The 264,593-nt window shown below is 35.3% G+C and overlaps 4 protein-coding genes across 10 annotated transcripts; 2 read left to right on the forward strand and 2 right to left on the reverse strand.

The window, feature by feature from the left end:
- The first annotated feature begins 29,971 nt into the window (after positions 1-29,971).
- LOC149421994 (pescadillo homolog) lies at positions 29,972-38,825 on the forward strand. The gene is made up of 6 exons (XM_089634640.1): positions 29,972-30,119; positions 30,240-30,473; positions 33,410-33,781; positions 34,876-35,590; positions 36,729-36,898; positions 38,436-38,825. Exons 1-6 carry the CDS (start codon positions 30,096-30,098, stop codon positions 38,688-38,690), a joined length of 1,770 nt encoding a protein of 589 aa, XP_089490766.1. The 5' UTR covers positions 29,972-30,095; the 3' UTR covers positions 38,691-38,825.
- A 1,566-nt stretch (positions 38,826-40,391) lies between these two features.
- On the reverse strand, positions 40,392-50,518 carry pelo (pelota mRNA surveillance and ribosome rescue factor). The gene is made up of 7 exons (XM_089634641.1): positions 50,370-50,518; positions 50,007-50,250; positions 48,458-48,712; positions 46,681-46,903; positions 45,022-45,214; positions 43,834-43,940; positions 40,392-42,439 (listed from the first exon to the last, which is right to left on the reverse strand). Exons 1-7 carry the CDS (start codon positions 50,408-50,410, stop codon positions 42,348-42,350), a joined length of 1,155 nt encoding a protein of 384 aa, XP_089490767.1. The 5' UTR covers positions 50,411-50,518; the 3' UTR covers positions 40,392-42,347.
- Positions 50,519-50,798: 280 nt separating this feature from the next.
- On the forward strand, positions 50,799-227,133 carry CLIP-190 (Cytoplasmic linker protein 190). 7 transcript variants are annotated; one of them, XM_089634202.1, is made up of 20 exons: positions 50,799-51,106; positions 69,101-69,651; positions 185,462-185,524; positions 187,846-187,944; positions 189,960-190,049; positions 190,863-191,015; positions 193,395-193,706; positions 194,762-194,942; positions 195,578-195,788; positions 200,146-200,205; positions 204,979-205,119; positions 206,338-206,469; positions 206,596-206,616; positions 206,754-206,925; positions 207,456-207,812; positions 211,244-214,077; positions 214,668-214,822; positions 216,821-216,970; positions 224,673-224,851; positions 226,522-227,133. In XM_089634202.1, the coding sequence occupies exons 2-20, from the start codon at positions 69,492-69,494 to the stop codon at positions 226,566-226,568; spliced, it is 5,517 nt and encodes a 1,838-aa protein (XP_089490328.1). In that variant the 5' UTR covers positions 50,799-51,106; positions 69,101-69,491; the 3' UTR covers positions 226,569-227,133. The 7 variants fall into 7 exon arrangements, with proteins under 7 accessions (XP_089490328.1, XP_089490329.1, XP_089490331.1 ...); XM_089634203.1 differs by lacking the exon at positions 189,960-190,049; XM_089634205.1 differs by lacking the exon at positions 187,846-187,944.
- On the reverse strand, positions 226,928-229,613 carry LOC149421997 (DNA-directed RNA polymerase II subunit RPB11). Its single transcript, XM_089634210.1, has 4 exons — positions 229,361-229,613; positions 229,191-229,280; positions 228,916-229,090; positions 226,928-227,177 (listed from the first exon to the last, which is right to left on the reverse strand). Exons 1-4 carry the CDS (start codon positions 229,411-229,413, stop codon positions 227,142-227,144), a joined length of 354 nt encoding a protein of 117 aa, XP_089490336.1. The 5' UTR covers positions 229,414-229,613; the 3' UTR covers positions 226,928-227,141.
- Positions 229,614-264,593: the final 34,980 nt, after the last annotated feature.

Here is a 264,593-nt window from a genome sequence, read left to right on the forward strand (position 1 = left end):
CTGGATTTTTGAGTGGAAGGAATTAAGGAGTGATAGGAAGGAGTTGAGTTGACGGTCTGAGCCCGTCCAAATACAAATTATATCGTCGACATACCGTTTCCACAAAAGAACATTTTTTAACAAAGGGGATTTAGATTCAAATATTTTGTTTTCAATATTATCCATGAATATGTCAGCTAATACCGGGCTGGTGGGCGATCCCATTGCAAGGCCATCTTTTTGTTGGTACACCACATCATTGAATTTAAAATAATTTTGATTTAAGCACAAATTAAAAAGGCGAGAGAGATCATTAGAGAGGTCGTTAGATAAATGGGAATTATTAAGTAAGTTAGATACTAAAGTTTTACATTCAGACACAGGGATATTCGGAAATAAGTTTATAACATCAAATGAAATGAGTTTAGAGTTAGATGGGAGAACTAAGTCTTTCAAATGATTCACTAATTCTATGGAATTTTTAATTGTATAATTAGGGGAAAACACATTGGAATTATTAAACACATTAGTAACAAGAGAGGCTAATTTAAAATTTGGGGCATTACAGCAGGAAACTACTGGGCGAATTGGTGAGTCACTTTTGTGGATTTTTAAGAACCCATATAACCTGGGGATTTTAGGGTTTTTAGTGAGTAATTTAACTTTGTCATATGACAAATCTATGAATACTGGGTTTTTACAGTCTTTCAAAGCATTCTTTACATGTTGTTGGTATTTATTAGTGGGGTCTGAACGTAATATTTCAAAATCCTTATTGTTAAGAAAATTGCCAATTTTTGAGTTATATTCACTTCTGGGCATAATTATTACCGTGTTGCCTTTATCGGCCTTTGTTAATATTAAGTTTTCATAGTTTCCATAACCCCCACCCTTCCTTTGGTCCTCCCCCAACCCCTCCCCCTATCCCTTCCCCATCCCCTCCACCAAAAAAAAAAAAAATTAGCGTCCTTGCGAGAGCTCTGAAGGGGTACCATCAGTACCTAAAACAGGGCGGGGAAGTGGTGGGCCTCCTCCAAAATCCCCTCCACCAACCAGTCTCTGATGTTCTCTCCCTCTATTACATACTTTCTCTTTCTTTTATGTTTACCTTATACCTTACTCTGTATTATAATTTAGTATTATATTTTATTGTCCTGATGAAGATTGAGTCCAATCGAAACCGGTCGACTAATATAACTCGAAATTAAAGTGGTTTAAAACTAAGTGTTTGTTTCATTCTGTAAATTGGATTTGTTGAAATCACATCTGCAGATCAATTCTCTCATGAATTTCCCACATATGAAGAAAATGCTAGGTAACAATGAATTAATAACGTAATTTAGTAACGGGTCATTAATTATTAAGCATCTTCAAGTGTTAAAACAACAGTTTGAAGAGAGATTTTTGCAGTTTACACATATCGAGCCAATTATTTCCTTCTGTATTAATCATTTTACTTGCCAAATAAATGTAATGGAAATGGCCGCATGTATTGCAGATTTTGTTCAAGGTAAGACAGAAGAACTAGAGTTAGAAATTTTGGGCCTTAAGAATGATATTTTGCTAAAATCCTTAATATCAGAGGACTTTTGGAATAAAGGGGACAGAGAAAAGTTCCCATTTTTGAAAAAAGCGGCATACAAAATTGAATCATTTTTCGGTTCGACATATTTATGCTAATCATTGTTTTCAAACGTGAACTTAATAAAATCAAGATATATCTCGATTCACCAAGGAGCATTTTTATGATTGTTTGCTAACAGGATTATCGTCATACTCTCCTAATTAGGAGGCACTGGCCAATGATATGCAATGCCAAAGATCACATTGACATATTGATATTATATTTTTTTTATAAAATGTTTTCTTTGTATTTGTGTTTTTTGTTTACTTTGTTTACGTTTTGTAAATACATTTCTCCGTGTGTATGCGATTAGAATAATAATTGTATTATTTTGAAACATTTTTGTTTATTATTTATCAATAAATTATGAATATAAGAAAACAAATTATGGGAAAATGAGAAGTTTTGGAAGGAGTTTGTCGATTGAAAATAGGTGGTGCCCGCTACCCTACCGATATTTTAAAATGTGCTCTAGAATACAAAAAGGTTAGGAACCCCTGCTTTAACTAGCTAGGGCTTATAACAATGCCCTTTCATGTGTCTAACTAACTAGTACTGCTGTTCATTTTGCTTTATTACCATTACCGTCTGATGTTTGTATTTACAAGATTGATTTACGTTACATTAATGTGTTTTAATAATGACAGGTAAAAGAAAAACAATAAGTTCTGAACTTTTTGGAAAATTTTGCCATTGTGATTTACTGAATGTACATTGTACATATTTCACTTTTTCATCGTTGGGCTGCATCCTTTTCGCTTTGGTGGTTCTGCTGCACCTACATATTTGTGTTTACTAACAGTAAGGAGAAAACAGTATAAAACATACAACATTTAAAAAATTTTTTAATAAAAAACTGTACTGAAATTACAAGTTTTTTTGTTTTAAAAGGACACATAATTCTTCTTCTTCTTCGCTGTCGCTCTTATCATTCTCATCGAACTTCATGATGAGGTATTTGGGCATCCTATGTTTGTAGTTGAAAGCGAGATCCGTTGGCGAATTATAATTCCCCAGCGCTTTAACTGACGGATTATCCGGGTTAAAGTTAAAATCGTGACGTGAGTTGGTATGCGTGCTACTGTATTGTAGGTATATCTTCTCGTTCGTGTAATTTTTGAGGTATGTGTATCGTGGTGTATTATGCATTTGTTTTGTTTTACGTAAAGTTTGTAATATGTTATGTGAGCTGTGTTACTCTTTACTTATACTTAGCTTCGCTTCATTTTTTGCCACGCTCCCCGAGACTGATTACGTGACAAATTGTGTCCAATCCCTTATCGTATATTAATTAAATATATAAATACCGGGTATTTATATATTTAATTAATATACGATAAGGGATTGGACACAATTTGTCACGTAATCAGTCTCGGGGAGCGTGGCAAAAAATGAAGCGAAGCTAAGTATAAGTAAAGAGTAACACAGCTCACATAACATATTACAAACTTTACGTAAAACAAAACAAATGCATAATACACCACGATACACATACCTCAAAAATTACACGAACGAGAAGATATACCTACAATACAGTAGCACGCATACCAACTCACGTCACGATTTTAACTTTAACCCGGATAATCCGTCAGTTAAAGCGCTGGGGAATTATAATTCGCCAACGGATCTCGCTTTCAACTACAAACATAGGATGCCCAAATACCTCATCATGAAGTTCGATGAGAATGATAAGAGCGACAGCGAAGAAGAAGAAGAATTATGTGTCCTTTTAAAACAAAAAAACTTGTAATTTCAGTACAGTTTTTTATTAAAAAATTTTTTAAATGTTGTATGTTTTATACTGTTTTCTCCTTACTGTTAGTAAACACAAATATGTAGGTGCAGCAGAACCACCAAAGCGAAAAGGATGCAGCCCAACGATGAAAAAGTGAAATATGTACAATGTACATTCAGTAAATCACAATGGCAAAATTTTCCAAAAAGTTCAGAACTTATTGTTTTTCTTTTACCTGTCATTATTAAAACACATTAATGTAACGTAAATCAATCTTGTAAATACAAACATCAGACGGTAATGGTAATAAAGCAAAATGAACAGCAGTACTAGTTAGTTAGACACATGAAAGGGCATTGTTATAAGCCCTAGCTAGTTAAAGCAGGGGTTCCTAACCTTTTTGTATTCTAGAGCACATTTTAAAATATCGGTAGGGTAGCGGGCACCACCTATTTTCAATCGACAAACTCCTTCCAAAACTTCTCATTTTCCCATAATTTGTTTTCTTATATTCATAATTTATTGATAAATAATAAACAAAAATGTTTCAAAATAATACAATTATTATTCTAATCGCATACACACGGAGAAATGTATTTACAAAACGTAAACAAAGTAAACAAAAAACACAAATACAAAGAAAACATTTTATAAAAAAAATATAATATCAATATGTCAATGTGATCTTTGGCATTGCATATCATTGGCCAGTGCCTCCTAATTAGGAGAGTATGACGATAATCCTGTTAGCAAACAATCATAAAAATGCTCCTTGGTGAATCGAGATATATCTTGATTTTATTAAGTTCACGTTTGAAAACAATGATTAGCATAAATATGTCGAACCGAAAAATGATTCAATTTTGTATGCCGCTTTTTTCAAAAATGGGAACTTTTCTCTGTCCCCTTTATTCCAAAAGTCCTCTGATATTAAGGATTTTAGCAAAATATCATTCTTAAGGCCCAAAATTTCTAACTCTAGTTCTTCTGTCTTACCTTGAACAAAATCTGCAATACATGCGGCCATTTCCATTACATTTATTTGGCAAGTAAAATGATTAATACAGAAGGAAATAATTGGCTCGATATGTGTAAACTGCAAAAATCTCTCTTCAAACTGTTGTTTTAACACTTGAAGATGCTTAATAATTAATGACCCGTTACTAAATTACGTTATTAATTCATTGTTACCTAGCATTTTCTTCATATGTGGGAAATTCATGAGAGAATTGATCTGCAGATGTGATTTCAACAAATCCAATTTACAGAATGAAACAAACACTTAGTTTTAAACCACTTTAATTTCGAGTTATATTAGTCGACCGGTTTCGATTGGACTCAATCTTCATCAGGACAATAAAATATAATACTAAATTATAATACAGAGTAAGGTATAAGGTAAACATAAAAGAAAGAGAAAGTATGTAATAGAGGGAGAGAACATCAGAGACTGGTTGGTGGAGGGGATTTTGGAGGAGGCCCACCACTTCCCCGCCCTGTTTTAGGTACTGATGGTACCCCTTCAGAGCTCTCGCAAGGACGCTAATTTTTTTTTTTTTTGGTGGAGGGGATGGGGAAGGGATAGGGGGAGGGGTTGGGGGAGGACCAAAGGAAGGGTGGGGGTTATGGAAACTATGAAAACTTAATATTAACAAAGGCCGATAAAGGCAACACGGTAATAATTATGCCCAGAAGTGAATATAACTCAAAAATTGGCAATTTTCTTAACAATAAGGATTTTGAAATATTACGTTCAGACCCCACTAATAAATACCAACAACATGTAAAGAATGCTTTGAAAGACTGTAAAAACCCAGTATTCATAGATTTGTCATATGACAAAGTTAAATTACTCACTAAAAACCCTAAAATCCCCAGGTTATATGGGTTCTTAAAAATCCACAAAAGTGACTCACCAATTCGCCCAGTAGTTTCCTGCTGTAATGCCCCAAATTTTAAATTAGCCTCTCTTGTTACTAATGTGTTTAATAATTCCAATGTGTTTTCCCCTAATTATACAATTAAAAATTCCATAGAATTAGTGAATCATTTGAAAGACTTAGTTCTCCCATCTAACTCTAAACTCATTTCATTTGATGTTATAAACTTATTTCCGAATATCCCTGTGTCTGAATGTAAAACTTTAGTATCTAACTTACTTAATAATTCCCATTTATCTAACGACCTCTCTAATGATCTCTCTCGCCTTTTTAATTTGTGCTTAAATCAAAATTATTTTAAATTCAATGATGTGGTGTACCAACAAAAAGATGGCCTTGCAATGGGATCGCCCACCAGCCCGGTATTAGCTGACATATTCATGGATAATATTGAAAACAAAATATTTGAATCTAAATCCCCTTTGTTAAAAAATGTTCTTTTGTGGAAACGGTATGTCGACGATATAATTTGTATTTGGACGGGCTCAGACCGTCAACTCAACTCCTTCCTATCACTCCTTAATTCCTTCCACTCAAAAATCCAGTTCACACTAGAGATAGGCGTAAACTCCAACTTAAATTTTCTAGATCTCTCTTTAACCATTATTAACAACAAAATTAGCTTCAACATTTATAGAAAACCTACATTTACCGACACTATAATACATAATACCTCCAACCACCCTATGTCACACAAACACTCCTCTTTCCACAGCATGATTCACCGGCTTGTTACTATCCCCTTATCTAATAATAATTTTTCTAATGAACTACTTACAATTAAACAAATAGCCATCAACAACGGATATGACTCCGGTCTAATTGATAAAATCCTCTCAAAAAAACTTCGCCGAATCACAACAAATAAATTCCTATATAATGCCCTCCCAACTATTAATAATAATAATGCTCCCACCCAATGGCGTAGAATTTTGTATATAAGTAAATTGTCTTCCCTTTGCATATCTAAACTTCCTTCAGAAATAAGGCCGGCCTTCTATACTAACAATAATTTAGCAAAAATTTTAATTAATTCTAAAGACAAAGAGGATCAATTAAGCCACTCTGGCATCTATAGACTAAATTGCAACGATTGCCCAGCAACCTATATAGGAAAAACCGCGCGAAATATAAATATTAGAGTTAAAGAACATATCAGGTGCTTAACACACACAGGCTTCTCAGAATTTGCTGAACATTTAATCAATACTAACCACACATTTAATAAAAATACGGGAGTCCAAATAATTCATAAAAATAAAATAGGAATACGCCTGAATAACTTAGAAGCTTTGGAAATCTCTAAATCAACGAAATATAATAGGCCTCTTGCATCCCATTTTTTTATTTTATTTTCCGGTTTAGGCAAATATTCTAAGACATTCTGTATTTTTTTTTTTTTTTTAATCGTATTTTTGAAACCATGGCGATTTTTTGAAAATTTTAATCCGAAAAATCGGACCATTTTTTCATAAACCGGAAAGACGGAACATAATTTATGGGTGCGAAAACAAAATAATTACATAGCCCAAAAACATTTAAAAAAAAAACGACGCATTTCACACGAATGGCAGAGGAGAATAACGAGGCATACCAAAAATATTACATCTCATAAATATTTTTTTCCTTGAACCTTCTTATTGATCATTAATCCTTATTAATTTATTTAAAGTTTTATTCCAGCAGTACTGGGAGGATATTGCAATCTCAGTCTGCCATATTAAATGAGATGACATATAATATAAATATACTTATACACAATATTATAGGATTGATGAATATATACGATTATAATGTTCAGTCACTTAATTGTTTATTGTTGTTGTTATACGCCCATAGGGGCTTTTACATAGATTATAAATAAGTTTTACATAAGTTATCGAGTTAGAATTTATACTAAGAGTTATAAAAGTGAAGAATTTTAAAAAAATATACAAGTAGTTTTTGAAGAATATAATTTATAATTTAATCCAAATATTTTACAATAAAACCTAATGTACATAAAATTAAATGAATTAAAGGGGAAGGTTTATCAACAATATGAAATATATAAACAAGTATAAAGAAGGTTCTCATAAAATATATTTAGTTGGTCGAAGTACCTATATATTCTATATGTACCAAGGTTGGTTTTTGTTTTTGCAATGAGACTATTTTTAACAGCTGCACATTCTAGTTATATAACATATAACTTGATATTGTACCTCTTGTTTGATACTATCCAAATGTTGCGATTTAAATTATTCTTGTACTCATAAACTCATAATAATATATTATTAAATTTGATTTTGTTAAAATCAGGACCATCACCATTATACTTCTAAGACAGCCGCCACGGAAGGATAATCTGTACGATTTTCACATCATAACATCTGTCACTTCTGAATAATATCTGTCATGTCAAAACAAAGTACTTCCAATTCTAACGCTGCGTTTTGTTACTGTTTTGTTATTTAATTAAACATGGATTCGTGTAGTAACCGTAGGATCCGAGATCGTAAAAATAATTATAAATATTGTATGGTTCCTTTGTGCCCAAATACTTCGGCGACTACTAAGGAAAAAAGATTTTTCGTTGTACCGCGAATTTCAGCAATTAGAAAACAATGGTGTATTGCAATTCATAGGTCCAGTCAATTGGGTGAACTGTCAAATAAAACCGTACGATATGTCTGTGAAGATCATTTTAATGTAAGTATATTTTTTACAATATTATTGTTTGAACACAATATTTAAAAAATACATATTTTTCTTTGTTGCATGCTTCACGAATAGTTTGCTGTACAGTACAGTAGGTTGAGTAGGTGGGTCTATTACCTAGTGACAACAAGCCTACACACATTACAATATTGTTACACTTTTGCAGGCTATTCTCAAATGAAGATACTTATTATATTTGCATTGTTAAGTTTGTATTGAATAAATACAATGTCTCTTGATAAGTTGTATTTTTATTTTCAGTTAAGCGTGGATGCTCGGAAATGGCCCCAACATCTAAGTAAAAGGGTGCTTTTAAAAAAAGGAACCATTCCTCATAAATTTGAATGTCAAATTGGAGCTGATGGGCGAGATCTACTCAATGTGGTGGATCAGCATCCAAGCTCATCTAAAGGCGGTGAAGTGTTTGTTGCAAGTCTCGAGCCAATGTCTCCTTGCCTGTCTGATGTGGATGAGTCTGTGCCACAACAGATCATCAATCAACCTCAAGACTACGTTGAACTGGAAGTGTCGTTTCCTCTCGAGAAGCCTCAATGCTCTGGACTCCAAATACTTCAACAACATGTGGATGGACCACAAGATACATCAAGCTCCGAAGAAAACTTTCACATGTTGATAGTTGAGAACGCAACTGATTCGAAAGCCATTCAATGCAATTTGAAAAAGAAATTCAAAAGTAAATTGACAAATACAGGAAAAGAACACAGTAGGGGTCCAATCGAGTGTTTAACTACTCGTGACGTAAGTACTTCTCCTGTGAAGCATAATAAAAATACCAAGAATGTACAACTAAAGCATGTCACTCTTCAGCCAGACAGTTCTGCCTCGGAATCGGCATCTGGTTCAGAATACTCCCAACAAGCTACGTCAGATTCGTACGTTGATAGTAGTTCAAATAGTGATTTCAAAAGTCTGTCATTGAAATTAACTCTGCAGCATATTGAAAACAAACCAAAGCTGTATTTAGGAATCCTTAAAGATTTTTATTGGATTGTTAAAACCCTAGCACTCCTTGAAAATATAAACATTTTAAATGTTTTAATCGTTTTAAAAAAAATTAAATTAAACTCTAGTTTCAGCATTTTAGGTGATGAATTTGGCCTTTCTGAGGCTCAAGCTTCAAGAATCTTTAAGCAAAGTTTACCGAAGTTATCTCGTCATCTTGCAGAACTGGTATTTTGGCCTAAGTCAGAAGCAATAGAAGCCTTACTACCAATTCCATTCAGAGCAAGATACAAACATGTCGTATCAATCATAGACTGTTTTGAAATTCAGATAGAGAAGCCATCAAATCCACTGCAGCAGGCACTAACTTGGTCAGAATATAAAAAATGCAATACACTCAAGTACCTAATATCAATCACTCCTGATGGCTTTATTAACTTCATTTCAAAGGGCTTTGGTGGACGTACTACAGATATGATGATTGTGGAAAAGTGCGGCTTCTTGGACAACTTGTCTGAAGGCATGTCGGTAATGGCAGATAGAGGTTTTAAGCAACTAGCTACTATTTTAGAAGGCAAACATTGTCAACTTGTGCGTCCACCAAGTGTTGTTACAGGTGTAAATAGCACTAAAAGAGAGGTGAAGTTATCCAAGCAAATAGCAGCCCTGCGTATACACGTTGAACGTGTAATAAGCCGGCTCAGAGAGTATAATATTCTAAAGCCACATTCTTGTATAGACTTCCATTTGACTCAACAAGTTGACCATATTGTTATGATTGCATGTGGACTCATAAATCTACAAAAACCAATAATTTGATCATATTAGTCTTATTAATATTATTAGTCTTTTAGTGTTTTGTGCTCTACGCTAATGTTTAGTTTAAAATGTTATGTGCGCTTCATTATCATATAAACTTTAACTTGAATATAAATATTCATAATATGTACCAGTGTAATTTTGTTTATCCTTCATGTAATGTATATAGAATAAGTCTAAAGTGTATAATATTATGTAATTATAGCGCCAGTATGTGTTTTTTATAAAAACATATGTTGGAGCTTTTACTTAGAGTTTATAGGCAATGAAGCCACCAAAAGGGATAATATCAAATACTGTAGAATAATTTATGTATAACACCTTCAACTTCTTACATTTACCATACATTCTGATTATGCTATACTAGCGCCTCCTAGCCCCGTGACTTCTGTGGGTTGGTTTTTTTTAATGCATGTTATTTGAAATGTTTTCTTTATTTTACGTTAATAAATTATATTAGTCGAAAATAAAATATTTAGTAACCTACATACGACCTTACTGTTCTTATGCTCACACGTAAAAAGAATATTAAAGCCCGCCATTAGGTTTGTATTGTCCCGAAGAAATGCAACATGCTACACTAGCGCCATCTAGCGGCCAGCGTTACCAGTCAGTGCAAGTACTGACTATAATAATGCTTCCAATATTTTACTGAGAGTGGATTGATTGCTATTCATTCATTACGCCTTACTTTTACATCAAGTTTATATAAATACAGTTGTGTTGTAGCAAAGTGATCATGTTCCACTTTTTAATACATTTCTATTTGTGTTAGAATTTCCACTTTGTAATCATTTTCTTACTTCCAATAATAAATACAAAAAAAATCTATGCGATAATACAATAACATGTGTACGTATTATCAAATAAATACTAGGTATAAATGTAAAAATATGTCTTATGTAAACTTTTTGTTTTTGTTTTTCTGTCACTTTATACAAATACATATTATACTATGGTGGATGGGATGAAAATAATATGATGCTATTGTACATAATCAATATAATCATGTATTATTATGAATAAAGAAGCGAGTGTAGTGCAGTAAATACGTGATTTATTTCAAATAATGTATACCTATACATTTTTTTTAAGTACAGGAAATATAGCTCTGGACCAAAACAGCATGGCTTTATTAATAGCTTCGACACAGAATTCTTCATCGTAATCGATGTGGAAAACATTTATTTTGCCAGATGATTCAAAGTTGGGTTCAGCAACACAAAACACTCCCTTGAATTTGTTCAGTACAAACATTTGTATTTGCATTTGTGCATAATACTTTCTGGCAACAACACCCTCAAAAAAGTAATTTTTCATTGTACTATGTTTGACTGGACACTTGACCTCAACAATATAATCATCAGTGACTGCATCCGGGGAGCCACCGATAATTGGTAATTTGCAACTGATTTTGAAACCACATTCTTTATATTTGTGTCCCAGTTGGTTTGCTAGTACCTTTAACACCAAAGGTTCTAAAAGCCGACCTCGTTGCATAGCCTTTGTGTCTGGAATCTTGGCTGCCCCTAAGATGACTTCAGTCAATGTTCCATCCAATGTTTTGCAGTTAGCTGCCTCGTATAGTTTGGATGCAGTAATTCTGCCATATCGCATTTCGTACCATAACGGGCAGTTAGCCTGCTTTCTTGTTAATGAAAAAACTTCCTCGAAGATATTTGGAGGAATATTTAGATCACATGTAATAAAATTGATGAAATCTGTAGCACTTGTATTGTGCAGGTTTCGTGTTTTCTTAAAAGCAGAAATCATCCTGTGCATGGACAAACAGTCAGTGGGCTTCGGATCCATGTAAAGTTGAGTCAGTTGGCATCGAAGCCCCTCCTTAAGACTCCTTTGGAGTACTGCTGCCAGGAAATCTCCATTACCTTTTTCCACGCTTTTTACTGCGTTCTTGCCAACTTGGGATGCCAGAATGAACTTTTGGGAGGTTCCGACACACGATAACTTTGATTTTCTCCAATAACAGTCGACAGATGTCGACGCTGGTTCTTCACTTCTCCTATGGAGCCATGTTAGAAATGCCAGTGCATGTTTACAGCCACCTGAAAGCAAAATGTTCCAAATATAAATTATTTGTCAACAGGTAGCTGGCAGAGACCCTCGCAATGATTCTGTGTTTGTTACATCACACAAGAGTTTGCTCTTCCCCACATCTCCATAGGGTAGAAGAGTGTAGAGGTTAGAGGAGAGAAACATATTTTACAATATAGCGACATACAGTTCAACTAACCTCTAGAAGCTGCACAGTCTTGACATTCTAAGACTTGTATTTCATCTTCCATCTCATCACACAAAAGTACAACAGAGTATGCTTTTTGGCGGACACGGTGCTCGGGGGTTATTTTTGCTTTCACTGTGCAGATAGGACCTTCTCTTTTTACCTGCACATACCCGATAGCATTATCACCATAACTTTCACGTGCAGACCTTTAAAATATATAATAATAACACGTTGAAAACAAAAGACAGTTGCATATAACTGAATGTTAACAATTGTCTTAATAATAATAATTGATGGAAACATAATATATAAGTACATATTAAATGTTGTCAAAATATATAACATAATATTCGTATATTAGAAGATACAGAAAAAATACTAACCTTTTTGTTTTGACATTTCTAATTTCGCTTCCAATGAAATTCATATTATTACTTAGAAAAGTAGCCATCATAAATGAATCTATGTTCGGCAAATTGTCAGACTGACCCTGAACAAAACCTACTTCAATCATTTCCAAATAATATATGCTTAATTTCTCAACAAAGTTAGCGGACTACAATACAAACAGCCAAACCCCAAACAAGTGTCAATATTCAAATTCACAAGTCGCCGGAAATCAAGGTGTTGCCATATAAAAAAAATAATCAGTGTGGAATTTTACAAAAATTAATTCAATAATATTGGAGACGGAACATTTTCAAGTGGTGACGTCACAAGCCAAAAATAACAGATTTATTTATTTTATTTAAAAAAAACTATACATTTCAAAATTTTTTGAGTAACATTTTCGTAATCTTAGTAGAGAAATCTATCCACTCATTTTTTTCCAAGTCATTAGAAAATCCTTGCAAGTGGCCTATTCCCAAATTTTAAATAAACAGATAGAATTAACCAACAGCCCGATTTTAAAGTTGTTTCCTTGCTCCAACCTAACCCATAACCCCCACCCTTCCTTTGGTCCTCCCCCAACCCCTCCCCCTATCCCTTCCCCATCCCCTCCACCAACCAGTCTCTGATGTTCTCTCCCTCTATTACATACTTTCTCTTTCTTTTATGTTTACCTTATACCTTACTCTGTATTATAATTTAGTATTATATTTTATTGTCCTGATGAAGATTGAGTCCAATCGAAACCGGTCGACTAATATAACTCGAAATTAAAGTGGTTTAAAACTAAGTGTTTGTTTCATTCTGTATAATGTCAAGCCACAAAGTGTTTGCTTTCTTCGATAAATCCAATTTAGCTTTAAATGACTTTACAGAGCTTATATTTTCAGCTATGTTTTTGTCTTTCCCCTGCAACTCAAAATTTAATTAATTCAATTTTTCCATCATGTCTGTGATAAATCCCAATCAATCAGCCAGCGAGAGTCAGCTAATTCATCATATTTTTCCTTTTTATCGTTGATAAATGTTTTTATTTCTTCAATTAAACTCACAAATCTTGTAAGAACCTTTCCTTTACTGAGCCAACGTACTTCAGTATGCAGAATAAGATCATGTTAATTATCTTCAGTATCTTCTAACAGGACCTTAAAGAGTCCGTGTTGCAAAGAAGCTGCTCGAATAGAATTGATTATTTTTGTAACTATTTTCATAACGTGTTCAAATGGCAATATTTTACAATACAGATCTTCCTGATGGATAATACAGAGGTAGGACACAAATTTTGAAAATGATTCATCCTTCTTGCAGAGGGCAATAAATCCTTTGTTTTTACCTACCATTTCTGGTGCCCCATCGGTGGTTATCGCAGACAGCTTGTGCAAAGGCATATTTATTGACTTGGCGTATGTTCTGAACGTATTATAAATATCCTCACCCCTTTTCTGTCTTTTCATAAGTAATATTTGCAACATATCCTCTTTTATTGTGAAGTTACTAAATACCATTCTCACCATAACTGCGGTGTCTGATATATCTTTTGACTCGTCAAATTGTAGCGAGAACCAGTCACATATTTCCAAGTCAGTCTTTAACTGAGTTTATATGTCTGTTAAAATTGCATATATTCTTCTTGTGACGGTGTTATTAGCTGTAAGTCTTCTATTGCTGAGACAATCTCACATTTGTTAGAAAATCCATCAAACAAACAATCGGCACCAGTCAAAAATAGTTCTTTAAACAACTCACAATCAACATCACCACCATTCTCCATTTACTCGTAGGTGGTGTAGATTAATCAGTTTCCCGCTTGTAACACCAATTTCTGGACACCGTGTATTATGTTCTGTGTTGGAACCGATGGTATTTATTACCTATTACACCTCCTAGAAAAATGATCCTATTTATAAAGAGCATGCCAATTTCCAGATAAAAATATTAGTCTTTCTGAATATATCGAGAACACGTGTTCTTTTCCTAATAAATATCATGAATTCTCATATTCAGGATGTCAGGGTCTCAGGGCATATGAAACAGATAAATTTCAATTTTCAAAAATGCTCTCAGGAAAAATAATTTCCTTCAAAGCCTATGGCATCTTGGGGATGATGTGTGGGGGGATTTTTTTAAGGAAAGGAAGGAGAAGATGATCTGGGAAGGAAAAGAAAATGAGGTGTGAGTAGGAGGAATTTGGGGATCAGTGTGTAAAAAGTTTGAATTCATCCCTCTCACTGCGGTGCAAGGCGATGGGTCGAGAGAGTCCTGGTGGAGAGGTCAAAAGGTCTCCTTCAACCAGTCTCTCTAAAGTCCACAGTAGGTAGGCAGAGGCATACTTACGGCGCGTTTCAGAGTGGAATTATACTCTCAGTATTGTACTGGTGTAAGACCACCATTCAGAACTGAAACGTTTCTTGAAATGGCTTTAGCCGTGTTTGATGACCAGATCTGAATAGCCAGATACTCCCCCACCTTCCTCTTCCCCATCTTTTTCCCCTCCTCATTCTACCTTTAACCTCACAACATACCGCAGTTGGGGATGCTATAGTCTCACTGGAACCAGACGGTTGAAAGCATCCGCCTCCAGGTCCTAGACAATCCTCACCCAATGAACCCGGGAACCCCTGCTAAGTCACCAAACTTAAGGTGGTCGATGGCATAGGAGTTTGTTATCCAATGAACAGTTCCCCGGACGGTTCCCGAAAATGAAACATGTATGAGACAATGTTTGATTGTGAAGGAAGCAAGCAGTTTGTGCAAAAACAGAGTTTTTGGCGTTCCATCATCTCTGCATACCTCTGCAGAGCAGCTTGACGGTTAGTTAGTGTATAACATAAATAACTATAAATGGTTTGAATTTAAATTTGTTTTATGTGTGCGCAAAGCTGAATTAGGTTGCATCAACATGATGTGCATTTTTTAATGAAATAGGTTATCAAATAATTTATTGTATCGCTGACGTTTTAAATTTGCTTTCATCACAGAGGAGATAAGCAGTTCTTATTTATAATGTAACGTATGTATTTTGAAATTGAAAACGTATTTACAGATAATATATTATGTTGCAATCAGCCACTTATATTATATGCATTAGAAAATAGCAGCTGCAATATTTAAACAAAATAAATCTGATAAGAAATAGATAATATTTTTTTTCTAACTAATTACCAATCACGGAATTTTCCGGAGGGGGGGAGGGTTAGGCAAATCTATTATTGCTTCATTCATATTCATTTTTTTATACAAGAACAAGTAAGACCATAGCATCCCCAATTATGGTATGTTGTTAGGCTGAAGGCAGCGGGGAGGGGAAAGAGACCGGGTAGAGGAAGGTGAGAGTACCTGGCTATTCAGATCTGGTCACCAAACACGGCCGAAACCATTTCAAGCAATTCGGAATGGTGGTCTTATACCAGGGCGATACTGAGAGTATCTTTTACTAGAAAGTATTATTTCTGAAAAAACACAATCAATCATTTAAAATTTACTTGCACGCGCCGGGATTTGAACCCGCGACCTCCAACTTGCTAGTCAAGAGCCTTACCCCACGACCATGGAGGCAATGCATGATGTGACATGCATCTTCTCATCTTACTATTCTGTTATTCTGACTCCGATTCACATATTTGATTCACTTGGTCGTGCATGCTTTTCTCGAGCATCACCCACTTCTACCATTTTTTCTTTATTATAATACTTCGAAAAATTACAGTTATGAAAGAAAAGACTTGTTCATTTTGTGACATGAATTACTGTGAATTCAATAAATAATTTTATTTACATCTTAAATTTAAGTACAAAAGTATAAAAGACAACGTATGGACTTATTTAACTACAGATTCTGTAGTGAAAAGTAATGGATGATGTCTTCATCTAAGATTTAGGATCAGGTTACAGTTGGGGGTGGATCTCACTGCGCTGGGTTGTTGATTCCCCAAAGGGACGATCCTGGTTGGCGCTTGCTTCCGTCTTCAGATCCTGGATCCTTAGTGTCATTGGATCTTTCTTCCTTATTGGGGTTTGAATGAGCGTGGGTCTCTGTTTTATGTGCCGACTGTTCCTTGGAGCCTTGGTGTTGTGTCACCTGACTTTGGTCAGATTGTGGAGGGGCTGGGTTACCTTTTGCTGCTGTTTGACTTGTGTGGCCTGCAGCCGGGGCTGTGTCAGCTGCTTTCATGTGCTCGCCACCAGCGGCCTGGCGGTACGCCTCCTGTCCCGAAGAGCCCACGGAATGATCTGAGGATGGTGCAGATCCGTACGCCGAAGCAGAAGGCCCGTAAGATTGTGCGGGAGCCCCGTGAGACTGCGGTTCAGAGTAGGACCCGCCGGATGTAGCGGCTCCATAACTGCCGTGTTGGGATGCTTGTGAGGAAGGTCCGTAGTTGGCGTGTGGCGGTGGAGGAGGTCCGTAGCTATGACCCTGGAGTTGTTGTGCAGGTGCATTGCCGTGAGACTGGGGTGCTCCATAACCACTTGATTGGGCTGGAGCTGGAGATCCATAACCGTGTGACGGGGCAGAAGCTGGTGCTCCATAAGAGTGGGAAGGTGCTGTGCCCGATGCTCCATAAGCAGGTGCTGGACCTCCGTAACCGTGAGACGGGGCAGGTGCAGATGCTCCATATCCGTGAGATGGAGCAGGACCTGGCGCTCCATAGCCGTGAGATGGGGCAGGTGCCGGTGCTCCATAAGCAGGTGCTGGTGCTCCATAAGCAGGTGCTGGACCTCCGTAACCATGAGATGAGGCAGATGCTGATGCTCCGTAAGCAGGTGCCGGACCTCCGTAACTATGAGACGGGGCTGGTGCTGGTGCTCCATAAGCAGGTGCCGGACCTCCGTAACCATGAGACGGGGCTGGTGCTGGTGCTCCATAGGCAGGTGCCGGACCTCCATAACCGTGAGACGGGGCAGGAGCTGATGCTCCATAAGCAGGTGCCGGACCTCCATAACTGTGATACGGGGCAGGAGCTGATGCTCCATACGAAGGTGATGGACCTCCGTAACCATGAGACGGGGCAGATGCTGACGCTCCATAAGAAGTTGCTGGACCTCCGTAACCATGTGACGGGGCAGGTGCTGATGCTCCATACGAAGGTGCTTGACCTCCATAACCATGTGACGGGGCAGGTGCTGATGCTCCATACGAAGGTGCTGGACCTCCATAACCATGAGATGGGGCAGGTGCTGATGCGCCGTACGAAGGTGCTGGACTTCCGTAACCATGAGACGGAGCTGGTGGTGATGCTCCATACGAAGGTGCTGGACCATATCCGTGAGATGAAGTAGGTGCCGGTGCAGGTGCACTATATCCTTGAGCAGGAGCCCCGTATCCATGAGCAGGTGCGCTATATACCGGGGCTGGGGCGCTGTAAGCTCCCACAGGGCTGCTGTAGGCAGCGACTGGACCGGAAACTTGTTTATCACCGTAGGCGGGTGCCGGAGATTGTCCAATATATAAGCTCGGCTGACAGCTGAACATAAGAGGTAGTCCACAAGATCCAACTGATTTAATTGGAACCTGAGCGTATTGACCGCTGGACTGGTAAGCAGGAGCCGAGGCTGCCTGGTAGAGTGATTTGGACTGTTTCTTTGAGCCACTATCATATCCTGAAGGTGCATAGCTGGGTGGTGGATTATACGCCGAGCGTGCCATCATTTTGTCTTCTTCCTCTTCCATTGAATCCATGCCGAGATCCATCTCTTCTCTTTCCATGTCATTTGATCGGTAGTGTTGGGCTGATGCGTGTGGTGCTGCCGCAGGAGGGCCATAAGACGGTGCTGGGGCAACGCCGTAAGCTGCTGATGGGGCTCCGTGTCCCCCTTTGCTAGGTGATGCATAGCCACCGGAAGATCCGTAAGCCCCTGCTGCTGCGTGGCTGGGTGACGCGCCGTAACTTGCAGCAGCGGATCCACCATAACCGGATCCGGAACTTCCTGAATAGCCTTTACCAGAGTGACCACTTCCACTGGCCACCGATCCATATCCAGCAGAAGACGAACTCCCGTGAGCTGGTCCGCTTCCATATCCAGAGCTTATCGCACTTTCGTAAACGCCTACTGGAGATGCGCCATATGCTCCTGCAGATGAACCGCCGTAGTTTGATTCTGGCGCCGTAGCTCCGTATCCTCCCGAAGACGGTTTTCCATATCCTCCAGCTGACGATGAACCTCCATATCCTCCAGATTGCTGTGCGCCGTGGCTTCCTGATTGTCCACCATAACCTCCAGACTGCTGTCCGCCATATCCTCCACCCTGCTGTCCGCCATAACCTCCAGATTTTTGTCCGCCGTAGCCTCCAGATTGTTGCCCGCCATGACCTCCAGATTGCTGTACGCCATAGCCTCCAGATTGCTGTCCGCCATAACCTCCAGATTTTTGTCCACCATAGCCTCCAGATTGCTGTCCGCCATATCCTCCACCCTGCTGTCCGCCATAACCTCCAGATTTTTGTCCGCCGTAACCTCCAGATTGTTGTCCGCCATAACCTCCAGATTGTTGTCCGCCATATCCTTCAGACTGCTGTCCACCGTATCCTCCAGAAGATGAACCTCCATAACCGCTAGGCTTATCGTGACACACGGTGTAGGGCTTCAAGTCGGGATCAAGAGGCCGAACTTCGACGCAGATTTTCGTACCGTGGGCACCATAATTAGACTTCTTCGATCGCTTACTCGACGTTTCTTTTCCATCTGTCTGTGGCTGATCTGAGGTAGAGTCTTCGTCGTCGCCTTCGTCTTCATCTTCCTGCTGTTCTCCGTCCTCCGTTCGTTCCTCCTCTGCAGGTCCTTCTGAAGCCTTCTCTTCTAAAGCGGCAGGAGGCGTGAGATTCTCGGCGGCCTCTTCTTTGACGATGCTTTCCAGTTTAGCTGCTTCCTTACTAACTTCTTCGATGACCTTGACGAGTTCATCCTTGTCTGTGAGGGGTAGAGGCTCATCCACAGCGGGGGGAGGGGGCAGGGAGGCCCCGAGGGAGGCCGTTATGCAGCAGCAACTCAGAAGAAAGATAACGAAGCGCATCTTGAAGGCTCGACGAAACTACTAATGCCCGGTACCAGCGCGGTACCGCTTTTATACCATTTTCTACCCAAGTCAGCAAAATTCCCGTCGCTTACGACCATATGAACTCCGGAATGAAATGTCTCGACGGTTTGGCGCGCTTGATAAATTTGTAGAATTATAGAAATAATATTAGCTATTTATTTATAATTTCACAATTATTAATTTATTTAAATATTATGTTCTCAGTTTATAGTATTGTGAAATCAATAGGAAAAATATGGAAACAAAACTAATTAATTTATCTAGTCTATATTAAACGAATATGTAATCCTATAAGATAAATGAGATAACATATCAAATTAATATTTTATTTAAGCGACCGACAACATAGTGTCATTTATTACGTCTTGATAATAATAACAATAAATATTTTTTTAAGTTTTATCATTTGTCCAGGTTTCAAATTCCTCTCAGGATCTCGGAAACACTAAAGATTATGAGAATGCATATTCAATTTCAACACTGCAAGTAGTTACCTATAAAGTTATTTTCATTTTTAAACTAACTATAAAAATTACGGAATGTAATTTGACTTGCCGAGATGGAAACATTTTTTTACTGCAGAAAAAAACATTTTAAATATAGAATAAAAGTAAATCATATGACAGTTAGACAGGTCCCTATCTACTATATCGTTTGTCTGAATTTTAAAACATTATTTTCTATAATTTTCTTAACACATACACCAGTTTCATTTAATGATAACATCTCAAAATGTTGTATTAAAGATAATTATGAAATAAGGTCAGTAGCGTAGCAACCTATGCACGACCCTTGGGCAAATATATGATCTAAACCTTCATTTCAGCTTACTTTTCCAATAACTACAAAAAGAGTTTTCTTCCGACTTCTAATTAAGGGTAAATGCATAATATTTGTTTCTTGGTGTTAATTAAAACATCATTAATTGAGAATAACTTGTGTTTAGGAAGGGAGTATCATCTTAAGGTGAACATACTAATAATTTCGGTAATTCAAATTAATTTATTTTTACATATTAATTATATTCATATCTTTCCAGCACGATTACATTTGTTTTATTTTTGTTTTATTATTGTTTTATCTAATTATTACTTTCACCTGTAATTTTTATAAATGATTATTATTCATCAAATTAAGGGGAACAAATACATTTTTAATTGTAATTTTATTTAGTAAATCTACACCTTTAGTTTTGGACAAAGACGTTTTAGTGAAGAAATTAAAAAGTTAATTAAAAAACTAAATGAATTTATTCCTAATGTTTAAATTTTTACACCCTTATTAATCGGCGTGTTTTAGATTTTGTGCAGCTGAGAAGCATTCATTTACTGTACATTAAGGGTTGGTTATCAGTTGTGTAGGTTTTTTTTATTAGTGAGGCCCAAGTTTTTAATATGTATTGTTTTCCGTTTATCCAAAATAAGAATAATGTATTGGTCAGCAACAGGCAATTGCCTAGTATGGTGATTCAATATAGCTATGCCTAGTAAATGTCTATTAAAAAAACATGTATTTTATAAATAACAGATATCTATACGCAAATTATTGAAAAGTTACATAAATAAAAAAATAATTTTAAAAAATACACGAAAAAAATTTACACTAATTATTTTTAAAAAAACCGTCCCGAAACCAAACTTTTCAAACCAACCAATCCAACCAAAATTTTCCCGTGTACATATAAGTATTCTTATATTTAGTGTACTGATTTTTTTCAAACGCATTCACTATTATACCACACAACCAAATTAGTATGAAGTAAAGTTTAATCTTTAAAAAATCATAATTTTTTCAACTGTATTTCTTTCTTGCGCTTGTAATACTTAAAATAATACTAAATACATTTTAATATTAATTAATAAAAATATTGTTACATCATTACAGAAAATTTGTTACAATGTACAAGGTAATTATTTCACGTAAGATGTACCACCATAATAAACCTAGGCTTGCGTATGGGGGATGTGTTATTATGTTAGTTATTTCTGTATTTGTATGTATTTTCAATATGTTTTTAAGATGATATTTAAATCTTTAATACTATTTATATTTATGATACTTTCTGGTAATGTATTAAAAAAACCCTGAATTGCCTTATAATGAATTAAATTGGTTCAGAGAGAAGAAACTTGTAAAATCAATAAATTAACCTTAGAAAATGTTATAAATTATCCAATAGACCTTGAACAATAATATACAGAATACTTTAATTACACATTACAACTTGTTTAAAACTTGGAATTTTATATTAAATATTAAATTAATAATTTTAGTTACCCTCCTAGCCGGAGCGTAGTTTACGCCCCTGAGTTTCACCAAAGACAAATTCTTCAACTTGTAAATACGTACCTAATTATGAGTACAAAAGATTTCAAATAAATATTTTTTAATTATTCCGTTTCTAAAATGGGTATGCAGAGAGGATGTAGCGCTACATTTACCGTTAAGACATAAATCTTTATATAATTATAATTAAACATATACATAACGTAATATCAAGTTCAGTTTTCAAGATACAATCTTATTCAGATATCATTTGAGAGTTTCACTGCCAAAAGTATTTTATTGATTTATTCTGGGGTATAATGCCGTGTTGCTCCACCTCATTCTTTCGCCAACGCTTCGGACAACATTACAGTGTACATGATCAGGACAGATGCGTAGATACTCACACACATCTCCCCTGATAATGCTGTCCGATTGTGGCTAAGGGAGAAGATAGCGCAACACGGCATAGTACCCCAAAAATTAATCAGTGCAACAATCGTCTTCATTTATATTATTCGAATTTGAAAGAAAATATTCGTAAAAAGATATTATTTCGATTGAACGGATAATCGGGGTGCGGATAATGCGGAACATCGCTACACGTGTTGTCCACAACAAAGCAGAAATTGCGAAATGCAATTTTATTTAATAATTCTTATTAGCAAAAACTAAAAACATTATTCGGTTGAAAATTAAAACATGTTGTGTGAATCGCCGATATGTTGTTTTATTTCAATGTAGGGAGGTTCAACCTAAACGTAATGTTTTTTTCTAATACATACAAACTTATAAAAACGTTACTGAGAAACAGCCTTTTCTCTTACATATGCCTACTTGTTGTTACAACCGAGAAAAGGACAGGTGATTTGTATCTTTGAACGCCGATACAGCTATCACAAAAAATAAAATGGAAATATTTGCTGAAAATAATAAAATTATAACATTTTGATTTAGAATAGGTGCATACTTTAAATTTAAAAAGTAAATAAATTGATTTAGACGAATTGAATACAATAATAATAAATAAATAATAATTCTGTGAACAGTAGACCTCGCGTCAAAAAAAGTGTTTCTAATTTTATCTCATTATTCCTAAAATATTTTATGAAATCGTAAGACTTGTAAGTAAGCACTTAAATACCCACTTACCTAATTATAAACCATATAATATTTTATGTAAAAAAATCATTATTAAATTTTGGAACGGAAACGGAACGTACAAAAAAATTTACAAACAATAGCTTTTATAATCGAACAAAAATGTTCCGCGATAGAATTTTTTCATAAATCATAAGATTCTTGTCATAAACCTAAGGACGGGTTTATTCATCAAATTTCAAAGTTAATTTCCAAGTTCTGTGAAAGTTTTGTTGAAGTTCCGTTATTATAGATATCAACATGGGCCATTTGCTTCACAGAACTGAATTAATAATAGAACTTGAATATAACTTTCACAGTACTTGAAAATTAACTGTAAAATTTGATGAATTGTTCAAATTTTCTGAAAAAACCAGCCCTTGAAAACTTTTAGTTTCTTGGGCGGATTTCTACGTCACTATAAATAAATATAACGCTAATATTTGGCGGTTCCACCTTCAGAAGTTGCCAGTTACTGTCAAATAACAGAAAAATGAAGAAAAATATTTGCTACCCAACCAACATCTTTAAGAGAAAATCCTTAAGGCGAAGCTTAATGCTAAATCACTATTTTGATTAATCTTTATAACGAATTGGTGTACATTATGAATACCAAAAAATATGATTTAGATAAATTGAAGGTTTTCCTATCGTTTCGCTTGAGTAGAATACAAATAAATATATAAATTACTCAATAAAAAATATAAATGTAAACTCATAAAAAAAAAATCTTTTTTCAATAGAAATGTATGAACTCGTAAAAGAAACAGCTTTAAAAAATACAGCATTATGGCTAAGATTATCTGTGACAGTTTCACTTGATTAACTTTTTTGCTTTCTTATAAAATTATTTACAAAATAAATAAAAACCAGTTTTGTGCTTGAAATCGAACGTTTCTAGACTCCGTTTGTCAAGCGATTTTAATGCCTATTACCTACAATATAAGGTATACAAAGAATATACATTTTTTGGCTTCTTCTTAATCACATGGTTTGGGCATGTTCTTTAAGTTCCACGCTACGAAGCTATTTCAACCATATCAACTTTAGATAGCGGGCAATTCCTGCATAAAAACAACTATTTTACCCATTGACAAAACGTGGTAGCATCATTTAGCTAATCTTATTGTTGATAATTGGAAAAACACAGTTCTAAAAATCGATATTCTAAGGTCGAATGATTTACTATTTCCTGGGATGTGCGGGATGAGATTATAATGACATACAATTATGCGGATTATGCCTTATGCCACTTATTTATGTTTGTCTAAGTACTTAACTACCAGGCTCTCAGACTTAACTCTAGTTTATCCGTCACGATGCTGCCTCCCCTTATAAATAAGTCGTTACATAAAAAATAATACACTCTTCCCAAAAGGACATAACTGATTGATGGTCTAATATTAGTGCATGACATAACTACAATAAGTATTTTATTAAAAAGACAAATCATTTATTTATGTTTGGAATAACTTAATGAGTAAAACCTCAAACTGTAACATTTAATTATTGAAGACAATATTGACGATTTTTAAACAAAAATTTGACATAGAAAAATCGTAATATAGTAATTCAAAATCATGTGTGTTTGGTTTGAAAATTTGGTCGCCTAGAAATGTTTCAGATGCTTTAATTAAATACTGCGAGTAGAATACATCTTGCCCTTTGAAATAATCGAGTATTTTTTAGATAATTATTTTTATAAGCACCGAAAAAATAATGTAAAGGCCTATGAAAACTGCTTTAAAGTTCAAAATCTCCTACTTACGAACCAATTTTGGGTTATGATTTTATTGTATAATATGGCAAATTAAATTATTTATAAAATGATCGAAAAAGATTTAATATTTATGCCTGAACATCCACAAAATAAAATAAAAGGCACTTTTTGGCCATGTTTTTTTCTTGCATAAATCAAAACAGGCGGATGGTGTTAAACGGGAATTTAAACCTTATTGCCATCTACGTAAGGGTTGTTATTGATAGCTGCTCAATTTAAAATATTACACGACGCAGTGCATCGCCTTAACCAACTGATATTTAACTGTATCATACTTTGAATGAGAACTGACTACATTATCTTCATATTCTCAACGCACATTTTATTGGCTGCTATCTTTATGTATCATCGCAAGATAAATTAAAGATTGGATAAATATTCCAAGACAGTATCAGTATCAGTTCTAAGGAAAATAATTTCCCTTAGAACCTGTGGGCCTATGGGATGCTGTGTAGATGGTATTTTATAAGAAAAGGAAGGAGAGGATGTTCTGGGAAGGTAAAAGTATGGGGGTTGTGTAGGAATCTAGGGATTAGTGTGTCCAGGAGTGACGGACGAGTGAATATATCCATCCCACTGCGGCACAAAGCGATTGGTCGAGAGACCAGTTGGAGGGGTCAAAGGGTCTTCCCAAACCAGCCTCTCCCGATCGGGCACTATGGCAGAGGTTTTGGTTATCCAACACATGGTTCCAGGTGCGACGGTAACTAAACCCACCTCCCAAATTGAGATATCATTCCTAGCTTTAAAAGATATCTAGATTGCATTTAGTTCGAGATTAATCTTTTAGAACTTGAACCACCTCTAAATAGACAATTCGCAAATATTAGGTTGTCGCCTGAAAATAAACATTAACAGAAAATTATAACGGCAAACAAAAGAAATGCAAGGAAGCGAAAAGCGATTCTTACAAATCGTTCCAATTTCAAAGTCCACTGAAGGTCCGTCAACTGTCTACTCCTCGAAGAATGCAATGTGTTGCATTTTTATGTTTCTAGAAATTACTTATTATTATTATGGCGAAATATGTGGCCAATGTTCTCTAAAAACAAATCAGCAAAAAAACATGTTACCAAGACGCTAAGTGGAAAAAATAAAGTACCTAAATACCGGAGGTAATATGGGGTGACTTTTGAATCGGGGGCAACTTTGATCATCACGCAAATCTGCACAATGGTGTGTTTTCTCAAACTATGAATACCGTTGAAAATGTATAAAAGATTCAAAGTTTATTTTTCTGATTCTAAAATTGTGTATTTTTTTACATTATAAGGTAAAAGGGTATGAGGGGTGGGTAGGTATCTAGGAAACAGTGTGTGCAGGAGAGACGGAATGATCTATACCTCCCTCTGAGACGCAAGATTATGTGTCAAGTGACAGCAGTTGGAGAGGCCAAAGGGTCTTCCCAAACCAACCATTGGGCATGCGCATCAACACAACTCACTCGATGAACCCGAGTACATCTGCTAAATTTATTTATTTATATATAATTTGTACATTTATTTATAACAATTACAGGTAATATAGCCTAAGACGTTATAATTGTACCAATTATGCAGTGTATATGCAATACCAAAAATCTCGCAAATGCACCATAGGACACACAAAATAAATCTATTTTTTATCTACCGCATTCAAAAAGCACGTAGCTCTCCCCACAGGTGAGTTCATAAATAAATTAGTGCGGCTTGCTCTACTATATAGAAGATTGTGATAACGTCCTCGAGAGTGAGACTCTGGTACAAAAAAATTTAACTGGGCCAGTACCTACCTCATTATTAGATAAGTGACCGTTTATTAGTTGAAAAAAAAATTTAAGCAAAACAATACCTCTACGTGTCTCTAGGGAGTGGTAATTGGTAATGCCTAATATATAAATCGATGGGTAAAGCCAAGGGTAACGTCCATAGAGCCGCGAGTATAAAAACCTTAAAAAAAAATTATGGACTCTTTCAATGCGTAAAGTGTATGTTAATTCATGTGGAGCCCAGATGATCGAGTTTGATTCAAGTACACTTAGGACTAGTGTGTTATATAATAACGTCAGTGTTTTTGTGTTACGAAACGGATATGAGTTCTTAATTACGAAGCCTGTATGCTCTGCTTATTAAATGATCGATGTGTTGGTGAAAAGTTAGTTTGCTGTCGTAAATAACTCCTAGATCTTGGATTTGGTTTAGGTGTTGGAGAATAATTTCATTGGTTGTATATTCAAATACATGCGGTTTCTTTGATCTTGTATACGAGACGATATTGCACTTGGGTGTACTGAAGTTTAAGCCATTTATTTTGGCCCAGTTTGAGACGCAGTCAGTGTCACGTTGAAGGAGAATACAGTCAAGATGGTTTTTTATTGAGCGATATAGTTTGAAGTCATCTGCAAATAGTAAATACAGCGAATGTGTGATGACTGAACCAATATCGTTAATAAAAATCAGAAATAACCAAACGTAGCGAACAATTTGGGATGACCTAGGGCAGAGGTATTAGTTATCCAATAAATGGTTCCCGGGGCGGCGGTACCTAAACCTGCATCCCAAACAATATTTTCATTCGTAATTATTGATTTAAAAACGATCTAAAACTGCACATTTCGTAACGGTTCCAACTGGCTACAATGTCATTGTGACAAGAAAACGCCAATGTCTGACGGTTGTCACCAACGTCGCCCGGTGTGACGTCAACGGCGCCGAATTCACTACGTATGTCGTTTTAGCGCCATATAGAAAATGGCACATTTTCAATTTTTTTAGATAATGTATTCGTCTAAACAAAAAATTATAAAAAATACCCTACTCAACTAAACTTTTCCGACAAAAATGTTTTTTATAAAAAAAGTTATTTTGTTTCAAAGTTGAAAATTGATCAACGTCACCCCACTTTACGGTACTTACATTATCACACGGAAAAAAATATTTTTAAAAATATTTTTAATTTTTAAAGAATCCAGTTAAAAACTGGATTGCAGTCCCTTGACGGATGAATTGATGGGTTTCCTGACAAACTTTTAGTAAAATTCTAACGTATTATCACGATGTCGGAACACGTGTTCATAAAAATTTATTTTACTAAAAGTGTATCAGGAAACGGCCTCCGTTTTTAATCGGATTACCAATAATTTGAAGATATTTTTAATAAATTAGCCGTACCTACTCATTTTTCTTCGTGCAATGTTTACGTTTAATGACCAAATCCGAATAGCCAGAAACTTTCCACGGCAAATGTATGCTTTGGTAAGAACTAAAATTAGGTACTTACCTATAAGAAAATCGATTAAAATTGTACTGTTTACTTTTTAAAATGAGAACACCTTGAAATAGTGGAAGCTTGTTTTGTTTCAGATAAAACTTCCGCGAGTGCAGCATTTTCACAGGCCATAAACAACAATAATTTTAATTTCCTTCTTGATGTCATATAAATTTGGTAACTGGCACTACTTCTTCATCAGTAGCATTTTATCCTCATTACGATAATAATTGTTAACAGTAGAGTGTTACTTATTTATTTTACCTAACTGACCACCTGACACTCTCAAAATGAAGTTTCTCATGGTGATATTCTTCATTTACCTTTTTAATGGTGGCCAATGTCAATGGCCAGTGAGTTTCATCGAACAACGCATGCCACAGGAAACTTCAGTTTTTGAGGCACATCCCTACAATCAGGACGGTAATATTTCGACGGCTTTGAATATTTTACAAAAGCAGCCATCTGGAAGTGACGAGGAATCCGCGGAATCTGGCGAGAAAATTGTTCAACAACACCAACAGAATTCTGAAGAAGACAAGAACATTTCTGATGTGTTCAACGACAATTTCAACGAAGTCATGGAGAAGCATTTCAAAACCAACGAGATCGAGTCTCGTTCAGTGGAGTCATCAGGCCAGCCAATTATTATTACATACGTTGAACAGGAAATCGTGATCTCACCAAAAACGTTGAACCGCGTCATTGACACTTTTCTTGGAAGGCCGACAGTTCATTTCATGCGCAGGTCTGATTTATCTGATTTGCCGCAATTGGATTTCGAGATGGTCCCCGATTCCAGCAAAAAACAGCCCAATGCCTACCACTCATTGGCGGATTACATCGTGAAATTCATGCACTCCAATTCCCTTCAAGAGACGAATATGAAGACCCCATTGTCACAGATGAACGCAGAGCCTGTTAAAGTACTCATTGAATACAATCTTCCAAAAGAGTTCAATGATAATGAACAATCCAAAGATGTACCAAATCTTTCTACCATGACTGATATTGACAACGAGATCGATAACCATGATTTAAATTCTGTATTTGATTTACCAAATGAGGACCTCACTGCAAATGATAATGTTTTGGGAAATAAAATTGAAAAATCGACAGAGGCACCTTCAAATGAACTCACGAAAGAGGATAATATTTTATTGTTTTAGAAACAGGATTTATTTCGTCAAAATTTAAATCTAGGCCTTATCCCAGCCCTTGAGAGTTAATTTTTGAAGATCTTCGGTATAATAAATATTCAATACATTTTTACGTTTGCTCTTGTAAAAGCTATTTTAGTGTGTAGTGATGATCATTAATTCATTCTATCATGAAATAAGTTATTTTAGTAATAGGAATATTATTTATTTTTTAGCTCTAAGTAAATATATTATTATGGAAACGTGATGTGAGAAAGAGTTTTATTTATTATTCTTTTGAGACTGCAAACCGAGGTTCGTAAAATACGAACCCCGTCTGCAGACTAGTTTTTTTATTGAACAAAGTCGTAGGTATCTAACCATATTTAAATAAAGATGGGTTGTTTAGTAGAATTTGAACAATTCATTAAATTTCAATGTTCATTTTCGATTTCTGTGAATGACCTATTCAAGTTCTGTTATTATATAATTATTAATAACATAAGTTGGCCAGTTACTTAACAGAACTGAAATAATAACATAACTTGAACATTAACTTTGAAATTTGAAGATTTGTTAAAATTCTCTGAAACAACTCGTCCTAACTAAAATTTATTTTTTTACTAATAAAAAACAGACAGTAAAATAATCCGTAATTTTGGAGCTCGTTATATTTGGAATTTTGGATCAAACTAAGATTAACAAGAATAATTTAGTACTGGTTGGTTTTGGTTGTAGCTAAAATTAATTTCTTGGCTTTGGGATTTCGTTTAAAAGTCGACCTGAATGCATACATTTTGTAATCCCTTTAAAAATGATATATGTAAACATGTATTACAAAAAAAATTTTTTTTTAAATGATTGGTGTTTTAGAGTAAGAACTTATTACAGCCAGGAATTTATTACATTTTAACAGCCATTTATATCCACACGTTTGACAGCTGATCTGTCATAATTTCTAATTTGTCTATGGACGGCCTTTAACGTGGAAATGGCTTTTTGTGCCTGTCGCGAAGTTCAGTGATTATAGCATTTCTAATGTAATAGTCGACAACATTTGCTAATTTACAAAGCAAATTTGAAAGAAAAACTTCACAATGGTGGCCAAAAGGCTTAAAAAGGTAAAACTCAGATTGTAGCGCTATGAAGTATGTTTGATGTTTTCATTTTGAGGTTAACCAACAACACGTGTATAAAATGTTATCGTTAGTTGTAAATATATTGTTTTTTTCTAAATTTAGTACGCGACCGGAGAGGGAGCAGCGTTTATGACTAGGAAAGCAGCATTAAAGAAACTGCAGCTGTCAATAAAGGATTTTAGACGATTATGCATTCTGAAAGGAATTTACCCCCGCGAACCCAGGAACCGCAAGAGGGCGCAGAAAGGAACCGGGGGCATCAAGACCCTGTACCACACCAAGGATATTCAGTTCTTGCTGCATGAACCTATCATATGGAAACTTCGCGAAGTCAAGGTAAGCCTTTATTTACTCTTTATTATCTGCTAAAAATTATTGGTAAATATGTATACAGAAAAATAGATACACGCTTAATACGCCAACACATGTATTTAATAAAAAAAAATTAAATTAGGACCCTGAAAGACTAGTATGGGTAATTATTCGGGATCGCTAGCCACAGCTAATACGAAATATTTTTAAATAAAACCCTTTGATTTACCTTAATTACTATAAAACTGTTGGAGAAACTGAAAATAATTTTGTAAACAACATTATGCACCATCGTTTTTCTTATCCGCATGAAGTCGGCTATGATCTAGCCACTTACGTAGAATCAGGAATACCAATTGACAGAAATTATTTGAAATGGTTGTTATCTCAAACAATGAAAGCGAATTTTCATTTAACGTAATTAAAATGCTAAAATTAAAAATTTCCCAAATGCATTCTTTTTCCTTTTATAGTAATTAAGGTGAATCAAAAGGTTTTATTTAAAAATATTTCCTATTAGCCGTGGCCAGCGATAATGAATCTTTTCCCAATATTCATATAGATTTATCAGACAGCAACGCCTTTCCAGCCTTTCAAGTAGGACCGACGTAAAAGGTAGAACCATCCTTCCCGTTGGAAGTGTGTTAATATTATTATGTTAAAACGTGGCGTGAAGAAAAGACGTCAAATTAACTTATTTTTTTAATACAAAATAGATACTAACCCTTTGTACTCCAAATTATTTTTTGTATGCTGCATCAGCTACTCTATAGAATGTAATGTAAGAATATGAGGATAAATTAAGATATTTTTAGAAAATTAGAAAAAAACATTTTTGGTGAGGCAGTAAATAAAATGATATTTATTATCATATAAGATTGTTAGTAAAAGAAAAATTTCAATCTTTATAATTTTTTAACGTGTGGTATTTTAGAAAGCAGTCGCTCAAATGCATACGTACCTTGTTAGGCACGTGTCACAGTACTCACTGGTTTCCCGTCTGCCACCTTTTACTGCTCTTTTCGAGCAGACCACACAATCCTGCTTGTGACCTTTTCTTAAAATATGGAGTTTTCCATTGAGCCTCTGATGGAATGAGAATATTTATTACCAAGTAAAAAATATTCAAATAAAATGAATGCATAGTTATTGTTATGTATGAAAAACAGAGCAAAAAGCACAACCAATCGTAAGTGGGTACCGTATACAACTGAATTTACCTGTAAAAGGACCCTTTTATTTTATAAACAACAAAATGTATACCCATTGTGTATGTCGCTAGTTGCTAGAATGTTTCCTATGTCGCTGTGGTGGCGCCAACAGAGTACAAAGATTTGAAATACATTATTTTCCATTTCCGGAAACTGAAATACTTCTCAATATTATCTTAGCGATGCAAATTTTTTTTTTGTAAATTTGACAACGCCACCTCAAAAAAGCAATTTAAAAAAAAAATTACGCTTTATTTAAACGTAATTTCTAATGGAAATAACTATTCAAATCGGGGGGAGATCCAAACATGCACAAAATATGTTTTTAGTTTGAGTTAATTTAATAATTTATGCCTATTTCCTAACCTTCTAACTCACCTTTGATTGAGAAAAAATGGAACTTTAATGCATCTTTTACCACCTCCTCCGATATTAATAGTTGTTTCTTGTAGTAATTAAGTTGAAACGAAGTGTTATACACGGTGTCCGGAAACTCGTAGTACAAGCGGGAAACTGGAGAATCTACACCACATGGGGAACCCAAAAAAACATAAAGTTTTTTGATTTGAGCATTTTCAAAAAAAATATATTTTTCGGCTATTTTAGGGTTAAAGTTTTTTCTGGTGTTTAGGGTTGAATAACAGATGTTTTAACCCTGCAGAGCAGAAATATTTTATGATTACACCGGGTTAAATGAAGGGTGATTTCAAAATAATGCTTCAAATCCGAGTTTCTTCATTTGTTTTACCATCAAATAGTTTTATTTAGTTGGGTACTTTGATCTTCAGTAATAATTTATAAGAATTTGATTAAAAAAAAAAAAAAAAATCAACTTCAAACTCGATTTACTCGATAACGAAAGCTCAAATAAAAAAAAAATATACCACAAAATCGACTCCAAATGTGATGTAGATTCACCAGTTTCCCGCTTGTACTACGAGTTTCCGGACACCCTGTATAAATAATTTGTGGGTATTGAAGTAAGCGTAGAAGGAAACTTTTAGAATCGCTGGAAACGCAAAATACGAATTCATCAAACAAGAAAAAAACATAGCTGAACTGTCAACACTTTGATTGGCAAAACATGGAATTTTAATGCAGTATTTTCCATCTACCCAGATGTAAATGGTTGTATTTTATAGTAATTAAGTTGATTCGAGTTGTTTCAAAACAATATTGACAATAAGCGTGTTCAGCTATCCTAAAAGACTACCCCACTTTGTATTGTACAGAATTTTTTTAAATTAAAAGGTTAATTACTTTCATAAACATACCGTAATCATACTGGTTAGTCAAATGGATTTTCAATTACAATACATTTAAAAACTTAAGTTTTTATTACAATCTATGATAGCACGTTTGGCTCATTATCATTTGACAGTTAGTTTTGTATTTAATAATCTCTAAATAGTATTAATAAAGTCGCTACCCGCCTCTGTCTGTTTGTGCTCTTAGTTCTTCTAAACTACGCAACGGATATTGATAGGGTTTTCACTATCACTTGTAGAATTTCTTTCGGAAGGTTTATACATGCATATTATTTTTGTAGAAAGTAGAGAAAAGTCGAACAACGCCGTGTACACGTGAGCTAGTAAAATATAAGAGCCCATTAAAACTATTTTTCGGACTATGATGCTATAATAAAATATGTTTTGTTTTCAATATATGCCAAGGAGCTGAGCCACGGTGCTCAATCCCACTTTACTGCAGTAAATTCTATAGTATCAATTTTTCTAATTATCATTTTAGGTATACTACAGAAAAATTCAGCGCGCCCAGGGCATGAAAGACAAGCGCACAGTCAAGAGATACATGAACAACTATCCCGAGATCAAGATCGACCACATCGTGAAGGAGCGTTACCCGACCTTCATCGACGCCCTCCGAGATGCTGACGACTGCCTGACACTCTGTTTCCTCTTCAGCACCTTCCCCTCAATCAAGCATGTGCCCCGCGACAGATCCGTGCTCTGCAGACGGCTCACCGTTGAGTTCATGCACGCCGTCATCGCCGCCAAAGCGCTGAGGAAGGTGTTTGTGTCCATTAAAGGATATTACTACCAAGCAGAGATTAGGGGACAGATCATCAATTGGATTGTACCGCATCATTTCGGATTCCAGGTAATATTGAATTGAAAATTCTTATTTAGATGTGTTGTATCTCCAGTATTATCTCAAACTCTTAATCAATACTCCGGCTTCAACAAAACACTTTGAACTTTATTGTGATAGATTTACAATGGGCTCTGATATCTTAATTAGCAGGCAGTTGGAATAATCTGGAACCCGACCTTGAGGTTGCCAATTTATTTATTCTCAACAGCTAATGCCATCTATGGCTTATTAATCTAGTGGCATCTATGAGTGTGCTCATTTACTAATATCAAGGATACAAATGTGATGAAATCGGACTTGATGAACTGCTTTGGAAAATGTAAAATTTTCAGAGAATTCTATCTTTGTTATTCTCGACACCACTAATTTTAGCGATGCCGTGTTTATGATTGATCTAACTGAGTGAACACTTAACCCCTTAACTCGATTTGTTCCTTTTAATACATCGATAGCGGTAGAGTTGATTTGTTCCCTTACCGGAAACTGAGACGGGACTCATAAAAGTTCATGTATCTTTGAGTTCCAAATTAAATTATTTTCTATTGCATTGTTAGATTTGTCTGGTTTCAAAAACAGTATTTGATTTTGTGATGTGTTCAAAAACAGAATTTATTTTAAATGTCGAGCGGAAATATTTCGCCCATTAATCATCCTTCTGTTAGGTCATTAAATATAACATTACAACAAAATCAAAAAGAGTTAAATTTACCTCTGATAATATTTATTAAGATTTTGACTATACTTACTTGAGTGGTAGTTATTATCGCCAAGCAAGCAGTTTGCCAAGAGAATTTTTTTCTTTTTTACAATGTCTTCATTAACCCATCGCATACTAATTTTTATTTGTTACATCTGTGCATACTTCAAACGGATTCTTACTGTGCATTGATTACTGATTCTTATTGCACCTCAAACCAAACACTTTTCATACTTTTATATAGATTTCATAAAAATTGTGATATTATATAATAATCTACCCAAGTAAGTGAGGTGAGTTTTGCAAAAGCAGCTGCCCAATCTTGGCGGCTGGTATACCGATGGGTTAAAAATGTCAAAGCTGTTGGGTGAAGTTATCTAATTTTTTTGTGATTTTATTTCAGCCACACAATAAAGACGAGGTTGACTTTAAGCTAATGTCTACATTCATTGAATTCTACACCGTCATGTTAGGATTCATGAACTTCAGACTGTTCCACTCATTAAATCTGCAATACCCTCCAAATCTAACTCAAGGAATAGGCGAATCCGATAAAGAACTCATAGACGAAGATGTGTTTGTCGCCGAGAGGGTCGCCGCAATGAACATGCCCTTGGCGACAGTTAATGCCGGTACAGAGAATGAAGAAGATGCAACACTCGACGTATTCCCTTCAGACGAAGATCCAGAAAAATTGGAAGAAGCAAAGAAAGAAGCTGACGCAGTAAATAGACTTAAAACATTATTTAATGGCTTAAAATTCTTCATTAACCGAGAGGCACCCAGAGAACCTATGGTATTCTTGATCAGATGTTTTGGCGGGGAGGTATCTTGGGACAAGCAACTCTTCGTCGGATCAACGTTTGACGAAAGCGACGAGACCATCACGCATCAGATCGTGGACAGGCCCAGCTTGGACAAGCAGTACATCTCCAGGTACTACATCCAGCCACAGTGGGTGTTTGACAGTGTGAACACCAGGACTCTGCTGCCCATCAGCAAGTACCTGATGGGAGCGGTGCTGCCACCTCATCTGTCACCGTTCATTGATAAGGCCAAGGATCAGGTGTATATTCCACCAGAAGCAAGACCCATCAATGAAGGCCCTATTGACGAAGGTACAAATAAATTAATTACTGTAATATATATATTACAGGGTGTTAAGGGACGTACATGACTTAGTGATTCCTGACATTATTTGGAGTAAAAAACATGAAATTTTGGTCTCCAGTGACATTTTAAATGTGTTTTTTTTCTGACAAAAAAACATAGAAAATCAGTACATACTAATTCGACAGCCAGAGTCAATGTGAGTGGTTGGTCAGTTACTCGGATAAGTGACCAGTGACAACATGTGGAAGAATTAAAAAAAAATAATAATAATAATTTTGAAGAAAAAAAAACATTGAAGGGACCAAAATTCCATTTACATTTTTTACTCCAAATAATGTCAGGAATCACTGGATAAAGTAAGTCAAGTACGTTCCTTAACACCCTGTATGTATGATCTGCTGTGATCCAGAGATATCTGAAGAAAATATTACTGTTTTCTTCCCAAGGCAAAACTTATTTTTACATACAATTAAACAATTGTTATACTTTGCCATACTGTGAGCGCATTGGTTTCCTTATACCGAAACCTCATCACTACATACCAACAGCTGGTTAAAAATAAATGATGGCGAAAAGCGTAATAAAATATGTAGTGGTTTTATAACAAGTAAGGCAGATGTCGGACAGATGATGGAGACTATAACGGAATCGCAACACAGCATAATAACCTGAAAATTAACCATGACAATACTTTTGACCGTGAAAATCTCAAATCATATCCAATGAGATTCTTGCTTATGTAGTGATGTACGGTATAGTAGGACTACTGCAGGGGGACTCCTGGCGGGTGTTCCAAACTAGCTTGAACTACTATCAGGGTTGAATGAAATACTAGAATGTATTGAATTATTTGGCGGTCAAAAATAAGCCCATGTAGTACAGTGGTTCCGTGCACCTGACCGGCAATCAGAAGGTGCAGGTTCAATTCCCGTCAGCGGCATTAATCTTTTTTTGGAAATTTTTTCAATTTATGTTTGTGTTTCAGGCTAATAATTTGTCACTATCAGTGTGAACAAGTACATTCAAACATGAGCACTTTAAAATGATTTGTCTGTACATGGCTGTTGAGGTGCAAAACAGAACACATCACTGTTGTCTTGTTTTTCCTGTTCCAGTTTTCTTATCTTTTCTTTTTGTGTTCAGGTAAAAAGAGTGATGATTCTGATGAAGAGAGTGACGAAGACAAGGAAGAGCTTGACGCTGACGAGCTAGCAGCTCTGGAGAAGGCTTACAATGAGGAAGTTGGAGAGGACTCTGAATCTTTGGAAGATTCCTCTGATGAGGAAGAGGATAAGAAGAAGAGAAAGGAAATGGTAAGAAATATTTTTGGTAACGCAGTGATAATTTTGAAAAATTTCCCCTTGTTTTCAGCTATGTATATTCAATAAATGAAAACGGTTAAATTTCCCTGTATATTATATTATATAAAATTCCCTGTTATTCTTTATTCTATGGTCTCATGAGATGTCACGAGACACAATTGTATAAGTTTATACAAGTTCAGAACTCCATCATTTTGGAGATATAGAAAAAAAAAATACTGTCATTATTAACTCACACCTTCATAAAAAGAAACAACCTCATTCGGAATAACTTTCCTAACTCTTTAGGGTAATTTGTTTGGTTTTGGGAACAAACCGTTATTTTCCATAGAGTAATTTGTTCGCTTTTCGGAACAGCTCAAACAGTCTCATAGAAATATTTGTGTCTCCAGTACCGTCAAGTGAGAAATATGAATTAAACAGTGTTAGAAAGAAAAAACTTTTTTTTTTCTTTTCTGTTGATTAATCACTCTTCTAAAGTAATGTTTCTCAATGTTTAAAGAAAGATTGTTATCTTTTAAAAATTATTATGAAGTTAGTCAGACCCAACAATGATTCAGATTTGATAAAGACAGATTGCTTCCATGAATCCAATAGAAATTGTGTCAAAGTTCTACCAAAACTAAATTACCACTCCCTAACTTCATCTGTTAAGAAGCGGGGTGAGGTAGGCGGTTTCAGCGTGGCAAGCCACCAATGAACCACTAATAAATTACACCCTTCTGCGCATGGCGAGAGATCTGTGTCTACCAAAGATATTAGAAGAACGAGATGTGCTATGAGCAGTTCATACTGTGGAATAGTTTTGCCCAGTGTCGCCGGTTTTGTTCACCAATACTATTGCACACCTTCGCTTACACTAAGGTATCCGCACTAATACATAGAACAGATCTCTGTGCGTACACGTCCCGATAGTATTCAAAGTACCCTAATTAGGTAGTACTCCGCCTACGGTCCGGCGGCCAACATAGCATATCTCGTTCTTCTAATATCTTTGGTGTCTACACACCTTCTTTCGGTAGTGGTTTAGCCATAGAATAAAGAAGAACACAAGAAATGCAAAGTAATCATTATGAAACTTTCATTTCGATCAAATGGGATAGCGATGCACATTGTCAGGCAAGTGTAAGGCCCAGTTGTTTTGCACAAATGAATGTCTAGTAGGTCACCAAATGGCTATTCAACGCCATTTTATTTGTAATTTTTTTTTACTGTTGAGAGGTTACCATTAAATGCTGATTTTAAGTCTATTTCAACTTTTGAGCAAATTGTGATCAGCAGAAGAGGATTATGTTGTTAAGCTTGACATTTGATGACAATGTTTCATTTGAATTTCTGTAAAATAACAGGGCCTAAGAGAAACAGAGCGCATACTAACGGGCTAACCAGCGGCGACATTGGTTTCCATTCATATCTACCTGTGAGGCATTTCTAGTGGGTCTTATTTCAGAGGTTTCACCTACAGCACACAATTGGTTAATTAAAAATGGTTTTCCCTTACTAATCAATCATTTGTCTTTATCCACAGAAAAAGGCGATGGCAGTCAAGCCTGGAGAGGTGGCCAAGGAGATTCCATTTGAGAAGAACCGCCAGGACAAGCAGGACTACCAGCTGCGCGAGAAGATGATCAAGAAAAAGCACAAGCGCCTGTATAAGAGCATGATGGAAGGCAAGAGGAAGAGAATGAAGGAGATCTGGCTGCTGCGCAAGAAGAGAAGGATACACGACGAGAACGAGAAGGTGGAGAAAAAAGCCGCTAAGAAGTCGGCCAAGGCGGAATAACAACTGACAGACCAATTAAGCATCCTCGGAATATAACTTATATTTGATTTCATCTTGGTATGCGGAATTCCACGTATTGTTAAGAAAAAAAAATTCTGAACTTATTGTATCAAATAAAGTTTTAACACATCAAAATCGGTGTTTTATTTCATACTTACCTGTAAATCCTGTGGAATATAATCTCAGTATTGCCCTGGTAAAAGACCACCATTCTAGCGATGAGTCGTTCATCAACGAGCCGTACAATTGAACTGGCTCTTTTTGATGAGCCATACTAGTACGACTCCTGATTGAACGGTTACTCTTTTTTTATCAGGAGTTATTTTAGAAATATAGCGCCAGTAAAATTATCCAAGTATTAATTGTCATTACATATGCAGAGACATGAACGGCGTCTAACAGTCCGATATCTGGACTTGGACATATGCACGTACACCTAAACTACCTAGCATCTTATTTTCATCGTGGTACGAGGCAGTTCACCGGTCCCAAGAGTCGTACGATCATTCATAAGCTGGGAGCCACATTGGGGGAGCTGTATAGGGCGAACACAATTCTCATTGCTTATACGCTCTGAGCTCACGGCTCCCGTTCAATTGAGCCGTACGAAAACATAGAGCTGGCCTGCGATTCTGGAGTTAAACGATCAATCGTTTTCGTATGCACCGTCTTCGAGTGAAAAACTACTAGTCGTCGCGACTAACTTTTTCGAATGTTTCAATTTTACGTATTCTTGAGCGTCGAACGGTCGAAGTTGGTAGAAGAGATGATTATATTGGCACCCCTGTGAATATTGTCTATGTTCCTGATGTTTTTGGGATTTCTATGGTGTGACTGTCAAACAGACAACAGTTATTCGTTATTCAAAACAGAAATGGCTGCGGGACATATTACAAATTGCCAAAAGCAACTCTTAATTGAGCTTGTAAGCTCCGATAAAGACTTAGTAAGTGGGAAATTTTCACCCACTTTTACATTTGCGGAATCCGCGCGGTAAAACAAAAATTGACAGCTAGACTAGATTTTGACAGCCAATTCCATAGAAACGCCAACAACCTACCACTCGCTGCCCTGTTTCTACTGGTTATACCCAGTAGTTGTTTTGTGGAATGACTTTTGACGTTTGGCGTCGAAGTATGTACCTTCGACCAATTTCGGGAATAGCAACGACGACCAACGTACGTACTTTCGACGGCGATTACGAGCCCCTGGTATTGCGGCAATGGCTCATAATAAAATGAGTCATGAACCTATACCATTCAGAATTGAAACCTTGCTTGAAATGGCTTTAACCGAGTTTGATGACCAGATTTGAATAGCCAGGTATTTCCCTCACCTTTGTCTACCCATCTCCCCTTCACCACCATCTTCATCCTCACAACATATCCCAATTGCAGATGCCATAATCTCACCAGCTCCAGATGGTTGGGAGCACTTGATTACGGCATTCTTGTGCGGTATTCACATGAAAAAAAAAAAACTAGAAGCCTGGTGAAAGAATTGAAACGTTGCTGAAAATGACTTTAGTTGCAATTAGCCAGATACTTTACAACCTATCTTTTTCCCTCCTAATTCCCTTTAGCCTCAGCACACACCCCAATTAACGTGTGAGCCCCACTGGCATAGGACAGTTGAGAAAGAATTCTTTACTACGTGGAACTGGGGCTATAATGACAAAATAATTGATATACAAAATTCCTCAATATATTTACAAGTTACACAATAAAGTATGATATTCGTTATGACATACATTATTATTTTTATACAACAATTTATTTAGTGTGAATAAAAAAGCTACAAATCGAGAAATAATTAACAATAATATCATATGCTTAACAAGATAAGATATTATTTTATAAAAAGGAAAATTAATCACTGAGCGAGATCCACAACATAGAAATAATAACCGTAATTTGTGGCTCAGCCACCACTTTATTACACATTATCACTAAAGGTATATTTTATCTATCTATACATTATCATTAATTAACAACAGAAATATACTAAGGGACTATTTCTCGCTTACATCGGGATGGTTTTGATTAACATTTAGGACGGGTTGTTTCGGAGAATTTGAACAATTCATCAAATTTCAACGCTCATTTTCCAGTTATGCGAAAGATTTTTTAAAGTTCTGTTTTTATTTCAGTTCTGTCAAGCAAATAGCCTATAATGATATAATAACAGAACTTGAATTGGACTTTCACAGAACCCGAAAATGAACGTTGAAATTTGATGAATTGTTCAAATTCTCCGAAACAACCCGTCCTTAGTTGTCCCCAGGGGGGTATAACTCCGATCGAAAATTAGAACTGAAATATTGTGACATATGATTGCCAACTATATCCACCAATGAAAAACTCTGAGAATCTATGGAATAAACTTCAGAGTTTTCATTGGTGTAAGTATAATAAGTAGGCTCCGAAAAATAATTGAAATGTCTATATATTGACATATCTATGGTTTTTAGGACCAATTTGTTTCATTAAAAGCCCGAAGATATCGATGTAGTGAGTGGTTTATTTATGGTGATCCCCTTTACGATCCTTTATCTTGAATAGGTATAAGATAAAAAGGCTTCTTTGGGTTATCTTATAATTTATAAACAGGTCAAAACATTATCCAATTATTAATTTGTCAGTGTCTTCAACGTGCAAATGATCATCAACCTTTGGGCTGCGTTCAATTGTGTGGGGTTCGTCACCACCACGGGGCACACTTTCATCTCGTCTGGTCGACCAATAATGCTTTAATTAAACATATGTCACATAATCTTTCATTGTGTAAGCCTTGCTCAAATAACATATCCGTTGTGCTCTAAATTGTATGTTGTTACTAGACGCAAATCTCAAAAGAGAAATGCAATTTTTTAGGTTAACAGCTCTAATGCATTTTTATATTTAACATTTTAATAAAATATTGTATATCTTCATTCCAGCTAAATGAGATTGTAAAATGAAATTCATAAATTCACACTTGTTAAAAAAAATCATCCGAAAGCGAAAATCGGCGCACATTTCTTCCACTAATCGTTTTTTGCGCCGAACAAAGGTGTTTGCACCGGCGCGGGAGATTTGAATCAAGCTGAAGGGGAAAATGTCTGGGTCACTTTAAATCCTCACCCAATATAAACAAATAAATTTACTGAACATATTTCTAGAGATTTCGCCAGCGACATGAATGCAGAATTTCGGTTCTATAACATTCTTGTACGCAATACAGAGAGGACTTAACCCTAGAAATTACTTAAGTCTGCTCCCGCTTGAGAGGCAAGCGCGTTAAAATGACTTCAGATGCTTCCCTCAGTCTGAGAGTTAAAGACAGTTTAGCTAATTAACGCTCAAAACAGACATTATTCCCCAACTACCAACCAACATACTATAAAATTCTCGACAGCTGTAAATATTATGTACATATATAAATAATACAAGACTGTCCAACTAACAATCCAGGAAATATTGATATTAACGATGCCTTAAAGGATAATCTTTACCATCTCATTAATAAAAATCATTTTAATTACGTTTTAGAGATGTTTTGAGAAATAGACCCTAAATATTATAACATTTATGTCGGTAATAAATAAATATACAACACACTTCAACTTAAAGTCATACAATTAAAATACAAATGGGTAGTCCAAGTTAAGTGTTGCCATTAATCCGAATCGCTGTTTTCTTCCTCACTTTCCTCCAGTTCGGGCATGGGGAATCTGAGGATTGCGGCAACACCCGTCAACTGCTCCAGTTCTGAAATAAAAACAAAAATAAAATAAAAATATCTTTTCAAAATAGCTCACTCACACTAAAATCATTTTTACATTGCCCCTCTTGTTTCTGTAACGGATCTCTTTAAAGGATAAGACTCTAGACTTAGACATAGGGCGAGGAAATTATAAATAATGAAAAGATAAAGAAAAAATGACATTGACATAGATTAATAAAATTTATTTATTTTTCGGAATAACTTTATTGAGTAAAACCTCAAATTGTAATATTTAAATATTGAAGACAATATTAGTGATTTCTAAACGAAAATCTGAAACAGAAAAATCAGAAAAGGAAACGGTCACATCTGGGACTCGATGTAACTAATTGATAATTGATAATTAATTGATAACATGATAATTAATGGATAACAATAATTTATTTGTTTCATTCTCCATTTGGTAACGATTTGTAAGTAAGATAGTGTGCGTGAGTTTACGCCGCTAAAACAAGTATTGAAACAGTAGTGCAGATTTAAATGGGAATATTGGTATTGCGGTGTATATAAACTATTATACTCTTTATATAAAATATAATAAAATATTACACTTATAACATTCCGTATAAAAGTAAAAAGTTGAAATACAGTATTTATTAATAGATAATTTAGATGCAAGGCAATGGACATAATAGTACATATATGTAGAGTAGGTGTATAGAACGTATTTAAATAGTGTAGGCCTATAAACAATGATTATAAAATGTATTTTAATATTCTGGATCTGGTAAAGAAAAGTGTGTAACTTTTGATGTGTTAATTTAATATTAACAAGCATCTTAAAAAAAGAAAACTTACATATCACATACGCATGTAAATAAAATTGATTATCTTCATTAATTATCAAAAAACTACAATATAACAAAAGATTCTTATTTAAAATATATTGTTGCATTTTTTTTGATAAGTAAAAATTAATATTCAATATTTTGTTCAGCAATTGCGAGCATTTTTTTATATACCTTACAGTTGTTTTTGTCATTTGCCCTATGATTAACTGGAAATGTCATTTTATATTTTTCATTTTGAGTGCAACAGTTTCTGCAGTTTGGTTGTTTGTCCTTGTTCCCGCATTCGCTGTATGTGTGGTCGAGACCGCAGTAACTGCAAACAGGCTTTTCTTCCTTCTCTCTCTGCAGACATCTTGCAGCACCGTGTCCGAAGCGTAAACAGTGGTAACATTGCATTACTGGATTTGCGTTTTCAACAAAGATTCTTTGGTATCCGATTTTAATTTTATCTTTGTTTAAGAGTATTTTCCGGGTTTCACTCTCTACTTCAACCACATAGTTAGATGTATCATTAAATTTATGATTAATAAAATGTTTGTTTGTTTAATTATATGATCCGCAATTGCTATCATAAAGTGGATACTTACGTTCTCCTGATATGTGCATGCTTGAGAATATTTTGGCCTCCCCTCCATTCTCCCTCACAGACTCCACTATAGCAACGTAATCCTTGCGCTCTTGAATGTTCTGGCATCTGAAATTGAGAACAATATCAAATGTAAGTACAAAAACAATCAATATTTCCTTACTTATAATGCGATAAAAAGTCAACTAAAATGATAAGTAATAATTTTAAACATGCTTAGTTAATAGAATACAATTTTTCACCTATGTACAAAGGCCAGCATCTACCACCAGTGCATAGAGTTTAATATTGCGTGAAGATGTAAATATTTCACAATAGTATTCCAAATTGTACACAAATTTTACAGACCGTCCGGGAGGCACCCCCGACTACTGCATTTGCAGTGTTGAAGAATAGTGCCCACGGACAGTGCGAAGCACTGCAGTAATTAATGGCAGGGTCGGCCATACGTTAATTTTACCTTTGGATATTGTCTCTACTGGGTTAGTTAAAGACAATAATAAAAATGTCACTTTATAAAGTTTGGTATTGTTCACATACTGCTTTAGGGGCCGTTCAAGTATTATGTAAGCACTATAGGGGGGCAGGGGGGTCTTTGCGTTTGCTTATTTTTGATGACATGGGGGGGTGGGGGGGTCGAGATAGTGATTACGTCAGCACTGCTCAGAGGTAGTTATTTTTTTTTGCAACCCACACATTGTCTATGTTTGAAAACCGAATACATATTTGGGGATTCCCACAAATAATTAATACGTTTAGGTACTCGCTTAGAAGCGAATGGGGGAATTACCGCGCGCTACTCACTTGTCAAAATTTCTTCCATCGTTTCATTTCAGTACGATTGACGATTTGACGTGTTGTAAGCAAATCAAAGCAAGTTAATATTTGTGTTACCGTTGATCCTCTTTCGCCAAAGTTGAATTGTTTATAAAACAGAATATATTAACAGAAAAATGCATATAGGTACCAATTTTTACGTAAGCATGGGAGGGGGGGGGGTAAGAGCTTTGCTTACTTTTGGTGACAAGGGGGAGGAGGGGGTAAATAATTGTAATAAATCTGCTTACGTAATACTTGAACGGCCCCTTAAACAAAAATTTTATTTATTGAAGTTTAAAGGCCATCTCTAAACGCTGACTGAATTTGGATCGCTTGTATTGAGGGCGGTTAATATGATTGTTATTAATACCTGAATAGCTTGTCAGATATGAGTAGCGTTTCGATGGCCTGCGCCTGGCACGCCCTCTGGATGTGCTTCTTGCCGTAGAAGGCCTTGGCGGGCTCGCACTGCAGAGTAGTGTAGAAGGCCTCCAGCGCGCGCACCTCCCCGGACGCCTTGGTGTCCGTCATGCGGGACAACACCGCCGGGTCTTGCAGGACCTCTGCAATTACAAAATCATCAAAATGTCTGCATTTACAGAAATCAATACAGTAATCTCTCGCTAATCCGCCAATCAGTGAAAGCAGCACTAGTGAATACATAAAAAATATTTTTAAATTAAAATTAATATTTCGTAAAAGCAAACACAACTGAGTCGTGTAATTTCTATACCCGCTATATCAACTTTCATTGATTTGGATAAAACCGCAAAAAACTGTCACATCTCTAGCGTACATAAGTAAATGCATTACAATTTTTTATATAATGAATTGGAGTAATAAAATTTCGAAAAGCATTTATTTTTCTATATATGTCTAGCAATAATTAAGTAATTTCGATAAATAAAATGGATATAGCGGATTTTGATACTCACTTCGTGATTTTGAAAGTCAACTGAGCCAACATGGCGGGTTTAGAAACTCACGCGTAGATCATTTTGACACACGAGCGTGGCGTCAGAGCGGCGGCCATATTGTATTTTGGCAAAATAACTGCTTGCGATTCGTTGAATCCGATATAGCGGGTTTTGATAGTAACTTTCTTTATGATATAGCGGATTTGGTTTCTCACTCGCAGTTTTAACATGGTTTTTGGTCGCGATAAGGAGGGTTTTGAAACTCAATTTTAGGCTCCTCTTGTTGCTCGCAAAAATGTGAACAAGATGTCATACTCAGATCATTTTGTCAAAAAATCGGATATAGCGGGTATAGAAATTATAGGATTCAACTATTGACATAGAAATAATAGAATTGAGTTGCCAACTCATAATCAGGATATTTTGCCGGAGGCAAACCATGTGACCATGCTTTTGGCACCGGGAGGGTTCGAGAATGCTTTTAATAAACTACGACATCAGTCATACATTGATCAAACTGCCTGGCGTAGCGATACTAAAAATGAGCGAGATGGGTAAATTATAACACATTTGTAAACTAAATAGTGTAACAAAACATACAATTTTGGAAACAAACCCAAAAGTTATTTGTTTACACGATTTGGGATTTGTAGTTATTACGCAGCCAGCAATTTGCGCGCCAATGTAAAAATGACTAGTAATTTACAAACAGATTTAATTATGATTATGATTGTGATTATGATATTACAATGCGAGTTGGTTGTAAACTGTCAGATTCATTTATTGATAAATCACAGTCACACCACAGCCCCGCTCCGCGAAACTTGGTTTGTTTCCCTTTCCCTAATTTGGATGTCCACAGCTACCGATCTTTCGCAAAATTTCCATTTTTTTGTTTAAAGTTAATATGTCATGAATATACACTTGGAAGAAGACTCCATTTCCTAGAATAAAACGAACCTAAACACATGCAAAAGTTGCTTGAATAAACAACAATAATGAACCCTGGTGACTGATAAAAATGGTCAGCTTCAGCAAGCTAGATGGCGATATAGTAGAAAAGTGAAATTCTGAACTTAAAAATAATTAATGTAATACATATTAAAAATTACCTTTTAGTGAGTGTTTGAATCCAGAAGAAGCGTGTACCAGCATGAATTTGCCTTTGTTCTCCAGCAGCAGCTTATTGTCCGTCTTCACGGCCTGCTGGAACATGTACTCAAAGAACTGGTCCCTGACGAAGCCGGGGGACGCTATCAGCACACACTTCACAACGCTGAAGTTGATGTGGCGCAGGATGGCCTGCACGACCGATTCGTAGAAACGCGTAAGACCCTGAAACAAGAAAAAAGGACGCATTCTTAATTTGGTTATGATTGGTTGGTAGACACTGCAAGACACCGGCTTGCAGTCTACTAAGGCTGAAAAGCAGTGAGTTTTCTTTAAAAAAAACCCTATTTAAGAGAACATATTGAAAAAAAATCAGCGGAAGATTATAATATAATGGTATTTTCAAATATTCAATGCACAATTATTCTTAGGACGAGTTGTTTAGGAGAATTCGAACAATTCTTCAAATTTTTAAGTTCTGAGAAAGGTTTTTTTTCAGTTCTATCAAGCAACTAGCCTATAATGATATAATAACAGAACTTGAATAGAACTTTCACATAACCCGAAAATGAACGTCAAAATTTGATGAATTGTTCAAATTCTGCAAAACAACCCAACAACAAAGCCTATCTTTGGTCATATACAGAAAAAATCTGAAAGACCATCAATATGAAGATATACTCAAGGAACTAAGATTACCAACGTTAAAAGAAAGAATAGAGAGGTGTGAGTGACTTGATGGAGACTTTCAAAATTTTATCTGGATATTATAATTGCCCTGCCATCCAAGAAATCTTCACCACCAATAAAAATATAAATTATATACAGGGTGTTAACGGACGTACTTGACTTACTTACCAGTGATTCCTAACACTATTTGGAGTAAAAAATGTAAGTGAATTTTTGGTCTCTGGTGACTTTATTGATGTTTTCATTTCAAAACTTTTTTTTTTTTTTTTGCCAAAACAATTTTTCAAAAAATCTTCCACATGTCAACACTGGTGACTCAGCTGAGTAACCGCCCAACCCCTAACATCGACCCTAGCTGTCTAATTACTACTGATTATCTATATTTTTGTAGAACAAAAAAAACAGATGTGAGCGCATCAGCAAAATGCTGCCTGCTTATTAAATAATAGTACTTAATAAAAACTTATGATTTCAGAGATATTTTTGGTTTTGATTTATTAAATACTAGCTAGCGAGTACTCGGCGTTGCTCCACTTTTCTCTACTTTCTATAAATATAATATGCATGTATTATATACATAAACCTTCCGGAAGAACTTCTCTAAGTGAAGTGTTAGTTTAGAAGAACTAAGCGCAGAAACAGACAGACGTGGATAGCGACTTTGTTGTATACTATTTAGAGAAGAGAAAATTAGAAACAAACTTTTTAAACTACTATTTTTAATTGTTTATATCAGAAGAAATATTTGAAAGAGAAATCCGTAAAGATAGTATTAGAAAAGGGATAGGTAAAATATATTCAATACGTATAATACACAACACAGGAAAATGGAGTCGATTCATCGAATCAAACTTTGAAAACGCTGTCACAAATAAAATAATAAAAACAGAATTTTGATTGACTTTCATTTTTTTTAATTAAATGGAGCACCACGAATTAAACACAATAACAATAAATATATTGTTACATAAATAACATATTCAAAGCAAAAAAATTAGATCACAACATGATGGCAATAAAAAGAAGCTGTTTATTTATCAATGCCCAAATGTGCATTTACATGAAGTTAGCGCATGTTAGTATGGTCACCTTATCGTGTTGCTGAACGTTGCCTTTGCGTTTCCTCGGAATGGTGACATCAATCTTGGATCGCACCAGGGTCATGGCTGCCGTGATGAGGCACACGTACGCCAAGCCCTCCTGCATCACTACAGCGGCCAGGTCCGCATTCTGGCCAATGTCGCATGCCATGTCTACGCGCTCCAACGCCACTGAGTCCCAGAGCGACTTGTGAAGGGTGAACTTGCGGTTGAGTTCGAGGTCCAGTGTGTGGTACGCACCCATCTGGAATTTAAACAGTTCAAAGATCATCAATTAAAACAATCTAATAAATTAAACACAAAGTGCCTTCACGAAAATTGCAATTAAAATAATTCAAGAGTCGTACGAATTCATATGTGGACACTAAAACACAACTAGTCTCTCGTGTCTACGATGAACGAAGTATGTAGGAAGAATGAGTTAATGATGAATGTTAGTAAGTCTAAAGTCATAGTGTTTGAAAGAGAGAATACAAAAACAGTGTGCAATATTGTTGTGAGTGATGAATACTTGGAGCAGGTGGATAAGTTTGTGAATTTGGGAAGTATGTTCTAGAGAGATGGGAAGGCTGATAGAGATATTGAAAGAAGGATAAATGAAGGTAACTCCATTAATAGAGGACCGAAAGCGGTTGGTGCTAACAAAAAACTGTCCAAAGAAGTGAATCTAGCAGTCCACAATGGAGTGCTGGTGCCTCTCCTGATTTATGGCAGTGAGGCATGGAACCGGCAGAGGAAGAATGAAAATAGACTAAATGCGATTCCTAAGGCATATGTGTGGTAAAACCATGTATGATCGCGTGAGAAATGTGGAAATCCACAAAGAATGCAAGCCTGACGTAAGCTTATTAAGTAAGATTAAGAAAGGGACGCTCAGAACGAAGAAAGGAGTGTAATGATATAATGTACATGACGCAGATGTGAATGCTAGAAGAAGTCGGGGACGATCAAGTGAATTGGATACTTGAGTCGGGCCATGTCAAGAGTCACAAAAATAAAAGAGTATGCATAAGACGATCTATTTTCACGAATCAATTATTTCTTATGTAAAATTGGTAACGCACATAAACATAAAAATATGGGACAGAAAACAAAACTTAGGGTAATTATTTCCCTAACCGCCGCACTTTTAGGCATAGGTGATGGAAATTACACTTTGTTTTAACAATTACTACAAGAAAGAACTAGTTATGTGCACAATATAGGTTGTTTGGTTCTTAGGTTGGTTTAATTAAGTAATTTATGAGTATTTAGATCGAAACGAAACATAAGCAAGTGTCACTACATACAAAAGAAAGTCCTAAATGGCGGAATTTTGAACTTTCATTGAATATTAATGTAATTATAATACATCTTTTACCATCTATCCCGACGTAAATCGTTATTTCTTGTAGAAATTAAGTTAAAAACGAAGTGTAAATTTTCATCATATGTGCCTATTAAGAGTGCAACGTTTAGTGAAATATTTACCAAACTTTGTTCGATATTATTTATAAAATTATGTCAATCTTAATAGGAGTATATATGAACAGACTGACCTTTACATACTGGTTTTCTTGCGTATTTCTCCCTTTGAGACGGAGAACACACGCTTGGGTGTCGAAATCTATTGTCTCTACATTGATTGTAAGGGTTGTCCTCACTCTGCTGCTCGTGGAAGACCCTGTTGAAGATTCATTCTGGACCTTCCTTATTGTTGAGCTGGTGACGATATCTCCTTCGGATATTAAGTTGAACGCATGCCACATGTCCTCCGACTCTTCGGGAATAAGACCGATTCTCCTGCAAGAAATCCACGTCAAAATTCTGTGATAAAGTATCGATTCAAGATGATAAAATAAAATTTGTTGGCATAAAATGACGACCCTCGCAAGTTAGGTTATAACGCGCGCGACACTTACCCGTTTCCATCTTTCTCCAGACTTTTGAACACCAACTTCATTGTGACGAGTTTACAATCAAACTACTGGCATTTTAAATCAATTTTAAACCTTTTCCTTCGTTATGAGAGAGAATTTAAACGTAGTGACAGATAGGCAACCATATTGGAAGTGGTTGCCATATAAATGAAACAAGCTGTAAATATTTTTTTTAGGCGCCTACTCATTTTTATAATCTTTTCAAAATTTTGCCAAATTACAGAATAAAATTCCTTTATTTTGAAAAAAAATATTATGTTTATAAACGTTTGTGAAAAATTAAGTGTCATTTACTTATTTCTTAACGGTTTATAATATTTGACATGTCACAAAATTTGTATTTTTTCATGTTGCCACACTAGGAATGTGCCTGTCAATAGACCGATTTGGAACAAAATGTTTTTGCCATATTTGGTGTATTTTTGAACGTGGTGTTGTGTTTATATGTCAGAATTTGGATGTTTCTTTTAATTTCGCGTTGATCGTTGTCGTTTTGTGAAACAACTTGTTGTGCGAAGTGTCAGTTTTTTCATCCCCCGTTTTTACAGTGTCGTTTCATATACGTGATGTGTCGTTGGTAATTTATAAAAACGTTCACATAAATTCACTGACGTGTGGACCTAACTAAATGCAATAAAATTCCGATAAGATAATTGTAATTTTATCTGTTTTAAATATCTGCAACCTATACTTGACCAGCTGAGATAATTAATTAATAAGTAAGTACGAAATTATTTTAACATCAATAATTATTCAACCTACGTTTAAAAAAAACTACTTATTGTATATGTGCCGTGCATTCGAAGAAGGCTTATAAACTTTTTAAATAAATGTGCATCTACACGTACATAGTATATTATATAATATGCATGATCGCACCCCTATTTATAAATTATTATTAGTACATATTGATATGTAAACCCGCATTATGAGATTGTCAACACATTCCAAAGTTATTTTAATTGGTTGGAATTAAAATCCTGTTTTTAAATTGAAATATCGTTTGATATGTGGTATAACGAACAAGGTGATTATAAAAAGATTATGTATTTTTCATCTCTTTTCTTCTCTTCGCGAACCGAGTCGTGACTCATCTCGATCAGCTGCTTGAAAATAGAGAAATAGACCAACCATGGCAAAGTAAGTAGCCCCATAGGCTGTTCACATAACTGTACTATAATAAAGGCCTTTCTACCTGTTTTATTATGAACATAAATAACAGTTCATTTTTTTGTTTACGCTTTCTTTGTTCGTAACAGTGAAGAGGGGCAACTCTTACGTTAAATTGGAGGGAAGTGTTTCAATTTCTTTCAAATTGATAATAATATGCACCCTTTTGATTCACTCGACGTCTTAAGCTGCTGCCAGACGCAAAGCTCACATCAAAAGTTAATGTACAGCGCATCATCTTTTCTACCGACACACGACGCTATCAAATATTTCTTCCTATGGTAGGAGAGGGGGTCAGTTGAATTCGAGAGCGGCCGAGGAACATAATTTCATCTGTCAAAGTGACAACTTTACTTACTGACAGCTTGAGCACGTTTTCGAAATGGATGATACTTGTCGCCTATTGCTGGATCTGTTGGACAGCTCATCCTCTGATGATGATGCCGCCAACTATATAATTATAAATGCTATTTATAAACTTTTTAGATTTTAAACAATCTGCGCGTAAATAGCGCATTTTCACATAACCTGACATAACCTCTCCGTCGAATCAGGAAATTCGCAGTTCGCACGCCGATCGACGAAAGCGACATATAATAAATTATTGTAAAATAAGCTCAAGTCGATTTCCAAAAATGTCGAAGGCAAGGGCGGCAAGGACCAACACCAGGGCAGGGAACGAGAAGAGAGCACGAGAGCTGACGAGAGCAAACCAGATTACCCAGGAAAACAATTGAAAACAATCAACAAACGAACAAACTAGAAGCTTCTCTATGTAGGTATCAGGCCGTCCAACTTTATCAAAAAACCGAATGATATTACCATATAAACATACTGAGTTAAAAATATGATTAATTTTGAAAGGGCGAAAATTTGTTTACTTCAAATTCAAATATTGATTATATTTATATTTTAAATATATGTTAAGTATGTTTGCCAAATAAAGTTTTTTTTTATGTTTCTAAATTTACTAGCACACATGACGATATGAGCTAACATAATAAATAAAAAATGTATTATTAGGCTGCTTATGTCATGGCTGTCAAAGGGAACACGGAACTTAGTCGGTAGCTCCGCAATTAAAATGACCCCCTCTCCTTTTTACGGCGGAGAGGGGGACGCATAACTTTTCAAATATCGCGTCGGGAGCGGTTACGTAAAATAAATTCGGTTAGCGAAGTTCAGAACCACACTTATAGCGCGTTATCTTTTTACGTGTGTCGGGTCTGTATGGGATTGTATGGCGAGCGCTATTGTGCTTTATATTATCTGTTGATGTGAGCTTTGCGTGTGGCAGCACTATTAGGACGGGCTTGTGATAATATAATAGACATAATAGTCCTCAAGTAAGTTTGAACTATATCTGTACATATTTTTGTGCCTACATAGAGGGTGGCATTTTCAAAGCGATGATTAGATAGGTACCTACCTACTTATAAAATATTTTTCATACGTATAATTTTGTTCTACATTTGGAATGAATTTGGAACACAATATTTCGGTTTTCATCGCGTGATTTACACGGGTTCTTACCTATATACTTTCAGGTACCTACCTTATTATTATAATATTATTATTTTCACTGAAGAGATAAACATATAGAAGTGCGTTGTGGGCGTGTCCACGTGCACGAAGTGAGCACAATTTCCCCCCAAATCCTATCTAAATTCTTTCTTGAACAGATAATCAATTCCAATGGCCTGTTCGGGGCCTAGGAGTCTAAATGTCCTATGTAAACTGTCGAAATCGGTTTTCTTTCAAATCGATATTATAGATATCACACTTTTTGGGAATATTAATCTGATCAGTGAGGATTGAATACATTTTTTAATTCATCTATTATTTTGCTTTAGTTTTCTTGATTGAATGAATAAACAAATTAATTAATGAAATGGAATCTTAGAAGAGGAAAATTTCCTCTTCAAATTAACCCATTTCCCGAATCCGATTGAGCCGAAACTCAGCAGATAGACTCGTTGTCGATGACAATGCATTCTATCAACTTTTGGTGGCAATCACGCATACACAGGCGGACATGTACGAATTTCTCTGAAATTGGATGACATTATATTTCAAAATTACCCCAGTTAATATACGAAATAAAAATCGGTCCTATCCAATCGGGATTTAGCTTAGGTGTTAGCGCCGTCAGCGGGTGTTCACTTATTTTAGTCGATCCTTGGAGAGGATGTTCAATTCTCAGTCAAACCAAAAAAATAATAATAATTAATTTTGAAAGTTCGCAGCAAGAAAAAAATAGATGTATTATAGTAAAAACAACGTTGTTTTTTACTTGTTGGTTTTTTATTGGTAGGTTTCATTAAACCTGATGAAATAATTATATACTTTACTAGTGTACCCCGCAATGCTTCGTTATCGCTAATATCTTTCTCGGGCGTCTCCCACTTCTTCCACCATTCTTCTGCCACGCTCTAAACACTCCTGGCACTTATAAGAACAAACTTTCAGCGATATCGGTCGACTACTTTTCGAGTTTTGCGAGTACGTTTACTATTTTTTATCAACACGCTAGATAATTAACGAACGGTAATCAAATCCAACGGTTCGATAAAATCTTTTTATCAAATCGATAATACCATTTTAAAAATAGCCAACCTAATTAATAATCTGTATCTAAAATAACGGTAGTGATTGTGGAGTAAGCGTCATATTTTGGTTATTTTGTAGATAATTAAATAATAGGTTTCTTGGGAATTTTCCGATACAAAATGCAAGCTCAGATTTATTATTATTGTTCACAAACGATCATCATCATAACTCATTAGATTAGTCATTATCATTACATTACTATTACGTAGGTATTGTTTAATTATAGCGCAAACCCATGAAAAATCACGGGATATTTTGTAGGATTTGTGGATCTGAAAATATTTTCCTCAAAATTGACGGCCGGCGTCAAGTGACAATTTGAACCTTATCGCCACCAGCGTAAGATGGTTTCAAAATGAGATATGTAAATACGAATGCTAGAGGGAGAGCGCTAATATTAAAAAAAACTATAATAATTAAGCGAAAATTGTGAAAATATTTAATAAAACACGACTCGTTTGAAATAGAGCAAAAATCTCTCGACAAATGCTTTAGTTGCATTTAAAGATACACTGTGAATTTTTGCCTATAATATGTTAAATAACCGAACAAAACGTGTTTTTAATAATTTTCGGAGCTTACTTTGCGATTATTTTCTATCGAGGGAATTTCATATAATGAACGTTTCAGCATAATAAAAGTATGGATATTATCTTCAACAATAACATTTTTTTTAGAACTTAAAAACTTAAAGAGTTAAAGAGAAACTTGTTATAAATCGGTAGAAATTCGGAATGCGGGGGATTAATTTCGTTTTATTTTTTATGGGCAATTTCAAATTGCATCGCCTTAACGATAAAATGGAATTCATTTCTAGAAATTATGGTTTGCATTCAGATGGCTAGGAACACCTTCGCTGATAAAAAAATATTTGTGTCTGTGACCTAAATTCAAATTTTAAAATAAGAATGTTTGGTTACTATGATTTCTCTATTCTTTTCCATGGTAGGGAAGGAACACCTGGACACTGAATTAGGCATTGGCACGGAAAATGGGAGCATGCGAAACTTTGTCAATAGGCGCTTCCGTGAGTGGTTTATTTATAGCGCTTACTAAAAAAGCTTGGGCAGGTAGGTTCTTTGTCCAGCGGCCAAATAAACGAAATTACGTTAGACGTGAAGATAAGAATGCTGCAATTCTTGGCCACATAAATAAATCCACGAAATGTTCAGTCCAACTGATAATCCCATGGACGTAAAGCCCTTGACAGAGCATTAGAGCGATTTTGTATGAATGCCATTGAAGTCAAATATCTAGGGTCTAAATATAACCATCTTGTTTGACAAACTTTTAAAATGATTTGTTTGCAAAGTGGTTTTTTAATGAACGATTTTTATTTCAATTACAACGGATTATGATTTTTTTGGGTATTTGGTGAGACAAGGAATGGGATGTCATTAAAAATATTTAAGTAGGTTTTGGCATTTTTCATACATCTTCCCCCTCACCCCACGGACAAACTTCTATCGAATAGTTCTGTCCAGGGTATTAGGTCCATGGATAGTCTAATGGTTTTCGTCATAAACAATTATTTATTGTAAAACTACTTTTTTACACTAACCCCACACAGGAGCCCCTTAGGAAAATAATTTTCTGGGGCCTGTCATCTTTTGGGATAGACTACGATCACAATAGAAGTTTTCGACAACTTTCAAAGAAAATATTTTATAAAAAAGTTAGATCGAATTGCTGTTTCAAATTTTTTTCTTAGAACATCGTAAATAATCACTTCCTGAGCGCACTAAACATCAACAAAGGTTTTTTCGACATGTTCGTAATTGTGTCATCGTTTCCGATCACGCCTGTAGATTGCCAACGAAAAACAATAGATCTACTATATTAAGCATATTTAATTTCTTACATTGTCGATAAAACCTTTATCGATATTTTGTGATAGGCCACCTGAAGTTTCACGATAACCTGATACACGGAGTATTAAAAAAATAATCATAAGATTTCTAATGAAAAGAGATAATTCAATGTAACTTAACTAACTGACCTGCTGTCACAATCTCCACACTCAGATTGAACCATGTTGGGAATGTGCCAGCTAACAAATGAACAGGTGGAACTAGACATTTTCCTTAGCTTGGAGACGAAAAACAGCTCGTCTACAAATTAGATGTGCTGACGACTTGAAGAGTGCCTGCCATAAAGGTGAGAACTACCGACAATCATAACTGGCTTCTGTTTGTTAAGCCCTTTGTACAAAGCTAGACGCCAGAAGGCCGATAAAAAAGGATAAACGAAGATGCTCATTAAACCTTAAGTTTTTTAAATAACGTTCCAATGGGAGAATACTGTAATAAACCTTGGAACAAAAGAACTATCGTAGTTCAACGACTCAACGCCAAAAAGATTAGATCCGAAGTCTCTGGCAACCAGAGCTTGACGAAATGAATTGTATGCTTTTGATTTTGGATGTTTTTTGGAAACCAACAGTGCTTTTCAAATAAGAGCAGGAAGGCATTCAAACGGATAAAGTCAATTTCTTAAACCCCGATCTTCAATCAAGGCGCAAACAATAAAATCTGTCTTACTCAAAATCGCGGTATAAATATATAAATTCTGGATAGTGAATAATAATTATGAAAGGCAATATGAAGTGTGCCCGAATTTGTTGACGTTTTTTCGCGTAGTTTGTTTTTTTTTCTGTCGCGTAGTTAAAATTTGAAAAAGCAGTAATACCCATTTGCTGCACTATCTGAAGGATATTTTAAATCGATTTACCAAAGCAAATACGGGACGCATAATCGAATTGGCCGAATTTAGATACAAATAAATACAGACCGGGCAATGACATTACAAATGACAGGGAGCGTGGAGTTAACAAAAAAATACGAAATGCGAAAATGATCGTGTTTTTTAGGTTTGATGAACGATGTGATGCAAGTTTAAGAAATCTGGCATGAATATTATAATGAGTAACGATTTTAAACCGAGCAGTATACGTCCCTCTTCCTCGTATAGCTATACCAACGCTGCCTGCCGCAGCGTATTAGGGAATATTTATTTATTGTAAGAAACAAACAGCAATTTTATACAGGATGAGTTATACAAGAGGTTAAATATGAGGTAAGCCAAAATAGTTTCTTATGCTAATATTGGTTAATATGATATAATACATCATTGTAATTGGTTATAAGTTATAATCATTAACTGAAAATGAAATTAACAAAAAAAAAATCTATAAATATATTAGAAGGAAGAAGGAATAGTAAAGGGCAAGAGGCAGAGGAAGATGGGATGGGGACAGGAGATATATTATAAGTATACAGAGCTTAAGGCGAAGCTTAATGCCAAATCACTATTTTGATCAATCTTTATAATATAAAAATATGCTTTAGATAAATTGAAGGTTTTCCTATCGTTTCGCTTGAGTAAAATAGATATAAAAAAAATAAATGACTATAAAAAATATAAATGTAAACTACTGAAAAATTTTTTTTTCGATAGAAATGTTTGAACGCGTAAAGGAAGCAACTTAAAAAAATACAGTATTATAGCTAAAATCATCTGTGACAGTTTCACTTGATTAACTTTTTTGCTTTCTTATAAAATTATTTACAAAATAAATAAAAACCAGTTTTGTGCTAGAAATCGAACTTTTCTAGACTCCGTTTGGCAAGCGCCTAGCGCTTTTAATGCCTATTACCTACAATATAAGGTATACCAAGAATATACACATTTTTGGCTTCTAGAGAACGATGCGAGAAGTGGAAAAAATGTATTTATTTCAAAATTCTATGGAATTCTTCGTTCGCTACTTATCCGCTCTTCCAGTAAAAATACCAAGAATGTCGAAAGCCAAGCCTATCCACCCCTTATGTAACATGTAAAACACAGGCATATTAAAATTCTTTACATATTTCCCTTGCTGAAGTATTTTTGGCCGCCTTTCAGATGACATTTATTTGGTAATGTTTTTACTCGAGTACAATCAAACTTTTAAAGATTTTCAATAGGTTCGTCATGAATCGAACTCGCCGATTCGTTCATGAATAGAGTTGTTTTGATTTTAATGAACTTTAAACTAATTTAACCGAACTAAAAGCGGAGAAAGATAAGGCCGCCCGACCAACTGGGAGAAGGGGATGATGTTTATCGGATCAATTTCTAAATAAAAGCCTCATTGTGAACTTATTACCTAACGCTAACTACCTAACTTAACACCGTCACCCATACAGACACACTTTACACTACCTGCCATGTACCATAAGATTGTATCCTTTCCTCTGTATCCTGTGAACTGTTTTGTTTCTATAATTTAAAGAAATAAATCATGTACATTCGTTCAAATGAATTAATCGATTCATATAAACCAGCATTCGTTCAATTAAATGAATAGTTTCATATTAAAGCGGTATTTGTTCTAATTAATTAATCTATTCATAATACAGTATCGAACTTTATATCATTATTTTTTATTGTTGCTATCCATAGACAATTTAGCTATATATAGATAGTCAGATTTGGCGTTCAAATTATGGGCCAAGCATATCGAATCATTGTCCGATTTGAGATATCTCGGGCATCAATCGGTTACAACGCTCGCCGGGCACAGGTCTCCGGCGATAACATGCACTCTGAGATATTGTACAAGTCGTAGGTACTGGAAAATATAGGGAAAGCAATACCTCTCATCTGAAAGTAGGGTTTTACCATTATCAGTAGTCGTGTAAATTGACTAATATAAGCATTTGCAAAGCGGCGCGCGACCGCTGGTCACCTTCGACTAGGGTTGCCAGATGGTATCCAAAAGGAGGACATGTCCTCCTTTTCCATGTTTTGTCCTCCCGTCCTCCCTTACCTACTGTAAGTCCTCCTTTTTGCTAAACATCCGAAATATTAATAAAACAGCAAAATACCCATGTTTTACCAGAGGGCGAGACGACTTTGACGCCAAATGTTACATTTACGACTGCCATGTGGATGTGGGCAACAAGGGTAGGTACCATTGCTTTAAAAAGCGTAGCTACGAACCACGTAACTTGATTTCATTTCTTAAATCAAAATCAGACGAAGATGAAGCATATTATGATTTGAAGTTGCACGAGCAGTGGACAATCTAATTCAAAAGTGTTAAAAACATTGAATGTTTCGTAGAACTGCTCGAGATCTGCGAGTTTTATTTTTGTATAAGGGCACATAACGCAAATGTGGAAAGAGTTTTTTCACTGATTAATACTCGGTGGAGCAAAGAGAGGAATAGACTTAGGACGGGTTGTTTCGGAGAATCTGAACAATTCATCAAATTTCAACGTTCATTTTCAAGTTCTGTGAAAGATTTTTTCAAGTTCTGTTTTTATTTCAGTTTTGTCAAGCAACTAGCCTACAATGATATAAAAACAGAACTTGAAAAAATCTTTCACAGAACTTGAAAATGAACGTTGAAATTTGATGAATTATTCAAATTCTCCGAAACAACCCGTCCTAAGTGTGCAGTCTGTTAAATCTTCAATTCTTACTCAATACAACTTCAAAAATATGACATGTGAAGATTTTTATAATTATTTGTTAAAAAACCAAGAACTTCTTTCCGAAATTGGCAGCTCAGCTAAATATGATTAAAATAAAGTAAAATAATATAAAAAATTCGTTTGTTTTCTGAATGTCCTCCTTTTTTTTACAGAAAATCCTCCTTTTTGGACCCATCTGTCCTCCTTTATCAAATTATCATCTGGCAACCCTACCTTCGACACGTTCGTTGAGTTTGTTCGCGGTCGGAAGGATTCGGGCGACATCAACAGTCGCCACACCCCCTTCCTACTTCCCGTATGTGAACAATATTTCACGCTGATATTGCAAGGAATGTAGACTCTATTTATATATAACTCAATGTTGCTATCGGCCAATACCATTTCAAGGAAGTAGTATTGGCTCGCTGCGCGGCGTGACTTGTGATTGTATATCCCATTCCGGATGTCCTCAAGCAGCGTGAAATGAACAGTCTCTTACGGGATTTACGCTGTCGGACATGGCACGACATCCTGCTGTCTGCATTCATTGTTGATATGCACTATCATTATTATTAGAATAGCAAACTCTCTTCCGCTTTCACAAAGCTCCTTTTTGATATTTAGATTTTGAAACAATCTCTTCTTATGGTAGAGCAGGGTTGGTGGACGTCAGTGAAGGATGCTGAGGTTAGTCATCGGGAGTCACTTGGTACAGCACAAATAATTGTGTCTCCGGGAAACTGGTGAATGGGACAATCTATCTATTTATATAAAGGAGAGTGTCTGTGGCTGGAGAGCAAACACCGGGTGGGCTTTTATACAAATCTACAGTTTTATTCAGAGATTGATGAAATTTCGCACACTTGACCTTTAAAACAAGAGGAAGGTCATTGTTTGCATTATATTAAAATAAGTTCTGCCATATATGTCTCATAGCCCAATATTAGGTATATTTCCCCTAAACCCATAGAATTTCCATTATCCCTTAATCACCTGTTCAGTTGACGCTTTGTCTCTTGCGGTATAACCCATTATGTACACATTATCTGTATCTTTATTTCTGTTACCATGTTACTTTTTTGTAAATTACGTGCTCATCTCACTGTTCTTTTATCCAATAGAGCTATTGGTGTAATGTATGTTTACACATTTACCATATTACTTAATCAATACCATTCTTCAAAATATTAATATAAACTGCTTACTGCGGTTTAAATCCAATGAATCCACCTAGATTTCATCGTTTATCCCATATTTTTAGGTTGTATAAATTTGGCACATTATGGACAAGTAATCGCTCAAAACGTTTTTGCAAACTTGCCATAATATCCCGTAAATCGCTCGACTGGTTATTCTATGTTATATTTTGTCATTGAAAAACAACCATTCACAATAGAAACGTTGCTTGAAATGGCTTTATCCGTGTTTTATGACCAGATCTGAATAGCCAGGTATTTCTCACCTTCCTCTTTACCATCTCCAATACCTTCAGCCTAACAACATATATTATGCCAATTGGGTATGCCGTAGTCTCACTGGGTCCATACAGTTGGAAGCTGTTAATAGTAGTATGATGTGTAATAATAGATTTTTTCAATTTTTTTTATCAATCTGTCATCATATGGTATATTATTTAATCATTGAAGACAATATTAGCGACTCTCAAATGAAAATTTGAGACACACAAAACCAGAAAAAGTTTCGGTCGCATCTAGGTATTGAACCCAGGATGTCGCATAATGTCCCAGAATGTCCCAGAATGTCGCACATTACAATAAAGTGGATATATTTATTCAACACACTTTTTAGATTGCATTTAGTTCGGGAACAATCTTGCAATCATATAAGCAGCCAATAAAAATATACGTTAAGAAAATTAAGAATATGAGGAACTATATTGCCTACACACTCTATAACTAACTCTCTTCCAGATATGTATAAAAAACCAGCATAATCCAAAAATTCAAAGTGAGGCTTTAAAAGAATATTTTTTTTAAACATATAAACAGAAATTAAGTAATACTTGTCGTGTTGTACTTTTTTTGTTTCTTTCTCTCTTTTTCTGTCCCCTGTATTTGTAATCGAGCATAATCTATTTTTACCAATGTATTTAGTGGGTACTGGTTAAGTACCTTTCTCTGAATACCTTGGCTCTATGCTTATGTGTATTTCCCTGTTCGTTTCCTTTTTGTTTTTGTTTCTTTGTTTGTTCTAATTAACCTCCCTTTTTCTAATTGTGTACTGTTTTGCATGTGACACTTACATAATTATGATATTTTTCAAATTTTGTACTGTTTCGTTTGTGAAACTTATAATATTGATATCAAGATACCAATGTAAAATTGTACCTATTAACTCCCATCTATGTATTGTAAGTTCCTCTCGTCCTACAGTGAGTTTTGTAACTCATCGGGATTGCTCTAGCAAGAAATAATAAAAAAATAGGATGTTGGTGGTTCTTAGTAAAAGTATGATACAGTTAAATGTGACCGAAGGACTTAGGGTCGGATTAGTTCAGTTGTAAAGCAAAGCCCCGGCAAGGTTGAGGTCCTGAGCTCAAATCCTAGATTCGACCGAATCCTTTTCTGTTTAAAATTTTCGATTGAGAGTCGCTAAAATGATCAAATATTACAATTTGAAGTTTTACTCATTAAGTTATTTAAAAAAAGAAAACGGTATATTATTCACCAATCTTCCATCGAAAAATTGAAATCCGCTATCGAAGGCTTGAAGTTTGCATAAGCACGAATGCCGACGTACTCTTTAAATGCCTTTGAATATTAATTGCGTACGTATTGCCAGGATATGTTTTTTGTAAAGATTTATCGATTGAATTCTTGCCGTGAGGCACGCCACAGTATTTAATTTTACGAAAGTGAACTCTCGATACTAGCATTAACGGCTTTTGCCATATTTGTACGTACTTTAATAACGCCATCTTGAATTTTCAAACGTTCCAATCTGATTTTAAACAATCCTATTTAATTTTTATTGCAATAACTTTTTTTTGTTTATTGGCAATTTTTTTGATACATACAGGAACATATATAATTATACAAAACATAAGAAAATAACAAAAAAAATCCTACAAAGGCGAAGCTTGTGCGTGGGCATTATAAGTTATGAATTCAAAAGAGTGGTGGTTAAATAAAGAAGAAAAAATATATATATAGTACCTATAGTTAGATTAATACGATTTTAATGGAGTTTTTGCGTAATTAATAAATCTTAATAAACTATAAATAAATATTTAATAAACAGGTAAAGTTAAATAAAAATTAAATTATTTTTTATAAATGTAGACGGTCTTGGCATATTTTAGGTATCATATTCGTAGTACAAATTATAGAAAAAATCCTCTCACTTTTTCTCTCAGATTTTTTCTTACCCAGCTTTTAACATTTATTTTATACGAGTTTAGATTCTGGCACATCTTGATGGAACTCGACAAGGAATTAAACAATTTTAGGCCAATATAGTTAATGTGTCTTTGGGCTAGCCTAGTTTTGCAGTGAGGCACTGTGTACACGCATATGTTGTGTCTCTGGCTAGAACTATTTGGGGTTTTACAGAAATTATAAGGACGAGTGTATATAAATTTAAGACATTGGACACAGTAGAACCGCCTTAGTTCCATAATGTCAGTTTCCTGTAACAATTGATCGGTAGGATATGTCTTGGTCTTCTGGTGCATTATCTTAGGACGGGTTGTTTCGGAGAATCTGAACAATTCATCAAATTTCAACGTTCATTTTCAAGTTCTGTGAAAGATTTTTTCCAGTTCTGTTTTTATTTCAGTTTTGTCAAGCAACTAGCCTACAATGATATAAAAACAGAACTTGACTAAGTCTTTCACAGAACCCGAAAATGAACGTTGAAATTTGATGAATTGTTCAGATTCTCCGAAACAACCCGTCCTTAATGATAGAGTTCTGAACAATTTCTAGAGGTAAATTGGAATAACTTTTCTTGTAAAAACTTTTTCAATGCAATATAGCATTTAATAAGAAGATAATACTAATAAATCTAAACTAAACACGAAACACAACAAGACACAGTAAAATAAACTGAGAATCGAATCCAGGATCTCTGTCTTACCGGGATAACGCCTCTAACCACTCGGCCATTGGGATCTAATTATTATACGTCTTTTTTATCGATCTCATATTTCAAATTCAGATATTATCTTCAACTAATTTTTCCCATATTTTTAACAATTACTATCTTTTTGAATTATTACAAAGATCTAAAGAATTGTTTTGTAACCTAGGGAGTGTCTCGGATAAACGTATCTGATTTTTATGTTTATGGGACACTTTTGACTTTTTCTAAAAGTCTGAATAAATATCCAATTTTCATTGGAATAATTTTTCTTTAAATAATTTTAGGTTAAACCAATCAATGTAATATCATTGAAGAAGAAGATAATTGTAATAAATCTAAGCGAAACACGAAACAGAACAAGACAGAGAAAAGGGGTAACGGTCTCAATTGGGAAAGACAACACCTTTTTATTTTTACCTGTCTTGTTCTGTTTCATGTTTCGTTTAAATTTATTAGTTTTATCTTCTTCTTCAATAATCATATTTAACAGTTTATGAATTCTCATGTAAACGACTTTTGGACTGTATATTGTATCTTGGTACATATAACGAGTGGGGGAAATCTGGGCAAACGGATGATAAATTGAATGTTTTTTTTAATGTGATATTGTGCATCAGTCCCACATGCCTGAAGCCTGTGTAACTGTGGAACATGCGTACACCATTTTGGGGATTGTTAGAGGTCTGCGGGAGGGGAGTTAGAAGATTAATCTTTTCGAATATGGTTACTAAACAAAGCCAAATCAATTTCAATCGTGTTTTTTTTCTGACTGTTGGTCTTCACCAGGACAAATCTTAGGACCGGTTGTTTCTGAGAATTTGAACAATTCATCAAATTTCAACGTTAATTTGCGAGTTCTGTGAAAGTCCTATTCAAGTTCTGATATTATATCATTATAGGCTAGTTGCTTGACAGAACTGAAATAATAACAGAACTAGAAAATTTCTTTCACAGAACTCACAAATTAACGTTGAAATTTGAAGAATTGTTCAAATTCTCCGAAACAACCCGTCCTTAGTATCTGGCTTTCTGGAAATTCAAGAGACCTTTATAATATAATAATAATATTTTTAGACATTCACGTTTTAGTATATTTGTAGTTTATGGGTATGGTATTGGCTCTTATCCACTTTTCCCAATCACTTTTTATATTTAACCTTCACGTTTAACACAAACAAAAGCGTGATTTTGCAAGATTGGGTATTTCCTTCGTATTCAGTGATACGGGTATAACAGCTGGTAAGAGTGCAGATTTGCGAGTTGTTCCGGGCTGCAGTTTGCAGGGTGAAGATATTTACATTTTTTTACATTATCTCCACACGGGAGGCCCCGAGGAAAATATATTTTCCCTGAGGACCTATGTCATCTCTGTGGATGCTTTGTGGAGGGTCTTTTTAAGGAGAGGAAGGAGTGAACTGATGATAGCCAACCTCCTGTATGAAAGGGCACATGAAAACGTATAAGATAAATTACTTAAAAATAGTGTTGGCATAAACCTTGACGAAATAGGGAAGAAAACTAAGAGGAAAATCGTGGCGAAAAATCAAAAATCAAAATGATATTTTTACAGTTTTTTTTGCTCTCCATAAAATTAAGAATGAAATCATTAAATTAATTTTCTATAACTATTTTATTCGTTTTTATTAGTGAATTCGGCGGCGTTGGCGTCACGCCTGGCAACGCTGGTGTTTTACAGCCGTAACAGCCAGTGGCGGTACGTCATAATGACGTTGTAGCCAGTTGGAACCGTTTCATTAGAGCATTTCGTCAAACCCGTTGAAATACTGACAGGAACTGTCATCTGGATAGGTATTACGTTTTAATGGAAACAATATTGCGGTTTATTTTTTTCCGCTTTGCCCGGCCAATCCGCTTTACCCGGGCTTCCCCCAACCTACCTACATATTGCACAATTCACTATCTTCTGTAAATAAAAATATCGCAGAGAGATAACGCCCTATCGTTTTCCATAATCACAATGTGATAATTAAATATACTGACGAACAGGGAAACGCTGAATAAAACATACAATTAAATAATTAAACCAAGTCTAGAAATAAATGGCCGAACTCAACGGGCCCGTCTGTCTAATTGGCTTTAAATTTAGACTTATCGATTTTTGTTGGACCCAAAATCAATGAACTGTGATTAAATATATCTCTCTTCCATTGATTTCATATCTAACGGGGTATTTTCAAAACCTATGAATACTGTTAATCGGCTAAATCGGTATCGTATCTGTATCGTATCGGTATCGTATCAGTATTGTCTTATTTTCTTCATGAGCCTTCTGGCGTCCAGGCTTGGACGTAATAATTCGAAATTCGATATTTTGTATAGCGCCGTTTTTTGTTACAAATATTACTTACTAGCTGACGTGTACCCGGCGTTGCTAGGGGTTATCCTTAGGAGATAGACATATACCAAGCAGGACTTTTTTTAGGCCTGTTTAAGATATATAATTCCGTAGTACATTATTTGGATGTATCTCATAAGGTTTAGCCAGCGATAGCAATGTAGTGCTCGAAAATATTTTTTTTACAACTTGATTACAAAACGTCGACTTTTCTCTACTTTCTATTAATATAATATACATGTATTGTATATACAAACCTTATGGATGAAATTCTATAAATGATTGTGAAATCCTATTAAAATCCGTTGCGTTGTTTAGAAGAACTAAGCGCACAAACAGACAGATGCGTATAGCGACTTTATTTTGTACTATTTGAAGACTAGGCTAATATTATCTTATTAGGTACATTATGTACAAAACATAATTTATCATCAGTATTGTAGCCGAAATTTCATAATGTTTTTCACTCCGTTCATATATTTTTATTGATAAAATTATAGAATTCCGAATCGTTCTTTATACCTACAAATTATTGAAATAACAATTCGTTATGAGAAGAAACAACTACATATTTACGTCGGAAGTTGGAAAAATATGCCCGAAATAGGTTATTTTAATAATTTGTGTGTATTTCGATTGTGAAACGGAACCTTCAGGCAAACCACAAATCATATAAAAACTGATCTTTGATTGTTTTTAAATGGTACTTTAATGCGTCTTTTACCATCTCCCCGACGTAAATAGTTGTTTCTTGTAGTAGTTAAGTTGAAGAGAATTGTGAAAGCCCAGCTACACTACTCGCGAAGTTGATCGAAGTTGACCTAATACGATAGTGTGGGCACGAACTTCGCTTCGCTTCGGGCATCTTCGCTTCGCTTGGCCCGACTTCCGATTGTTGTCGGTAAATGCGCCCGAGTCAAAGGACTCGAAGTTCGAACACGAAGTGTCTGCCCACACTACTCGGTTCACTTCAGTTCGCTTCGAGACGTCGTGTTTGGTGGTTGTGCGTGCGCAGAGTCATAGTGACTATACGTAATAAAATATGGCTTCTACACTGTGGTCACAGGACCTAATTTTTTTGTTTCTAGAAACACTCCAATCCGAGGCGGTTATTTGGGACCCAATTGAAAGGGACTATAAAGATAACTAACTAACCATCACGCCGTTTCCCCGCAGGGGTAGGCAGAGAGGACGGACCGCCAAACAACTCGGTCTTGGCACACACTCCTTGCCTCATTCACATTCATACATCGTCTCATACATACTCTTCTATTATTCTGACTCTTGACATGGCCCGACTCGAGTATCTGATTCACTTGATCGTGCCATGTCTTCCTCGGGCGTCCCCGACTTCTGCTACCATTAACATTTGCATCATATATCCTCCTTTTTTTATATTTTTTTTATAGTGAATACCTCACAAGAGTCCCAACTGCTCCCGTCTGGAGCCAGTGAGACTATGGCATCCCCAATTGGGGGATGTTGTGAGGCTGAAGGTAAGTGGGGAAGGGAAAGAGGAAGGTGGGGAAGTACCTGGCTATTCAGATCTAGTCACTAAACACGGCTAAAGCAATTTGGAGCAACGTTTCAATTCTGAATGGTGGTCTTACACCAGGGCGATACTGGTAGTATCTTCCACTCTGGAACGTGCCGCAAATATACTATATATTATTTTAATTAATTAATTGTGAAATAACACAAATTAATCAAATAAAATTTATTTGCGCACGCCGGGTTCGAACCCGCGACCTTCGGAATGGCAGTCCAATGCGTTACCACTGGACTATGCCGGCCGTCACACTCCTATCTTCGCTCATTCGCTCTACATGCCCAAACCATCTAAGCGTCCCTTACTTAATCTTACTCATTACGCTTACATCAGCCTTGCACTCTTTGCGGATCTCCACATTCCTCACACGATCAAACATGGTTTTACCACACATACGCCCTTGAGGTGATTTTTCACAAAAACGGCGCTTTACAAATTATCCAATTATTATTATTATTATTATTATACGCCTCAGGGATCTCATTTCAACAGCATTTAATCTACTTTCATCCTTTATTTGCCACTTGAACGTCCATGTTGCCTAGTGCACGGACTCCGAGAGACTGAGCTACTCGCGAAGTTGCACGAGTGTGTGGGCACGCACTTCGGACTTCGGCTAACTTCGTCGAGGACTTCGTCGAAGCGCCGAAGCGAGTAGTGTAGCGGCCGCTTTATATCAATAATTTGTATGTAAAAAGCGTGAAGCGGAATTCTAGAATTTTACCTCTGATAAAACTAGCGATGTAGACTTTTTTCTGGCTCTTCGAGATCATATTATTGTTTACCTTTAATATACATATTATGAATGTTGTATAATTGCCAAAAACAAACTTTTAAATATCTTTCTGATGTATTGTGTATTCGATCTGTCACCTTGTACGTAAAGCGTTCCACGTGAATCTCTGACGAGCGCAAAACAAACAAACTTATCATAATATCCTCTGGATTCTAAAACGGTCCAATACATTGACCGTGATTATATTCTGGAATCCGTCGACTATTTGCGTCGCAATCCCAATTCGCACACATAACTACGTATAATTATAGCGATCGTGGAAACTCACAAAGATGAACACCACGAACAGCGTCACGTGAAGCGCAACAAACTTTTAGCGTAACAATTGGCGGACTTCCAGTATCGGCTATTGGGTCCTGTCCACTGAAAATAAACTGAAAATTCTTTCACTAGTTGCTCAGGCCTCAGACCCTCTTGCGGTTCTTTTGATCGTTCCTTTTGTATCGCGCACGTACATCTGTCAAATCAATCAGGTGATCGTATAAGCAACGCCAAAAAATATAATGTTCTAGTGTTCTGTTAGCGGTAAGGTGTTGTGTGCAGTGGCTCGTGTAGTCGTAATTATCTGCGTGTTCCGGTAGTTTGACTCAGTACTGGTGAACTGGTCGCCTTTTGCATACTTCGTATCTCCAACCACATCTATTTTATAGCGTTCGTGTTTTGTTTCAGCGGAGACTTTCCCGATTTGATTAGACGGCGTGCATCTTAATTGGAGCAGAGTCGGAACGTTGCTAGCTGCTCGCAGAGACGGAGAATGAAATGAGATCGGCAATCTTCTCACTGCTGTGACGGTGTGACGTTAATTAATTATTTCCTAGTGAATCGTGAATGTGGACTGTGAAACTAACAAATATAGTGCTCGCGAAAACTGTGCTTCGTACGTAGAACTGATTCCGTAAGATTCAGCTTTACGCCTTGCTTTCAGAAGCAATCGGTTTCAAACGTGTGTGTTTTTGCTGGCTTTGTTTTGGTAGCTCTGTATCTAGAGTAAACATCGCGTGTGCTAAATGTGTTTGCTCGTGTGGTGATGTTCTGAAGTCCAGTGCACAGTGATATCAGTATGAGTGAAAGCACTCCCGCCCCCGACTCGACCACGAAGCCGCCCGCTACTCCGGCCGGCGGCGCAATCCGCCCTTCGGGGCTGCGGCCGCCCTCCAAGATAGGGCGGATATGCGCCGCAGGCCCGCCCAAGCCGGCCATACCGCCGTCACCCAAAGCCAGTAAGTCATCTTCTACCTAATAACACTTTGCCAGACATCGGATTATATACACTACAAAAGGCCAACATGCAAATGCTCTAGGATTGTCTGAAATATTCTTTGAAAACAAAGACATGTCAAACATAGGCTTTTTTCCTTTAAAAAGTTAACATCCTAATTCGTATTTGCTTAAATAGAAATGAGGAGCATCTATTTCAGTCTCCGTAAAAGCAAAAGAACACATTTAAATAGCTGTTTCGTTTTTTATTCCCGCCATGTTTTCACATATACAAATATAAAAATATTTTTTAGGCTAGTGTTTTTTCTTATATATTTTTTTTAAATTAAGCCCTATTTAAGTAAACTAACAACACATTTTAGTGGGGTAAAATTAAAGAAAGAAAAACTTACCTAAAAACCCATTTTCATATATGTCACTTCAATAGTAATGAATTATCCAAAGTTTCGGACAGATTTGTCCATCATCAGGGCAGATGTGTATTGATGTATGATGTGTGAGATGTCTGATGATGGACACGGCAATGCTGTCCGAAACATTGGCTTAAGAAAGAGGTAGCGCAATACGGCATAATACCCCAAAAATAAATTACCATAATACTTTTGACCGTGAAAATCTGAAATCATATTATGAAAGATGCCTGCCAAGTGAACACCACACAACGAATTTTTCAATTAAAGAAAAATAGCTTTTAAAATGCATTATTCTGCCTCTACTGACACTGAAATACACGCTCCTCATTGTAATTAAACTGATAAGAAATATTTTAAAAATAATTTGTGCGTATTATGCATGTCCAGCGTTTCTGGATATTTACCCAAACGAAATATCAATTAGCAATATTTGCATCGTATTTCGGAATAAGTGAATTTGTATCGCGGATCTTTGTTGTGATTTCTGATGCGTGGACAATGTTACTTTTATTCTGTTTCAAATTATATAATCCGATGTCTATAATAAAACATTTCGCATATTATTTCGTTTGTACATAACTCGGTCGTTACAATGTTTACTTTGCAAGCATGCCGGTTGTTACTCGTTTCCGTGTGTTTACGCATTGTATACTTATGTTTGTTTTGAGTGATATTTTTTTTCTTTCAGCTGGCTAATCAAGTTATATTTCTTTCAGAATATTTCATTTTGTCTATTTTTTTCCCCACTAGGTTATTAATCGTAAAAGTTGTTAACCTTATCATGTTTCAAATTGTTTGCAGATACTTTGTGAGTATGTATGTATTTTCTACTGTTGACGTAATGCAATATCTATTGCATTGTTTAAATTGCTTTATCACAACATAACCTTGCATTTCAAATGTGTCTGATAAATTAATTGTGACAAATGGATGTGAATGTATTGAGTATCCGTTCAAATGTCACGGATTAGTTATTTTAACTACGGAGCGTAAGTCAAAATCTCGTATCCATTTCAACAACGACCTTCGAAACTGTTCAGTGTTTCTCATTTGGGCTATTACAAATTCCTACACTAGGGCTCATACAAAAGTATACTAATCTAATAATGTTTGTATAAAATTTAGGATTCGTGCCTGTTTGATAGACGTAAAACATAATAATAGAAAATCATGTACAATCGAAAATAAAGTTTTTGTATTTTTTGACGGTCTCCGTGGTAGGCTTTCGACTAGCGAGCTGGAGGTCACGGCTTTGTACGCAAGTAAATTTTATTTGATTAATTTGTGATATTTCACAATTTACTCATTTAAATAATAGATAGTATGTTTGCGGCATGTTCCAGAGCGGAAGATGCTCTCAGTATCGCCCTGGTGTAAGTCCACCATTTAAAATTGAAAAGTTGCTTGAAATGGCTTCTGCCGTGTTTGGTGACCAGATCTGAATAATCAGGTACTTCCTCCTTCCTATTTCCCATCTCCTTCTCCTCCTCACTACCTTCAACCTCACAACATACCCCAATTGGGGATGCCATAGCGTCACTGGTTCCAGGCTGTTGGGATCGGTTGGGACTTTTGTGCGGTTTCACATAAAATTTAAAAAAAAAATTAATGCTAAATGAAATACTTATTATCGCATTGTTCATACCCTCTTAACATAACCTAACCTAACCTAACCACACATATAGAGCATATCTGGGGATCAGCCAAATAGGGCAAACATAAAAGGAACATTGTTAGGTTAAAAGAGGCATGCACGATGCTATCGTGGGCATGTCGATACTATCGATAAGTAGGGTTGCCAGTTGGTCCAGATAAAAACAACAAACAAAAAAAAATTATCAAAGGGACCCCCCTTGGATTTTTTTTGTTAAAATTTGTCAAAAATCAAAGGGTCCTTTGATTATCATAAACCCATTTGATTTTGGCCGAAACAAACAGAAAATTACCGAAAAATTTTGAGGGTGAACACAATCAAACAATTAAAAACATTAAAACTTATATTTATTATTACTATTGGTAAGCCACAATTCACTTTTTAACATATTTGCACTAGATGCTACCGCTTTAAATAATCTTTTATTGCCTGAAATTGTATCTTTAAATTCAGTGCAACTGACATTTAAATTGAAGAAAACACATAATTCGCTTTTTACGGTATTCACACCTAGTAGATTTTTTTTTCGTCAGTCCATACATTACCCGTTACACTAAAACTCTTTGTACCGAGGCATTGGAGACGGGAACACTGCGCACATATTGTACCATTTTCAACAGATTTGAGCAAGTCTGTAAATTATCTCGTGAGTGAGGTATATACTCATATGTCGCGTATTTTAAAAAAAAACCGGACATTCTATTGTCCGGTTTTCCAAAATTTTCTAGACCGGACAGCCGTTCAAAAAACCGTACTGTCCTGTCCAAAACCGGACGTCTGGCAACCCTATCGATAAGCCACGTCAAAACTTTATTTTCGATTTTATTTTCGTCTGTTTCAGTCATGTACTGACTTCCCATTTTAAATATTACAAAGTGACTATTTTCGGACAAAATTTGATGACGTAAGAATAATGGTAATAGGTCATTGAGAGCGAAAAATCAAACAATTGACGCGTTTTGAATATTTGCTAAACTGTAAATAGTCGTGACGCCATTGGTTACCAGGTGGACTAAACTAAACTTGTTTTCAACGAGTTGGTGATTTTACTAAAGGTATGAAGTCTGTGAAATGTCATAGACAAAACAAAATGGATCAACTTAACCAGAGATGTGCAAAATGGGTACCCAAAACCATTTGAAATGCAAAATGGAAATGGGTCAAAACTTTTCCATTTGAAAATGCAAAATGCAAAATGGTTTTTAGAAAAGCATTTCAAATGCAAAATGCAAAATACCTATTTTCAAAATGCATTGAAAATGCAAAATGGTTTCTCAGGTCAAACAATCAAAATAATTATATAATTTTTAAACAATTTTGTTATTTAATAATGGACATCAATGTAGAACAAACATATTACATGATGGTAAATCCAAAAACACCACGACTACAGATTATGAAACCACAAAAAATTTGCGCGGGACTAAATTGCCAACGGGACTAATTTGCCAACGTAAATTAAGAAACATAGAAACTGCTATCTAACATTTAATATTACAGCGTCATGGCCCTATGTTCAGTATTTGAATCAGTATTTTTTGTAATGGTATAACTCAATTGCCAGGGCTCCTACCAGGGAGCAACTTGACAAATGTAAATTATCTCTCATAGTGAGGTTGAGGACCGACTGATATGTGGGGCTTATGAAAAAAAGATGAGTGGAGATAGTAGGAAGAATGTTGCAAAAGAGCATTTAAAATGGAAAATGCATTGAGAAAAGCATTTAAAATGCAAAATGGTTTTTAGAAAAGCATTTAAATGCAAAATGGAAAATACCCATTTTGCATTTTGCATTTCCATTTGAAATGGATTTATTTGAAATAAAGCACATCTCTGAACTTGAACCCATGGAATCACATGCTCCTGCGATCTGATTCGCGCTGCTCTCCGTGAGACAGCTGATTCAATTTTCGTAAAAACTTATAAAATATATATATAAAAATAACACTTGGTTTCAACTTAATTTCTACAATAAATAACTAATTATGTGGTGGGAGATGGTAAAATTTGCATTATAGTTCCATTTCTTCTCAATCAAAGTTATGTTTGAAGGTGAAAAAATACGCACAAATTATTAAAATAACCAAAACTAAACACTAAAAAGTTGTCCCCATTAGATATTTAAGTTAAAATCAAGTGTTGTTTTTTTAAAGAGTCTTTGAATGCAGCATCTCATCAAATTTCAAAGTGATTTTCACGTTCTGTGAAGGTTTTATGCAAGTTCTATGGCTGCGCGGCCTTTTTCATACAATACTTAATACTCTTAAATGATTTGTTCGTACCAATATAAAATATTGGATACATGAAAAGAGGAGTGTCAGGAGAATGTATGATGCGGAAGTAGATGAGAGATGAAGTAGGTGACCCCCAAGAAGACATCATGATAAAATAAATCAATACTGTGACATTCTATCCTGGTTTTCAGTCTTCGGTATGTATTGTATAAGTGTTTTTCTTAGCGAGGCCATCAGCCTCTCACTGGAGAACTTGTGCTGTGTGGTGTGTTTTTTTTAAGAGTGATGACACAATATCACCTTCCTTATTAAATTTCCTCAGTAGCGTAGCGACTGCTTTGCCAACCAGGGAGTTTTTGAACTTGCCCGTAGCCCTTGAGCTGATCGCTTCGTCACTGAAACACCAATAAATAAACCATTATTTTAACTTGATTTACATAATATAGGGTTTTCCAATAAGAGGTGTTATTTTGATATTCAAAGAAAAATGGCATTTTTAATATACATGATCGAATGATTATTTCATTATAAAGAAGAAGGTATGCCGTTAATAGTGAAAAATAACATCAGTCAAATGACCACCACGACCACGCCTACAGGACCATATTATCCTTTTCATGAAATTTTCCATAACCAAATCGCAAAGTGGCTGCCTTATGTCCTCGATAGCCTCACGAATTCCATCTTTAAGGTCTTGAATCGACGCTGGGCTGTTGGCGTAGACCTTCTCTTTCACGTGGCCTCAAAGGAAGAAGTCGCAAGGTGTCAAATCACAAGATCTCGGTGGCCAATTGTGATCACCTCTTCGAGAGATAACACGGTCCGGAAACTTTTCCCGTAAAAGATCAATGGTTTCGTTGCTTGTGTGGCACGTAGCGCCGTCTTGTTGAAAGTAAACGTTGTCCAGATCAATAACATCCAATTCCGGCCATAAAAAATCATTTTATGGCCGGAATTAAATACACACAACACCTCTTTTTGGAAAACCCTATATATCTCAGATTATATTGTAATTTTATAAACTTATAGTTGGACCGTTCAATATCTTCTTCAATGTTAGCCTCCGACGATCAAAGCTATGTCCTATGTCAACCTAACCTGACCCTATTAAACAAGATGTCCGGAAACCCTTGGTACAAGCGGAACTGCTGAACCCGCATCCTATTTGGAATCGATTTTGTGGTGTAACTTTATTTTTGATTTAAGCTTACGTTTTCAGTAAATCGAGTCCGAAGTTGGAAGATTGTAAATCGAGGAGCCCGTCAAAACTTAAACTCCGTTCCAAAGGTTTTTTTTACCCCTTAGTTGCCGAAAAAGTTGGAAAAACGAAATAATCAATATGCTCTATGTGATGCAGATTCACCGGTTTGCCGCTTGACTGCGAGTTTCCGGACACCGTGTTTACCAAGACTTCAAGGAGATTATATCATAGCTCTGTCATAGAAATATTTTGGGGCCAATCCCAGCTCCCATAGTAAATAATTTATTACTGTTAGGCTTCGTATGCTTCTACTGACAGCTCAGTTATAACCTCTCTTTCTGTTTCATGCGTCATTTACGAGAAATAGGGAGAGGTTACAACGGATTTATCAGCGGTATACGAGGATATTCGTGTTGTCATTTGTGGTATTTGTCAATCGACTTGTGTTCCGGCGTCGCCCGATTCCGGAAGTCCCGTTGGGGTCCCAAGGAATAAATGTGATTGGGGTCACGGGACTAGTGAATAAGAGAGGCTATTATTGAAGTCCGACGCATCTTTATTCGATCGTGATCGGCAATAAACCGCAAAGGTGTGGGATTCGTTGGTCCGTGAACAAAAATTACCATCCTCAGGTTGGAAGAGGGTTAAGTTTTATGTTTTAGTTTAATTCTACAAAAGTGTGCTTTATTTCTATTCATATTTCTCATTTGTGCTTGAGGGAGCGATGTGCACACGGGAATATTCCCCGACCTGATATAAATTTCCCAAAGTCGGGATTCTCTTTTTGTTACTAAGAAACTTGTTCTTAATGAAAAGGGTACAACGTGTGTATGTAAGGTGTCGAGACACAATTCATAATTCGAAAAAATGATTTGATTTTGTTTCGTATCTGGTAGGTTCTTAAAATAAATTAGCCGTCACGTATTGAATTATAGGACTCCGCCCACCACAACGTATCATACCATGACCGTATCGATACATGCAAAAAAATGTTATTTCTATGAATGAATATGAAACAACGCCCACTAGACCGTTCCGTCACCGACCAACACCGTAGCGTACCATCAAATCCACGGCTAGAATATTTTGCCGGTGGCGATACGCTATGTGCATACATACATACTGACAGAACGCTGTCGACCCGTTGCAGAGGGCATAATAGTGCGTGTCGTGTTTCTTTTCGTGCCTGACACGTTCATAGCACGATCATGGTATGATCCGGTTATGTGAACAGACTCCTTAACCGTTTGAGTGCCAAAAAAATTCATACAGTTGCTTGTAAAATGCTACCAAAAAAACATTATTTTTTATGAAACTATATATTTTGTTAAAACCCCATAAATTCTTAAAATTTTCAAGGATTTCGATGATTTTTTCGGTGTTTTATTAAATAATATTGGTTTAGAATCACGCGGAGGAGGATCCCGAAGTCCAGGCGTTTCGAAAAAAATGAGAATTTTACGTACAGACGTACGCGCGAATCAGAACAAGACTGACGCAATCGACGGAAATCGACGATCGGCAATCTTCGTTAAAACACGAATCGACGAAAATCTACGATTGGCACCCAAACGGTTAAATCAAACACCTTTACAGCATTTGTTTCAAAGTATAATATAAGTAAGAACTCTCCTTAGAAATATTCTAGCATTCAACATAATATACAACAATCATACAAATATCATTGAAATAGTCCAACACAAATTTTGAGGAGTATTAAGTTTAGACTTGGAATTCCTTTAGAATCTATATAATATTGTTAGCTGATGTTTTAAATATGCGTCTACTGGAGTATAAAGCTGTACTAATTAAACATTTTAGCAGGTTTCTTGTTTTGGTCTTTTCGTGTATAGATATTCTTGTCTTGTTTACATTATGTCTTATATTTTTATTTCCTTAATTTTATATATATTGGGCTATGGATGTCAAAAACTATCATTTACTTGTGTCGATGATTGGATATAAATTTTAAAAAAATGTTAATTCAGACTTAAGTTGTTATTCTCAGCAACCTCTCATTATGCAGGGTCGTGCTGTCACTTCTTAGAATATTCACGCTTGTCATTAAATTATAGTAATTCGATATGGCACATTAGTGCGTTCTACTAGTAATAAACACTTCAATCCCTCAATAGTAATTATTGTATCTGAATTTTCTAGTTCAATAAATGTTTATCAACGTGGGAAAAATAAAATGACTTTTTTTAAACGATAAATTTAAGTCAGTTTTTTTTTAATTATTGGATTAGCGTAAGAGCCAGCGGATCTCTGGCGTCTTAAATTGTTGTTATACGGAAATATGAAGTTTAAGATATTGTTCAAATGTTGGAACGGACCTAGAATCAGCTCTTAAATGTCAAAAAAACTAAATTGCACTGATTGGCTATTGAACGACAATGTTATATTTGAATTTCTGTGAAGCATCCCATCCTTTTTCTTTAAGATAACGCCAAGGATGGGTAACCCCTAAGGGGGTGACAGATTACGCTATAAGTTCAAAGCGTTTTGTATAACTCCATATTGCTTGCCATACAATCCCATACAGACCTGTCACACCTAAAAAAATATGTGTTATAAGCGTGAGCGTTTCGATGATATGCGCATTGAACTGCTAGCCAGGCTATATTTGAAAATTACGACCCCTCTCCCACCTACGGCAGGAGAAAGGGTCAGAATAATTTACGGAGGGCCGTAATTACGCGGCTGTCATCTGTCAAAGTGACAGATCCCATACATAGAAATGATATTCCGCGGCAATCCCCAAATTGATCTGACCACCTCTCCTGAGAAAGATTATAGCATAGTTTACCTAAATCCTTAATGATATCGTAAAAGTTCATCGGTTCTGCTACTTGCTAATTGCTACTAAACGTATCGACATTTCGTTTAACAGTCGCCTAATATTATCCAGTGCAGTAACTGGCAACAATGGAATAACGGGAACGATCCCGCCGAGCCGATAAGCAGCTATTTTCTCACGGAACGCCAACACCGTGTTTTAGCCAATTTCGCACGCCTCTGAACTGCCGACCCCGTGCCGTACCGCGCGGCCATTACGTAATAATTACGTCACGATTGTCGAGCACCTACTTGGCCAAGCGCAGGGTTGTCACCGCCTGCACGGAGAGAAATCGATGTTGCCCTCACGATAAATAAACAGGTCTTATTAATAAAACATACATTTAAGGATGTTTTATCGATTTTCCTCGACATTATATCATGACGATACAAAGATTTTTCGTTGTAATGCAAAAATATTCGGATTTTATTAAAAGTTTATCAGTAAACCTGTTAATTCATTTGTAAGGTCTGCAATCCCTTTTGTATCCGGAATTACTAATACTTTGAAGAGATTCTTAATAAGTTAGCAATGCTCATATTTCTCCGTGTAGTCCTCTATTTAATTTTCAATTCATTTTTTACTTGTTGTTGGTTGTTTTTGAAAATTATCTAAGGGATGCTTTCATTTAAACTGGGTAACTCATTTTTTCTTAACGAGGTTTTTGATCATAAAATAAAGCATATATTATGAAAAGATTTGTCGTAATGGCGTTAACATTATTGTCGTGAAAATATTATAAGTGTCATATTTAAAATCAACATTATCCAATATGGCAGTTGTTAACATTATCCAATATGACAGTTGTTAACATTATTCAATATAGCAGTTGTTAACATTATTCAATATAGCAGTTGTTAACATTATCCAATGTGGCAGTTGTTAACATTATCCAATATGGCAGTTGTTAATGCATTTTAGTAGCTTTGTTATTTTAATGGTTATATTCAGTGAAGTTATTATCTAGGGATTATATTACTCCTGTCAAGTTTTGATAAAACCGTGAATACATAGGACCGTTTGGTGGCTGAGTTGACAAATGCGTCTGGGTAGTTTGAATTTTTTTACATTTGAATTTAACAGACATTTGGTATCACAATGTAAGATGCTCCGTGGAACTAGCGTCTTTGATCCCTTCGGCACCGGTGCATAGTCGGGAAACACGAACGCGCGCCAAACATATGTACACGGTTGACATTTGTCACATTACACAACGGGTTGTTTCTACGACTCGTTCTTGATTTCAACAGCTCGGCTGTGGAAAGATTTGCCGGCCTCTGTGTTTCCTCCCTCCTACAGCTATCTCCCCTCACAAATACCCTCCACGCAGCATACTCAAAGATGACATAAGCTTTGAGGGAAAATATTTTCCTCAGGGCCTCCTGTCTGGAGTAAATACAAAAAAAACGGCAATCAAGATCGCTGTTCAAAAATACTAAATTTGTTATTCCATTAGAATTACAAAAGTTTCATAGAATAAAATTAACATTCAGGTACGTCACCTCAAAAATGATTTACAGTCAAACACCTTACATACTCATAAAACCAGAGCCAAACAAACAGATATGCTAAATTTACCAAAGTGTATCTCTACCTTTGGACAAAGAAGCTCTGAATTTTTAGCAGTAGATAAAGGTATATAAAAAACTTCCACTTAGTATCAAACAACAAATAACTACATTAACTACCGGATAAAGAACTTACTAGCATATTTAAAACATCGTCGTAGAAGTTTCTGGGGAACCTTACCCAAAACATGAAGTCGAACCATAGAAGTCGCTGAAAACTTCCAAAACCTAGTCCCCCTCAACACAGGATCTCCTAGTGAGGAGGACTACGAATATAATCAATATCTATTATACATTTATATAAATGTACACAATCTTGTAAAAATATAATATACAGGGTGTATCGGCACGTACCCGACAAAGTTTAACCAGCTATTCCTTAGCACATTTGGACTAAAAAAAATTATTGGCACTTTGCTGTCCGGTAACATTTTTTTTTAAATAAAAATTTTCTTATTCATATTTTCACCACATGTCACCAATCCTTTGTCAAAGTTTGAAAACCCATCTGGCCATATTTTATTCGAGTTTCGTTGAATAATGTACGAACGTACCTACATTGGCGCGCTTTTAAGCGTCAGCTACACTACTCGCTTCGACGCTTCGACGAAGTCCTCGACGAAGTTAGCCGAAGTTCGAAGTGCGTGCCCACACTCGTGCAACTTCGCGAGTAACTCAGTCCAGTCCTTTGACTCGGGCGCATTTACCGACAACAATCGGAAGTCGGGCGAAGCGAAGCGAAGTTGCCCGAAGCGAAGTGAAGTTCGTGCCCACACTATCGTATTCGGTCAACTTCGATCAACTTCGCGAGTAGTGTAGCTGGGCTTTTACAATCACAACGAAATGGGATGGCACCATTCGTCTCATTTTTAACTATTATTATTTAGTGTGTATGAAAGAGCGAGGACGCTTTTTGACACACTTGGTAATAACAGCTGTTGAACACGATAAACAATGCCAAAGTCAGTGATGGAGTGTGGATTTTTAATATTTTTTGTTTTTAATTGAAAAAATATTACCCCACAGCAAAGTGCCCATAACATTTTTTACTCCAAATGTGCTAAGGAATAGCTGTATAAATTTTGTCGGGCACGTGCCGATACACCCTGTATATATAGCTATTAAATAAAAAATGAATAAAAAAAAACACGAACCTTCTTAGTTTGTAAAGTTGGTTAATTACTATTCATATTTTCACAGCCCTGATTTTCAGGGGCGTGCAAAATTCCCGCTATAACTCATATAGTTAATTAATATTATAAAGTATGTATGATCACTTCGTGCCGTAGTTCCATTTAATGTTTGATATAAAGTTATCTAGTAAGTAAACACATTTTCCGTCCCTTGTGGTCTTCCCAATATACTACGTATATTATTATCTCAGTGTCGTAGCGGTTGTCCAAGCGATCTGGGCATTCGCCTCAGACCGTACCGCCTCCCCACCTAACATCTTATTTTTATGGAAATTTGAGTAGGTAATAAAGCAATTTATTACAATTTGACTATCAAATGACGGGCTCATGGCAAATAATTTATCTGGTCATTCCCACGCGAGAGTTGTTTGAAAGGTTTACGATTTCTAGACGTTTCATTCGGTCATCTCCGTTATAAAATAAGAGATGATTAATCAATGATTCGTGTGGTCTGTTTACAGTGTCCACCCCCGCCATTTTGTTTTTTTTACACTTTATTAAAAGCAAAACCTTGTTTGTAATGTTTTTTTCTAAAAAACATTTTATTTTAAGTATGTAGGTGAATTTTTTTTTTCTAAAAGTTGAAAGAATTATCTAGAGCAACATACAAAATTTTAATGACGATTTACTCGACGCAATGCAATTAGAAACAATTTCTCTAAATACAGGGTTTTCCAATAAGAGGTGTTATTTTGATATTCAATCGTAAAAGATCAATGGTTTCGTTGCTTGTGTGGCACGTAGCGCCGTCTTGTTGAAAGTAAACGTTGTCCAGATCAATACCATCCAATTCCGGCCATAAAAAATCATTAATCATCTCGATAGCAATCCATTCACCGTAACTGTTGCTCCAGCCTCATTTTCGAAAAAATAAGGTCCAATGACTCCACCGAACCATAAACCGCACCAAACAGTCACACGTTGAAGGCTTTTCAACAATAACTCTTGGGTTTTCCGAGCCCCAGATGCGACAATTTTGCTTGTTGACGAAGCCACCGATGTGGAAATGGGCCTCATCACTCAAGATGATTTGCATTTGATTCACTCAAGTGAATTTTAATAATTTCAATGCGTTGTTGAAGCGTGTATCATTTTTATGAATGGCGTAGTTTCTACTTGTCAAATGTCAAAAAATGACAACTTCAAAAGTAACATCTACCGAAATAGCGGGCTATTCAAAATAACACCTCTTATTCGAACACCCTGTATTATAAAATAACGTCGCTATCAGCGTTTGTCTGTTTGTGCGTTTATTTCTTCTAAACCACACAACGGATATTGATAGGGTTTTCACTATCGTTTAAAGAATTTCTTCCGTAAGGTTTGCATATTGTAATTATAGAAAGTAGAGAAAAGTAGTAAATGTTTTATAATCAAGTCGTAAAAATATTTTGTTCGAGCACTACATTGCTAATGCTGGCTAAACCTTATGAGATACATCAAAATAATGTACTACGGAATTGTATAGCTTAAAAAGGCCCACGGAAACATCGGCGTTCGTGTATGTCGATCTCCTTAGGATAACCCCTAGCAACGCTGGGTACACATCAGCTAGTATTAAATAATATCAATTTATTTCTTTAAAACCACTGAATATTAATTATAGCCAAAACTCGGACGTCTATGCAGACTGTAAATAGTCATTAGTTGACTGAGCGTAGTGAAGTCCTGTTTAAACACGAGAGTTTTGCATTTCGCCTGTTTGTAAATTTGTTTGTACGTTCCGTTTCCGGTTCAATATGGTGGCCGTTTTAAAGGTTCAGTAAAAATTATTTTTTCAAAAATAAAATCTTTGCGTTTATTTGTATTTCTAGTTACCCAAAGATAGTTGAGATAGTGACTTTTCTTTGGAAAAAATGTATAATTCCTTATTTGAAATTTTAAAAAATGTTGAAAATACAAATGTTATCGTTATAATTTAAAAGGTTTGTGTTTCAGTACCTACTTAGAAATCCTATGATGTAGGAGGAAATGTTGGTTTTGATTCATTAAATAAAAGAAAATTAGAAACATTTTAGGACACGAGATCTCAATAAATAACAGTTTTCACCGAACTGCTAGTGCGGAACTACTACGCCACGCATTGCTGTGGTTCGGTATGTCTGTGCGCATAGAGAGACAATAGCGCGTCTTGCTTTTACTCCAACATATGGCGCTATTTAAAAAAACATGTTTGTCCAAGAGATTGTCACAGGTGACATCTATATATTATATTATTGAAAACGCGTATTCGAATACAACGTGGTCTCAAAATTTCAAAGCAATCCATAGACATATGAATATTAGTAGACCTGCCCTAAGTGATTAAAAGCGTATTATTCCCCACTCCCCATACCGGTTCCATTGGAGCCGGCTGTGCTCGCGTATGGCCTCAAGTGAAATTTGAAAACGTGACGTCATCATTCTTGTACGAACTATGGTCGAGGCATCATCGGTTCATTTTACGAAATAACACGGCAAAATGTTGACTTGTGATATTAAAACTTGTAAAAATAGATGTGAAAAAGAGAATAAACCCAATTGTCGTATTACATTCCATAAGTAAGCATTATTTTACTTTATTTTAAGCTTATTCACACCGTATTATATGGATCAGTTTTAGAAACATATACTATCACATCACAATGTAGCGATTCTCAAGTGTGCTCATCGTTGTTTACTGGGGTAAGTAAATGATGAAACATTTGTAAAAGTGTCTTAACTAAATACTCTGAAACTAACTACGACTCTGCAAACAGAAGAAATTTACTTTGCCGAATTTGGACTTCGCAAATTAGTTCATAACGTGGCGAGTAATTTGCGCTCCCATGTAAAAATGTCTATTCATTCAAAAGCAGATTTTACTTTTAAGAACTAAATGGTGATATTATAATGCGAGATGCCTATTTACTGTCAGATTGATTTATTGACGAATCACAGTCAGCTTCACCCCCTTCGTTCTTCAACAGTTGATTTTACCCCTCGCCATTATCTTCTCGTCTATTAATTCCTATGTCTGTGAAGCAATCGGTGAAGAATTTCGGAGATTTAAGACTTTGAACAAACGAACATTTACGTTTTTATTTATTACCTATAACGTAGATAAAACTTTTAATTCCAGTGGAATATCGCCAACTACCTAAGTAAATTTAAAAAAATTCTCTCTTTCGTGAAAACCCTTCATTCTCGTCAGTAGAAACGTCACGTGGTATATTTTCTACTTTATTGTTTCCTACGTTGGTCACAATATTCATGTTATTATAATATTTAACGCTGTTGCCGGAATCTGATAAGCTTGCGTCAACTGTAGGACTGGTGGTAAATCGTTAAAGAACCTCAGAAGGTACGTGGTTATAGTGAGTGTTTTATTCTGACTTTTCAGTCACCTCTACTTCGCTTTCACCTCTGCAAACTTCCAACAACAAACTTGGAAACAACTTCAGCGATTACAATTAGCACATCGCGTGTGAACCAAATTTTTGAAGTAAGTCGCACAAGTTGTTGGATCGTCTCACTCTGTTCTGTACAACTGAAAACTTTAAATGTACGATCAAAAATGTGTACTTCTGTAAATTTATCGATGTTTTGTAATTAAGTCGTAAATAAAATACTTTCGGGCGCTTAACGCTGGCTAAGCCTTATGAGAACATCAAAATAATTTACCACGGAATTGTATATCTATATACTACGTAGTAATTTAAAATCATGTGTTTTTGGTTTGAAAATTTGGTCGCCTAGAAATGTTTCAGATGCTTTAATTGAATACTGCGAGTAGAATACATCTTGGCCTTTGAAATAATCGAGTATTTTTTAGATATGTCTTTTTATAAGCCCAGAAAAAAATAATGTATAGGCCTATGAAAACTGCTTTAAAGTTCAAAATCTCCTACTTACGAACCCATTTTCGGTTATGGTTTTATTGTATAATGTGTCAAATTAAGTTATTTAGAAAATGATCGAAAAACATTTAAATATTTATGCCTGAACATCCACAAAATAAAATAAAAGTCACTTTTTGGTCATGTTTTTTTCTTGCATTAATCAAAACAGGAGGATGGTGTGAAGCGGGAATTTAAGCCTTATCGCCATCTACGTAGGGTGTGTTATTGACTGCGGCTCGATTCAAAATATTACACGACGTAGTGCATATGACTATCTCCCAAGGATAACTCCCAGCAATGCCCGGTACACGTCATTAGTAACAATATATAGAAGTTGTAGTCATATTCTTTCAGATGGGTTTTCCAATTAGAGGTGTTATTTTGATATTCAATCGTTAAATATCAATGGTTTCGTTGTTTGTGTGGCACGTAGCGCCGTCTTGTTGAAATTAAACGCTGTCCAGATCAATTCCATCCAATTCCGGCCATAAAAAATCATTTATCATCTCTCGATAGCGCAATCCATTCACCGTAACTGTTGCTCCAGCCCCATTTTCGAGATGCGAAAATTGCGAGCCCCAGATGCGACAAGTTTGCTCTTTGACGAAGCCACCGAGGTGGAAATGGGCCTCATCACTCAAGATGATTTGCATTTGATTCACTCAAGTGAATTTTAATAATTTCAATGCGTTGTTGAAACGTGTATCGTTCCATTTTTATTAATGGCGAGTTTCTACTTGTCAAATGTCAAAAAATGACAGCTTCAAAAGTAACATCTACCGAAATAGCGGGCTATTCAAAATAACACCTCTTATTGGAAAACCATGTAGAAAAATTTCAATGATAGACACTGTAACGCTATCCGAAATGTTGGCTGAAGAAGGAGGAAACGCAACAACACGGCATAATAACCCAAGAATAAATCACGGTAAAATGTTTAGGTACTTCAATTCATATTATTCGCACATTGTTTGATCATCTGATCATCAATTCCCTGTAGAATTCAGTTCTTCCACCGGTTTTGGATGTTTTGTTTGTTATTGTGATTGTGGTCGTGGGCTTCGGCTCCCATTTGCAGATCGATCTGAGTCAATGCCCCCTGAAGGAGCGTGGGCGAGCATAACAAATTAAAAGTTTCGCGGCACCATTATTATTGCATTCTTCGTGCTGTTTTCAATTAAAAACCACTTGCCTTCGCGTTCCGCAGATGTTTCACGTTAAAACTGCTTTGATTGATCCTCTGCGAATTCTGGATCAACAGAACCTTCCTTGAGAATGTATCGATTGGGGATTTTTTTTTATATTAGCTCCGTACAAGAGGTCCTGAGGAATCAATTTCTCTCAGGGCCTAAGTCATCTTGTGACTAGTGTAGTAGACATCATAGTGTGTCCGGGAGAGACGGACGTTTGAATTGATCCCCGCCACACAGTACAGGGTGCGCCAGAGAAACTTACTTATTTGAAAGTTCAATAAAAACAAAAGCACTGTAGTTATTGTTGTAATTCTTTTTTTATTTGAAAATGCAATGTACCAAGCTTTTTTTCATACTGTCTTAAAAATTACATCTTTTAAATGGCGACCCTCATCGCGCATACACTGGTTAAGTCGTTTTTTGAAGTTTTCGTCCACTCTTCTCAGCATATCAATCGGAATATTGGCAATAGCATCAGGAATGTTGTTCTTCAGGTGATCTATGGTCCGTGGTCGATCGACATAAACAAGGGATTTCAAATAACCCCATAAAAAAAATCACATGGAGTCAAATCCGGAGAGCGCGCCGGCCATGGGAGATCGTCTCGGAGAGAGATGAGGCGGTTGGGGAAATGTTGTCGCAGCAAATTCATGCCCGCTGCTCTCTAGACCGCAGCATAATGGCAACTGACGAGAATGGGAAACAAACTTGGGGACGTCCTCCTCCAGATGCGCCCCCTCCCGCCCCTCTACTTGCCCAACTCAACGGTCGGGAATTTTTTCAAATAAGTAAGTTTCTCTGGCGCACCCTGTAGTAACAGGCGTGTTTTTCTAGACCTAGACAATCTTCACCCCGTGAACCCGGGCACCCCTGCTAATAAGTCACCAAACGTAGCGAACCACTTGGGGTGACCTATGGCAGAGGTGCTGGTTATCTAATGAATGGTTCCCGGGGCGGCGGTACCCACAACCGTCTGCCAAATTAGGATGCATGTACTATGACGTTTACGATTATAAAGTCAATTGTCGTACAGTTAAATTGTGGATCGTTTGTTTAGCGCGATTTTTCACTCCTATATATGTATAACAGAAGAGAGGCAATCCGCAGTAAATTATTTCGATATCCTTGATGATTACAACTGCTTAATTTTAATTATATATCTATAATGGTGACCTTGAAGATTATTACAACCTGCAATTATAATTCACCGTTTCACATTTTCCCCTATTTTTTTGCACTTGCGTTTGTTGAACACTATCCTGTGACTAGGTGAAATTGATCCCCTTTACTTCTAGAAGCTATGAAAATACGATCTTATCGCATTCACAAAATACTTTATCACACAGTTAGCAATATGTTTTAGATATAATTCTTATTTTTTTATTTTTAGAATAACTTATTGAAAAGTCCATAGATGTCGCACATTAAAATAAAAATTGATATACATATCTAAGACACTATCTATTGTATTTAGTTCTGGAAGAATCTTGCAATCATACATAAAGATAAGTCGATAGATCTGGTATATTAAAATAAAAATTGATATATTTATCGAAGACACTATCTATTGCATTTAGTTCTGGAAGAATCTTGCAATCATACACAAAGATAGCAACCAATAAAAATATGCGTTTAGAAAATGAAGGTAAGGTTTGTAGCTCTTAGTCGAAGTATGTATGATACAGTTAATAATATGACCAAAGGGGATAGGGTCGAATTAGCTCAGTAGTAGACCAAAGCCCCGCAAGTCTTTTTCTGTTTCGCTAATACTGTTTATTATTCTTTTCTTTGATGCAAAACATTTAATTTGTGGAATAGTAATCGCAACATTTCCGCTCCGGCAATAAAAACAATTAGTTATATTTTAAACGTTTAGGTAATTTTTATCCGATTGTTCTGTTTGATTCGTCGCGGCTTGATTGTTCATTTAACGGTTATAAATCAAAATGACGTCTAACACAACCGGCGAAAACTTATTCTAAGTTTGAGTTTTACGACTCTAACAAACGGTAAATGGCGGCACGGAAACAGAAGAAAGTTTCAACTTTGTTTTTTTTTATCATTAGGTTAATGGCGTCAGATTAACAAGAGGTAGAACAAAGGCTAATACATAGAAGATGCTGATACTCATTTGGGTTGAATCAAAGCCACGTATTTTAGGAAAACGATATTCATTTAATAACTACCCCATCTACATTTTCTTTTTATCTACGCTATTATTTGCACTACGTCGTGTAATATTTTGAATCGAGCCGCTATCAATAACACGCCTTACGTAAATGGCGATAAGGCTTAAATTCCTGCTTCACACCATCCACATGTTTTGATTTATGCAAGAAAAAAACATGGCCAAAAAGTGCCTTTTATTTTATTTTGTGGATGTTCAGGCACAAATATTTAAATGTATTTCGATCATTTTATAAATAACATAATTTTCCACATTATACAATAAAACCATAATCGAAAATGGGTTCATAAGTAGGAGATTTTCAACTTTAAAGCAGTTTTCATAGGCCTATACATTATTTTTTTCTGGGCTTATAAAGAGACTTATCTAAAAAATACTCGATTATTTCAAAGGCCAGGTTGTATTCTACTCGCAGTATTTAATTAAAGCATCTGAAACATTTCTAGGCGATCAAATTTTCAAACCAAAAACACATGATTTTAAATTACTACGTAGTGCATCGCCTTAACCGAAGTCCTCGTCTGCAATGGCCTCTCTCTAGTCTGTACTTCTAACGTAATTATTATCTAGAAAACCTTTCTGTAATTTTTTACTTTGCGGACAATCAAACACTGAACCCCATATTAGGCACGGATATCGTTAAATTCCCTCTTTTATGACCTCCCCATATCAAACTTTGGCTACCGTCAGAGCATTATTCAATCTACAAACTACAACCGGCATAGCTTTAACAGAATGGCACTCATGTCTTCGATAGTCCTTCAACCATATGAGATCAACTTCAGGGTAGTTGATCTACCATGAGCTGCCGTTCAACTCCGCTTCAACTATGTATTGCTTCATTCCTGGGTCCAGTTTCCCCATTCACAAAAGTCCTCCTTCCATCGACTTCTGCCAATAACAATACTACATATTTAAGTGTGCCAATAAAACTTGTAGCACTCGTAGTATTCCTAATCGGCTTTGAGCCTGCGGAGTCCCTTTTTGGTAACCTGCTCTGGTTTCATACATGCCAGGTGTTTGTGTTTGTTCTTCGCGGTATAGAATTCTAGGAGCCTTGTCACGGCAATATTAATATTTCGTACACGTTTGGCACGCGTAAATATTGACATGAATATTAATGGCAATTTTAATGTTTATAAGTCGACTTTAGAATAATATTGTTTCACGAACACACCAAACTGACTAAACCAGTTACGTGTGTTCTGGGTTCCTGACATCATGTAAGCCTTACTTACCTCGGAATTGACTGTAAAATTCTTTGCTACGTGCAATGCAATACAATGACTACCTGATACCGTGATGCCCAAAAAAGTTGTTTACTGTTCTTTGTTCTTGGTATTCCCCTTTTCGTGTTTCTTTCGGCTTTTTCTGCACTGTCATTGTCAATTTATTGCTTCTACACTCGAGTTTTACCATTTTCTGGTGATATCTAATGCCTGCACATTAGTGATGGGAAGTCATTTTATTTCTATTTCGATATAATCGATTATTTTCTGATTCTGCACATTTTTTCATTCAATAATCGTTTCGAATTTTTGATGATTTACAGTAAAATGTATTAGAACATTTTGGAATGCTTGAAATTAATTCATTGGATTTAGTAGTTTTTGAATAACAGACTGATGTTTCGATGTAATTGTTCGAATACTATTCGACCGAGATATAATAGATTGTACAATTAGAGATGAACTAAACAACGCAAATTCGGATCGTAAATATTAGTGCATATTATCTATTCACTTCGGACAGTGAAGTCTTTGCCAAAGTTGACTGAAAAAAGTACAGTTGTCTTTTTTAACGCTGCTTATCGTTTATACAAGTGTCGTTTGATATTGAAATAATGTGGTGATTTTTCCACATCCCAATGTCCTGTTTAAATTGTCATCCTTTGTTCCTCTCCTTCCTACCTGAGTTGAAACAAGAATGGATGAAAGAAGACCAAAGACCTTGATATTCAGTTATTATCACACACATATGTCATTTGTTTTTTATTCTTAATATTGTCGTCATTGATACTGCATCTTATCATAAGAGCCATTAAATTCAAGTGCAAATTACATCCCCAATTTTAATATTATCGTTTGGTGATTTTAAATAAAGTGGTGCTGTGGAAAATAACATAATAAATTAATTGTGATTGTATGAGGTGTACACTATAAACTGTAAGTTATACATGAGATGGAATTTTCAAGAAACCAACAGGCAAAAGGTTTCTTTTTTTTCATTTACATTTAGTCCATTTTACAAGCCATTTGGCATGAAACAGGTGTACATAATATATGTTCGAAAAATAATATTTGAGAAATATTCCACTTATTAAAAATGAACTTATTTCTATTTCATTGGAATTTTCTTTTTCGAAGTCTATTAGCAAGTTTAAAACGTGAAGTATGCAAGAAATGTATCCGTGTGATTAGGTAGGAACTGTGTTCGTGTCACCTCTGGTTTGCGATACCTATAACCTATAAGCGGACTATGATTTCGATATATTTCTTTACATTTGTGGAAATCGGCGGCTTCCTTATCCGTGAAACATCTATGTAATTATTTCTTAATTTCACTCGGCAATTTAAATGTTTCGAAATGGTTAACTTCGATTATGTCCCTCACTGCTTCACAACTTCACATGACTGCATCAAATAGAATAAAAAGCTGAACACGTTATTATTCTCTTCTGATAGCTGAGTATAATTGCGAGTTCCGCTCTGAAATGATTCTTCTCAGCTTTCCAAGTATTTCTTATTTGGTTCACGTCTTTCTTCTTATTCAAGTAGGTAACGTTCTCCGTTCTGAGCCACCTACACCATGCCTATTACACTACAGTACTTAATTTAATGTCCTGGCTTATTTATCGGTTTCTTTTACAGAATTTGTTAGTTTTGCTTATCCGGCTTTCTAACCTGCTTTCCAATCCTGCTTAGATAATAATTTAACGATTAATAATTTACTATAATATAAATACTTATCTGTATGTGTATTTTATGTCTTTGTACTCTAGTCACTTGAAATGTTTTTCTTCTGTATCTATTTTATACATTGTGGCTACTCGTAGTATGTGTGCTTTAGTTTCATCTCTTCTCTAAATAGTATAAACTAATCGATATCCGCGTCCATCTGTTTGTGCGTTATGCTCTTCTAAACCATACAACGGATGGTTGCATTTTCACTATCATCTAGATAATTTCTTCTGGAAGGTTTATATATATAATACATGCATATTGTATTTAGAAATAGTCGATGTTTATCCTAGAATTCTCAACCTCAAAACTTTACTCCAAATCATTCACAACCCCAAGCAACGCTGGGTACACGTCACCTAGTAATTAATATTGTGAACCTGACTTGCTGACAAACTGCTTTGGTAGTTTAGCGGGTGATTTTATTGAAGAATAATAAAAAAATATATATTTAGTAAGGCGAAGTAATTAATGCAAAATCATGTGTTTTCGATCGCTTAACAATTTTTTAGATGTTTTAGTTAAATACTGCGAGAATTTTGTCGAAAATATTAATAAATCACTTTAAACATCACACAAATAAAAATACGGCTGGGGTAAATAAAATCATATAAATAAGTCGTCTAAATGGCCTTGAACGTCACAATAATAAAATACTTGCATAACAATTCTTGCTCTTATTTAAAATAATTGTTTCTTTACATACGTTGCGTATTCCTTTATGTATGAATGTAATCAAAGATATTATAATATATCCAAATTTCCAGTTTATTGTTTGTTTGTTTTATTTTTACTGTGTAAATCTTTTGTTCAACTTTTTTACGTGCTTTCGACTACCATACTAGGCACCTGCCCGTATTACTGTAGTCGAAATTTGTGTTTATTATTAAATTAAAAATAAGAGTATGAAAGTAATATAACTAAATTCATACTCCAAGCAGGTCGGTTTCAAGACAGTACCTACCATATTATTGTAGCAATTCTATGTCAACGTCCCAATATCATACTCCTATGCGACGGATTCAACAGCTAGGAAACAAATACTCAGATGTTGTTGATATATTTAGTACATCAATTTCAATATATAAGCATACCCTATTGAAGTTTTTTTTTTCATCGAGTAGTGGAATATTTGAATAAAGGTATTTAATTTGATTTGACTAACATATAATAATTTTGTTAACTGAAATAGAAAAAAATATTTTGGATTTTTTATATGTTGTGCCTGCATTCTGTGTAGATCAAATCAAATTGAGTGATATTTTGACTTTATATTTATTTTTCTGCAATTGTTTTAATTGTCGTTTCCTGCCACAGACATAGGAATTAATAGACGAGAAGATAAAGGCGAGGGGTAAAATCAACTGTTGAAGAACGAAGGGAGTGAAGATGACTGTGATTCGTCAATAAATCAATCTGACAGTAAATAGGCATCTCGCATTATAATATCACCATTTACTTCTTAAAAGTAAAATCTGCTTTGAATGAATAGACATTTTTACATGGGAGCGCAAATTACTCGCCACGTTATGAACAAATTTGCGAAGTCCAAATTCGGCAAAGTAAATTTCTTCTGTTTGCAGCGTCGTAGTTAGTTTCAGAGTATTTAGTTAAGACCCTTTTACGAATGTTCATAATTTACTTACCCCAGTAAACAGCGACAAGCACACTTGACAACGGCTATATTATTACTCTAAGCAACGGCCACATTCGAACAATGATCTAGGGTTGTCACAACCGCTTTTTTTCCTATTAATAATAAAATAATGTAATTATCACTTTTAATTAAAATTAATTTACGCGAATTATTTCAAACATTATTTCATCACAATAATACGTAGCATTTACATTATTATTTGCTCCTTGTTTTTGTAGATACTCTCAGTATCGCCCCAACTACTTGAAATGGCTTTAGGCGTGTTCAGTGACCAGATTTACATAGCTAGGTACTTCTCACCACCACATAGCCAGGTGTGGGGTATTATTTGGGAGTATTTTGTCGATGAAGGTGCTTTTTATTTATTTTTTGGGTATAATATTTGCATAAACATTTTTTTAGGTACATTTAAGCATCATAATATGTCTGCAAGAAATTAGTAAGACAGTATTATATACACCGACATAATAACAGTATTCTAAGACTATGCATAATATTATTAAAAAATATACGAGTTATACATATAAATTATGTATATATAAATATATACGGACAATGGAAGAAATCAAAAGAAAAAGACAAAAGGGTTAATAATTAAAGTATATTTGTGAGAACAGCATCCAATAAACAACTTACAGGGGTTTAAATAATGTACAAAAATAAAAGCACAGTTTAAGAGAAAACAACATGTACAATAGTTATATTATCGATGCTAGATAAATAATAACAGCTGAATAAAAATATATTTTAAAGATGAACCAACATAGAAAGAAGGTATTAATCTGTTGACTGTGATGACGCCCGTGTCCGTGAGAAAAATTACAAATCATAGATATGAAGGTCTCCGTAGTCGAGGGGTAACGCTCTCAACTAGCAAGCGGGAAGTTTCGGGTTCGAAACCCAGCGTGCAAATAAAATTTTTATTTGATTAATTTGAATTATTTCACGATTTACTAATTTAAAATAATTTAAAGGATGTTTGCGGCACGTTCTAAAGTGGAAGATAATATATTCCAACGCCGTCAAAGAAGCTGCGTTTATCAAATAAAAAATATTTCCTAAAGAAATATTTAGCGCAAGCGATTCTGGCCGTATTATTCATACAGTTCCTTTGTAAACACGGGTTAAAATTGATTTTAAAAAAATCTTCGATTTTAGTTTGGAGGACTCCGGAGTCCCTCCCACAGTTGATAGGTTAATAATTGAATATGATCGAAAACAACGTAATACCATAGACATATGAATATTAGTAGACCTGCCCTAAGTGATTAAAAGCGTATTATCCCCACTCCCCATACCGGTTCCATTGGAGCCGGCTGGGCTCGCGTATGGCCTCAAGTGAAATTTGAAAACGTGACGTCATCATTCTTGTGCGAACTATGGTCGAGGCATCATCGGTTCATTTTACGAAATAACACGGCAAAATGTTGACTTGTGATATGAAAACTTGTAAAAATAGATGTGAAAAAGAGAATAAACCCAATTGTCGTATTACATTCCATAAGTAAGCATTATTTTACTTTATTTTAAGCTTATTCACACCGTATTATATGGATCAGTTTTAGAAACACATACTATCACATCACAATGTAGCGATTCTCAAGTGTGCTCATCGTTGTTTACTGGGGTAAGTAAATTATGAAACATTTGTAAAAGTCTCTTAACTAAATACTCTGAAACTAACTACGACTCTGCAAACAGAAGAAATTTACTTTGCCAAATTTGGACTTCGCAAATTAGTTCATAACGTGGCGAGTAAAAAAAAAAATATATATATATATATATACATATTTTATCAAAGCGCAAAAGGCGAAGGCACATCCCTGATTCTTGTGGACACGGCTTTGTTGTTCGCGTCCATCGCGTGATAGTATATGTTTCTAAAACTGATCTATATTATACGATGTGATAAGCTTAAAACAAATTAAAATAATGCTTACCTATGGAATGTAATACGAAAATTGGGTTTATTCTCTTTTTCACTTCTATTTTTACAAGTTTTCATAGCGCAACCGACCATTTTGCCGCGTTATTTCGTAAAACGAACTCGACCGTAGCTCGACGCTAGTTCGAACAAGAATGATGACGTCACATTCTTTTGATTCATGGGAAGCCATACGCGAGCCCAGCCGGCTCAATGGAACCGGTATGGGGAGTGGGGATAATACGCTTTTAATCACTTAGGGCAGGTCTACTAATATTCATATGTCTATGTTTCCTGCACTATTTTCATGTATAATTTCGTAAATATTTTTTATATATATGTATGTAAAAGCCTTAATAGGCGTGAAATAAATAAATAAATAACTTTACTTGTTGAAAGAATGAAAATTTATGTCACAAAAATAAGTTTAAATTAAGTTTCAAAAAGTAGTAATAAAGCAAATTAATTTATTTTAATGTATAAATTTTAAAAAAAATTGCTTTGTTTTAAACCACTTTATCAATCGACCGGTTTCGGTTGCACTCAACCTTCTTCAGGACAATGGAAATATAAATTAAATTAAAAGCTGAGGTCAATTACTATGTCCCTCCCCACCCTTTCCCTACCTCTCTACCCACCACTCCACTAGCTTGTCTTTGATGCTCTCTCCCTTTTGCGCATGCTTTCTCTTATCCTTTTGTTTACCTTCTAATATTGTCCTCTGTAGGTAGATGCGCCATGCATAAAGCGGCCGCTACACTACTCGCTTCGACGAAGTCCTCGACGAAGTTCGAAGTGCGTGCCCACACACTTCGCAACTTCGCGAGTAACTCAGTCCAACCAGTCAGTGATTGGTTTATTTATGCCGTGACGCTTCGAGTCCTTTGACTCGGGCGCATTTACCGACAACAATCGGAAGTCTTGCGAAGCGAAGCGAAGATGCCCGAAGCGAAGCGAAGTTCGTGCCCACACTATCGTATTCGGTCAACTTCGATCAACTTCGCGAGTAGTGTAGCTGGGCTATAAGATGTTTCACTAGTAGGTTCCAAAGCGATGCGGGTTGCATGTTTGAACATTCCCGAAACTTCTAGTAGCTACCGCTACAAAGTGTTTGATTTCTTCGATAATTCATTGTAATCGTGTGAAGCATTCTTTAAAATTGTTCCTTCCCTATATAAATAACCAACTCTGAACACCTATGGTATTAAGATCGTCAGTTTTCGATTTCCTAGTATTAATGCTGAGTTGAACATTTTGGGAGCAATTTGAGAGAACTGTCTCTGGGCTGTAAAACTTAATATTGATTCACCTTTTCAGTGGCGCAGCAACTCCTGTGTCGCTGGGCTTATATTCAGGGTGACTAGTTTCGTTGATCGATAATATTGACTAAATAAATTACATAACTGTTCACTCACATGCTTTTTTCTAATTGGGTGTACAAATATCGAGCCTTGTTTTACTGGCCAATGATAATCCAAAAAATGACACCGTAGTTATTACTACAGTGATGGTAAACATTACAAGTCGTCATTGACAATAAATTTATTGAGAGGTTTTTAATTCCCAATATGAACAGGGCATTTTTTAATATCACATTTCATCAGGGTGATTTTCTAGCAAAGGCCCATTCTGTATTATTTAGTACTATCAAAATACATGTTTAAGAATTTAAATTATAATTTCGCAATACATGGCTACCCTACGAGAAACTGTGGAGATTTTAGACTTACAAAAACAAATCTGTCGGGAACCCAAAATAATCTCTATTTTAAAGGATTTAAGATTTTTAATGAACATATTATTATTTATTATCATTCCATATTATTTATTAGAAGTGTGGAGGAGCTATTCCGGGCAGCGCAAGACAAAGAGACATTTTCTCGAGTGATCGCCAACGTCGGGGGGACCTGATACGGCACATAAAGAAGAAGAATGAACATATCTTAAAGAAGCCAAAAGCCTTGCTGCTTTTCGTGGGTTATGTCTAAATAATATAAAGAATAAGTTTTACATGTATTGTAAAGTGTCCTTAATGTCATAGAAATAAGTTGTTAAAGGTTAAAAATGTAATTTTTTATAACTAAATAAAAAAAAATCATTAGAATATTCACGATTCCGTGCACGGAAAAAATGAGTATTTCTGATTTATTCAAAATCCTGTTTAAACTGGATAGCCTGCCGTGTCCTGATAAACTTTTAGCACATTCATAATATATCAAAACACGTGTTCATGCATCTGCGTTTGTTCTGATAACATACAATGACGGAATGCGATAATATTTAAAAAATATGAACACGCGTTCCGCCATCGCCATAACACATTCATGTTTTACTGGTAGTTTATTAAGAAACTTATCAATTCATTTATTAAAGGCCTGCTTTTCTTGATGAATTAGAAATATTTTATATCACAAGTTTTCTTCGTCTGTAAGCGTAGGAATTAGAATAATGGCGGTTCATTCCTTCTCCAATATTTTATTGCTCAATCATTTTGCAAAGGACGACCTAATCGCGAACGCTAATTAATAAATAATATATTCGCCTGCCAATTTACAATTTCATTACGCCAATTAACATTTGACTGTCCGTGTTTATTCCTGTGCGATCGTCCATTAGGGATTTGTGTCAATGGGCCACGCAGGGTTCTCAGGATACAAACTTCTGCCTCATAATTGCAAAAAGGTACTTAACCAATGCAGGTGCTGCAAATAATGTCACTCTCTTGAACTTGTGATGTTGTTGTGAGGTGGTTAGATTTGTTTGATAGTTTTAAGAGTGAGGGACGAACGTAGTGGGCAGACCTGTTTGATTAGAATGGTCGTTGTCCTTATTGAAGATACGTACTTTCTGCAAGGATATTGGCCGGCAACCACGGGTTTAAATATTATACCACAAAAATAAATCTTTTAATAAGGACCTTTGTTTAGTATTGAAACAGCTTTTTGAATTACCTACCATTTTTCCTACTATCCATCTCCTTCCCTATAAACAGTCCTACCCACATTGGACCTTATGAACATTGTTGCACTAATTGTCGCAAATACGAGTCGAGCTCGTGTCGTACATCAAGAAGGTGCCACCCAAAATTTCGTCGTCGTATCATATGTGTAAATACCGAAATAAATTCGTTTGTTGTTCGTCTCGTTTGTGGAGGAAAATTCACCAGTGCAAAGTGCATCGAGAACCCGTATTTTTGCCCGGATTCATGGGAGTTCAGGTAGGCTGTTTTCCTTCTTCCAATTATTCCCGTGCTATTTACAAACCAATTGAATGAGCTTTAGTTATCGTTTTTTTACAGTTCACTCAAAGTGTTATAGAACACGCTACATTGTTTGGTCCTCTCCCCGGATATCGATCTGGTTGGATATTGAACATCGGTTCAATTAGCCATTCAATTGTTTTTTTGAATATCACAACCTTGTCATCCATTCCCCTGTCTAAAAGCTGTTTCAACAATTTAGAATCATTATTCAATAATAGAAGCATAAATTTAGTACCTAGAATATTGTCAATATTGTTTGCAAATTCGGTGGGTAATCTTAAATTTGTTACCTTCAAATTTGAAGTAGGTAGGTGCAATTATTTTTGAATATTCTCGTGTCGGTAAAACAGATTGTTTCAATAATCAGAAAGTGGCTGGTTTTTAAGTTGGTACTACTGAGTAGTCAGCTGTCAATTGGACGGCCATATTGGAATACATTGTTTACAAATTATCTAGCTGTCAAAATAGTTTGTTGTTGTTTTTCGGAATTTTGTTTACTAAAATACTTTTCTTAAATCTGCAAATATGGCATCGAATGCAATTAAATATAAATTGGCAATTTTAGATCTAGAAAGTATTCGCGCGTCGGCGGTTAAGGCTTTAAAAACATCGGATTTATCAGATAAGAAGATTTTTAAAGCACGTTTTTCGGATATAACAACAGTTAGAGATAATTTCGTACAGTGTCATATGCTTTTGGAAACTTCGAAAAAGGAGGAAGCTGAAATTGCAACTTTGCAAACAAAATATTCTGAATTTCAAGATATTTATTACGAAATACAGTCACATCACAGTGAATTGTTTCCGGAAAACTTCGAAAATGATTTTGAAAGTAAAAATGTTACTAAGAATTCAAATATTTCACTTCCGAAAATTAAATTGATAAATTTTTCTGGAATTTCAACAGAATGGGTAAATTACATAAATACTTTTGATTCGTTAATACATTCAAATAATACGTTAAATCCTGTACAAAAAATGCATTATTTAATTAGTAGTTTATCTGGAGAAGCATTTATTTGTGTTAAACATCTTCCTATTTCGGAAGAAAATTATATTGTTGCCTACAATTTGTTAAAGGCAAGATTCGAAAACATTCGGTTAATAGCAGATACCCATATAGAGTTAATATTGTCATGTCAAATTGTCAAAGCCAATGATAACTTGAGGAAATTTATTTCAATATTGAAGGAAAACGTAGCGGCTTTAATGGCATTACATTTTCCAGTACATGAATGGAGTTTCCTATTATTACATATTGTTTTACGTAAATTACCAAAAGAATTACGTATTGAATTTGAAATTCAAAATAAATTGGAAAAAGTGCCTACATTTGACCAATTATTACATTTTTTGGAGCAACAATGTCTAGCTAAAGAGACCGCGTTGGGCGTTTTTCCGGAAAGTCTCTCACAAAGGGAAATCTTTAATAAAAGCCCCTCGAAAGCATATAACATTAAAAATCGTTCGAATAATAATAATAATAATGTTAGTTCTTTTGTGTCGAATGTCGTAAATAAATGTCTTGTGTGTAAATCGTCACATTATCTGAATAAATGTGAAAAATTCTTACGTCTGTCACCAAAGGACAGATTTTCATTCGCCAAGGAGCACAAGCTCTGTCTCAACTGTTTACAAAATAAACATAATGCAAAAAATTGTCAGTCTCGTTTCTCTTGTAATGAGTGTCAAGCTAGACATCACAGTCTGTTGCATTTTCCAAAGAAAATGTTTGAAAATACTGAAAATCAGGAAAATTCTGAAAATCAAGAAAATTCTGAACCACTTGCGTTAACAACGTTCTACAATAAAAATAGTAAATCGGTACTGTTGTCCACAGCCTACGTGGAAATATTAGGAAAAAATGGCGTTTTTCAAAAAGCAAGAATTCTTTTGGACTCGGCGAGTCAGGCTAATTTCATTTCGGAGGAGTGTGCAAAACGCCTCGGCTTTTCTCGTTCAAGTAAACATTCATTTTCTATCGTCGGTATTGGTGGCACTCGCACAATTGGATCAAACGGATTAGTAAAAACAAATTTTCGTCCTGTCGCCTCGAAGGAGTCTGGTATTACAACAGATTTCCTTATTATCAATAACATTTCATCGTACTTGCCGTCGTCTCATATCGTTGAACATGACTGGCAACATATTAGAGGACTCAAATTAGGAGACCCAACCTTCTACTTGCCATCAGCAATTGACATTCTACTCGGAAGTAATATTTTTGCCTCATTATTAGGCCCAGGTAAATTGGTCGGCAAAGCAAATGAACCTATTGCCATCGAAACAACATTAGGATGGGTTTTAATGGGAAATGTCGGATCGTCAAATGATTCGATAAATTCATTTTTTACTTCAATGGATGACTCAATTGAGGATAAACTTAAATGTTTTTGGGAAATCGAAAATGTCCCCTCTTTGAAAGAAATTCGATCCCCTGATGAAATTCGGTGTGAAAAGTTGTATATTGAAAATACCTACCGTAACAAAGACGGGAGGTATGTCGTAGCTTTACCATTTAAGGAAAGCCCAGAAAAATTGGGAAAGTCATATGACACCGCATTGTCGCGCTTTATGCATTTAGAAAAGAGGCTGGATTCAAATCCTGATCTCAAATCGCAATATATTTCTTTTATGAGAGAGTATTTAACTTTGGAACATATGATTGAAATACCACCTCGGTCACCAGTTGGAAACTATTTCATACCACATCACGGCGTAATCAAGGAGACAAGTTCTACAACTCGTTTGAGAGTCGTTTTTGATGCAAGTACCAAAACATCATCGGGTATTGCATTGAATGATATACTTTTCGTGGGCTCAAAATTACAAAAGGACATAGTCGAATTGATGTGTAACTTTCGTATACACAAAGTCGTTTTTACAGCTGACATACGTCAAATGTATCGACAAATCCTCATGGATTCAAACTCATGTAATTATCAACATATATTATGGCGGGAGTCGCGCAATCATCCCGTAAAAGAATTTGAATTACAAACGGTCACATATGGGACAGCAAGTGCCCCTTTCTTAGCTATTCGAACATTGCATCAATTAGCAGCTGATGAAAGTACTAACTATTCAAAGGCTGCAAGCATATTAATTAATGACACATATGTAGATGACATTGTCAGTGGTGCGCAAACTTTGGAAAGCGCTCGATTTTACATCATGGAGTTGAATGCATTACTTCAAAAGGGTGGTTTTGAATTACGAAAATGGACTAGCAATTATCCTGAAGTTTTAGAAGACATTCCTCTCAATTATCGGGAAGTACCATTAAGTTTTGAATTTGACGGTGATAAGAAAAATATTAATATATTAGGTATTCAATGGATCCCGTCGCTCGATAAATTTACATATAAAATTAATAATGCTTTTAGTGACCACTGCACAAAACGTACAATGCTATCTACCATAGCACGATTATATGATCCATTGGGATTCATTAACCCTGTCGTTTTTGTCGCTAAATATTTCATGCAAGAATTGTGGAAGTTGCAACTTGGTTGGGATGAGGTAATCCCCATGGAAATGAGTTTGAAGTGGAAGAAATATATAACGGAACTTCCTTCCCTATCAAAGTTAAGAATTGATCGCTTTGTTACTACGTCTCAAAAAAGTCGTTGTATACTGGTTGGTTTTTCTGACGCCTCTGAACGAGGATATTGTGGAGTTGTTTATTTGATTGCAATCAATAATCGAGAAATTTCAAGCCACATTTTACTATCTAAATCAAAAGTTGCACCCATTAAGGTGATATCTATTCCACGGCTTGAACTGCTTGGAACAGTTTTGTTGGCAAAGCTGTTAACCTATTGTAAAGAAGTATATAAAGATCGACTTCAAATAGAAAACATTATAGCTTTCACCGATTCCACTATTGTTTTGGCGTGGTTAAAAACACCTACGTTTCGTTTGCAAACTTTCGTTGCAAATCGTATTGAAACCATCATTCAAAGTCTACCTTATGAACATTGGTTTCACATTTCGTCGCAAGAAAATCCTGCAGATTTGGGGTCACGAGGAGTTTTTCCAAGTGAAATTGCCGAATCTTCCTTATGGTGGTATGGTCCACGTTTTATATCGTCACCCGTAGAGGAGTGGTCCTTTGTTAAACCTCAAGATATTCCGGTAGAACAAATACCAGAGTATAAATCGAAGAATCTAATTTCATTATCAACTAATGTGTCGACTCGTGACCAAGAGTTTCTATTGAAATTTTCATCACTATCGAAATTATTACGAGTTATAGCTTGGTGTCGTCGATTTATTAATAGATTAAGTTTGAAATCAAAGATAAGTTGCAACACACTCTCGTTGAAAGAAATTAATTTATCTTTGACCTGTTGCATTAAATTCGTTCAAAATATTTATTTTAAACAAGATATAGATAATATAATCTCGCATAATGTGTGTTCACCGCAACTGCAAAGACTTGCTCCCTTTATCGATGAATTTGGAATATTAAGGGTGGGCGGACGTCTTCGCTTTGCACAAGTAGTGTCGGAAACCTCTAGACATCCTATTATTTTACCAAAGCAATGTCATTTAACAACTCTAATAATAGATTATTACCATCGTTTGTACCTTCATCCTGGTCCGCGTGCATTGCAATCTATACTATCATTAAAATATTGGATAATTTCGGCTCGTAACGTAATTCGACATCGTTTGAGCAAATGTATCTCTTGTTTTAAAAACAACCCGCGTGGTAGTTTACCCTTGATGGGTAACTTGCCCGCTTCCCGTTTTCGAGAAGGTCGTCCATTTTTAAATGTAGGAACCGATTATGGAGGTCCGTTTGTAGTCCGCGAAAGTAGGCGTCGCGGCGCTAAAACCTATAGATAAAGCCTATTTATGTCTTTTCGTTTGTTTATCGACTAAAGCCGTTCATTTGGAATTAGTGTCAGATCTATCCACTGAAGCATTTATAGCAGCATTAGATCGATTCATTTCTCGTCGTGGACTTTGCCAAAACATTTATAGCGATTGTGGTACCAACTTTGTCGGTGCCAATAGATATCATATAGGTCTTTCTAAATTTTTAAGATTACCTGAAAACAATAACACACTTATAGACGCTACTGCCATTCGTTCAATTATCTGGCACTTTAATCCTCCCTCCGCACCACACTTTAACGGAGTATCGGAGGCTGGAATTAAATCAACTAAACATCATTTGAAAAGGGTGGTGGGAAATCAAGTACTCACTTTTGAAGAGCTAGCTACTGTTTTGACTCGTATCGAAGCAATCTTAAATTCTCGTCCTATTGGCGCGATGTCAACGGATCCGTCTGAAATGGACGCCCTGACTCCAGCGCATTTTTTGATTGGAGCTCCTCTAGTTTCTGTTGTTGAAGAAGATTTTGTGGACGTACCAATGAACCGTCTATCGCGCTGGCAATTATTGAAACAAATGTCTCAACATTTTTGGAATCGTTGGCGAAAAGAATATTTACACACTCTTCAACAACGGAACAAGTGGTCATCATCATCACCCAATCTGAAAGTCGACGACCTAGTAATGATTGACGACTCACATTCTGCGCCCATGCGTTGGCCCGTTGGGCGAGTTATTGAATTATTTCCTGGCGCTGATAAAATTGTTCGTGTCGTTTCAGTTCGTACGCCACAGGGTGTTTTTAAACGCCCCGTAGTGAAACTATATCGATTACCTATCGAATAAATTTTGTTCTATTTAGTCTCTAATTTTTGTTTTCGTTACATTAACTTTAGTTTATATATATATTTTGTTCATCTTCTTTTGTTATGTCGATTGTTGAGAAAATTTGTACATTTCCTCAAGGCGGGCGGAATGTTTAGTATTGAAACAGCTTTTTGAATTACCTACCATTTTTCCTACTATCCATCTCCTTCCCTATAAACAGTCCTACCCACATTGGACCTTATGAACATTGTTGCACTAATTGTCGCAAATACGAGTCGAGCTCGTGTCGTACATCAAGAAGGTGCCACCCAAAATTTCGTCGTCGTATCATATGTGTAAATACCGAAATAAATTCGTTTGTTGTTCGTCTCGTTTGTGGAGGAAAATTCACCAGTGCAAAGTGCATCGAGAACCCGTATTTTTGCCCGGATTCATGGGAGTTCAGGTAGGCTGTTTTCCTTCTTCCAATTATTCCCGTGCTATTTACAAACCAATTGAATGAGCTTTAGTTATCGTTTTTTTACAGTTCACTCAAAGTGTTATAGAACACGCTACAACCTTATTAAAAGATACTTTTTTGTGGTAGAATATTTTGTGGAACCCAACAATGGTCAGCGTCCAAATGCATTTCGTCGACTTACTGCTAGATGTCATTAACTAATGAAATGTTGATTCTATACATAATCGACTTTAGAGTTTCCTTTAAGGCCCCGTAGTAAGCGTTCAAAGATGGTTTGAAAGGGAGATATGTAAATACGTATGTTAGAGGGAGCACGTGTTGTTAAGCGGAAAGGGTGAAAATATTTAATAAAACACGACTCGTGTGAAATAGAGTAAAAATCTCTCGACAAATGCTTGAGTTGGATTTAAAGATACACTGTGAATTTTTTCATGCCTATAACACATTAAATAACAGAACAAAACGTGTTATAATTAATTTCCGGAGCTTACTTTGCGATTTTTTTTGGAACTTAAAGAGTTAACGAGAAAATTATTATAAATCGGTAAAAATTAGGTATGCGGGGGCTTAATCCGTTATACGAGTATACGAGCTAAAATAAAAACAGAGTCGACTTTTTTAAATGCACTTTTATTCATCTGCTGATGCTGGCAACTGATTTTGTGTGGGAATTAAACTTTTTTTGTTTTATTCATTCCAATAGAAAGAAACCGCACTCACTGACATTTTCCCAATATCACACAAGAACGAGTGGTAATATTTGTTGTCTCGCAAGAAGTCACCAAAATGTTTTAGTGATATTTTGGTATAATTTTCAGGCGTATTCAATGAGTCAAATATGATTTAAGATTTTCACGGCCAAAAGTATTTTTGTTATTTGTTTTTGGGGTGTTATGCCATGTTGCGCTAACTCCTTCTTTAGCCAACGTTTCGGACAGCATTGCAGTGTCCATCATCAGGGCAGATGTGTTATCTGATAACGTTGATATATATCTGATAATGTTGACGCTGATAATGTTATCTGTCGGGGCAACGCTCTACCAACTAAGCTAATGGGACCCTTCGGTCTTGGAATAAGAACGACCAACATTGTCTTCATTTTCTCACCCCACATTTTTATTGGCTGCTTGCTATCTTTATGTAGATCGCAAGATTCTACTCGAACTAAATACAATCTATACAGTGTCTTAGATAAATATATCTTATTTTTTTATTTTAATGTGCGACATCTATTGGCTTTTTCTGTAAGTCTAGGAATAATATTTTATTTTTGGAATAACTTAATGAGTAAAACCTCAAATTGTAATAGTTATTTCTTGAAGACAATATTAGCTTTTCCTAAAAGAAAATTTGAAACAGAAACAGTCTTCAATAATTAAATATTACAATTTGAGGTTTTACCCATTAAGTCATTACAAAAATAAAATATTATTAAGATACTCTGAGATAGTTAATTAGTTGTGCACAATGTGGTATTCGACATAATGACTTATTTACTGTATAAAGCATGACAAAATAGGTGACAAAAATTTCACTTAATGACTTTTGGCAGTAAATCAAATAATTGCTCGCATGTCCGACCCAGGGTTATTTAAACGAACTTTACTTTTTAAGGTTTTTTTATTGCCGTCCAGTTGTGTAGAATAAGATTGTTTCCTACGACTAAGTTTCACATTATTTAGAAAAAACGTATCATGAAAATTATAGCTTACTGAGTACTGAGCTTTTTAATTTCGACAAAATACCGAATAAAACCGAAGAGATAAGCTGTCAAATCTTTGATATTTGCGGCCGGTCGAAAAACGTGCGACATCACGGTACATTCGCATTAGTACTGCCATTCAAATTATGAATACTGAGTTTGACGTCATAAGACACAAATGTCAGACATTTTACCAATGTTCACTGATAGCTTATTACTACGTCATTGTTGGAGATACCGATAAGTTTCCTATCGTTATTAATTACTATTGTGTACAATACATTTTAATCAAATAAAAAAATTGTAGATAATCTCTATCTCCAAAACTGTCAAAATATTATTATGTCCGCAGCAGGTTGACGACCCATGCACCAGGAACATTATATTATTATTATATAAATTTATAGTACAGGTTACACAAAGCTATAATATAGTGTATGCACAGTTTGTCAAGCATTACGTACTTTATTTTAAAATAATTAACTATTCAATTTATGACCCAAGATAATTCAATGTTTGACTGCCCTGACGCCTGTATTAGTACAATACCGGTGTGATTGGTAATGGGCATTATCGAAACACTTCGAGTGTTTTGAGAAATTAACATCGATGTTTTCGAAATTGATATTTCGATAATCCCCACCTCTAGATTTGTTTGTGTTTTTATGACTATTGTAAGTTACTTTTTAGAAGGTTTTTCGGTTCAATCTTAAATTAATTTAATTTTTATTTGTTTATTATCTCCTGAACTTCTATGAAAAAACGAAGTTTTTAATATGAAACTAAACCAAGGCCACCCCCTCAGTATTCTAACATGTAACGATGTTTGTTATTTTTTTGTACATTATAATTAACTTGTCATAAACTGACAACTAATTTGTAATAAATTAATGGCAGACATTTAAATCAATATTGCCATTTAGCACATCGTGATAATCCATTTATGTAGAAATAACGTAGGCATTCTTTTTACTTTTTTTAATAAATACGTTATTGATAAATTGTGAGTTATGAATTTGACATTACGTGTTTACAAAGAAACAACAAGTAATTTGTTTGTATAAAACGAAATATTAAACAGTTCGACACAAGGATCGTAGTCACGAGGTGCAGCGTCTTCCTCCTAGATTTCTTCCTTCTTTCTTAGCCCGTCTCCCCACTGGTCGGTAAGCAATCGACATAAACCGAATGCTGCAAACCCCCGCGCAGAAAATTTATTTCGATATACTAAGGTAACTGTTTGCAGCGCAGTTCAGTGTAAAACTTTTCTGCGCAGGGTCTTACTGCTTTTGTCGATTGCTTACTGTCCCGTACGACGACGGGTCAAGTGTATAAAATATAGATGTCATTTTGTTTTTATATAACACTGTCACGTGTCGCAACGGATCACGTGATACGCGCTCTGTCTCGTCTGTATGGCGCTGCTGGAACGAGTCGGAGTACGTGTCATATGACCTGCCAGGCTGTACACAGTGGCGACGTGTGATGGTAGTGATGTTTGTTTTGTATTGAAAAAAAATCATCGAATAGCAAAATGGTACTTACATTTTTACTCGAAATATGCTCAGTTAATAATAGCTGTTTAAAGTCCTTCGGGTACATGTTGGTACACCCTATATATGTATTCAGAAATTATTAAAATAATTTATTTGCTCTGTTTTAAATTTCGAACAGTTGGATAAGCCTACCACTGATTAAGACGATGCCATACGTAGTAGGTAATGTAAAATCATGTGTTTTTGGTTTGAAAATTTTGTCGCCTAGAAATGTTTCAAATGCTTTAATTAAATACTGCAACTAGAATACATCTTGAACTTTGAAATAATCGAGTACTTTTTAGATAAGTCTTTTTATAAGCCCAGAAAAAAATAATGTATAAGGCCTATAAAAACTGCTTTAAAGTTCAAAATCTCCTACTTACGAACCCATTTTCGGTTATGATTTTATTGTATAATGTGACAAATTAAGTTATCTTTAAAATGATCGAAAAAAAATTAAATATTTATTCCTGAACATCTACAAAAGAAAATAAAAGACACTTTTTGGCCATGCTTTTTTCTTGCATAAATCAAAACAGGCGGATGGTGTTAAGCGGGAATTTAAACCTTATCGCCATCTATATATTACTACCCAACTATAAATGTTTTTCAAGATTTCCCGGTTCCCCCACTTACAAAAATTTATGACAAAATTGCACTTCTACAAATACATAAAGATTTCTTTAGTAAAAATAATTTACCACAATTGAATATTAGCAAAAGAATAATATCTGTTGGAGGACTAACCGTGCCACTAGCACGAACCACAACAGCACAACATCACTATATATTCAAGGGTGTAAAATTATTTAATAAATTACCCCTTGATATACGATCGGAAGAAAACTACGAAAAATATAAAAAAAAAATTAAATTAAAATACTCTTGTACCACCTCATAACTTTACTTATTGTTTAGAAATATGTTTTTGCCTTTTAAATTCTTTGAATCATTTATTAACTAACCTATATTTTTATTACTTTTATTGTTATTTTTTGTGTTATTTTTTGTTTTATTACTAATATTTTTTGTTTAATTTAAACAAATGAAAATATATTTTTGTTGTCCTCTCCTAAACACAAGCAGCTGCTTTATTAGGAGAGTGATTGATATATTGGTGTTTATATTGTTAAAAAAATTGTAACCTTGTTTATATGTTTCAATAAATAAAAAAAAAATAAAAATCTATGTAAGGGTTGTTATTGATAACGGCTCAATTTAAAATATTACCCGACGTAGTGCATCGCCTTAAGGCGAAGCTTTATGCTAAATCACTATTTTCGATTAATCTTTATATAGAATTGGTGTACATTGTGAATACAAAAAAATATGCTTTAGATAAATAATAATAATAATAAATTGAAGATTTTCCTATCGTTTCCCTTGAGTAGAATACAAATAAAGAATTTAATTACTGATTAAAAAATATAAAAGTAAACTACTGAATATTTTTTTTCAATATAAATGTATGAATGCGTAAAAGAAACAACTTTAAAAAAATACATTATATGTACAGCTAAGATTATCTGTGACAGTTTCCACTGATTAACTTTTTGGCTTTCTTATAACATTATTTACAAAATAAATAAAAACCACTTTTGTGCTTGAAATCGAGCGTTTCTAGACTCCGTTTGTCAAGCGATTTTAATGCCTATTACCTTTATTCGTGACGATATAAGGCATACCAATAAAATACACATATTTGGCTTGTAGCTTCCTCTTAACAAGATGGCCGATATCGCCCCCCGGGAAATTGATTGAGTGAGTGTTAAAGGGTGGCGAGGATAATTTTTTCCAAAGCGGTATAGTTTTCATAGAAGTGGTGAGTGAAGAAAATATCTTTAATAAGGGGGCGGTGACCAAATCAGTTTGGGAAACACTGGGTCTTGCGGTTTGAGAAACTCTGTATGATAATAATACGTATAATGTATTGAGGTACGTGCACCTGTTTATTTAACAATAGAGAACACGTTGCAAGAAGCCGAACCACTTGCTCAAAGTAAATATTTGATTAGATTTAATCATCGAATTTGAGATACTTATTATTTTAATTAATCACTTTTTCTCAGTACCGTGACATTGTTGTTTTATATTTTTTCCTTAATATAACAAAAGATTTCTCAGTAAAATTGCAATCTCATGAACGTTGTGTATTTATGCAACTATTGGGAATTTTACAAATGAATTATAGTTATTATTGAATTAAACCATGTATTGATACAATAATCCGCGTATTAATGAATTAATGATGAATGTATCGATACGGTAATACGCTGCATTAACCTCTAGTGTGCCAAGAAATCCACGGTGGATTTTCTAGTAGCTCACCACAGTTGTTTTGAACCATGTTAAGGTAGCTAAGTCTTGTGGCTTTTCGTGGGTTATGTCTCAATGTTGTGAAGTCCAAATATTAGTACGTTGGTATTAGAATATAATTATAGTAGTTTTAGAATAGGTTTTTACCAGATGTAAAATTTTATAGCTAAGTAAAATATCAAATATTCTCCTAGTGCACTAAAATAAATTTTATTCACTTGGCAAGGAATTGATTTATCTTAATATTATTCTAGCTAGTTGTTTCGTAATTTGAAAACATTGTATTTTATCTGTGAATAAATTCTGTGTTTTTACAGGAAAGCCTCATACGACTTATTTTTATTGTGAATAATGCTTATTTAGCTGGAAAATATAATTCTATTTTCGTATTTCTTCATTATATTATATATATCTTCCTCACTGCCATGACCTAAGCGTCCCTAAGCTTTCTTCGGTACCTAATTTTTACTTCAACTAAAGACATATAAATATATATTTTTTCAATATATCTACATGAATTCAATTTCTAATCTTGGAAGCGGGAATTAACCCACTTCCCGACATCCGATCGAGCTGAAATTCGGCAGATAGACTCGTTGGCGATGACAATTCATCCTATCATTCATATATTCATCATCTTTTGGTGGCAATCACTTACACGCACACGGACATATACGCCTTTCTCAATAAACAAGTCAGTTATTATGAAAGTAGTAGTAGTGGGTCATTTGATAAAAATGTGTGACTAATCTTTATTTAATATTGTGAAAAATGCCCATACATTATTATCTATATCAATTGGTAATTCCGCGACTCTAAATACATATTATGTTAATCTAATATAGATTACAAATAACTACACAAGCCATGTACTTACGGCAAATTATTTTTAAGAGATAACGTTTTTAAGAGATAACACAACATTAAAGTAAATAAAATAAGAGTTTGAAACGCCCGTCCGCAGTATCCAGAGATACTGGGTGCGAAGGAATTGAAAAACTACCAATGTTCCATACATGATAAGCGTGTAAAATGAAAAACCGACATATGTTTATGCCACAATCTCTTTAAAACATATAATATTCATCGTACTGTCTCCCTCGCGGCCATGACCTAAGCGTCCCCAAGCTTTCTTCGGTACCTATTTTTTACTTCGACTAAAGACATAGTGCCATCTCGTTTATTAGGTATATGGCGCGCATAGGAACATTCCTTAAATTGACCCAGCGAATCTTGTGGACTTGTGAATGAAAGCTTCTATAATGCCGGCGCCAGACATGTGTTCAAAGAAGTGTTCACATAAGTGTTCACATGTGTGGCACGGGCATTTGATACTGTGTTCACTTATTTGCGCACTTAAGTGCGCTTTGCCGTTCCGTGTCGGTTTTTTGGCGCACATCAAAGGGATCAAAGTCAAAATGTTTGCATGCCAGCCACACTGCGCGAAGCCCAGTATCGTGAGCGTCGCCGTGGAGACTTGACGTGCTGCGTGCGTACAGCCATAACCAAGCGAACTAGCGATGGAGTGGAACAATGAGGGCGTGTTTGAATTCATTGAATTATTACAAGGAGAGCCTGACATATGGGACCCAAAACGCCTCACTTACCTTGTTCTATTACGATACATTGTACACATCCATTCACGTCTTCGTTTTGGCTGTTTTTGTTTATTTATTTGCACGTGTAATAAATAATTACTAGCACATAATAAGTTCAAAAATGAATTAAGAAAATATGTCTATCTCAATTGTTTCTTTTTTTTGTGACTTTATTGAAATATTTAAAGAAAGATTATGTTTGCCAAACAATGTACATGTTTATATGTTTATAAAACTATTAGCACACACGAAGATGTGAGCTAACTTAAGATTAATAAATAAATAAATAAATAATATAAGCAAACTGTGTCGACCAAATCGTCGTCCATGTTATGTGAGGTCCATTTGTCCAAACTGTGAGCACAAAGAAGTGATCAAATATTTGAACACATATCTGGCAAAGACACACATAAGTGACCAAATGTGTGAGCAAAGTCTTCAAATAAGTGTTCACTTATTTGAACACATGTCTGGCGCCGGCATTAGAGACAACAGATGTCACTGCTCGTCACTCGCCACCGCCGCTCGCAGCTGTTTCGCGGTACATTTCAAATAAATTAAGAACCAATTGTTTTGATGCACACAATTTTTTATTATTGTTGTCTTATAATTTTGGAGGGTCAAACACCAATTGACCTAAGGGAAGAACCGCCACTGGTCAGCCAGCAAATTGCTAGTCGCTCTATTTTTTAGCTGGCATACTGAGGGTTAATTCATAAATAAACTGATAATTTTATAAAAATACGAATTAATTCACTAAGTACACTGTATTAATTATTTTGTGGGAAAGGTTAGAGGGAGGTTGTGATGTAGTGGTTTAGGAGGCGAATGATGGGATTAGAGGGGACCAAATCCCACCTAGGATGATCAATAACTACAACATATTATCAACTTGATTAACCTCAAACCATAGACTGCTGTCCCGCATGTCTCGCCACAAACACGACCTAATTACGTATGTCATCATTCTGCCTGTCTGACTTTTTATTTATTTCCTAATGTTGTTAATTCTCCGCAAATGATTGTCGACCGGAAAGGTAGTCAGTATCCAAATACAAATGCGGTCAGACGAGTTCATTTCTTCACCACTGATTTCCGGTAATCACTAGTTATGGTTTCCTATTGATGATAGATTCACAGCCGACTTTCCTTTCCAATACGTTATAATTTGTTAATCAGTGATGAGAACGAATCGAGTTTTTTATAAGAATCATCTAATTGTGGACGTTAGTGGTTTATGCGTGGGGGTGGCCTCTTATTTGAGATTTATTTATTGAGATCTTGTTATTATTTAAATAAATTAATGGTCACTTCTTTATTGGCCATTTGTTCCTTCTCGAGCTTAGTCTAATGATAATATTAATAAATACGGTTTTAAAAATATATATATATTATAGAAACAAACAGTACATGATTTACAGAGATGAAACAATAATACAGGAATAAAATACTTCATGTTGGGTACCTATGATATGTTTCCTTGTAATGTCTGCTAAGTGGTATGTTTATTCCTTAATTACCAGGTGACGTGTGTAGTATATAGGGTTTGTGTGTGTGTGTGTCTGTATTTATGTATGCGCATTGAACAGTTTAAATTATTGACATGATGCCACGTTTGAATTTGGACAGTGAATCCGAAAAAATATTAATGTTAGAGTTAAGACAAATATTATTTAGAGTTTTGATTGTGTTAGTCTAACATTTAAACAACTCCATTCCATTTTATGCAAAATTCTGAAACTGACAAATTATTGAGTTTCAGCATATTATTTTCGGCGAACGTTGTCGTTGAAGGGCTGTGGTAGCACTTTTCCTTTTTGTAGTAGTCATTTATTTTTTCGTTTTTCCATTTTCCATTTTGTCCAGCATTAGGTATGAGGTATCAGATGATGTAATGCTGTCCGAAACGTTGGCTAATGAAGGAGGTGGCCCAACACGGCACAGTACCCTGAAAACAAATCGCTATGATATTATGTAAGTTGAAAGAAAGAGAAGAAACCACAGAGACGGGTAGGAGAAGATCAGAAGAAGGAGAAATGCAAGACAAGAAAAAGTTTTAGTAGATATAAATGTAAGGTCATTTATAAAACTTTTTCAATGGATTATTTTTAAAGAACTGTAAATTCTGTTCCTTTTCCTTTGTAACAGTGGCAACCCAGATGTAATCAACTTGTATTGGTCACTTTCTTTTAAACCAGAGGTTCCCAAAGTGGTCTATATGGACCCCCGGGGGTCGATATCGGCTTGCTGGGGGTCAGCGAGAAAAAAAATTGGGGGTCCACGAGATTCAAATGGGGGTACATACGAGCGGACCCCCATTTATCTCAAGTCAACATTTAGGAGTTCCGTAAATGACACAATCGACCTAACACAAATATAATTGACTGAGAAATTACTTATTCGATATTTGCATTTTTATATTTCGTAAAGTTGTTAATTGAGGTATATAAATAGAGTCTACGTTCCTTTTCTCGTCAGAATTAATATATTCAAGCAAAACATTGCACATTGGAAGCCGCGAATTTTCCTAGTTCCCCAACTTGTTTTTGAAAAACGTCCAGGGTAATAATGACGTTCAACACTTAAATGTACTTTACACAGACTTCAAAACTAAGTTTGAGGACATTTTGACTATCGAAATGGAACGTTGAAGAATCGGATATCATGTGACAAGAAGAACTGACAGGAATAAGCACTGACAAAGAACTTAAGGGGCAGTTCTGTAGGGCCAGCTGTAGAAAGAAATTCCCGTTGATTATCATGCTTCATTTTCATTTGGTGTAATACCTCACAATGGTGCCCCTGTCTGCACAATGTAAAGACAGAGCAACTATACCGCCACCCGGTTCGGCAGGCAAGGGAAGGGAATCTTTTTACTAAAAATAAATGATTATCACATGGGATGTTAATAGTTTTAGGAAAATTCAATATTCGGCAGGCAGGGGGTCTACGGAAAAAAATATATTTGGCAAGTGGTCTACGGGGCAAAAAAGTTTGGGAACCTCTGTTTTAAACCATGGTCACGGTTAGCGTTAGTGTTGTCCATTCAATATGTATTGGCAATTAGTTGCGCCAAACACTATTGAAAACTTCCAGATGACTGGATTATAAAATTACCGTTGATTACAATAATTTATTGTATTCAATTAATGTATTAAATAAAGTTTTAGGCGCGGTGTTTTAATTAGAATCCTGGCGACAAAATTTAATGGAATTGATTTGTGAGATTAATTTTGTGGTGTCCTAAACAGCTTGCATTATTTTTTTGAAAATATACAGTTTTTACATAAATTTGGACCTAAATTGAAAACACATCATTGGTAAAGAATTTGTTAGTTTCATTCTGGGACTATATTTAATTATTTTTAACGCCCTTTTTAGGGGTTTTTACTTATGAATATTTTATACAATTATGTACCATTATATTACCATTTTTTTAATGTCCCAAATGCTCCTAACCATCTGAAGCCAGTGACACTATGGCATCCCCAATTGGGGTATGTCGTGGGGCCGAAGGTAGTGGGGTGGGAAAGGAGATGTGAGAGAGGATGGTGGGGAAGTACCTGGCTATTGAGATCTGGCCACCAAACACGGCTAAAGCCATTTCAAACGTTTAAATTCTGAATATTGGTCTTACACCAGGGCTATACTGAGAGTATCTTCCGCTCTGGAAAATGCCGCCGATATACCTTATTTATTAAAATGATTTTTTAACTCAAATTTACTTGCCTACGACGGGATTTGAACCCGCAACCTTCGGCTTGCTAGTCGAGATCCTTACCCCTCGACCACGGTGACCGTCAGTATTAAACAGCTGTTTTTTTTCAATATTTAACTCATGTGCCCCAGCAACAATCTTTTGTGTTTATTACGTGGTAAATTGGAGATGTCCATTGAAGAATTCACATTATTACCCTCCATTAGTATTTAATTTCTGCACTGGAAAAAAAACCCGACTTCTAGTAATCTGGTTTTTGTGGAAACTTACAAATAAAACGTAGGAGTAACTTATTTATAACAAATATGTAATGCATGAGAGTAAAAACACGAATGTAATGAAGGAAGTTTAAAAGATTTATTGGACCGTATCTTTACCGGTGGTAGGTGTCACATCTCATCATCCAGCTTGAGTAAATGGCACTAAACGAGGGGCCAATGATTGTAAAATCTCCCGGCTAAGGAAAGGGTATCTTCGCGGTAACTGTTCTGGACTCCACTTCATGCCCTCGCCACACCAAAGGAGGTAACAAGCGAGATTTACTAATCACGTGGCATTTAGTTATAAATCTACAATCAACAATCTAAATCTCACAGTGAGTAAAACGTAAAAGGTCATACCGATGGAAGAATGTACAATCTCTATTATTAAAATATTATTGCTTTAGCATTTCATGCAAATGTCGAAAACACTGTGGTTTTTTTCTCTACTGGTGAGAAGCGAGGCAATTGAAAAAAAATCTAGTTTTTTCATCACTCAAGTCGTGCTATTTCTTTGGATACAAATTAACATACTGAAAAAACATAATACGCAACAATTATTTATTTTTGTCATGAGGTAAAATATAATAATTTTCCGACAATCTCATCTACTGGCTATTATAAACTGTATAAATAAAAATATAAATGTTAGTTTGTTCAACATCTTAAACTTTCAGAAGTTCTTCACCAATTGCTTTGAAATTTTGACACAGCGTTGCATTCGAATACACGTGTGTTTTTATATTCATTATTATATAGATGTCACCAATGACAGGTAAAAACAAACTTTTTTTAAAAACAGCGTCATTTGTTGGACGACTATGCTTTTTTAGTCGTTGAATAATGAGTTAGGTTTTGTTATGTTTGTTTGTTCTTTTCTCAGCTTTTCTCCAATATATTGTCACTGAATCGATTTAGTCACAATTGGTTATAGTCACAGACATAGGAATTAATAGACGAGAAGATAATGGCGAGGGGTAAAATCAACTGTTGAAGAACGAAGGGAGTGAAGCTGACTGTGATTCGTCAATAAATCAATCTGACAGTAAATAGGCATCTCGCATTATAATATCACCATTTAGTTCTTAAAAGTAAAATCTGCTTTTGAATGAATAGACATTTTTACATGGGAGCGCAAATTACTCGCCACGTTATGAACAAATTTGCGAAGTCCAAATTCGGCAAAAAAATTCGGTTATATTTTCAGAGTCGAATATTTCGTTTAAGTATTTAGTTAAGACACTTTTATAAATGTTCATAATTTACTTCCCAGCAACCAACCAGCTTTGTGTTTCGCGTCCAGACGTTTCTCGATGTGATAGTAACAACTGATTCATATTATACGATGTGAATATGCTTAAAATAAAGTAAAATAATGCTTATATATGGAATGTAATACGACAATTGGGTTTATTCTCTTTTTCACATCTATTTTTACAAGTTTTGATAGTACAAGTCAACATTTTGCCGTGTTATTTCGTAAAATGAACCGATGATGCCTCGACCATAGTTCGCACAAGAATGATGACGTCACGTTTTCAAATTTCACTTGAGGCCATACGCGAGCACAGCCGGCTCCAATGGAACCGGTATGGGGAGTGGGGATAATACGCTTTTAATCACTTAGGGCAGGTCTACTAATATTCATATATCTATGGTTATAGTCCAATAAAAGTCCCTAATCACGGCCTACAGAATGTGAGGTCGCGGTTAACTTCGACGCTTGTTGTTTAGGTTTTGGAAAATACAAGCAATTAATGGAATCCCACAGTAATTCAGTTGGTTCGATGGAAATAATTACCGCTCCCGGTCACCCATTACACTTCTCTTTTGTTGCCGCGAGAAAATTAATCGAATCTCCAATGATTGGACAAAATTCCAATTTTACCAATCGATAGTGGAAATAGTTTTATTGACAATATGGGGAAAATACAATATAAGTCGATTAAAAACTAAAGAAAAACCGCAATAAACTAAAAATCACAAGTCATATCGAGGTCTTCATTTTACTTAGGTCATACTTCCCGATTCATAGTAACATTACCTATTACTATCTTTAGATCGAAATTGAAACCATAAATCGGAAAGTACGTAAAATCAAATATTTTATTTATTGCGGTCGTCAGTACGTCTTTGCTTAAATAATATTTTAATGTGAAACTGCACAAGAGTCCCAACTGCTCCCAACCGTCTGGAGCCAGTGTGACTATGGCACCCCAACTGGGGTATGTTGTGAGGCTGAAGGTAGTAATGGAGATGGGGAAGAGGATGATGGGGTAGTACCTGGCTATTCAGATCTGGTCACCAAACACGGCCAAAGTTTCACGTTTCAATTCTGAATGGTGGTCTTAAACCAGGGCTATACTGAGAGTATCTTCCACTCTAGAGATACTGAGAGTAGCCCAATATATGTAATACATTGTGAAATATCATAAATTAATGTAATACAATTAATTATATCACGCCGGGATTTGAACCCGCAACCTCCAGCTTGCTAGTCGAGGGCCTGATCCCTCGATGAAAGTAGGAAGAATTTAAATAACGTAAGGTTGCCCGGAAATGTTAATTATACTTTAGTCCAGTTGCTAAGATATGGTTAAACCGGGAATCGAACCTGGTTATTAAATTGGCTTAGCTCAGATAAAATGGTAGAGAGATGAGGCTCGTGTACTATCAGGGGCGGGCAGCTTCTTTGGTCATCAGGCTCGTCCATCGGTTAGGAGGTCAAAGGGTAGGTTTATCACACAATAATAACACATGGGTAGTAAGGCACAAGGTATATTAATTGTCTCGAGAAATACAGGTTGACATAGATCTCCCTACTAACTCTCTCTACTAATTTGTGACGACCAGATAAAGCGTGGATTCTACATGAATTTACGAGAATTGAACACAAGAAAAGGGGGAAGGTTGAAAGCTTACGATTCGCCTTGAGATGTGGTACATCATGTTGACCCAGGTTTCCCGCGCTTAAAAGGCAGCGGTACTGATGGTGTGGTAATATGCACTCGGGATTTTACACGAGAACGGGACTCCATTGAGTTTAGTTCGAACCGAGATAATAAACATGATTGCTAGTTTGGTGGCGAAATGTATCTAGTTAAACTGGAACGAGATCGCGTCTGTTATTGCGTAATCATGCAAGCCATGCCCGCGAGGGGTTTTCGCCATCGTGAGCGACCGTGTTGCTAAGACCAAGGTCGGATTTGCACTGCCGAAGCGCGCTTAGGGCCGCCCGTGTTGACCGCGAGCAGTGTGGGTGGTCCAAGTCGATCACGTATTTCGACCATCTGGTCGCGTGTGTCGCAACTAGTGAGGGGAAATTGGGGCTAGTGTGCATCCTTTTTATAGGGTAACTTGTATTACGTAACACATTCCCCCTCCGCCAGTAAAAGGCGACGTGGTAATGAAGCTTTAGGCACTAAAAATCCTCTTCATCTTGTCGTGAGGTGAGTAGAGAGAGAAAAAAAACAGTGTTGATTTGCAAAAAAAAACAAAGAGAGAAAAAAAAAATATGGTTATGCAATGGTGAAAAGACAAAATACAAGGTTATGCAGTGATGACAAGAACAACATACAAGGTTATGCAGTGATGACAAGAACAACATACAAGGTTATGCAGAGATGACAAGAACAACATACAAGTTATGCAGTGATGACAAGAACAACATACAAGTTATGCAGTGATGAAAAGACAAACATACAAGGTTATGCAGTGATGACAAGAACAACATACAAGGTTATGCAGTGATGAAAAGACAACATACAAGTTTATGCAGTAATGAAAAGACAAACATGACTCTAAAATTTCATTGGTCTGTAAGCTAAGTTTGAAGAGCGTAGTGTTTGTTGAGTACCAAGTAGACGTAATTTCACTGAAGTTATTAAAGTTACACTTTCACTGTAACTTGACCCATTTGAGATTGCACTCAAGTATCACTAGGGCCATAGAAATTGAACTGTGCTTCTTGGTTGTGGTTGAGAGATGGTGATGCTGAGGGCCAGAAGTATCCGGGTTCTGATGTTGTACCAGCGTGAATTCCATTATGCTGATGTGGTGGGGCAGTGGTTGTCAAGGTGAAGTGAAGTTGGTAAAGACATGGAGTAATACCAGTAAGTTGATTGATGATCGATGCGTGTGATGGCTATTATGTTGAGTTTGCGCATCGGCAAGTGGTTGATTTGTACAATGGCCCGTAGTTGATTGTACGACGGCAAGTAGTTGATCTGTACAAATGGCAAGTAGTTGATTGCACAATGGCAAGTGGTTGATTTGTACAAACGGCAGGTGGTTGATTGCACAATGGCAAGTAGTTGATTGCACAATGGCAAGTGGTTGATTTGTACAAACGGCAGGTGGTTGATTGCACAATGGCAAGTAGTTGATTGCACAATGGCAAGTGGTTGATTGCACAACGGCAAATAGTTGATTGCACAACGGCAAGTGGTTGTTGCTCAAACGGCAAATAGTTGATTGCACAACGGCAGGTAGTTGATTGCAGGAACATAACTAACCTTGAGCTGGCATGCTCTGAGGTTGGTTCTTTTGAATGCGGTTTGAATGATGAGACAACTTGATTTGCTACTGCACGCACGACTCACACCTAATTTGGGTGCGGTCGGGTGTTTTTTGGTACGCAGAGATTGGAGAGAAGTGAGTGATGGAAGTGAAGGCGGCAAAGAAGTGAAGCTCAGCTTGCAGGTGATGAGGAGGGCTGCTGGTCTTCTTTTTAATCCGGGGACAGGTTATTATTATAGTCAAAATTCTTGAAGTTTACCTGCCTGGTAGACCAATGATGAAAAAACGTTTGGAGAGAAACAAATTGTGTTCAAGAGAAAAGACAAAAAGACAAAAAAACGTTGTTGGTTAGAGAGGAGAGAGTAGAGAGAGATCTATTATGCTGACTATACCATGAGTATCCCGAGATTGGGGAGACAAAAAGACTATCACGACTGGCGTGAGGTTACCTATTTGATTTACAAGGTACAGGTAGGTGGTTGTGCCGTAGTAACACCAAGTTTCTGAAAGAAGTTGGCCTTCCATGGCCGGTGTTAGCGCTTGAGCGATAACAACTTACGACTTTCAAAATTACAAGAAATGTGTTGATTACCAAGGAATGGGGTGAAAAAGGAAATTTTTTGAAGCAAATTTCATGGATAAAGATTGTCTTATAGACAGACGATACGCTATGTGCGTAGGGTACACCTTCCAGATTCATGAAATCAACCTCAAGAATAATGAGGGATAAGGAAAAAATGGCGTTGAGCGAGAAGGTCTGCTGGTGATGGAGCTAATTCTCCGTTCGATCTCTTTCAGAGAACGAAATGTGGTCAACCAGCAGATTTCTTAGCTCTTTACAAATATACATGAATTTGATGGAAGGGTGAAGGATGGAGGGTTTGAGTAGCGAAAATTGATAGTGACTGAGCTAATTCTCAATTCGATCTCCATGTGAGGACGAAATATATCAACCAGCAAATTTCCTAACTCTTTACAAATATACATGAATTTGATGAAAAGGTGAAGGAGAATACACAGTAATAACAATCTAATCTTTCACGTGTATTTGGTGAAAGATTAGGGGTCGTTTTTAATCTTCTACAGTTTGTGAGAACATGACAGACCCTTGCTCAAGCTTCACAAACCTGGGAGTTTTTCTTATTCGTTTCCCAGACAACGAGTTAGGTGGTTTTGTGTCACTGTCTCAATTAACTCCCACGACACGATACCTCATAACCAACAGTGAAGCTGATGGCTAGTCCATGGTCAATGGATAGTGGATGGTTCTTGGGTCCGCTTGACAAGAAGTCCACAGGTATCAGTTAGCGTAAAAAATTGCTGAATGCACAGCTTCATGTTTGTTTGAAGAGAACAAAAATTCTCACTACAGTGAAGGACATTTCCCTCAGTGTCATGAGTAATACAAAAGGGTCCCAATTAAGGGCGACAAGTCAGGGTAAAATGATCTACGTCTGGTAGAACAAGTACATAGTGTCAACTTATTTAAAGAAAACAACAACAAGATATTGTATCGTTCGCACGAATCATGGTAAATATTATAACGTTTCCACGTCTCATGTAGAAATTGAACGAATTACGAAAGAACCCTAGTATTGAAAGGACGGTACAACATAGATATTTATAACCATTTATGGAACAAATTATCTCTTTGGCCACAGTATATGTAAGCCAGTAAAAAAGTAATTATAACGAACTTCTCGTATCACGGTAGATATTATAACATTCTCATGTATAGCGTTAGATTTTATAACGATCCCTCGTCTCATGGTGGATATTGTAACATTCTCATGTATCATGAAAATAACATATCAACGTTCAATAATAAAAAAAGTACCATTTCAATACCGGAAAAAAGATACATACACAATGTCAAAAACAATCAAGTAGTGGCTATTGGTATTATCAAAAAGACGATGGCATAACCTTTGGTTGGGTTTATGCGTTTAGTTGGCAATAATACAAGACATATACCTAAAGATGTCTTACGCGAGACACACAGTATAGCAGAAGAGACCTATTTGGTTTTACTAACTCTTTGCTTACAAAATGTTGAGATGGCATAACCTTTGGTTGGGTTTATGCTTTAAGTTGGCAATAATACAAAACATATGCCTATAAGGATGTCTTAAACAAGACACACATATAGCAAAAGAGACCTAATCGGTTTTACTTACTCTTTGCTTACAAAAAGGGTTTGTAGTGGTTTATTTAAGACCTTTTAGGGTTTTACTTACTTAAAATGACCAAACACAAAACGGGGAACACACTTGGTGTTGCCAAAATTGCCACAAACACGAATGTTGTGAACTTTATGTTACAAGTAGATACAAGAGGCACCTAGAGACACAGGATGACTTAATATAAGTGACCTGGCTCGGTGTATTTGACAAGGCAAATTAATGTCATTTAAGTCAAAATATAGTACATAATATAACAAATTGGGGTCAGAAAGTTGAGATCTTAAGATTTTACATACTCAATGTGACCGAAAGGTGTTATGTATGATACATTGTTATTGATGAGGAGGACAAAACGGCGTTTGTTCTCCTTTACAACAACCTTTTTCAGAATTGACGTGTCAATATCAAATTCTGAAAAAAACAACAAATTAGAGCAAATGGGAATATTGAGCGCCATTCAATTTTTTAGACAAAACTGAAAAAACTTTAAAAAAGGTAATTGTAACTTTTATTTGTTACACCTTTGTAAGCATGAATCAAATGACGATACCAAACTGGAATTTACACACGCATTATGATTACAAGTTACAGGGGTAGAAAATTCACCTCAATTGGGTGTATGTTGCAAAGGGTCATTGTTTTATGTACGATGGAGCCCAATGGAACAAATGTGACGAACAAATGTGAAAGAACAATGTGAAAAAACAATGTGAAAAACAAAGAACATGAGAGAATTAAAAAAAACATTTACATATAATGTTGTACGTGACTTTTTGTGGTAGTTAAGACAAAAAATAGTTATATATTTAGTGTCGTAAGTGTCAGAATGGTGACGACTGACAACTGATGTCCAGGGTCATGACTCCGGGAGCATCAATCGTTTTGGAGGTGGAAAAAGTCTCTTGACTGGAATGATCAGTTCCAGAGAAGAATATGTACAAAATATGAGTACAATTTATATACATTACACGGTGAGGTGTGACAAAGAAACAAAAATAACAAAAGGTTTATACAAAAGAGCATAGTAGTACATGTATGGGTGAGAAATGATTAAAAGCCACAGTTGACACTTCTGTGTTTTTAGAAAAAATGAGAAGGTTACCTTGCAGAGGTCGAAATGCGAGTTTTTATATGAAACTAACGCGATAAGACATGCTGTTTGTCTGCACGAGGGCCAAATCTCGTGGGACAAAGGTAGAGCCAAAAGTTTGTTAGTTATGAGTGTAGTGTCCTAGTGAAGGTGGTGTCCATTGTGTCCACACTTCCTAGTTTGACAATATCTTTCACGTGGTAGTTACCGATGTGTTTACCAGAGGCGTCCGATAGGGTATACACTACATCTGAGACTTTTCTCAGCACTTTTGCTTTAACAAAGCGAGGAGCTAGTTTTGCAGAGAAGTACAAAGCACCTTGTGAGAGTGTGTTGTTGCGTCTCCAAACTGTGTCGTTTTCCTTAAAGGTAACATGTTTCCTGCGTAAATTGTGTCTGTTTGTGTCAGCAATTATACTGCCGGGTTGAAATTGCAGCCCTTTTATGTATTTCCTGTTGTGAAATGCTGCGTATTTAATCAGGACGTTTTTGGTTTTGTTGAAAGGAGAAATATTCCTGTCTTTTAATTCCTTTTCTAAACTTTGCGTACTTTGAGAGCAGATGTTGGCTATTATGCCTAAGGTGTTGTTTTGAGGATTCATTTTGTGGAAGTTGATTTAGACTTTGTGAGAAGAAAAAAGAATTGTCTGAGTGTGTGGCTGGTTGTTTTTCAAAAAAAATACCAGGGGTTTGCTTGTGATGGTTGGTGAAGAATTTTGTGAAATTTTTCAAAGTCCTAGTATGGAAAAAAAAAAATGGCCAGCGGTTTCCTTGTGTTTTTGATGGAAAAATCCCTGAGATAGTGCGCTTTTGAAAAATTTCCGAAAAATTTTCAAAGTTCCAATTATGGAAAAAAAATGGCCAGCGGTTTCCTTGTGTTTTTGATGGAAAAATCCCTGAGATAGTGCGTTTTTGAAAAATTTCCGAAAAATTTCAAAGTCCTAGATGAGTGAAGGAAATTTTTGAAAAAAAATTTCCAAGTCTTTGATTTGAGAAAAAAACGGCCAGGGGTCTCCTTGCAATTTTAGTGGAAAAGTCCCTGAGATTGTGCGTTTTGAAAAATTTCCGAAAAATTTTCAAAGTTCCAATTATGGAAAAAAAAATGGCCAGCGGTTTCCTTGTGTTTTTGATGGAAAAATCCCTGAGATAGTGCGCTTTTGAAAAATTTCCGAAAAATTTTCAAAGTTCCAATTATGGAAAAAAATGGCCAGCGGTTTCCTTGTGTTTTTGATGGAAAAATCCCTGAGATTGTGCGTTTTTGAAAAATTTCCGAAAAATTTTCAAAGTTCCAATTATGGAAAAAAATGGCCAGCGGTTTCCTTGTGTTTTTGATGGAAAAATCCCTGAGATTGTGCGTTTCTTGAAAAATTTTCAAAGTTCCAATTATGGAAAAAAAAAAAAAAAAAAATGGCCAGCGGTTTCTTTGTGTTTTTGATGGAAAAGTCCCTGAGATTGTGCGTTTTTGAAAAATTTCCGAAAAATTTCAAAGTCCTAGATGAGTGAAGGAAATTTTTGAAAAAAAATTTCCAAGTCTTTGATTTGAGAAAAAAAACGGCCAGGGGTCTCCTTGCAATTTTAGTGGAAAAGTCCCTGAGATTGTGCGTTTTGAAAAAAATTTCCGAAAAAGTTCAAAGTCCTAGATGAGTGAAGAAAATTTTTGAAAAAAATTTCCAAGTCTTTGATTTGAGAAAAAAAAACGGCCAGGGGTCTCCTTGCAATTTTAGTGGAAAAGTCCCTGAGATTGTGCGTTTTGAAAAAAATTTCCGAAAAAGTTCAAAGTCCTAGATGAGTGAAGGAAATTTTTGAAAAAAATTTCTTCCGAAAAAAAATTTCAAAGTGCAGATTTCGAGAGAGTATTGTTTGTTTCTTTCAACAATTAATTGGAGGGTTGTTTGTGATTCGAGACAAATTGTCTGAATTTAAGCAGAACCAGTGTTTGGTTATTTACTCGTAAAGATTCCCTTTCCCTTGGACAATCGACAGGCCATTGCGGAGAAGCGCCGAGGGTCCGGGTTTACGTCAATCGCGAATCTCAATTATATGTAAAGGGTAAGTCGGCTTTCAAGACTTTTCTTTCAAAAAGGATACTCTACCCACCTTTATTACATATAAAGCGGAATTATCAAATGACAGAAGGGCGTTAGTTTTCCTTGTCTATGTATTTTGCAGAACGATGCTGGCTTATGGCTCCACTAACAAGGAATTTATTTTGTATCATGTACAAGATTTGAAACTGTTGAATTGTAGATTATTGTAGTTCATTCTCTCTAATAGTTGCACTTGGAAAGTAAACCATTGTGGTTTTGGATCACTATGTGATGTTTGAGATGTCCGAAAAGAAGTAAATGTTGGTTGCGCACCTTGTGATGGAATACCGGTACTTAAAATTTTGTCGAGTGACGATTCGTAAAACTTGTAATTTGACACCGAATGGTTTTAATGTGACACGGTTGTTTTAAATTTGACGCGATGGTTTGTAGAACAGCTAAGATTTATTGGAAGAAAACATTGTTATTCAAAGGTTAATACAAAACAAGGCATGAAAACAGAGTGAAGGAGTACAAGATTATTTCCAATTTGACCTCCCGATGGACGATTAATTACCAAAAAAAACCACGTTTTTGCGCCAGTGCTAAGTGACTGGTTAATCACACAATAATAACACATGGGTAGTAAGGCACAAGGTATATTAATTGTCTCGAGAAATACAGGTTGACATAGATCTCCCTACTAACTCTCTCTACTAATTTGTGACGACCAGATAAAGCGTGGATTCTACATGATTTTACGAGAATTGAACACAAGAAAAGGGGGAAGGTTGAAAGCTTACGATTCGCCTTGAGATGTGGTACATCATGTTGACCCAGGTTTCCCGCGCTTAAAAGGCAGCGGTACTGATGGTGTGGTAATATGCACTCGGGATTTTACACGAGAACGGGACTCCATTGAGTTTAGTTCGAACCGAGATAATAAACATGATTGCTAGTTTGGTGGCGAAATGTATCTAGTTAAACTGGAACGAGATCGCGTCTGTTATTGCGTAATCATGCAAGCCATGCCCGCGAGGGGTTTTCGCCATCGTGAGCGACCGTGTTGCTAAGACCAAGGTCGGATTTGCACTGCCGAAGCGCGCTTAGGGCCGCCCGTGTTGACCGCGAGCAGTGTGGGTGGTCCAAGTCGATCACGTATTTCGACCATCTGGTCGCGTGTGTCGCAACTAGTGAGGGGAAATTGGGGCTAGTGTGCATCCTTTTTATAGGGTAACTTGTATTACGTAACACAGTTCAGAAATGTTTAATAATACGTTAGTCCAGTCCAGAAAAGTTTAATAATACGTTAGTTCAGTCCAGAAATGTTTGATGATACGTTAGTCCAGTCCAGAGATGTTTAATAATACGTTAGTCCAGTCCAGAAATGTTTAGTAATACGTTAGTCCAGTCCAGAAATGTTTAATAATACGTTAGTCCAGTCCAGAAATGTTTAATAATACGTTAGTCCAGTCCAGAAATGTTTAGTAATACGTTAGTCAAGTCCATAAGAATTTTCCTGAAAAATCACCATTTTGTGCAAATCAGTGAATCACACACATTTTTCATTGATCTTTTTGTGGATTAAAGATTTCGTTTGATATCGATAACATTATCACACCCATAGTACCTACACGAATAAACAATTGAAATGAGTAAGGCGAAATTTATCAGATCGTCATTTAAAATATGCAGTTTTGATTTAGATATTGTTTTTTAAACATGCTTATTCCTGAAAACCCTTTGATAGAATCCATTTTATCATAATTACGCAATCGTGTAGTCATCATTTACTCATAATGTCAATCAATCATAATTCATCATAAATAACACTCGACTTCGTTTTAGGAATAATCAAGAGATGTCCTTTATTGTTATTTATAAATTTATAACATAATACGTTTTAAAGCGTCACTTGCTGACAAAATTTACTAACAAAACACCATTAAAGTATGACAAGATCATCACCGTTTTCCTGCAACATGGTTTCCTGTACCACATCACGATAAAAAAGGGTAATGCCCACTCAATTATTGAAAAATATTCAGCTATGAAATAATTGGAATTTGTTGCTAAATGGTTTAATTTTCTTCGCTTGTTTACATGTGTTTGTTCGCCGTTGAGCTGTTTCCCACACGCCGCCTTCGTTTTCGGCCGCCTTGTAGCGGAGTAGCTTTTCCAGTTCAGCCGCGCCAGTTCAGCTCAGAACGCCGTACGAAGAGCACCTCTACAGTGACAGTTGACACTATTCCAGCACACGTGAAAAAAACAAACAAAATAACAACGAAAATTTTTCAACTAATTTCAAAATACGAATATTAAAGTGACAGTTTTAAAACCAGAGAATTTACAAAGGGAATTCCCTGAACATTACAAACCTTTTCAACCCTTAAAAATAGGGGTTTGTTTTTTTTTGCATCGAATAATCGGCTTTGCTGTTGAAAGCGCATTTTTAGTTTACGACAAACGAACCATAGAAGAAATTCGACGAAAAATCGACAAGAAGAAGTGAAGGCTTCTGGGGATAATTGACAGTTTTCCAAAAAAGGCTTCGTTTCACCACCAAGATGCCCGCCGTAGCTACCTGCCCCAATGGGGGCAATCGCTCCTATTCAGGTTAATATTTGCTATTTAATTATTTGTTAGTTATTTATTAACGCCGCTTTTAGGGGCATTTACATAGAATTAGTAAAAATTATACTATAACTGAACTGCCTCAGTAACCATCGTTTGTATTTATTTAGTAATAAATTGAAGATGTCCACTATACGTATTTAGCTCCATTAGTATTCTGGGCAGAGAGGAATACATGTGGTAGTTAGTCCCAGAATTAATGCACTGAATTAAATCCCGATTTCCAGTATTACGTAGTGAAATCCAATTGCTTTTCAAAGCAAGAAATTCTGTGTCATCAAGTGCATCATTTAGGACGGGTTGCTTCGGAGAATTTGAACAATTTTTAAAATTTCAAAGTTAATTTTCAAGTTCTGTGAGAGATTTTTTCAAGTTTTGTTATTATTTCAGTTCTGTCGAGCAACTATCCTTTAATCATATAATAACAGAACTTGAATAGAACTTTCACAGAACCCGAAAATGAACGTTGAAATTTGATGAATTGTTAAAATTCTCCAAAACAACTCGTCCTTAGAATTTTATATAGAAGTGAAAATCCTTCTGTTTGACAATTTAAGCTTTTTCATATCATTTAAAAGAGTGTTGTAATTCAACAACATTGCTGGAATACCCTTTTTATAAGAAAACATAACAAATTAGTTTTATATTCTTTCATTTGATTGAATATGAATATTATAGTATGTGTTCCATACTGGAGAATTGTGCTCAAGTTGACTTCTAACAAATTATTCTATGTTCATTATTTATAATTGCATTTTAAGTCTTTCAACCCGAAACGTGGCTATATTTGAAATGCGAGCTTTTGAGTGATCGATATTTTTAACGACAATTTATTGTGTTTGAATTATTTAAAAAAAATGTTTGTTAAATATTTACTATTTAGACTTAATCATAAACGAAATGATACTTCGTTTCAAATAAATTGCTGTAAGAAAAAAAAATAATTGAAAATGATATTGCATTTAAATAGCAATTTCGTTCAAATTTGTACGAATAATTTTCCATCTAGTTAGCGACCATCTTAAACGATCTGTCGGTAGCTCAAAATAATAGATTGTTTGCTGTTTATATGCAAGTAATTAAGTTAAAACGAAGTATTGTTTTTGTTAATTAACATATTAAGGATGGGTTGTTTGTGCAAATTTGAACAAATCATCAAATTTCAATATTGATTTTCAAGTTTTGTGAGGGTTTTATTAAAGTTCTGTTATTATATTATTATTGGCCAGTTGTTTCACAAAACTGAAATAATAACAGAACTTTAATAGAACCTTCACAGAACTTGAAAATCAACTTTGAATTTTGATGAATTGTTCAAATTCTGTATACCTAACACTATACGAAATGGCATTTTGATATATTTTTATCGCAGTTTAGGGTTAGATTCCTATCGAATGCTATTGAAAAGTTAACCTTGCATTATAATCAATTTTTTGCGATTGCCATTTTATAACAATAACATTGAAATAAAGCTAAATCAATAATCTTGAGAAATTGTAATCATCGTAAAATGTAACTTATGAAAAAGTTATGTAAACTTCTACAGGGTGTATCTACCTGAAGAGTCAAGAAAACTTGTAAATATCAGATGAAAAAAAAATTGATGTAATTTTTTTTATATTTCAAGAGCTGTCAACGACGGTAAAACTAGTTAACTTGGGTATTGGGTAAACTTATGCAATAGTGTCTCGTGACGTCACACGACGCAATCAGTACCATTCATAATTCGGATGGCAGTGCTACAGTACCTCCGCGTATGTGATATGCTGTGATGTCACAAACGTTTCGGCAACCCGCAAATATTAACATTATGACGGCTTATCTTCAATGTTATAAATATTTGGTATTTTACGAAAATTCAAAAAGTTGTGTCCTAAGCATGATCTAATTAATATGGTAAAAAACATGACATTTCGTTGTAACTAACGACCTCATTGTCAGAATAAAGTCAAGCTGTAGAAGTCCCAGCGAGATCTCGTACGTACGCCATCGACTATCATCGTCTTCCTTTTCATACATCGTTCTATAAAAATGAAATGAACAAAAGATAGTAGAACGATGACATCACGTACTCCTTAGAATTAAATAATTTATCATTTTTTGCGATTTCTAAAGAACTACGTTTGAATAGTATTATATGTTTATTAAAGTACTGAAACATGCTATGGGTTCTTACATGATACGAGCAAAAATTCTTGGTACCTATTTAGTCTGCGTACTGACTTGAGAATGCAATAAATATTTGATAAAAATATGTGTTTTTTCAATAACCTTCCAACGGGAAGTATCTACCTTTAAGTGTATTTATATCAATAATATTTAATCTTTTTTATAATTTATTTTATTAAATACTAGCTGACATGAACCCGACGTTGCTCGGAATTATGAATTGCTTGGAGTAGAGTTTTGAGGTTATCAATTGTAGTGTACCTGAAAACTGGGTATATTTTGGTGGAAATAATATTATTCTAAAGAATTGAAAAAGTTTTCCTTTAAATGTTTTTGTTTTACTTGATCGTACCATTTCTTGCCTGGTACTATTCTACTATTCAAACCATTATCTAAACACTCCTGACACCAATAAGAACAAACATTGAAAAATTCAGCGAAATCCGTCCAGTAATTTTGACTTCTCATCAATTTTAGATTTTAAATAGTAAGAATTATTATCGCCTCGTTATGTATAGGTTCGATAGTCTATTGTTTTAATAATTTTTAAATACGTGCAAAAAATAACTACGTTGTACGATTGTCTAATGTTGGTCGCCTTGTTGGTTTCCTCCAAAAACGTTTGTTGATCATCCTCCCACTGTGTTTTTTTAAATGATATTATTGTCGTGTACAAAGTCACATAGCAACATTCGTCCTTTGACAACGAAGATGAGAATATAATAATATTAATATTATGGCCCCACGCTAGATATAAAATTGGTGTTTTATAAAAATCTTATCCCACATTTTTATTGGTTGATATCACATTTTATAATGCTTTTTTATGTATAGCGACGGAAATCAAAACGGTTATTTGGCTATTTAAGTGTTGTTTTTTGCTCGTATTGAATATATTGGCATCGTCCTCCGTGGAGGAAGATTTACATGGATTTTAGCGATGCTCCCACGTTGAGCAGATGTTCTAATGTCCATAGTTGATGGGGGATTGGTAGGTCCAGCGTGCAAGGATTTAGAAGATCATACGATGATTTCCATTGTCTTGCCTTTATCTACGTTGGTATTTCTTGTTGCGGTGCTATTTCATGGCTGCACGTAGAAAACTACTGATAATTTATTAAAAATCTCTCATTATCAAATTATTCGTATTCCTCTTAAAATGGGACTGCAGGCCTTTAATGAATGAATTGACAGAGTTCCTAACAAAGTATCAGTTAAAAGCGAATGTTTTATGAGGACGGCGGAACACGTGTTCATACAAATATTGTTGCATTCCGTCATTTCCGTGTTCTCGATATATTCTGAATGACTAATATTTAATGGAAAATGGGATTCGATCACTTTTTTTAACAGGATCATTTTTCCCGCGTGTGCCATACTTAAAAAATAAGAAATTTTCAGGGAATAGAGTGACCCAGCAATTATCAAATTAACTTGAATCGGAGAATAAAAAACACGAGGGAATTATTTAGGACTGTAATCAGGTAACTTTGTGTAATCATAAAATATTAGGCAAATCTATATTTTTAATGTTTTCTCTTTCGGTACAGTAAACATAACGTAGAACAAAAATATTTAATAGCGTTTCCTAAAGTTTGCTATTTGACTTTTCAACCGAAACTGTTTTACAAAACAAGTAGTAGGTACTAAATGAATGTATAAGTATTGCAAATCTCTAAATAGTATAAAATAAAGTGGCTATCCGCGTCTGTCTGTTTGTGCGCTTAGTTCTTCTAAACTACGCAACGGATTGTGATAGGGTTTTCACATCATTTAGAAAATTTCTTTCGGAAGGTTCACATATATGATACATAGAGATGGCAAAATTTTGCATTAATTTTCAGATTATTTAGCATTAAAAATTGGAAATTTAGCGTTTTATAGCATTTTGAGGCATAATTTAGCGTTTTGTAGCAAAATAGAAAAAAATTTATTTCCTGAATGTTTTTAGCGCATATTTTAAGTATTTTTGGTAAAATATATGTTTAACCTTCATTTGCAAGTATTTCCATGTGAAAGCTTATAAATAATTAATTTTAATATTAAATTAATAAGGAAGGAAACTCTAAGTACGGGTCGAACACAAACACAACAAATTCAGATTGCGATTAACATCAATAGGCGTAATTTATTTCGCACAATTTGTGTAATGTCAAAAAGCAATTTTAGCCTACAGTACAAAAATATTAAATATTTACACATAAAATAGTAACAAAATTATAAAAAATCGTAATGTAAATATCGATTTTTTGAAATTCTCACATATTATTTGAATACCCGGTATTTACGAGAAATTCGCGCCTATTTCGCTAAATAGAATAATTTAGCTGAAATACGGCCAAAATCACGTATTTCGCGTTAATTCGCGAAATAGAAATCACAGGAAACACTTTCAAATGCCTCGAAACGCAAAGAAAACTTATAAATGCCCTATTTTCGAAACATAAATATTTTTTCGCGTTTTTAGTTAAAACGAAATTTTGCCATCTCTAATGATACATGCATATTATGTTTATAGAAAGTAGAGAAAAGTCGATGTTTTATGATCAAGTCGTAAAAATATATTTTCAGGCACTACATTGTTAACGCTGGCTAAACCACATGAGATTAGTGATGTATAAATTCCCGGGAATTTATTTCTGGTGAATATTCCCGGGATTATTCCCGGGAACATTCCCCTGGGCGGGGAATTTTGGGAATTTTGATTTTAACAACATAATACCTCAAAAAGAATAATATTTATTAAATAAAAAATAAAATATACACACATATGGTACATATAGAGCAGGATAGATCCATAAAAACTATTCCCATATATATATAGGAATAGGATCCAAGAGAAAAATAACAAAAAAACACCGATCAAAATTATTTTTAAGTGAGTAGTATCTCTATATAATTGTATATTGTACAGTATTATTAGCCTGTATACACTTTATGCTAGTAAACAGTACATATAAAAAATCAATCGTAAAACTATAAAAATGACACAACTTCACAGATCGTTACTGTTCATCTGATGATACCGATTGGACACAGACACTATCAACTTTGCTTCCACTTTCACCTTCATATTCTTCTTCTTCATCCGACCCGGACGAAGTTGTTGCCGACTCAATCAGTCAATTGGATTTTTTTTTTTGTTTGTTTTTGGGGTGTTATGCCGTGTTGCGCTAACTCCTTCTTTAGCCGACGTTTCGGACATCGTTGCAGTGTCCATCATCAGGGCAGATCCGGTAGATACATCTTCGGATCTACCGGATCTGCCCTGATGATGGACACTGCAACGCTGTCCGAAACGTCGGCTAAAGAAGGAGTTAGCGCAACACGGCATAACACCCCAAAAACAAACAACAAAAATGCTTTTGGCCGTGAGAATCTAAAAACTTACCAGTCAATTGGATGTTTGCGTTTGCGAGTACCAGATAGGTTTGAAACGTTAAAATGCGAAGCAATCTACTCATCTTCAGAGGAAAGAAGTTTCCAATTGTGTGCCACAAATGTTATTTTCCCTGCTCTTTGAGTTGTTGGACGATTCTTCCGTGTTGTATGAATGCGACTAAACGTGCTAAAAGATCTCTCAGTGGCTGCTGAAGTAATGGGAGCAGTCAATATTCTTATGGCAACCTGTGACAAATCAGGGGATGTCGTCTTAGATAACTGCTAACACTCAATAAAGCATCTAAGAGAAGTGTAGAAACCATTTTATTAAAAATAAAATAAATTCCCCGTTTTCGGGCATTTATTTCAGGTCGGGGATTATTCCCGGGAATATTCCTGTTCCCGGGAATATTCCCCGGGGAATATTCCCGAGTCTACATCACTACATGAGATACATCAAAATAACGTACTACGGAATTGTATATCTTAAAAAGGCCCACAGAAAAGTCCGCTATGGTATATGTCTATCTCTTAAGGATAACCCCCGGCAATGCCGGGTATATGTTAGCTAGTAAATCCATGTAGTAGAAATTGAAACATGATATAACTAAACCTATCGTACATGTTAGGCCTAGATAATTTGTTTTTGTAAACATATCTTATCTTATCTCGGAAAGTTATTTTAAAAAACATGTCTACGAGTTATTTTTTTATCTTGTATACTTAAAAGTCGATTAACACCTCCGTGGTTTCTACGAAATAGTCCTAAATAGTTCCGTAAGGTATTTTAATAGTGTTTTTCGATCAACACCTTCATGTGACCTTTGCCTGACGAATCAACCTTTCCCAATGACAAAGTAAACCAGGATTCGCTTACCTTTAATGCATTTTTGCATAAAATGTCCTTCTGTTTTGAGGTTTTCACGGTCGCATCGGTTTAAATGTAACTAACCTATCGTGGCATTAAAAATGTCTTGATTTTTATATTGTATAAACCAGAAGGCCTTCTGTTTTAAAATAGGATTGTTTTTTTCTTAGCAAACAACAGAAAATATCCGAATTGAAAATAGTCTAAAGTTTTGTCTGTTTTTTGCCATATCGCTGAGCAGGAGAGAAAAAAAATCACTTGGCGTTTTTACCATCATCATTTCAATTGACCCTTGTTAATGCGAAGTGAATTTTAATTTCAAATGAGACAATTAACTTTGATTGCGTTAGTCATGGATGTTGAATTCAGAAAATTAAATCATAGTCGCCTCTTCATTTATTGTTTGGGTGTTAGCCTGTAACACAGAGAAAAATTACTATTGCTAATTTATAAGGAATCTCTTCATATTATTGCTGATTCCGGTTAAAAACGGGATTGCAGTCCTTACGAATGTATTATCGTGATGTGAATATTTTTGCATTACAACGAAAATTCTTTATTAATACAAATCGACAAAACATTCTTGAATTGATGTTTTATTAATAACGCTTGTTAATTATCGTGACGGCAATAATCGATTAGGTAATATATTATCAGATTATTTTGTAGTTACGATTGGTTTATACAATGTAGATGGATGAATCAACTGATGCGTGCTAGAGCAGAGTTTTGGCGTTCCATCTCTTCTGCACGGCCCTGCAAGAAATGGCGTGATCGTTCCGTGTTACCAGTCAGAAGAGTGTATTAATATAATATTTGGTTTTTATTCAATAAATCTACCTTCCTACATACGGTGACAGGGTATCTCATCAAAATGACAATTCAGTACACCTACAAAAAGTGGTATAAAGTCATGAAAAGTGATAAAACAAAAACTAGGTTAGGATTACACGTGTATAAAACCTACTTTTTGTTTTATCACTTTTAATGACTATATCACTTTTTAAAGGTGTCTTGAATTTTCATTTTGATGAAATATCATAAAACCCCTACATACATACCTATCCACCTACCTCTGTATTATTTTTTGTTTCTTCTCTTGTGCACTTTTTTGTTTTTTCATTTTTCATATCTTAAAAATCTTGAACACATTCTGCGACTCCTGTAAAAAGTAAATACGAAACTTATCGCCGCTACACAGGATCAAGTTTACTGTCCAATTTGCACGAGACTTGAGACTTGATACAATTTGCAGTTCGTCTATAGTGGCTACACATGTTCCATTATATTTGAAGTGACAACAGTTCACATGAGTTCACGTTGGTAGCTACTCTGTGTTGCACGGAGAAAAATGAATATCGCTAATTTATTAATAAAGAATCACTTCAAATTATGTAATCCGGTTAAAAACGGGATTGCAGGCCTTTAACGAATGAATTTACTGGTTTCCTGATAAACTCTTACTTAACTGCGAATATATTAACACGATGTCGAAACGCATTGTTTTTAACCGATTTACCAATAATTTGAAGAGATTCTTAATAAATTAGCAATACTCATTTTTCTCCGTGTGGTCGCGGTACGTTTGACTGAGTAACTTTGTCTAAACTGACGAATGCGAACACACACGTTCAAGTACAAACGACACACAAGTCGGCAAAATCGAAATTCGATTCTGTCTCAAGTACACTTGACATGTAAATTTATATTAACACACAGTCATTTGATCTGGTCTCATGTAATTTCGGCCATTAGAATATGTTCAATAAATATTTACAATTTATGGTAAAAAAAAACTTCAGAAATGAGCACAATGTTATTATAATATTATATTTTGGCAATTTTTTATCGCCTTACCCTGCTGCCGATGTCAGGGGTCAATAAATTCGTGTTTGGCACTGCACGTCCAAAACATTTATTAACGTCCCTTACCCGTGTGCTTATCATTCCGTACATATTCTAGCGTCTTTCACCACCGGGATTGGTCTCACCCGTACCTGTCCGTACCAAGAAAGAAAACACCTCACCTCTACCCACTACCTTTGCCGTGTTATGATCGCCTTAATTAATTACTGCAGTGTGATTGCCTGAAAATGATACCATATTCTACAACTCTGAAAACAATTCTTAACCTCTTGACCTGCTCTATTTTATACTTGTTGAAAGCAGTGTCTAATTACACGATATCTCTAAATAGTATAAAATAAATCCGTTATCCGTGTCTGTCTGTTTGTGCGCTTAGTTCTTCTAAACTACCGAACGGATTTTGATAGGGTTTTCACTATCATTTAGAGAATTTCATATTACACTATGTATATTTTTTGTATTTAATTCCTTACATTCAATGCACGGTCATATTAATTTTGCACATTAAAAATCCAAATTGCAAAGACACAATTCTTTCAACGGTAAAATGCATCAGCCTACTTAAAACAAAACGGGATCTTTTACTTAAAATTCAATAGATTTTTTTATCGTAGCTATAAAATTTTATTCACAGCTTAACCCAAATAGTTATTGAATCGGTGACATTAATTCAACCATAAACCGTCATCACTGTTTTTTTCTCCTTTTTTGCTGTTTTACGAGTCAATTCGTTGGCCCTTATTTCGACAAAGTTATGTAAAGGTTCTGTTATTATTTCACTATTGGCCAGTCGTTACAAAAAACTGAAATAATAACAGAACTTGAATACAACCTTTTTAAAACCTGAAAATAAACTTTGAATATCAAACAAATAACCGACATACTAAAATTTAAATCATCACTAAAAACATTTATTTAAACAAATGTCACTACACCTTAAATGAATACCTTACATAAATTAAATACGTCTGTTTTTTTTAAATTTTTTTTATTTAAATACATAACCCAACAATTTGTTAACATAAAATTGTTGGGTTATGTAATACAGGGTTTTCCAATAAGAGGTGTTATTTTGATATTCAATCGTAAAAGATCAATGGTTTCGTTGCTTGTGTGGCATGTAGCGCCGTCTTGTTGAAAGTAAACGTTGTCCAGATCAATACCATCCAATTCCGGCCATAAAAAATCATTAATCATCTCTCGATAGCGCAATCCATTCACCGTAACTGTTGCTCCAGCCTCATTTTCGAAAAAGTAAGGTCCAATGACTCCGCCGGACCATAAACCGCACCAAACAGTCACACGTTGAAGATAGAGAGGCTTTTCAACAATAACTCTTGGGTTTTCCTAGCCCCATATGCGACAATTTTGCTTGTTGACGAAGCCACCGAGGTGGAAATGGGCCTCATCACTCAAGATGATTTGCATTTGATTCACTCAAGTGAATTTTAATAATTTCAATGCGTTGTTGAAGCGTGTATCGTTCCATTTTTATTAATGGCGTACTTTCTACTTGTCAAATGTCAAAAAATGACAGCTTCAAAAGTAATATCTTCCGAAATAGCGGGCTATTCAAAATAACAGCTCCTATTGGAAAACCCTGTATTATGTGTATTTGTTGGGTTAACTGGAAGAAATAGGTTGTAACCTATAAGCCCTTTGCACTCTGTATTTTTGTGCTAAAAATATATTTTTTAATTTGAATTTTAATATCGATGAATTTTTAAAATTCTGTGAATCAACCCGTCCTAACAGTTAATTGAATTTTTATTTTAAGCCTAACAAACGTGGATAGTGACTTTGTTTTATATCATTTTAATATATATTGATTATCGTACACTGTTGACCCTGAGTGATTATTTACTTAAAACTGCCTCACGAAAGAAGAATTTTTGTATATATTTCTCTTTATGAAAGCGCTCTTCATTTTCAAGTCATCTAGAACATTAGAATCATCTAGAACATTTTTTTACATCATTCAATGTGATCGTGATTATTTTACGAATGTATATTTTACATGATGGTATTATTATCATTCGTGGTAACAATTTACATGCCAACACAATTGTGACACTATTACTGTTTGTTTTTCTAGTGACGTAATCAGATAATGCAAAGGTGTAACCTAAATCCATGAACTGAACGTGTTAAATATAAACTTCAATGTTTACTGAACTGCCGACGCATAATACTCGTATTTCCACGAAACAAAAATATAGTATTTGCGCAGTAAAAATAGTCAAATAACCCCTCAGACCTCTGGAATATTGACCGTTATGTTTATAAAGATGCTTTCAGAAAGTCTGATAATTTGTGTGTATTTCCGCTTCTCAATCAAATCCAAATTAATGGGAATTTTCTGAACGTATCCGAAAACTAAAAACTGTCTTTGAAATGTGATAAAATACGCTTTAATATTTTATTAAGAATAAATATATAATTTTTGAAATTTTAACAAACAGAAAACACTTTTTAAATGGCTTACTTTACGTTTTTTCGTCTAAATACTGAACTAAAATTACTGATAAAGAAAAAAAAACATCTTTTTTTAGACAAATGTATTATAAACATTACTGCCGCTTCACTTTTTTGTGATTTCATATAAAAATAATTAATTAAAAACTCACAAAGTTTCATAATTTTTTTCTCAAATTACGGTCGGAACCTGTAGTTTCATAGAGGTGTACATTAGAATTCTTCTGTGGTTATCTTCTAGATTTGAATATAAAGCGTGGTGTTTTCTCTTTCTAACACCGTTTAGATCATTTTTCTATGCATGACAGTAAGGGAGACCATTTCTATGAGACCATGTGAGCTGTTCACAAAAGTGAACGAATTTAGTCTACATGTAATAGTTGGTTGTTCGCAAAACCGAACAAATTTGCCTGAGGGGTTAAAACAATCGCGGTAAAATTTACGTAAGTTTATTTTAAGAGATTACAGTGGAGAAAATTGAAATGTCGCATAAATAATTTTAGAAATCAATCTCTCTTACTTGTAGGTCAGTTATAAGTTTGGATCACCGTTATTAACATGCGAACAAGACCCGTTTTTGTTTATTGAAAAAATGCATCATTGTGTGGGCAATGTCGCTCATCGAGAGTCCTACTTTAAATTATCATATAGCTGCTTTCACCAATTAAAACTGAGCGATCACTAAATTAAGAAAAGACGCACCCCTTAATCTAAACATAAATAAGCAATTTCATTATAAAACATACTACTTTACGATTTGTAACTCGGATTTGTTTTAAATGTCATTTTTTTAAATTGGAACTGATTATTTCAAGAATAAAAAAAAACGATAAAATACATACTTACGTACAATGTAATATTTTAACAGAAAATTATTTTAAATGTAATTTTTTAAATTGGAACTGATTTGTCACCAATTCATACAAGAGATGAAGTACCTACCTATAAGATAATATAATTACCATAAAATTATTTTAACTCTATATTTGAAATGTGTAGTTCTTTTGTTATTTTTTTTATATGGAAAATACAGTCAGATTTCATGATTTTTCAAGGGTTTGCGTTTTTTAGTTAAGCCCGTCATCCAACGGGTCGGTAAGCAATCTACATTAGCCGAATGCTGCAACACCCTGCTTAGAAAATTAATAAAAAAAATTTTGCGAGGGTCTTTCTTCCAGCATTTGGTTTATGTCAATTGCTTACCGACCCGTAGGACGACAAGCTAAAATGCAATTATCAATATTATAATAATAATATCCCGTGATTCTTCGTGGGTCGGCCCTAGTGCTTTTATATTTATTCTCAATTACAAAATTATCGATTTTTTATCGCAGATTTCTGAATAAAATTATTCGGACGTTCCTTTGATAGTTCGACGCACACTGGTGTTAATCCTTAGTACAAACAGATATCCCATTTTTATTTGTGTTTAGCGAAACTTCTGCTCAGTCCCGTTGGTGACTTCTCCACTTGGACTGGTGACCGTAAGTAGTCAGTAGGCCGCTAAACGTTATTTTAATTATTCAAGATTAGTGCTTTTAACTTGTCTTTTTGGTGACCTAAATAATTGTGCACTCTTCTCGTTGTCCCGTCTTCGTCATCGCCCCCCCCCCCTCCCACTAGGATGGTAGTTAGTTAAGTTGGTCATTGTGCAGAATAACTGTTTTCTACCGGTTTAAATGATAATAATTACCGTAGTCTGACGTACGTTCTTGCACAGTTTGCTTAGCAAATCCCTAAAAACTGTTGTTTACTTATAAATATAGTATAGGGTAGGTGCTGTTTTAATGGTGTTTAATTTTTTTTTTTTTTTTTTATTAAATATCAAAAATAATATACAAAAATCAAAAAGTCCCAATAAACTACTTTAAAGTAGTTTGTCATTGGGTGCTTTTAACTTAAACAGATTATATCAAATGTATACATTCATATCATGAGAGGTGTAATACAATAAAAATAAAAACAAAAAACAATTAAAGCGTATGCAGTTAGAAATAGTTTGTATTAGAGTCTAGTACAAACTATTTCTTTCAGCTAGCCAATTTTTCAACAAAAAATTTCTTTTTATATTTGTACATTTTTTGATTTCTGCAGGTAACATATTTAAACAATTTGGTATCATGTAGTCTAGCGTTCTTTTTCCATATTTGTTTACATGCTTTGGTACGATTAGTCCTTCATTTAATGTAAATCGAGTATTGTAAGTGTGTTCCAGTCTATTTATGTACATAGGGCTATTTATGTGCTGAAAAATTATTTTATACCACATAATTGCTCTTACCGAGAGGATTTTCAGATTTTGATAAAGGTGTGGAACATTATGCCTTTGTTCATATAAACTTTTATGAGCTAATAATTTAACAAGAGAATTTTGAACTGCTTGAACATGATTTATATTTGTTTTAGAGGAAAATCCCCAAGCTGTAATTCCATACCTTATGATAGATTCAGCTAGTGATAAATAAATTATTCGAAGTGTGCATATTGGAACATAAAATTTTAATTTATATAATCTACTAATAATAGATCTCAGTCGTTCACAGACTTTATTTATCTGTAAATCCCATTTGAAAAAACAATCAATAATAACACCTAAATAAACATATTTTTTAACCAGTTCAATATTTTCACATGTACACAACGCAGGGATACCAACATGTAGGCAATCTGAATTGTGTGTTTTAATTTCGGGTATAATAGTATTTACCTTGGCATTGGGTGATCTAATGTGTATCAATTTAGTTTTTTTTGCATTTATGATTAGGCCAGAGTCGTGAGACCATTTTAAAAGTTCAATGTAATCTTTTTGTAAAAGTTCAATACATAATTGCAAATCACTGCAAGAAAACACCAATGCAGTATCATCCGCGTACACAAAGTGTTTTACATGTTTAAAAATAAATTTAATAAAAGATACATAAATTATATATAAAATAGGACCTAATATGGAACCTTGAGGAACACCTGCTAAGATTTTTCTTTTTTTACTTAAAGTGTTCAAAAGCTTTATTTGCATGCACCTGTTGTTCAAATAATTTTCAAATAGTTTTAGAAGTAAATACTTAACAAAGACATGGATGTCGATGTTTTATAGGTGTAAATGTTGAGGAAAAAAAAATTTTAAAGGGGAAATGATAAGGTTACATGAAAGGTTCCTAACCTTTTCTAAACCACCGCCCTCTTTACGAGAATAAAAATATTACAACGCCCCCTCTCCTATTAATATTTACCTATACCAAATATAAATTGTGTGGTAAATTATCTATTTTTTATCTATCTATTAAGAACACAAAGTAGAAATTATAAATACCCCAAATGTAGTAGAAAAATGTATATTAAACATTTGAAAATTAACACTAAAATTAAAAATGTATTTGATGGTTGACACTGGTAGAGTTTTAATAATTTGTTAATGTCGGTTCCAATTTTATCTATATCAGTCGCAAAGCTTTGGAAAGTAAATTTTCTACTGTACTGAAGCAAATTCATGGTAACAGTATTTAACCCTTTTTCGGAACCCCTTGACTGCCTTAACGCCCCCTGTTTGCCTCTGGACCCGCTACCGCCCCGTGGAAGTTTCCAGCGCCCACGAAGGGGACGGTACCGCCTCCGTTGGGAACCTACCGGTTAGATTAATGCGTTGTAGAAATTTTGTTATAAGTGTTATTTTGGGGACAATAAACTAAAGTGGAAGTACAATAGTTTGCATGAATCATATTTTTTATCAAAAGAACCTTGTACTAAAAGCTACGCGTTAGTTGGTAATTTATGAGGATTTAGAAGCAATATAAAATTAATCTTTGGGTGTGGCAGATCAATAAGGTAGAGTTATTTTAATCACTAAGTGAAGCACTACGAAGTTAAGCAAAATCATGAGTTTTTGGTTTGTAAATGTGATCACTTAGAAATATGGTGCTTTAATTAAATACTGCGAGTAGAACACATCTTGTAAAAAATAATGTATCATGCGTAGGAAAAAAGTTTTTTTAAGTTCAACATCTCCTACCTACGAACCTCTTTTCGGTTATAGTTTTTTTATTGTAGATATATTGTTGCAAATTTAGTAATGATCGTAAAAGATTTAAATAATTGTACCTGAACTTCGCAAAATAAAATAAAAATTTTGGTGATGTTTTTTGTATCCATAATCGACACCGGCGTCTTGTGTCAAGCGGGAATATAAACCTTATCGACATCTTTAAATGGAGTGTAATTAAATTCCTTTTACAGATGCCGATAAGCTAACAATAGTTAGAAACCCGATTCCAAATGTTGCACGACGTGGTGCATTGTCTTAATCATTATACCTCATTTAAAATGATAACTTACAACATTTACATTAGTTACCTACCAGAAGAACAAGTTTAAGAAAATACTTAATTCGTTAATTCGCTATCCACGGGTGTCCTGTATTGCTTATGGCCCGAAAAAGATATATTTACATCCGTCAAGTTACTCTCTGGTACCATACCATTGACCATTACTAAAAATTACTGAAATCCCGACCCTTATGAACTGGTATTAATTCTAAATGATTTCGATGATCCTCGAGGAGGTGTTGCTCATGATCATGATGTTGTTATAATAGTAACTCTCCATAGTTTTTATCCTTCCTTGTAACCTACGTCAGTGAGTGGTCAGCTTTGTCGTGCCTCCCACGCGTTGTTTTGACACAGAAGCTAGGTAGAAAAACAATTTAATACAATCTCCAGATGGATGAAAAGATTAGACTTTGTACGCGTCACTTCGCGTTTGATTGAAGCTTCAAAAAACACTGCACTCAACGTCTGAAACTGCTTGTTAAATTTACAACATATCAGTTTGATTATTGAATTGTCTTCACAGTGTCCATCTTTTCTTTGAATCTTATTGCGTCGTTCTTCTAAGCAAACACTCCTAATTTTAAGCTTCTTTACATCTTGTACATAGATATAATGAGGGTGTTTAGTTTATTGCTCTTACCACAAGTCGAAGAATGGATAGATTCGCCCTGTTATGTTTCGGATTTTTTCTTTTGTTTTCTTGAATGAATGTAAATTTTGGAAGTGGAAATTAATCACTCCTGAAACATGGCATATAGACTCGTTGTTGGTGACAATACATCCACTTTAGGTGGCAATAACGCACACCCACATGGACATGTTCGAATTTCTCTAAAAATTCTATGAAATTACAACAGTTGATATACGCAATAAATGTCGGTCTTATCCAATCGGGATGTGGCTCGCTTGGTAGAGTTGTCGACTCCATTTCATGGGTAGAAAGGTACAACCCTCAGTCAAACGAATTTATTTTAATTTTTACGGTTTGATTTTTTATTTGCCAGAATTGAAGATTTTGATAATAAATTCGAATAGCCCTCTCGTGTAGCCCCATTCTCTTCAACCATTTCACACATATTTGCTCATTTGGGGATAGTGTTTACTATACATGTTTAACTTTGTGGTTTTGCTATGTACTAGAGAATGGTGAAATCGTTGGGTTCATAGACATATGAATATTAGTAGACCTGCCCTAAGTGATTAAAAGCGTATTATCCCCACTCCCCATACCGGTTCCATTGAGCCGGCTGGGCTCGCGTACGGCCTCAAGTGATATTTGAAAACGTGACGTCATCATTCTTGTGCGAACTATGGTCCAGGCATCATCGGTTCATTTTACGAAATAACACGGCAAAATGTTTACTTTTACTATGAAAACTGGTAAAAATAGATGCGAAAAAAGAGAATAAACCCAATTGTCGTATTACATTCCATATATAAGCATTATTTTATTTTATTTTAAGCATATTCACATCGTATAATATGAATCAGTTGTTACTATCACATCGAGAAACGTCTGGACGCGAAACACAAAGCTGGTTGGTTGCTGGGAAGTAAATTATGAACATTTATAAAAGTGTCTTAACTAAATACTCTGAACTAACTATGACTCTGAATATAGAAGCTGCCTTACTTTGCCGAATTTGGACTTCGCAAATTTGTTCATAACGTGGCGAGTAATTTGCGCTCCCATGTAAAAATGTCTATTCATTCAAAGCAGATTTTACTTTTAAGAAGTAAATGGTGATATTATAATGCGAGATGCCTATTTACTGTCAGATTGATTTATTGACGAATCACAGTCATCTTCACTCCCTTCGTTCTTCAACAGTTGATTTTACCCCTCGCCTTTATCTTCTCGTCTATTAATTCCTATGTCTGTGGTTGGGTTGAACGGTCTATAAACACAAGAGGTATAGTACCACAACACTTGTGTCCTGCGGTAGGAAAATCTCTCGATCCTTATCCCCAAAATGCGACAAATATACAAAAAAAAATTGCTAACACGGCTCTTACGAACGGTTCCATGATAACCCAACACAGTGACAATTCAACACGCTTTTAAAAAGTGATATAAAGTCATTAGAAACGATGAATTTTTTTTAACCTATCCTAACCTACTTAACCCAGTTAATAAAGTTTTTGTTTCCATGACTTTATATTTCCATGACTTTATATAACTTTTTAAAGGTGTAATGAATTATCATTTTGATCATTTATCCGGTCACCTATATAGATTCCCAGCCCTACACAGTCAGTCTATTCTAGAATTATTTATATTCTTAAATTAGTATTAATAAATTGTCTCGGAAGGTTCGAAGGTTGCCATCTAATGTCTAACGATTTTCTCTACCATCGTAGGTTATTAAACTCAACATGCACATCAACCTTAGTCTATTGCTTTCTAATAAATAATTCTTCCTAAAAAAAAAATATTGATGCACTCTATACCCTAATTTCAAACATACGTTATGCATCTTATAACTGAACAATATGCTAGATGAATTCATCACCAGCAACCAAGTTTTAAGATACGACAGTATCATTTTGATTTCTCAACTATTAACCTGTAAGTCTTTGTGACCTATAAGTTCCAGTTTCAGTTCTTTCACTTCCGTGAATCACATCCCAATAAAGCCATACAATCTCGCGTGACTCAACAGTCACCATCTCTATAAGCCACAAGTATCAGTGGAAGTACGAGTGTATCCGCTGTCCGGTATCCGCATACCCGAGGCGCGAGGGTCCCCTGCAGTAACCGTACACCATCATTACTTTAAACTCTGTGTATACTTGCGGTAAGATGCGTGACTTCTTGGATATCGACGTGCACACGATAGTACTCGTGTATGATAGTTTTATGAGAACCACTAGGCGTACCAAAGCTATTGATGCCACCCTGCGGATAGAATTTTCTTAGTACCCACTAACCAACTGTCAGTTGGTAGATCGTACATTTCATTATACAGTGTTTTCCAATAAGAGGTGTTATTTTGAATAGCCTGCTATTTCGGTAGATGTTACTTTTGAAGCTGTCATTTTTTGACATTTGACAAGTAAAAACTACGCCATTAATAAAAATGGAACGATACACGCTTCAACAACGCATTCAAATTATTTAAATTCACTTGAGTGAATCAAATTCAAATCATCTTGAGTGATGATGCCCATTTCCACCTCGGTGGCTTCGTCAACAAGCAAAATTGTCGCATCTGGGGATCGGAAAACCCAAGAATTATTGTTGAAAAGCCTCTCTATCCTCAACGTGTGACTGTTTGGTGCGGTTTATGGTCCGGCGGAGTCATTGGACCTTACTTTTTCGAAAATGAGGCTGGAGCAACAGTTACGGTGAATGGATTGCGCTATCGAGAGATGATAAATGATTTTTTATGGCCGGAATTGGATGGTATTGATCTGGACAACGTTTACTTTCAACAAGACGGCGTTACGTGCCACACAAGCAAAGATATTAGAAGAACGAGATGTGCTATGCGCAGTTCGTACTGAGTGGAATTGTTTTGCCGAGTGTCGCCGGTTTTGTTCACCAATACTACTGCACACCTTCGCTTGCGCTAAGGTATCCGCACTAATACATAGAACAGATTTCTGTGCGTACACGTCCCGATACCGTTCAAAGTACCCTAATTAGGTAGTACTCCGGCTACGGTCCGGCGGCCAACATAGCATATCTCGTTCTTCTAATATCTTTGCACACAAGCAACGAAACCATTGATCTTTTACGGTTGAATATCAAAATAACACCTCTTATTGGAAAACCCTTTAGTATGCATAGCACACACTGATAGAAAGGCAGTCGGTTCCCAGAATTGCAAAACCTTGTAATTGCCGTGAAAATATCTTAATAATATTCTTAGATCCAGGCTTTACATATCAGATGGGCCATGGCCCATTATTAGTATGAAACCGCTCGCAAAAATCGTGTTGCCAATATCGTTTAACCTCATTATTGCAAATTGCATATGTGGACAGTGGCGCCACGCCTTTTCTAACTACCCACCAAACGCTAAATTTTATTTCTGGCACTTTGACAGACGGTGCAGTTTTGTCGTAACACGGCGACAATCGTCACGCTTCCAAGTGATTACTCCCTTGTTTCTATTATTTATGAACCTATCCTGTTTTCAACGTAGTGTAAACCTACAGTTAATTTGCGGTAAATATTTAAAGCTATTCAGTTCGGTCTTACTTTCTAAATAATGCGGGTGAGTTTGGCCAGGTCGAAAGCTCTAATCAGAATGTATCCCACATCATCGGTGTCTTTGAACTCTACCCCAGTCTGCGGTGGATTTCAAAGATCATGTTCCCATTAGTACGTGGTAGATCTACGTGACTTTAAGGTCCCGAGCAAACATCGTGAGTCACCCGAGACGTCTTCTTATTTTTTCTTCATCATTAGAGGCCCTCGGCACGTTTTCTGAAATGTTTTAAGACCAGCGGTCCCTTTATCCGTGTATCTCTTCGTGACTATAAATGGCGGCATTTACCAATCGAAACTTAGCAACACAAAATGAAATATTGCTGAACCTTCTGACAGTGAAAAATAAATATCTTTTCCGAAATATTTGTTTTAATAAATACATATATTCTCAGTGTTTTATAGCTCATGATGGATTTGACGTGGCGAGCTGAAAATAATTGCACTATTCTAGAAATTGAAAAGAAAAAAAGCTTTTTCAGGACATATTTCCTAATGTCTTGAATTTGTATATTCGAGTATATGCTAACTTCTTACCAATTTAACGTTATGCTTTCTCCACCGACAGAATAGCATCATAACATCTATTTTTGACCGAGTGCATAATTTATTCCACTTTACTTAATTTACGACAATTTAATGTTTTATTTTACGTATTTTAATTACACAAATAATACTTGATGAGAAATAAATATAAATGTTGTCTTTATTTGTAGTTTATTTATCTATTTATTCACGCCTTTATATGTAGTATATATAAATTATTATAATATTATAAGTCGTTCAGGAGTACAATAATAAGTGTATAGTACATACAGGACCCGAGTATGACCAAATAAGCATGTACATTGTACAATACAAGTTATCATAGAGAGTTCTGTTGTACAAAAGGAGTGTAATAATTGTATATAATAACAGGAGTACAAAACAAGTACTCTAGGTACTGTAAAGTACAGAGCAATGTGTGGTAAATTGTTTTATGTTAATAAAAAATAAACACGAACAGTTAGTTGTAAAGCATGTTTTCTATTTAGTAAACTATCAATAGTATTATTTATATATTAAAGGCGTTCCGATCTGAATGGTTATTGTTGTGATGAAAATAAAATAATTGCTTTGTTTTCAACCACGATTTTTTTATGTATTTAATTTTCTATAACAGACCGGTTTCGCTTAGTATAAGCATATTCAGGGTTTAAATTAAATTGAACCAATAATACAATGTGTGTGTTTATGTATACATATAAAGTGAGAAATTTATATATATATATATGTCCATATGTAACAACAATATATTCCTAGGTTGTAAATAGAGTAATTTTTTTTATTTTCATCAATAATAATAATAATATTTGGTATTATTTGTATAGCGCCGTTTTTGTGCAAAATCACCTCAAAGGCGTAATATGTATAACCACAAAGTGACTGCTTTCTACCAACAAAAAAGTTATTATTCTACCTATAAAATTATGTTCTCCCTTTTAGTAATAAAACATAGTGTAAGTAAAATGTCAAAATAAAACATAGTGTACGTAACATGTCAAAATAAAAGATAGTGTACGTAAAATGTCAAAATCAAACGGTTATAATTTGGAAGCTTTCGTATTTATAACGTTGTAACAGCTGATTTCTTATTTTCAAAATTAATTTTGATAAAAGAAAACTCATCACCTTATCGAATGTGCTTTATTTTGCACAATGCCCGCAGATTAAAAAAATATTTTCTATCTTGCGTAAAATATATGTTTTCTACTTATCAATAATCTATGTAGATTATGAAAAAAGGAAGCTTTTTTTGATAAAACAATGGAATGCTAAATCATATTTATATCAATAATAAATTACAATGATTACGAATTTGACAACACTGAATACTCCTTATTACAAGATAACGTTTAATTTTGTAATTTCTCTTGATATTAATTTGCGCAAAACACATATTTAATATAAGCGATGATGCAATGTCCAAAGAAAAATAATAATATAATTCGGCGATTATGTGTTGTATAAGTTCGAATAATATTCTTATTGTATAATAATTATTTTAGAAAGGTCTAAATAGATTACAAAATATATACTCACAAAATAATTCCAATGCTTCCTCTAAAATAATGAAAAATCGATTTCTTTAATGGCCTATGTTTTATAAAGCAAAAATAAATAAAAATTAATTTATTTAAAAATACTTCTGAGCAGTGCCTGGTATCTACTAGATATTTTGTTTATGAATGGCTTATTTGTTTAATTATTTTTCATATAATCTACACACTGGTTAAGAAAAAATAACACTCATTACAGTAATTTAAACCCACTCATTGCAACCGTATATTGTGTATTGGTAAACAGAATTTTAAAAATATCACCCACAATATATTTGACACCTTTTAAAGCAGCTATAACTTTGTTGTTAACCATTATAAATCAATGTAACTTTTTTTGATCCATTGATAATAAAGAGTCCTCTATCGATAAACAAAAAATCTTACAGTCCCATCTTAAACATGTTCCCTTTCACCGTCCGTTCCATCCCCCTCCCCGCACTCTTCGCCCACCCCTCAATTCCCCACCTTTTACCATTTTAAATAGCATACTGTTGTACACCGTCATTGGACGGTTGGTATATATTTTTTTTTTTTTTTTTTAAAAGAAAGACAAACATTCCCGGGTTACGAATAACCCAACAATGTTTGAAAATCTCCTACTACCACCACAGAAAGCCGAAAATGTTGCTTGTGTTGTGATGGAGGACTTAGCCAGCCGAGGAATCGAACACGCGACGCTCGGGTGAGACCCAAGCGCTATGCCCACTCAACCACTGACCGGTCAATAATTATTATTATTATACTTTGTTATTACTTATAATTTTCTTAATATTAACCCTCAGTCTGCTATACACTTACTGATGTTATTACTCTGTTATAATATTGAGTTAGTATATCACTAATTTAAAAAAAAATCATTATCATCGTTTCACAATAAATAATATTCACAAAACAACGCCATGTTCGTGATAATCCGATAAGTTAGCGTTGTATCACAAAGGTTGTACCACATGTCAAGTGCAAATGAATTAACGCATAGCTGTGACGTTGAATTTAACTTCTACGTATTTCCATTTTAGTGATGTAAGCTAACCTTCTTCGATCCATATGTCGGCATTCTTCATTCCTTCACCAGCAAACATTCCGATTAAAACGTCATACAAAATTCCGCTAACAGCTTTGTTCGATTAGATAATTTATTTGTGTTTGAAGTCTTACTATCAAATAAGCGTAACACTGCGTTGAATCGACTACATATTATAGTCATGTAATTGTAGAAATAAGACTAATAAGTCATAGAATTTTTTGACCACATATTTTTCCTCTTAAATAATCACTATTTCCAAACATGTTTTTCTATACTATATATAAATATTTTCCACTTCGAATCATTGTATTACAATATTGATCAGATATATTACACATAATTAAAATGTTATCACTTCGATTTTAGTAGGTAATTATAATAATAATTATATTTTTATTTAGGAAAGCTTAGACATTACAACTATACATACATATTATGGTGTACATTGATTTGTAACTTTTATATTTAAGGTTATAAAATTAACAGAAAAATACAAACATAATATTGTGAAGGTAAAAAGAAAATAAAAGTACAGTTGAGGTTTCTCAAATACCGCCTCACTAGGCTAGCCTGTGTTGAACTCAAGAACGAGTCGTAGAAGCGACCCGTTCTCGTATGACAATGTCAACCGTGTACATACACCTTAAGGATCCGTAGTAAGGTTGAAGGGGAGATATGTAAGTTCTAATGTTAGAGGGAGCGCGCTTAAGAGAAAATGGTGATAATATTTAATGAAACAAAACTCGTTTGAAATAGAGCAAAAATCTGTCGTGAGTTGAATTCAAAGATACACTGTGAATTTGTTCATACCTATTACATATTTAATAACAGAAAAAATGTTTTTAATAATTTTCGGAGCTTACTTTGCAATTTTTTTCTATCGGGGGAATTTCGTATAATTACTGTGTCGGCATTACAAATGTATAGATATTATCTTTAAAGAAACACACATTTTTAAAGGAAACTTAAAAACTTCACGCGGTAAAGAGTAATATCTTATAAATCGGTTGAAATTGGGAACTATTAATAGAATTAACTATCAGGCGCGCGTTTGGCATGATTTAAAGTGATATTAAAATATATTATTTGTACTGCGCTTTCAGCTTGCCTTTCTTCATCTCGCTAACTATGATTAAAATGGATTCCATGATAACTCCTCAAAATGACAATTCAACGCACCTTTAAAAAGTTCTATAAAGTTATGAAAAAAACTCAACACATAAACACGCTACAAGGTTCACAGAGAACTTATTAATCCCAAAAGCAAACAAAACTATATTTCAAAAAGGACCACACTACATGGCCATTAAAGTATACAACAACCAAAGATATTAGAAGAACGAGATATGCTATGTTGGCTGCCGGACCGTAGCCGGAGTACTACCTAATTAGGGTACTTTGAACGGTATCGGGACGTGTACGCACAGAAATCTGTTCTATGTATTAGTGCGGATACCTTAGCGCAAGCGAAGGCGTGCAGTAGTATTGGTGAACAAAACCGGCGACACTGGGCAAAACAATTCCACTCAGTACGAACTGCGCATAGCATATCTCGTTCTTCTAATATCTTTGACAACAACCTTCCACGTAGCATCAAACAAATAACCGACATACTTAAATTTAAATCAACACTAAAAACATTTCTCTACACCTTAAATGAATACCTTACATAAATTAAATACCTTTGTTTTTTATTTTTTATTTACATACATTTGTTAACATGTAATTGTTGGGTTATGTAATATAATGTGTATTTGTTGGGTTAGCTGCAAAAAATAGGATGTAACCCATAAGCTGTACCCTTTGTACTCTGTATTTTTGTGCAATATATATTTTTTTAATTTGAATTTTAAATTTTAGTTACATATGTAACCTATTTAACCTAGTGTTTGTTTCATCACTTTTCATGACTTTATAGCACTTTTTATAGGCGTGTTGAATTGTCATTTTGAGGAGTTATCCGGTCACCATTAAAATGCATTCGATGAGAAATGAACTGTTAAATAACCTTTCTTAAAAGAACTAAAACGTAAAAAAACTGCCTTTTATAAATATTATATTATCAGTATTAACACTAATATAATATTTTATAAAATTCAGTTTTTTTATAGGATTCTTCAAATACGTGCTGTGGTATTATTTTATAAATACTATCGAATAGTTAACACTCGACTACCAGCTAACATAATTACCAATAAATCAAAAAGATAAATAAATTGGCTATAAATAACGGTAAATGAATTAAATGTCGGTTTACTTGCATTCATTTCCTGTGAAATCAATTTATATTCTTGCCACAACATGACTGACTGCATTCATTTCATTTAAATGCATTAGAAAACTTTTACCCACGCTACGATTTGTATCGCCAAATATGAAAAGGGCGTTTATTGTTATTATTATTTGCCCTATAAACAGCGTTTACACATTCATATTTGACAGTTTTAGGAATTTTTATAACATTGTCCAATAAAATAACAACTTAAATTTTCATAAAATTGACCAAATCAGCGAATTTTACAGAGAAAACTACAGTAAAAAACATGTTATTTATTGCAGTTGAAAATTAATTATCTATATGAAGAGTTTTCCAATAAGAGGTGTTATTTTGAATAGCCCGCTATTTCGGTAGATGTTACTTTTGAAGCATTCATTTTTTGACATTTGACAAGTAGAAACTACGCCATTAATAAAAATGGAACGATACACGCTTCAACAACGCATTGAAATTATTAAAATTCACTTGAGTGAATCAAATGCAAATCATCTTGAGTGATGAGGCCCGTTTCCACCTCGGTGGCTTCGTCAACAAGCAAAATTGTCGCATCTAGGGCTCGGAAAACGCAAGAGTTATTGTTGAAAAGCCTCTCTATCCTCAACGTGTGACTGTTTGGTGCGATTTATGGTCCGGCGGAGTCATTGGACCTTACTTTTTCGAAAATGGGGCTGGAGCAACAGTTACTGTGAATGGATTGCGCTATCGAGAGATGATAAATGATTTTTTATGGCCGGAATTGGATGGTATTGATCTGGACAACGTTTACTTTCAACAAGACGGCGCTACGTTCCACACAAGCAACGAAACCATTGATCTTTTACGATTGAATATCAAAATAACACCTCTTACTGGAAAACCCTATACTTGTCCGGACCATGCAAAAGTTACTTTTTAGTACATCATTCTTGAATTTGAACTTTTATTTGTAAAAACGTGTTACACAAAATTGAGCACTCAATTAGAATAATTTTACATAAACGACTCAATTTCGCTAAAATATATACACACCATGGTTATCCCTATCAGCATTTTGCCAATTCGTAACTGTTTCCTGCGATAAAACCTGTTATGAAAAATAATATTATCTCGCATTTTTGTAACGCTTTCACTTTTAACATTTAAATAGTAATTAGTTTCCGCCAAACAAGATGTTGGAATGTACATCCTGATAAAATCGCTATCAACTATTTATATCACTTCGTTTACGTGACATATCACAGGTTGTCAAACAAGTATTTAATATGTAAACTTGTATGTGGATTTTATTCCTGTCTATTTTAACCTGTCAAGTTTTAATCCCGTTCCACTCAAGTGTGAAGTTAATATGAGGTGGATTTTCCAATCGATACAAACACCGCAGGAGGCGACTGCATTTCACCTGCATTCACTCTTCTCACCTTTCACCTATTGCTTAAAATTTATTGCTCTTCTTGAAATCATCTAGAGATAGCTACAACATAGAGCAAAACGATTAGAGGCGCTATAACGTACCAAAATCTCGTTTTAATGTGTTCCAGTATTAGAACGCGATAAGCTGTGCGCGTAGGATTCGATAGTTTTATTTAGAGCTTTGGGGACGTTGGAGGTCACTTGGAGGTAAAAAAGTTGAACCTATTTTTTCACTTCGTGCGTCATCTAAATATAATACATCAATGACTTTTATACTGATAATGTGCCTACTACAAGAACGTGCCTTTTTGAACATAACGACACTATACGTTTAATTAAATTCTGTACTTTGAATAACATTAAAAAAGTGGTTTTATATGTATGAATCATTAAAAATATTTAAATCCGTACATTCTGACATTTAATAGTAGATAAGACGCTGCTATCGTTTAACTGTTGACAGGCCAAGATGCCAAACAAAACTTTTGTAACCAAGTGGGTCTTCCGACGACCCCATGTATTTTTCTGTCTTATGGGCTTTTAAACATTAAAAATCCCAATTATTCAGTAAATTATTAATGGTAACTTACGTATTTGCTCAGGAATACTTAAAATACTAAAATGATTTTTCAAGTATTTAAGCTAATATAATGACGATAGTAATTTTGGGTACTACCTACTCCCCCACCTGGCTGCGGGATAGTTGAAGGTTTAAAATGGAAATCCAAAGAAGCTCTGAGAAAAATGAGTATTGCTTATTTATTAAGAATCTCTTCAAATTATTGGTAATCCGGTTTAAACGGGATTGCATGTTTTCAGGCGAAAAAATCTAACTAGCAATAATTGTTGAATGAATTATTATTTTTTCTCTGAAGATTTAAAAAAAATGTTTGGGTGTTTCAGGCTAGTGATTATTGCTTATGGTAATTTGTTATCATTTGGGTTATGCATAAAAAACCCTGTCTAGTAAACATTAGTTTATCATTAAAAATATTACTTATTCTTTCATGCTCCCCCGGAACCAGTATTTCTGTTTATTTTTATCCTTACAAGAGTGTTTTAAAATAATTAGTGTCATTATTAATAGTAAATCATACATCGTCAGTGTTGTTACTGACCACTTATATAGTTTGTTGGCGTTAGCAAACATAATATTATTTTTGTTGAAATCACCTAGCCATGACAACACGCGTGCTTGATTGTCACGTGTCAAGAGATAACCACAGTATGTAATTGAATTAATGTCTTCAATTATCATTTCAATCTTTTGGTACCTATATCTCGTCTGTTCAGAATGTGCCTATTTACAAATGCAGTTCAATCAACCGTTTAATCAGAGAAGTTCGATTGAAAATGATTTTAATTTATGGGCCATACATGGTCACACGCATATGTGATACTTGTGATCTCGTTTCTTCTTATGCAGTCCTCTCCTATCGGAATTTGGCATCATCAAAATATTTATCAGACGGCAGCCCAGACAACTGAGCAGAACTGCACTCGTACCAGTCACGCCGGGTTCGGTGCTATAAAGAGCGGTGTCTTTCCTTGTTTCCTCTACCTTTGTAATATTTGGGTGACCTTGTTTTTGTGACTCAATGATTTGTGCAAGATATTGTAATTTTCGTCTTTTTTTTTCTTGTAATTTTGCAAACCTGTCCGTCCAGATAATTGTAAGGAGCCCATATTATACCGCTTATATGTGACACTGTAAATATTACGTCCACATCTTCTTAGGATGGGTTTTTTCATAGAATTTGAAAAAATTCATCAAATTTCAACGTTCATTTGCGAGTTCTGTGAATGTCCTATTCAAGTTCTGTTAATAATAACAAATTTCACAGAACTTGAAGATTAACTTTGAAATTTGAAGAAGTGAAATTCTCTGAAAAAACCCGTTCTTACGCTTTTTTGCCTTTAAGTGTGGTCCCCCAAGGTTCCCACCTAGTACTAATTCTATTTTACTATTTAATTATGAAATTTCTTGAATTTTCGATAATATTAAGTTTCTTCCATTCGCCGACGAAGATATTTAAATCGATCAAAAATTCTTCCGATTGTTTGACTCTACAAATGAACTAAGATAAACTTGGCGGCCATCTTTAATGTTCAATACCATATGAAAACGGATTTTGTTAGTTTTATATATATCAAAAATATCGTAAACAAACGATGTCAAATTATCCGTCTATTAATTTGAAAGAAATAGCTATTTAAATTAATTATTTTGCTTTTCCGGAAATTGCAATAGATGCTCCTTATTGTAATTGAACTGATACGAAGTGTGTTTAATGTGATATTTACCAAAACTCTTTTTGTCGACTTTCAGTGGTCTCGGTTACAATAAAATAACATATCTTTCATGAATGATTTTAGTCGGCGCTTTGTAAGACCCCATCGAGGTTGCTTTTCAACTCCTTATCGATTTACCTCTCCTCTTAACAATTTTATTGTTTATTGTTTAAACCCCAATTCGTTCCGATTTGGGAGCCTTGAAACCAGTTCAACAATGATGTTGCTGATTCATACTGGACAATACTCCGCAATCTACATATTCCACTTGAATGTCATTAAATCCCATTTAGCCTTTGTTCCATGTTTTGGTGGTGAGTGTTCCTTTATTGGCAATGCAATGCCTTGGCAGCCGACTCTTTTCGCTTTACATTCAATGACTTTTTTGTTTTCTTTAAGCCAAAAAACACTTCTTTCGTATTCGGTACTTATTCATGAACGGTAATGTTCTTGCATAATAATACCAAAATAATTGCAGGCCTTGAGTTCCCTACTGAGAAGAAATGGAGTATTGCCACCAACCTCCTTTAGAAGTCGCGCAATTAGTTTTTTTTGCCCGGCCGAATGCAACTGCCCAGATAATTTATTACCGCAGCGTTCACAGGTCGGAGCAGTCTCAATGCCTCCTTAAGATAATTTATCGTTTTTGAAGCCAATCTCTGTTGCTAATTATTTTGGAAGAATCGTGAATAATGCAACGCATTTACGTCGGTAATTATACAAAGCTATCGATGAATAATATATGGTTTCACGTACTAAAGAATTTCGGTCTTTCCAAAAAAAACAAATAATGTTCATCGGTGGCCTCAGCTGTTAATTCCGCCAACTCTCGTGTTTCATTGAGTTAATTATTTGCGAATGGATGCACGTAAACAATGAAGCCTAGACAATGTCACAATACTCGACATCAATGTCATTTGAGTACATTTCCACTTGGCTGCTTATATCTTAGTTCCTTCCTCTGAGTGTCAAACAATGTAATAGTCCATTACGAATATCCGTGTGTTCGGGGCAGATAATAAATTATGCAGTGTGACATCATTTACTTGTTGTGTATCTACTTTACTATGTACCACTTGCTGTAACTTTGTGAAGGATTCCTTTTAGTTCTGGCATTCAGCTGTCTTTAATTATTGCCCGACGTGCTCGGACCCGATTTAGGCCAAGTCACGCACGAGCGATGCGTATCTTTGACCGCTGCTCTTTTTATGGTTTTGTTTGCCTCGGCTCTTGGTACCTTTTTCTGCAGCATTTCTCTGCATTCACTTAAACCAGTTTTCAAACGATCTTCGGAAGCGCTTCAGTCTCCAGCTACTGTCAATCTTCATGCTGCTTCCCATCAATCACGAGTACCCGTAAGAATTTCGCATTATAACTGGAAAAACGTTGGAAAGAAGAATATTTTCACATATTTATCACGTGACATCTTTTCTCAAAGAATCTTTACATTTGTTTTGTTTTTTTAATACCGCTTATAATAATGCCATATTTCAACGCTTGGACAGGCAAGACGTGTTCATGTTAATTTGTATGCTCGTTCCCTGCACTGAAATATAAAATATAACGTGTGTTGCCATGGTGGAGTGACGTTTCCAATAATTTCATATTTATAGAACCGGTGACTTCAGAAACTGCCCTCGCAATTCAAAGTTTTTGGACCTTGGGATATTTTTTAAATTACTTATTATTGTTAGCAATTCCTTTCTTATACAGTTAGTTGTTAATCTCCTCGCAGCAACAATCTCTGCAAACTTGAACACAATTTATAGTATCTTCAGTCTTGCTCTTGGTCCCTGTATGATTAATGTTTTCATTTTGAAGTTTTGTATCCTCTTTTGCTTGGTATTATTTTGTAACTATGAGATATGTACATCTTATACACAAATGGACCACCAAACGAAAAATTAATGTTTGCACTTATCAAATTTTGACCTGATTCTCTGATGAATATATATTTACGAAGGTCGTTTTGGGGCCTGTCGACGCCAACTGCATTGTATTATAGATCGTATCAGCCAATGAAAATTGCAATAATGCAGCATCATAGTCTATAGCTGATCTGCACAAATACCTAAATATTATAATTGATACAATCTTATCTCGCAAACTGCGTTCGCTGTGCATTGTGTTACTTTTGAAGAATTGGCAAATAACGGCGGAACTGTGTGGCAATCGTGTATTTTATGTGTTTTCATTGTTAGCTTTTATTTTCGTATTCTCTAGAGAAATTATTATTATTCCTGCATCATTGCATTTATTTTATTCGCCATTGTTACGGAACACTTATCTGACAATATTCCGAAATTTGGCCCACTAATAAATCTGTTATTATTGTATTTGACAATATTCCGAAACCTGAGCTAATAAATAAAACTTTTATTATTTACTATGTTTTCGATATTTTATTTTGCAATCTTTCTGCGTTTCCGGGCTTTTTTTATATAATCCAATAAGCCTTCATAATAAAATTGGCCGTTCAATGATTTTTCTTTATTCACAGACAATATTACAGATCATGCGATACAGTCCCGAGGAGTTGCTAAGTAGATATCGTGGATTGTGGTTACCTTTTTGAAAATTTGTTCGTTAGTTGGTTCGCATCCTGAACACACCTCACCCGATGAACCCGGGCACCCCTGCTAAATCACAAAACGTAGCGAACCACTTGGGGTGACCTATGGCAGAGGTGTTGGTTATCCGAATTGCTCATATTTAGTAGTATTAGACATCCTTTATCATATTTCATAGCTACCTACACCTATCTGTTCCCATCTATTGCTGCCTGTTTCAATAGTACCATCCTTCATTTCCTCATATATCTTCTAAGATCACTCTGGTTTCATTTTGGTAAAGCAAACACCAAACTTGTTAGATTACCAATATTCTGAGGTGTTTTTGTTGACTCTCGACTGGATCACTGTGTGCCTTGTATCGAAACGCTCCCGTAAGCCCGCTACGCTGTTTACCCGAACCGCCAACACTTGACATTTCCTCGCTAAGTTGGCCACTGGCTGTTGACAGTTGACTGCTATGTCCATTCATATTCAAATCGTCACACTCGATTTGCCGGCTTTGCTGTGCCTGTTTGCTCTGCCTGTGTAGTATTTAACGGTAGCTGAGCACAGAACACTCTGGTCTCTGAACAGGGGGCCGCACTTGTTAAATCCAGGGGCGTCGCTGCATTATGTGCAATTAGTGCGGTGCACAAGGGCGGTCGATTTAAAGGCCAGTTATTTGAATAATTCATAAAATTTCAACATCTTTATTCAAGTTCCGTTACACGGAGAAAAATGAGTGTTGCTAATTTATTAAGAATCTCTTAAAAATATTCGTAATCCGGTTAAAAACGTGATTGCAGGCCCATAACGAATGTAATAATAACAGAACTTGAATTAAACTGTTACAGAACTTTATTATTAACTTTCAAATTTAATGAATTGTTCTAGTTATGTGCGACGGCTTCTTAAATTTGCACACTACACCAATGATTTATCAGTCTTTCTGACTAATTTATTTGTTATTATTAATTTCAGATACATGATTATTTGCAAAAATGCATACAAAGGAGAATGTGTAGTTTATCAACAATACTTTCTAGTTATTGAGACGATGATATAAATGAGGTCTCTAAGAATTAAATAATGAAAAAATTCGAATATGGTGCTAGGCCATTTTAAGGGTATAATATTAAAAAGTATTGTAATTTACAATTAACGAATGCTACAATTTTCTTCTTCTTCTAATACCCTCTCCTAACAGAGGTTGGTTATCAGCAGTACTCCTTTTACGTGAATGCATTGGTCGGCAAATCGTTTTTTACTCTATTCCTTCAAATCTTTGCCATAAAATTTATACCATTTATAGACTATTATCTGATGTTCCCTTCGTTGCCAGGATTTTGCAAAGAGATTTTCGAAATAGTAATTTTCCTCTAATTTTGAACGTCAAGTGTGCAAAATTTTATCAGACTCTGAATAAAACTGTAGATTCGTGTAAAAACAAACCACGGCGCTACAAACATACCAAAATATATTATCATACCCACACAACAAGCCCTGAGGAAAATAATTTCCCTCAGGCCCATGTCATCTTTGGGGATGCTGTGTGGAGGGTCTTTTTGAGGAGAGGAAGGAGTGAACATAGATCTTGAAGAGATCCATGTTGTAGGAGGGACGAAACACAGAGGCCTGCCAATCATTCCACAGCCGAGCTGTTCAACTCAAGAACGGGTCGTAGAAACGACTAGTTCGTATGTGACCATATAGCGTTGGACCCGCATTAGGCGTGTTCCCCGACAATGCACCGGTGTCGAGGAGATAAATGACGCTAGTTCCTCGAGGCATCTTCATTTCAATACCGATAGAACAAGAACAGCGTACCTACCTGACGCCTGTGCTCTAAAGATTGCAATTCGTTTGTCAAGATATCAAAGTTTGCGAATCTATCAAAAGGACCGCCCGTTTATGCAAGTAGTATTTTGGGGCTCCAGACCAGAGGTGGCTGCCAAATTCAAGAGAGGGGCGCACTTGCGATTTGTACAGGATCTGCAATTGTGTAATATTAAAGTATTTGCGGGCCCAGTACAGAACGCCCAGCTGAGATGCTAACTTGACTCTAGCTTCAGTGGGGCAAATTTTTTTCGCCCTCGGTCGGCTGTGCCCCCTTCGGCGGCCCTGATTATACCTACATAACTTACTGTACTTGCTTGCTCCGATTGAGCTGTACTACCTCAATTGCTTTATCTATTTTGACCACAATGAACGGCTCTTGTTTGCCAACATGTCTGTTTTGATGTCAGTCTAAATTACCACGCTGCTCTTCACCCTCGAGGTTTGATGATATCAGCTGGCTGGCGTACCGAGTCGTGTATAAAGCAGATATTATTCAATTAATCATGTCAATTAAATATATTAAAGGTCCTACTTACAAATCTTATGATTTCTAATACAATTTTCTTTTTGATTTATTAAATTCAAAAACTGTTCAAATAAAATTTTCATGAAATTTGAAAACAATACTATTCAGTAGATCATCTTACACATTATAAAGAATTAGATTAGATAATAAGATATTAAGTTACGGATAGTGATATTTTATTTCAGTACAATGGAATGACGTCTGTATCTGGATTATATATTTTCCTGATGACAGTTCGTTATTAGGTGTGTAAATCGTCTGTCAAAATACTAAAGATTTCATTTATTCTGCGCCCGCTATTGGCTCAAATAATTTCCCCCAATATCCACCACCACTGTTTTTGGTTTTCACTCTCGTAATATTAATTAACACCTCATAGTCAACATCTGGTAGGTGGTGCCAACTGCCTTTTTTTAATGTCATATCTATCAAGTTTTCCTTCATCTCCAACTTCAATTCTACGCCCACTGGCTAAAGAATTTTCCTCAAGATCACTTTGCTCATTTCCCCACTGCTTTGCATCTGCTTACTCACTGGTAAAATTAGCATCCGGTAGCTAACACCTATCAATAGTCAGATGGCAGAAAGGGACCTGCGACAACCATGATACACCTCGGTGACCTCTATCAGTATCCAGCACTGGTGTCCGACGAGGAATGTTACATCGTGGGAGGAATGACAGCATGTTGCGTTCTCCTCGACAATTGAAGGGCTAGGAAAACCGTTGTGTTGCAATAGTCCTATGCCAATTAACATACGTAGAATAATAATACTCGTCCTATGCTTATTTGGTATGCTTCTCTACACATGCTAATCCGTAATGATTCTTGTACAGACTACAGAATACCAGATGACATTCTATGCATAACGTGTTATTGCGTTTTATTCGATGCTCCCTGTGCTTCTTTTCACACGGTTTGTGTAAGTTTTTGTTTTCTGTCGTCTTACATTCTGTTGGTCAAGGTTCTCGAATTACATGTTGAATTGCAACAATGGTGTATTATGATTAGCTCATCGGTGACATGATAATTTTCAATTTAAAAACAATCCACCTCAAATTCTATTGTATACAAATATTCCAAGGCTGATCTTCAAAATTTTCCATCCAAAAATATTGATAGCGTAATATTTTCAGTTCAATAGCCACTGCTTTAATATTGATTATACATTTTCAAAACTTTCTACGTATAAATCAAAAGTCCGCATTCTTGACCACTTACTACAGAAGAAACATATTTTCTCGAAATATTCTTCAGTGTGCCAATTTGCATTGTATTCAAATCCAAGGGCACACCCAAAAGCTCCTCCATATCAACATCTTTTCATCTCAAGTGCCTCTTTTCGAATACCATCATCCCACGTTTTTGACACGCCTTCCTTATCAATTCTGTCATCTCTTAAAAAGACATTCATGTTTCGTTATTGATATCATTTGTTCTTGTCGTTAAGGTCTTAGGTACCGCCCGAGGGTCTACTAATGGGGTCAGATCTGAGACCGTTATGGAAACGCGTGGTTAAAATAATACAAATCAATATTATAAATATTTCAAGGCCTGACCAAGTGCCCTGCGGAACGCCGGCTCAGACCTTGTCAGTAAAATTATAAGTATGGTAGACGACAGATTAAAAATTATAAAAAACATAATCTGACATTATTATTTATTAAATGTAAACATGTTTTGATAAACAATACAACACTACTTTTTAACTAATTGTCTATTTTAAACCGTACGCTGTTGTCTTCTCTTTCGGATTAATCAGAAAGGTATTAGTAAATGTTATGTTTCGCCAAGCTAGAAGAATTTTTAGTTTTTTTGTCCGTTTTACTCAGTAGTATTTGTCATCTTGTTATCCTCGAATTCCACGTCCTTTTGGTTTTACTGTTGTTGTTTTTTTTTCATAGATATCAATGGTTTTGTTGGTCTATTTTTCTAAGGATTTTAGTTTGCTGTCCTACTGTTCCAATACTTGTGTACCTTCTGTCTTACTGTGCGAAATGTTAATATATTTTGTTTTACTTCATGGCCATCAGGCTTTGGTCTGCGTAGCCCTAACGAAGGTCAGCATCACTTTTATGGAGGCAGTTAGGTGTGGATGACTTAACACTGCGAATATGAATTAACTGATTACGCATTCGACTTTGACACTCTCAAATCGCATGAATTTATTGATTGAGTCGCCTTTTCAATTATTTAATTCTAGACTCAAACAATTTACATTACATCATCCTGTTTTTCTACAATCTGGTTTGTAAATAGTACGCAAGATTTCCGAGTCTTGTGTGATTGCGAACAACATTTTAATGAGTAAATGCGTTTGTATCAAGATCATCGTACGGTTTTCTTCAGTTATTATTTATTATATCCATTCGCAGATAAAGCGAACTGATGTTGAGATTGTAAATTGAAATGATTGTTGAAGATTGTTAATTAGCTCTGTGCTGTAACGTCACAAAAATCAACAGCAGTAAACTGTAATGTAAAAGTAAAGTTACGTTGAACTTATCAATTAATACATAAATAAATGAACAGTATTCAATTTTTTTTATTATCATCTAGCTGTAACCCGCCACGCGTTTCTGTGGCTCAGTCTATCTTTGCAGATAGATAAACAATAGCTCGTGTTACTTTTACGTATTCAGATGCAACTTTGTGTCAATATTTCAAAGCAATCAGTGAAAAACTTTCGGATATTTAAGATTTTGAACAAACAAACATTTACGTTTTTATTTATATAGATGATTGAATAATGCTGACGATATAAACTATGAGATTTCAATAAAAAATATCAACGAGCGTTTAATTTAAAAGACAAGATAGATTAAACTCATAAGCGCGTTTTACACCATTTGTTCGTCCTCTGATAAAGTGGAAAAGCTTTAAATTTATGAATTGAAATGATTGATTGAAGTTAGACTAGTGTTATGAATGGACAACACGTTTTTGCTACACTACAACAAAGCATTATAATACCAATCCATCTTTGGAATATTCTATAAAAAGTCGCCATACAAAACACACATCAGAGCAGACGGACAAATGGCTTTCTGATTGGATAACGCCGGCAAATCAATTAGCGTATCAGCCCAAATGTCAGAGGTTCAAGGCCGCGCGTGGGGAATTTGCATACCAATAACAATATCAACAATGGGGCTCATAATAATATTTTGATCGCGGAGACTTTCGTCGAGGTGAAAGCGGTAACAAGCGAGTTTTTGGCGAAAGGAAAAGTCATAATAATTGTTGCGCGATGTACCAGCTCCAATGCACGATGTACCTGAATGACCTGCATACAATATGCAGAAAAAAATCATTCATAATCGAGTGGAGAGTTGATAAAAAAACACACTGCAAGATCGAATTATACAATCGAAGGTATTGATTTATTCGTTCAATAAATATTTTACGTGCCAATTATATTTCTCGATTGTTTTTTTTTTTTGTAAAATTTTTGGTTGCTCAATATTTTGTTTCCTTTCAATCACAATTACTTCGACACCTGCTGTTTTGGGCGTTAAAATGTTTCTGTAATCGATTAGTCTACATCTTACGTATTTCATAAAGAATGCTATGTTTTTGTTCCGTAAACATTCTATCTAGCGGTGCATTTTTTTCAAATAAAAGTAAAAAATTATACAATTACTTTCGATTCTGTATATTCTAGATCGAAACTAAATGTAATAAAAAGACTCACGATCTTTATAAATACGATATTAATTTGTATTTGTCAATGAACATTTAGTCAGAATCCATTATTTTCTTTAAGATTTCGGTTTCTCAAGATTTTATTCTTATTATATTTTTACCACTTTCCGTTCACATTCTTTTTTCACATTCCGCTTATTTTTTTTTACCTTTTGATATATTTAACACCCAGAGTGCTTTTACATATAGGATGTACAACTTTATAAGAAGAAATGATCAAAAATAAAATGACAATAGATAAAAAAATACAAACTACAAAAATACAGTAATCAAATAGATTTACAAAAATACAACAGAAGGTTAAACCCCTGCATACGCAATTTCTACCGATGATAACAAGTGTCTCAATAACTCCTTAGTTTTTAAGTTCCAAAAAATAATAATGATATTTTTGATAATAATATCTATACATTTGTTACGCCGAAACGTTAATTATATGAAATTCCTTCGATAGAAAAAATCGCAACGTAAGCTCCGAAAATTATTAAAAACACGTTTTGTTCTGTTATTTAATATTTTAAAAGCATGGAAAAAATAACAGTGTATCTTTAAATGCAAATAAAGAATTTTTTGAGAGATTTTTGCTATATTTCAAACGAGTCGTTTTTTCTTAAATATTTTCACCATTTTCGCTTAATTATTATATTTTTTTATATTAGCGCGCTCCCTCTAACATTCGTATTTACATATATCGCCCTTTCAAACCATCTCTGAACGCTTACTACGGAGCCTTAAAGAGTAGTGTTATTAATTCGTTACGGTAACATTAAATATGTCAATATCACCAAAGTATTGGTTTCCCATAGTGTGAAGCCGCTGTATGGGGGAATGGGCAATATAGTTGCGTTTGGGTATGCTGCAGTAGAATAGTGTATTTTGTCGTGTTGTTATTGTGGGTATGTGTGGGTTTATGAGTTGTAGGTGTTCGCAACAGTTGAAATTAAAGTTAAGTATTTGGAATAAAAGGGCTAAATCGTTTATTTTGTTTATGTTTCTAATGTATGTATGTTTAGAGTATTCAATAAGAAAAGATAATGTATGTAAAAGTGGGATATTATAAAAAGAGTACTTAAGGTATCATTTTATAAGGTAAGGATATTATTTATTTAATTTGCACGAGACGCGAAACCGAACAAAAAAAACCGAACACAATATTATAACGAAGAATATCTATTTTGACGGTTTCATGAATATGATATTAACTGTACCAGTTGCCTTTTGGCGTGTTGCTTTAGGTAAATTCAACTATTCTTAGAAGTTGGAAGCATAACATGTTCATAACAGTATTTAGGTGCGACAACCGACAACCGACAACCTGGCATATTTCTCGCTCCGGAAGCGTCGCTCCAACATTTTCACGAACAAATTTAATGGGTCTTCTTGGCGCGCTTACCGCCGGATACGGAAGCGCCCGCCGCCATTTTGTCACGTGACGGGCGGTTACGGAAGTTGAACTCTAACTTCCGCTTTTCCGTTTCGCGAGATAATCCACAGGCTTTATAAGATACCCTTGCCTTCCAGTAAGTTTATCATTTAATGCTTCGTTTGTTTGTTAAATTATGTTACTTTATGACGAGTTGCTGATTTTTTTAAGCAAGATGGCAACTTATAGCCTACAGAAAATGTTATTCAGCTACTTTGCATATTTAAATGAAAACCTGTTTTAAGTTATTTTCCGTGACCTTAAATCTAAAATCCTGTTAGAGGAATCAAAGATATCTTGTTGATTTTAATCAATATTGGTTGTAATACTTGGTTATTATATTGTGTTTAGTGTCCTGCTACTTATTTGGTATAAATTCTTTTATTGCAAGTGATAATTATACTATACTTATATAATTTTGTTATTCAAATCTTTACCTGGTGCAAAGAAAATGTACTTTATCATAAAATTATGAAACGTTCGATCGTTTGGGAACGAATCATTTTGTTGATCATTGTGATTTTACCGTAAGTTATTACATAGTGCAATTTATTTTTTATTTTTTATTTTTTATTTTTTTTTTTTTTTTTTTATTCTTTAATATATTTGTTAAACAATGGTATAGTGCAATATCTTTATTGTTTCTGAACCAACATCATTTGATTGTTCATGCTTCGATTATGCCCATCAATAATGAACTAAACTTAACTAACTTACTAACAAATTATGAACTAAACTTACACTTCTCAAATTATACCAAATCCATTAAATTTCATAATTTCAACTCCCTCCAAACACGACGTCTAATTTTTGATCAAATCTTATTTATTTTTCGGAATAACTTTATCGAGTAAAACCTCAAATTGTAATATTTAATTATTGAAGACAATATTTGTGTTAAGTGTCCCGGAAAGACAAGGGTCGAGTTCGAGTCCTAGATGTGACCGTATCCTTTTCTGATTTTTCTGTTTCAGATTTTCGTTTACAAATCTTATTGTTTAAAATCCTAAATAATGGTCTGGACTCACCAGAACTTACCAATTTAATAAATCTTCATATTCCGTCTAGATCAACCCGACAATCTGATTTATTTTATCTACCCTCGTGTAGAACAAACATTTGAAAAAAATCCCCAATTCCTCGTATATGTGCCCAATATAATACAAAATTTTACAGCATTGACATTTTTGGTAATAACCTACAGAAATATCGATATGAAGTAATGCGTACGACCGATTATTAATATTAGAGTATGGAATGTATCGGGAGCATCTCCTATCCTCTTCCTATTTTCCTCTTCCTCTTCCTCTCCCCTTCCTTTAACACAAAATTAATTTTAAGATATTAAAACTTCATTTCCAATTAACTTTAACATAAGAAACTTTGTATATTATGTAAAAGCTGTTTGTTTCTTACAAATAAATAAATATTTACGTATATCCGTTTGACTTACTTTGCTTATTATCTTCTGTATTCTCTTATCAATAGTTTATTTAAATCGTTGTTTACTCAAGCAGAAAAAACTGGCTCAAAGGTGCATCCTATACATTTCTCCGACATCTAGCAATTGAGTTGTTGCACCTGTCAGGGTGATTGACGCGATTGACGCATGGACTCGTGTGACACACACCTGACGCCTCCACGTGGTTGAACACGTTACCCAACCTGTCAGTGTCATTATCTTGTTACCTCCTACCACTCATGTGCTACTAATCGAGAAGATTGCCAATTCGGTATAGGTAATGAAGCTACTTCAATACACACTTACAATATTTACATAATACACTGCGCATTACTTTGAATATTTTCACATCATTGTATAAATAACGTAATTAGATTTATCTCGGACTACATCTGCATATTAAAAAAAATATCAACACATAGTTTTTTCCATGCGCGTGTGAAATGATTTAATCAGATTTATTCGCTAACGACGGTGTGGATAGTGAGAGTTTTTTAACTTCCAGTGTTTGACATCTTCTTTTAGTCCGAGCTGCTGCCCAGAATACTCGGTGGAACTGCACTCGTACCAGTCACTGTCGAAGGAATGATAAGCATCGTCTTCCTGTACTCGTCCATGTTTCGAATTTAACAAACATAAATAAAAAAACGAAACGCCACGTAGGGATTGCGTTTATGTTTGTTTTTTAATCAAATAAGATAATAGCACAACCATATTGAGATTCATACATAATATCAATTTTATGATTCTCTGTAAACATATATATTTAATCGCTGGGAATTTATTTTATTTTTCTCCGAAAAAGGCAATAACATTCTGCACGTCATGATTAATGCAATACAAATTACATCATTTCACGGTATTTATAGACAATACCGAAGATGTTAATATTATAATGTCATTTATTATGATAAAACGGTTTTATCCAGTTTGTTGTTTTGCCGCAATGCTTCCGGTTTCACAACAACGCAATAGATGAGATGTGAAGTTAAATTCTTCACCATCTTGGACGCGGTAAACTCTCGCTGCAGCAGCTGGTCCAGTTTATTCACCACCTAGGATTCTTGCTGCAGAGTCTCACCTATTCCTGTTCTTCATTTTACTTAAATTAACTTCACTTTATTTTTGTAATATTTATATTTTTGCAATACCTGCATCAATTGTAAAGCGTCCCTGAGGTGATATATCACCAAATATATAGATACAAATTGTCCAATATTATTATTATTATGTTGCTGCGATCCTCGGAGAGTTCTGCTCCCATCTAGGAAACGCTTCTTACTCCAGCAGTCCCTTCGGTATCCTTCCGGCACTCCTGCAGGTCTTCTTATATCATATCCTTCCATTTCTTTGCTAGCCACCAACCCACCACAAGTGTGATGGGTTGACTCCATTGACTAAATAGGATACATCAATGTTTGACTCCCAACAAACCTTCGTCCTGCAGGCTTATTATATTTGCTCTTGGTCGTACACTATCCGATAATCCCCACTTTCTTGTTCTTAGTTTGTTCCTATCAAAAATATCACTTCTTCTCCTCTACGTTTTCTTTATGAGATCTCCGTTAGAAATCGGTTTGACCCTTCTCGTAAAGATTCTCGATTTGAAATGTCTTTGGTTGTAAAGCATCATCTGTTGGACAGACTGTCTATAAATCTATACTGACTAAACATGTCTAAAACTTTTATCATTACGTTTTATAGTTTTAACAAATACCCCGAAACGTTGGATTTCTCATAATACTTTGACCTAAAACACCCTGCGCTAGTGAGAGACTTAGCACTGTGTCTATCGACAACGTGTTTTTATAGGAGAGGAAAGTGAAGGATTGATAATTGATCTTATTTACAGTCTTTTGGATAGGATTAGTAACACGGTGTTCACTTTGATTATTTAGGAATCATAAAAAAAGAAGTTGGATCAACTGCATATATTTGTATGTACAGTAATCCTCGTTTTAGTAAACCACGGCCTACCCGCATTGTCTTGAAATACTTGACACGCAACGCTACACAGCAATGAATCATGAATCATGACATAAGTAAGATTTAATTCATCCGGGCGTTTTAAGATTAATGCTGTCGAGATGAATGGCGCTGTTATTCGCACCACCAAAAGATTTATGGCTCTGGGCTTTGAAGTAACACCGTGGTAATTGTATACATACGAAAAGGTATAGGCGTAAGGTAAATGCAACAAATGATCAGACCTAATTTTGAAAGTGTAGCAAAAACGTGTGTGACGTCATACACGCTTTTTGTTATTAATTTGTTGAAGTGATCACACGCCTATTGCATACAACTGTTTTCAAAAGGTTTTAGTTGCTTCCTTTCGTGACTGCAATATTTTTGTGTGAAAATATTGTTGATAGCACCTAATTTTGAAAGTGTTGCAAAAACGTGTGTGACGTCATATACGCTTTTTGTTATCAACCGTTTGGGTGCCAATCGTCGATTTTCCTCGATTCGTGTTTTAACGAAGATTGCCGATCGTCGATTTCCATCGATTGCGTCAGTCGTGTTCTGATTCGCGCGTACGTCTGTACGTAAAATTCTATTTTTTTCGAAACGCCTGGACTTCGGGATCCTCATCTGCGTGATTCTAAACCAATATTCTTTAATAAAACACAGAAAAATTCATCGAAATCCTTGAAAATTCAAAGAATTTATGGGGTTTAAAAAAATATATCGTTTCATAAAAAATAATGTTTTTTTTGTGGCATTTTACAAGCAACTGTATGAATTTTTTTGGCACTCAAACGGTTAATTTGTTGAAGTGATCACACGCCTATTGCATACAACTGATTTCAAACGGTTTTAGTTGCTTTCTTTTGTGACTGCAAGATTTAATATTTTTGTGCGAAAATATTGCTGGCACTGTGACGAGATTACAACGTTTTAGTAGAACAGCTCTCTCGTTTGCTCAACCTAAATTTTTTGTATGTTTTAGAACACCATTTAACTGTTCCACTCACCAAAAGAGTAAGCAGAAACATTAAAAAATTAACATAAAATTCAGCAAATTAACAGGTTTTGTGTTGTTTTTTTAAATTATCCCATAGATTATTTTTATGTTAGTGGGCCGGCAGATCCTCTGGTGTACCCAAAAATTGACTGTTTTCGTGTTAAATCAATATCTTATTAATTAAATTTTAAATCCTCTTTTATTATTTATTTGCTTCCATCCAATTTGGAAACAAGTTTTGGAAATCGATAAAACCCGTTTACAGTGTTTAATTAAATATTAAAGGAAACTTGAAGTGGTTCCATGGTAACTCCTCAAAAATATAATTCAACACACCTTTAAAAGGTGATATAAAGTCATTAAAAGTGACGAAACAAAAACTAGGTTAAATAGTTACACATGTAACCTATTCCCTTTCATAACTTTATAACACTTTTTTATAGGTGTGTTGAATTGTCATATTGACGAGTTATCCGGTCACCGAATAGGATGTTATTAAAATCATTAAATTATCACATTTAATGTTCTTAACTATAAAAAAAACTAAAAAATCAACCCGTAAAAAAAAAATTAATGCTTCTATTTAAACGTCTTAAAAAAATGGATTTGAGGATTGAACCTTCCTACCCAGGATTTAAAAAATGGATTTGAGGATTTAACCTTCCTACCCAGGATTTAAAAAATGGATTTGAGGATTGAACCTTCCTACCCAGGATTTAAAAAATGGATTTGAGGATTTAACCTTCCTACCCAGGATTTAAAAAATGGATTTGAGGATTGAACCTTCCTACCCAGGATTTGAAGTCGACAACCAACCGACATTTATGATATCTTCCGACTGAAATTTCAAAGAAGTGCTTATATGTTCGCGTGTGTGAACGCGATTACCATCAGTTCATATAATGCATTGTCATCGACAACGAGTCTATCTGCCGACTTTCAGCTGGATCGGATTTCGAGAGTTGGGTTAATTTTCGCTTCTAAGATTTTCATTAATTAATTTCCGAAGACAAAAATGAAATTCAAATAGAATTGTATTTAAAAAAAAACCGTGTTTGTCAATAGTTCTCCAACGTGTTTCACTCCAATATCCTCCCAAAGGATTAATTAATTAATTATTGTAGGTAGTTACACCTCTTTTCGATGAAAACATTGCGAAAATTTGTTCATCGTATCTTGAAGATTGTAATTATTACGCCCTATTGCCACATGTATAAACATTTAGTAAATTTCAAAGATTTTGACTGAAAATGAAAATGTAAAAAACAGTATTTGCCAATAGTTCTCCAACGTGTTTCACTCCAATATCCTCCCAAAGGATTAATTAATTCATTATTGTAGATAGTTCAACACTTTTCGATGAAAACATTGGGAAAATTTGTTCATAGTATCTTGAAGATTGTAATTATTACGCCCTATTGCCACATGTATAACATTTAGTAAATTTCAAAGATTTTGACTGAAAATGAAAATGTAAAAAACAGTATTTGCCAATAGTTCTCCAACGTGTTTCACTCCAATATCCTCCCAAAGAATTAATTAATTAATTATTGTAGGTAGTTACACCTCTTTTCGATGAAAACATTGGGAAAATTTGTTCATAGTATCTTGAAGATAGTAATTATTACGCCCTATTGCCACATGTATAAACATTTAGTAAATTTCAAAGATTTTGACTGAAAATGAAAATGTAAAAAACAGTATTTGCCAATAGTTCTCCAACGTGTTTCACTCCAATATCCTCCCAAAGGATTAATTAATTAATTATTGTAGGTAGTTACACCTCTTTTCGATGAAAACATTGAGAAAATTTGTTCATCGTATCTTGAAGATTGTAATTATTACGCCCTATTGCCACATGTATAAACATTTAGTAAATTTCAAAGATTTTGACTGAAAATGAAAATGTAAAAAACAGTATTTGCCAATAGTTCTCCAACGTGTTTCACTCCAATATCCTCCCAAAGAATTAATTAATTAATTATTGTAGGTAGTTACACCTCTTTTCGATGAAAACATTGGGAAAATTTGTTCATAGTATCTTGAAGATAGTAATTATTACGCCCTATTGCCACATGTATAAACATTTAGTAAATTTCAAAGATTTTGACTGAAAATGAAAATGTAAAAAACAGTATTTGCCAATAGTTCTCCAACGTGTTTCACTCCAATATCCTCCCAAAGGATTAATTAATTAATTATTGTAGGTAGTTACACCTCTTTTCGATGAAAACATTGAGAAAATTTGTTCATCGTATCTTGAAGATTGTAATTATTACGCCCTATTGCCACATGTATAAACATTTAGTAAATTTCAAAGCCTTTGACTGAAAATGTAAATGCCTCGCGTCAATTCTCATTAATTCACGACATAGGTTTCGGTGACCTACATAATTACTAATTATTACTAATTATTATGAAGTTGTTCATGTGATCTCCGATTGATGCATGACATAGACACAAGTGTGGGAGTAGAATGCAGATGGTAGTGTGAAAACCGCATACTTTGTATTTATCGAGAAATTATTCGCACATTTTCATTTATACGATAATTTATTATTAAAATGTAATAAGTAAGCATTTCTGTTGAAGGTGATATTTATTGATCTTGATATTTATTTTTTACTCCATGGCCTCCGTGATCGAGGGCTAAGGCTCCCGACTAGCATTAATTTGTGTTACTTCACAAATTTACTCATTAAAAATAATATATAGTATATTGCGGCACGGTATCGTCCTGGTGTAGGACTACCATTCAGATTTGAAACGTAGGTTGGTGATCACTTCTGGATAGCCATGTACTTCTCTACATTCCTCTTCCCCACCTCCTGCCCATCCGCACTTCCTTCATCCTCACAATATACCCCAATTGGGGATGCCATAGTCTCATTGGATCCAGGTGGTTGGGAACAGTTGAGACTCTTGTGCGGTTTTACATACATTTTTATTTTATTAATTTTAATATCACGCCCAGTTGGGCTTTTACATGTATATTTTTCTACACAAAGAGCATCTAAATTAGCATAACATTGCAAAAACAAATTACTGTATAGACAAGGTGAAAAAATAGTAGATTCTGAATAGTAGAATAAATAAAATAAGTTTAATATGATTTAAGATTTTCACGGCCAAAAGTATTTTTGTTATTTGTTTTTGGGGTATTATGCCGTGTTGCGCTAACTCCTTCTTTAGCCAACAACGTGTCAACATTGTGTCAACACATCTGCCCTGATGATGGACACTGCAATGCTGTCCGAAACGTTGGCTAAAGAAGGAGTTAGCGCAACACGGCATAATACCCCAAAAACAAATAACAAAAATAAAATAAGTTTGTTTAATTACGTTTGTTGTTCTGGTTGCCGATATAAATTCTACTAAGCTCTGTTTCAGTGCGTTAACAACATCCTTATAAACAATACTCAAATTCTGTATACGTTGAACGGGAGTATACAATTGTGATTCCGTGTTGGAGCTATCGCAATAATACGGTAGATATTGGTTAGCGAGGGATATGGAAAGAAATCAAGTATAATAGTTCAGGGCTGTCAATTATTGCGTTTATGATTTTATGTAATAAGTCATTAAATATTCTACGTTCGGATAATTTGAATAAATTCTCTTGGTACTAGATAATCATAATTGACACTTAATTTATTGCAGTATCTCGTGTAACATTTTAAAAACTTGAATGTAAATTATTTTAATTTTCTTGTAAAATTGCCCTTACAAGTAAGAACTGTTTTCCATTCAATAATAATTGATTTCAATATTTATTCTATGGCTACGACGACTACTAGCAATAACCGGAACTATTCCACTGTATGTTGTTACAATTACTTATGTTGCCGTGTTCATAATGGGGAAAAGCACCTGTCTTTCTAGCCGATAACTGAGCTCAGAAAGTCAAAAACTGACCGGCAAATCGCCTGCTGGTGTCATAACACTATCGTCCTTTTAGATTGCTATACATATACGTTCATGAAAACTTCAGCCTTACACGGAGACAATTTACTGATATGAAATATTATTAATTTATTAAAAATTTCGTCAAATTATTCGTTTTCCTGTTAAAAATTGGACTTGAGGCCTATAAATTTCATAACAAACTATCAGTAAAGCACGAATATCTTATGAGGAAGTCGGAACACGTGTTCTTCGAAATAATAATAGTTTCGCATCTCGTCCATTATATTTATTCGGGCAAGGGCACCTGCGTTAACACGTGTTCAGATATATTCTAATATTTTATTGAGAAATGATCATGCAATCACATGCAGCCGAAATTTCCACAGTAAATAATTTAATTAAATAATCTTAAATCTTTTTTGTATACCTGTCAAGAATGTTGTTACAGTACAATAGATAATTGATCTGTCGTACAATAACAAAATAATATGCTCCTGTTGATTACGTACAAAATCGGGATGGCGATATTTATTATTTATTGACTAAGAGAATCCTTCTTTGGTCATAGCATGCTAAAGCTCCGTATTAAAAATCTACACAAATCGATTCGTCTATTTATAAATGTTGATGGTGGTTCGGAAATTGTTGTTATTTCTGGAAAAATTGAAGGTCATTTATCATGGAATAATAATCAATATTTTTTATTGTACTTTTCGCATTGAAATTAATCATACGACTCCTTTTACCAACGGTCATTAATGTCGCAATACATCACTTCGGTTACATCACACGGTACAATCCTCAGATCTCCGCAGATATCTCACCGCAAAGGATGACGTTTAATTGACATGTCCAATCGTTTAATTTCTCTCAATCTATCGTCAAAGGTTAATTGACTGGGAAATGTCAGACGTGGCTGGAGAGACCCATGCACAATGTTGCACGCCCCTTGAGGTCTCAATCGAACAACTAAAGCGAGACATATCGATAGATTGTTTTTGATGAAAGAATTGCACATTTAGAACCAATTCACTCTAGATATTGTGAAACTGCATCGATCTACGAACAACTTCCACATATCCGTAAATAATTTAATTTAAAAACTAGTTTTCTTGCAAAATATTGCCAGGATATTGTCAAGTATTGTCATAACTCATAACCGTGGCAAATCGTACTTGAAACTATTATTCATGTATTTGACCTTACTGAATCATTCTCTTTATCTATTGTCCGTTTTTTTTAAATAAAAGCTATTGTATGTTTGTGTGTTTTACCTTTATCCACTATAAAGGGGGTGACAGATTAAGTTAAAAGTTTAAAGGGTTTTATACATATAACTCCATATTGCTCTCCATACAATCCCATACAGACCTGTCACACCTAAAAAGATGATGTGCTACAAGTAGCTACGATATGCGCTGTGATCTGCTAGCCATTCTATATTTGAAAATTATTCGATCCCCTCTCCTACCTACGGCAGGAGAAGGGGTCAGAACAATTTACGGAGCGCCGTAATCACGCGGCTGTGACAGCTCCCATACAAAGAAATGATATTGCGCGGCAGTCCCCCAATTGATCTGACCCCCTCTCCTGGAGAAGATTATAGCGTAGAGTGTCAGCCCAACATATAATACGTACATGCTACGCCCAATGTATGCGCGCATAATATAACACATTCTAAGGCCTAATTATTGCGTTATTTTTTGTTATTGTTCTACCCTTTTTTAAGTTCAACTTGACGTTGAAACTCTGAGATGTCTAAGATTAGTAAATTTACGTAAAGTTTTGCAAAAATGAATCTTAAATTAGTAAATTCTGAAAATTTAAAAAATACGCTATTTATTTTATGCTTCTATGGATTTCAAAGCCCACTCGTACTGACTTATATTAGATCGTAAATCAATTACCTTTGATCTTGAACCGTACCCGACAAAAGACGGACAGTTGACTCCACTAAAAATGGAATATAATGGGATAATGATAAAAGACATACCACAGTTCTTCCATTTAAGTGTTTTTGGTTTAGATTATGATGACGTGACGTCGGTCATGTACGTGCCCTACTTTAAATAATATCTAGAAAAGATTCATCATTATTACATTCACTTTCTTTCCTGGAATTGCGTTCCTTTATCCATTCCGGTTTGTGGTCAGATCCGATTTCTCTTTCGAATTCACAAGCTTTTACTCATAAAACCACAACATTTTTATCAATGGTGTTGTAATTTTTCTATTTTTAGGTATGTATTTTTATCTTATCTTATATTAGGCAATAGTAACTCCTCAATAGTAAATAATTGATGTTATTAGTATATATTTTATTTTCCTGGCTTGTACGTAATGATATATTATGATAGTTAATGTACAAGTTTAGTACTTTAATCTACCTATCTAACCCTCTGTTGTTGTTATGCAGTGTGACTCTCCAATTGGTGTTACCACTAAACTTGGTAGCGTCATTAGTGGAAGTGGAAGTGGAAAGTGGTCTCTGATGATGATCATTGTGTTGCTAAATGACGATTTCCCGCCGGGACCGCATCAAAAACTGCTGCAGAGCCATTATTTCCGTGTGGGCTGTAATTCCTATCATCATATTCCCGTCATTCACTCTGAAGATCCATCTTCTATTAATACTTATTCCGTGGCGTCGGATGTTGTAAGTGCCATAATTTTCTTTCAATTTATCTTTCAATTTGGTTCGTTTTGATGTATCCTCCCTGTATTCTCAAAACATCCTTAAATTTCATCATAGATTAAGACCCAAGAGTCCTGTAATAGCTTTTTGTTTATTCTTACACCTAAAAATACGGTGACGATTTGTTCCATCGTGGGGTTACTGAAGTAACCACCATTTATAAAACCTTTTAAAAAAACCACAATATCTCTTCGCCCAGAACTAAAATCCACGTCTGAGATTTCATCTTAGATGAAGACCTTGAAAATACCCATGAATAGCTACAATATATAATAAGTATAGCAAATAGCAATTACTATTAGTTCATACCTGGTCCACATGACACATTGTTGCTCATCTGACTTCCGCGTGGGATGTAGTTTAATCAAATCAGTTACAACAATCGAGAAATACAACCAACTACTATTATCTCCTTTGTGGCGCTTTAGATGTTTGGGATCCCCGCGGGTAATCGATTTCGATTCAATCAGCCCACAGATTATATCAGTTACACGTTGATCAATGTGAGAGGCCCAATTTGTTTTATGCCAGTGGTTTTTAATAAGATTCTCAGTATGATATATGAAAATACTTAAAACTGGAACGTTCCCGGAAAAAATGTCTTTGTTTTCATTAATGAGTGATATGAATAAAATAGTTGTGCAGTATGGAAACCTGAACACGAAAACAATAACACAATATAAACGAGTATTTTTTTTAAATGAATTTATTTTTAACATATTGTTCCACCGGTTACAGAAGTACCCTTAACTTCAGGAGAATATTAAAACTAAAAACAAACAAAAAAACTAAGATACTAATGGACAGACAGATTGATATTTAGAGACAAAAATTACGACATCTCACTGGACGTAAATAAATAGAAGAAATTTCAATATCTTTGTGACATTATGAGGAGCCAAGGAAATTTGGATGAAAAACGAGGTAAAGGATGCAGTTCCACATTTTTCCCAGGCTTCAATTTTCAGGATGAAGATAGTTCTAATAACATATACCGATACGAGAGGGCACCAGATAAAGATGCAGAATACGACCCAGTTGAATAATTAATTATTTATTATTCAAAACAAGAAAGTGAGGCACGGCTAAGGGGCAGCCAAAAATCACACTGCTACCAAGATCAATAAGTTTAGACTCAATATCGATCCATTATTATCCAATGCAGCTACGACAAACTACCTTTTGAAAACAAAAAAAAATAATAACAAACGCCTTGTCAAAATGTCTATTGGTTGCCTTTCTCTTTGCCTAATGCTACTTGGATTCTCATTCATCATTATTGTTTTATTTATACTACCTGGCCTCTACAGTCTCTCCATGGCCAGCCGTCTGGGTCTAGGTCACCGTTCCAAAACACGAACTGGTTTTTTCACCATTTTGTATAAATAATATCGGATTTGTGATCTCCCGCTTTTCAGGGTCAGGCATTACGTTGCGTTATTGTTATCGGTGCTTTTGTCGTGGCACTGTTTTGTAACATGTTATATCAAAGTATACTGCACCATGCATTCATGTGCAGCGTAGAACTTGACAATGATTTGAGGTAATTACGGCACAGCGGAAATGGATTGGTAATTACTGTTATAAAAGCCAGTTTTTTGTCATTATAATGGCTGCATAAGAACGCTAACACAATAAAAATGATTATTGTGTCATTTTCTTCCACGACCCCCTTTTGACTTTGGCGTCGTATTATTGTAGAAGAATCTTGTTTTGAATCTGTTTATACGTAGGTTGTGAATCGAAGTGTGCGATTATGAATTAACCTAAAATATATTGTGTTTATTGTGAAGACTCTACTTTTACTACCCGACGTCGCTCAAGAACGCTATTATTTCTTCGTATAAGACAATAATTATTATTATACAAATTTTGAACCAACAATATGAGCTCACCGTTCGTGATTTAGAACTGTTCAAAATATAATCCCATTTACAATAACAGTGTAGCCGACATCGTGGCGCCTATCGAAGGTATTTTTTTAGTTTGTTTAAGTGTGGCTAAGCACGTTAATTAGCTAAACATATTGAACATCGTGGTTCTCCAGTAATTTATTTCATTACATATGCGCAAATATACCTACACCACTATGATAAAATTGAATCAAGAGTACCTGCACTGAGACTCGTGTTTGATGATTCTTGAAGAAACCGGTTTTTAATTTTAAGTATTGTTGTCCAGGAATTCCCCAGGGATCCTTTTATATACCTCAGTAATTAATTTACGAACACGAATGGACTTGGTATTATATATTTATATGCATAGATCACTGTTGCCTATGGGTTTACCTCTGATGCAGACACATCAGTCGTATTTAAACACCTCTAACTAGCCAATCACAATCAAGAAGGATTAATTGATCGGTTTATTCAAGGTGTTCAAGCATACTAAGAATGGCGCTGGACCCGATTACATGAATGGACTGCGTAACCCTGATCGTGATTTGGTCTAAAAATACCGTCAACTGTGATACTGACCCAATCTTCCATACAAAACCAACGGTTATGAGTTGTCGGAATAAAATCTGGTATTATCCGATGGTGTGATTCTTTTTGCCTGTCTATCTGGTTGACATTTAAATTGTGACATACATAGTTTATGATCTGATCTTAATCGCTAAGTTCTGATGGGTCTTGTTGCTTGTTAGTCATTCAGTTTTTTTGTAAGATTATGTACGTTTTCACGTAATTACAGAAGCAATAATTGAGTTCCTTTTCTTGCATAATTTCACGTTCGTCAATATTTTTGCTCATTTACAGATATTAGTTTTACTACCCGCCTTGTTTTTCAGTCAATTTAAAAGCTTTAAAAAAATTAACGAATAATATGGCATTTTATCAATTTTTTTTAACAGTTAAATGTTTATTTCTAACTCAATCGACCTAAAAATTCTAAACAGAATGAGTTGTTCATTTTCATAATGCTAGAACTCACCGTTCGACAATTTTCGCTACCTGATACACACAATATTTCTGATGTGTTAAGGATTGTTCTGAAATGCTTCATAGGTATAAGAGGTAATGAATGCGCAGTTTTTCTCCAAAGGTGACATCTGCCTAGCTAGCGAGCAACGAACGAATCATCCTCCAGATCAATTTACATATTATATTCTAAATATTATAACACGATAACATTATCCATGACGACACTCCTGGGGCCGACCGTAAAGTTGTTGTGTTCGTTTATGAATGAAATACGATCAAATTAATGCCCCTCTGGACAGATCAGGTATTGTAAAATACGTAGGCATGTGCTCAATGCTCAATATTATGAAAACTTGCCGATTATTTACGGCCAATTATCCAATTTGTTCATTGTCTAATCTCTTCTAATTGGCCTTTAGAATTACTCAGGTTTTTAGAAACGTTTTTCTGATTATCCATGCAAATTTAGGTGCGTTCCTGTTTTATTTTCATTTCTTGTTTGACAGACAGTTTTATATACATCGCCTCCAAGTTTTTAGAATATTTTCTCAATAATTAAAGGTTAAACGTAAATTTCAGAACTTGTAAATCTTTGTAATAAACTGTAACATAGAAAACACGCCAAACCCGTGTTATCAGAATAATTGTAATTTTTAAGAAAGACCTAACATTGCTCGTAGCTACAAAATAAAAACACGTTATCTTCATCTACCATAATTGTAGCATTGTTATGACATTTATTACCTTATAACTTATAACAATGGTTTTATGGCAAAATGCGATAACATGTTGTTATTTTTAAACTCTGTGCAATGTTTTGTCTTCCTCCTGAAAGATGGAAAATTTTCTCATGAAATGGTTTAAAGTTTTAATTTCTGTGTGGTCATCAAATGAATGAACAATCAGTCAACATTGTCTTCCGTTATTTATCCACTTTTGGATGTATACCCACATTTGATAATTTATTTTTTTAACACTTTATACATTACATATTCAAGATGGTATATAAAATATTGACCTCGTAGCAGTTACTTCCAACCAATCCACATTTACATTACGAATAAAATAATCTAGATTTTTTATCTTCAGAGTGTGAGTGGCTCGGTGAAAAATTGAACAGTAAGATCCTATGTTTTTTTATTCTTAAAAACTGTCTTCTGCGGGAAAGGTTGGTATGGTAAGATAACATTACTTTAATTGAGTTGTGGGGAAACAGAGCATCTTGCTGGTGGAAACGGAACAGTACATGGATTTAATTTTTACTTTAAAATGTACTCATTAACAGATAGCAGCTCATTACATACAACGTGCAATCTGAAGGACAGTGGGAATGGTGAGGGGATAGTTGCTAAGCAGGCGACTTTAAGATTTTATAGATATCAAAACGATCTTTCTGCATAATTTCGTTAGACCTTTATTCATTTCTTTCATGAGGTCATCGAAGCAATCGACCACAGTATTATATTAGTGCATCCATTAAGTAATACACTTGGTAATTTGTGGAGTGAAGTGCGACTGAAGTTTTCCGTTACCTCTCCGCAGCATCCGAGGCAAGATGTTAATTACAGGAACTTAACACACGGACAGTAATTATTTTTATTATTTATCTCGTTTGCTTGTGATCTTCTGCGCACCCACGATTTGAATCATTCTCATTAGCAAGGTCAAGAGCGATACTGCTGGTGCTGTTATACTTAGTATTTGACTGTTCTCTGTACCGCGGTCGCTGCGCAAATTGTTTTTCGATTGCTGAACAAACAGTACCGGAACAATGTTTACTCAACGTAATTTGAAGTGTTTTTACTACGTGTTAATACGCTTGGTTTCTTGTTCATTTACCATTTCATTGTCAGTGTGATTTGCGTTAGGGTTTGATATTTTATCATTTCTTTTATAAGTAATTTTTATTAGATTAGTTAATTTCAACGATCGAAATTATACTCCCAGCCTGGCAAATCCCGCATATAAATATGACATATATATATGAAACCGGTCTGTCTTTTCCGTCAGAAATAATTATTCTATTTTGAGATGTTTTCAGTAATATTGTTTCTACTTAGAATGTTTCTGTTTTGGTTGTGTTGTCCATTCAGCAGCAATGATTCTTCTCTTTAGGGATGTATTTTACCTTTGAGAGCAATAACGTTTATATTTTTCGATGTTTTTCAATAGCACGTAATATAATTATTGTTTAATCTTTGGATCATTTGTAATAGCGTCGTTTTCTTCCGAGGTTAGACTTATATCTCGTCATCTTAATATAATTTAGAAAAGATTAATCCTCAAACATTTTTGTTTTTTTAATTTTTTCACACGTTTCTATTTGAAATTTCGGTTCGTCATTATGGAGTACTAACCCAGACCCGTGAAAAATCACGGGATAGTCACAGAGGTGTAAAATTGCGTACTAATTAAATATCTCACAGCAGGCGCAGAGGTGGGATTCGGTAGATTCCGGTCGTTCGGTGTTAGAGCGTTGGTTGTCAAATTGTACTAATTTTAGGCTATTTTTTTTTCTTCGTGTCTCGTCTACAAATAAAACATTATTGTTTTATACATCTACATATAAACATTCATGGGGATATTCTAAATTCCCAACGAATCAGTTCCAATTTGTAAATTGGCAATTGAAATAATTTTCTGTTAAAAATACAGGGTGTTCGGGGTAAAGTGCACAAACTTCGGGAGGTGATTCTACATGACGGTACAAGTTAAAAAGATAAATAAAAATAAAATTCCATTGTTTTTTCCCGTACAAAAATATTTTTTTATAGAATATATTTTTCTGTACAAACAATTCAACTTTTTTAATCTAAAAACAACTTTAAATCGTTGGAATTTCTAAAAAAGATATTTATCTTTTTTACTTCTAACATCATATTGAATCACCTCCGAAATTTATGCACTTTATCCCCGGACACCATGTAGGTATTATATTTTAGGTGGGTACTTTATCGCTTGTGTGGATTCTCGAAACAAACAAAAGGGGCTTAAATTCAAAGCAAAACTTCTTGAGTTCATTGAACCGGAGTTACAGACAGAGAGGCACAACCTAAATTGCTATATTTAATAATAGAAATCCATTGTATGACTCGATGATCAAAGCTGTCCCGTAACTAGCCTCTTGTTTCCGCAACAACATTATAAAAAAAACATTACAAGTATAAATAAATAATAATGCGCATTCTATTATCTCATCCGCGACATTTTAACATTTTACTATGAGTTTAACGTTTTTTTACTAGTCACATAAATCAAAATGCCGATCGTCACGTGCTAAGGATAAATGGCTGATGATTACCAATATTATTTTGATCTCGGCTATTAATCATATTGTTCGCTGAACATGGAACGAAACTAATTAATTTGACTTATGCTCCGTGAGGTTAAAAAAAATGGCACCAAATTACAGATTGGCTTTGCAAGAAAACCAATCTTCAATGATTTTTTTTCCTCTTTGTTTTGTGAAATATCGATGTAAGACTCCGCCCATTTTATTCAAAGTTTATGTTCTTCAAATTTTAATTATTATTCTTTGAAATTGAGAAGATTGTATTAATTACTCTACCTACGTGTTTCTTTGTATACCTGTAATATATACAGGGTTTTAAGGGACGTACTTGACTTGCTTTAACCAGTGATTTCTGAAATTTACATTTTTACTCCAAATAACGTCAGGAATCACTGGTTAAGTCAAGTGCATCCCTTAACACCCTGTATTCCTTTTATTTTATTTTGTTTTCTACGTAATTGAACTTTAATCAAAATATATAAGTACATACTTACAATTGTCTTATATTCTTGAAATGTTGTTTTATATTCTCTGTGAACTGTGCTTTAAAAATGTATCTCATAAACAAATGGGTTTTTCCTACCTGACACTGAAGTCTGACAGTTTTGCAAAATTTATGGAATGGCTTGGTTTAACTTTATGAACCTACTTTGTTTTGTATTTATGACTGGATAATTCTGTGTTTTGAAGAAATAAATTTTGTCGGTACGACGAAACAGACAGGATAATTTCTAGTTTCAGTTTGTTTAGATGGTTTATATTAAATCAGATAAATCCTTTATCAGATTCTGCACAATATTAGTTTGTTTACTTATTGGCATCAAAACTTCGATCAGATTCTGTACAAAGTTACTTTGTTCGCTTACTCGCATCGAAACTTCGATCAGATTCTGTACAAAGTTACTTTGTTCGCTTACTCGCATCGAAACTTCGATCAGATTCTGTACAAAGTTACTTTGTTCGCTTACTCGCATCGAAACTTCGATCAGATTCTGTACAAAGTTACTTTGTTCGCTTACTCGCATCGAAACTTCGATCAGATCCGATGTAACATTACTTTTTGGTACGTGACGGGACTTGGTAGATGTGATACTCAAGCACCCGACAAAGTGAATCTACGTAATATTTATTATCTCAATTTTCGACAGTCAGGTGCAAACTAATGCATTTCAATTACAGTCGTTAATATCCCTGAATAGCCGTCATCATAATTATCATACGAGTACATTATCATACAAGTTGTGGCTTGCTTCCGAGAATTGATCTAATAATAATTACATGGTCTGTCCAATTAACACCTCTGATTATGTTTTTATCGTGTCATGTACATATTACCATCGAGTTGTTCTGCAACTTGTTTAGTTTATTTGCATTTCTTTTTTATATGTATGTCTTTTTTATTTTTTAATATTTGCTAATAACAATCTTTGTTGTTTTTCATTCTGATTTATTCAGCAAGGTGGGCCAAAGTATTGATGGTATATAATAACATGTAGGTAACATACATGAACTGTTGCGTAGGTACTGATTTGAAAATAAATCAACACCTACTATTTTCCATTCATTTTTGTATTAAAAATAATACGATGATCTTGTAAACCGAAAGGAAAAAAACTTTAATTTATGAGCAGAAACACAGTGCACCCTGCATGTAAAATCCTGTAAAGCGTAAAAAACTACGTCTCTTAATATAAACTGAATTGAGCGTATTTTCCATGTTTTGGTAGTGTATAAAACTGACACGTTAAATTTCAATCCCTTGATCACATTTGATCAAAATTCCTGTAGATTTTGTAATGCACTGAAAACATGTGAAATACAACAGTTGGCAAAATTTAATAAAAATACGGTTGCACTTACAAAGGTTTTACACTCAGTTTGCGATGTAACAGAACGATGTTCAGTAAATGCAATAAAAGTTTATTTTACTTATTAACTATCCCGCAGCCAAGTGGGGGAGTAGGTAGTACCCAAAATTACTATCCTCCTTATATTAGCTTAAATACTTGACAAATCATAGTATTTTGCGCAAATACATAAGTTACCATTAATAATTGACTGAATAATTGGGATTTCTATAGTTTAAAAGCTCATAAGACAGGAAAATGCATGGGGTCAGAAGACCCTCTTCGTTACAGACGTTTTGTTTGGCATCTTGGCCTGTCAAGAGTTAAACTTCTATTTACCATCAATTTTTTGACCCCTTCTTCCGTTTAACACTTCTTTGCACCGTTTTCGTTTGGTTTTGTGAGTTTTCTGCTTCTATTTAATTCAGATGGCTCCACGACTGACGCAGCCAGAAAGTACAGTGACGACTACTCCAGAAAACACTTAGCAGGTTGGTATTGAGGACTTACCTCCATTTATTCTTTCTTTTCCATCTACATGTTGCTATCAGCACGCAAATTATTTGTTTAGTTGCTTTTTAGTAAGTGTTTGTTGCTACCATCGTTTTTGTTTTATAGAATTTCATTAAATATGCGTATAAAAGATCGATGGGAAGTAGAATCAGAAAGATAGGGAGCCACTTTGTGGAATGGAGACATAGCTAAACACCCAATGGCAACCCTGGTGAACTTTATTAAAAGGGCTATCATCGAAGGACTAATGTAAAGCACAGCAGACCTATGGTCTTGTGTGAGTTGTGCAGCCCTATACTATACCCGTTGCCCGGGCTTTTGCAGAGTTTTTACAAATCAGATCTAAGTCTTATTCCTCTTATTTTGAACGTCAAGCATGTAAAATTTCATTAAAAAGGGTGGGAAAGTAGGGGGGTGTTGTTTTTTGAAATCTCATTTGGTCAAGTATACAATATTGAATTAATCTCTGAATAAAACTAGATTTGCATGAAATACAATGCTACACCAGTGCACTTCTTTATGAACGTATATTATATAGATTTAAAATATCAATTTGCTTGAATCTTATCTAGGTTCATCCCAAAATAATACCACCGTTTATTTCATTAAACATTGTCATTATTTTATTTCAGTATCGGATTTGATTTATCTCACATCTGTATCAATAAACGCCTTCCAGTCTCTAAATAATTCACTTGCTTAAAAAAAACTTGTTATTTTCATAAATTTAAATCAATGGCCACTAAAAAAATATATGAAAAAGCCACTGCGATGTTGTGTTCATTTCGCCAAATTGTTGTTTTTCTTCATTCTTGAATAAATGTGTAAATGATTTGTGTAAATGTGGGTTTATTGATTGAACTCAAAAAGCTGTATAATGATTAAGTCATCTGTTGTTTTTTATTTGCATTTTCATGACGATCGTCCAGTTTGGCATTCCATTGTCATTGGAACATTTGCAGTAATTCGTTAAATTTGCTTCCTTTTATTTGTGTAATTTGGTCATCTGTGTCATTTGTCAAGAATGACGCAATTTTGATCAAATGTAAATTAACAATTCTGCACTTGGCTTCTCCAATCAGGTCTGACGAAAGGCAAGTCATTTAATGCAAATCTGATTACTCTGTCCCAATTAATCCACTTACCACTAGTTATTAAATTAATTATTATCGGGGCTTAGTAAATTATTGTCTCCTGGTACAATACACCATAACATCGCTTAGAGGTTATTGTTTTTAGATTTTTTAATAATTTTAATGAAATTCTATATATACAAAAAAGCGCTTCAACCGAAACAAACACTTTTGATAATTATATCTACGAAAACATCTGAATTTCATGATTTTAAACTGTGAATAATCAAATCGACCTTGGAGCAAAGCTCTTTTGTTCACGTAAGCTTCTTCCAAAACAGATTTGCCTGTAAATTTAACAAATTATTTGAATAGGCGTTATCATTAAAATGTCATAAAACACATTTAAAAGTCAAATCACCGCATTAGTAACGCCAAAATTTGAGACAAACAAATTGATAATGAATAATGACCAAAAGATTTACTTGGCTACAAATAAATATGGAAATGATTACATGTTTGGACTTAGCTAATAGTCTCATAACATCCGTGGTGTTATTCGATTAGTCGTGTATGTATTTATTCCAATTTAATTTGCCCAATATGGTACTATTGACTGTTGACCACTGCACCCTGCTCTGTGTGCTCGGGGCGACATTCGCTGATGAATGGTCGTGGTCTTGTCTAATTTAGGCTTCGGAGCACGTTTGAATGAGTCACGACTCAGACTTACAACGCTTCGGGCTTATTTGTCTACTTGCGTAAACTTCTTGTATTACATGACCGGCATCAATATTAAATGTTACACTCGCGCACACACGTATAGAGTCCAACGACATTACTGTTATCATTAAATAGAATCTGACCAAGAAAACTCATTTCTCATTTATTGCTATAAAAATTGTCAGAGCAGGTCGCTAGCTCCATTCCAGGTACAACCCTAGATTTGCACTCTATTTTTCTCATATCCAAACATTTGATTGAAACTGAATTTATCTGATCAACTAATCATTATTACCCCATAAAATATTTTTTTTACATTTTTTCTGATTCATTTAGAAATTATTAAATTCAGTTTAAATCTCTTGTTCGGCTCAAATCTGTTTTATACACCTTGTAATTATCTTGCACTATTTGGTGTGTCCTATTATTTTGTACCATTTAGTTTGTCCCCTGTATGCATGTTGTGATGTCATTACCGTGGTGTTATTGCATGTGGTCCGCAGACGTGCAAGAGGCTGACGAAGATAGCTCTGAGATTGGAGCCATCCAGCGAATGGGATCGTACGGAGAAAGAACTCCCTCGAGGGAGCGCAAGCCCTCTAGTGAGTATTGGCAACCCTAATTCACTCGTAGATACAATCAAAATAAAACATTAGTTCATTCACCAAACACTACACTGACTTAAATTATTAAAAAAGTATTTTAAACAAGATGAGTACGCATTATTTGATGAATTTAAATCAGTCGTCTACGTACAGCCTTCACACATTAAAATACTAGCCATAATATAAAACAGGCCCTGAAAGTATTCCTTGTGGGACTCTTCGGGAATTCATTAAAAATAAAACAATTTTAAAGTATTAAACTATTTTCAATGCTATTGCTGCATGTGTAAATATTATTTTATCAAAAGAACGCTTGGGTGTTCTTTGTATAATGACTGATCGTCTCTATTGATCTCATGATGTTCTTTTGCGTAATGTTTGACAGTGCCAACACGTATCGTACGTGGTAAAGATGTATTTGCTGATTGTATTATTCGCATGTGACACGCCAAAACGTTGCAGTTTGAGACATGTTTGAATAATAATTATATAGTATAATCGATTGTTGAAGGTTGATGAACCCGTAGTGATAGTTGTTTAATGATTAAACCCTAAACTGTGAACTGTCAAACCCTAAATCTCGCAATTTCAACAACTGTGAGATTTATTGGGACTAGTTTATTTAACTTGTCCTTACTCAATTAAGACATTTTTCAGACTCTAATTAGATTTAATTGTATATAATTAAATTGTTAATATTATTTGTCGTATCTAACATGATGTTTGCTTTGCATGTAACTTACACAATTTATTATTTCATAGCAAATGTAGATATTCGCTAAAATTTTATGCCCAATATTTACATTTACCATGAATATGTCAGTTTATAACATAAGGCGTTCTGGCACTCTTTGACAGGTGGAATCTCGCTAATTTAATTAATATTTCAATAAAATTTAGAATGTGGGAGTTCTGTCGTCGTTCTGAAAATGTTATGTCCGTCGGAATTGGCGAATTTATGGAATAGAGTCGTTTAGAATTCAGAAGGTGGCATTAATTTGTTTAAAATTTTTAGTCTATAACATTTTATGCACAATTTTCCAAAGATGCACCGAAATAAGCATTAAATTGGTAATTTTGTGCTTGGTACTAAAAATCTTTATTTTTATATCTTGAATCATAATATTTGCGGCAGTTTAATCGGCAAGCCGTATTTCTTTTTGCTTCCTTATTCTCACGAGGAAAACCATTGTTCCTATGCTAATCCTCTTATTGTGTAATGTGTATTACATGTTTTCTCGTTTCTTATCTTACAACTGGAGACTGGACCACACAGTTTCTACTTTGTTTTCCATATTTGGATTCTGTCTATTTTCAACCATACCTAATGCAAGCTTCCATTCCGAAATGTTGAAATTATCTTAGAATAACTAACTCGTATTAGAACAATATTATTTAAATTTTACTGGGTTCTCTCGCGCGTTGCATTTACTATTTCAGTTATCATTACGTCCTCCGCGATGTGATGGTATGATAATCACGCGCAATTACATCGACGGGGACATGGCGATCCTATCAAATAATTCTCATTGCGTGGGACAAGTAACTGTCCGTTTCCACAACCTAGTAACGCTTTCCGTCGAACATTACCATTTTCCCACAAAAAGTGCCATTACGCCTCTACATGTTTGTGATCTCACGTAGCTGGGTCGCTGGCTGGAACACTTTGGACCTTTACAATGGAAGATGTAGGCAAATGACAGCGGTGATTTATCAGCATGACTTCATTCAGAAGCTTATGGCAGTCTGTTGGCTCGCAATGCTCATCATTTGCTTGTCACCAGGGCTGCAGATTGATGGCATTTGCTTCTTTTGGTTAGTTATCAATCATTCCAAAGTGCCGCTGTTTTATTGCCTATTACATCAGCGGGATTTCCAGCTTCTTTCCATGGTCTATGTCTGAGGTCTCCCGCTGGCTCCTTTATATTCACAAGTCGTTGTTAACCAGCAATTAGCACCTGTGTGTGTTGTGTGAGCTTTAGCACTTTATGTTGTGTTGTGTGGTGTGACAGCTTGCAGCACGTACAGCGTCACCTCGATGGACGCGCTCTGGGAGCACCATCCGCGCCGGATGAGCGAGGCTGGGTTGAGGCGGACCTCAGGTGAGCACCCCCCACATTGTGTACTGTGTATTGTGTATTGAACACGGGGCTTCTATGGTTCTCCTCCTGCCTGTCTTGGATCCTTGCATCTTCTTTGTTAATTCCTCTGTGCATTTTCTTTTTTTGCTTCTATTTTCAGCTTTCCCTTTAAAAAAATGCTGTCACCTTTGTATTTAACAATAATAGACACAATCATTGTAACTTTCAGATGTCTTTCCCGTTTCTTAATTTAAAAATGAAGTAATTTCCAATCAATTTACTATTTAGCCTTCTTTTTTTTATTTCTCAACAGTCAATTCATCTGTTACTTCTGTTTTACTGGTGATGCAGCGAATATTCATTTTGGCATAATTTCGAAAATACTTAAATTTAATTAATTAATTTTCTATTCATCAGATGGAACGCACTAATAAAAAAACTGCCGCCTATTCGGTTCAAGACGAACTTTTTGAAGCTTTTGCCTTATATGTATTTACTTACCATTAGGTTATGCCTGTTTATAGTGATATAAATAATGTAAGTGCATGTAAAAAAACTCTCAGATTTACGGCCTCGGTCGAATATCAAGTTCACTATCCGGCCAGAAGCCTCCGAGTCTTGAAACAATAAAACAATTGACCGTATGCCATTGATAGTGGCCGAATATTCGCTGCTTCTATAGTACTTACCTTTAATTTTGTTCTTTTAACCCAGATTTTTCCGTAACAGTCTTTCTTTATCCAGTCTTCAACTGTTATAAAATGATTAACCCCTGGGTTGGTGGAACCTTTGTTGCCTTCGTGCAGATGTCCAACTTGTGCCCTGCCTGTTTAGATCACAGCGTGGTGCTGACGGAAGACACGGACAGCTTCATCATCGGAGATAGAGTGTGGGTGGGAGGCAGCAAACCGGGGCAGATCGCCTACATCGGGGATACGCAGTTCGCTCCGGGGGAATGGGCAGGAGTCGTGCTGGACGAAGCTATTGGTTGGTACCTTTGATTATTTATATTTTATTCACATTCAGCCGTTTATTATTTAGCTTTTGTTTCCACAATCTTTCCAGAATGTGTGACATTGACGGACCTATCGGTGGATGCCTTCACAATATGCAAAGTGCAAAAATGCGTTTTTTTTTTTTTTTTAACACCTTACTGTACAATGTACAATGTAACGGCAGGGGAGCTATGTCGCCACCCGGTTGGGCAGCGTTGTGAGGTGGGTTAAGATTGGGGCTAAAAAAATCATATTGGTTTTGAATTTAGGTATAGATAATGCTAAAAATACATTAACTTGCTTACATGAAAATTATGTGGATTTTTAGCATATGTGATGTTTGCTGTTCAGGTAAACAAACTGATGTTTCTGCATTTATTATTTGCATTACATGAACGATTTAACAGTCAAGCTGCATCATTTCGTCGAAATTGGTTGTAGTTAGGCATGACACGAAGATTTGGCTAAAAAATCAAGTTTTTTTCCTCATCTATACAAATATTTCGATCGGATGTCAAAATGAGCACTGACTACAGATTAAATATTGAAACAATCATTATAATCCTCCGATCAATATTACAATATGATACAAAACACCTAAGAAAGAATGTTACTGGTGCATTTGAGCCTCGATATTGGGACCATCTTGGCGTTTACTTTATGTTTTATTAGGTTTTACGCCCAGCTGAACTAGAACTAGAACAACACTACGTGTAAGACAAATCACTAAAACTACATTACCAACGCTACTATAATTTGTAGGATTCAAGTGCTGGTATAGATTACGCTTATTTATGTAAATGGTGTCAGTAAATATATCAATAGTACCCCCAAACTTTTTTCCTAGATCACGCATCCTATTGGGTACTGAAATACTGAGTGGGTTGCGTATGTCTTGTAGAATAATGTTACATTTTGTCATATATTCCTGGTCGGTATATGGAATTTAATAGTGGCGACTATGGCAGGCTGTCAATTAATTTGTTAATGACTCTGTGCAATTCAATAATTCAATAAACAAATTTACAATGTGTGATATACATTATATATATTTCACTAGTAATAAGATAAGATATTATGATATGATTAATATTGATTATTTTTCAATGTTCTCCCATAAAAAGCAATTGCTTGTGTGTATGGGATGAGGTATTATTTGTTTAGTTTCTTAGATTTTTATTTAATTTTTTAATTTTTTGTTTTTGTTTTTCTTTTATTTTTTTAAATTTAGTTTAGGTTTTCAGTATATTTTTTTAATTGTGTTTTGAATTCTTTGAAACTATCATTTAGTGATCTTATATTTTCTGGCAATTTATTGAAGAAATTTGTTCCTAAGTATTTGTAGTTTTGCTGACCCAAAGTTTTTTTACAAATCGGAATTGGTAACATGTATTTTTGCCTGAGATTTGCTATGTTTTTGAATGGTACGGTTTTGTTTAGGATATCATCTTTGTAAACTTGTAAGGTTGCGTGATACAGGAAAAGAGTATTTAATTTTCTGAGTTTAAATTCTTTGAAAATGAGTTCAGATGAATATAAAAATGATTTCTTTAATATTATTTTAATTATTAGTTTTTGCGCAATGTAAAGAGGTTGTGTGTGAGTTTTATAGGCGCCCCCCCATCCTATTATACCATATTGGATTATGGATTGACAGAATGCGAAGTACGTCATTCTCAGTAGTTCTTTATTTAGAATATGTCTCAAGCAGCTAAAAATTAAGGTTAATTTTCGTACTCTGTTTTTGAGAATGGTTATAATATGTGGTATCCATTTTAGGCATTGGTCAATAGTGATCCCTAGATATTTGGTTGAAGTTTTAATTTCAATATTAGTACATAGTAAGTTACAGTGGTGTTGTTGAGTGCTTGGTGCAGAGTGAATTCGAATGTTTATTTCATGCGGCGTATTTGGTTTGTTTATGAAAAATGGTACGTAGTGTGTTTTTTTAGAGTTTAACGTTAGTAGGTTATTGTCAAACCATGTTTTCAATTCATTGATGTCTGAATTAGCCTTTTTGTTCAGTTCTAACCATGTGTTTGCTTTTAGAAGAAGCACTGTGTCATCTGCATATGAGACAATTTCCCCGTATTTAGCAACTTCAAATATATCATTTACATATAATATGAACAAAAGTGGTCCTACAATGGCAGTGGCAATACAACCAGATCTGACATAATTAGTATCATAGGTACTGATCATCAAAACTCTACATCCCAAGATGGGGTTTGACCAATGACCATTCTAAAAAATGATCTCCACTGCCTGCCTTACATCGCATTTCACCTCCAGTCCTCCCTGTCATGCTCCAATCCTCCACGCAGTCTATGCATCTCTTATTACTTACCTATGTATGTTTTATTATCTCCAGGTAAAAATGACGGGTCCGTGGCCGGCGTCCGCTACTTCCAGTGCGAGTCGCGACGCGGCGTGTTCTCTCGGCTCACGCGCCTCACGCACGAGCCCCTGGACCTGCCGTCGCCCTCCTCGCCCGGCAGCGAGATGGGCAGCTGCGGTGCGTCCAACGGGGGTAGCCGCCCGCCCTCGGGGCTGCGCGCACCCGCCTCTCCCGCTCCCCGCACGCCCGTCACCCCGGCCTCCCCCGCGCAGAGAATCACGCCGACGCGCGCCAAGCGGTCGGTGTCACCGAACGGAAGCATGAGGAGCTTCAGCAGTAGAATAAGTAATATTTGCATTATATTTGCAAGCAGTTTAGTAGTTATTTATACAGATACAGCACGAAGGATTTTGAGCAGCGATTCCAGAGCATATTATCAGTAAAAACATGTCCATGTCATTTTGATAGTGATCACACGTCGCTACTAAGTAATTGGGTACAGCCTAGCGGGTCTTATGTTACGCACTCCATCTCGTTCCAGCTGCTCCGTATAAAAGGAGAGAGAGCACGTATCACGTGATCTCGTTGTGAAGTGTAGCAGTGTGATCAGTGGCAACGTGTGACAGAAACATATTTTTTTTAACTAAAACAATAAATCATCAGACAGCAAAATGACTTTGTATGTTTTTTACTCCAAATATGGGCAGGAATCGTTGGTTAAAATCCGTCGGGGACGTGCTGTTACACGTTACACCCTGTAAAGAATTACACGAGAAATATAAATGAGCTCTTGAAAATGATGGTGCGTTAGCAATAAGGTTCCTGTAATGACCTCCATGGTAAAATAGCAAGATTTTTGTTGCAGGTTCAAATCTCGGTAACTGCACGCACTCAGGCCATAGGCCCATTATGCTATTTTCCATATTTTACTTTATTTCTTGAATCTTGACGAGAAGCTTCAGATAACTCGGAAGTCACGTTGTGGAGCCAGGAGACATTGTCTAGTAACCAATGACAACTCTTTTATAAAGTTTAACCAGTTGTTATTGATTATTCGGCTGTGTCTTCTGGTTCTACAACGTGTCTTCCCACGTTTCTGAGCCTTCTTCCCATCAATGTGACATTGGGCACAATACGTGAATTAAGTCCAACTAGCTCCCCCAGTGAGTTTCTATCTGTATAGAGTAATTCCTCGGTCCGTTTGGGGTTTCAACAATATATGAACTTTTGATTGAATTGTCTCATTTCTTTGTCTATCTCCAACCCCTATCTCTTTCTGATTCAAGTTCTACAGTTTCAAAATGGACTTATAAACAGACATAGAAACAAGAAAAGAAAAACAGTAATTTGCCATGTCCTTATTTCTATTTTTATCTTATTAATCCGTTTTTGATGTTCAGGCACATCGACAGTATCGGCGGAGCTCCGTCTGGGTGAGCGTGTGATAGTCTCGTCCAGCCAGGGCAGCAAGGCCGGCACGCTACGCTTTGTGGGCCCCACGGACTTTGCCCAAGGGCAGTGGTGCGGCGTGGAGCTGGACGACCCCATCGGCAAGAATGACGGCTCCGTGGAGGGGAAAAGGTCCGCCTCAGTCTGCAATGGGCTGGTTTATTAACTTTGAAAAATTAAAAACTTCAACAGAAACCATTCCTTGGAAAATCAACACCTCTGCCATGGGTCAACCCAAGTGATTGGTGACTTAACATGGGTGCCCAGGTTCATGGGGAGAGATTTGTCCAGATCTTGGCCGCTGTGTCTGCCCACCAACTGTGTGACGGACCGGATCAGGAGAGGCAGATTGAGGAAGACCTTTGATCTCCCCAGCCGGACTCTCTCGACCCAACGTCTTGCATCGCAGTGCAAGGGATAGATTCATATGTCACTTCTGGACATACTGATCCCCAGATCATACCCACCCTTCATACCTTTTTCCTTCCCAAAACCTCCTCTCTTTCATTTCCTTAAAAGACCCTCCACATAGCATCATCAAAGATGTGTGGAGCTGTTGTTGCTCATGTTGATAATTGCATAGGATACATTTTCTGTCTAGTTCCAGACTGATTTCTTTATTTCATTCTATTATTTAACCTTTTTTCTAATTTCTTCAATTTCCTGTGGCATAGTATCGCTTCCTCTATTAAACTCTGTTTTGGTTTTGAAGATAAGAGCCATGATGTTCAAACTTCCCTATATTACACTGTAAGTGCTATTTCCAGGTACTTTGAGTGCGGCCCCCGCTTCGGGCTGTTTGCGCCGCTGTCCAAGGTGTCCCGCTCGCCGTCCAACCGCCGGCCAGGCTCGTGCGCCGTGCACGGCTCGCGGGCCACCTCGCCGCCAGATTCCAACGCCTCCATGACGTCCATGCAGTCCTCGGTGGTGATGGGCCGGCCCCGCCTCGGGGTCACCTCGCTGGCGGGCGGAGCACAGGTAGGCTAGGCGGACAGCTGGCCCAGCCCCTGGAGCCTCCCACCCCCGCGACACTACCACGCCGCCTGCGTCTCGCCCCAAATGTTCGGAAATGCCATCTTCGTCACCACCATGTACTGAATCGCTTCTCTCTTCCGGCAAGCTCACACCCCGCAGTGGATGTGTCTTGAGATATTTGTTATCCCTCAGTCTGGGATCATATTTGAGGGATATAGGAGCAAAGACAGCAATCTCCACCAAACTCTCATATTATTTCGAGGGCTTAAAGTCAAACAACGTTATCTACAAAAAACATACAAATATTTCTAGGTCTTAAAGTCAAATAACCTTACAAAAAAATATGCCGATAATTCGAGTAATAAGTCAAACAACATTATTTACAAAAAAATTGCTAATACTAGTAATTATAGGATTTTTTTATATGAATACCGCACAAGAGTCCCAACTGCTCCCAACCGTCTGGATCTACTGAGACTATGGCATTCCCGATTGGGATAAGTTGTGAGACTAAAGGTTGTGGGGAGGGGAAGAAGATGGGGAAGAGGAAGGTGGGGGAATACCTGGCTCTTCAGATCTAGCACCAAACACGGCTAAAGTCATTTCAAGCAACGTTTCAATTCTGAATGGTGGTCTTACACCATACAGAAGCTGAGAGTATCTTCCACTATGGAACGTGCTGCAAATATACTATATATTATTTTAAATTAATAAATTGTGAAATAACACAAATTAATCAAATAAAATTTACTTGCGCACGCTGAGATTTGAACCCACGACCTTCTGCTTGCTATTCAAGAGCTTTCCTCCTCGACCATGGAGGCCGTCAATACAAAATATCTTTTTGTAAATAAAATTGTCTGACTTTAAGCCCTTGAATTATTGGTATTTTTTTTGTATACATATTATTTATTTGACTCAAAGGCCTAGAATCATTTGTATGTTTTTGTAAATAACCTTGTGTAGTTTTGAGCCCTTCATGTCGAGATTACTGCTTCAAATATTTAATATCTCGACTATTTCAAACTAAAAGGGCGTAAGTGGTTCCCATTTGCTTAATCATTCTGACACCTAAAGTTCTCAGTACCTTTTAACGATTTTTTTTAAATGTTGACATTTTTTTTTCCATGATTGCTGTTTATGCTTTTTTAACCCTCGTATCAGATTGGGCAGTAAGGTGTTGTCTTTTTCTAAAGTGACAAAATATTTACAAGATTTTGTGATGTTTTGTTCCTTTTTTCTTATTTCTACAATAGTCCCAACGAGAGATCGTACATGACATCATGGTTGAAGCATCTTCTGTCTTTTTCGTTTTCATACAAAACACGCGAAAAGAAAGAGGATGATCGTCGATGATGTACTACAAGCTCTCGCTAGACTAGTATATATACATAGTATTATCTCATTTATGATTCTCATTAGCTTAGATTTTTTTGTAAAATTTTGCTTACTACAATATTTAGGTTAGCGCCCCATAACCTGAGAGATTACAAATATCTAAGACCCATCCACTCTACTATAGTATAGTATTAGTACTATTGCACACCACACCATAAATGACCATTGGCTCCGACTGTAAAAGATAGGTATTATATTATGAGATGGCAGTTTAGCGGGTATAAATAATTAAATAAAAAAATAAAAAAAAATATTAAAAATAATAATTAATTAATGACCTCATTTTTTTGGTTCAATTTCAATACTATGATTTTTCTTTAAATTTCTTATGCACCAGTTTTTCATGATGTCTCACCATCATGATTTTAAACTCACCATTTATATTTTTTCAAATTGACAGCTTCATTTATTTAAATTTGTTGCAATGGCCGACTAAATAATTGAGTTACAGCGCGAGTGGTCAATTTGTGGCTGTCTTCGAGGTGAAAGTTCACAGCACCTAATTATGAATGTGCATGTTCCACCAGGCGTGCTTGTTTGCTGTACACAGTAGGCATGTTTCAACATAAAGTCTGCATCCTATTATATATTTCTGCATGGTTTTCAATGTGTTTTGTCTTGTCATCATTATCACTGTTTTGTTCATTCATCAGAAGAAAGTTGAAAATGTACTTCTGTATTGTTATGTCATATTTCATTCACCAAAACAAAAACATACAAAAGATGTAAAACATTGCTGTTTTGAATGTTGTAAAATCATATAAATTAATTTTCTCAAATCTTTGAAATATCCAATTTTTACTGTCGAGAAATAAGACAAGACGCCATTGTTTGTTTTATATTTGTTTCGTATAATTCTCATTGAATAAGTTTAAAAAGGTGTTGAAATTTTACAGGAAGCCGTCTGATAAAGCTTGTACAATAAATTTGCTTTTGCACAACTATTCTATATTTGTATTGCTTGATAATATTATTGAGTGGAATTTGGATTAGAAAAATGCTGTAGTTTTAATCTTGTTTTACTTAAGCATTTGATAATATTGAAATAAATAAATCATTCCAATATTACACCATTTAATTTTGTAATTCCATGCAAAAATCTCTGCATTTTTTCAGCTTTTGAAGAACTCTGTTAATCCTTATTATTTTATGGTAATATTTCTCTGTATAATCAAACATAATATTCCACTGCATTCTTGAACTCAATTGAATACAAATGATTTAAGAATCGAACCCACTTACACAGTTTAATTAGGATGTAATCTATTTTCCTCTTATAGGAGTTTTTGCACAATTTTACTGAAAATGTTGTCTATTTTCCTCTACTTACAAAAACCCATCTTAACACTTACTTCACTGCTTTTATTTGACTCATTAACCTGGCTATTACCATATTTAGAACATCCTCTTCATTGTAAATATGTATTTTGTTTGGGCATAACTTGTATGAGAATTAGCAGCTTTTTCTATTTTGGCTTTTCCATTAACACATTGTGTGGATTCAAGTGAAAATTTCCCAGTCCTGAATAAATTGAGAAGCAGATTTGATTGCGTGAATATTTGAACAGCTGTTAATTTGCTAAAAAGCGTGATAAATTATATTTTTCTTGCATAATTCATTGAGAATTCGGTGTCTGAGTAAACATTGATCCAGCGTCACATTTTTTTTGTTGCTTACGAAAACAGATGTATTTAAATGCATTAAAAACATTGAATGTCAACACTGCTCGAAGCTAGAATATAAATATATTGTACGTGCAGATGTTCAAAGTTATTTTTTTTAATCAATTTTTATGTGGGTGTCCTGCAGACATTCAATTTAGCAGCTTGTTTTAATTTTGTATATTGTACTATTCAAACTTCGACAATAAGTGTCGAGATAGATATTAAAGTACTTTATGCATACATATTTGACATATTCAAACCACAAAATGTGCCATCTTTCTATAGAGATGTGACAAATAGCATAGAATAATGACTCCGTTTTTTATTCTAAATATAACTTCAAGGTGTTTTGGGAATAAATTATTATAACTTGATCTTCATAATGTGTAATTACTTCAACTAACCATTGCATGTTGCATCATTATTAACTTATTTGCATGATAATTATTTATTTAACTAGGATTAGAGAGAAGCTTTTCAGTATTTGACGAAGATTTCCAACAAATCGGGCGAAACCCAGGGCGTGGTGGTAAGACTGAGTTAAAAAAAAAACAATCCAGATTAACAAAAAAAAAAAAATCGTTTTCTGCGAAAATTTTTACAACTAATAAATTGTAACTTTATTAATCCGTGTAACTAAACATTCTATTGTTTAAAATATTTAATATTATAAAGTTACCATTTATTAATGTGTGGGAATTTTGGCAATATCTTATCATTTGTTTTTTTAATATTTATTTAATAATGTTTGTTGAACTAAATTTAGATCTTCACGTGGAAAGGTTATTTAAAAATATTGTTAACAGACTATCTCCAATATTCATATTTTAGTTTATTAACAAATCATTAATTTTTAACGAAAGTATTAAACCATCCCTTAATGCTAATAAATTTAAATAGTTTAGGAATTTTTTAGAGAGTAAAATTTATGAATGACGCCAAAATGTGGCGGTAATATTTCCTGGTCGGAAAGATGTGATTTTTGTAACAATATTTCCGTGGTGCCTTATTCACACAATGTATAATGACTTAGTCGATAGGTTCTTTTACTAAATATAACTCACGCTGCATTCAGAGTAGCAAATTGATTCTTTAGTATTAGCTAACACCCCTTTTCATACAAAGTATGTAGTATAAGAATACTAGAGCATTCCACAAAATAATTATTTGATAATTGAAGTTCAAATAAAATAATTCACATGTTCGAATCAAGTGATTAAAGCTCGAATATTTATATGTTTATTATACAGAATATTGTTTATGTTTAAATTTATATAATTATATTTCCCGGAAACAGAGGCTGTCTTCAGGTCCTCGCGTAACATCGACTCCGATGTCGGCCAAAAATACTCTTCAGGTAATTCAGATTACGTACGACTACAATAATTCCAACTTTCTTATCGGTGTACAGATTTGTCTCTGCCAGTGGAAACCTTTCAAATATAACTGTAATGCATTCTTATGAGTTGACTTGTAAAACTAACTAATGGAACTACTATCCTTGCACGGTGAATAGCACTAATGATTTATGAAGTTCAAAAGATGCTGCACAGAAATTGGTTATAAAGATATTTATAAATGATAAAATACAGCATTTATAAACGTAGAAGTGATGATATACAGCACTTTTAAATCTAGAAGTGACGATATACAGCACTTTTGAATCTAGAAGTGACGATATACAGCCCTTTTAAATCTAGAAGTGACGACGTACAGCACTTTTATAACTAGAAGTGACAATACACAGCACTTATAAATCTAAAAGTGACAATATACAGCCTCCGTGCAGCACCTTTATAATTTCTAGAATTAGCAGTGCTACACGATGTACAAATGTTTGTTAATAAAGGATTGCTACATTTAATAGTGTTTATTGTTTGTTTTTTAAGCTTGTATTCTTGTTCTTACCCTGAAGAATTCGATAATATATTTTAGATTTGTATTATTAATATAGAATTAAACTCTAATAATCTAGATTTAATATTAATTTATACTTTGTAAATAAAAAAATTGAGCGCTTTATGTATGTTCTTATTGTTTTTTCCTGTCCCTTTTTTCCTTTACCTTTTATGATATTATCTCCACGTCTATAAGACACACACACAACAACAAAAATATTAAAAGAGTCCAGGTAAATACTGTAAAATACATTACACAATAAGATTAAATTATGCATAGTGAAATATGAAAAGAAAATTATTTAACAAAAATTATGAACACTTAAGGATTGCATGAAGTTAACTTGTAGGTATTATTTTTTTATTACTTGATCTAATAATATTATTTAAATCGATCAGTAAGTAGTAGATGAGTGGACAAATGCATGGGATTCCCACCAACCATGAGTTCAATTCCTCTGCTAGTCAAAGTTTTCCACCATTTCACAAGCAACATTTTCCGCTCATAATGATGGTAGTCGGAATTTTTCAAATATTGTCAGGTTATTCGTAACCCGGGAATGTTTTTCTTTCTTTCTATTAAAAAAATTGTTATCGAGTGTATAGATATCTTGAAGCATAGATTGTGCTTCCATCTGTTAGCACAATCTGGTGGCATCGTTGATATCTTCAGGACTCAGGTTCACCCCTTCCTCAACAATAACAACGTTCCATACACCATCCTCAAAGGCGAATTTACACACGGTGTCCAGAAATTCGTAGTACAAGCGGAAAACTGATGAATCTACAACAAAGAGAACCCAAAAAACTTAACTTTTCCATTTTTTTCGGCAACCAAAGGGTTAAAATACTTTTGGAGCGAAGTCTACGCTTCTATGCATTTTAAAACACTTTAAACAGCTGATATGATAAACGCCCTTTATGTGATTTTTCACAAAAACAGCGCTATACAAATTATCTAATAGTGTTGCTGGGGGTTATCCTTAGGAGATAGACATATATCTCACAGACTTTTTTGTAGGCTTTTTTAAGATATACAATTCCGTAGTACATTATTTTGATATATCTCATGAGGATATAGCCAGCCTTAGCAGTGTAGTGCCCGAAAAAAATCTCTTGATTAAAAAACATCGACTTTTCTCAACTTTCTATAAATATTATATGCATGTATCAAATATGTTAATCTTCCGGGAAAAAATTCTCCAAATGATAGTGAAAACCCTATCAAAATCCGTTGCGTAGTTTAGAAGAACTAAAGGGGCCGTTCAAGTATTACGTAAGCAGATTTATTACAATTATTTACCCCCTCTTCCCCCTTTTCACCAAAAGTAAGCAAAGCTCTTACCCCCCCCCCCCCCTCCCATGCTTATGTAAAAATTGGTACCTATATGCATTTTTCTGTTAATGTATTCTGTTTTTTTATTGATTCATAAGCGAAAGAGGATCAACGGTAACACAAATATTAACTTGCTTTGATTTGCTTACAACACGTCAAATCGTCAATCGTACTGAAACGAAACAATAGATTGATGGAAGAAATTTAGACAAGTGAGTAGCGAGCGGTAATTCCCCCATTCGCTCCTAAGCGAGTACCTTAACGTATTAATTATTTGTGGGAATCCCCGAATATGTATTCGGTTTTCAAACATAGACAATGTGTGGGTTGCCAATGTGTAAAAAAAAAATAACTACTTCTGAGCAGTGCTGACGTAATCACTATCTCAACCCCCCCACCCCCCATGTCATCAAAAATAAGCAAAGCAAAGACCCCCCTGCCCCCCTATAGTGCTTACATAATACTTGAACGGCCCCAAACGCACAAACAGACAAACGCAGATAGCAACTTAATTTTATACTGTATAGAGATGAATGCTCTAGTAATTTTTTTGAAATTTGGCCAAAAATTTCCAACTTTGGAATCGATTTACTCGAAAACGAAGGCTCAAATCAAAAAAAGTTTACTAGAAAATCAACTCGAATGTGAAATAGATTCACCAGTTTTCCGCTTGTACTATGAGTTTCCGGACACCGTGTATAAAAAATTAGATGGTAAGATTGAGCTCTATCCGCATATATAAAGTTCTATTACGAGTATTAGAAATGGATGTTAGATGCATTAAGCCTAAAAGTCTAAATGCTTATTAAATTAACTTCACAGCTCTCATACGGCAAATTAGATAAATAAATCAATAATAAATTACTCTTAAGATAGTTAATCTAAATATCAGAATTATGCAGTACCAATAATTAGAAGTTTTGCATTATTTAAAGTGGGTACCAACATACATCTTTAACTTCTCAAGCGCCAAAAGAACCCATTGGATACGAGAAATTTGTATCCATTTGGCACCGGCGTATCCAATTGGTAATCTGAAAATAATACGCACACACTACAGAGGTATTAGATCACAAGAGCACGGCATTTTCAAAGGTTAAAAAATACAATTATTTAGAAAATTAAGCATACGGTGAAACATGAAATAAAATATCACAAAAAAATGGTGTAGGTACCTATACAAATTATTTATTTAGTTTAGTGATGAGAAATATATGAGATCAAAATAATTGTAACTAAGAAGTTATGACACGTAAGGTAAAATTTAACTTGAAGCTAAATGAAGAATCTCTAATAAAAAAAAATGGTTTTGGAGGTTTTACGATATTTTTTGGTAGTTAATGTTAAACTAATCGCAATTCTCACGAGAGCTATGCCTTTTTTGTTACAACCATGCTGACCATTTGACGTTAACATTTTGAGTCATAACTCTTAACGTTTTATAAGTCTACAATGACAAAATTCCATTTTTGTTTGCTCCCAAAATAAAATATATTAACATGGAATTCTAATAACGACAGTAGTTAGTTGCACACTCGAACTGTGCCTAACTTCAGTCTCTATAGCTATTATCCATCGGTTAGTGGTTACGTTGGAATTTCGTTTGGGTCCCACCAATGCGTCGTAAGTTCAATTCCTCAGCTTGCTAAGTCCTTATCACGACATAAGCAAAATTTTCAGCTTCTGTGGTGGTAGTAGGAGATTTTGAAATATTGTCAGGTTATTCGTAAGTCAAGAATGTTTCTTTTTCTTAAAAAGAAAAATTATCCATTAATAAACCGCTCAACAAAATTATTAGGCTATTACTACGACTTTCCTGTATTCAGTTAATTCTGTGCAGTATCAGGATAGCGTCAATTGCTTAGAACTACTTAAAATACTGCTTTTCAGAATGAGGCTTGAAAGGGGATATAATTTCAAGACCAACAATTGGCGCTTTATTTGTTATACAAGCCAAAGCAAATCAACATGAACTATTTTAGCTCAAACGATGGGTATCAAGACAGGCTAAACAAAATGACCTTGAAGTATTCCAATAGGCAGAATTTAATACAAATGTTAAACACAATCATATTTATGGCATCAATTTATTAATATATTATTCTTCTAAATTTCTCAAATCAGAATCTTGTTTGACTGTTATTCAAATGTTACATATATTCAAACGAACGTCTTGTATAGCAACGGCAAAATGACAAGCCTCTGATTCTCAGTAGCTTAAAGAAAAATTATAAATATATGTACCGTACTTTAGCGACGATATCTGCATAATTCTCGCTGCCACTCAGAAATAATTCGCTTCTTTGCTTCGGGGAACGTTAATACAATGACGCTTCGAAAATAATTGTCAAATTAGTTGGTTTCTAGTTATATAATATATTCAAATATATTGATAGTTGAAATTTTGAAACTGTTTTCTTTAGATATTTTCAGAAAGAGAAAAATGAAAATAAATTTTATGAATTACTCAATTTTATGTGTTTGGCTTATCATTGAAAAAAGCTTTTAAAAAATGGTAGGAATTTAATTATGTAATAATTTTATTTTTTTAATAACCCAAACACGATTTTTTTTTTTTAATATAATTTATATTACATGTGCAATAAATATGATTTACATTTTTCTGACATGATTTTATAAAAAAAGTTATTTTGTTTCAAATTAGAAAATTGATAATGTCATCCTATTTTAATGAACATACCTTTTTGTCATGGATAGTCGATTGTACATAGGTAGTAAGAGAAATTACTTTAAAAGTTGTGTGTGTCTTATAAGAGAAATCATTATCCTTTTTCCGATCCTCTAATTCCTGTTCCTGCGCTACTTTTTAAAAATTTATCTTTAACTAATCAGCATCTCAATTACAAGCTAATACCCCATTGCTTTGCCCCTCCAGGAAATCCTTCGTGAGAAGCAGCAGCACATTGAGAAGTTGATAAAGGAGCATGAAGTTGAGAGAGGAGAGCAAGCCAAGATGGGATTGCAGATGGAAAGAATGCAGAATGCACTTGCCTCCAGCCAGAAGGAAAATGCGCAGGTATTTCATTTAATACATTATTTATTCCCGGGTCTGCGGCAAAGACCATAAAAAAGATAGAAATCAACGGAAAACTTCGTCCCCAAGGGCGTAGCTATAGCATTCACATGGAGGGGTTTGACCCTAATGGAGGGGATGTTTGGGACCACAACTTATTATTTACATCACGTCGATATGGTGCAAATAATATTGTTGTATTTTCCAAGAATGTAATCTACGAGTACTGTTCTTTTTTTTTTTCCTAATATTAAGGCGGATGGGGGAGGTTTGAACCCTGTAAACCTCCCCCCTTATATACGCCCTTGTACGTCCCATTTTAATAATAGAAAATAAAAGCATGAAGGTTGTCGCACACGTATCACTCCGACACCAGATCAGCATCGCCTCAGCTCGAGTCGTTCAGAATTGTTTGTACGAGCATCGTTATGGTATTGCCTCGCCTCGGACAAGCTAGTGAAATGAGGCAAGGCGGTGCCGATCCGATGCCGTGAGAATAATGAGTATCATCTCATATTACAAGGGTTTTTGTATCTTTCAACCAGTATACCATCTTTTATTTGTATCTTTCAACCAGCATACCATCTTTTATTTGTATCTTTCAACAAGTATACCATCTTTTATTTGTATCTTTCAACCAGTATACCATATTTTATTTGTATCTTTCAACCAGCATACCATCTTTTATTTGTATCTTTCAACAAGTATACCATCTTTTATTTGTATCTTTCAACCGTATACCATATTTTATTCTTATTTCAAAAGAAAGTTAAATTTTCCCGGGTTACAATAATAACCTGAAAATATTTGTAAAACTCCTACTGCCATAGGTCACCCCAAGTGGTTCGCTATGTTTGGTGACTTAGCAGGGGTGTTCGGGTTTATCGGGAAAAGGTTTGTCCAGGTCTTAGTGAAGGCATCTGTCCACCAACTGTGTAGCAGGACGGATAGGGAGAGACCGGTTGAGGGAGACCCTTTGACCTCTCTAGCTGGACTCTATCTACGATGGGAGGCCTTGCACCGCATAAACGCACTAACCCCCAGATTCCTACCCACCCTTCATACTTTTTGCTTTATATTTTCCTTTATTATATTTCCCTTTTCCTGCGACGTCTGGGTGAGATTTTTCATCTCACCAACTGACCGATCTATTACAACACAAAATCCTGATTTCTGGTTAATTTATTCAAACAGTCAATAATCAGTCAATATTTTTTTCAGTATTTGAAGGACATTGAGAAATTGAAAGGAGAATATGAGGTCCTCGCCCGGCAGCTAGATGATGAAAAACAGAAGGTGGAAGATCTCATGTTCCGAGCTGAGGAAGACAATATTCACAAGGAGGATTTCGGAGTATGTTTAATTTAATATAATTTTCTTTCCGTGATGTTTATCCATAGACAGAAAATTACTTCAACAAATAATTCAGTAATATTGTTAAAATTTTATAAATGTACTCATAAATTTTATTATTTTCAGAGATTCAAGGAAGAGCTGATGGTGAGTTATTTATGAATATTTATTCAATTTGTGATGTTATTGTTGACTAATTGTTTAAAGTCAAATTTCAATTTTGTAAAATTTATAAAATGTTTTGCACCAACACCAGTCAAAAGAAAGTTGTACCTCAATTACAGAAAGAAAAGGAGAAACTGGTAGGCACGCTGCAAGGCATGGACTCAGAACTAGAACAGACCAAGCGCCAGGTGGATGAGCTGCAAGCCCAATGTGTCCTAATGGAGGGACAGCACAGGGCTGAAAATGAAATAATCCTGGCACAACACAAGGACGAAGTGCAAGCTGGACATGGTATTTATTTTTTTAAATTATTAAATAAGAGAAGTCTTGAAAATTGGCTCAATCGTTTATCGACAATCTTTTGACTGGCTGAAATCTCTTGGCTCCAAGATAGCAAACACCATAATTATCTGTCCTTCATCTTCATCTTTCATCATTCATTCTTCATCCTTCATTCTTCATCTTCACTTTATCCTTAATTCTTCATTTTTCATCCTTCATCATTTATTCTTCATATTTATCTTCATCTTCACTTCATACTTAATTCTTGATCTTTCACCCTTCATCTTTATAATTTATTCTTCATCATTATTTTTTCATCTTTATCTTCATCTTCACTTCATCCTTAATTCTTCATCTTTCATTCTTCATCTTAATCTTCATCTTCATCTCATCCTTGATTCTTCATCTTTCATCCTTCATTGAATTTCTCTCTGAGTTTTTTCTCCTTATCTTTTACAGATGTTCAAGAGTTTCATAAACTCTTCCATTTTCACTTCTTTTCAATGCAGTTATTTAAAATTTATCTACAAACCTTCCAGCTCTGGCAGCACAACTGCAAAATCTTCTTGACGAAGCTCACAGCCTGTTGAGAGAGAAGGACGGTGACAAAGAATCTCTGGGAAAGAACCACTATGACGAATTGGCCAAACTCAAGGTAGAATCGGAGAAGACCATCAATGAACTGAAATCCAAGTTGACAGAACTCCAGCTCGAGTCCTCTGAACAGATCAAGTTGCTCACAGATAATCTCGCTGAGGCCACAACCAAGCTCAGTTCGCAGAATGAGAAGTTGGACAAGATGAATATAGAACACAGCAATGTGGTCAGTGAACTGAGATCCCAGTTGGAGCAGAAACACCTTGCTCTCGATTTGAAAATACAAGAACACAATCAAGGTATGTTTTGTTTTCTCTTTGATTTTCCTTTTTATTCTAATGACATGTATTATAGGCCAGTGCAATTAGCGCCAAAAAGGGGGTCACGATCGAAGTAATTCCGGTAGTCCCAATTTTTTTATATGTTATATAAACTGATCCCCTGATGTAAAATCTGAGTTTCCGACCTTGGCGCACCTGTGCTCGCGCCGCCATTTTGAAAAAACTGGCCGAAATCGGGCCAAAATCTAGTTTTTCCCAAATATCTCATTTCTAATGCAAATTTCGGCTAAAGTATCTGAACAAGTATAATAGAACATAAAATAACCCACAACTTTTGTTTAATCAAAATTCTTCTATCTCTTATAGGTACCGAGGTAGAAAGTCGTAAAGATGCGTATATTTTTGAAAAAACGAGTTTTTTGCGCGACTAGGTTTGGTTTTTTATAAATACCTCGTTTCCAGTACAAATTTATGAAAAATTTATTGATAATAATTTTGTAGAAAATAAAATTTCGTTAAAGAAATAGGTATATAATTTATATTTTTTATCTCTATTACGTATCCAAACTCTAATCCACCAAAACCAGGCCAAAAATTGAAACAGAGGTTAGGTGTTTTAAACTTGGCATTCCTTGATTTTATTTTTCTTTAACAATTATTGTTATATGAACATATACGTTGACAACAATCGTCATGCCTGTGTCAGACCTAGCTATACATATAGTAGATAGACTATTTCAGCATATCGGTCGCCATACATTCCCAATGGGAAGACCACTAAAATAGGCCAAGCCACTACATTTGTGCTCGCAGCTTGGTCTGACATGCCTATCAACGTAATCACAATATACATTTAAGATTATTAATACAATTAAGATGATAAGGTACATAAAAAGATAAAAAATTGGTATTTTCGTAAAATTAACATTTATTGACATTCTTTTCTTTATTAGTTAAGTTGTCAGCATAACAAAAAATAAAATTAATGGTAGATCAGTTTAGACAGAAGTACGAGCCCTTGACTATAGTTTCGTACTTCTGGCCCTGAATAGCTTCTTTATCTGTCTTATCACCCAAATTTGTCTCGACTGGGTCATCATATTCCTCGTCATCGTCATCAACGAAGGCTTCTACAGCATTCTCGCAGGAGTTGCCATTGCAATGAATGCAGAGTAGGGAACATTTCAAACCCGACTTTCTGCAGGTGCACTTTCCAGCGCAACCTTTTTTACATTGACATGATATGAAGTTCAGCAAGGCCTGAGGTGCAGCTTCCTTCAACATTGTTACTGGAGTAAGTAACCCAACAGCATCCTTTTCCACCCCCATTCAGTCGGATCCTTATCGTGACCAAGCCAAGTCTGCACTTGCAAGTATGTTCTTGAAGCGTGTTGCTGGACTGCATCTTTGGTGGGTGGTCCCACCCACCATCCCTCCCATTGCATGAAACGTTCCACATCCATCTAAAGTGTCTATATTAAAATCTGCATTATCAAATACGAATTGCACAAAAGCATTATCTTGAATAGGAATTTCCGGATGCAGAATGGCAGACTGTTTAAGTCGAGTTGCCTCTTTGTAAGAACATGAAAATCCAAGGGCTGAAAGCGCATCAATGAGTTTTTTTGAGCCAAATTTTTTGTACATATATTCATCTACACTAGTTAGGAGTGATGAAACGAAAGATCGTGGCCGTGCTGCTGAAATCAGGGCGTGCGATAAGGCAACACATTTCCTTTTCCATCCTTCTGCCTTTCCATGTTTTTTTTTGCCTATCACTCTCTCATAAAACTCTGATACTGTATGTGGAATCACCGAGTTCACATCTTGAAGAAAGTCATCTGATGGGCTGTAATTTTCCAATGTGTACACTTGTGATCGAATATCATCTCTAATAATATCTGCAGCAGCTCTTACAATCCGACGACGTTCCTCCACGGGGTTGGAGCTCCTGTCTTGATACCAATGCTTAGTAATTATTTTGTAGCCAGTGTTTTTGAAGCACACTATTGGTGTATTTTCCCCCTCTCAACAAAGAAGATGTCGTCACCGCAGTGGCTCTCAAGTCTCGCTCTGACAGTTTTTATACAAGGCTGAAAGACTCCCTTTATTTTACCCATTAACTGTTCCTGTGTAAACTGATATTCGTCTGAATTGTTGGAAAGAAAATTATAAATGTCTTCCATGGCTCTATCAACATATTCATTAAAGGGCGGGCCAGGTTTCATTACAGAAGGAGGTGCGCGGAATAACTTTTTGTAACAAGACGCATGATATCTTGCATCTTGCGCCACCAAGTCAGAGCCTTCAGGCACTAGAGCAATTCGTTAAATCACTTTCTGGGCACACTCATCACCCCGTTCTCTAGCTGCTTTGATAATAGTCTTATCTACATACAGCTGCTCTACATTATGCACAGGATTACGTCTTGACGCAGGTGACAACTTATTCTGCATTTGAAGATATTCTTCAGTAATTTTTTCACCACAAATAAAACACTTAATAAATATTAATTTTACGAAAATACAATTTTTTTATCTTTTTATGTACCTTATCATCTTAATTGTATTAATAATCTTAAATGTATGTTGTGATTACGTTGATAGGCATGTCAGACCAAGCTGCGAGCACAAATGTAGTGGCTTGGCCTATTTTAGTGGTCTTCCCATTGGGAATGTATGGCGACCGATATGCTGAAATAGTCTATCTACTATATGTATAGCTAGGTCTGACACAAGCATGACGATTGTTGTCAACGTATATGTTCATATAACAATAATTGTTAAAGAAAAATAAAATCAAGGAATGCCAAGTTTAAAACACCTAACCTCTGTTTCAATTTTTGGCCTGGTTTTGGTGGATTAGAGTTTGGATACGTAATAGAGATAAAAAATATAAATTATATACCTATTTCTTTAACGAAATTTTATTTTCTACAAAATTATTATCAATAAATTTTTCACAAAATTGTAATGGAAACGAGGTATTTATAAAAAACCAAACCTACTCGCGCAAAAATTTGTTTTTTCAAAAATATACGCACCTTTACGACTTTCTACCTCGGTACCTATTAGAGATAGAAGAATTTTGTTTAAACAAAAGTTGTAGGTTATTTTATGTTCTATTATACTTGTGAAGATACTTTAGCCAAAATTTGCATTAGAAATGAGATATTTGGGAAAAACTAGATTTTGGCCCGATTTCGGCCAGTTTTTTCAAAATGGCGGCGCGAGCACAGGTGCGCCAAGGTCGGAAACTCAGATTTTACATCAGGAGATCAGTTTATATAACATATAAAAAAATTGGGACTACCGGAATTACTTCGATCGCGAATCGCTAATTGCACTGGCCTATTATTCTCACCACAACTAATGTTTGACATTTTGTCAAAACTTTGAAAAACAGTTAACATTGCTTCTGTATTTTAATATGTCTTTGTTTTATTTTAGTTATTGCTTCTTCTAAAGAATCTGAGTTGTTGTTCAAAAAAGATATTGAAAAATTGAAGATGGAATCTAGCTCCAAAAATCATGATAATGAAACTCTGAGTGAAAACAACCAACAGTTGGAAACCCAGCTGAAAAAACTACAAGTTGAGTTCGACAAAATGAAAGCAGATTTGATTTCTAAAGATTCCGAACTAGAAGAATTCTCATCAAATACTTCTAAACAGCATGAAACCATTCAAGATGAAATCAAACAGTTGAAGGAAGCAGTGATCCAAAAACAATCTGAGATTAGCCAAGTCACAGCACAATCCCAAGAAGCTCAAAAAACATATCAAAAACAGATGGAAGAACAGTCAAATAAGCTCACTTCATATACCGAAGAGATCACTAGTTTCAAATCTCAAATTGAGCTATTGAACCTTGAAAATACCAAACAAACTGGTTTATTACAAGAAGAGCTCAAAAAGAAATTAGACGAACAAGATTCCCAGATAAAATCTGTTAATAAACAGCTTGAAGACAAAAGCCTGCTTCTTGAAGAGAGTGTTAAAACACGTGACATTTTGAATTCAGAGAAAGAGGATCAAACAAACGAATTAAAGAAGCTAACAGACCTCATCACACAAAAGCAAGCTAAAGTGGATGAATTAGTGAATAACGTCAATGAAATTACAACAACTTTATCCGCATTGCAACTTGAAAATGGGGACCTCACGAGACAACTCAGAAATGAAACTGAGAAAAATATTGAAATTCAACAGCAGAAAGAGAAACTGGCTAATGAGATTTCAAATTTGAGTAATCATTCTACAACTTCAGATGAGCAAATTAATAGTCTCTTGGATAAGTTGAGAGATGCTGAAAAAGATATTCAAAGCGTGAAAGAAGCCAACCGGGAGAAGGTCAATAATTTGGAGCGTGCTGAACAAGAACTGAAACAACAGCTTGAGCAAGTCAAATCTCAAACTGAAAAAGATAAATATGATTTGACTGAACAGTTAAATGATAAAGAAATTTCTGCAAAGGAATCTGAAAATCAAGTACAGACTCTAAACACTAAATTGATTGAAATTCAAGAAAAGTCTTCTATGCTATTGTCAGATCTTGAAACCAAATATCAAGCAATTATTTCAGAGCTGACTATAGCTGTGGAAACTAAGAACAACAGTGAAACTAAATTGAAGAAACAGGTTGAGGATTTGGAATCAGATTCAAGTAAAATAATATCTGATCTTAAGAAACGTCTAGATATTCTGCAAGAAAATGGCCAAACTTCAGAAGGTCAGCTGAAGGAAAAATTAAATGAATTAGTGGCTGTACAGAATGAGCTGAATCAAAAGTTAGAAGCTTCTCAGAAAAATGAACAACAGTTGCAAGAGGCTAATTCCAAGTTAAAAGAGATGTTTGACGCTACCAAACAATCGCTGGAAACCCAACTGAAGGTAAAAGAAGAAAAGGAGAATATTCTTGAATTAGAAGTCAAGAAGCTTCATGAGGAAAAGGAAACTTCAGGGTCCAATTTGAATGAAAAGGACAGTTTGGTTAAAGAACTTCAACATAAAGTATCTATGTATGAATTGGATCTTAAATCCAATTTGGATATTGTTTCTGAAAAAGAAAGACAGATCAACACTAACAGTGAAGATATTCAAAAGTTGTTGGACGAAAAACATGAACTTGAAAAGAAACTCAATCTGAATCTGTCGGAGTGTGAAACTAATGTACAGAAAATAAATCATTTATTGGAAGACAATTCCAATAAAGATGTTAAATTGAAAGAGCAAGAAAACATTATTAATAAACTCAAAGAGAACATGGATTCTATTATATCAGAAAAGAAATCAATTGAACACGAAACAGTTCAGACGTCAGAAAGCCTTAACCAGTTCAAATCAAATAACGAAACGCTGATCAGTCAAATACAAAAATTAGAAACTACCATGAGTCAACTGAATACAGAAATTAGTAGTAAATCAGAAAAAATTGTGATCCTCGAAAGTGAGATAAGTAAATTTAAAGACATTCATACCACAGTTGAAAATTTGAAGACTGATATCAATAAACATATAAACGAAATTGAAAATAAAAATATTGTCATATCACAATTAAATGAAAATGTTAAATCGTTGAAAAAAGACAGTGCTGATGAATTTGCCGAAAAGGATCAGAGACATAAAACCCTGGAGAGTGAAATAGCCGAAATCAAAACTAATCATCTCCATGAACTCAGTGAACTGAAAAAGATTATCCACAACATGGAGAATGAAAAGGCAGAATCCCAGAAAAAAATTTCACAGCTGGATGACGCCAATTCAAAAATTTTACAATTGAAGGCTCAATCGGAGAAGTCAGAAGCTGACATACAGAAGTTGACTTCTCTGAACGAAGCCCAGAAGAAAAATTATGAACAGCTAAACAACCAGCTGAAAGAAGATTTTGAAAAACTGAAGAGTGATGGTAAGAAAGACAGAAAGCAGCTAAAAGAGCAGCTCAAAGTTTACGATTCTCAAGCCAAAGAGAATGAGAAGCAGCTGAAATTAGAGCAAGAACAGAAATCTGACTTATTATCAAAGTTCGAAGAGGCAACTAACACAGTCAAAGAATTACAGAATAAGATACAATATCTGGAAGCTTCCAGTGAAAAGAAATCTGGAGATGAGAAGACCGAGTTGCAGAAGGTCGTACTGGAGTTGCAGAACTGCCAGAAGGCACATGATGAAGAGTACAAAGTCTTGAAAACTGAGATTTCTGGATTGCAGGAACAATTGACGAAGAAAACTAGTGACTCGACCAAATACAGCAATCACATAGCAACACTAGAGAATGAACTAAAGGTTAGTGAAAAAATCAACTGTGCACTCATTAAAATTGTGTTGTATATTTGAAATATAGATAGCTGAAAATAACTTTCTCACAATTGAACTGATAACTCAGTTTGAATAAGGCAATAAAATGTAGAATTTGAAATACCAAACTAGAGAAATTTACAACAAAAAAATCAACACTTAAAAACAATGTTTTTTTATTATAAAACATCTATTTTCAATTTTCATCCTAGTTGCGCCATCTATTGGGCCAGCTAGTAGCCAACTTCAAAGAAGAAAAAAATCTTGGTATGACTGAGGATTGAACCTTCCTCCCCAGGGACTGGAGTCAACTAGTAAGCGCAAGGGCGCCAAATCACGATTGGATAGGACCGACATTTATTTAGTATATTAACCGCTGTAATGTCATCCAATTTTTAAAAAATGCGTATATGTCTGCGTGTGTATGGGTGATTGCCACCAAAAGTTGATTTAATCGGTTGTCGAAAAGTGGGTTAATTTCCGCTTCCAAGATTAGCATTCACGAAAATAAAAGTAAAATTCAAATAGATGTATTTGAAAGAATTAATCTTGTTGGTCAATAATTTTTCCCGTTTCAGAAATACAAGACCCATAATGAAGGACTATTACTTGAAGTTACCTGTTTGACAAAGGAAATGAATGAGTCAAAGAAATTCGTCAAGCCAGATCTCAACTCAAACACCAACAATGTACCCAAAATTGAGGTTAGGCCCGTTGATGTCGATGCTAAAAGGTAAGCCCAAATTTAAACGCTGATTGTACGATGATAATAAATACATGTATGTATCAAGTAGCAATTTCTAAACAAATGATTCCCAAAACTTCTTTCAGTCTTGACTAGTGATTGGTCATGACTCATTTTATTAACACAAATCGGCTGAGTATTTTTTGCGCTGGCGCTATGCTGAGTCCGGGGCGAAAATAAAGGTCCCGTGCGAATTTCTTTAATTTGTTTTAAATCGCTATATCTTCAAAAATAATAAAAATTTCTACATAGTAACGAAAATCGAATATTATTAGAAATGCAAATCAATTGACTTTGTAATATGTTTATTACGGTCCACCTATCGGTATTTGCCCATACCTGCTTTCTTTAAATACGCCCGACATCTCTCCCTCACTTGCACATAGAAGTTGAGTGGGTGCGGAACAGAGAAAGAGATTCGAATCGGGTTTCACGATCATAAAAACCCTCATTCCAGGAATTTAATTATTTCACTAACAAATAATGTACTATCATTTTGTTGAAATACCGATGTAAACGAAAGGCACGAAAATAAATTTAAAAAAAGACTTGCATTGTGATTCGATAATTATTTACATATAGTTGGGACCTTTACAAAGAGATTGGTATATAATATTCATGTAAAAACATTGAATAATTCCGTCTTTTCTGCCATTGCAACAATCGGCCGAACGGATAGTAATACCTTTCCCGTCCAAAGTGTGTTAAGAGTGGGAGTCACGGTATCAGCTCAATATTTTCGTACGACTCAAAGAGTCAACTAAATTGAGCGGGAGCCATGAGCTCAGTGCGTATGAGAAATGAGCATGCTGTGCTCGCTCGATAAAGCCACCAGCTGCGTAAGCCACGGTATGACCGTATACCTCTTACCACGAGAAAAATAAGACTCTAGGTAGTTAGTAGGTGTAGGTACAAATGTCCAAGTCCAGATATCGGACTGTCAAACGCCATTCACGTATCTGAGTATGTAATAACAATTAATACTTCGATAATTTTAACGGCACCATTCTTCTAAAACATCTACTGAAAAAAAGCTGTTACCGTTCAATTGTGCCGTGATATGGTTTATCTGGAGTCGCGGGAATACCAAAATTAGCTAGCTCAATCGTGCAGCTCTTTCATGAACGACTCATCGCTAGTCTTGACCTTTTTATTTTGTTGATATTTTTTGTAAATATATAACAATCAATACAGATTAAGGAAATTACACTTCATTTCAATTTAATTTCTATAAGAAACAACTATTTTCATCAGTTTCGGTCATGTTTTGTTTTTGTTTGACTTTTGGCATTAGGTTTCATTTCAACAACAAACTAAATAAAAACTTACAAATTGTGAATAATGAGAGACCCTGCCCTAAAATCATAAAGCTGTGGTTAATAAATGATCAATCCATGTACCTTTGAACACCTTAATGTAAATTCCCAAACTCTTTGTTTTTAGTGAGGTGCATTAGATATATTATGTATTTACAATTACTCGTTAGAAATATATTTTGCGAATGTCTGCAATAAAATAAAATCTGTGAAATGTACCTACTTAGAAATAAGACTTACTCATGTACACATAATAATACAATGTTATAGACATAGACTTAAGATATTTTGATTCGGTGGATCCTGCAGACAAGCTGGCATGTGACAGCTTTGTTGGTCTACCTATTTTGTTAAATAAAAAAGTGTTGTACATATTGTTTTAAATAAAAAATAAAAAAAAATCTAAATACGCACATATAATTTAAATAACCCAGACTAAGAACCTATATTGTGCATGTTTTTCCATCTCCCCTAATGAAAACATTCGTTTTTTATAGTAATTAAGTTGAAACGAAGTGTAATTTCCATAATTCATTCCTATTAAATGTGCAGTGTTTCAGTAAATAATTACCATATTTTTTCCAAACAATGAATTCATTAGTGTTTTAATATACCTAGGCATTTTCAATAAATATTTTGTACAATAACCATAATAATATAATGTTTCCAGGCTGCTAGAAGAAAAGGAAGAAGTGGAGGGGCAAGTTAACTTCCTGAATTCCGTCATCGTAGATATGCAGAAGAAAAACGAAGAACTGAAGGCGCGAGTTGAAGTATTAGAAATGGGATGTACTCCACAAGAAGCAGATGAATTTAACTAGTGAGTGAACTCCTTTTATTTTTCTAATTAATAACTTGCTAAAACCACGTGCCCCAATAGTTTGATAAAAGGTACATCATTACATGGGTTTTATATGGTTCAATGATATTTCATCAAAATGAAAATTCAACACACCTTTAAAAAGTGATATAGAGCCATTTAAAGTGATGAAACAAAAACTAGGTTTAATAGTTACCTATGTAACCTATTTAACCTAGTTTTTGTTTCATTACTTTTCATGACTTTATATCACTTTTTGTAGGTGTGTTGAATTGTCATTTTGATTAGATACCCGGTATTGGCATATGATATGCATAATTAAACCTTTTTTGAAATTAGTGCATATTTGCATGTGCACAATTCCTATTTGAGCCTTATTCATCATTAACCCTTACCACCCCATTATTTTTTAATATTTTTTGTCAGCCAACTCTAATTTAAATAATGGCAACGGGAATTTAAATGTTTTTTTTGTCGAATAATCACAAGAAACAACGTCACGTGTCAAGTTTTGCGCACGAAAATACACCGAGCGCTCAAGTCTTATCTTGTCAGTCCCCAGCCGACAACTGAGTTGTAGCGTACAAATAGTGATGTCGGCTGGCACCCGACAAAGGAGTGGTAAGGGTTAATGCATTTTTCAGCCATTTTATTCTTCAAAATACGAGTTGTTCCAGTGGTCGTTATTTGTGTCTTTTCTGAGGGTTATTTTGGTTTTTTTTTTAATAAAATGAGATTTGTGGGAGAGATGACCAAGGTCAAGGTCAAAGACATATTCCTGTTTTTATTGCACAATTTTGGCATCGTTAATGCATATTTGGTTATTGGTCAAATTTTGGCATTGATAGTACATTTGCATGCATATTTCGCCAATTCAATGATGCATAATATTTTATACAATCCAATGTCTAGTAATAACATTGATTAATGTACATATAAGTTTCCATTGATTGCGGGTTTTCCTGACGACTTGATGACCTTTAATGCAGTAACATTGTATACATTCATTGGTTATGATTAATGATTGTAAAAAGCATGCCATCAATGTTGTATAAATTAATATAATATCACATAGAATATTGTGTTATTAACCTTTGCATACCTGAAGGTAAAAATCACATATCACCTGAATAGGGGTCACTAGGGTCCCCCAAAATCACGGAGCGATAGTATCTCTTAAAATTCATTTTGCCCTTTCCAGTATAACTCAGATGTCAGTTAGAATATTTTTTAAACCTTCCATTTTAACATCACCCACCTTCGCGCGGCAGTCAATCGTTAGTCATGCAAAATGGTAAAAGATTTAGTACGAAATCGAGCATAACTCAAATACATATTATTGTAGCCCTTACCAGTAAAATGCGCTTTTTACGTCCACACACGCGGCTTGTTTGCTGTGATGATTTTTTTAGTAATGAGGAATTCGGGCGAAGAGGGAAGATATTATTATTTATATTATTTCACTGAAATTGGATAGATATTATTTAAAATATGGAATACAATTTTTTTAAATGCTGATAAATTACTGAATAACTTTTCTAGGATTATCTAAATCGTAGAGTGTGTGATGTAAAAAACAACTTGTTATCACACAAAAATCTCTTTTGGGGGATGTGTATTACCCCTCTTCGTTGCAGGGGGGTTAATCTAATATTTCACTGCAATTTTACTCATTTCAAAAGTAGTACCTATCAGTGTTCAGATACCAATAATCGCTATTATGTATTACTTCATCAAAATATGAAATTTTGACGTAAAATAAAGTCGTAGTCAAAAAAATGTAGTTTTTAAAGTATTCAATGACACATGGAATACCGAATATATGTCCTCGGATATAAAAATAGGTAATCAATTTTCTTTAAATATCTTGCCCAATCAATAACAAAACATATACCCCATTCTAAGGTTTATTTTGTGTATAATCTGCATGGTTCACATTGATGACTATTTCCATCAATCAAAACAGAGCGAATGTTTAAGTTAAGTGAAAAAATTACACTTATCGGAAGGATTACTATACACTTATTTGTAAAATACTATGTAGAAGTAACTTTGATAGTTCAACACAAAGCAAAGATTAATTCTATAGATGTCATAATTATGTCTACAATAAAGGTGATGTTTTAACAGGTCAATCTCAATAATTATCGAATCAATTCCTTTATAATAATTTTTTATAACAGTGGGACACCTTGGCCTCAAGCTGTTGTCCTCTCGGGTTCTAAAATTAGAAGAAATAAAATTTGATTCTGTATGATAAACAAAAGAAAATGATTACAGTTGGTAAAACAGGTAGTTTTACCAATGCTCCGTTGCTAAATCAAAATAACTGAAGAGACATCTATTGACAAGTAGCTGCATTATTAGTGAGCAAATCTTGATATCATAGCTTCAAACCTTTTTTACATTAACCTCTCAGAAAAGGACTTTTATTTACTTTGTGTTCCTTTGCGAACTGTCAAAACGCGAAAATTTTTGTGTTATTCACGAGTTTTGTTAAAAGCTTCATAACTCACGTTTTGGGAAACGTAGCCTCATTCTAAAAAATGTTTTGGAAAGATTATGAAATTCACTATCGTATTGTTTTGTTATACGTAAATATTTGCGTTTCTAAATATACATTTTCTGAAAACGTCAAAAATATGTAAAAATCGCTGACCATTATTTCAAAGCTGTGAAAAATGTACTATTTTCTGAGTATCATAAAGAAATAACACTTTATATATTGAAGAAATATAATTAAAAACTATTAGTCACCTCAAAATATTAACCGCCCAAACTAAAATATTTTTAATAAATTATTTAAAAACGCAATAAATTATGAACGAACAAGATGACAAGTCCAATCGACTTAGATAATGCACCTCGAAATTCCATAGATATTCTTGAATGCAGACGCGTAGCGTTATTCATTATCGATACTCTGTTTTTTAAATCATGGCAATCCGTATACTAGTGATGGAAATAAATCGATTTTTGTAAAATCTCGCGCGTTTACGTGAAAAGACGTACTAATGTCTTGACCGCTATTATCATATTTACGTCTTTTGACGTTCTAATGTTCCGAGTGGTTAATCACCTTCAAAATTGTACATACTCCATTACCTAACTGCATATTACTTGTAGACATCCAGGGACCCAATTTTCATTTCAGTAGACAACTGTTCGCATGCGATAATTATCTACGTTGTCTATGGTTTTTCTATCATCGAGTAATTATCTACTAATTTTCGATAGAAAGCGTATTTTGGAATTTCTAATAGATAATTATCTATTACAAAGCAGTAGATAATTGGACTATTGGTTTTAGTAGTAGTTCAACTGTCAAAAAGTGTTACTTGTACGGTTTGCGTGTGTCGTATTTTTGTTAATTATTATAAAAATGGTGAGTTTTGAAGATTTGACGCACATACAAGCGATCCTCGCATGCGAGCAATTGTCTACTGAAATGAAAATTGGGTCCCTGATCTATAGACTTGCCCTAACATTTCGACGAGCTGGAGTCAAATCACTTAACCATATTTTTGACACCACGAGGGTTTGAGAATGCTTTGAATATACTATGATATCAGTCGTACATATTACTCTATTAAATTCCCTTCAATGTAAAATTTGTGAATTTGTGCTTTCCGCTCCTAGCCAAAGGGGGTTCTGCTGTGACAGTAGACTTGAGCTTGAGATGCTGATGAGATCTGTGGGCTTGTAACCGTGGCAACAGAGTGAGAGGCAAGCGCACATCAAATAAATATTGTTTGCTTTGCTGGTCCGTTCAAAATTGAATTTTTAAACCATTTTCAACTATATAATGCATAATGTGTTTTGCATACCATAAAACTCCAAGAAATATTGCCATATAATAAATTAATTTTAAAATGTTTGTTTTCTGTGTGTATTCAAATAACAATATTAATTTACTTCTTCTAACTCAGCAAACTTATTTTGTGGCACCATTTTAATTAAAAATTAATAAAATACTTCGTTTTAACCACTTTTATTGTTTATTACCAACATGTTTCATGAGCAACGCTCACTTCTTCAGGGTTTTTGATAAAACTAATTATAAATAATAGACATAAACAATTGTGTCAATAGATAAATAATAGACATAGACAATGGTGTCATTAAAAGATAATAGACAAAAACAATGACAACAATGAAAAGATAAAACGGATAGGGGAAAGAGAGGCAATATGGAACAATTTACAAAGGGAATAGGTTTAATATTGGGTCATTTAAAAATAATTTTTGATTGTTAATAATATTCAATTTTGCGTTCACACTTATTACCAACATGTTTCATGAGCGTTGCTCATGAAACATGTTGGTAATAAACAATAAAAGTGGTTAAAACGAAGTATTTTATTAATTTTTAATATTAATTTAGTTTCAATATCTAATCCGTCAATAATATCTCTTGCGTTTATGCATTTATGAATCATTAACATGACATGTGTAGAAATGATGCCAAAAACCTTAAGCGCTTGTTATATGATAGCGAAATTTCGCAAACTGTCAAAATGTCTTCATTTTTTTGTCACTAGAGGGCGGTAGTTGTACATTAATTAACATGTTAAAATATAACATCACATGTGCGTTTGTCGCAAAGCAATGATCGTATAATATGAATGTGAAATATTAAGTAAAACAAACAACTTAGTAAAAAGGTATGACTTATTTGCATAACCTACTATTTTGGTAAAGCATTTAATTTGACATTTTTTATAAATGTTTCATCATTCACTTGCTGTTGTCATTAGTGTTGAGGAACATTTCCGATACATATAGTTTGTTTTACACGGTGTTCGGAAACTCGTGGTATAAACGGTAAAACCCTTTATAGGTCATAAGCTAAAAACGGATAGTTTTGAGACCTGCAACATTAAGGTTTATATTTCTTTATGTTTACAAGTTATAAGCCCTTGGGTTGTAATCATTCTGAGGTAACGCACAGAGGTCTTGAATCGAACCAACCGCCCGAAGTTCGCACATGTTGAGTAAATTTACGAAAATCGCGTCCTGGTCAGTTTCTCTATAACATTATCAAAGCAGTTATTCCCCTGTAACGCAAATAAATAAAAGTACATTTTCCTTACCAACCTGTCGTTTTGTAATGAAAACAATAATTTTATATCATTTTTTTTAAATGGACACCGGTCAGAAAAAAACCCGCTGGAAAATCGAAAATTTCAAAAAAGCTAAGAAAATTTTTTTTTTTTTTCTGTTCATCAAAATGAATATAGAATACATAAATAAAACCATTAAGGGCGTATCGTTTAAAAAAAGTTGTCCTATAAAGGGATAACTTGTGAATAACCTTTCATTTATTGACAATTTTGGGTTATGACTTTTTTTATTTGAGCTTTCGTTTTCGAGAAAATCGAAGGTGAATTTATTTGGTGAATTTCTTAATTTTATATTTGATAGAATATCTATACATATTAATAACATCATTAATAAATTGACCTCGAGAAATAAAAGAAATTTTATTTTTTTATTTATATATTTGTTAAATTATTCTGTGTTATTTAGTACAACTAAACAATAATCTTTTTTCATTTATTCGTTACTTGAAGCATACCTTGTTTGGAGTATTTTTTCCGGCTGCCATGGATAAATCATAATATTGATCTACAAAGAGAAAAATAATATTGGTAATTTTTGGTTCAATTACCAAACGTGCCCTATGATAAAACGTTCACTCTCCCACTTGGTCAGAGCGCGTAAAGACAATGAATTCTCTCACACACACTTGCATAAAGATGCCGCCAGTAAACAACATGACGTTAGTGCTAACCGTTAGGAAAAGGAACGCATATTAAATGTTGAGTTTTAAAATATGACACTTGAAAAAATACAATACGTCAAATTTACATGAAAAAAGAGAATTTGTGAGTAATTACTGTTTTTGTAGCTTCATTAGATTATTGCAATGCTTCAAGTGAGTCGGTATTCTACTTTTAGACCCATTAATGAAACATTTTGATGGCATTTTCGAAATATATACGCCGTGAAACAGGGAGCGATAGCTTCAGTACCGTTCACGGGGGCTTCTCACCCGTAATAAGTAAAATACTGTGAAATGTCTTGAAAATTTGGTGCAAGATGAAGTATTTATTTAATTGTTAATATCCACAGATATCATAACGATAATAAGAGGCCGTACTTCTACAGATGTGTGTATTATATACATATTTTAAATTAAAAATATTGTGTAAAAGCGTTTTTAATGCGATAATCATGGATCGAAGTTTTAAAAGTGGGTTGTATGGTGTATCAATGTTTTTATTTTTTATAGTCGAATGCCTACAACAACTACAAAAAAAAATAGGCAGACTGAAAAATAATAGTCCATTAATTGGTATAAAAAAATATGAAGTCTGAGAATGACATACGAAAGGTAGTATTAAGCCGTTTTAGGGAGCTGTTTTCCAGCAAATCACCATTATGCCCTATAACCCACTCTTAAGGTTAAACGCAACGCTCGTTGTATTCTACGTGTTCACAGATGGCGTTAATTAATTAATTTTGTTTAAATACGCTTTTGCAAGGTATTGCTTTACAATATTAAGACAAATCATTTGTTTGCGCCCGTATATACGCAATATGAATATGAATCAATAGTTTTGTTCGTTTAAAGACTTAATTCTTTCGAGAAAGGCACACAAATACAATATTTTACCGATGATTCAATCCAATATTGTATTTGTATGCCTTTCTCGATAGAATTGAGTTTTTATATGGACAAAACTATTTATTCATATTCATATTGCGTATATGAGGGCGCAAACAAATAATTTGTCTTAATACTGTAAAGCAATACCTTGCAAAAGCGTATTTAAACGAAATTAATTAATTAACGCCATCTGTGAACACGTAGAATACAACGAGCGTTGCGTTTAACCTTAACGTCACTGAATAATAATCACAAAACTTTACAGATTATTCAGAGGTGATATCACACTAGGCAGACCCGTGAGAAATCATGGGATAGTCATAAAGGCGCTATTGCATGCTAATATTTCGTTGAAACATGTTCCACTATTAATAATAATAAAAATAATTATTATTTTATTCCAGTATGTGGGGGGGGGGAGGTTAGTGCAATCCCACACGTCCCATATAGATATACTTTTTTTTGTTGTTTAATAGTTATAATAAATTAACAAATAAGGACAACTGTGCAGGGTGTGGTCTTGAGTGCGCTTGGGCCCAGCGCTCACTCAGGAGTGGCGCTTGGTGCTGGTAGGCTGCGGTCACCAACGTGTTGGCGGAGGCCATTAGCCGCATCCTGGCTCCAGTGACCCGGTGTCTCATCAGGACGGCAAATCCATCCACTCCTAGTTCCGTGAACATTGTCGACGCGCTGCTGTATCTTTGGTATCCAAATATGATTCTACAGGAGTCATTATATTGAATTCGGAGTCGTTCCATCGAGCAAGTTCGGTAGTGACACCATGTTTCACACGTATACAGGCCAGTACAGAATGCGTTGAACAGTATTTTTTTAACGGTATTGCTGCATTTGCAATGTGCGGGCAGTTTCCGATCATTTGACGTAAGCGTTGGAAGACAAATTGGAGGTCAAAATGTGGAACTATGTAATCTCTATTTTGTTAAGTTGAGGGAGATAAGGAAGGTCAGCCGATAGCGACTTAGCAATCTGTCTAAAAATTATTGTAACGATATTGTGTTTTTTTTCCAGCAACGGGCTGAAGGCACGCGTTCTGGCCCCGCGCATGTTCTGTGACATCTGCGACGTGTTTGATGCTCACGAAACGGAAGACTGCCCTCGCCAGACCAGCGAGGCTGACACCTTGCCCGCACAGCCTGACAAGAAGAAGGCCACGCCCGCCCCCCGCCTCTATTGCGAGATATGCGAGGGTAATCATTCTATAATATCTTTTAACAGATTTTTTAATAATAATAATACTATTTTTGTGAAATATCACCTCAATTACACTTAACTTAACCTTCGCGACTGTCGCATTTGTGATGCATCGGCGACTATCTCATGAAGTTTTGATAAAACACATACTTAGGACAGATTGTTTCATAGAAAATGAACAATTCATCAAATTTCAAAGTAAAAATTCGAGTTCTGAGATATTTTTATTCAAGTTATGTTATTTTATCAGATTACAACAGAACTGGAATAGTCCTTTCACAGAACTTTAATAGAACTTGAATATTAGCTTTGATATTTGATGATTGTTCAAATTATGTGTAATAACCTATCCTTATTGTTAAAACATGCGGTGTGATGTGATGGATTGCGTTAAAAAGGCCAGCTTTTTCAACTAGAAATTACCATAAAAATTTACGCCAAAAGTATGCTCTCCTAACTTATAGTTTGTATTATGGTGTAAACTTTGATTCATTCAACCTTCCGATGACACCGCTGATCTAAGAGCCGACTATAATGATTTGGCATTTCCAGGAATATGTAGATAGTACCTATAATTCGAGCCTTTCCCGTAATAATTGCCCTGTTTATTAAATAAGTATATTCTATTCTATAACTGTATATTCATGGTTTAATTTAATTCAAATAATTCATTATTTGTTTACACTTTTTTATTTTTTCACCGGACCAGTTTCAGCCTGTAACGGCCACCTTCAGACTGGTAACAATTAAAGAAAAAATTTCTTATAATTATCTTCATAATCGCTTATTTAAATCTATATAAATATTTCAATTATGGAAATAATGAATTGATCATTTCAATTTTATTAGATACATATATATTTACCAATGACATTATAAACTACAGAGACATGTTGTAGAGTTCTCAAAAGTGGCCAAAGACACGGTGATTGTCGAACTTATAATTTAGTGGTTTTAGCAAACTGTCGAGCGTTGCGTGAGGTTGTGTGCTATCGCTACCTAAATTGCGTAAATGAGTGCCAAATTGCTCTCGTCTGTGATAAGAAAATGTTGTTCGTTACACGGCAAACACTATTACAAAACACGCAAATTGGAGCGAATATAGCAACTATAATATAAGACAGGCAGTAGGTCATCTCATACTATCGTTCTGTATTCGTCTAAGCGATTAAGATATTGGCATCTCGGTCACACCTGTGGTGTAGAATGTGGTATTCACCGCAACTTTTAAATACAAAAACACCACCCGATTACTATATCTATATCATTCATATATATATTTTTTTAATATGTCTTTTTTATATATGAACAATGTCTAAATTAAGAATTTACTGTAAACGTAAGATTGTTTGTTAGTTGCCACATTTTCTTTTAATTTTGTGAGACCATAACGGGTCTAGATGTATTGTAATGTCATTGATATTTACCCATCGCTACATCATTGATCTTGTAAATCTCAGTTCCTTTTGTTTCATAATATTACAAATTCATAATTAGAACTACTTGACAATATTTTCATTGAAAAAAAAAGGTGCTTACTTAAACTCGAAAATACTTTGTGTGGTACCTACTACTGCTGTTTGATACATTCAAATTTTTTTTAAATCTCCTTACTCTAAATTTTAAATATATGTTTATACTTACATTTGTTTTTCTCTTATTTCAGTATTTGGCCACGCTACAGAGGACTGTGATGATGAAGAAACCTATTAGAATCAAACAAACTCATTTTACACTATCTGACCATTTTTGCTGCCTTTAAAAATGTGTACGCCGATAATCTAAATAATTTATTGTTAATTTGTTACAATGCTATTTAATTTAAATGGCGATGTTACCAAAATTGTAATGTTTTATCCAAGTTGTTTGTTATATTGTAATCATGTTACATTATTGCATATGTATCCTGTTTTGTTACATATTTTGTATAAATTGAATTACAATGTGATTAGGCTTAACATTTTAGGCAATTTAATTATTTTTAATACCTGACTAATCGTATTTATTGTAGAAAAAAAAGGGTTTCTGTTTGTTCTTTAATTTGCTTTTCGGTCCTAGTAAGAAAAACAAAATTATCAAAAATATAATTATGTTTAATTTATCAATTTACATATTTATTAAAAAAAAGTTACACATAGTTTGATGAATTTTTTTACTATTTATATTGTGAAAACTGAAGTGTTTCAGACGTTAGGTGAATAATTTGATTGATGTCGCTTGAGACAATACTTTAATCTTAAAATAATTATTTATTATAATAAATAATTTATTTTTCTAAGCAGCATTTTAATCCAATCCTTCCTTCTTCTCCTTAATTGCCTCCTGAAAGAAAAAACAATAAGTTCTTAGTATTACTTATTTATTTGGGACCGGTCTGATTTCACCTCCAGTGGACATCTTTAGGATGATCGCTATGAGACGGGCCAGGTTGAAGAGATCTCCCTTTCGAGAATAGGGTGAGTTTTCCAAACAGATGGCACAGATCCTCTCTTTAGGGTCATTTTAAAAAACTTTATAAAATTTGGAGCTGTTTCCGCAGCACACCTCTCCAATACCAAGGCAAGTATTCCGTCAAGCCAACTACCTTTGTTAAGCAACAGCAGAACCCCATTTATTGTGGTTAATGATGGTTAAATTCCCTGGAATTTATTTTCGGGGAATATTGCGGTAATTTTCATCTAAATGGTGAAATCCCCAGACTAACCGATGAGGTCGTCTCCTGCAACGAATTACTATGTATATTTTTAATTAGAGCATGCTGAGGGCAAACTTATTTGAATTTTTAGAAAATACCGAATAGTACAAGTAGTAAAGAAGAAAGAATAGTAAAACAGCACTGAAACCGACAGCACTTCAAATAATAATATAGGTTTAAATACTTTGGCAATGCACGGGAAACACCTTGTTACTGAAACCGGCAGCACTTCAAATATAGGTTTAAATACTTTGGCAATGCACGGGAACAACCTTGTTACTGAAACAGGCAGCACTTCAAATATAGGTTTAAATACTTTGGCAATGCACGGGAACAAACTTGTTACTGAAACAGGCAGCACTTCAAATATAGGTTTAAATACTTTGGCAATGCACGGGAACAACCTTGTTACTTCCCCAAACAAAAGTCAAATGCATGTTTACCAAAAATATTTATATTTATTACACATTTTTAAAAAGATTATGATGTAATTTGTTTAAAGTGAAGTTCGGAAATAACATTGTTATTTTTTACAGTGAAAGATGTAACCTGCGCAATGATGGAGGGCTTAGAGCTAGGAGAGGAATTGAACGCACAATGCGAGAGTAAGAATCAGACGCAGTAATCTTTTAGGATCGCTGGCCACGCTTAATACACAATTTTAATAAAAAAACCACTCTGTATCAGTTAGATAACAATGAGAAGTATTTCATTTTTTGGAAATGGAAAATAATGCATTTTAGTAGCTATTTCTTTAAAAGAAACGGGTAATTTGACGTCTTCCCTTCATGCCATGTTTTGACATAATAATTATAAATTGTTTTTTATTTATGTTTTAATTAAACCTAAACTGATAACCTATTTTAGGGTCATATGTTCATATTTTGGTTCAAATAAGAGAAGGAAAAAAAACTAAAAATAAACTTTGACATCAAAATAACAATGGCCGCCAAGTAACAATCGGTTTTAATTTTAACGAAATAAACATTAATACACTATTTTCCATTTCCAGAAACAGAAATACTTACTTCTCATTGTTATCTAACTATTACTATTTTTTAAATAAAATTTATGTAGTCTCCTTATTTTCTGCATATTTATCTATTTTTTTAAATAACACCTTGATTCAACTTAATTACCATAAAAGCCAACTATTATTACTATTCGGACATGTTTTTTTTCTTGTTGGACATATTTGTATTGAACGTGGTCAGCGATTTGAATAGTCTACCAATATGTGTAAAAAGAAATTACAAGAAAAGAAAGTCAAGGGAGATGAATTTAATGTAGAGCTGTCTGCCCTTTGTCCATGTCTATTTATGACATAATTTATCTAGTTTCTACATGTAAAAACAAAAAACTTACTTTAAATCTCTCTTCGAACAGTGACAGTTCTGAAATAAGGTCTGTAATGGCGTTGGTGAGGGCGTCTTGTGGAGTGTAGTCGGATGTGGTCTGTATTCTGATGACGAACTTGTGTTCCAGGGGGTGAGGTAGCTTGTATCCAGCGAATAAAACCTTGGGATCTTTTAACAACTGGCTGAAAATAGGTTAGAAAAAACAAAATTACGTCGCAATTTTTAAACAATACATCATATAGGTCCAATAACGCATATTAAATATGCGAATCAAATACATACTTTCTGATCATGTTTCCTAGTGTATGATCTTCTTTATTTACGGTAAAAACGGCAGCATTTGTGACTTTTGTGTCCTCTTCCTTTTGTACCCTGTAATTTAGAAAACCGATTAGTTTTCTATAGGATTTAAAAACATTCAAAGCGTTATCTACTATATAATGAAAACTTACTTCTTCTCTCCTTCGTATAAAAGGAAGGACTCGAAGGTTGGTGGCGCATTCATATTTAAACTTTATAAACGCCTGATTCCTGATTCACGGTGAAAACAAAATAATCAAAATAATTGACAGATCAAAGATCTGACCAGATCTGACCATGATCTGACCCATAAATATACCACTCTCTAGATCGATATCTTCGGGCTTTTTGTATCCAACTCTGACCAGATCTGACCATGATCTGACCCATAAATATACCACTCTCTAGATCGATATCTTCGGGCTTTTTGTATCCAACAGAATTATACAGTACTTAACCACAGATATACAAGCAGTACCTACCGTGCGGAGCAGAGCAGTAGACAAGGTAGAGGAACCTCAAGGCCATTTAAAAAAAGATGCGACCATAGACAACATAATTGCTCTCAGCCTACTCTATTCATTCACTAGCCCAAAAAAACTATTATAAAAATAAAAATGTCCTTGAAGCAGAAAAATGTCGAAATGTTTTCCAAGGGCAAGGTTCATCTGACTAAGAAAATAAACTTTTACAGTGCATTTCCTTAAGATGAAACTTGTTAATCTGAGAAGAAGAAACCCAAAATGACAAGAAATTTGCAAAAACACTGAAGAAAATTTCCAAAACATGATTGTCCGACAGTACGACGAAAAATTCCGACATTTTTCAGCCTCATGAACTCATGGTTACATATGTTTAAAAATCTTTAATTTCACCAAAACAATAAGATAATACAGGATAACACTAATCAATAACATGAATAAGTTTATCGATATAATAAATAACATTTATACGTTGTGGAGGAAGACATATGTCAAGTATGAAGCATTGTTCAAAAAACCGAACGAATAACCTAAAACTGTTAATTCACTTTAAACTTGAACTTACGTAGGTAGGTTGAATATAATATGTTTGTAACTTGCTAACACTATACTGGCTTATATTGTATTTTTATCACGAACAACTTTAACACGCAATATTTTCGACGGAAATGATAGTATTTCGGCAGCAAATGACAACCCGCGTGTATAAATAAACCACTCTCATTTTGTTTGAATGATTTGAAACTGTCAAACGCCAAAATTCCGTCATCTCTTTCTGTTACACGAGTCATTATGGTAGAGAGCGAGAGATCAAACCAATCCTTCTGTTCTCACCAATGAGATCTGAGCTTTTAGCCATATTATTCGTTTTCTATAAGAATTTTGAGGTGGGCGTGGCGGTTTCAAATGAGTTTCAAGGCCAAAGCTTAGTTAAATGCCCCTGTATCTGACTTTCAGACCATAGACAAAGTGAAAATAAGAAAACGTTGGTTTTTTATTCTTGGCTATGTTCTAGCGATGGGCACAATCGATGAATCATCGATAATTTACTCGATATTTTTGATTCATTTTCATGGACAAATCGATTCTGTCAAAAATCATCGCACAGTCCGAGACAATCGTTTTGAAAATCATTCGAAACCACAACCGTCACGTCATTAGTAAGAATTCAATCGAAAACAAAATTATTTCAGATTGCTCGACAAACGAGATCATAAAACGAAATATGATAGTGATTTGTTTTTGGGGTATTATGCCGTATTGCGCTACCTTCTTCTTTAGCCAACGTTTCGGACAGAATTGCAGTGTCCATCATCAGGGCAGATGTGTGATGTGATGTGTGATATGCTGATGATGGACACTAAAATGCTGTCCGAAACATTGGCTAAAAAAGGAGGTAGCGTAGCGTACGGCAAAATACCCCAAAAACTAATCACTATAATACTTTTGGCCGTGAAAATCGCAAATCATACCAAATGAAATATTATTCCCGTGGTACATTGTGTTACGTACTACCTAATATGATTTGACATCCACTGGGAATTGGGATTACGCAATTATTCTTTGTTTATTATCAAATGTTTAATTATGACATTATCTACCAGCCGGAGAAGCTACGAGTATGTGAACAATTCATTCATATTTAAGGTTGGGATTTACGACGCCCGTGCATTTAGTGTGTGCAAAAAATGGCATTCTGACTAATAATAAGTTGAGAAGGTTATTAATAAACATACATTGATCATTTTTATTGTGTCGTTGTTGTGAAAAATCACCTCGAGGGCGCTCCATAAAGAATCTTAAGGTTATATATTATTTTATGTGAAAGATGCAATCGGCCTGAAATATTAATATTTTTTCGGTATTGTTTTACTGTTCAGGTTTTTTATGTCTGTAGGGATAAAATATTTTTATTATTTCTTCTATTAAAGAATGACTTCACGGAATAATGAGAAATGTGATGAGATTTCAAACCTCCAGTAGGAATATTTAAGTATACAGTGCTTCCTTATAAATGGAAGCAGGTACGAAACTTATCTGTATTATTTATTCAGTTTAAATGTAGATGTATAAATTTAACGTCATTTGAAACGTTTTAAAATTCGCAGTCATTCACATCATTATAATAATATTACAATCATTACCATTGATATACCACAGCATAAATAAACAACTCACTAGATCGATAACTTCGGGCTTTTTGTATGAAACAAATTGGTCCTAAAAATTCACAGATATGCCATAGACAGTAAAATTCTGATTCGGAGCTAACTTAGGGGGTATTTCACTATCTCTGATTATGTTCTGACTAAGCACTAATCCGCGGATTAGTCATTTTTTCGTTTTCACTATATCTGAATAACGCTAACGCTCGGGTTAAAGTTCGATTTGACTAATCAGTGCTCGAACTTCACGTTAGGCGCTATTCCTCGAATCAAAGATGGCGTCAAAACATTCCGAGTTTGACAGCTGAGAAGTGAGTCGAATTTTGTTGAATGCTTGTATGATCCATCCTGAATTATTTGATTGTGTTCAAAATAAGAAACAATGTATTAATTCGACACGAATCTATCTAAAATGACCTGATAATCAACATAACATAACCAAAAAAATGCACACTTCGCGGTGTGCGTACTGTGACGCATGACAGCCGTGGCAGTAGATGGAGTAACTGCAAACATTTTGCGATGTTGCCAGACTATTTCGAGTGTTATCTATCCGCAAGCTCGAAACAATGGTGAAACGGTCGCCGTTGAATAACGAAGTTATTCTGATCTTTAAAGCCAGCCAACGGATAGCTATTCAGATATTTAGCCCGACATAGTGAAATACCCCCTTTTTATACTATACACCAATGAAAAACTCTGAAAAGTTATTCCGTAGACTTTCAGAGTTTTTCATTGATGGGTTATAGTTAGACAATTATATGACGTCACAATATTTCGGTTAAAATTTTCTATCGGAGTTATACCCCCCCTGCCACTCAGATATTACGTTGCTATCTACAAGTGGACAATAACATCATTGCCAATATGAAAACACTGATTTAGCCAACTTTTTTACAAATGCAGTACTTACCTACCAAAATGTGGCCATACCAATGTACCATACTTTGTCTATGTGCCCTCTCCCCCCACCGATAAAAATCTGCATCTGTCCGCAACTACTGCTCCCGCTGAACACCGAGAAATTAAATCGAATACTAATTCGATTATTTTGTTGTTCCGATTAAAAATATTTCGATGATGTCAATGTTTCGATCCTACCATCACTAATCACTACTATGATCTATGTCTCTGACTTTATGGCTACTAAATTCTATATTAAACCTAAGAAAGAGAGTGGTTTATTTATGCTAAGAATGATTTTATAATTCCTACTCACTCCCATCTTTTGATTATAAGCGTTTTAAAGCTAAAGACTTGTCCAAATATAATTATTTTACATTTTAAAAATGCAAATTTTACTATTAACCTTTTAAAAGTACCATAAAGTCACTTCAATTTTTTATTTTATTTGAAAAGATCACGAATTTTATTTTAACTTCGACGAATCAAATCGAAAAAACAATTTTGATGGCGATTTACTGTTTTTACATTATTTCTAAAAACGACAAATGAGATCAACTCGCACCCTCTAAATAACAGTTAGTACAATTTTGCATTTAATGTTGCTAAATAAACCTTTATTTTCAAGAGTATAACTTTTGTGAAATGTGAAAAATTGTAATAGATACTGTTATTATCAAGTTTTTGTAATTTCTCTGATGTTGGGAAGACAAATAATTGAATTCAGTGTTGCCAAGTTAGCATATTATATGCTAAATTTGGCATAATTACTCCATGTTTAGCATAACTATTATGCTTTTAGCATATAGCATATTTATTTGGCTTATTTTTACAGAAACACGAAAATGATAAAAACCATTTTTTTAACTAACAAAAATGATATCGATTGAAAAATTGGTGTCTCAGTGGAGAAACATAGTTCACATTAAATGGGAATCCTTGACTTCCACTGTAGAGTTTTGGAATGAAGTCATGCAATATAAAGATGCAGCTAATAATAACCCCTTCGGTGATTTATGTCAGTTTGCAATGTCTATTTTAACATTGCCGCATTCAAATGCGGACATTGAACGTGTATTTAGCCAAATGAGTCTGGTCAAAACAAAACTCCGAAATCGTTTGGCGGTCAGAACCCTGAATGCCATTTTGTACGTGAGATTTGGCCTAAAGAGAGCAGGGAAGTGCTGTTATTCTTACACTGTTCCTGACAAAGTACTACGCTGCATTGGGACCAAAGAAAGTTAGGACTCCGTCTCTCGGCCTTCTACATCAGCTGCTGTTAATGAAGAAGAAGAAGATGAAGATATCGATATTTTATTTCTAAGTTAAATTTATGTTAGCTTTTTTTTGGCATTTTTTAAAGTAATTTAGCATTTTTCTGGCATATTTTTCCCATCACTCTATTTCTCAACAAATACTAAGGTAAATTTATGTTGGCTTTTTTTGGCATTTTTTAAAGGAATTTAGCATATTTTTCCCATCCCTCTAGCATATTTTGAAGTAGTTGAGTTGGCAACACTGATTGAATTTTCTTTGATTACTATTTACTAGAGTGGTTTATTTATGCTATTACTTTATCTTTGAAATGAATCGTTGCTTGAGAGTGGTTTATTTATGCGTTGCTTGTTGCTTCTATCAAAACGATATTTCAAACATTATTTATAGTTAATAAAGCCTTTTTTTTACTGTTTAATTAATGTTTTACTTAACCCCGCAAAATAACGCAATATAGATTTTTTTTTAAAAGTGTACCTATGTTCAGTAGGTATGTGGATAGTTACTTACTTTATCATTGTATAGATAACTCGACCTAACCACATTTTACCATCGACAGGATTACATGTAAGGTCATACGTGAACCTAAATACTATTAGATATAATATTAATAGATATTATTATTTCAAATCCGTTAACCTTCTTGTCATGCTATGTCAAGAGTTAGAATAACAAAAGAGTATGTACGAATAAATGCATGTGAATGAGGCAAGGAGTGTGTGCCACTACCAGTACCGAGTTTTTTTGGCGGTTCGTCCTCTCTACCTAGTTAGTTAGTTAACTATTATCACCAGGGCTACTGCCTTTGGTTTTTATCATAATAATATTTAGAAGAAACGAGTAAATTGTTCAAAATGCTACTCGCATGTCCATTCAAAATTATTATTGACGCTGGAGCCGTCAGAAAAAGTCTAAATCCCGGAAAACATTTTATTTCCGCGATCATCAATAATTGTAAAATAATGTAGTATATGCAAGGTCAAATAACCAAATTAATGCAAATTGCACAAAAATAATGAATAAACGATGTTTATGTTTACAGCACGTCCCAATTTTATGTTGTAATATTGTTGTTGCCCGCCAGTGATGTGATGTCAAGGGAAATTTCCCTAGATTTAGGGGAGAACAATATTTTTTAGGGAAAGGGGAAATCAGCACAAATGTAGGGAATTTTTGGTATTTGTTTTTGGGGTGTTATGCCGTGTTGCGCTAACTCCTTTAGCCAACGTTTCGGACAGCATTGCAGTGTCCATCATCAGGGCAGATGTGTTATTGGTTAATAACATCTACATCTGGTTATCGGTTAATAACACATCTGCCCTGATGATGGACACTGCAATGCTGTCCGAAACGTTGGCTAAAGAAGGAGTTAGCGCAACACGGCATAACACCCTAAAAACAAATAACAAAAATACTTTTGGCCGTGAAAATCTTAAATCATAAATCTAGGGAAATTTCGAACTCGGGTAAAAATTTATTTTGCATATGACAATATTACTTAACTAACAAAATAACCATGGGTTAGTATTCAGAGAGGATGGACCGCCAAACAAATCGGTCTTAGCACACACTTCTTGCCTCATTCGCATTCATACATTATCTTCTAACAGAGATATTCTGACTATTGACATAGCCAGACCCAAGTATCTGATTCACTTGATCGTGCCATGTATTCCTCGGGCATCCCTGAATTTTGTTACCATTAGCATGTGCGTCATGTATTCTCCTTACACTCCTTTCTTCGCTCATTCGCTCTACATGCCCAAACCATCAAAGCGACCCTTTCTTACTTACTCAATACGCTTACATCAGCCTTGCACTCTGTGGATCTCCACATTTCTCATACGATCATAGATGGTTTTACCAAACATACTCCGTAGGGATCTCATTTCTACAGCATTCAGATCTCATTTCTACAATATTACTTGGATTGTAAATAACATGATTGTATTATAAGTTTTAATATTGGCACCACAAATTGTACGATAATAATAATATATAATCATCTATGGGCGTGTAAAAATAAATAAATCTTATTTGGTATACATGGGTACTTAGTATCTACCAACTTCCAATGTATATATTGTGCAATATACATCATGCGACAGCATATTTATAGGATTCCCAGTTACCTTAAATAATGTTGATGTAAATCAAGGGATTTTTTATTAAATCTAGGGAAACAAATTTTTTAGGCATACCATCACTGGTTCCCGCCGCGAACTCATCAATCGCTTTTGTTCGTGGTTTGTTGTCAGTTTATTCAAAAGTGATTTAATTGTTATTATTTCGCTGAGAGCGCGTGGTGCAGGGGCGTACAACTCCCGTCTGACCTTGTAACCCTGATGGGAGGAGTTATTCAATACCCAAATTCTTATAGACAAAGCTGTTGTGTTGTGGCTGAAAGCACAGATCTCATTTTTTTTTTTTTTTTTTTTATATTTACTCCACACAGGAGGCCCTGAAGAAAATAATTTCCCTCAGGGCCTATGTCATCTTTGGGGATGCTGTGTGGAGGGTCTTTTTGTGGAGAGGAAGGAGTGAACATGGGTCTTGAAGAGTCCCATGTTGTAGGAGGGAGGAAACACAGAGGCCGGCAGTTCGTTCCACAGCCGAGCTGTTGAACTTAAGAACGAATCGTAGAAGCGACCCGTTCTCATGTGACAAGTGTCAACTGTGTACAAATGTTGGGCGCGCGTTTGGCGTGTATCCCGACTACGCACCGGTGCCGAAGGGATCAATGACGCTAGTTCTTCAGAGCATCTTCCATTGTAATACCGATAGAACAAGGACAGCATACCTACCTGACGCCTGTGCTCTAAAGATTGCAGTCCGTTTGTTAAGATTGGGGAATCTATCAAACGGACCGCCCGTTTCTGCACAGAGTCAAGGGTTTTTTTCAGGTATTTTGGGGCTCCAGACCAGAGATGGCTGCCAAATTCGACAGTAGGGCGCACTTGCGATTTGTACAGGGTGAGCAGTTGTGTACTATTAAAGTATCTGCGGGCCCTGTACAGTACGCCCAGCTTCTGAGAGGCCAACTTTACTCTAGCTTCGATGGAGCCCCCGTACCTGAGCTGGTCACTTATAGTTACACCAAGCATATCAATGGAAGGCCTGTTCGGAAGATTGCTTCCGTTGAAGGAGACTAGATTATCATTTGGATCCCTTTTAGACGTAATCAGACAGGATTGGGTCTTTGAAACATTAAATTCGACGAGATTATTTTTACCCCAGGAGGAAATACTCTCGAGATAACCGTCCATTCTCTGCTTCAAAGCCCTCCGAGCCGTTGGAGTTTGTGTGCCCTTTGGGGGCTTGTCAAACAAAAAGCTATCATGAACTGTACTGTCATCCGCGTAACAATGAATCGGTGCACATGTCAAAAGGTCATTGATGTGCAACAAAAACAAAGTCGGAGACAGAACCGATCCCTGTGGGACGCCAGCATTTATAGAGTGTGAGGATGAGGTGAAACCGTCAGCAACCGCCTGAATCGACCTATCCCTTAAAAAGTCAGCAATCCACGTACACAGGGATGCGGGAAGTCCGTAAGAATGCAATTTGTTGACAAGTCCTCGGTGCCAGACCCGGTCAAAGGCCTTGGATATGTCTAGTGCGACCGTTTGGGTCTCACCGTGACGTTCCAGGCACCGCCCCCAAACATGCGTCACATACGCGAGAAGATCACCGCACGAGCGGTTCCGCCGGAATCCGTATTGACGGTCGTTGATAATTTTGTTCTTCTCGAGGTATGTGAGCAGTTTGTCGTTGATCACACGTTCCATCACTTTGGACAGAACTGATGTGATCGCTATGGGGCGGTAGTTGGCCGGGTTGGAGCGGTCACCTTTCTTGGGAATAGGGTGAATTACCGCTTTTTTCCAACCAGAGGGCACAGTGCCACACTTCAGGGACATTTTGAAGAGCTTTGTCAAAACTGGAACTATTTCCGCAGCACACCTCTGCAATACCAGGGCAGGTATTCCATCAGGTCCACTAGCTTTGTTAACATCGAGCCCCCGTATGACGTGGAGTACATCCCGATGCCGGATCCTCAGCTTTTTCATAAAGAAGCCGCAGTGAGGAACCGACGGCGGAACAGCACCCCCGTCGTCGAGGGTCGAGTTTTCCGCAAACATTTTCCCTAAAAGGTTTGCCTTTTCGGTGGCGGTGTTTGCTAGTGAGCCGTCAGGTCTGGTAAGAGGTGGCAAACTGGGTTTGCAAAAATTTCGACCTATTGAGCCCGCAAGCGACCAGAATGCTCTGCTGCCATGCGGGCAGGCAGCCAGCTTTTTGCTGATCTGCAGGTCGTGTTCGAATTTTGATCTATTGATGATTCTCTTGCATTCCTTTGCCGATTTGTTGTATGCTGATCTGCTTTCGGGCGTTCGAGATGTGTTGTAGGCTCGGTAAGCCGCGTTTTTTCGTCGAACTGCTTCGGAGCATTGTCGACTGAACCACGGCTTTGAGCCCACGCCAGTTTCTTTAGTAGTCGATTGTATGAAGCCATCCATCGCCGATTTGATGACTTCACCAATCTCCTGGGCACATCTTGAAGGGTCCGAAGTCCGAAAACAAACAGCTGACCACGGAAAAGCATTGAAATGGGCCCGCATACCGAACCAATCTGCTGACCTATAGTGCCACACTTTTCTCCTCAGCCTCTCATTGGTTGGTCTGAGGCTAACGGGGATTGATGTCGTCACTAGGCAGTGGTCAGATGATCCCAGAGGCGCTGTGACGTCAATCTTATAACCGTGTGGCACAGTAGTTAAGAATAGGTCTAACAGATTGGAGCGGTGAGTCTGGACATCAGGAACCCTTGTAGGCTCCTGAACCAATTGCTCTAATCCGTAGCAAATGGCAAAGGATTCCGCCTGTCGGCCAGCCGAGTCCGTTGGGCCTGAGAACTTCAACCATGGTTCGTTATGAACGTTGAAGTCCCCCAGAACAACAAACTCGGCCTCATTGGCTCAGAGCAAAAATTGTAGTTTGATCTCTCGCTCTCTACCATACCGACTTATATAACAGAAAGAGAAGCTAAGCATGGGTTATGCTGCGATAAAAATTAACGGTAATTTCCAAGACGTCATTTCGAAGTTGAAGCAAGTAGTTGGGAGGAGTTATTCAATACCCAAATTCTTATAGACAAAGCTGTTGTGTTGTGGCTGAAAGCACAGATCTCATTGGCTCAGAGCAAAAATTGTAGTTTGATCTCTCGCTCTCTACCATAGCGACTTATATAACAGAAAGAGAAGCTAAGCATGGGTTATGCTGCGATAAAAATTAACGGTAATTTCCAAGACGTCATTTCGAAGTTGAAGCATGAAGTCAGTTGAAGTTTTTAGCGTAAATATTTTTAATTTTCTTTCAACCATCTCAAAATAATGTTGCGTGCTAGAATTCTTCAAGGTGATAAATTAATGCTGTGTTGTGTTAAAGTGTGTTTTCCGGTCTATCTCCACCAATTGAAAAAAGGACCCGAACTCGTTGTTAAATACAGGTACTAACCTCTCGTTCTTTGATACAATATTCCTGATTCCTGAATGTTCTTCATTGGCTAATAATTTAATTAATTTTCCTTTTCAGACCTATCCGTATTCCGACGCGATACAATACCACGTATTAGGATGCTAAAACTGCTAAACAAAGCCACGATTACATCAAACAAGGTCATTTAAAACTCTCCAGAATTGCATCATGTAAGTGCCTTATTGAGATTTCCAGCATTTTCCATAATGTTTGCTGACGACAAAGCTGTGGAAATTATATGAAACCCTTGCAGGAGAATTTGAATAACTTCTAGTGCTGTGATAATAATAATTAACACTTAAATTTGTTACTCTTTAACTAATATTTATAAGATGTAAGTCACCTACAGTTGTAGCAGAGCTTACTCTGGGCGGCGAGTTCTTACCCGATTAGAATAATCATTGGTTAATTTTCTCCGGTTGGCACTACTGTTTCGAGTTCATGTTGCGGAGCGGACTTCGTCGGAGTCAGTTGCTGGCCGGACTCGGGAGACTGCGGTGTGTTCCGTGCGACACTGGAACATGAGGGACTATTTTGCAAGTCACGAAAGGTCTTTTTCTCTTTTAACTTTATTTTTAATTATGTAACTTATCATTCTAATAGGGATTACTTATATAACTTCTTGCATAGTTATTTTATACTATGCTGGCGCCCACTCAGACATTCTTGACAAGATTTTTAAAGTTTTAAATTAATAATGTTACCTGCTCACTAGTCATATTTTATCAAGATGGCGTTAAACTTACGTACATTCTTGACACGCCCGGAGATAAGATGTTATTAGAGTCTCATGTTTATTTTTATTGATCAAATATTTTAATAATTATTATTTTAATAAATTAGCGTCTGTTGATGATTAAAACCTTCTATTATTTAACTTCCTTCTCAGATCTCATCTCTACCTACATACATTGTGTTCAGTGCGCGTTGTGGAGATGTCTAGATTATTGTATTTGGTAATTACCAATTAATGTCACAATCGTTAGATCCATCATTAATTTATTACAATAATCTTTTCATCAGCCATCCATTGGCAAGAATGTTACACAGTACGCTTCAACAGTGTGGAATCCTCATTTGAAGGAATATTCTGAAGGTATACACTGTGTCGATCTCGTTAAAATCTCCTCCGGCATCTAGCTCAGAATCATACTTAAATATATTGCTGTTTTATACTTACCTCTTCAGCCGTACACTCTGCCTTCTCACCAATTCGGGTTGCTTAGGCGGGGACAAGGGAGGTGAATTTAATTAAGAACATCTAATAATTATGAGTCTCGATTTTAATTGGGTTTGTCAAGTTTTAATACTAAATCTAAATTATGCTTATGTCTATTTACATCTAAATCTTAACTAATTGTCATATGGATCGGATACAACTAACTTCGTGAAATCTTCTGCGTTCCGCGGGGGCGTTTCCAGGCGCGGTGTCGTCCGAATGCAACAATGGGGCTGTGGCAGTTGGCAGTGGGTGGCGCGCGGTGTTTGTTATTTTGGTTTATCACTATTTAATGTTCATTTTTCAGCATTATCCGTTGAACTGTTAGTTTTGCAATGTTTGATTGACACTTTAAATCGCAACAGCACTTTACAATACGTTCGTTTATTATCCTCTTTTAGTAATGTCCACTTCACTTTTTAGTTTAACCGGCGATATCGATTGTCTACTTTGTACAACTCACTTTCTTTGTTTCTTAGGAACCTCTTCCTAACTAACTCGTCTCTCTCCTGTCTCCCTATATACTGTCCTAGTTCCTCTGGTAGGACCTGTCGCCCTCTCCCCGCGTCGCCCTACCCCGCACCTCTCACTTCTTTCTTTAAAACCCCCGTCTGTCAACACTTGTCTTTGGGCGCACACCGCGGGACACTCTCAGTTTATAACTCAAATTTATTTGTGACGAAATTTGATTCGTCACAATACCCCCTTCGTTAAAAAAGAAAATTATGGTTTCCTACAAACATAATTTTCTATTTCTCTTTTCCCATATGACAACCTTCTTAACTCTAAACATGGTAAATCTTAAATTATAAACAATTCAATATTCTAAATTTAACATTTCTTATCATTACTTATCCTCATCATTTTTTTTCTTTTTCATCATATCTCATTTTCAACGACGATTCTTTTCGCTACACGCTCTTTCAAACCCACAACAAAACTCAATTCAAAACATTTAGCCTATCAATATAAAATAACATGAAAACAATAAAAGTGACAATAAAACACATTAAAATCAACAATTAATACTAACACCTCGACTAACATAAACACTTCTCATTTTAACCAAGCGATCCAATCCTCTCCAGACACTTGAAGATATGAACCTTTCAATTTTTGTTTACAAATTTCTTCCCAAGCATGTGACCAAAAACTAATGACAAGATTTTAAATGACAACATGAAATGATAACATTATTAATGACAATATTATTAATGACAACATAAAATTTTCAAAGAATCAGGATAGGGAAGGAGTTGGGAATTCATACCTACCACTTCAGTTTAATCTCCCCTCAGTTCTGCTGGCACGTCTGAAGTATAATAGAATTCTATACTTACTTACGCATAACTCATTATCACTACAAGTTGATCACTTAAATCTAAACCTTAGTTGTACTTTGCAAAAGAGGCCGTTACTAATCTTTATGCACTCCTCATTTACTTAAATCTATTAACGCCTACTTCTTCGATAACAAAAACAAGAAATCTGGTGTACATACAAAGTACATCTGAAATGAAATGGATGATATAAAAACTAAAGAAGATATGGTAACAGAGTTGTAGTGTATCTCCCGACGTGATACACAATGGAAAATTGAGCGCCAGGTAGTTTCTATTACACGGAGAAACCACAAAAACCGGATACTCTGTCTCTCATTCAACCGCTTTTAAGATGCAACCTCAACATGTCACATTTTATCATCCCTGCTGGCCAATGCTTCAATGCATCTATGCATCATCCCATTTTATTTAAATTTTTCGCACTTTTACATATTTTACGGTCTTTTATCACGCGCGCAGAATTCATTTCAGATATGGAGACATTTAGGTACACACATACTAATTTCAACGAACGCGCGTATTTGTTCCACTCAAATCATGGAACGTTCAGTGTTCGCTTTCGTTTTCGCATTTTCGCTTGTTGACGCACTTCTACCAATACCGGTCTTTTATCACGCATGCAGACTATTCAGATATGGAGACATTTAGGTACTCTCATAGTAATTTCGTCAAACATGCATATTTGTGCCACTCAAATCGTGGAACGTTCAGTGCTGTTTCCGTTCGCATTTCACATTTTTTAACTTGTGGACGCACCTCTACCAACACCGGTCTTTTATCACGCACGCAGATTACTTTTTAGATATGGAGACATTTAGGTACTCTCATACTAAGTTCATCAAACGTAAGTATTTGTACCTCACAAATCGTGTCGGTGGTAAGTGCTCCAATTCGTAACTAACACAGTTCGTCATCACATTCGCACGCGCCTTTTTATTTTCTCATCTGCGCAGACTACTATCCGAAACATTGCGAGACTTCAGATACAAGATAATGTACGGTTTCGCCGAACGAAGATATTTGTTTTCCTCAAATTGCGTAAAGTGAATGCGCCTTAACCCTTTCTCTCCCCTCTCTATCGGTCGCCTTCCGCCATCAATTTTTAATTATCGGATTTTTACCGAACACATAAAATTGATCGAAATTGTGGTATGAAAATGGATTTCTCCGAATGACATATAGAAAATACATTGTTATTCTTATGCCGTTCATACACAGCAAATTTTTACTAACTTGCACGATATGAATTCGCTACAAAATCCTTTTGTATCATCTTCGCGGTTGTTCTATTTTTACATTGAGATATTACAGAGTATCGCGTTGTACGTTACAACATGTTGAAATATAAAATGAAAATTTAATCTAGCCAAAACTTAAGTGTAAAAATGGACTAAATATATATAACTTACTCTAACCTATTTTTCCGATCTCCACCGTGTCACATCACAATCGTGGGTAGCTCCGATTTCACTAGATCCTTAATGTGATATCTACCTGTCTCCTTTCCGTTTGTATCCGCTAGAAGATATAAGACGTCGGAATTTTTTTTCTTTTACGACGTTTTGGACGAATCTTGGAGCTAATTTACTTGAAAAGTATGCAGCAGCATCAGAGTGCACGAATTTTTTTCTCCACACGACGTCCCCCGGCTTATAAATTACTTTTCTTCTACGTAAGTAGAATGCACCTGCATTTCGTTGGAAAGCTACCAGCAAATTATCCCGCACTATATCGAAAACAGTTTGGAGTTCCTTTAAGGATGATCCATAGAATTGTGTATCGTTTATTCTAAGGCCAGTTTTAGATTCTGATGTCACATTATTACTCTGCGGGTGAAAACCTCCGTTCAGCATTTGTTCTCTGCCGTGAAATAGAAAATACGGTGTAAATCCGGTGGAAAAATTTACCGTGTTATTCATTGAAGTCTGTACCATTGGCAAGTGAGAGGTCCACGCCCGCTGATCCTCCTTGATCATTATGCTTAGTGTCGTCTCAATTGTCTTATTGTAAGCTTCAACTACATTGGATTTAGGAGCGTAGTATGCGTTGTAGAACAAAATAGGTACATTGTATTTTCTCGTGAATTCTTTTAACTCTCGAGATATGAATTGCTTCCTATTGTCCATTTGTAGCACTCTCGGTGTCCCCAATGGTAAGAATATACCAAATTCCAAACACTTTATGATGGCCGCGGAGGTAGCTTTACGTAGGGGAAACAACCAACAGTACTTTGTAAATACGTCGATGCAACTCAATATATACGAGTGTCCAGACCGGCTGCGAGGTAATGGGCCAACTAAATCTATGGAAATCATTTCCATGGGGGCGCTGACTGACTTCGGAGTGGACATTTGACCTAAAGGCGCCCCTGTTGATGGTTTGTACGCCTTGCAAGTTCCACATTTTCTAACATATTTTTTAATATCTCTGTACATCCCTGGCCAATGAAATCGCAATCGAGCTTTCTTAAATGTTTTAAATGTTCCCGGGTGACCTATTGTAGGAGAATCATGACATTCTCTTATCGCTTCTTCTCGTTTAGCATAGGGTACAACCCTTTTCCACTCGAAATTTCCCGTCAAGGGGGTTTCACTTTCAACATTATAGTAAAGAATGTCTTTCTCAATACGATAACGTAAATTTGCAGCCGGATTATTTAAACATTTTTCATATAAATCCGTGTACCAACAATCTTCGTTTTTCTGAGACGACTTTTCTTTTAGCTCGCCGACTTCCATCCGAGATAAAGCGTCGGGCACAATATGTTGGGATCCTTTCCGATGTATAACTTTAAATTCATATTGAGAAAGTCTGGTGGCCCATCGAGCCAATCGGCCAGATGGATTTTGTAGGCTGTGCAGCCATTTAAGACTCGAATGATCAGTGACCAATGTAAATTCCTTGCCATCTACGTAGGATCTAAAATGATATACCGAGTCCAATGCAGCAAGCAATTCTTTTTCGGTGGTACCATAATTTTCTTCGTGTTTATTTAGGGATCTAGAATAGTAACTTATAGGGTGTTCTCCGTCCTCAAAGATCTGAGTCAACACTCCTCCTATTCCTAAGTTACTGGCATCCGTATGTATGGAGAACGGTCTCTCGAAGTCAGGGCATCGCAAGATCGGTGCGGACGTTAGCGTATTTTTTAGTGCTTGAAACGCATTCTCGGTTTCATCAGTCCACTTAAACTTAGTTTTTCCATTTTTAGCACCCGTTATTTTAGTCAATGGTGACGCTATAGTAGAGAAATTTTCGATAAATCTCCTGTAATAGCCACAAAGACCAAGGAAACCCTTTAATTGCTTTGAATTTTTGGGTTTAGGATAATTTTGTACACTTTTTATCTTAGCTGGGTCCGTTTTAAGTCCGTTAGCATCTACCAAGTAACCTAAAAAACGCAGCTCTTTTTTACAGAATTCGGATTTGCCCAGATTAATAGTTAATCCCGCTTCATTGATCCGATCGATGGTTTTGTGTAGTAGTTGCTCGTGATGTTCGAAGTCAGGTGAAACGATTATGAGGTCGTCTACGAAACAGAAAACGTGATCATCCCACTGAGGTCCAAACAACTGATCTGAAAGCCTTTGTAATTCAGCCCCAGCATTTTTTAGGCCAAATGGAATGCGCTTGAACTCGAACAATCCCCTCCTTGGTACTACAAACGCGGTTTTTTCCCTTGACTCTGGGGTGAGTATTATTTGCCAGTAGGCTTTTGATAAGTCTATTGATGATATGTATTTTGCGTTGCGCAGGTTATCAAGGATTTGCTTAGTGTGTGGAAGTGGGTAGGATTCGCGACGGGTAACGGAGTTGAGCAATCTAGAATCAAGGCACAGTCGTGTAGATCGATCTTTCTTGGCCACCATCACAACAGGACTCGACCATGGTGAACGCGATGGTTGAACCACCCCCATCTTTAGCATTTCTTCTAATTCTTCCTCCAATTGTTTTTGTCTGACCGGTGATAGTGGGAAGTATCTTTGCTTGATGGGCGGTCCCTCAGTCTGAATCGAATGTGCAATAAGATGTGTTCGTCCTAGTCCCTTCTCTTCAAATGAAATGTTTCGCGCTTTTGCAGTAATCAACATCATCCTCCTTGCCTGATCCGGCGTTAAGTCGACTCCATTTTGACTCTGCGCCACGGTATCAATCGCATTTTTATCTGACGTGCACTTAATAGGCTTAAAAAGGTTAGGTGCAACGCCGAAATCAACCCAAAAATCTACTCCCAAGATAAGTTTGGTAGTTAATATGGGGAAAATGTAAAATGTCAATAATTTGGTAACGCCTTCACATGAGACAGGAAGTGTAATTCATCCGTCATTTCTTTGTTGTTTTCCGTCAGCGGTAAATATCTTATGGTGCGATTCACTCTTCTGGTATTTGTTAATGTTCAAACTCTGATAAGTACTACCATTCATGCAATTTACTGAGGCTCCGCTGTCTAACAGTCCTGTAAATTTTTTCCCATCTATTTGGATATCAACATGAGGACGGTTATCATTTCCTCTGATGCACCGTATAGGTTCACATCTTGTATTTAAATAAAACAGCCTCACGAATTCTAGCCAGCTTTTCCACTCCCGATCAGCTTGTGCTGCTCCGGGCCGATCGGTTACTCGTTTTTTTATGATCCCTTGGGTCACTTCACAAGGGGTTGCACTGACTGGCACCGACTCTCTGAACTCCAGAGCTTGTAACTCGTAGCGGGGTGCATTGGTAGTCCTGTACGAATTTCTCTTCGGTTTTCTACATTCCCTGCTAATGTGGCCTACTTCATCGCAGTTATAGCACTTCGGACTATTATCCCCTCTCCTCCAGTTTGCACGTGATGGTGCTGATCCGTACGTCTGTGAAACTCTTTCTCTACGTGGTGCTATATTCGTTCTCTGTGAATATATGCCCGCCCTTGGCAATCCTCTTCTTTCTATAAGATTAGGAGAGAATGTTTCGAGATCATTGCACACCTGCACCAACTCGTCTATATTATTGACGCGTGCTCCCGCTACAGTGCCGGCATATGCTGAGTGTAAACCCTTTTTCAATTTCCGACTCAGATAACGGGTTGTCGAGGCGATAGTTTTTAGCTTGCGTAATTAGCACAAACTCCGCAGCGCTTTCTTCATCTGCCTGACGTGAATCGTACAGCTTCAAACGCGCAGTAATTTGTGAATCGGCTCTTTCAAATTGCTTTAACAGTTTGATCTTCAAGTTTTCCCATGTCAATTCCGAAGATTTAATAGTTCTGTGCCAAATAAGAGCGACCCCTCCAACTAACTCAACAAACCCCTGAGTGATGTCAGTTTCTGAAAATCCTCGGGCAGAGCTGATTTCTTCTAATCATTGAATGAAATCTCGTACGCATGTTTTGCCATTGTATTTAATCAGAAGTGTACTCAAATTAATGTATTTTGTCTCTTTAATCACGATTTTTGATACCGGTTTTCGTAAATCTTCTATTTCCTGGTCCTCTTTAATAATTTTTGGTATATTCTGATTAAATTTTATTGCTTGTTGCCTCATTTTTCAGATCGATTTCTGGGGGGTTAAATTTCTGATTTTCAATTCGGCGATCAGATCTTCCTTGGAGAGACCGTTCGGGTCATGGATCTCCTTCGTATTTGATTCGTAGCTAACGGAAGACATTGTGATGATCTATTTTATGTCGCAAATAGCGGTAATCCTGAATACCTCACTTTTGCAAAATTTTAAAGCTTTTAACTATTTTATCTTAATTGTGTCCTTTAAAATATAACATTTCAGAAAATATCGATCGGTGACGAGAAGGTTAACGATCTTCAGGTACCACAGTCCCGAATGTGTCAAACCGCCTAGTTTGTTTTTATTTATTTATTTATTTAGAATTTACGGCACAAGTGCCATTTACATACAAAGTTTTTTTTTTTTTTTTACATATACATAGTGCAGTATTAAATTTTGATGAAACAAAAATTAAAGAATTAAATTTAGTAAAAACATAACAAATAAAATTACAGCATAAAAAGAAGCAATGACAATAGCCTGTTATGTAGTGACCTCATTAAAATAAGTGGCGTTAAAATGTGTTATTAGTGCAGCTTTATATTTTACAAGGGGAATATTAAAAGTATCTGCGATTTTAGCATAAAAGTTCCCAAGTGTGTGCAATCTGTTTATAACTGAGTTATATCCTGAGATTGTGGTATAATTGTCACAATAATACATACTAGAGGACCTTGATCTAATGGTAGGTACATGAAATTGAATCAACATTATTATGTCAGGGCTGTCCAACTGATAATTTATAATTTTGTATAAGAATATAAGATCAAAAATTTTTCTTCTATCACTTAACTTAAGCAATTTCAATGAATATAATAAGAAATCATAATCTATTGTTTCTAAAGGAATTCCAAGCCTAAAATTAATACATCTCAAAAATTTGCGTTGGACTCTTTCAATGGTATTAATGTGATTATTAAAGACAGGTGACCAAATTGTACAGTTGTATTCTAGAATACTTCTAACGAGAGATGTGAACAGAATTTTTAATGTGTTGATATTTTGAAAATCCTTTGAAATTCTTACTATAAAACCTAACATTTTCATAGCCCTGTTAGCGATAGAAGTTATGTGAGATGCAAAGCAGAGTTTTTGATCAAACATTATGCCTAGGTCAAGTATTTCGATTACAGTTTTATAATGATTTAACTGCCCCCCGACAAAAAATAGCACTTGACATGAGACTTCATCACAGAACATTTGTTTACGCTATACAAAAAACGAAACACCCAAATAACGGTAGGTAACTCGAGACAAAACATGACAAGGGCGAGAAACAGTGCAGAAGATTAAATATAAAAAGAACATGCAAATATTTACCTTGTTTTCAGGGATGGGTTTTAGGAATGTCAATAACATTAGTAATAGATATAGTAAAATATCTAAAACACCTTCACATTGGGCGCCATTGTGTCGATCTCGTTAAAATCTCCTCCGGCATCTAGCTCAGAATCATACTTAAATATATTGCTGTTTTATACTTACCTCTTCAGCCGTACACTCTGCCTTCTCACCAATTCGGGTTGCTTAGGCGGGGACAAGGGAGGTGAATTTAATTAAGAACATGTAATAATTATGAGTCTCGATTTTAATTGGGTTTGTCAAGTTTTAATACTAAATCTAAATTATACCTATCTATTTACATCTAAATCTTAACTAATTGTCATATGGATCGGATACAACTAACTTCGTGAAATCTTCTGCGTTCCGCGGGGGCGTTTCCAGGCGCGGTGTCGTCCGAATGCAACAATGGGGCTGTGGCAGTTGGCAGTGGGTCGCGCGCGGTGTTTGTTATTTTGGTTTATCACTATTTAATGTTCATTTTTCAGCATTATCCGTTGAACTGTTAGTTTTGCAATGTTTGATTGACACTTTAAATCGCAACAGCACTTTACAATACGTTCGTTTATTATCCTCTTTTAGTAATGTCCACTTCACTTTTTAGTTTAACCGGCGATATCGATTGTCCACTTTGTACAACTCACTTTCTTTGTTTCTTAGGAACCTCTTCCTAACTAACTCGTCTCTCTCCTGTCTCCCTATATACTGTCCTAGTTCCTCTGGTAGGACCTGTCGCCCTCTCCCCGCGTCGCCCTACCCCGCACCTCTCACTTCTTTCTTTAAAACCCCCGTCTGTCAACACTTGTCTTTGGGCGCACACCGCGGGACACTCTCAGTTTATAACTCAAATTTATTTGTGACGAAATTTGATTCGTCACAACACCTAATTTATATTGCAGTGAAACTCGCTCAAGAAGTTTTGTTTTCGCTCCCTACAAATTCTGCAGAAACTGCATAAAACGCGATTTTTTCCCATACAAGAAAGTTCAACAGTGAATTAATCCATCACCATTAATATCCCCTTTTTCTTATAATATTTTAAATTAATTTTATCCATGAAATTTATTAAATATGTGTACAATACTAGAATAGTGTAATCATTGGTCTCAAATTTTGTCTTTTTCTAGGTAAGACGAAGGGCATTTTGAGCTGTTGTTATGAATAAGTATTTGACACAATGTTACGATACTTACTTAGCCCATAGATGTGTTAATAGGCTGTTATTGTGTGTGGTTTTTCTAAGTACATTATTGACTGTTAATATGATTGAATAGTGGGTGGCCAAGTTTGACTTTGTTGGTCTTTGAAGGCCAACGCGCCAGAGTCCCTTCCAGTGGTTGAACTGGAAAAGAGCTCGCCAAACCGACCTACCGACGGTAGAGCATAATTCTCCATTCAGGGCGGGGAAAAATATATCCCATCTACATGATGTTTGAAAGGAAGTTGCAAGGTTGTTGAATGAAAGTAATCTGGATAAACTTTGGACTGGCCGTAACAAATTATATTTGATAAATTTCACAGAGAAATACAAAAAAGGTGAAAATTACCCCCATCGACCAGAACGTAGAATCTATCTACCCTGTCTATAATAATAAGAACGTATTTAGTTATGAGGAACGAACACTGAGTGCCGCGAATGGCGGAGTAGATGAATCAGCCAGGTAGCTAGAGGACGGCAGCATCAGGATGTGGCTGGCCGACGGCCCAGTGTGGTCCAGCCAGTAGGAGTAGACGGCATCAGAATGTGGCTGGCCTACGGCCCAGTGTGGTCCAGCCAAGAGGAGTAGACGGCATCAGAATGTGGCTGGCCTACGGCCCAGTGTGGTCCAGCCAAGAGGAGTAGACGGCATCAGAATGTGGCTGGCCTACGGCCCAGTGTGGTCCAGCCCTGAGTAGACGGTTAATCCGTAAGTTGCCCTTCCACGAGGCAAGGTGGAACTTAATAATGCTCTGAATCAAAATGCACACGGCGAAAACAGTTTATCGGCAGAAATAATCACCGATCGCTTGGATAAACTATGATTACCCCCACGGCCACACATGGTAAAAACGTTTTCATTATTCACGCCACCCGGGGCGAATTCCACTCGCGGGAAATATGACTAGACTTCAAATCTCGAAGCACAAACTGAACATTTCGGTATTAATCGCAAATCCATGAAATAACTTTCGATTAGATCCTCAGACCTCCAGAAATAATAATTGACCCCCCGACCGGACAGCCTGTCTCTCCTGTGCCCGGCCGGGAAGTGCCACCCTCTTGAATTTTTTCTCACTTCCTGTTAAAGTTCTAAGTTGCCAGAGCATAAACAATAGACAAGATAAATCACAGATTTGACAGGTTCTTACTTAGAGTGAAAATCGTATGTTATTTTCATAACATTACCCCGGTCGCCCCCAACGTGTTTGCCCTCAAACACAAGGAGAACAAAATAAAAGCCTGAGCTAAGAGATACCCTAACTTGGTCTGATGGGTTCCTAAAACATACATGATATAATAACATAAAAAAACGAGTTATATAGCAGAAATGTACTAAAAGTAATAGTATGCTTGCAAAAGGGTGTGTCACAAAATCAGTCGCGCCCATCATGCGTAAGACATGATGGATGAGTCTGCGGCGCATCCAATTGAAGTTCAGAGTATTAGATATAACAAAATCAGAACTTAGAAATAAAGACCTTAAATTGTACACAATTAGCAGTAAGAAGATACGTGGACGGGGCCCGTAATCACCCGCAGCATGTACGACGCTGGGTGATGTATTCTGACTCTCGTCTGGGACTACCGTAGACGTAGCAACTATAACAGAATAGAACTTAAAATTAGTATACAAATATTATCACTAAAGCATGACATCAATATACATCAAAACATTAAATATGCACAAAGCATCACTGTTCAGATTCACTTTTTTAAATAAGCCAAAGTAGGCTACACTCGTAGATGGTGTACCATCTGCACTTTATCACTGATTCTAAATCCATTTTGGAAAAGAAGAGTTCCTCTATAGAAGAGTATTCCTATCTAACTCCCTAAACTGGTCTCGTGGGTTTAGTTTTTCTGACAGTTATACAATAGAAAACAACATATAAGTTTATTTTACCATTGGTATATGAAATACAGGATATAACCAACCATTGTAAATGAATGGTGCTATAAATAGTCTACAACCATCGTTAAAAATGGTGCCAATCAATTAAGTATTCGTCTTTTGTCCCCGAGGGTTCAATTTGTAAATTGTAGTATTAGTGTAACTAATTACTGAGGTTCTCACAGGAACCAATCAATCACTAATTTATTTTTAGGATTGATTTACATTTTTCAAATGATGAAGTTTTAATATTATATAAATTTATTAATATTAGTTCAGTAGTAACTTGTTTATAGAAACTTAACAAGAAATTTTTGTAATAGTAAAGATACTTACATAGACAAATGGGCAATGAGACCTATGTAAGCACAATATATTTAAACTCGGAACATCTTGAAATACTGGGCGAATAACTCCATATGTTTTTACTTAAAGTAATACAATATAAAGGTATATGAACACAGTTCATATGATATTAAGCTTAGAATACAAGAGGATATGCGGGTTCATATCGTCGTATAATCCAAGTTGACATAAAAATAAACTTAAAAATAAATATGAGCTAAGTTGAACTGATCGTGACCAGAAATATGTATGTATTCGTGTTTCGAAGCATCTCACATTTGTATATATATTTTATAATCTACCAAATTTTAACTTATTATTTTAATGAGAAATTATACTCGAGTAATCAACTGGAGTAAAATTAATTTTCCGTAAAGGACGAACTTAAAAATATGTATATTTATTAACAAATACTGGTCATAGCAATCCGGATGATCAGGCCGAACTGAAATGAGCAGTATTCAGAAGATTTATTTAAAGATAGCACCTGTAAAGGTGGCCAGTCTCCACACGATACTTTATGGTAGAAGACTAAACTGGTATGTTATCTGATTTTACTATATCTTTGACATAAAAGTCACCAGTTTCCTTACCATTTAAATCAGCCAGTGTATAGACTAGGTCTGATTTTTTTTTAACAACAATATTTTGAACAAAACGAGGTGCCAATTTTTGTGAAAAATAGTTCAAAGCATTGGATAATACAAAGTTTCTTCTCCAGACTACGTCTCCGACCTGAAAGGTAACGTTTCTTCTCCGTAAATTGTAGTGATTAGCGCCTTTTTTAAATGCTGCAAAAAGAGCGTTTGAGACTTGTTCATAAATTGTGGACAGTCCATTTAATCTGTCAGTGTAAATTTTGAGATGAGAGGAATCTTGCGGACTGGATACTTCATCTGCTAATGGATTACGGTGGAGATCCCCATCTAATATTTGTTCTCTACCGTGCATAACAAAGAAAGGAGTAAATCCTGTAGTACAATTTACGGTATTATTCATTGCCGATTGAATTTGTGGGAGAAATTTGGACCAATTTCGATGATCTGATTCCACTAATATTGATAGTGCCGTGCCTAAGGTTTGATTATACCTTTCAACAACATTGTTCTGAGGTGTGTACAGTGAATTGTAAAATGGAGGGCTTATATTGTAACTTTGTAATAGTTCTTTAAATTCTTTAGAAATGAACTGTCTCCCATTATCACATACAATGGTACGCGGTACTCCGTGTACAAGGAAAATATTTTCCTCTAAATGTTTAATAATACTTCTCGCGGTTCCTTGGCGTAGCGGGAATAACCAGGTATATTTAGAGAAAACATCCACGCATGATAATATAACTGTAAAACCTGAATAACTTCTAGGCAGAGGGCCTACTAGATCCACTGATAACATCTGCATAGGTCTCGTAACTTTTTTATAATTTGAAGAAATTCCATTAGGCGGGGCTGTACTAATTTTGTGTGCTTTACAGACGGCACATTGATTTACGAATTGTTTCACCTCTTTGTACATATTTGGCCAGAAATAACGGAGTTGTAATTTTTTATAAGTCTTAAAGACTCCTGAGTGACAAGCACGAGAGGATTCATGTGAGTCTGACAAAATTTCCCTTCTGTTTTCCAGAGGGACTACTTTTTTCCAAGAAGTATCTTCACACAGAGGTAAACGGGTTTTTGTGTGACGAAACAATTCATTTTCACGTATCTGAAAGTTTTGAAAACGCTGAGGACATTCTTTGCAGCCTCTCCAGATATCTGTATACCACTTATCGGTGGACAAATTAGATTCAATGACTGCTATTGTAGCTTGGTCCATTCTCGAAAGTACGTCCGGGACGATGTGTTGTGTGCCTTTACGATGTATAACATCGAAGGAGAATTGAGATAAGCGAGAACTCCAACGTGCAAGACGTCCACTAGGGTTCGATAAAGATCCTAACCATTTTAAACTAGAGTGGTCAGTGATAACAGAAAAATGTGCCCCTTCTATATATGGTCTAAAATGTGTGACCGAGTCTAATACTGCTAACAGTTCACGCTCTGTGATACCGTAATTACGTTCATGTGTATTAAGGCACCTAGAATAATAAGCGATAGGGTGTTCTATCCCTTCAATTGATTGTATAAGGACGCCACCTATACCCACAGAGCTTGCGTCACAATGAATAGCAAAAGGCTTAGTAAAGTCTGGACAACTAAGGACAGGAGCAGTCGTAAGTGCTTCCTTTAATTTATTAAACGCTGTTTCAGCTTCTTTCGACCATTTAAATAAACTTATTCCTTTTTTTGATCCAGTAAGTTTTGACAGGGGAGCAGCTATACTAGAGAATCCTTTTATGAAACGTCTAAAATAACCACATAGCCCGAGAAAAGCTCTTATTCCTTTAGCATTTTTAGGAATTGGAAAATTTTTTATACTTTCTATCTTAATTGGGTCGGTGCGAAGACCTTTGGAATCCACCATATATCCCAAGTATTTAAGTTCTGACTTACAAAATTCACATTTTTTTAAATTAATCGTGAGACCCGCATCTCTTAACCGTTCAAAAACTTTAATTAACAGTTTAAAATGAGATTATAAATCTTCAGACACTAAGATTAGGTCATCCAAATAACAAAATGCGTTCTCATCGAACTCTGGTCCAAACAGAGCGTCTGCTAGTCTTTGGAGTTCACTCGGAGCGTTTTTTAACCCGAAAGGCATCCGAGTGAATTCGAACAAACCGCGACCGGGCACGACAAAAGCTGTCTTTTCACACGAATCTTTGTCTAGGGCGATCTGCCAAAAAGCCTTTGACAAATCTATTGAGCTGATATATCTGGCTCCACCAAGCTTGTCCAGTATGCGAGAGATATACGGTAACGGATAACTGTCCCTAATTGTAAGATTATTGATCCTTCTGGAATCGAGGCAAAAACGACCCGTTCCATCTTTCTTTGTGACTATTAATACTGGGCTAGACCAAGGTGAGCGTGAAGGACGGATGACTCCTAATTTGAGCATTTCATCTACTTCATTATCTAATTGTTTCTGTCTAGCAGGAGAAAGAGGGTAATATCGTTGTTTAACCGGAGGACCCGTAGTAATAATTTTATGTTTGACTAAGTGTGTTAACCCTAAACCTTTCTTTTCAAAAGAAATGGATTCAAATTTCTTAATAATTTTGGTAAGAGTTTTATTTTCCTCCTTGGATAAGGAAGAGGCTGGCTGAATAGCTCTCAACTCATTGATATGACCCGTTCGTTGAGGATTGGGTTCTTTCGGAAAGAGTTCCGGCGCGACTTGAAACACTTTCCAAAAATTTACTCCTAAAATAAAATTAGGAGATAAAGAAGGGACGACGTAGAAAAGTACATTATGTGTTATAGACTTGTACGTAACTGGCAATGTCATTGTACCTAAAACACGCTGATTTGTTCCATCAGCTGTAGAAATATTGAAATCAATATTAACTAATTTATAACCTAATTTTAAGAAAACTAAATGAATATCTCCTCCTAAACAGGAGATTGAAGAACCACTGTCAAGTAGTGCTTTATAAAAATTATTTCCAATAAAAATATCCGCAAAAGGTCGATTATCCCTTTCAAGCTCGGAATCCTTCGGCGGCGGTACCTCCACCTCAGAACTCGAGCCCGAAAGAAACTGTCTAACCAAACGGAGCCAACTCTGCCACTCGCATTTCCTCTGCGCAAAGGAAGGCGCGTGAACAGAGCGACTCACATTTAGTTTTTTGATTCTCTATATTTTAAAGAAGCAACCCTAGGTTTAGAGTTGTTGTGACTCTTCTTCCTACATTCCGATAGTAGATGCCCCCTTAATTTACAAAAAGAACAATAAATATTGTTCCCTGAGGAATTTGATTCAGTATGACACATCTCCTTTTCTCTATTGTCATTGGAAGTTGGTTTTTTTGAATGATGGTTATAAAAAACCCGAGAATTATTATTGTTTTTAGAATAATTGGCATTATGTTGTTTATTATTATTATTTTGTTTATAATTATAATCCGTTGAACGATTAGTGTGGGTACCACGATAAGAAGGGTTATGATTAAAATTGAAATTATTATTACCCCGTGAATTGGTATAATAATTTTTTGTATTATCTTTAAGTTGAGTATTGTAAAAAGAAGAAGAAGATTTATTTTCCCTTGAATTAGACGTTGAATAAGACTCCAACTTATTTGTAGCTTCGGTTAATTCTGAAAAAGAATTGAAGTCCCGAGACGCAAGAAGGTTGATATAAGTAGGTAATAATGCCGTCATACATAATTGTAATAGTTCAGAGGTAGGTAATTTGGCATCAAGCATGTTGTTATGCTTCTGCATTCTCAACGTAAATTCGAAAGCAGACATACCGGCAGGTTGTTTCATAGAGAAAAGTTGTGACTTTAATTCTATTTGTTTAATATTTGTTTCGAATTGTTTTATAAGTAATGTAGATAATTCAATCCAAGTTAATTCGGGAGTATAGATGGACCTAAACCATAATAAGGCCAAACCCTCTAAAATATCAGGAAAACATCTTACTAAGTCAACATGACTGACGTTCCTAGTTCTACATTTTTCTTCTATTTGAATTATAAAGTCCCTTACGCAACTATTTCCATCAAATTTAATCTTCCAATCATTAATAGTACTTAAGGATGAAGAAGAGGAAGGATGTGATTCGTTATATATTACTTTAGTATATTTTATGTAATTTGTCCCAAATTCGTTGTCATTGTCTGGGTTAACATTCCCCTCGTGATGCTCTAAAACTCTTGAAATCTTAATATTTTTGTTATGCCTTCTGGCCTGAGTTCGCATTTCCTCTAATGTACTGTCCGGTGTAATATTTCTGGATAAAAGGTCCGAAGACAATTCCTCCTTCGTTTTACCATTGATGTTATCTATTAAGGTCGACATCTTGAAAAGTTTAATTATAAAACCGCAAGTATTGAATACAAAATGATTATAAATTAGCTAATGACGATAGCTATGAATATATTGTACTCCCGCGAGGCAAATATATAATTAAATGCACTTATAAGCACTGTATAGTATTGGTTGCATAACATAATTATCGAAACTTTCAAAGTGTATTATTATTTTGACAGTTGTTGTCAAAATCGCGATGTTTGTTTACGCTTGACATTCCTAGCTGTCAAGTTGACACATAGTATTGTGTTGCCCGTAAAATAAAATAATATTGCCCGTAAAATAAAAATAAATTATAATAATGCGTACAAATCGTTATTTATGTTGGTTGCACTGATGGCACTTTAATAAGTTCGCACTGTTGACTGACATTTATGTACCTAATAACATTTATAGGTTATGTTTTATGTGAGACACGTCGAAACAAAACAAATACACATGATTACTAAAATGCTTGCAACTTCGATTCAAAATCAAATAATAAGAACAAATACGAACCAACCACGTTGATGCGCCATGTTATGAATAAGTATTTGACACAATGTTACGATACTTACTTAGCCCATAGATGTGTTAATAGGCTGTTATTGTGTGTGGTTTTTCTAAGTACATTATTGACTGTTAATATGATTGAATAGTGGGTGGCCAAGTTTGACTTTGTTGGTCTTTGAAGGCCAACGCGCCAGAGTCCCTTCCAGTGGTTGAACTGGAAAAGAGCTCGCCAAACCGACCTACCGACGGTAGAGCATAATTCTCCATTCAGGGCGGGGAAAAATATATCCCATCTACATGTTGTTTGAAAGGAAGTTGCAAGGTTGTTGAATGAAAGTAATCTGGATAAACTTTGGACTGGCCGTAACAAATTATATTTGATAAATTTCACAGAGAAATACAAAAAAGGTGAAAATTACCCCCATCGACCAGAACGTAGAATCTATCTTCCCTGTCTATAATAATAAGAACGTATTTAGTTATGAGGAACGAACACTGAGTGCCGCGAATGGCGGAGTAGATGAATCAGCCAGGTAGCTAGAGGACGGCAGCATCAGGATGTGGCTGGCCGACGGCCCAGTGTGGTCCGGCCAGTAGGAGTAGACGGCATCAGAATGTGGCTGGCCTACGGCCCAGTGTGGTCCAGCCAAGAGGAGTAGACGGCATCAGAATGTGGCTGGCCTACGGCCCAGTGTGGTCCAGCCAAGAGGAGTAGACGGCATCAGAATGTGGCTGGCCTACGGCCCAGTGTAGTCCAGCCCTGAGTAGACGGTTAATCCGTAAGTTGCCCTTCCACGAGGCAAGGTGGAACTTAATAATGCTCTGAATCAAAATGCACACGGCGAAAACAGTTTATCGGCAGAAATAATCACCGATCGCTTGGATAAACTATGATTACCCCCACGGCCACACATGGTAAAAACGTTTTCATTATTCACGCCACCCGGGGCGAATTCCACTCGCGGGAAATATGACTAGACTTCAAATCTCGAAGCACAAACTGAACATTTCGGTATTAATCGCAAATCCATGAAATAACTTTCGATTAGATCCTGAGGGCCCGTTCCCACTTCCGTTTTCAAATCGGAGGCGGGTCCCGTTTTAAAAACGGATGCCCTAGTGGCTGTAGTGGATGTATGGAGCTGTTCACACTTGTCCGACACGATTTGAAAACGGATCCGACATTTTTTGTCGGATGGCTCGCCTACGCAGCGCGTCCGTTTTCAAATCGTGTCGGAACACGCTCGCTCATAGTGTTGTATGGAGCTGTTCACACTTGTCGTCCAGTCGTTCCGGCAGAGTCCCCGCCAAACCCCGACCCCTCCCCGCCCGCTCCCTGTCGCAAGGAAGCAGGCACGCCGCGTGCTTGTATTTGGTTATTTTGTTAAGTAAATAAATAAAAAACTACAATAATGGATAAGGAAATAAATCCCGAAAATTTAATACCACTGGTCGAAGAAAGAGTATGGTAATATTTTATCTTTAACCAAATAAAAACAAAACACTTGGTGTACACAACTTTTGTACATCAAAATTTTTATTTTTATTTTTTTAAATTTTAAAGCTTTAATGAGATGCACGGAAGAGCTTATTATTTTAATAAACACATAATAAAAAATATTTGAGTTGTTATTGTTTTCTTACTTTAAAATATCGATAGCCTTTCTTCAGGACAAATGCACTTTCTCAATTTTGTATTTTGATATGTTAAGTTCTCTGAAACTCATTCCAGTAGATGGTTAAAGGAAGTGATAGACATTCTCTTAAGCCATTAAGCGCCCTTGAGGTGATTTTTCATGGTGAAAACGGCGCTATATAAATAATCCAATCTTTATTATTCTAAAATAATTAAAGAACTTTAGTTCATCACTTCTCAACTCACCAATTAACACTTGGAAAATTCCTACAGAAAATCATTCGGCTATGATTGGGTGTACCCAAAATTTTCTTTTCACTTTTTTCCTTCTTTTTAATAAGTACAACATGACAACAAGAGCTTCATCGTCGTCCATTGCGCACCATTACTGAAGAATGAGCAAATAACATGTTTTTGTTGAATCGACAATTATTTTTTTTCGTAGAGTATGGTCCGTTTTTAAAACGGTAGTGTGAACAGGGCCATTGGCCATCCGTTTTTAAAACGGGACCCGCCTCCGATTTGAAAACGGAAGTGGGAACGGGCCCTCAGACCTCCAGAAATAATAATTGACCCCCCGACCGGACAGCCTGTCTCTCCTGTGCCCGGCCGGGAAGTGCCACCCTCTTGAATTTTTTCTCACTTCCTGTTAAAGTTCTAAGTTGCCAGAGCATAAACAATAGACAAGATAAATCACAGATTTGACAGGTTCTTACTTAGAGTGAAAATCGTATGTTATTTTCATAACACTGTGTTGGTCCGACGGCAGCCCTTTCTCCCAGGAAACAGAAGACGCACAAGAGGAGATTTTGGGGACCAGACGGCAACTGCGATATGTATAACATTTGTATATATATATATATATAACAGACTTTTCTGTAGGCCCTTTTAAGGTATACAATTCCGTAGTACATTATTTTGATATTCTCATAAGGTCTCGCCAGCGTTAGCAATGTAAGCGGCCAAAAATAATCTTTATATCGACTTTTCTCTGCTTTTTATTATTTATCTAAGCCGGAAGAAAATTTCTAAATGATGCTGAAAACCTTATCGAAATCAGTCGCATAGTTAAGAAGAACTAAGCGCACAAACAGACAGACGGAAATGTCACTTTATTTTATACTATTTATAGATGGATTCCACCACGAATTGTCAGTATCCAAAATAGAAATATTCATTACATGTTCTTAAATTCTATTTCATAATATCTTTTGTTGTTTTACAAGCTATATTTCTTTACAAGCTTTTATTATGTACACGATTTTTATTTCTTATATTATGGTTTATGTATTATGATTTAAATAATACCATGTAAAAGTCAAAAGGCGTTACTATTACTTGACATAATGAATATCTTTCAACACGTTGAATATGTATTTTATATATATATTCTTGTATTTTTGTGCAAGGTCAAATTAAATCCTATTAAGTTGTTGCAGTAAGACAGAAATCCTGGGTTCGATTCCTAGTTGAGACCGTTACTTTTTATTTTTCTGTGTCTTGTTCTGTTTCATGTTTTGTTTAGATATACATATTAGTATTATCTTCTACTTCAATGATAAATCAATGCTCAATACATCGGTTGTACTGACCCTGTTTTGCATTACTGTCCATTGTCTTTTTGATAGTAAAAAAATATTTTGATGTGTGCATAGCTGTGGGTTTTTTTTATTTTCCTTTTCCTGCATTCCAATATTTTCATTTTTAAAATATAATTTTTTTGGGCTAGTGAATATACGACGTTAGCTGGGAAGCAGTTATATTGTCTATGTATGCACTTTTTTAAATGGCCTTGAGATTTCTTTATGGTCCACGATATATTTACCTGTCTGGACCAAACGACCGTTTTATCTGTGGTCGTCTGTGGTTAAGGGGGTGACAAAATGGGGCCATACAAAAAGCCCGAAGATATCGATCTAGAGAGTGGTTTATTCAGGGGAACAATGTGACGCCTTTATTGCGTCATGGTTGCGTCCTTCTGACAGATTCAGATTGTTTGCGTGAGTGGTTTATTCAGGGGCATTTAACTAAGCTTTGGCCTCGAAACTCATTTGAAACCGCCACGCCCACCTCAAAATTCTTATAGAAAACGAATAATATGGCTAAAAGCTCAGATCTCATTGGTGAGAACAGAAGGATTGGTTTGATCTCTCGCTCTCTACCATAATGACTCGTGTAACAGAAAGAGATGACGGAATTTTGCCGTTTGACAGTTTAAAATCATTCAAAAAAAATGAGAGTGGTTTATTTATACACGCGGGTTGTCATTTTCTGCCGAAATACTATCATTTCCGTCGAAAATATTGCGTGTTAAAGTTGTTCGTGATAAAAATACAATATAAGCCAGTATAGTGTTAGCGAGTTACAAACATATTATATTCAACCTACCTACGTAAGTTCAAGTTTAAAGTGAATTAACAGTTTTAGGTTATTCGGTCGGTTTTTTGAACAATTTTATATTTATTTTATTTATTAATCTTAAGTTAGCTCACATCTTCGTGTGTGCTAATAGTTTTATAAACATATAAACATGTACATTGTTTGGCAAACATAATCTTTCTTTAAATATTTCAATAAAGTCACAAAAAAGAAACATTAATAATTGAGATAGACATATTTTCTTAATTCATTTTTGAACTTATTAATATTTTCAATCACAGCAATTTCCTTCGGGATTTTGTTATAGAGTTGAACGGCCTGGTACATCAGAGATTTTTGGGTGCTTGTTTTTTTTCTTGTTGGCAATCTAATTTGCTTAGAATTTCTCGTCCCGTGTCCGTGTATCTCGTTATTGTAATTTATTTTTCTTTTCAGTTCCTTAGACATCATCCCTAATTTAATTTTATGTATAAAAATAAGTACATTCAAATACACAGTTTGCTTCACCGTGAAAATATTCAGCTCCTTTAACATGTCTCTTATCCGTGTGTATATGTTGCGCTTAAGTATTATTCGCATTGCTTTATTTTGCAGTATTTGCATTTTTTTCATTTTCTCTTTATTGCAGAGAAAAAGAATACTTGAACAGTAATTAAAGTGTGGTGATATAATTGTATTGTATATTATCTGGCATGTTTCTTTATTTAGTTTGTTTCTGATTCTACCAAGAAATGATATTTTTTTGCAATTTTTTTAATTGTATAGTCTGCATTTTTTGAGAAGTTCAATTTTGAGTCTATAATAACCCCTAGATATTTAATTTCTTCCACTTTTTTTATGATTTCTCCATTTATAGAAACCTTTGGTTCCTCATGCGTATTTGTTCTGCCTATATGCATGTATTTTGTCTTATTTACATTTAGTTTTAATTTATTTAGTTTGAGCCATTTTGACAATGTTTCTAAGTCACTATTTATCTTTTTGATTGCTTTCTCATAATTATCTTCTGCAATATAAATTAGTGTGTCGTCTGCAAACAGTCTTATTTTGCAATGTTTTAATATTTTTACCATATCATTTATGTAGAGTATAAACAATATCGGACCCAATACAGATCCTTGCGGTACATAATAATAAATAAAATAAATAAAAAAAAAAAAAAAAAATGAATACAATGCTTCATACTTGACATATGTCTTCCTCCACAACGTATAAATGTTATTTATTATATCGATAAACTTATTCATGTTATTGATTAGTGTTATCCTGTATTATCTTATTGTTTTGGTGAAATTAAAGATTTTTAAACATATGTAACCATGAGTTCATGAGGCTGACAAATGTCGGAATTTTTCGTCGTACTGTCGGACAATCATGTTTTGGAAATTTTCTTCAGTGTTTTTGCAAATTTCTTGTCATTTTGGGTTTCTTCTTCTCAGATTAACAAGTTTCATCTTAAGGAAATGCACTGTAAAAGTTTATTTTCTTAGTCAGATGAACCTTGCCCTTGGAAAACATTTCGACATTTTTCTGCTTCAAGGACATTTTTATTTTTATAATAGTTTCTTTGGGCTAGTGAATGAATAGAGTAGACTGAGAGCAATTATGTTGTCTATGGTCGCATCTTTTTTTAAATGGCCTTGAGTTTCCTCTACCTTGTCTACTGCTCTGCTCCGCATGGTAGGTACTGCTTGTATATCTGTGGTTAAGTACTGTATAATTCTGTTGGATACAAAAAGCCGGAAGATATCGATCTAGAGAGTGGTATATTTATTGGTTTATTTATGTTGTTTGCTTTCGTGAATTCATGAGTTGTTGTTGTGTGAAAATGTCTAAAATTATGAAGCTGTGTTGTGTGAAGGTGTTGTGTGTACAGCCAGACAGACCACTCGTCATAAATACCCAAAATACGGAAGTTACAAAAGTACAAAAGAAACAAAAATGCCAAATGGATCCCTTCGAAGATGCGCACTGCTGACTTTAAATCTACCCGGCATTGGTAGTTATGCAGATTTAAGACAGTAAATCGGACCCGTTATGACGAAAATACAGGTGTGAATATCCCTTTGTTTGTCTTCAGTGTTCCATGTAATGTGTAACTTAATTTCACCTAAGAATTGAATTTACTTTTAGACCCCATCCGCGTTCCACCAGGACGGTGTGATGTCATAAAAGACCATAATTACTTTCAATATTATATGTTTAGTTCACGAACTTTGGTTAACCCGATAAATATGTTTATTTCAGAGCTTGATAACATCATACCGGATACCAGCGATGTGGTTCCTTCTGCCAAAAAGATCATGGAGGATTAAAGAGGTATAAATCTGTTTAATGTTACTTGAAAAGGAATAGTATGATATGTTTAGTTCACAAACTTTGGTTAACCCGATAAATATGTTTATTTCATAGCTTGATAACATCATACCGGGTACCAGCGGTGTGGTTCCTTCTGCCAAAAAGATCATGGAGGATTAAAGAGGTATAAATCTTGTAATCGACCAGCTAGGTCTTTTACACAGACTGTAAAATAGGGGGCCGGTCAGTCCGTAGTTAGCCGCTAGGTCCGGGTAGAAATCTGCTTTACCCTTGCTCGGGTCGGTAAAGGAATCTACTTTTATCCTTGCTCCGGTCGGTACAGGAATCTGCTTTTATCCTTGCTCCGGTCGGTACAGGAATCTTCTTTATCCTTGCTCAGTTCGGGGCCGG

Source organism: Hesperophylax consimilis, chromosome 8, assembly GCF_061612785.1.
Source record: "Hesperophylax consimilis isolate HC1 chromosome 8, BYU_Hcon_1.0, whole genome shotgun sequence".
In the NCBI taxonomy this organism is placed as follows: domain Eukaryota; kingdom Metazoa; phylum Arthropoda; class Insecta; order Trichoptera; family Limnephilidae; genus Hesperophylax; species Hesperophylax consimilis.

Excerpts from the sequence above, each read along its gene's own strand:
- LOC149421994 (XM_089634640.1), top strand. The coding sequence starts at position 30,096 with ATGGTGGCCAAAAGGCTTAAAAAG. Across the intron at positions 30,474-33,409 it reads GGAAACTTCGCGAAGTCAAG|GTATACTACAGAAAAATTCA; the intron begins GTAAGCCTTTAT and ends TTATCATTTTAG. Across the intron at positions 35,591-36,728 it reads TGAAGGCCCTATTGACGAAG|GTAAAAAGAGTGATGATTCT; the intron begins GTACAAATAAAT and ends TTTTGTGTTCAG.
- pelo (XM_089634641.1), bottom strand. The coding sequence starts at position 50,410 with ATGAAGTTGGTGTTCAAAAGTCTGGAGAAAGATGGAAACGG. Across the intron at positions 48,713-50,006 it reads AAGAAAACCAGTATGTAAAG|ATGGGTGCGTACCACACACT; the intron begins GTCAGTCTGTTC and ends TTTAAATTCCAG. Across the intron at positions 45,215-46,680 it reads ATTCAAACACTCACTAAAAG|AGGTCCTGCAAGACCCGGCG; the intron begins GTAATTTTTAAT and ends TTGTAATTGCAG.
- CLIP-190 (XM_089634202.1), top strand. The coding sequence starts at position 69,492 with ATGAGTGAAAGCACTCCCGCCCCCGACTCGACCACGAAGCCGCCCGCT. Across the intron at positions 187,945-189,959 it reads GAGGGAGCGCAAGCCCTCTA|CTTGCAGCACGTACAGCGTC; the intron begins GTGAGTATTGGC and ends GTGGTGTGACAG. Across the intron at positions 224,852-226,521 it reads CTATTGCGAGATATGCGAGG|TATTTGGCCACGCTACAGAG; the intron begins GTAATCATTCTA and ends CTCTTATTTCAG.
- LOC149421997 (XM_089634210.1), bottom strand. The coding sequence starts at position 229,413 with ATGAATGCGCCACCAACCTTCGAGTCCTTCCTTTTATACGAAGGAGAG. Across the intron at positions 229,091-229,190 it reads CTAGGAAACATGATCAGAAA|CCAGTTGTTAAAAGATCCCA; the intron begins GTATGTATTTGA and ends ACCTATTTTCAG. Across the intron at positions 227,178-228,915 it reads TGTTCGAAGAGAGATTTAAA|GAGGCAATTAAGGAGAAGAA; the intron begins GTAAGTTTTTTG and ends TTTTTCTTTCAG.